This window comes from Acartia tonsa, chromosome 13, assembly GCF_053477335.1.
Source record: "Acartia tonsa isolate MP-2025a chromosome 13, ASM5347733v1, whole genome shotgun sequence".
NCBI classification, from domain to species: Eukaryota; Metazoa; Arthropoda; class Copepoda; order Calanoida; family Acartiidae; genus Acartia; species Acartia tonsa.
Window position 1 is genome coordinate 17,147,731 of NC_137272.1, and position 288,358 is coordinate 17,436,088.

Sequence of the window (288,358 nt, forward strand, 5' to 3'; positions counted from 1 at the left end):
TTGTTCTAGTTTTGTAGATGAATTTTGAAGTTGACAATTTAAACAAGATCTAGTGTAATTTCTAACATATTTCTTAAGGTTAGGGTGGAAGAAATTTTGCATATTCAAAAGCATTTTAATTTCTCCACTATGTACTAACAAAAGATGAGTATAGCATACTAATACTGGTAATAGTTTGGTTGGGAGATAAACCTTTAAATCTCCTTTTACTTTTGTGAACAAAATCGTGTCCTTAAGTTCGTAGTTCTGTCTTTTATAAGTGTAGGTATTTGATTTAGAGGTTAGACAACGTGTGTAAATATCAGAGTATTCCTCTTTTTGGTTTGCAATTATATTTTCTATACTAATCTTTTCTTTTAGGATTTCCAAAGGTCTTAGTACTTTGCCTATAACTCTATGTTCTGCGGCAAGTGAATTTATGGTGATTTTGGGTTTTTGTTGCTTTGGCTGTGGGGGTTGTTCATCATAACCCAAATAGTCGGGGTTATCCATAATGAACTGTGTCCATTCCTCAATAGTCCAAACTTTATATTGGGGTAAGTTATCTTCAAACCCAGATTTAACAAACTTAGGTAGGGCTACCTTTTTAATGCTTGGTAAAGTAGCCTTATATGCCCTTGTTAAGAAATCTGCCAAATTGTCTTCTCCTCTTAAGAAAGACATTGTTAGCTTCGGTATTAGAGTCAACAGAGTGGTATTCCATCTCTTCAATTTATTAACGGCTGTTAATGCTTTAGGATTAAAGAGATAATAAGCACACTTTGCGTCTGTTAACAAAGTACATTCACAGCTTGGGCCTATTAGAGTTCTAAACGAGTTTGCTGCATAAATAATTCCTAGGATTTCAATGTCTATGATATGTAATCTTGACTCAGCAACGGTAATTTTCTTTGAGGTGTATGCGATAATTTCAAACATAGACGCTAAAGATTTTAAATTAAAGCTATTGGTTGATGAAACCATTGCGGGTCTTACTATGTGTTGCTCTTTGTGTCCATATAGTAAAAATACAAAAGGGGGTTTTGTTTTGTCTGAACAGTGTTGAGTGACAGGTTTGACACCCTCTATATTTGTGATAACTATCACAGGACGGTACATAGCTACACTAAGAGCTTCAAATATGAGTTGTTGCGGATCTAGATATACATATCCATGCTCTAGTTTGCGAATAAATTCTAAGAATTTATCCCTATCATTATTAAATACAAATTGAATATACTTTTGTCTCAACATCGTAGAACGTATAATTTTTGATGCTCTTTGCAGGATAGTGGTCAAAGGTGTTTGAACTTTATTTAGTTCTAGAAGCAATTGTAAAGATATCCCGAGACTATTGTGTACAGTGTCTTCAGGATAGCCCAAAGTTTTACTAGCCAAATATTCAAACTCAGGTGGTCCATCTTCAGACATACGCTTCGCATAATCCTTAATGTTTTCACCTTCATTCTGCAAAGGTAGGGGTAAAATTGGTAACCTATTATCATAAATAACATGGTGTACAGGGTCATCGAAATTTAGCCCAGGGGGTAGGGTTTTAGCCTGTAATTCTGGTGTCACTATTTGCGCTAAGACTGCCGAATATGAGCCAGTTGAGGTGCCGGCTGCGTCTGATAAGATAATCTTAGGTGCAGATAAGTTAACTAATTTGCTAAAAATTGGTCCTGAAGCTAAAGCTTTCTTAATGTCTTCGAATGCTTGTCTTTGTTCTGGAGTTGGGACAAAAGTTTTACCTATTCTAGTAGAAGTAAGTGAAGTTAGAATATGTGTAGGAGCCATAATATCAAATCTTAAATGTTTATGCATACTTTGTAGTACTCCCATAAAAGATCTCATTATAGTAATATCAGTAGGCATGGGAATATTTAGGAGTTTTTGTACTCGCCTTTGATCTACACAGCAATAATTATGTGAAATGAAGAACCCAAAGAAATTTACCCTACTTTTAAAAAGTTGTGATTTCTTTAAACTAATCTTTCCTTTATGCGTGTGTATTCTCCCCATAACTTTCTTCAAAATCTTAAAATGTATATTCAATGATTCTGATCTAGTTTTAGCTAGTTCAGTTGAGACAATGAAATCATCGTAAATGTGTTGGACTTCTGGGATAGGTGAGTATACCATCTTGGCTAAATCACCTTCCATTACAACATTACCACTATCATCATAAACCAATTCCCAGTGTAATATCTTTTCCATAAAGCGTGATAGACTTTCAGGTGAAGTCTTAATGCCGGTTGGTAAGGATGCATGTCTAAAAGCTCCTAAGGGGGTTGCAAACAATGTTAGGTCTCTGCAAGAAGGTTCTAGCGTTATACTATGAAAGGCGTTAGCCATGTCACTACTACTGTGCACAAATTTGTCCCTTAGAGACTGAATCAAATTTTCTGCTGTGGGTAGCAGTGCAGGTTCAGATTGCAGACATGGATTCAATTGTTGAAAATTTACAATTAAACGAGGACAGCTCCCCTGATCCGACTTTGGAATCAGATATGCTGGGCTTGCATAGTTGTTATAGGAATCCCCATCCAAATTAGCTCTTTCAATGGTGCCGTTCTTTAACAAAAACTCTAAGATAGATTGCATTTGCATTTTTTCTACGGGTGATAAATAATATAATTTCTTATGCTGGGGTAAAGTTTGACCAGGTTTTAGTCTAATTGTATAATTGCCTAGATATTTACTCATGTTACCTCTGTCAGTAGAATGTGTAGATATGATATCAGGGTAAGATTTTAGGAATATGTCCTCTATATAATGTCTTACCTCTGGTGGATAGTCTGACAGCACCACAAGATCCTCTGGTTTAACAAACTGATCCTTAGGCACACTGTAGCCAGTAGGTTCTGTTACATAGTCCATGAGGTTATCAGATTCAGCTATATGTTTTAAGCCAAGTTCAATAACGTCATCACTATTCTCAAAGAGTTTATTCTTTTCAGGATCTGGTGTAGTTAGAATTTCATCAATATTAGAACGGTAGTCAGATAAGGCTACTCCTGGTACTGGAGTGTCATTGTTTATAGCTGTAGGATTCGGTATATATCCATCAGCTAAAGGAAAAGATCGTTCTACCAGATTGATGGCGCTGTATTTTGGTAGCTATAAGAGTTGAACTGGATGGTTTCTGGTGTCTAGTGAGATCTGATTGATGGCTGGAGCCGTATCTTTTTCTGCGTGTCGCTCCAGGGCTTGTACAATCTCATCTAGCTCAGTTGTCACAGATACATTGTGTAGGAATGATTGCGTAAAGTCAAAGTCTGTGGTGATCTCCTTGACTACAAATTGGTTGCTTGGTTCCAAGTATCCGGTGATAACAGTGTTAGTGATTGCATGTTCAGTGACATTTGTTATCATTGCTCTTCCACTAAGTTGTCCTCGGTTGTTGACAGTCAGTTGCGTTTGTCCAGGTTGAATTTTAATTCCTCCATTTCTATCATTTGCAATGTGGTCATCGCTGAGAATGACTTTTGTTCCGGGAGCTAAGTTGAAGAAATGGTTGATGTTCATTTCTATAGTCTGAGTTTCATTAGGGTCAATTTTGTCTATTGTCCCTGTGCAGAGTTGTAACTCATAATCAGAACAGAACAGGCTATCTAGTACTCTCCCAGGATGGAACATAGAGTATAGATATGGTGCCGGCGGGTGGTTATCCGCAACGAAAGTCAACCCTAATTGGAGATCCCTAATGCCGTTCATTCCAATGATCATAGGTGTGACATTCTTGTGTTCCTCAGGTACAATCATAAATGGTACTGGTCTATAGATGCCTGAGAATTGTGTGAGACGAATCATGAGAGTTATCTCTCCAGCTACTGGGATTTTGTGTCCAGAATAGCTGACAAGAACCATGTCACTCTTTTCCAGATGGTTCTTAACCTCATTTTGTTGTACTCCAAATAACATACCAAAATAGCTGGTTGACATGATATTTCTGTCTGCTGCTGAGTCAAACAAAGCTGTCATGTATACATCGTAGTTTCCATTTGACATACAGCCAGAACAGTTCAGGTACATTTTCCTATTTTCATCCATGATAGCTGCAGAACTATCGACCGCTAAAATCTTGGGGTCATTTGGATCCATTCGAACGGTGATAGCGTTAACTCTACCTGTTCTGCCACGCTCCTTGGATTGTCCATTGGCTTTGGCCTCAACCCATTCTTCATATGCCTGTCTAAACACACCACCAGGTCTTACTTTGCCACTATGGTACAGTTCCATCATTGCTGGTCGTCCAGGGCATAGGTGTTGCGCGTGGTATAGGTCTTTGCCATACTTCTTGTGACAGCTTGGGCAGTATCCGGATGTTAGTGCTGTTTGATATTGTCGTCCTTGGTCATCACACAGTAGTCTGCATCCATCGGATATTTTGTGGGAGTTTTGACCACATGCACCGCAGTAGCGCTTATTGGATGTACCATAGGAGATATGATAATCTTGTTTAGTGTTCTTTTGTGGTTGCCTATCTCTATTATCCCTGTTTTCTCTGTTGTAGGTTTTAGGATAAGCTGGTTTAGCAGTAACTTCTCTAACTGTTGGCCTTTTATAATAGCTTGACGTAGCGGCTACTTTAGCAGGTTGTTTGTCTCTGTTCATTCTTGTATCCCTGTCATGTGAGTAGTTGGTGTTGTTCGTCTTTTTATGAAGCGATAAATCTCCATTGTAACTGGCTGATACACCATTCTGCTGTAGGTCCAGATCTAGGTCTTCAGTTCTAGGATACATGGAAGCGGTCAACTCATGATATGTAGGGGATCTTCCAAGATCATGTGTGAGATTGTGATGGTTTTCAGATGCTATATTGCGGCTATTTGTTGGTAAGCTACGTTTAAGTGCCTCCACTGCAGTTATGTTGAATACATTCTGTCTTTCCTTCTTGTCTGTATAATGAACAGCGGCTCTGCTGGCAAGATTCTGAATTGTACTGACAAGCTTAGGGAATGACATGGCTTTTGTTCCCTTAAAGGCTATCAGCTTAGCTTGAGCTTCCTGTGGGCTGATGAGTATATCATACTGTAGCAGTAAGCTATTGTAGACACTTTCAATGGATAGTCCAAGATTGAAACTCTGCTGGATAGTAGTATATGCTTCGCCAGTTGTGGTTCTAAGCATAAAGGTTTCAAATTCTGATCTTGAGAGGTTACATAACTCCTGAGCAGTGTTCATCTCTGATAGGTAATCAGTAATGTAGGGTGGTTTACCATCTCCTTTGAAGCAATGCTTGAGAGGGAAGGTTCCATTGGCTAACTTAAGCTTTTGATCGTTGCTTAGGGTGCTCTTACTTGCATAGCTGCTTGGTGGTTTAATTCCAGTTTGGTTGGTGAAGTTACTGAAGTGTCGTTGAGTGCGTTTGTCATTCTCCACTTGTACAATACGCTGGGCTTCTAACTCAACTTCACGTCTTTGTTCCTCTTTGTATTCCCTCATACTCTGTGTGTAGTTGGTACAGAAGTTCCTCATCATTTCTGAGTCCACACGTAGGTTGGGGTTACAAAGTCTTATTGTATCCAGGAATTGTGGGAACAGGAAATTTCCCAGAGGATCTGCTAGTGTTGCTCTAACATATCGGTCTCTGATCAGTGCGTCTGGTGAGTCCTCTCGCATGGGTATGGATCTTACAGATTCCCTGTCTGGTTCTGGCGTCTGGGTTCTCTCACCATTCTGTTCTGGTTCCTCCTGGTTGGGCATTGGTTCCTCCCTTCGTGTATCATCTCCTGCAGAAGCTGCATCAGCTGACGGAGTTCTTCTTCCAGGCGTCGTCGAGCGTCCTCGACGTGGAGTGTTCGCCTTTTCAGCGTTGTCATCTTTCTTACTTTTATTAAATAATGGCATTACAGCTAGCTTAAAGCTTTTAAACTTTCTATGAGTTCTTTGAAGAAGCTTATGAGATGTTGTACTATTTTAGGATTTAAATAGCAGAGGTACAAGAAGAAACCGACTAATGCGCTTAACGTTAAAACAATCAGGAATTGTTTACAATAACAAATTTTTCTTTTAAAATTGTTAAATATAGATGAGTATGTATTGTCTACTTCACCTACAGTTGTTTCTACGTCGTGAATGCTTGCGTGTGAGCTTGGAATCTTATTCTGGAGTGTGCGCTAATGCACTCTTATCCTTAATTAAGCTCAACTGTAGAAACACTTTTACTCAGGTTTATTCTATATTTGCTTACAAAGCTAATGTGGGTTAGTTAGCTATACAAATTAGCTATAAGGTTAGATAGAATGTTAAAGTTTGCAGCGAAGTTAATTTGGGTATGCTAATATACTATCACAAATTAACTGTTATTTGCTTAGGCGTCGACTTTTCCTAGCAAATGTTATTGTTGAGAAAAACAGCAATTTATAATCCTTGTTGAATTCTTACTTCACTCTAAGGATATGTAGCTTACAATCTGCTTATTCCTGTAAGGCTTTATGAATATAACTTACTAAGGTTCACTCCCAAAGGATCGTCTATATTCTAATAGTATTGCAACTGTTTTGCCTGAATATCAAAGATCTCGCACCCAATACTTATAGTTGTATTAGGGTATGCCTACCAATCCTACTAAGTATTATTCGCGAATTATTACGGGGCTTCACTTGTGATTTCAATCCTTATAACTATATTATTGAGACTCAATTTAGATTATCCTATATATATGAATATAATCAGTCTGTTTTCAAGGTTATTATAGACCGGATGTGCTCTACTTAATTAGTGAGAACACAATATTCTATGTGTCTTACTGAAGTGTGATATCCTACGCAAGGTGATCAATCTATACGCTGGAAGTTGTCAATCAAACTCTTTAAAGTAGACTACAAGGTTGGTGTTATTGCTTGGTCAAATATTATTGAAAATCAAATTAGCTGAATTAGTGCACTTTTTTTTTCTAAAAAGGTAACAATTTTAGATTATAAAGACTATGAACTATATGTACACACTTTATTTTACTTGGTTATAGATTTTATACTAATAATCCTAAGTAAAATTAAATTTTCTCAATGGTATAAAAGAAAATATTCTTTCTTTGTTTTAATCCGGATGTTTTATAAAGACAGTAGAGTACTTCCAATATTACTTGCTACTTCTTTTAGAGACGTCCCAAGACTCCCAAGATAGGCTGCTGCAACCTTTTGCTGCGTTTGGTTACTAGAACTTTGTCTCTTATAAGTGTGCTTTTAAATTACATATAGGGCTTAGGTTGTTGACTATACTTTTAAATCACTAATATTCACTATCACTAATGATTGATGGTTTATAACTCTTCTCAAGTTGTCTGTTGAATTCTGGCGGCACATGAAATAGAAATTTTAGCATTAGCAAAGCAAGTAAAAATTTAGTTTTCATGTCCTACTTATTGTTGAGTGAACTGTTTATTGTATCTATGTATGTGTTTGTAAGGAACATACAAACAAAAGATTTTTCTAAGTTAAGATTGAATTAAAAACTTTCTAAGTCAAAATAAAATAGAATCACTCTAAGTCCAAAGTTGGAAAATTTTGACTAAGTCCAAAAAGTTTCTAATGAAAATATTCTAAGTACAAAATCAATAAATTTTGGCCCAGGAAAAAAAATCAAAAATTATCTTAAGTACAAAAAGTTAGCAAATTTTGACTAAGTCAAAAGATTTTTTTTTTGAAATTATACCAAGTACAAAATTAGTGAATTTTGACTAAGTCCAAAAATCTTTCAATGAAATTATGCTAAGTACAAAAATAGTGAAATTTTCTTGAGACAAAAGAAATAGAATTACTCTAAGTCCAGACGTGGAATATTTTGTCCGAGATGAAATTTCCTAACAGTTCATTCACAAATCTACTTTAGAGATTGCCTATAAGTCAAAAGAAATAGAATCACTCTAAGTCCACTATTGGAATATTTTGACTAAGACAAAAATACTCTAAGACAAAATTTTCTTTTAAGTGTGGAAAATGAAATTTGTTAATCTAGTTGGAAAAAATCGTAATTATTACAAGTCCGAATTTTGGTAAATTTCCAACCAAGTTCCCAATTTCATAAAAATTACTATAAGTCCAGAAATTCGAGATTCTCTCTGTAACAAAAGAAATAGAAACGGTGCTAAGTCCAAAAGTGGAATATTTTGCTCAGAGTCTCAGGAGGTCTCTGATTGCATACAGCAATTTGTCTACACTTATATCATTCCAACCGATCGATGTTGAGAATATCTTTGAGACTTTGAAATATTTTGTTTAACTCAAAATTTTAGAGGCAATAGTTTTATTTTGATACATCCGCGTATAAATCAGAATTGCATTAAGAATATAAGTCCTAGGCATGTATAAGTAAGTGCAAATCTCAGAAAATCGGTTCTAACGGCACCAAAGTATTAGTACAGTTTAACTTGTGTATAAATGCTACAAGTTTGTAATAATCTTTTGGCCCTTTACTACGACTCAAGAGTACTAACTGCTTTCGGCATATTGTTTCAGAAACATGGCTCCAAAGACAATATGTATCCCAACTAACAGCGTTTCCCGTGTTCTATAGGATTTGCTCCTAAGTTTTCATTTAATAAGGCAGTTCAAAATGGTCCTTTACAAATAGTATTTTGATAGCTTATAAATGAAAAGTTACTCCATGCTTGATTCTTAATAAGTTCTGGCTTAAGTATCAAAGATTCAAGTATTTCAACACTTAGAGAATTTTCGAATAAGTAAAAATCATACTAAGTCCGAAGATTTATATATATACTCCGCCACCCAGCACAACTCCTAAATTTCAAAATTCTGACTAAGTCCAGAAATCAAAATTTTGCACATAGCTCAATCATAGATTATTCCAACCCAAGTGTTTTACTAAAGAGAGGCGGACATGGAGGTGCCGGTGTGCTGGTATTCTCTAGGGCCTCTAGAGTGTCAACCAGTGCGAGTGTCCTTATAGGGCGGCGACCAATGGCCACAAATATGCTAGCATTCTCTAGGGCCTCTAGAGTGTCAGCTAGTGCAACTGCTCGTACACGAGGCTCTCAATTGCATTTGTGTCGTGCCTTTCAGTCCCTATCTCTTCAAACGCCTCATAGTCCTAACCTTGCTCTCAAATAGTATCACAGGTTTTGGTAAATCCGATTTTGCCATAGCTACAATTATTCGATTTTGGTAAAAATACCTGCCTTAGGCGGTTCGGGTACGGTAAGGAAAAAAAAAGAAAAAAATTTATGAAGTAAAATTTTTCCAAGATACAACCGGTAAGTTGCACCATTGTGTGTGCGAATGGGGCGTTTGTCCATATTTAGGTATGGAGACCGCTCTTCTATGAGTACTACTAAAACCTAATTTTAATGCAATACACATAGACATTCTCATCGTCGGTTCGCTTATTTAGAATGCTTAACCCTCTATTCCCACAAGTATAATACGAATTTGGTTGAGCTGGTGGAAGCTCAACAAAAGACCCACGCGAAGTATTATGTTGCTTTAACCTAAGAATAAATGGTTGGTTTTGATATTCGATTAGAATCATATAAGTATATTAAGTATTAAGGAAGGAAAATGTTTTTATAAAGTGTATTTATATCACAAGTGCATAAGTTAAGTATGGAAATATTTACAGGATAAGTGTTAAAATTATAAGTAGAGTAGGACAGAAATGTGCTCTAAGTCCCAAGCAGTGAATTGTGCTAAGTGTTAGAGTTCTAACATAAGGCCTGAGCTCAATTCATGCTAAGTACTAAGGGGCCTAAATTTAAACTACAATGCATGCCAAACAACTAAGTCATTACCTTTTTAAAGCCAGAAAGAGAAGTTGATGGTAGGAGAGTTAGTAAATAACTGAATAAATTCAAGAGGTACATGCTATAACATTAGCTCTGGACCAGGATTTTAGTGTTTGTCTGTGCAATTAAATATCTGTGTGTTAATATGTGACGTAAATCAGGCATAGTTGTAGGCATACATATATGTACTGGTTGTTTATATGATTACATTAACTATAAACATAATATCTTTAATAAACATATACTATTAGCAAATCACATATAGATTACCATGAATAGGCTTTCGTTACCCATATATGGTGTCATATAGGTAGAAACAGGCCTATGAATGCATAAATTGATACAAATAATGCCTTGGGCCTAGCTAAAGTAATTGTGTCTTGCCCCTGAGTGCTACTAGTTAATTGCAGGGCACGTGTCAATCAAAGGTTCATAATATGATCTATATAGTGTTGATTTTATATCAAGCATAGATAGATAGTTGTGGATGCGAAGCATTTCTGTAAAAGTCTCATATGTACGTTCAAAGAATTTGAAAATTGAGGATCGCATCTCCAAAGCTAGCTTAAACAGTTTTGCCATTAAAAAATAACCTTCTTTATGAATGGTACATTCTAACAAGGGTAATGATATCCAGTAGAGCAACATATTTAACAAATATGTCTTTAAATAATCAGTCTATTTAACAAATATCTTTTTAAAATGCATAAGTTATATTACCTCTCACAAGATTGTTTAGTCCTTTGACACTGTACATAATTATTATTTGATTGATCTATCCTTAATTTTTATTCATATTCAATTTTATTGTTTGTATATAAATATTTAATACCTGTATTATAATACGGTTATTATTTTTTTTGCTATGTTTTTATAAAATAAATATCTAAGCAAATGTTACCAATTCTTATAATTATCTGGAATTGAAAAGAATTACTTTCATTCGGTTGCTAAAAAGAGGAGAAAAAGAAATGTATTGAGTCAGATAGTAGCCTTAACCTGTACAGCTTTACATTTATTTCATAGATAAATTGAAATTGAAATTAGATAAAATTATTAATTGATTTTAGATTATTAAACAAGACATGTTAGAATTATCCTATCAATTTCAAACTCTTCATGATGATTCCTATGACAGTTAGGTATGATTTAGAAAGCAACTCTATCATTGTTAACAGAAAGTCAGTACGTCCATTTAAAACATGCTTTGTGTGTTTTTTGGCTGCTATTGAAGAAAGACAACTGAAATTTTAAGTGAAAAGGTCTTTTAAGAGGTGTTTTAATGTATTTTTTTTTACAGTAGCTTTTGATGGATATTTTAGGTTAGGTTAGGTGATTGCCCTGCAGGGTTAGGAAAATGGCCCCGCATGGATAGAGCCCCCCCCCCCCCCGCAGTGGCTAGAAATAGGATAAAATCTACTGTGAAAATACCAAGAAACGTCCCTTAAGAGGCATTGTCATGAAAGGGACTATACCCAAGATATATGTGCATCTACTTAACGACTTCCAAAATTTGAGGGTGCCCTCAAGTAATCACCCCTTCCCCCCCCCCCCCCTGCATCTACTCTATACATTATTTTGTCTGTCTGACTGTCGGTCATGCTTAAAAAACCTTATTGTTGGAGAAATGTTATTTTCACGACTGCTTTTTTAGATAGCCAGCTGTAAGTTTTAGTCAAGATACCTTGTATTTATACAGATCTGCTCCATATATTTATTGTCTGTCTGTCTGACAGATATACTTAAAAGGACAATTTAGTTTTAAAAGAAAAAAATTTAAAAAATGTTGGTGGTTTTTTTTTCTAAGCGCGTGAAGGTGCAGGTACCCTATCCTAAAATAGCTATAAACCTTCCCATGACCTATGACCTATGTCCCTGCAAAGGAGAAGCATATTAGTTAGGAAGATCCTTCCATATAAATAGACACACACACACAAACATTCTTTTACTTTGATATAAGGATTAGCATTTTGTTACTGTATCCTATTACTAGCGGCTACGCCTTAGAGGCCTCTTGGGGCACTTGAGGAGGAGAGAGTCCAATTTAATAAACCAATTAATTTTTCTAGATTTTAAAAGAAAAAGACAAACAAACAAACAAAGAGACAGACAAACAGACATCCTGTTACTTTATTATATCCTATTATATAAATTAGTAAGCTAAGCTTTTTTTGACTGTAGCAACGGATCTTGTTAACCGCTGAAAAGTTCTTCTTTACTGTGTCGGTATGTAATTCTTGTATTCCCCGGCAAGTTCGAACCCATTAATCCCTTTTTTCCTTACACCAGAATTCCCCAGAGAATGAGTGTGTTACGCGGCATTCCTAACTATCTCCGCGCGTGGCTTGTAAACAAACAAAAAAGACGCGCACTTTTCCTTTGATAAGTCCCACGTGAGGAGCTACGTGAATGAAAATAATGTATTGCTTGAATATACATGCGCTCTAATCCGTGGAAGATCTCAAATAAGCCTTCCTGCTTAGTTTGACATCATATGTGGTAAGAATTTATCTTTAATTCTTGAAAATAAGCGTAGAATGGTACAATTTTATGAAGAAATTTAAATCATTAATTTTTCAACAAATAGACCATTTAACTGCTAAGTTTTGATATACGAATATTTTCCTTTATATTATTGATTATTTTATTCTAAAATTATCAATTTCTGATGCGATTTAATATGTTTCGTGCCAATTTAAAGTTTTTTAGAAAATTCATATTTTTTATTAAATCGAAATCACGCAACCTCGATGTTACAAAAATAATAACCATTAATTTTATGTAATTAATTCTTATATTTTTGTTTTAGACTTACTGTTTTCATGGTAATAAATACACATTCGTAAACTTCACTATGTTGGTCATTCGGAGGGCTTCGAGATAAGATTTCGAGAACGGCTAGGCATTGCGTTCCGAAACAATGAAAACAAGACAGAACAGATGCAGCTAAGAAGAATCTGTGAAGTTTTGTGATTGTGTTGATTGTGATACCTTACCACACATTATTATAGTCATAATCAGTACAGTTAACTTTAGTGACAATCATGGGTCCTAAAAAGAATAAAGGTGAACAATTGGGAAAGCGGCTGCGCCCAGCCGTTGAGGCCCTAACCAGTGAACTAAGTAGAGTGATGAAGTTGGTCAGTGATTCTTCAGAACTTGATGTTAGACATTTCACTAAGGAGTCAATCCTTGTCCATGACAAGTTCAAGACATTCGATAGCATCATGGTCGGTTTTAGCAAGCTTGGTTTGAGAATCCAAGAGCTTGATGAGTTTAGTGACATTTATTCTGATATAGTTACTGTGCAAAAAGACTATAGTGCTTTGAAGGATGCTCTTGATGCTATAGAAGAGCTTAGTGACATTCAAAGTGTTGTTGATTTAGTTGGTGATAATTTGCCTGACCATAAGGCTGAACTATATGATCGATGCTTGAAGATTGTGAAAGTTATTAAAGGGTCATATTTTCCCTTACCCGAGCCAATTATAAACACTTTGTCTGCTTTGATGAAACGGCTGGCTGAGGTTAAGCTTGAACCTATGAAGCCACCTACAACGACGGCGGGTGCCTCGACAGCATCGCCATTTGTGTCACCGTTTGGCACACCACAGTTCGGCACCGGTTCTATGTTCACGCCAGGATATATGAATCGTGTCGACGAACGTCTTCTTCCATCCTTTGACGGCCAGGAAGCAGCTTACGTAAGTTTCAAAGACAATTTTAAAAAGCTTACTGTAGGACAGGACCCGTCATATTTACAGTTATTGTTGAGCAGTGAGAAGGTCTGTAAAAATAAAGAGCTGAGACTCCAGTTAATTCAGATTCAATCGCATGAATCTCAATGGGCTTACCTTGACGCGCGTTTCAAGTCTAAGACACGTCAAATGCTCTGCCTTTTCAACCAATGGGAGAAGAAGTCTAAACCGTCGGACTCCAACCAGATTGTGACTGTGTTAGCAGAGTTTGGTGGTGCAGTTAGCCAGCTCGAGCAGCTGACTAAAGATGATGAAGATGATGAGGTTACCACAAGCCAGTGGTTGACCGTGATACTTCTGGAGATGTTATCCAAGAAGTTGCCCCGAGATTTTCAAGACAAGCTCAATTTGGCATTGGGCTCAATGGATGTCCCGAACGTGCCAAAGTTGTTGCAGATTATTGAGGAACAGAGGGGCGCCATTTTAATGAGGTGCTCGACTGATTCGGACACCCCCTCTAAGAAGAAAGGTAATCCTGCGGCAGCTGCTACAGCCGTAGGTAAACCTGGGTCTCCAGCTAAGACCAAGAAGAAACAGCCTTGCCCGTCGGAAGGTTGCAGTTCTGAACACTTGTTGTTTAAGTGTTCCAAGTTTAGGGATTTGTCTGTTCCTGAACGTAAGAACTTTATCAAGAAGATTGGTGCCTGTTTGTTGTGCTTACAAAAAGGGCACAGGGTTGCTGATTGCCCTAAGGCCGATAGACTTGGCAGCTGTACCATAGACAGCTGCAACCAGCCTCATAATAGTTTAATTCATGAGTCTGTTGCTGGTGGACAAGTTGCGGCAGTTTATGAATCACAGTTGTTCAGCAAGAACAATTATATGCTGATGTTGCAGCAGCTCCCAGCAGTGGCGGCTGACAAACGTCAAGTCACCGTCAATGCTATGTGGGATTCTGGAGCAAATCTCACATTGATTTCTAGAAGTATCGCCAAGAAGTTAGAGTTGCCATCAACTGGTCGCACAGCTACTATTTCTTTGGCAGATGGAAAGAGCCAAGCATGTCCTACAGTTAAAATCTGCTTGGTTGACCGCAACTGGAATTGCCATATTCTGGAGGCGGCGGTAGTGCCCAGCATTGGTACCGAAGAAGGGTTACATTCTATTGATCCTGCAGCCGCCGCCGAAATTTTTGACATGAAGCCTGATAATTTTTCTATGGTTGATGGTAAGATAGACGTTCTTATCGGCCATCTAACACCAGCTATGTTCCCGTGTGCAGATAAAATGGTTGGTGATTCTAGACTGTACAGAAGCCTATTTGGTACAGGTTATTTAGTTGTGTCTGCGGACGGCAGGACTGTTACTAATCCTGTCGCTTGTAAAGCTACTAAGTTGGAGGTCAGCAAGATGGAGTTCCTGTCTACAGAAAGTTTGGGGATACAGCCGCCATCAATGTGCAGCGGTTGTAAGAACTGCCATCATTGCGCCGCCATTGCCGCCGGGCAGTCCGCCTTGGACGTGCGTAAGCGGCAGCTGATTGAAGAAGGTTTGACGTTGGATCTTGAGAGCCGTATCTGGACGGCTTCATATCCTTATAAGACGCCGCCAAGTGTGTTGTTTGATAACTCAGAGCAGGCGTACAAGATTTGCCTACGTGACCGGCAAAGGATGGTCAAAAAAGGTGAATACGACACTTTCTGCCAAGTGTTCCAAGAAGCTGTTTCTCGTGGCGTGTATACAAGAGCGTCGCCAGAAGATCTGTCTTATACTGGGCCTGTGTATTATTCGAGCCTAGTCTGCGCATATAAAGAAAGTATTTCCACGCCGTTGAGGATATGCGCCAATTCTAGCCTCTGCTGCAAGGGGCTAAGTCTCAATAGTATTATGATGGACGGGCCAGTTCCATTATATTCCCTGATGCACAATCTTATTCGGTTCAGAAGTTACAAGTGTGCATTCGTGGCTGACATTCAGAAGTTTTATAATAGTTTGTTAGCTACCTATGAAGATTCTCAGCTGAAACGTGTATTTTTTGCTGATACAGTTGATGGAGAGCCGGAGGTTTACCTCACCAGAACTGTCAATTTTGGTGAAGCCTTGGCCGGCGATATGGCCGTGACCGCCCTCAGACTCACTGGTCGTATTTTTGGTGGAAGATCCCTGCAGGATGTTCAAGATGTTTATAGATCTGAGAAGATTAGAGGTTCTGATGTTGTAGCCCAGCAAGATGTGTGGAGAGATGTTCAGCAACCACTCAGATCTGAATTTGTGTTGTATCAAGATCCTCCTTCGGTCAAATTGGAGACTTGTACTTACGTGGATGACTGTTTAAGCGGTCATAACAGTAAACCTGAAGCTGTCCAGCTGGTCCGAGAGCTGGAGCAGATGATTGAACCTGGAAATTTCAGATTTAAATCTGTTATTTATTCTGGAGATGATGTTGACAGTGTGAAAGTTTTGGGCATTGTTTGGGTCCCAAAACAGGATATATTGTTCTTACCTGTCAGAGCCAACCACGGCGCGAAGATAAAGGGTAGAAAGTTACTAGAAGACCTGGATTTGGAGGATCTCTGGAGAAGTCTACCTGAGACGGTAACTAAACGAGAAGTTTGGAGAATCGTGCAACAGTTATATGACCCAATGGGTCTTGCAGCACCATTGCTGCTTAAATCCAAGCTATGTCTGCGCTCAGTTTGCATACATGGCTGCGACTGGGATGATTCCATACCTGGAGAGTTGAGGTCAGAATTCGTGAGCAGCCTCCAGGACCGGGCGGCACTTGGAAATGTGTCGTTCAGACGTTCGATGGTTCCTGATAAGCCATTGGGGCTTCCAATGGTTGTTGGTTTCTGTGATGCATCAAGCTCAGCCTATGCAGCCATCACCTACTTGAGATGGCCAGTTTCTGGAGGATTTGATGTAGTTTTGTGTTGCGCCAAGTCACGTGTCGCACCAGTGAAGATAGAGTCTATACCAAGGTTAGAAATGCTTAGTTGTCTGATCTTGGCGAGGCTTGTGGATACAGTTGTCAGAGCTCTACCTTTCAGCATTTCTGGCAAAGTATTTTTTAGTGATAGCAGCTGTGCCCTGGCGCAGTTATCCAGTGACAGTGTTATGCTAAATGTTTTCAACAGTCATCGTGTTTCTGAGATACAACAGTTGACGAGCCCTGAAGATTGGAGATGGGTTCCAACCCAACACAATATCGCCGATTTAGCTACGCGAGGTTTGTGTACAATTGAGGATGTACAACCTGGATCTACATACCAGGAAGGTCCAAGCTGGTTGCGCCTGGAACAGGACCAGTGGCCCGTTAAAACGGCGGGTGAGGTTAATGCATCTATTCCTGAGAGTGAGCTAAATCCAAAGATGGCGAAGCTCAAGGTAATGTTCACACAAGCAGTGGACAATGATTTCTGGAGGTCGCTGGCAAGAAGAACCTACAGGCAGGCAAGAAGGACTGTAGCTGCAGTTCTTAAGGCTGCCAACTGTTTTAAATTGTTGCTTATCAAGAAACGTGGTGTTGCAACAAATGAGGATAGTGGTAGCAACAATGATAGTTCTAGGTATTATGAGAACTATACTTTCACAAACACTTACTTGGATTCTGTTTGTGACCTGTTTTTGACATCCTTCAACCAAGAGAAGGAGATGACCATGGACGCCGAGGGGAAATTCGATTCTCTTCAACCCTATCATCACAAAATCCAGGTTTGTTGGCCCATAGTGGGTCATGATGGATGTTTTCCTCTTCGGTCATTTACAATACTCAAAATGGCCGCCAGAGGTGATGAAGCTCTCAAGGCCGCAGCTGGAGGCCCAAGGAAAGTTATGAAGGACAGCCCAGGTGTTGTCTTGCTTAGCCGCCACAACAGGCTGGCAAAGCTCATCCTCCAACAGTCTCACGATGAGCTGGGACATGGAGGCCATCGTAAAACATTGGCGCAAAGCTGAAGGTATGCTTGGATCACACATGGCCGCATGGAGGCTATGAAGGTGGTTAAGAATTGTGCTGCATGTTCCATTGAATATGCCAAGCGTTCGAGTCCCGCAATGGCTAATATCCTGCCAGACCGTGTGGAGCCGTCAGTGCCCTTCCAAGAGGTGCACATGGACCTTGCGGGGCCCATAGAAGTTGTGAAACCTGGCGTTGGCACCAGGAATACCAAGACTAAGTACAAAGTCTGGTTGTTGATAGTAGCTTGTAGATTTACACAGGCTGTGTTTATTGATGTGTTGACCGATTATTCAACTGAAGCCGTGCTGGTCGGCTTGAGAAAACTTCAGGCGTTTTACAACATGCCTAGAAGAGTTACTACAGATCGTGGTACCAATATGGCTGGTACCAAACGCATTCTAGATGAACTTTTGAAGGATACCAGGATGCATTTTGAATGGCATCTTGTGCCCACCGCAGCACATTCGTTCGTTGGCACTGTGGAGAGGCAGGTTGGGCTGGTCAAGCGGGTGTTGAACAAGAAGTTGGCCGGTGCTACTGTAACCTTCAATGATTTACTGGTGTTGTGTGCTGAGACAGCCAGAGTGTTGAATTCAAAACCATTGACGTATGCCACTGCAGGAGAAGACGTCAATACCTGGAGGATAATTTCACCTGCTGATCTGTTAGGTGGCAGGACAAATGATGCAATCTGTACGTTTGAAACCGGTTGCAAAGAGCCCATAACCAGGAGGTTGGAGAACTTGGAGGAGTTGACCCGTCAGTTCCATCAGGTGTACAAGGAGCAGCTCATGCCCGAGCTGATGAGGTCCATCAAGTGGCGCCGCAACGAGGTGCTGCTCGAGCCAGGAGATGTGGTGCTTGTTGATGACAGCACTAGTTTGATGAAGAAGTTTAGACTGGGACGAGTTGAAGAAGTGCGCCCAGGTGGAAGGACCGTGGTTGCCAAATACAAATTATCAGATGACGCAGCTGCCACGAGAAACGAGACTTCCGCGAGACGACTGTTCAAGATCAATCTACCCAAAGTTTAGTATAAGTATCGTTCTTGTTTAACTTTGAATTTTATTTTTCGGTAGATTTATCAGATTTTTTTCGAAAGACAAAAAACGCAAATTTTGATACAAATTCGTTTAAACTTTCAAATCGATGCAAGATTTTTTTCATTTGAAATGCAAACTTAAGTTTTTTATACGTTTACGCAAGTTCTTTCAATGATTTAAGTCTTTCCGGGACCAGATATAAACATTTTTATCCTTGTTGGATTGAAATTTGATATGATAAGAAATTAACAAAATGAGATTTTTACATCATTTAAATATTTCTTTAAGATTTATTACAATCACATAAATAATTTAATATTACATGCATATTAAAATTATTACTATTTATCTTTGAACTGATGTACCTAAAGAAAAAATGCAGATTTTTTTCGCGTTGAATTAAGTAAATTCTTTGATTTTCGTAGAGTTAAGCTTAATAAGACCGCTTTACGCCGTACCTAAGCTCTGTTTCCTTGGCCAGGCATGACGCAAAACGGCAAAACTAAAGCATAAAATATTTTATTTGATTGCTTTGATTGATGATTTTAAAAGTTTCTTTGAATTATTTCATGATTCTTTTTATTTTTTGATTTGAATTAAACATCACTAATTATGTTTGTTTCAGTTGATGCAGCCCTGCGCCAGAAATCCTGTTAGAAATTATGCAGTATCAAAAGTTGTGATGGAAAGTCATAACGTCCAACAGGATAGCTGGAACATGGCAATTATTAATATTTGATGGATATTGTTAGTTTGTATCTTGAGGGATTCATTCTAACTGAGGCCCAAATTGCCTTTAATTATGACTGTATGAATATGTATATGTTGCTTTCTTCTTAAAACAGAGAGAAATTGCAGATTCAGCATTTAGAGAAGTTCTTTTCTTATATTGAGCTTTTGTTTTATTTTGGTAAATTTAATTTGCATATTTCAATTGCAATTTTAATTTTACGCGATTTTGATTCATGAAGATTTAAAATTATGAGATTTTAATTTTCCGAAGTTTGATGAATTTTTTTACAGTCATATTTTATTTAGATTTAAGTATCTATTTTATTAAAACATGTTTAGATTTAAGGATCTTACTTATCTTATCTGAAAAATGTTTAGATGTAAGCAAGTTATTTTTCTATCGGAGAAAAATTCTAATTATTGAGAAGTTTTTTATGCAATTTTACTTTTCTTTTCTAGCAAAAAGATTTAGTAGAAGAAATGTCATTATTTAATCTTTCTTTCTTTTGATGAAAAAGTTTGAGTTGATTATTTAATTATCGATGCGATTTTTAGTATAAAAATCATTTGCCTATTTTATTATGTAGGTACCTAATTAAAGTTTAGGTACTAATGATTATTAATTCATGTATTCGCAATTACATGGTCTGTAATTCTAATTTTATTTGAGATTATGAGGCCATGATATGATGAGATGTGTGAGTGGTAAATGTGCAATTCATGAATGTTGAATGCTTTTCCCATTCCTTATTCCTGTCCTTATGTGGTAGCTGAGGCGGTTTGAGTTATTGTGGTATTCGTAAGTTGCCATAATTAATTTTAGGCCTTATGGCCATGACATTTCAACTCTTGTAATTTATGCGTTATGAAATTGTGATTTCGTGGACACTGTCTGCACGCATGTTGCAAAGATGAGGTATTGTGTTCGATTCCCAGTGAATAGACGGGTGTGTGTCGGTATGTAATTCTTGTATTCCCCGGCAAGTTCGAACCCATTAATCCCTTTTTTCCTTACACCAGAATTCCCCAGAGAATGAGTGTGTTACGCGGCATTCCTAACTATCTCCGCGCGTGGCTTGTAAACAAACAAAAAAGACGCGCACTTTTCCTTTGATAAGTCCCACGTGAGGAGCTACGTGAATGAAAATAATGTATTGCTTGAATATACATGCGCTCTAATCCGTGGAAGATCTCAAATAAGCCTTCCTGCTTAGTTTGACATCATATGTGGTAAGAATTTATCTTTAATTCTTGAAAATAAGCGTAGAATGGTACAATTTTATGAAGAAATTTAAATCATTAATTTTTCAACAAATAGACCATTTAACTGCTAAGTTTTGATATACGAATATTTTCCTTTATATTATTGATTATTTTATTCTAAAATTATCAATTTCTGATGCGATTTAATATGTTTCGTGCCAATTTAAAGTTTTTTAGAAAATTCATATTTTTTATTAAATCGAAATCACGCAACCTCGATGTTACAAAAATAATAACCATTAATTTTATGTAATTAATTCTTATATTTTTGTTTTAGACTTACTGTTTTCATGGTAATAAATACACATTCGTAAACTTCACTATGTTGGTCATTCGGAGGGCTTCGAGATAAGATTTCGAGAACGGCTAGGCATTGCGTTCCGAAACATTTACAGTGAAGCTTATTATAGGTATAGAGAAGTTTATAACTATTTAGGAAGAGGGCTCTCCACTCTCCAAAAAAAATAACACCTAGAAAAAAAATACCATCTCCGCAATTTTACTTCTTTGTTTTAAAACTTAAATTGAAAATTGGAAGAATGAACTTTCCCCCTTATCACCCTAAAAGCTTCTAGTGATGTTACTGCTAGTGATAATATATTATAGTTTATATCAACATAATATGCGGATTTTAAGAAAAATTTAATCAAATATGCGGACTTTTTTCAACCTTTTTTTGACAACATTTATTAGACATATTAGAATTATACTATTGATTTCAAATTTTGCACGGACGTATGTCCTTTTACTGTATGCTATATTTACACAATTTTGCAAGAAATTTATGTGCAATTTCATTTAGACTTCAAAATTAATATTCTGCTTATTAAGTTCTGACACTCTAGCTATTGTGCGTTTGTTCTACCTTCTGATTTTTGTGCTTCGTTTTTATGGATGTTGTCATCCTTGTCTAGAAAATACAAATTAATTAATCTATGGTAGAAAGTACAGAGAGTATAAATTATTTCCTACATTTTCTTTATCAATTATCAATTATCAATCACCTCTATTATCCATCTCTTTTTTAGGGGTTACCTTTCCCACCTCCCCTCTAATCCCTCGTTTTTAGTTACGTCACTAAGATAATTTCTAAGACACTAATACCGGGTTCATTAGGACATAGTATTAGTAGAAACTCCAAAATAACACTATTTTTTTCCACAGTGAGGGATGATATTTGACATTGTATTGTAAATTAACCCCAGTATAAGTGAAAACTCCAATATACAAACTATATTTACAACAGTGGTGTTCGAATTGAGCTAAGGCATTATACATAATACTATTACGACATAGTATTAGTAGAAACTCCAAAATAGTACTATTTTTTACCACACTGAGGAAAGATATTTTATGTTGTGTTGTAAATTAACCCCAGTATAAGTGAAAACTCCAAACTAAATTTACCACTGTGGCTGTGCGAGGAGATCTCAGAGCATTATACATAATCCTATTCAGACTTATTAGAAGTAGAAACTCCAAAATAGCACTATTTTTACCACAGTAAGGGTGGTTATATGATAGCCAGGGAGGAAGGGGACATTTGTCTGTTAATTACACTAGTCCCCCTAGTTTTATAATAACAGTTTCTAATTCAATAGCTCAACAACCTAGGGGAACTTTTCTTGAATTTTGATGAGTTGGTTTATTCAGAGTCCAAACGTTTCATCCACTTACTTAACCCATTAGTGCCGAACTGGGTTTTAAAACCCGGTGCCAGAAAATGTAAAAAAACCGGTTTTCGGCTTCATAATTGCATCATTCTCAGTATGAATCCCCCCTCTACTACCCTGGCTTTCATTTCCCCCTGGAGCAGGTAGTTTTGCTTACTTCCGTTTGCCGGTATAGATCAACAAAGTTTGAAAATCATGAAAATTCAAAATACCCCATCTAACTTTTTTGTTTTTATAGTAAAGTCGCTGATTTTTTTCGTTAAATCTAAAGTTTATTGACAAGTACATCTATTTGTGAATTCGTTTTATTTAAATTATTATTTTTTATATGATTTTTTTATCGTTTTTTACGCCCTATATAGGCCCGGTTCGGCATTTCCATTTTGAGTCTGAAATTTTTATTACCCGGTTTCACTAATAGATTTTTTTTGACAACAACAACAAAACAGGGTTTTTTTACCCGAAATCGCCGGCTAAACACGAAATTTGAAATAAATCGCTTCGTATTATACTTGTAGCTCTTTAGATTACATGAGGTTGTGTAGTTCTCAATTAAGTTCTCAATTACGGATCGTATCAAAGTTCTAAAAAGTGTTCTTTTGGCGTTCAAAAATTACATTTTTCGATTTTTGGTCAAAATAACCGGGTTTATACAGGTCAACCGGGTTTTAAAACTGGGGGAAAGCACCAAAAACGGGTGTTAATGCCTGGTTGGTATTTATGGCCAAGCCGAACCGGGTTTTTTTGCAACTTTCCTGTGCACGCCACTAGAGCAAAACAAAAAAATACGAATTCCGTTTTGACCATTATAAAGCTTCCCTGAAACTTATAGCTCGATCGGCCCATAAAAGTGGCGCTCGGCACTAATGGGTTAAATAAGGGGCAATTTTTGTTCATTATCATTGGTGGTGTACATGAATTTCTCTGCCATTGTCATATTCCTGAATGAGCTTAGGTTATTGTAATGCTAATCATGCCTAGTATAAAGAAGAAGACCACTAGAATAAGATGTAAATACAAAACAACTAAATTTTGCCTCTACATGATAGCTAAAGTACTTTTTAGTACAGTGTTATATTATCCTTATATGTAGCTTCTCATAAGTCATGAGAACATTTAAGTATTTAAGTAAAAACTATTCTTTACATAGATTGAGACAATATTATTTTAAAGCTTTTATAGTAGTAAATCGGTAAAAAAGACTAGAATAGAGTAGGGAGAGAGTGGACATTGGGCTGTTTTTTACACTAGTCCCCAAAGTCTAATAGTAACGTATTCTTATTCGTTGGCCTTAAAACTTTGGGGACTTTTAATAAACTTTATTGGTTGGTTTTTTTAGTTGAGTGTCCAAACGTTTCAACACCTACTGCTTTTAATCTACAGAAGGAGTGATTTTGTGTATCATCATTGGGCATGTACATCAATCTATCGGCCATTGTTTTAGAAGCTACGCTATTTACCAAAAATGTTCAGAATGTAGCAACACCTCCCCTCTGCCAATATACACACACCATTTTATTATGATTAGATTACCATGGATTACCAGAAGATTTTTAGCATGGATAGAGAGTGAGAAAGAGAGAGAGAGAGAGAGAGAGAGAGAGAGAGAGAGAGAGAGAGAGAGAGAGAGAGAGAGAGAGAGAGAGAGAGAGAGAGAGAGAGAGAGAGAGAGAGAGAGAGAGAGAGAGAGAGAGAGAGAGAGAGAGAGAGAGAGAGAGAGAGAGAGAGAGAGAGAGAGAGAGAGAGAGAGAGAGAGAGAGAGAGAGAGAGAGAGAGAGAGAGAGAGAGAGAGAGAGAGAGAGAGAGAGAGAGAGAGAGAGAGAGAGAGAGAGAGAGAGAAAGACAGAGTGATAGATAGAGAGAAAGATAGATAAAGAGAGATGCGGAAGGCATGGCTAAAAAAACTAGTTTTACTCTTATGATTGTACATATTTGTTTTCGTAGAAAACTGGATATAATACAATGCTATAAATAATTTTTCAGTATTGTTGAGCACTGGTTCTAATCCACCGGATATAAATCGATTTCGAAGCGATTCTGAAAAACAAATATTTGACCTTGTTTACTGTTTAAGTCTAAGAGTTTTGTTTTATTTCAAGCAAATTACTTAATATTTTACTTCAAGTTTAATGTTTTTTTTCTCAGCAGAGTAGCAACTCTATAAAACAAAAGAAACAAGATGTCTGTATGTTTGTGAGTTTGTCTGTAGCATAAGATCTCACTAACCACTGGACTGATATGGTTCTTTTCTTTACAGGAAAGCTTTTTACAGGTCTATGGAATGGACAATAAGGGTATAATTAAATTATTTTCGGGGTTTGTCAACAAATCACAGAGCATGACATTTTTTGGTACCTTTTTAATTTCAAGCTATATACATATGTTTTAAAACAATATAAAAAAAACGGACGTTCCACCAAACAGATATAGAGTAGCTGCGCTACTAAGAATAACCTATATACATATTATTTGTGTAAATATTTAAGCAATTACCCAAATACCTTCATTTATGTGTCTATACACATTACACATGCCAGTGATAAGACAATGGACGATAGTTTTTAGTATATCTAAAAAATTACCCCTTTTGAAGATAAGGATAATTGGTTGAAAAGTTTGGATATTGCTAGTTTAAACCAATAAATCAATATATTTATAGGACAGCAGAAAGTATCATGTGTGACGTCAAAAAAATGCGTCTATTATCCATCTCTTTATAAGGGGTTTCCTTTCCCACTTCTCCTCTGATCCTTGTCTTTTAGATGTATTTCTATGATGTCACATATGACACTTTCCGATGTCCTAAATTTATCCTAGGCTAATTGAATTGCATTAGTGACCCTTTTATGAAATGAAGTAAGATTCTTTGTTTGTTTGTCCATTAAGATCTCGTTCACCACTGAACCGAAAAAGCCCTCATTTCACATAGCTCCCGTAATGGTTTTGGTCATTCTATCATCTAATTATGGTTTTATGCTATTTTGTTTTTAAATGATTACCTTCTAATGATTCAAATTGAATATTTTTGATTATTTTTTTTTACAATACATTATAATAAACTAGCGGCTACGACCCTATTTTCTAGGGGCTTTAGTGTTTACCGAAGAAATATAGCCTAAAACCATCCCAAGAATTAGAATTAGAATCTGGAAATAGAATAGCCCAAAACATACCTATGTGAAGCTTATTTAAAAATTCTAGGATCTTAAGCTTCAGACAAAAAAAACATTACTTTATATAATAGGGTATATCCCTTAATTTTGTATACTGTTTGCTTATATGGTAATCTTTTCATTAATATATGTAACATTATACCATATTCTCTTTTTAATATGTTATGTATGTATTTAATTATTATTAGTAGCGAAGCCACTCTTTACTTTACTTTATCTGTCAGTGAGTCCGTTAAATATGAAATGTTGTCTGTAAAAATAAAGGAAACAAAATTTTCTCTGTTATAATATCCACGTATTCTATATCCATTGTATAGGGTGATGGGTAAGAAAATGCCGTTTCTCAAAGTCGTACGCAATTTTGGAAGGTTGACGCAAATTTTCAATATAAGTTTTCATGGTTTGAGAAAAAATCATCTTCATATATACTAGTGAATTATAAAAATCTTGCATGCACTGTTTTTATTTTATAGATATAATATTAGTAAATAAATATTATTTTTCCGCGAAAATTGAGATATGAAATGTTCGTCATCAATTAAATATTGCGTATGAATTTTAGAAACGGCATTTTTAACCCGTCATCGTAAAAATGATGAGGTGCGAAAATAATGTCAATTATGGCAAAATTGATCAGTTTCCTTCATACTTAAAATTTTCCCTGTCATGATATCCACGTATTCTATATCCATTGTAAATAGACAAAATTGATCATTTTCTTTCATACTTAAAATGTACCGAAATACGACCCCACCCCTTTATTGAAAACAAGGATGACATCAGACAGCCTTCCTAAAAGTAAAGTAAAATAGACAAAATCCTTTCATTTCAGAGATTTTCTAGACGAAGCCCAATCTGTACCACTTTTGATTCATGTGACGTCATATAATGAGGGAGATGAGAGGAGAAGTGGGAAAGAAAACCCTTAAAAAAGAAATGGAGAATCCCTCATTTTTATTACGTCACAGGAATCAAAAGTGGTACAGATTGGGCTTCGTCGATTTTCCAAAATGTTTAGACTGAAAAATGAACATCCTGTTACTATTAAAAGATGGATTGTTACTCCTACTATGCATCTTATGGGTAATGTTCTTGTTCTTATCAGATGGATTGTTACACCTACTATGCATCTTATGGGCAATGTTCTTGTTCTTATCAGATGGATTGTTACACCTACTATGCATCTTATGGGTAATGTTCTTGTTCTTATCAGATGGATTGTTACACCTACTATGCATCTTATGGGCAATGTTCTTGTTCTTATCAGATGGATTGTTACACCTACTATGCATCTTATGGGCAATGTTCTTGTTCTTATCAGATGGATTGTTACACCTACTATGCATCTTATGGGCAATGTTCTTGTTCTTATCAGATGGATTGTTACACCTACTATGCATCTTATGGGCAATGTTCTTGTTCTTATCAGATGGATTGTTACTCCTACTATGCATCTTATGGGCAATGTTCTTGTTCTTATCAGATGGATTGTTACACCTACTATGCATCTTATGGGCAATGTTCTTGTTCTTATCAGATGGATTGTTACACCTACTATGCATCTTATGGGCAATGTTCTTGTTCTTATCAGATGGATTGTTACACCTACTATGCATCTTATGGGCAATGTTCTTGTTCTTATCAGATGGATTGTTACACCTACTATGCATCTTATGGGCAATGTTCTTGTTCTTATCAGATAGATTGTTACACCTACTATGCATCTTATGGGCAATGTTCTTGTTCTTATCCGCTATTCAGATACAAGGGAGAAACTGGCGAAAATTGTTTTTAAGAAAACTGTGACACTTATATATGATTGATTGCTTTTTTTGCTAGTGTTCCATCCCTTCCGCTAGATACACGAAAGTAATTGAGCAACTTTTGTCTGCTTTCTTTCTTATTAAGACATACAACTTGGATTATAAGGCGGTTTTTTAGAATTACTCACACTTTTAGTAGCGAAGCTACTTTATACTCCAAAATGTCCGTCTATATGTCAATGTGGAACGCTTTATAGGAACGATTTTTCAGGCTTGTATTTAAGATAGACACTATTTTGATTTTGGCATCTAATCTAAATTTTTAGTCTGTTGGTCTGACGGTAATGCAATAAAGGGTATTATATTTTTTTGTAGAGAAAAAAAGGATTAGTGTTTGTCTATCTGTACCGAAAGATCTCGCTACTGAACCGATATGGTTCTCCTTTACAATGTAGCTTCTCATAGGACCCAGGAAGGTTCATAGCTATTTAATGGGAGGTTACTACGACGATCAATCGCCAAAAATACCAAGGATAACATTTCCGCAGGGCGACATCAATGTCAAGATGAAAAAACATCTATCTTAACATGGAGAAATTATTTCTCAAATTAGATATTTTAAAAGAAAACATTTTAAGTGACACCAGAGGCCTTTGCCCTTTAGGGGCGTACCCGCCAGTATATTCTAAAAGACCAATTTTACAGATAGCACAATTCCTTTAAAAAAATCGTAATGTTAAATTTGATATTTCTTAAATAATTTGTCTATTAAGTGAGTCAAAGTTATATGAGTTATAAAAATATTTGTTTTCCCCGTCATAATTCTAGACAATGCTTTTTTTGTTAATCTGCTTAATTATCCCAGGAATTGTTATCTTAATGCGTATTATGCAGGGAGGGAGGGGACATTGGGCTGTCACCAAAGTTACATAATATTGATTTCTTATTTGTTGGCTTAAAAACTTTTGGGACTTTTATGGAATTTTGATTAGTTGCTTCATTACGTTAAATTTCCAAACGTGATAACCACTAACTTTAATCTACAGAAGGGGCAATTTTGTATATAATCATTTGGGATGTAAATTAATTTATCGGCCATTGTCTTATCCCTTTAGATTCCTGGGCATTATGACACAATCAATCATAAACAAGGATAATTTATCACAATGGAGCGCAGGAAGAGTAAACTGCAATAGAACAAGGATAACAACATCCATAAAGCAAAGCCCAATAAATCAGGCAGAAAAATATACTTTGACAAATATAAAGAAACAATACATATAATATATTACAACTTATCTTAAAGTCTTAACACAGATTCCAAGGAAATTTAATTTAGGGTACTAAATATGGACATACTTACATTTTAAGGTCTGATTATTGAGATGCTTTAATTATAATGTTTTGCTTAATCAAATCTATATTTCAAAAAATTCGATGAATAGAAATAGGATTATCATATCAATTATTTTTGTTGTTGTTGTAAAAATAGTAATAATCAAGATGTTTTAAATTGACCTACGGACTGTCTGGTAATTATAGAGTTGCTAAGCTTTCTTAATTATACCTACCCGTTTATTAATCACCACACAAAACTTAAAACCGAAAGGACAATTCTAACATGTATAGATTAACGATCTTATTGACATAAGGATTGACTCTAATGATAGAAAAGTTTTGCTTTTAATAAAAAAAAATATATGTCAATCGTGTCTTTTGACTTACAATTTATTAACCAAATTAAAAATTCTATTAACTTTGGAAAGGTTATTAATCGAATTTTGACCTACAGGAATTTTTTCTGAATTAATGGATATACACCGTCTAGATGCTCAATCGTTTAGTTAGACCAATAGTATCTCAAATTAGAAAGAATCTGTTCCCATTATAGGTTAGCAAGTGAACATATTTTTCTACTAAAGAACAAGTTTTTTTTTCTCATTTTATTCATATCATAAGTCATCAAGGAATGGGGTAAAACAATAAGAGGGTTAATTGGGGTATATTAGCCAGCTGGGAGAAACATTATATCAGTGTATGCGAGTAATCTCTCACAATATCGAAGTATTATATAACTATATATATATATACTAGCGGCTACGCCCTAGAGGCCTCTAGGGGCACTTGAGGAGGAGAGAGTCAAATTTAATAACCCGATTTTTTATTTTAACCCATTAGTGCCGAGCGCCACTTTTATGGACCGATCGAGCTGAAAATTTCAGAGAAGCTTTGTTATGGTAAAAACGGAATTCCAATTTTTTTGTTTTGCTCTAGTGGCGTGCACAGGAAAGTTGCAATAAAACCCGGTTCGGCGCGAGTAAAGAAACCGTTCGGCATAGGTAACCGCTTTTGGCGTTTTTTGGTGCTTTCCCCCGGCATTCAAGCCCGGTTTTGTCCTAAATACCCGGTTATTTGGCCCAAAAAATTAAAAATGTAATTTTTGAACGCCCAAAGTGAGATGAACACTTTTTAAAACTACGATACGATCCGTAATTGAAAACTACATAACCTCATGTAATTGATAGAGCTACAACTAACATACAAAACAATTTATATCACATTTAAGATTTTGGCTATAGGTACCGCCCTTTTCGGTTAAAAAAGCCCATTTCGAGGAATTTTTTTAACTTTTGATATTATATGTGGACGGGTATCTTTACTCGCGCCGAGCCGGGCAATAAAACTAGCGGGTATTTTTACTCACGCCGAGCCGGAGCTATATAGAACGTAAAAAAACGATAAAAAAATCATATAAAAAATGATAATTTGAATAAAACGAATTCACAAATGAATGTAGTTGCCAATAAACATTAAATTTCACGAAAAAAATCACTAACTTTACTTCATAAACAAAAAAGTTAGGAGGGGTATTTTAAAACCACCTCGTTTTTCTTGGTTTTCAAATTTTGTTAAGCTATACCGGCAAACGGAAGTAAGCAAAACTGCCTGCTCCAGAGGGAAATGAAAACCAGGGTAGTAGAGGGGGGATTCATACTGAGAATGATGCAATCCTAAAACTGAGAACCGGTTTTTTCGGCATTTTCTGGAACCGGGCGTTAAAAGCCGGTTCGTCACTAATGGGTTAAATTTTTAATTTTAGTTGAAAAAATTTTTAAAAAAAATTGGGGGGGGGGGGAATTTTTCATTTTTTCGTTTGCTTTTTTAAATTCGATGGATTATTATGTATGTTTGATTATCTAAGGTAATACATCTATTGTTGAGATCTAGAGTGTTTTTATTAATTTAAGCCTAGTCAGAGAAAAATTCCTTTCAATCATTTTAGATTAAATTGATGAATTTTTAACATGAATTAAAGGATAGGTCTATACGCATTTTTTCTTATAACCAATGTAATTTTGATGTAATATTCTTTAATATATGTGTACATAAATCTATACGCATATAAATGCGTCATAATATTATAGTTTTAATATAAAATTGCTTAAACTGCAGAATAAATTATAAAAAAAAACATAATAATTCATAGTCATTCTAAGATTAACATTTCAAAAGTAAGATCAAATATGTAATTTGATCTTTGAATAAAAAAATTGCTTAAAAACAGTGTTTTGTGTAAGAACATACTTATACTTTTTGGCTGATTTTTGAGATGCTTTGCTTATTAAATTGTACAGTGTTGTTCTAGGAATCATAATTCCAAATATCAGATGAATAGGAAAATTACATCATGTAAAAATTCTAACATGCCCAATTTAACGATAAGAGCTATCCATTACGACCATACGGACGTACGGATAGACTGATTAAAATTATGAAAAGATTCGCTTTACAAAATATTGATTACTTAAACAGCACATGTACATATGCTTTTATCTCTGTTTTTACACATAATTCAAATATTTAATGGAAGTAATATCTTAGGAGAAAAATTAAAGTTTTGAACATGGTAGCCAAGACATTTTTGTAGTAATACTTTTTTATATAAACGCGAGGCCTTTTTCATATTTATGATTTGTTCGGTTTTTACCACTAAAGTTGAATTGTACTTCGACTGAAAATAATGTCCTAGGACAAAAAGGCATATTGTTATAATCGATTAATATACACTAGCGGCTTCGCCCCTAGCCTCTAGGGGCTTTGCCCCAAGAGGTTTGATCGGTTCAGCGGTTAGAGAGATCCTTCGCTACATACAAACAGACAAATCGACAAACAGACAAACAGACAAACAGACAAACAGACAAACAGACAAACAGACAAACAGACAAACAGACAAACAGACAAACAGACAAACAGACAAACAGACAAACAGACAAACAGACAAACAGACAAACAGACAAACAGCCAAACAGTCAAACAGACAAACAGACAAACAGACAAACAGACAAACAGACAAACAGACAAACAGAAAAACAGACAAACAGACAAACAGACAAACAGACAAACAGACAAACAGACAAACAGACAAACAGACAAACAGACAAACAGTCAAACAGACAAACAGACAAACAGACAAACAGACAAACGGGCAAACAGACAAACAGGCAAACAGACAAACAGACAAACAAACAAACAGACAAACAGACAAACAGACAAACAGACAAACAGACAAACAGACTGACAGACTGACAGACTGACAGACAGACATCGTTCTACTTTGTATTATAGATATGTAGGTTATAGTGTTTTTAAATGTTGCTTTAATAACTTGCGGGAATGTCTCTATTTATTGTATAAATATAAAAGTCGATAAATAAATAAGAATCAATCATATTACATTAAAATATGCCGTTAAACTGCTGTAAGCGTTTTGACATAAAAAATTGATATTTTACGGCTGTTCAAACGTTTCAACCAATATTCCTAATCTTCAGAAGAAGTAATTTTGTAAGATCCCTGTGATATACCTAATATTCAGGGAGGGAGGGGACATTGCACTGTTAAGTACATTTGTATCCAAAGTCTTATGACCACGTTATCTTATTTGTTTGGGTCTTTTACTAAATTTTGATTGTTAAGTGTCCAAACTTTTCAACCAATATTTCAAATCTACAAAAGGGTAATCTTTGTTAATCCTCATTGGTAATATATATCAATTGTCTTATCCCTTAAGATCCCTGTGATGAAAGACCTAATTTTCCACATTTTATATCTAGTCCTATTCATGCAGCAAATTTTATGTCGCCAATATTTTCAGGAATATATAGACTTAGAATTTAAAAAAAAAATATTAGGTTCTGACATTTACTTGTCTAACCTATATGGTTCTCCTTTTCAATGCAGCTTCTTATCATTGAAAATCAAGCCCCTCTAATGTACAGCAGCAATTCGTTCAATTTCTAATTTTCTATTACACAGTACAAAATTATTCTTGTATTTAAAAGTTATAGGTCAAGAGAAATTTTATTACTATTTTTTTTTTGGGGGGGGGGAGGGGCGGAGGGTACCTACACCCTGTAAATTTAAAATCTTTTAATCGTTTATTCCTGAGTTTAATACTATGAGTCTTAGTTCAATGATAGGACCATAAATTTTGTCTTCTACCTACTATCCTATTATATAAATTTTGGATATAGTCATTTTTGTGGAAACGCCTCTTAAGTATGTTCTTATGCCTCTTATTTTGGATGTTCTTAGGCTTTCTTTAGATGCGCAGCTGCTATTATTCATACAGCACATTTAATTAAATAGCTCATATTCAATGCACACTTCTGTGTTTAATGTACTTTTTACAATTATGAATTTCTTTAAGTGACCACGTATGTATCTAACTAATAATGGTTTACTGTTCTTTTTTCATTTGAAACTTCTCTACTCATGGACAAAATTGTTCATGTTTTTATAGTATCCTTAATCAGAGAGGGAGGGGACATTAGGCTGTTTATTACACTAGTCCCCGAGGTTTTCAGATAACATTTTCTTATTTGTTAGCTCAACAACTTTCGGGACTTTTATTGAATTTTGATTGGTTGCTTTTTTAAGTTGAGTGTCCAAACGTTTTAATCACATATTGTAATCTACAGAAGGGGTAATTTTGTATATTATTATTGGAAATGTTGATCAATTTAGTAACAGTGGCTAAGTCCTGTGATTTTGAAATCACTCCACCACTGATTTAAAATAGATTGAAAAAGGGTACTTTTTTCCTTGTGATGCCTAATCACTGCAAGGACTAATTTAACCTTAGCTAACCTGACCTAAAGTAAAGAACAAACACAAGAAAAGTTCTTTGAGTCATAGATGGTTGTAGAATAGCTTTCCTCTTTGAATGCACCTCTTAATCTGCTAATGACTGTATAAAGTATTCTTTTTAAAAGGTCATGTTATGATCATAAAAGTTCACCTGGGCGAGTAAAATTTAGTATGTCCATTCACTTCCGCTAATCACTTATCACAGGTAGGGAACACTGGGCTGTTACCAGTAATCTAATGAATAAGACAATGGCCGATGAATTAATGTATATCCCCAATGATAATACACAAAATCACCTCTTCTCTAGATTGAAATTAGTGGTTGAAACGTTTGAACAATCAACTTAATACATTAGCCAATCAAAATTCATTGATGTCCCCAAAGTTGTTAAGCCAACAAATAAGAAAATGTTGTTATAAAACCTTTGGGACTAGTGTAATAAACAGCCCATTGTCTCCTCTCTCTCTGGTTTATTACCCTAGGGCCTAAAGTTGATTAATAAAATTTTTGTTATTTTTGGCTTAACATCTTTGGAGACTTTTATTGAATTTTGATTGATTGGCTCATTAAATAATGTGGTTAAGCGTTTCAATAGAATGGGTAGTTTTGTGAATCATCATTGGGGATGTACATACATTTTTCGGCCATTGCCTTATCCCTTTAGATCCCTGGCTTATTAACAGCCATGAAAATTTTAATAAGCAGGACACTTAAGGAATAAGACAACGGAGATAAATTAATATACATTTCCAAAGATAATAAAATTGGTTGAAAAATTGCATACTATCAGTTGAAACCAACCAACAAATATTTTTTTTGAACCACAAATAAGATTAAAAACTGTGGGTGTCCCCTTCCTCCCTGATTAATAAATGTTTAGACTATTTTACAATAAAATACATTATATGTGGAAGTTATTGCACACCTTAAATTCAATTTAAAACCCAGGGAGAAATGATAGTTCATTCATCAAAGAAAAAATAGTATTTTGCAATCTCTATGCTAGAATATAAAGTTATTTGTGGCTACACCCCCTTGAAGTCTCTAGAAGGAGGGGAAAAGTCGACCCCCCCCACACACTTTTTAAGTTGAGTTTTAAAAAGAAAAGTTAAAAAAGATTTTTTTTTTTGGGGGGGGGGCATTTTTATTGAGAGGGTGGATATACCTTTCCCTGAAATAGTTAAAAACATTTCCTGGACCTTTAAGAAGCTTCACTGTAAAAGAAAACCATATCGGTTCAGCAATTAGCGAGATCATTCGCTGCAAACAAAATAGCTTCTTTCTTTATATATTAGGGTTAGACAAATCAATTGAGTCGTGCATTTTAATATTACAATTATGTAAAGTTTAAAACGTTATAAATTATAACGCTTTTTGAGTCCAGATAGCTACAGTCGCAGGTTTTTATAATTTTCATTGTCCTATCCCTTCACAATTTTGCACATAAATTTTGCAGTATAAAAGTGCATTATAATATGATGACGTCTAGACACAATTAACCTTTTAATAATCAAAGCTCTAGGCAATTTCAGGAAGGGAGGGGACATTGGGCAGTTTATTACACTAGTCCAAAATGTTTTATGATAACGCTTTTTTATTTGTTGGCTTGACAACTTTGGGGGCTTTTATTGAATTTTTATTCCCTGGGCAATTTTTCGATGCTGTGAGTATTGGTGCAAAAAATGGGGACATGATTCCAGTGACGTCATATTTTTCTTTCCCGAAAAAGGGAAGGGGGAAGAAAATCTCTTCAAAAGAGATGGGGAAAACCCCCTTTTCTCCCATCTCTTTTATTCTTCCCCCCCTTCCCTTTTTCGGGAAAGAAAAATATGACGTCACTGGAATCATGTCCCCATTTTTTGCACCAATACTCACAGCATCCAATTTTTCGCAATATCTGTAAATTTTATTTACAATGATTAAAATTTAAAAACAAGAATGAATTTAAGTTAAATATTAATGATGTAATTTATGTATCGTAGTATAAAATAGTTTTTTTAAAACTATTTCATTTATAAGTTTAAATCTCAGTAGGTATTCAGGATATATTTTCCCTTTTGTATGCTATGCCCCTCAGGTAGCAAATGTTATTATCATATAAGTTACTAATTGTTTGGCCCCTAGCCTTTAGGGAAAGGCGGGGATGTCAGGAAAATAGCCTAAATCCATACCAAGACATTTAGAAAGCATCCTTGAAAAGTATAATCATTATTTGAACTTGCAATTCTTGAGATATTTAGCTTCAGACAAAATAAAGCCTTACTACTTTATATTATAGAATAAATAAAATTTGTAGAGGCTTTTTATAGTGCACATAAATACGTCATACAATACAAATGACCAATGATAGACCAGTACACAGACTAAATAATGGCATATTAATTGACTTTTAATTGACCAATATTAGACAATTATGACGTCATATTGATAGGCATTTTAAAATGCTTTAAATTTGTTACATGAGAAATGGAATTTGGGTGAGAAATATAGAGATGCTTCTTATTCAATCAATATGAAACAACAACAAAAAAAAATCTATGTGCACCTAAATATATAAAATAGAGAAAAGAATAAAGAAATACTGCAGACATTATTAAATCTCTTTATTTCAATTTATATTCTAACTTCAATATTTAACTTTTATTTCAGCTTTTTTTGGCACAAATTTTTTATTTTTAGTAGCGAAGCTATTCTATAATTTACTGCTTCCTAGGACAACAAAGTACAATGTTTTAAGCGAAGCGAAGTCCAAAAATGTCCTAAACATGATCCTGTATTCCAGCAGTTTTTTTTTTTTACAAATTTACTTACAATTTTGTTTTGATTTTTATACAATGTTCTGATAATTCAGTTCTGACACAAATTATACATATGATAATATTTGTTTGTCCTACCGTTTCAGAGCTTCGCTTTATGGATGTTGTCATCCTTGGTAAGTTGTATTTACCGATGAAAAGCATAAAAATAAAAGAACAACATACTTAACATAACTAACGCATAAAAAACCGCGAAAACAGATAACAATATATAAAAATGAGGGAACTGTAAAGTAATAACAAGCAAATTTGATTATAAATTTGGTATTGATAATATACAAAAGAAACAGAGAGTTATGGTTCTCCTTTACAATTAAGCTTCTTATAGTTCCAGGTATGGTTTATACCTATTTTTGGGGAGTGGACACCTCCTTGCCGATAGAAAATAACCCCTAGTAAAATTAAAGACCAAAATAATGTAAAAGGTAGCCAACAATGAGATATATATTTATTTAGCAATATAAGTGGTCGTACGGACTTACACTTCATTTTATTTAATAGTAAAACATTTACTCTACCTTAAACCCATTTAAAAAGTAAAAAAAATAATTTGAAAAATCTTTGGCTAATTTTAGCTTTTGAACAAAATATAAAAACATTTTTAGATAACGCCAAGAATAGAATAATAGGCGATACATTCATATACATACCCAATAATGGTAAACAAAATAAACCCTTGATTAGATGTAGAAATGTATTGGTTTAAAAGTGTGGACACATTAAAACATCAAACACGCAAATCGTTTTTAACTATTCATATTCATCGATATGATATTGTTAGCTTTTTGTTGTTGCGCTAACTATGAGAATAATTGTTCTCTTAAAAATAAATCTCCATGTCTGACGGAACAAGGATCTAAAGGTATAAGACAATGAACGATAAATTGATTTAATCTCCAATTACACCTTCTTTAACTGAATGAACTAACCAATCAAAGTTCAATAAAAGTCCGCTAAGTTATAAGCCAACAAATAAAAGAACATTATTATAAAACTTTATGGACTAGTGTAATAAACAGCCCAATGTCTCCTTCCTCCCTGAACGGAGTGACTTGTCTGTTATAATTTGTTTTTCCATTTAAATGTTCTCGGGTCAATGAAAACCACAAGCAGTAATACTTTGTCTTTTTTAACCTGTTTGTATAAAACAACTAATTATATAAATTATATAATTATATAAAAGTATCAGGATGTTTGTCTGTCATTCTGTGTGTGTGTTTGTTTCTCCTTTAAAGTGTAGCTTCGCATTTGCCATGGAGGGTTCAATTTTATGGGTTAGGGTCCAACCACCCTCCCATGATAAATCGCCCACATCCAAAAATGCGCTAAGTCCTAATTTTTTTACTTTTTTAAAAACTAAAATGAAAAGGGGGTGAGTTCTCTTCCTCTTACCTCAGGTGCCCGTAGATGCCTAAAGGACCCTTGACTGGAAATCCTAACTGTGCATTGTAATGAGTTGTGCCTGCTTTGGGCCAAGGCATTCCCCTTACTATAACCATTAACATCGCACACCTGACTTAGGAGCAGTAGGAACCATTTTTAACATCTTTGGTTATGACACAGTGTTAAGCAAAGATTCGAAGCTACCACTTCAACGAACAAGAGCGAGTGCGCTACTTTTAGACAAAATTATCCATGCATGCCAAAATATTAGTTGGTATGTATAAACAAATTCACATAGTTTTAAAATGAACACATTTCTAGGATCTACAATTTTTACACGTTTTTACACTTTAAAACATAACAATAACATACATTTTGTGTTTAAATGGCTTTGAAAATAATTATGGGGTAGCGGAGCTACTTTATAAATGACTAGCGGCTTCGCCCCTAGCCTCTATGGGCTTTGCCCCAAGAGGTGATTAAAAAATGTAAGTACCTCTGGTGCTGCGAACACAACGATTAAATTAAATTCCTAAAAAAAAGCCTAAAACAACCACAGGACCACTAGGTATATTCACTGAAGAGTAGAATCCAATCGGTTCAGTGGTTACCGAGATCTTAAGTGACAGTCGGATAGATGGATGGACAGACGGACGGAAAGACATCATGCTACTTTGCATTATAGATAGTCCGGTGCTTTTTCAAAGTGCCAATCAATCACTAAAACCCTCCTTTTTATAATTGAAAAAAAGAATAAGATAAAAGAATAGTTTTCCCCCTATGCCTAACCCCTTCAGGTGGATCTAAAGCTGTGGGGCTTTTACCAGTAGTGTCTTATCTCTGCGGAGCTACTGAGTACCAAATAAAACTCCTAACATAATTACTTAACAAAAAATTAAGGGGGTTCAGTTTGAGTAAAATTTTTGTCCATATTTGTGATAATTTTAATCTATTTTGCAAATTTACAGAGGTGCTAAATAGGCATTGACTTAGGTCATAAATAATATAACAAGGACAAGCATTACTTTTATTTCGCCGGTTCGAACCCACCCCTGGGGGGAAACTTTTGTAATTGTTGAAAATTGATAGTTTCTGTGTAATACAAGTTGTCACAAATAAAGACATCAAATGATAACAATCCTTTAATTTTGCGAAGCTACCCAGGTGCTAAATAGGCATTCACTTAGGTCATGAATCATACAACAAGTATGTTCATTGCCATATAGGAAGGATGTATAAAAAGTGATTGGGAGGGAAAAGTAGGGGAAAGATAATGGAAATGCGAAAGGAATGGAAAAATGTCTCTCTTAACATTACATAGGGACAGACAGACAAACATACATAATCACATATAGAGTAACATTGCTGCTAAAAATTGCAGAAAACCTTTACTAAAATGCAGATAGAGATAAATCAATTTTAAATGCTTTGCCAATTTTTTATATGCATAGCTACGTTTTAATATGGGTATGTCTGTCTGTAGGTCTTAATGCAAAAAAATTACCTTTGAAAATTTAAATAATGCAAAAACTATTACTGCTGTACGTACAAAAAAAAACATGAAATCCAATCTTTTGTAAACATATTTTTTTACAATTTGCCAAAAATATCCTTTGCATATTGCTTTTTTTATTAAAAAATGTTTTAAGCTTATTATTGCTTTGCTTTGCTTATGAATATAAATGATCTTGTTAATGCAAATTTTGTGATTTGTGATTTTAATATCTTTTACCTTGGAAATATTTTTTTTTATTCATGGACAAGTACTGTTGTAAATATATGTATGGTAGATCAGGGTTTCAAGTATACATTTTTGTTTCTTTTTACACCTTAATATTTACATCTTACTTGTAATAAACAGCTGTAGTCTTGCATACGCTAAAAGAGCAAAAATTAATAGAAGATTAAATAACATAACATAATTATGGAAATTAAGACCTTGATATGACAAATATATTAATAGCAATATGATAATAGATTGTATTAATCATAATCCTTATAATAAAGTAATAGGATCTTTTTCTGTGTGTATGTCTGTACCGAAGGATCTCGTTAACCGCTGATATGGTTCTCCTTTACAGGATAGCTTCTCATAGGTCCTGGGAAGGTTTACAGCTATTTTAGCGGATTATACTACCAACCTCCCAAAATAAATAGCCCCTAGAAAAGAAATACCAATGTCCATAGGGGTTGTGGGTCAACTTCCCTCTCCTTCCTCCCCCAGGCCCCTGATGCCTCTAAGGGTTTAGTTTACCCATAAAAAAGAGGACAATATGCCCATGATTAACGCAGCAAAAACAAGATTTTTGCCTTATAAGGAAGTACTAATATTTTCAATTAATCACTTATCATGACATTTTAGAAAGTTAAATATAATTTTTTTTCTGTAGCTACTTTATAACGCACTCTCTCTCTCTTTCTCTCTCTCTCTCTCTCTCTCTCTCTCTCTCTCTCTCTCTCTCTCTCTCTCTCTCTCTCTCTCTCTCTCTCTCTCTCTCTCTCTCTCTCTCTCTCTCTCTCTCTCTCTCTCTCTCTCTCTCTCTCTCTCTGTGTCTCTCTTTCTCTCTGTGTGTCTCTCTCTCTTATATAATCACTGAACATCTGCTTTATAACTTACTTTATAGCCGCTAATAATATTAAAAATGTAAAAAATAGCATCCAAATAACCAAATTATAGCGTATTAATTTCCTAATTATCATATCTATTTATTATCATATGTAAAAATAACTATTATGCTATCCTGACGCATGAAAGATGTATAAATTTGACGCAGCTTGATATTACCAAAGCATTTAATAAACTACTATTTGATCAATTAGTGAAAGACAGGGAAAACTTTGGGTACTTATCTATAATACAAAGTAGAATGATGTCTGTCCGTCCGTCCGTCCGTCCGTCTGTCCCTTAAGATCTTGGTAACCACTGAACCGATCGGATTCTACTCTTGGAATATACCTACTGGTCTTGTGGTGGTTTTTTTCTTGGGGGGGGGGGGGGGGGTGGGACACCCGCAACCCCCCAAAAAACAACTCCCCCCTGATTTTTTTTACGAATTTTTACGAATTTTGCGAATTCGTCATTTATTTGCGAAAATTTGCGACCCATTCACATTTTTTTTGGCTGGGTAGTTAATAGAAGATGTAATTATACTTCTTGAGGCAAATCCTCTAGAGGCTAGAGGCGAAGCCCCTAGTTTATATATATATATATATATGGAAGATTCATTTCTAAGTATAGAAAAAACATAGAACTTTTAGAAACAAGGATGACAACTGCCATAAAAGAAACGCCTTAGTAAAAGACACTAGTACAAACGAACATTTACACTTGTAGAGTGTCACAACTTAATAAGTTATTTTAATTTATAAGTCTAAACAAAATTGTTTATATTTTTCAAAACAAAATTGCGTAAATAATAATACTGTTTATAGATCTACTTAAAGACGGAGAGAACGACCCTAATTATAGAAAATATTTGCATTTTACAAATAGGAATTTGGAAATAATGTTTTATGCAGGTGGAAGGGGACTTTGGGCTGTTGATTGAACTAGTGACCAAAGTTTTATAATGAAGTCTTTTCATTTGTTGGCTAAACAACTTGAGGACTTATATAAATATTGATTGGTTGGTTCATTAAGTTGTAATTTAAAGAATGGGGCAATTTTGTGGTTTATAATTGGGGATGTCCATAAATTTTATTCGGCCATTGTCTTATCTCTTTAGATCCCTGGTTACATAACAAATAATGTAATCCCGGGGCAAAGTTTTTTGACAGGTTTAGTGTTCACATCAATTTATTATTTTTCAAGGTATAATAGCTCCCAGGGAGGGAGGGGACATTGGGCTGTATATTACACTAGTCATTAAGGTATTACAATAACGTTTTCTTATTTATTGGCTTAACAACATTAGGGCCTTTTCTAAAATTTAGATTTGTTATTTCATTAAGTTGAGTGTCAAAATGTTTCACATACTAATTATAATCTTTAAAAATAGTAATTTTTAGCATCATCATTGGGGATGTACATCAATCGGCCATTTTCTTATCCCTTTAGATCCCTGATTATTTTTAAGGTATAACAGCTCCAAATAAACATACAAACTAGAAATCAAGTCCATACTATGAGGGAAGGCCTTTTTTATTTTTAATATTTTTCAGCGGCCATCGGCCAAACGGCTGATCATGAGGTTACGCTAGTATATCTATATAAGCAGTATTTCAAGAAAGAATTGTCCTATCGGTTTAAAATTTGACATGGTGACTCCTGTAACAATTAGATAACAAATCTATAATCGTTACCAGAATGTCAATATGTCCATTATTTTTAAAATGATAATATAGCTTTAGTGATTAATTTCGATTATATGAAACTCCTGTTTACTTTTAGATGCCTAGGAGGATTAGGCATAAAGATTTATCACCTTAAAAGTAAAGCCTATAATTTTTGTTATACATTTGTTACATAGTTTGTCTTTACGTACATCTGTACATGTCAAGCTTCGCTTTTATGGATATCACATCCTTTTACTTTCACGTTAAAAGTTGTAAACTTTCAATGCTTTTCCACTTATATGGACATAATTGCCCTTGTTTGTTTGAGTATGCAATTGTAAAGTGTATAATATACACATGGAGGGAGGAGACATTGGGTGGTTTATGACACTAGTCCCCGAAGTTTTATAGTAAAATTTTTTTATTTGTTAGCTTAACATTTTTGGAACTTTTATAAAATTTTGGATTCGTCGGTTTATTAAGTTGAGTGTCCACATGTTTCAACCGCTTGTTGTAATCTAGAGAAGGGGTAATTTTGTGTACCCTAATTGGGAATATCATAAATTTATCGGCCCTTGTCTTATCCCTTTTATCCCTGGTATTTATAAAGTGTATAATACACATTAGATTCCTTTCTGTCCGAGTGATTAATTGAGCCTTTAGAATGGTTCTTGTGTCAGGGCTCGGCAGCTATGCAACTAAATATTGATAGAATGATTCTTGTCTAGGGCTTGGCAGCCGTGGAGCTAAATATTGATAGAATGATTCTTGTGTCAGGGCTCGGCAGTTAAGCAACTAAATATTGATTGAATGTTTCTTGTCCTGGGCTCGGCAGCCCTGCAACTGAATATTGATAGAATGATTCTTATGTCAGGTCTCAGCAGCCACGCAGATGAATATTGATAGAATGATTCTTGTGTCAGGGCTAGGCAGTTACGCAAATAAATGTTTGTCCTGGGCTCGGCAGCCGTGCAACTAAATATTGATAGAATGATTCTTATGTCAGGTCTCGGCAGCCACGCAGATAAATATTGATAGAATGATTCTTGTGTCAGGGCTAGGCTGTTACGCAAATAAATGTTGATAGAATGGTTCTTATGTCAGGGCTCGGCAGCCACGCAGATAAATATTAATTAAATGGTTCTTGTCCAGGGCTAAGCATCCACGCAGCGAAATATAGATATAATGGTTCTTGTCCAGGGCTCAGCAGCCACGCAGCTAAATATAGATATAATGGTTCTTGTCCAGGGCTCAGCAGCCACGCAGCTAAATGTAGATATAATGGTTCTTGTCAAGGGCTCAGCAGCCACGCAGCTAAATATAGATATAATGGTTCTTGTCCAGGGCTCAGCAGCCACGCAGCTAAATATAGATATAATGGTTCTTGTCAAGGGCTCAGCAGCCACGCAGCTAAATATAGATATAATGGTTCTTGTCCAAGGCTCAGCAGCCACGCAGCTAAATGTAGATATAATGGTTCTTGTCCTGGGCTCGGCGGCCATGCATCTAAATATTAATTGAATGGTTCTTGTCCTAGGCTCGACAACTGCTCAGATTTATTGAATATTTTAGAATGGTTCTTGTGTCAAGTCGTACAGTGAAATATTGACAGTGCATTTCCTTAAAGTAACTTGTCGAAAACTGAAAACCTATTCCCAATTTTGATTGATATCACGTGCCAGACATAGCAGCAAAAGGTACCATTTTTAACGTTTCTAGTATAGCGCTATGTCCAATTATCTCAAACAAAAAACTTGTGTAGAGAAGTTTTGCTTGTACAAAAATATAATTATTAAAAAACAGCTTGATTTCCCCCCCCTCCCCCTTCAATTATTACTGCAATGAAATGTTTACGTATACAATTACAGACATAATTATAATAATTATGATACATATTTCATAATTGTCACGGATATTTAGGGATAAGACAATGAATAAAAACTAAAATTACACTTTCTGTAGATTAAAAAAAATATTGGTCTTTATCAAACGATTAAAGATAATGACATCCATAAAAGCAATCCGTGAAACGGTAGAACAAACGCACATTTACTGTCTAAAGATCCATTCTGTAGTATAAAGAAGTAAATTTTATTTGCCTGAAGCTATTAACTCTGATAATGCTGGTCTAAATAAGAATTGTACTTTTCAGGGAAGTTTTACAAGTATCTTTTTAAGGTTTAAGACTTTTTTCTGACTTCTCTTAACCTGTCCTAGAGATTAGGGGCGAAGCAGTCAATTTTTAAGAATATAAGGTAAGTAGTAACTTTTTTTTGTCTGAAGCATAAAATCTCAATAACCAATAAACCGAATCTCTACTGTAAGTAAGCTTCATATAGGTCTTATGATGGTCTTTGGATGGTTATTAGCTATTTTCATACATCTTTCCTGTCCCTAGATGATAGAGGCGATGCAACTAGTTTATTTATAATCACAAAGTGCAATCATATGTTTGTAACTGATTTTTCATTTATACAAAATATGTTTATTTTCATGCAATAAAAGAGTAGTATCCTTTTTTTTCGATCAGGTGGCCAAAAAAAACCTCTTTTAACTGTTAAAAAGGACAAAAAACTGCAATTTACAAGGTTAAGTTACCATATCAGGCTACCCTGCATATAACGAAACCTAATCTAAAACAAAAAAGACATTCATTTTAAAAGCGATTTAGTAATAGGTTTGGCCACTGCTAGTTTTATCAATTTAATCAGAATTTTTAAAAGTACCCAAAATTGAAGATGATTATGAACACTCCACAGATTATGACATCATACGATGGAATAGCCAATGAGAGGCTAGTATACACTGTAATTGACTGATGGTAAAATTTATGCTGGCCTCTCATTGCATTGGTTATTTTTTTGTATGACGTCATAATCTGTGAAAGGACTTTAATTATCTTCCCCAAAATTTATTTACAGCTAGCAAATCAGTGATCATTAAAATAAAACTTTTGATACCATAATAATTCCCTTTTTTAGGGTCCCCTCCCTCCCTAATAAATCCTCCTAGAAAGGGGGGGAGGGAGTTCTTAGATGTTCCAATATGAATTCGAAGGGCAATTGCCAATAAAAGCTTTTCATTCCTCGGAGTTGTAAAAACAAATTTGCCAAAAATGAGACGAGATTTTTATTACGCACATAAAAAAAGGGAGGGAGGGGACATTGGACTGTAAAGTACACTGGTACCCAAAGTTTTGAAATAACGTTTTATTATTCGTTGGCCTAGAAACTTTGGGTACTTTTATTGAATTTTGATTTTCTGGTTCCAAACTAATGTACCTAAACTTTCAATCAATAAAATTGCTCTACTGAAAGGGTAATTTTGTAAATTATCATTAGGAATATACATCAATCCATCGCCAATCGTCTTATCCCTTAAGATCCATGCATGAGATCAAATGAAAGTTTACAAATATAAACATAAAGCTGTACAAAAGCGAATATGCTATGTGCGAGCTTAATTTAAAAGAAAATTTCTAGTTCTCTTTTAAGATAGTAAGTAACTTGATTTCAAAGGAAGAAACCAAACGTTAGATATATACATTTTCTATGAATCTATGAAAAATATTCAAATTTTTTACATCCTATTAAATATAGTAGTAAGATATTTGTCTAAAGCTGTCTTTTTCGATTAATAATAAACTGATAAATTTATCAATTTTAGGGAAGTTTAACATAGGTAAATGGATTAACAGATTTAAGACTTCAGATTGTTTAGGCTATTTTCTGTCCTTTCCTACTGTTTCCAATATAAAGCCTCTTTGCTGATACAAAATCAAAATTCTGAAGATTGTTAGCGGTCAAATTTTTGGCAGCAAAGCATAATTTTAACCAGGTATAAGGTATAACCAACAAGTAAAATAAATCTTAAATAATATTTGGGGGGCAAATGGAGAGGTCGTCAATTTTACGATGTATTGCCCCCCAACGACAGTTGATAACCATGTATAGGTTTCGTGATTTGTTTTCGAATTAATTTCGTTATTGGTATAAGCTGAATTTTAACCTTTATTATACCTTTTATAGGCTATTGTAACTCATAGATTGCGTGCCAATTGTAAACGCGCATATAATCTCTTGATGTGCGCTATTTTATTTATGAATAGCATCCAACTTCGATAAAGTCCAAAAATCAAAATAAAATGTAAAATGCAGAAGAAAGTAAAATATATTTGAAATAGGAAATATAAAAAACATGGTAAATTCCGTTTTATTTTTCTTCAGCATTATTACTTCAAATCTACAGCCAGTACCTTCAACGGTATGTCAAAAATAAGTTAAATAAAATATATAATACTTATTCATTGCATCATATTACAGAAAGTTTTACGCCGATATTATTTTTATAAGATTAATTACAGTTTAGTTGGCCCCAAGTGGCCAAAGAACCAGTTCCTAACCAGTAGTGTTCAAACTTTTCAACATAAAATTTTAATCTAAAGAAGTGGTGTTGTTGGGGATATACATAAATTTATTTTCATTGTCTGATCCCTTTGTATCCATTGTTTTTACCTATTTAAACAAATTGTAATTATCTATAATACAAAGTAGAATGATGTCTGTCCGTCTGTCCGTCTGTCCGTCCCTCAAGATCTCGGTAACCACCGAACCGATCGGATTCTACTCTTCAGGGAATATACCTACTGGTCCTGTGGTGGTTTTAGGCTATTTTCTTGGGGGGTGGGACACCCCCAACCCCCCAAAAATGAAAAAAATCCCCCCCTCAATTTTTTTTTTAAAATTATTTGTGGGGGCATCTCCAGAGGTAATTATTTTTTTTCTCTTTAATTACATCTTGGGGCAAAGCCCCTAGAGGCTAGGGGCGAAGCCGCTAGTTATATATATTCTATATTACCGTTTACTTATTTTTACAGTTTATAAATATATTGGAGGGGGGGGGGGGGGGTTAGTTAAGTCTAAATTTTTTTGTGATATTTTCCCATAAATGTAAATTTTCAGTGAATATAAGAAAACAAATGTCCAAAATGATTTGGTTGGTTTCATATCACCATTCACATATGATAGATAGATAGTTAGATAGATAAATACGTGGCTATATAGTTAGTTAGATGTATAGATTGATAGATAGATAGTCCAATTGTTAAATAGATAGATAGATAAATTGATAGATAGATAGATAGATAGATAAATAGATAGATAAATATACCTAGACAAAATTCTTTTCTAAATTTATTGTAAATTGAATTTTACTGTTGAGTTTAATTTTGTTTATTTTCAATTTAGTTTTTCCTTCCACACTTAAATCTATCAGACTTATTTGTAAGCTCAGGGATCTTAAGGGATAAGACAATTGCTGATAAATTGATGTACATCCCGATTAATGTTTCACACAATTACTGTTTCTGTAGATTACAGTTAGTGGTTGAAACATTCGGACACTCAACTTAATAAATAAACCAATTAAAAATCAATAAAAGTCCCCAAAGTTGTTAAGCCAACGAATAACAAAATGTTAATTTAAAACTTTGGGGACTGGTGTAATAAACAGATTAATGTTTCCTCCCTCCCAGAGCGAAGCTACTCTATAAATCCCTATTTCGGCAAAAGCTTAATTTTGAGCTTTTTATAGTGCCTATAAAAATGACGTTTACTGGCCTACTATTGGCCAAATAAAATATATACTGACCTGCCATTGGTAATTTAGTCTGTGTAATGGAAGGGATCTAAAGGGATAAGACAATGGCCGATATTTAATGTACATCCCCATTGATGATACACACAATATGACCACCTCTGTAGCGTAAAATTAGTGGTTTAAACGTTTGGACACTCAACTTAATAAACCAACCAATCAAATTCACTAAAGTCCCCAAAGTTGTTAAACAACGAATAATAAAATGTTATTTTAAACTTTGGGGATTAGTGTAAAAAACAGCCCATTGTCTTTTCTTTCTCATGGGTGATTTGTATTTTATGATGTCATTTTTTATATGCACGATAAAGGGCTTCCTTTGTTGTTCCCCTAATTGGCTACAACACTAAAACTCTTGATTTGAAACACACACACACACAAGAACTTTTCTATAAAAATCTTTATATTAAAAGAAGCTCTTATAGTGCCTTTAAAAAAATGACATTATACTGGCCAAATAAAATATATACTGACCTGCCATTGGTAATTTAGTCTTTGTATTGGCAGGTATCTAAAGGGATAAGACAATGGCCGATATTTAATGTACATCCCCATTGATGATACACACAATATGACCACCTCTGTAGCGTAAAATTAGTGGTTTAAACGTTTGGACACTCAACTTATTGAACCAACCAATCAATATTTAATAAAGTCCCCAAAGTTGTTAAGCCAACGAATAACAAAATGTTAATTTAAAACTTTGGTATACTGGTTCCTGGGACAACAAAGTACAACATCATAAGCGAAGCAACTCTATGATCAAGTCCTAAAAATGTAAGTATGTCCATAAACATTATTCTGTATCAAGCAGTTTTTCAACAATTTTACTTACAATTTTTATTTGACTCTTATACATTTATATTCTGATTATTCAGTTCTGACACCAGATAAGTGTTAATGTCCGTTTTTCCTACCGTTTCAGTGCTTCGCTTTTATGGATGTTGTCATCCTTGTTTTGTGTATGATTAGTGTTTTACAATGTATCATTCCAATAAAACGAAATTTTTGGATACTGATATTTTCCGAAAGCTATAGATTTATCCTAAAAAATTCGACATATTTGCAGTAGAAACCATTTTTAATGTCTTTAGTTATGATAATGTCGGGCTGATTTTTAAACCTATCACCTCGTTGACGACAATCGGATAAGCTACGTGTTGAGCCACGGTCGCTACTTTTTATTGCAACGCTACTGTCTGAACTAGGTTTTTCTTGCTTACAGTTTATCAACCTACCACCGCCATCAATTTTGCAACAATTTTAGTTAAGTGGCTGTGGCGATAAATTTATTTTTTCTTTCTCTAAAATTCAGGGATAAGACAACTGAAGACAATTTTTTTACAAGGAAGGGGAATGACAGACAAAAACCTAAAACCATTGCAAGACTTTTATAAAGATTCCCTGAAAAATCAGGCTCGTCTTTTTAGAGATCTTTAACTTCAGACAAATAGCCTTAACTTTATAAAAACCACGCCTCTAAAGGCCTCTAAGGGCACTTATGGATGGGGAGGGGGGGGGGGGGTGGAGTTAACCTCAATTCATCTCCGTTTTGTTTTAAAAAGAAGTTATAAACTTTTCCATTCTTTTTACTTTTATATAATCATATATATTCCCTCCCATCCGTGATTATTTGTATAAAAACATTTCTTTGTAAAAGTATTTGCTCCAATCTATTTTTACTTTCACATTTTATAAAAGTGAAACTTTTCTAGATTTATTGTCGGTCCGTCTTGTCGTATAGGGCTTTAAGGAGAGCTGCACTCTTATTTAACCCAAATAAACATCTTAAATAGAAAGGGGTGTTTTAAGGCTAGCTGAGATACCTAAAAAGCTGTTAGGTTAAAAGTGCTTACCTTTAATATTGGTAAATGCAAAGGCAGTTGGTATTTGGATCTTGCTTTACAGGGTTCTTATTATAACCGCAAATTGTCACCATTGCATTGGGGAAGTACATCATTTTATAGGTTATTGTCTTATCCCTTTAGACCCCTACCTTTTCTGGTATAACCATAGTTATATTGTAGCTTTGCTTATAAAAATAGTTAATATCAAATATAAACTAAATCCACTTTTTAAATATAACTAGGAATATTAATTCCATAATCAACGCAGAGATCTTTGTATAGTAAAAATAAAAAAAAACAAAAATGACAACATCTATAAATAGCAAAACACAAATTATCATGGATGGATAAACAAATAAAGTTAGTTATAGAGCTGATGTCGCGTTTTTACAAAACAGAAAAGACGGAAAACTTTAAAAATATGGGTTTTGAAGCTTTTCTGACTGACAGCCAAATTAAAATTATTTACCGAATGCTTATTGTTAAAGAGAATCATCATTAAAAATCTCAGTTTTCTATCTTTAAATAGCAGGCGATGAAACTACATTCCCACATACCGTTAAATACTGACTTACAGACTGACTGACGGACAGACATAGTGAGTTGTAAAATGAAAAATTAAATGTGTTACTGAAAGTTGAACGTACTAACATTCCCTACATATATATATCAGCGGCCTAAAATAAAATTGAAACTGCTTTATCTTTTATATCTCATAAAGAACTCACTACGATGTCATAAAATATTTTTTTTTATGTACAGACGAAAACTTTACTTTTATATACCCTATAAGTTTGTTTCTGTGTCTTTTAATATCTTGATAATGATACATATCGTTAAATAATAACTACTAAACCAATTGAGGTATCAATGTCACGAAAGCTTCACATATGTCCAAGGAGGGGTTTAGGTTTTATTTAGACTTTTAATTGTTAAGATTGTTTTATGCTATTTATCCCTTTCAACAAAGTACCCCTAGCGAAACCTCTAATTATAAAACATTTTACTTAATATCACGTAATATCTAAAAAAAAATTGTTTTTGGTAAAATCAGTGTGTAGCCTTTTTTTAAGTATTCATTTTTATCCTAGGACTTTATGCTCTATTATTTATATTCAAAATATGAATTAAATCCCCCTCAATTTAGATTCTACTAGGGAAGGAGGGAACATTGGACTGTAAATAACATTGGTACCCAAAGTTTTATAGATATGTTATCTCATTCGTTGGCTTCAAAACTTTGGGTACTTTTATTAAATCTTGGTTGGCTCAAAATGTTAACCAATAATTTCCATCTACAGAGAGGGTGACTTTGTTTATAATCATTGGGGATGTAAATCAATTTGATTTCAATTGTGTTATCCCTGTTAGATTGTTAGCTATGAAACTTTGTACTGTTTTAATTGCAGTTTTGTAGCTTATTCTCGTTGAAATACTTCCTAGCGGTTACGCCCCTAGAGGCACTTGAAGGAGGTGGGTGGAGTCGACCCTTTATTATCCATTTAAGTTTAAAAAAATGAAAAGTTATAGATAGAGGAGAGAACAAATTTATTTATAACATAAAAGCTTATTGTTGAAGGAATATCTTTTTAAAAATATAAATGATCTTTCTAAATTTATTAGCTGATATCCAATGTCCCCCAAATAAGTTGGCAAAAAAAGGACATTTAAAGCTTTTTAGTTTTTGAAATATATTACGGAAACTCGGACCCTTGTAAATTATTTGGTTATAATACAGAAACCTTACTATTTTAATACTTTTTGTGTGATTATAGAGTGATTGTAAAACCTGTAAGTTGTTCTTTTTACTTTTTACTTTTTGATATGAATTATATTTTGTTGGATAAAACAAATTTGCACTTACTCTAGAGTTATCTTACCAAAATTCCCACATGAAAGAACTCCACACCCTCCTTGAATATTAAAAAGATAATATAATAAATGTGTTTTAAAAACTTTTTTTATCATCCTTTTATATAAAGTAGTAAGTTTTTTTTGTCTGTAGCTTAAGATTTTGATAACTAATGAACTGATTAGGTTCTCTATTTTAGGGAGCTTCACATAGGCCTTGGGATGGTTTTAAGCTGTTTTATTAATTAGGTTTAAGTCGTAAGATTGTTTTATGCTATTTTCACACCACTTTCCCTACCCCTACTAATACAAGGCCCCTAGATGCTGGATTTACTTATATATAAGGTTATTTATCTCATCTACATGAAGAAACAACGTCACCTTGAATGCATTGCATATGTGGTTGCTTTACATTGCAAAAATATGCATTCAACTATTACAAGAGTACAGGGAAAGGATTTAGACGATAAATTAATTCCTGCCCCCCCCCCCCCTAAATTAGAATGCATGTCTTTTTAACTTTATTCGCTTGAAAACTTTGTGTTAAAAATATTTATGCTATTTTATAACCCTCCGTGAGGAATTTCATATTAAGCAAGCCCAAGTATTTTAGTTATAAAGCTTATTATTATTATCTTTTATGATAAGTTTTTGTAAGTTCATTTTAAAAGATACTAAACTTTTAATTAATTGATTGATTTTAAAATTTATCTTTTCTGTAAATTATGATATTTCGATTAAATATTTTTTATCTCAATAATGTAAAACTGAAGCAGTGCCTAATAAAATGACGTCATACAATACAAATGATTAATGATAAGCAGTATACATTAAATTGACCAAAAATAGGCCAGTATGTCGTCATTTTATAGACAGTTTCAATAATGTTTTGTTTACTACAGCTGATCTTCCCTGTTTTATCTCAATTAATGTATTTCATGAAGAAAAAAATAATAAACTGTTAAATGTTTTTCAGTATGGCTTTGAATCTATTTATTATGCGTTAGATTAAAGTGGTTTAGGGCTGTACTAAAAAAATCATTTATCGTATTATGGGCAACTTTCCACGATTGATAAAATAAAAATCATAAAATACAAATCTTTTGGCCTGGACCTTCAGAATTAATCTTACATTTTTTTGTTTTACTATATGTGGAATACGTTGAAAATACGAAGCGAAATATAACTATTTGTTTAAGTGTAATAATTGTAAGTCAATTTAAATACAGATTGACTTAAGAACAGTGTTTGACATTTAAATTGCAACATTAAAGCCTAATCATTTTTTATATGTTTATAATACAAAGTTGAACAATGTCTGTCCGTCCGTATAATGATTTAGATATGGTAACCGCTGACCCGATTGGGAATATAGACACTGGTTTTGCGGTGGTTTTTAGCAATTTTGTAAATTATGTCATATCATATGATTTAACTGTCCTTGATTTCTTCTCTCATTTGTCGAAGCCCCTAGAGGCTTGGGGTTAGTCACTATTCATATAAATGTTATCAAAATCATTAATTTCTATACTTTTCAGATAACTAATAATGCCAGAGTAAACTGTGCCTGTGTAAGTCTTGTCAGGGAGGAAGAAGACATTCGGCTGTTTATGCACTAGTACCCAAAGTTTTATAATAACGTTATCTTATTCGTTGCCTTAACAACTTTGGGGACTTTTATTGAATTTTGATTGGTTGGTTAAGTAAGTTAAGTGTCAAAAAGTTTCAACCACTTATTGTAATACTACAGAATGTATGATTTTGTGTACCATCATTGGGAATGTACTTAAATTTACCGGCCATTGTCTTATCCCTTTAGATCCGTGAAGCCTATGATGCCAAGAATGAAACTATGTAACCTCTAGACTGAAGCAACTTAATATACAAATACTTCTTTTCTGCTACAACCGAGAGTCGGCTTACAGCGATTATTCGAAGGTGAGGTCATATTTATGTAAACAAGGATGACAACTTCCATTAAAGCAAAGCTTTAAACAAATATTAACACTTGAAGAGTGTCAGAACTGAAAATTCAGAATAATAAATGTAATGTAATAATACAAAGTAGAACGATGTCTGTCTGTCTGTCTGTCCGTCTGTCCGTCTGTCTGTCCGTCTGAAGCTTAAGATCTCAGTAACCACTGAACCGATTGGGCTCTACTCTTCAGGGAATATACCTACTGGTCCTGTGATGGTTTTAAGCTATTTTCTTGGGGGGTGGGACACCCCCAACCCACCAAAAAAATGAAAAATACCCCCCCCCAAAAAAAAAAAAATTTTTACTTTTTCTTTTTAAATCTAAAATACAAAAAATTAGGTTGATCAAACCTCTTGGGGCAAAGCCCCTAGAGGCTAGGGGCGAAGCCGCTAGTGTAATATAAAGTGTAAGTTAGTTTTGTTACAAGACTGCTTAAATACAGGCTAATGTTTAAGGACATCACGCTTGGTTTTTTATTAAATGAATAAGTTAGGGTACAATGTTTGGCACTTTCGATATAAGTAAATGATAATAAAAAATCCATAGAATGCGATAATAACTTCAGAAAAATCGAAGAAAATAGTTTTAATACTTAATTAACGTTTTTAAGTTTTTCTTCAAAAAGTTTAGATAAGATGCCTTTAAAAGTCGTCTATGATTTTGTCAGGGATAAAAATGTAACTTTAAAATAAGAATTACAACATATTTTTTCAATTAGTACAAAGTAAAATTTTGAACATTTTATTGATCAGTATATTTTTTAAAATGTGAAGTAGAAACCTGAATATTTTATCATGAAAATTGTGTTATGATTTGATTGTCTGCTAGATTACAAGAAAAAAGATACTGACAGTACTTGTTGGTTCTTTAAAAATAATTAGGTAGATTACTTTCAGAACCCCTCTTTTTGCAACGTTATTTCAATAGAACAGAGCCGTAGTCTTAGTGTACTCAATATCTAGACAGCCAACCATTGTTTTAGAATTGTTCAATTTTTTTAACTTCTGATAAAAACAGAATTAATGGTATTTTTGTAAATATTATACCTCCAAGAAATGGCTATACTTCCCAATCATATGTTGTGTGATATTTAAGAGGAATTATTTTGATATAATGTCATTAAAATATTCGTTAAAAAAAGTGCTATTCTAGCTTATACTTTACATTTTAATGTGTATGATAATTCAAATAAAAGATAATGAAGATTTATATTATATTTAATTGTTATAATTATAAAGAAAAACCTGGAAACAGTAAAAAACTGACTTTATTTTATTGACGTAGGGAAAATTTTGTCAAATATTTGAATAAAAAAACACTATAAAACAAAATAAATTATTTTTAATATAGTCACAAAAAGGCTTAATGAGTTTAGGAAATATTTCATTCACTAATCATGTCATTTAAACTCTATTACACAGAATACATTGTAAAAAGTTGTTCTCGTTTTAATTTTAAGTAATTTGAAATGCATTTTAATACCTTTTAAGGATTTATTTTTTGAAACATCTTTTTATAAAATGTTATTGATTTTTGAAGTTATATGTTAAAATGTTTTTAAATTTTGTTAACATTTTGTTTTAAATGTAGAAAATTGGTAATTCTAAACATTCAAAAAATGATTTTATTAAATTTTCATCACTTAAATTGCATGTTTGATGAAATTTTCAACTGATAATTCAAGAAAAATCGTTTAAGTTTTATTATATTTTACTTTGAAATGTTAAAAAAATATAATTATTGTCAAAAATGTGGAAGTTATACTTTCCTCAAAAAAAGACCTAAAACATGCAAATTAACACGTGTAATGAGATTTTTTTTCTTTCAGGTTTAATTTTAAGTAATTATTGATATTTTTTGTAAAAAGGATTTTATATAAAAAGTTTTAAAACTCAAGTTATGTAGTGGTTCTAAAAAAGGTTGCGAATTTATGCAATTTTCTTGCAAAAAAAATTTTCTAGGATTTTAAAAATAGCAAAGGGTGTTATTAGACGTACTTACAGATACAATTGCAAAGTCATTTTGGCCAAACACTAAAATAAAGTTTTGACATCTGAGGGTCCAACCGTGACATACTTACATTTTTAGGACTTGATAATAATGATTCTTCGCTTATACCTTGTTGTAATAAGAATCAGTATTTCACAAATCAGATAAATAGGATGATTATATCACATAAAAATTGTTGTCGAAAAGGTTAGAATGGACATACGGATTCTGATGAAGAATATACAGAAGACAGACAAACTCTGTCCTAGGAATCTTCACTGAAAATTTCAGTTTTAGTAAAAAACTACCCCTTCCCCCATATTTTTATTATATTGTTAAAATAAGGGGGCGGGGGAGGGTTTGCATGAAAGCCCCGAATTTTCGTGACAATCCTAGTTGAGACGTATTTTTAAAGACAGCTAATTAACATTTTCATATGTTCAACATTCCGCATTTTTTCAAAGTATTTTGAGTGAAGCTTATTCAAATGAGAAGCTAGCGCATCTACCTTACAATATGATGACAACATTAATACGTAGCGAAACATAAAGAAATCATGGATTGACAAACGAACAATGTTACTTAAAGAGCAAGTCATCCTCAATAATACAAAGTAGTACGATGTCTGTCTGTCTGTCCGTCTGTCCGTCCGGCTGAAGCTTAAGATCTCCGTAACCACTGAACCGATTGGATTCTACTCTTTAGGGTATATACCTATCGGTCATGTGGTGGTTTTAAGCTATTTTCTTGAAGGGTGGGATTTCCTTGGTTCTTTATTTTTTTTGTAGAAGATTTCCTTGGTCCTGTTTTTTGAAGGAGATTTCCTTGGTCCTTTACGATTTATACCTTAATTTTTTTTATCACCTCTTGGGGCAAAGCCCATAGAGGCTAGGGGCGAAGCCGCTAGTATTATGTAAAGTAGCAAACTTTTTATTGTCTGTTGCAAAGTATCTCGCTAACCGTTAACTCGATACGGTTCTCCTTTACAATGTAGCTTACCATAGGTCCTAAGAAGGTTTATAGCTATTTTGGAGTAGATAACCACCACTACTTTTTAAAAATCCCTTTTCGAAACTAGAATAAAAAATAGTAAAAAGTAAATTTTTTACTGTGTGTTCTTTGGTATCTTAATCAAAATAAATAACGGACATACAAAGAAAATTATAAAAGAGCTTTTCTCCTTAAAAAGACGCTAATAAGGAAGAACTCAAAGGTCAAAGTGATAAGCAAACAAAGTTTTTAAAGAAAACAAAGATGACAACATCTGTAAAAGCGTAACAAATCAAAAAAGTGTAAAAAAATTTGCTATAAGTATTAATTCAGGCAAGTGATCGAATAGGACAGACGAACAGACAGACAACCAGACAGAAAAAACGACAAACCGACATACAAATAGACAAACAAACAGACAGATAAATAGACAGATAAGCAAACAGCTGACAAACTGACAGACAAAGAGATAGACAAACATACAGACAAGCAGACAAAAAGACAAAAAGAAAAACATTTCATTAGATTCACAAACATACAGATAAAGAGTTAGACAAACTTCAGGCTATAACAACAATCATATAAACAGACAGACAAACAGACAGACAAACAGACAAACAGACAGAAAAACAGACAGACAAACAGACAGACAAACAGACAGACAAACAGATAGACAAACAGACAGACAAACAGACAGACAAACAGACAGACAAACAGACAGACAAACAGACAGACAAACAGACAGACAAACAGACAGACAAACAGACAGACAAACAGACAGACAAACAGACAGACAAACAGACAGACAAACAGACAGACAAACAGACAGACAAACAGACAAACAGACAGACAAACAGACAGACAAACAGACAGACAAACAGACAGACAAACAGACAGACAAACAGACAGACAAACAGACAGACAAACAGACAGACATACAGACAGACAAACAGACAGACAAACAGACAGATAGACAGACAGACAAACAGACAAACAGACAGACAAACAGACAGAAAAACAGACATACAAACAGAACGACAAACAGACAGACAAAAAGAAAGACATACAAATAGCTAGACAAACATACATACAAATAGACTTACAAACAGGCAGACAAAAATAAAAACTTACAAACAGTCACTGTCATACAAAGAGAAAGACAAACAAATAAACATACACCTTACCTCTTTTATACGAGAATAGAGAATAATAGACAATTAGAAGGATGAGTACTTTAGCTGTCACCCGACTGATTGATACCCACTCATTTAACATTTAGTGGATTTATTTTGGGTTAGATAAATAAAAGGTTGCGTGATTTTTTTTATATTTATCTATAATACTAAGTAAAACGATGTCTGTTTGTAGCGAAGGATCTCGCTAACCGCTGAAACGATTGGGTTCTCCTTTACAGGGTAGCTTATCATAGGTCCCGGGAAGATTTATAACTATTTTCTTGGGGGGTGGGACATATATTTTTCCATTAGCTTTCAATTGACCTTGAGGTATTTACATGTTTCTCTCAGCTGGCTAACATGACCCCCCATTCCTTCCACATTATGACTTTACCCTATCCCCTCCTCTTACTATTGAGGAACGTATTGACCAATATCTGAGGACTATATTAGCAACCTGAATATCATATTCTATATCCATTTATAAGATATTCATATCTTGTTTAATTTTTACTTTCTAGGTGTCGCTCTAGTGCAGCAAAATGAATATCCAATGTCCTAAGGTGGATATATACTCCAGATTAGAAAGATACATTGGAGCTAAAAACGTCAACAAACTACGAACGGTATGTGATAAAATTTCAGTATGGCTTCGAAACCGATTAATTTCCGCTGGATTAGAACCGATTCTAAGCCATACTGAAAAAAGCATGTATACTTATAGCATCGTATTACAGACTATATTCTACGAATAATAAAATAAAAATCATAAAATTACTATCAGTTTTGTTAGTCCGGGCCTTCAGTCCCCTTTGAACTAACAGAACTGGTTATAATCATATTTTATTTTAATATCGGCGGAAAGCTAACTATAATACGGTGTGATAAATAACTACTCTAAAATTTTAAAATCCAACCCTATAAAAAAACATTTTTATTTTATATAAATCGCATGTCTCTAATTGCACTTTCAGTTAAATTTATTATTATTCTAAAAATCAATTTAAGTAAGTTTTTATCCAAAAGCATGAATAATTAAATTCTGATTGCTATCCCTATTTTACATTTAATTTATACCTTTTTTTGCTGCACTTTTTTTTGCAGTATATCTTTTTGCGTTTGCGTCAGGCATAACGAATTACCTCATTTACAATGCAATGCAAGCTTTTTATTTTTTGGGAGGATAAAATCTATGAAGAGAGATAGGGGGGGGGGGGAAGGATTCACGTTGGTAAAATCTATTTAATTTTCAAAGAAGGTGTATCAACTTTTTTTTTATAGCTAGCCGGTTCTTTTAGTAAGTAGTAGATGTAAAATTTTTCATAGAATTCAGATATGCAATCGTTTTTTTTTGTAGACCTCTTATTTTTTAAGTAATTTAAGTTTTAAAAAAAAAATTAAGTCGATTTTAAGGTACTAAAATGCAACAAAAAAAAGAAAGAAAATGGCCATTATGAACAAAAATAGTAAGATCTTTAATTTGACACCTTACTTTTTCAATTCTGTCAGGTAATTATTGAAAAAATCGATTTTTTTAAACCCACGAGAATAAAAACTTTAAACTTAATTTTATCATTTCACAGGTAAAAAAATATGGGTTCATATATACCTTTAGAATCAGAAAAATATAGAATCCATTGTAAGCAAAATTGAAAAAAAAGTTTACAATATAGTATATAAACTACAATAAAAGGAATTATATGAAAATATCATATTATATTATACAGGCAACGTCTTAATTCTTGAATTGAGTATAAAAATGGGAAGGGGGTAAAGAGGGGGTAAAAAAGGGAAGACGAAAGTGTTGCCTGAACAAAAAATATAATTGGCCATTTGTTTATTTTTTATTTTTTTACTTTTTTTCAATTTTGCTTACAATGGATTCTTAATATTTTTCTGATTCTAAAGGTATATATGAACCCATATTTTTTTACCTGTGAAATGATAAAATTAGGTTCAAAGTTTTTATTCTTGTGGGTTTAAAAAAATCAATTTTTTCAATAATTACCTGACAAAATTCAAAAAGTAAGGTGTCAAATTAAAGATCTTACTATTTTTGTACATAATGGACATTTTCTTCCTTTTTTTTGTTGCGTTTTAGTACCTTAAAATCGACTTAATCTTTTTTTAAAAAACTTAAATTACTTAAAAGATAAGAGGTCTACAAAAAAACCGATTGCATATCTGAATTCTATGAAAAATTTTACATCTACTACTTACTAAAAGAACCGGCTAGCTATAAAAAAAAAAGTTGATACACCTTCTTTTATAGATCTATCAGAAACTTATATAAGGAAAACCTCTTTATTTCACGTCAGATAAAGGTCATGAAGAGGTGGTTTTCTTTAGACCCCATAAAATTTATTTGGGGAGGTCTGCCCTCTACTATTTTTTATACAGAGTGTTTACATCCTCTTGGCAAAACTCTGTGCACGCCACGTATGAAATAGAATGTTTCCTACAGCATGTTATGCATTTATTAATATTACTTTTTTTATTTAGCATGAACCTAAAAAATAATGGATATAGAATAATGGATATTGTTATAAATTCTTCAAATCCTAATAAAATGTTTTACCAGCTGGCTAATATAATGTTACCCTCATCCCCTCTTAATGACTTTACCCAAACCCCTCCATGATCATGGAGGAACGTACTTACCAATATCAGAGGGCTACGACCATATCCACGTATTTTATATTCATTGTAACCTGCAACCTTTTTCATTTAGATTTGCTCTGGCGCTAATTATTTTTCCTGGGGCGTTGTTAAACGGGTAAATGTAATTCTGAAAAAAAATTAACAAAACTTTATAAGTGTGTTTTTTTTTTGTTTGTTTTACTAACTTTTATATACATATATGTTTTGACTATAAAAAGAGACTTTCACATTAAGTACTTTGATGAGCAATGGTAACTCCTTTTTAAAATGAATGAAAAATAAGGATAGAAGATTTTTGTTTGTTTATTAGGATAAGGGTTCACCGCATGGGATAAGAAAACTAATAAATCGCTTATTTTAAAATTTTCAATTTAAGGAGGGTACCAAAGCACCAACAAAAAAATGCCTTAGTTATTGTGACTAGGTATGACTAGGTATAAGATATAATAATATATATTTTATCTTAATATACAAAGTAGTGAGGGTGTATTGTCTGAAGCTTAAGACCTCAATAACTACTGAACTGAGTAGGTTATCATTTTTAGATAAACTTCACAGTGGTCCTATGATGGTTTTACGCCACTTCATTTTCATATTTAAGTTTTGGGATGGTTTTCAGCTATTTTTCTAGTCCATGTGATTAAGGAGCTTAAAGACTAGAGGCGCATCCACTAGTTTAATATATAGAAATATAATTGAGTTTGAGTAAATTTTGGTTGTCGTCTTCGAGAGTTTTATTTTGTGAAATTTTTGATAAATATTGTAGAATTTGTATATTTCTATAATAGCTTTTAGCCAATATGAAATTTTATCCTATTATATAAAGTAGTAGAGGGTTTTATAAGGGCTTAAGATCTCAATAACTACTAAACTGAATTAGTTCTTTTTTAGCTAAACTTCACAGAGGTCCCATGATGTTTTTAGGCTATTTAATTTTCAGATTTAAGTCTTGGGATGGTTTTAAGCTATTTTTCTAGTCCCTTTGAATAGGGAGCTATAGATGCTAGAGGCTTAGTGTAATAAATAGAAATAGAATTAAGTTTGACAAAATTTGGAATGTCGTCTTAAAGAGTTTTATTTTGAAAAATGTTTGATAAATATTACTTACTGTTTAAATTACTAGAATAGCTTTGGACCTTTGAGAAAAGTTCTAGATACATATTGCGTGTATATAAGGAGCATTCATAGCAGGGGGGGGGGGGGGAATTTTAGCCTCCCTTCCTAAAAAAATATTGCAACACCCCATAAAAAGTTTCTTAAATTCTTTTAGTCCCCAACAGATTCGATTCAACAATAAAAATTAGATTTTAATTAGATAATAAAAATTTTAAATAACTATCAAAGCTTTAGCATCATTGATTTATTTTTGTTGATGTTTTTTTAGTTTAATAAAATGGTTAGTTTACTTTTTTAGTTTCAGTTTTACTATAGATTGAAATCTACATGATGATATAAGATGATATTTGTTGTATTGTTAGGTAACAAGCCACGTGTCTCTGTATGTGGGTCTCATCATCTATACAGCTATTGGAGCTTGGGTGAGTTTATATTTATTTGTTTACACTGGTACCCAAAGTTTTATAACAGGTTCTCAAAGTATTATAACAAGCCACGTGTCTCTGTATGTGGGTCTTATCATCTATACAGGTATTGGAGCTTGGGTGAGTTTATATTTATTTGTTTTCACTGGTACCCAAAGTTTTATAACCACGGTATGTTATTCGTTAGCTAAAAAAATTGGGTGGGTACTTTTATTGAATTTTGATTGGTTTGTTTCAATCTTGTAGTGTCCAAAGTTTTCAACCAATATTAAATCTACAAAATAGGTTTTTTTGTTTATCATCTTTACGGATGAAGATTATTATAATCTATAATACAAAGTAGAACGATGTCTGTCTGTTCGTCTGTTCGTCTGTCCGTCTGTCTGTCTGTCCCTTAAGATCTCGGTAACCACTGAACCGATTGGATTCTACTCTTCAGGGTATATACCTATTGGTCCTGCGGTGGTTTTAAGCTATTTTCTTGGGGGGTGGGACACCCCTAACCCCCCCAAAAACAAAAAAATCCCCCCCCATTTTTTTTTTTTTTTTTTTTTTTTAATTTTACGAATTTTATGAATTTTACGAATTTTACGAATTTTACGAAATTTACGAATTTTACGAATTTTGCGAATTTAATCTATATCTATTTTTTCCATTATGGCTTTGAGACTAATATCCGCTGGATTAGAACCGATTTTAAGCCATAATAAAAATCATGCTATTCGCGGAAAGCTGTTATAGTAGGATGCTATAAATAACTATTTTCGCCCTGTTTTCTTATTCTACAATATACATTTTTTCATTCATAAAATTATAAAACAAATTTCACTTAAAATATTACTACAAGACACGTACAAATGCAATTTTAAAGATTTATGTAATTCTGATTTTTTGTGTATCAGGTTTGGGGAAGGAGGGGGGGGGGGGAGTAAAATTACACCCCCCCCCCCCCACCTCCCACCACAAAAAATATACAGCCTTTCTGAACCAATGTAAAGCCAACATATACTTAAAGACATATTATAAATGGAATGATAAAAAAATGAAACTTATGTAAATAATCACGAAACCTTTTGAATAAAAGAAACAAGATTACTTTCAATACAAAATATTTAGTTCATTTACAAACATTGAAGATAAATATATACCCTTCTAAAGTTCTGTACCTACAAACATGTAGTGTAAAAAATTGATTAGAAATTCAAAATACTATTTTATTTATTTAATAGAATAATAAATAATGATGCAGATGCATTGCATATTAGAGTAAATAACTGTATCTGAACATTGCATCGTAGTGTCCTTGTGCCGACTCTCAATTGGGTGATTGAAAATCAGACAATTGTGTCGGTTATATTAACACAGCCAAGTGGCAGAAAACATTTTGGTAGCAGACGAAAACGGTTATTGAAAAAGGAAGGAAGGTAGTTCTTTATATAGTACATATATACTATTGATCTGTTCATTACATGTCCTTTAATGCAAAGACTGATGCTCATCATAAACTAGCCTCTAGGTAAAAATTATTTGAATCAGTATTCTTTGAGATCCTTACTACTTTATATTATAGATATTGTCAGTTTTATGCAGCTCTAAATATGGACAAAATTTTCCTTGTTAAAAATTCCTAGTTGCAAGGCGCATTTTAATTTGTTATTCTACTCAAGTTTGTCGTATGACAACTTTATATAAACACATCACTACGGAATAAACCATTTTTTTCTACCGATTGACCTACCTCTTACCCCCTAAAAGAAAAGAAAATTATCCCCAGGTTATAATTTTTTGATTATGTTTTAAGCTGAACGGTTTCTTTATTAGACCCTTACCCCCTCCAATTGAAATTTTTATTGCATACGAAAAATATTACAAAAAATAAAAAAAAAGATATTGGCGGAGAGGGTATTTGGATGGTCCATGCTTCTGAACATAGGAAAACTGTATATGAGCATATCTCTTGCATTTTTACATTTGAGTGATTATAGAGTAGTTGTATTTATCTTTAATCCATTTAAAACCTATTTTTTTTAAATATGTTTTTTATGCAGTTACTTTCAAAAAGGTATGAACAATGTTTTTATACAAAGACGTTGAAGGGTAGGCTGTTCAACCTCCTAAAACTTGAAACTCCTTATTCTACCCTTCCTCACTCAAAATTTTGAAAAATACATTTAATTACCCCCTTCAAACTTTTAAATTTTGACACAGCTAATTTCACCCCATCAAAAAAAGAGCTTGGACGTCTCTGTTTGAATATAAATCATCTATTGGTAGCATTTTGACAAATTAGAGGCCTCTATGGGCACTTGAGGTGGGGGTCGCCCCCATCCCTTTCAATTTAAGTTTTTGAAAGTAAAAAAAATGGAGGATGGTAACATTCTTTAGGGATTATTTTAAAATAGAACCATTACGGTTCAGTAGTTAGGGAGATCCTTCAAAACACACAGACAGACTGATACACAAAGACATATTGGTCCATTATTATAAGAATGATATATCTAAAAGTAATAACTCTATTACATAGACTTGAGTCTTTAGTATGGATAAAAGGATTTTATTTTTGGTTTTCCTTTTTTTATACAAGCAACTAGAAACAATCAGGAATATAAAGGGATAAGACAATGGCCGATAAATTGATGTACCAATGATGATTCATAAAATTACCCTTTGTGAAGATTGTAATCAGAAACGTTTAGACACTCAACTTAAGAACCACCAAATCAAAATTCAAAAATCCAAGCCACAAATAAGAAAATATTATTTTAAACTTTGAGGACTTGTATAATAAAGAGTTCATTGTACTCTCCCTCCCTATTTTTTTTATACGAGCAAATAGAAAACATTACAAAAAGGCAAATATCTTTGATTTAAAACCAATAAACTGTGTGTCCGTTAAAATGTAATTAATCGTAGGTTTTATTTTATTATTTTCGTTATCTCAAAACTTTTATAAAATTATGTCAAATGCGCTGCTAAGTTCAAACTAGCATAAATTATTATTAGTAATCTTATATACGCAAGGGGACTCTCGACTAAAGTTTTATTACAAAATTATCCAATGTAAAGCCTCAACAACTTTGGGTACTTTTATTGAGCTTGATTGTTTCTTTTTTAAAAAGAAGTGTACAAACTTTTTGATCTACAGAAGGGGTAATTTTGTTTAACAACATTGCCGGTGAATATCAAACTATCGTCTATTGCTTTAACCCTTTTTGATTACAATTTTTTTTTACTTAACAACTTATTTTTGGAATAATAATTCCTAGGACATCTAGGTACCAAATAACAGTCAAAGCAACTCTTTAATCAAGTTCTAAAAATGTTACTGACATTTATGTTCTGCATATTAAGTTAAAACACTCTACACGTGTTAATGCTCGTTTGTCCTACCCTCTGATTTTAAAGCTTTTATGGATGTTGTCCTCATTGTTTTTTTTCCAAATAACTTAGAACAAAGTTTCTCAATTGTTTCTTTAAATCTTTGTCTGCACTGCTTAAAATTTATTTGTACGGCCTCAAAATTTACATTAAAAGAATTTTTTGATAGCTATGTAATGTAATATTTCTCGCTTTGTCCCATCAATTCGGGCTTAACTGCACAAAATTAAAGATACAAATTTTTCATGGTGGCAAGGGACATTGGACTGTAAATTTCACTGTTACCCAAAGTTTTATAACCACACTACTAGTGTCCAAACGTTTCAACCAATAATATAAATTTACACAATGGGTAATTTTGTTTATCCTTATTTGGAATATATTTAATTTTTAGTCCATTGTCTTATATTTTAAGGTTCCTGAAATTTTCAAACAATATTCATGAAAATATACAAAAAGCATTTTCAATTTGTTGTCAAAACAAGGATGATAACATCCATAAAAGCGAAGCCCTGAAACGGTATGACAGACAAACTCTAACTTTTGTTGAGTATCAGAACTGAATATACAAAATATAAATATATATGTTTTGACAAAAATATACTTAAATTCGTTGTAAAACTTTTTAAATCCAGAGCACTGTTTAAGGACATACTGACATTTTTAGGACTTGATTATAGAGTTGCTTCGCTTTTGATATTGTATTTTTTTTGATATATAAATCAGTACTTAGTACGGACATTCTGGTAACGATTATAGAGTTGCTACGCTTTCCAAATCGTACCTAACTACTAAAGGATTCACCATACAAAGTTTGAAATCGATAAGACAATTCTAACATGAATAAGTTAACTAAAAAGCTATCCGTTACGGATGTACGGACGAACAAACCTACCCTAATTATAGAAAAGCTTCGCTTTCAAAAACAAGGACAGTTATGTTAATAAGTAACGTAACTTATTTCATTCCCATCAATTCCAACTTTAATGTTGTATGAAATAGGGAGTTACGTAAGTAACAAAGTGTTTTATGAAAGAGGGGATACATATTTTATTTTACAATATTCAACTTATTTACAAAATAAGCAGCTTACTAGTGCAACTGATAGTAACATATTATAAGAGGATATAAGCAGTAAAAAACCCCGCAGGGGGTATAATTTTCTAACACTTCTTTCTTATTTAGTCTTTTAAAAGGATTCAAAATGCAAGGACATATATTTTTTTAACTCTTACTTTTTACATCTTAATTGGAACTGATGATCTATTTTTATAGATAAACATATGTATTCCATCAATAAAGAAAGTTAAAAAATTAAACTGTGTTTATACATATAACAATAAAATATTTTAAGAGTTGTACAATGTACAAATATTTTTGGAAGGATTTATTACATTAAAATCAAAATAAACTTTTAAAAGCATCATTTAATAACCTGTGTACATTATAGGTGTACTAGGTCACTGTAATCAAATATACTTTATTTAAGAATCTTTGCTTAATGAATCGATATATTATCCTTTGGATGTTGCACCAAATTTTCATGTACTCTAATAAAGTGATACTAGCAACAGACTAAAATAACGATACCCACTATCCGCCCTCTTAATCCTTTCTCCTCTACTCCTACTTGATGAACTAGCTGACCAATAGATAAGGTCCATATTAGCAACCTAAATTAACGAAAAATATATCCATATATACTATATACATATATCCATTATTTGAATGCTACTATGCCTACAATTAGGATTATTTACAAAATATTCTAAATAGCTCTAAATTTTACATATTGTATTTTCTTTTGCTAAATTATATCACAATTAACAATATCAATTACTTCCATAAGTAGCACAGCAGTAAGAAACTATCAAATTTATAAATGTTACAAAGTAGAACAATATCTGTACGTCCATCCGTCTGTCTGCCTAAAGCTGAAATTTTAGTATCCGCTGAAACAATTGGGCTCTACTCTTATATTATAAATGGGCTACTAATAAACATAATTGTTCTTGTTAAAAACAAAGCTTTTCTATAATTATGTCGGTTCGTCCGTAACTGATAGCTCTTTTGTTAAATAGACATGTTAGAATTGTTAGAATTTCAGACTTTGCATGATGATTTCTATAACAGTTAGGTACGATTTAGAAAGCGTAGTACCTCTATTAGCATTATCAGAAAGTCCTACGTCATACTGCTTTTTGGAATAATGATTCCTATGCCAATAGGCTACACTATTATAACCATAGCATCTCTATAATCAATTCCTAAAATTGAAATTTAGTCCCTTTACAGTATTTCGTGTTTACGCAATTTTACAAAAAAAGATCAGGCACAGTTCAAAGTTCTATGTATATTCGTTTGACCTAACTTCTAACTTTAGATGAGAGTTTTCATTTTTGTTGCGTTTTAATTCTCATTTTCGAAACATGAGCAGTTTTTTGGATTTACAATTTAAATTTTTACACAAAAATGTATCAAATTTTGTGAATGCTATTCTTGTCTCCTAGGATTACGTAACATTCTCAATAAGAGGGGGGTAAGTTTCTGGTAGAATCCGTAAAGGTTATGTGTTATTAGTTAAAAACAGAAGTAGAACGATAAAAATTTATGTTAACTTTTTTTAAAAAAAATTTGTCTCTAGTTCTTTTCAATAAGAATTACACATATTTAGTGAATATTATCGTCCTACTACTATTTTTAAGCCTTAAAACACACACCTCTACGGATTCTACCAGAAACCTACCCCTCTCTTTGTAAAATAATTTTTATACAAAAAGAACCACGAAGGAAAATGTAAAAAAAATAGCAGTTATTGTCTATAAATCCATGAAATTGACATTTTGATGAAAATTACGGGGCAGTAAATTTAACCTGTTTATCTACAAGCGGTGACGCCCCTAGAGACCTTGAGGTTTGAAGAAGGGGGGGGGGGGGAATTGAGCACATAATTTTCTGCATTTAAAAAGTAAAATATATTTGGTGAGAAAGGTTTTTCCCATGCTAGTTTTCTCTTGGCAGGGTAGCGGTAGACCTTTCCAAAACCTATGAGAAGCTACATTGTGAAGAAGAACCATATCGGTTCAGCGGTTAGCAAGATCATTTGGCAAGTACAAACAGAAAGAATTAAAGACATCTTTTATATATAGATTGTTAGTATGCTAGAGTTTAAAAATCAAAATATTGTTGCTGCACTAGGGTAAGGGGGGGCTATTTTCAGTAAGGGGCTATTCTCAGTAATTTCGACCCAACTTCGGGAAGTGTCACTTTCGACCATGATCCCGTCGAATGGCAAAAAAAAACAAAAAAATTAAGTTATTGCATTGGCTACAAAAAAAGTAAAATGAAAATTTTGTGAGATGAATTTTAAGGGTACTTTTTGGGTTTCAAAGTCGGACAACAAATTTTTTTTTTTAATTTTTTTTTATTAGGTGTGTAAAGAAAAACACAAAAATTGGTACAACCTAAAACTTTCTTGTCAAAATATAATTAACTAAGCATTTCCCGCTCTATCCAAATCCATTGGAAGCTTTAAACTAAAATTAATATTTTTTTCAAAAATGACAAAAGTTGGAGCCAGGGAAATTTTGGTAATTTCCAAAAAATAATTTAAATTCGATTTTTGATATGATACTTTGGCCAAATCCATTGTTCATCGTAGGCTTTTTAAGAATTAGGCCTTAAAATTGAAAAAAAAACAGGTTTTTATTTTTAAAATTTTTGTTTTTTTGAGAGAAATATTTTGAGGAAAAAAATCGAAATTTCTCGTCTTTTGGAAAATTTTTTTTGACATAAAAGGAATAGTCCGACCCTTATGAAAATTTTTGTGAATAATCCCTATAACCTTCACTAATTATGACTTATTATGCTTGTTTGGCCGTTTTTCATTGATTTTATTTAGATTGAAAAAAATTACCGGAAATTGGCCCCCTACTGGGTAATTTTCGGTAACTGCTTTTAATCCAATTTTCACCAACTTCTAAAATTCCTAGGAAAACGTCCTATAAGGACCTGATAGATATTTCTGTAAGCATGCTAATGGCTAAATATCCGAAAATTAACCCCCCCCCCTACTTATGGATATACCTGTAATAATTAAACTGCTTAACTTTTGAAGTTTGCCATTCAAATTTCAAATTTGTTTCATAAGAAACACTTTTGATTTTTTTTGCAAAATATTGTAATTTTTATGTATTTTTGGGGTTTTCTGGGTAAAGGTATGGGTAAATATACTAATAAATGTATACGTTGACAGGGATCTTAAGGGATAAGACAATAAATAAAACAAAATGACAATTTCTGTAGATTAAATTATTGGTTAATAAGTTGGAAACAAAAAAGTTTTAAAGTGTTTATTGCCAGCTGGCCATAAAGCTATGGAGAAATTAAAGACATATTAACATATCTCCACATTCCTGATATTTTTTTGCTTTGCGATGTTTATAGTTTTTTTCCACGGACGATTTACTAGTGACGCTTCTACATGAAATATAGTTACTTTAAATCAGGGAGGGAGGAGACTATAAGTTATATTGGTACCCAAAGTTTTATGGCAGTATAATCTTATTCGTTAGCTCAAAAAGTTCTTACTTTTATTGAATTTTAATTGGTTGAGTCCAAAATATTGGTGTCCAAACTTTTAAACCATAAATTTTAATGTCTACCAAGGTTAATTTTGTTTATCATCTTTGGGGGTGTATATCATTTATCATCTATTGTCCTTTCCTTTATATCCCTGCTTTAAATCGTTTTCTTATAGAGTATTTATATCCAAGCTTGATTCTCATAGGCGAATTTATGTATCATAATTATGGAAAAATATAATTATTGAATGTTGTTAGTAGCAAAGCTACTCTATACTTTGAAATGTCGGTATGTCCGTCCGCTTGGAACGTTTTGGGGGAAACGTGATTTTCTCGGCTCCTATTCGAGAAGGCTGAAACTTTTTGTCAACATTCCCATCATTAAGAAGTTAATTGACTATAAAACATCCATGGCGGTCGGACTAATTTTGGTAGGTTTTTGGTACTGTTTTAAATTTTTTTAGATAAGATTATCAAAAATAAATGTTCGCGAACAATTCATTCACCAAAAAATCTTTTCAAGAATATTCCTTATTGTTATAAGATTAATCATGCAAAATATTCAGTTCATTTGGCTATGCAATCATGTTTACCTGTAAACAGGAGTACAGCAAACGGAGCGACCTTAATTATAGAAAGTTCTTGCAACTAAAATATACAGTAATGTGATATAGACAAACAGCATAAGCTAATGATAGAGTAGACTTAATGTTCAATTCAAAATGCAATCAGATTTTTAAGTATTTATTATATTGGATTAAATGCAGTTTTTGAGTAAATAAGATTATATATTGATACTATATTTAGAAATGATTAAATATGTTAATAAGTCAAAACTACTGATTATTCAAAGCTGGATAGTTCTGAAGTAGCAGGATGTCTGTCTGTATATCAGGACACCAAACAACAGGATGACTGTCTGTTTAATTAATACAATGTATTAATTAACTATGCACTTTGAAGGGGTAGAATATCTGCCTATGCAAACTATCTAAAGTAGTAGGATGTCTGTAAATAGCTGTATTGGTCTTAATAAAGACTCGAACCCAAACCAGATAATGTTCTGTGTTAGGACTCTCAATATCAACTGACTTAAATATATTTTCTCTTTATTCTTTCTGAGAGCAATTAAAGAGCAATTAAGAGTAACAATTAACATATGGTCTGCAAACTTAAATATATGACATCACAACATAAATATATGACATTTACCCCCTTCTGAAACCATCCAGCTAAGCATGGTTTCACCATCCATCAGGTTGATCCAATAAACTAGGATCAATGTCTTCACTGGGTGAACCTACATCGAAATTAACCCCGGCCTCCAGTCCTTCCTCTCCTTCACCCACTGGAGGAGGAGTGTTCAGCGCCCCTCCACCAACATCAGCCGAAACGCCCACTGTTGCCGCTATGACAGCATTACTCGCTGCAGCAGTTACAGGCCCTCCTACAGCCACCATCACAGCATCATTTACCGCTGAGGCGGTATCATTCGCAACAGCCACCTCTGCAGCAACCGCTGGCCCATCTGCCGACATTGCCACTTCCATCTCAACGCCACCAGTGACCTGAACACCTCCCGAGACCATCATCACTCCGTTGCCAGCCCCAGCACCGTCAGAAGTTCCAGCCTGCTGCAACTGCCAATATGACGCCGCCGGTAAGTCATTGTTTATTCTGCGCCGGATCTCGCTAAGCTCACTAAAAATATTGGACAGGTGCCTTTGCACTTCAGCCTCTTTTTTCGCCATCTCAGTAATAGCCTCCTGAACCTTAGTTCCCTGTCCTGCCAAAACACTTTCCACTTGTTGGCTCACCTGCTGTCCCAACTTGGCTGAACTACTTTCCCAATTATCAGTCATTGCTGTCTGTACACTTTGTACCATATAAGAAGTCTTTTGCTGTGCAGTAGTAGCCACCATTTGCTGCATCTCTGTATCTACCTTCCTTATACAGTCCATTAGATCCCTCTTATGCGAGGCCAACATATCTTTAATCCGATTATGACTGTCCGTCTGCCAAAGTTTCTGTGCAGTGTTCAAACTTTTGACTGATTCTCTTACAGCTTCACGAATTTTTTCCTCAATCATAGGCTTTAGAGTCACAGCAACAGAATTACTGATTTTACCTATATCTTCATCACTGAGCGGCGCCAAGCCACGTTTGTCATTCTTGCGCTCAGCCTTATTTCTCTCAACCTCAGCACGTAAATCTGGTAACTCCCTCTTTTGTTTAGGCCCAAGAGAATCTGCCCCAGCAGGCCGCTTGACCACGCCCCTTCTGGAAGTACCTTCCCCAGCATCATTATAAGCATTGCTGGCTCCCCTTCTGGAAGTACCTTCCCCAGCATCATCATAAGCCTTGCTGGCTCCCTTAGACCTGACCGACCCAGCAGCCTGATTTGGCACAAACTTACCAAATCTGCGCCGTCCATCACCAGAACCAGTATCTGCCACCTTTTCAGGCTTGTCCGTAGTAGGCTCAGTCCAACTGTCTATCTCCGAACCACTCTGATCACTGGGCAGACGATCCCTGGAATCAAGCTCAACTTCAAGACTCACGTTGCCAACATCGTCCTCATCATCATATCCAGGCTCATACCTGGGGGATTCTACATCATACTGCCTCCTGTCATCTCTTCTATACACAACATGCCGCCGATTAGATCTGCCAGCTTCCAACATCTCAACAGACGGTTCACGCTCCTCCCGCCGAGGTGGGGCAGACGGCCGCTGATACCGCCTTTCGTTTCCATCTCCATTTCCTGATAATAATCAATAATTAAATATTAACATTTTAATATTTTAATATTTTAACATTTTTCATATATAAGACGACATTCAAAACGAAATACTTTACATAAATTATATTTATCAGGGATGCCAAATTTTAATTACTGTTTTCCCGATAACGCGAAAATTTGACGCAATTACACAGTCTGCCTAGACAACCAACACACAGCAATCCAATAACCACCCCAGCAGCACCCGTCACCGCCATAACAAAATGCTGCCAACTATTAGTCAACCAATCAATTGAGGAATTATACAAATGTACAAACCAATCTTCTGTCACCTCTACAACAAACGCATTTGAATTAGCAGCCAATTCCGAAAGTTTAGCCTCTTCCACAGACTCCAACACCTGTCCTTTCTCTCCCTTATCCAGCAGATGCTCAAAATTCAATGGTACCTTCAACCAACTATCCTCCAGCCGTTTAGTCTGAACCAGCTGCATTCCTGCCCCCTTATTGCCTAGATATAATCCAGGTTTAACTCTCACGAATACTGGATTTTTCCTACACTCGACAACCATTAACAAGGAAACATTTTTAACTAATCTTGTGAATGGTTCTACAGCAACAATTCTATCATCCATAAACAGAGAAAAATGACCAAGATAACACGGCAAATCTGCTCCTATAGTCACATTCAACCATCTTTTTTTACATACAGACACAAGCTCCATCTCCCCCAGATGTTGTACCAACAAATTTCCGACTTGCTTGATGTTGGAATGAAACAAATTATTCTCCCAACACCCCTGTTCTGCCTGTAAAATCCTTTCCACTTGATGATAGGAAGAAGTTAACTGTAATAATAAAGCACCATCCTCCTCTTTTTTTCGCATCCAAGGAAAGAAATTCTTTTTAGCAGTTGTAATCCACAAAACTACATCAGGAACGTTGGTATGAAAATAATGCAAATCAGTCAGAAAGTCAGAAAACTCCACTTTTTTCCCCAGTTTTAATCCCAACGAAAACTGTGGAGAAATTGCCAACCAACTTTGGCCACCCTGATTATTAGCATCATCCGCCATATTAGAAAATGTAAACAAAGTTAAATTTACAATTTCAACAGTCCGAAAATAACTAAAATAACGTCTATCTTCCTGTGATCTATTGTGAACTATCACTCGATCAAGCCCAAGCCGCAGATCAGACTCCAGACAGTGTGCCCCAATGAACTGGTCCTCAAGAAAACAACTGTTATCAGGTAACATTGAAATTTGTATATTTTTCAAATAACTTGTAATCTGAACTTCTTGAAAAGTATTAGGCACAAAGGTATTATTTAAATAAATACCATCTCCTCTGCACTGAGGGTCAATCCCATACGTCATCATATCATCATACAGGATGCTACCATTTATGAAATAAGTCAGTGACCGGTCATAAAACGCTACAGGCAACCGTCGTCCATCTATGTCTAACACCCTCTGTTCCTCCATCCTTTTACAATCTTCACTAGAAATTAACTCATCACTACTAACAACAGCTGGTGCCCCTAAATGTAGATGGCTATATTTGCCGCAATACCAGGTGTGAACCGTTCTGTCGACGTGACATTGTACCGCGGGCAAAAATCTCACTCCAACTTTTTTTAACAGATGACCGCTGACTGTTCCATTAAACTCATGCTGACCAAATACTGTACATTCTGAAGCCCTCAACTCAGGACCGTCGCCAACACACTCCTTTACTTGCACAGATATCACATCAGCACCACAAGGTAACAAACACAATCCCCAAATTAAAAAATATTTACCTGATTTAAATTTATTATTATGACCAGACATTATTAGCTGATAACTGTTCACCAATTCACCCGCAAATATCAACTGATTTAGCCTTTCATTGCAGGACAACTTTCTACCTACTAGCTTTGTCAGCACATATTTGTTATTAAAATAATCAAATAACAATTCATGAACTCTTATTATAATATATTTTTTAAAATATTTATATGTATTTTAATAGTATTTTTGTTTTTCTCAAAAATAATTATTATCAGCTCTCCTTTCCCTACTTTCTCCGTCCTCGAGTTCCTATCTGAACATGTACCACAGGACCCCCTACCTGAGATCTTAACCTCCTCCCAGTGTCCCATAAATATTTCGCCACCCGTGATCCACTTTTCTTAATTGTAACTAATTTTTCAGGTGAAGATTGTGGCGGCGCCGTAGTCAAAAACGATTGTTCCGATGGAAGCTCAACCTCGTCAAAATTACCCTCAGCTACAGGAGCAGGCACCACAGATTCATCTGTCACTCCCACCTCTACTCCTTCACCTACAGGTATAATTTCTCTATTCTCATTCTCTGAAACTCTGTCATTATCAACCTCAACCTCACTCTCCTTCTCCTGAATCTCGTCACTCTGTCTTTCCTCTGCCAACTCAAAACCATCATTTTCAGATGACAAATACACAACATCTTCACTCTCTCTCTCCTCTACAGTTTCTTTCTCTACAGGCATATTGTCAACCTCCAAAAATATCTCATCGGACGGACAAATTTCAGGTAAAGGAAAAACGTTAAAATTAACCTCCTCCCCTAGAACTTCCGTTCGAGCATGAATTTTTCGAATTTTATCCCTAGCTACAACCTGATTTTTCTTGATGGGATTATTCCCAAAAGGTGCCAACTCATACAATGCATCCGAAAATTTCTTAACCACAATAAAAGGCCCTCCATAGAAAGACTGTAATTTCTTGGACACGTCAGTTTTTACAATATTAAAGAAAGCATAACAAACATCTGTAACTCTTAATGCTTCCCTCTGTACTCTGTGTTTATTTTGAACCTCTAAATATAACTTGGATTTTGTAGAAATTCTCTTAATTACATCCTCCATATTTTTCAGAAATTCCAAATACGACCGCGAGGATGAAGATTCAGCAGACGGAACTGGTGATAGGAAATCGAGAGGAATACGTGGCTGCCGACCAAAAACCAGAAAAAATGGAGAATATCCAGTTCTAGTACTCTTGGAACAGTTAATCACTAACGTAGCCAAAGGTAATTTTTTAGCCCAGTCCTTTGTTCCATGATTTTCATCTACTTTCAAAGCAGCATACAAACTTTGATTTTGCCTCTCTACAGGATTCGAATTTGGATTCCTGGGGGGAATTAGGACAGTATCCACCCCCAATCCTTTCATCACGCCTTTAAACACATTGCTTGTAAAATTTGTACCTCTATCCGATCTCAAAGCTCTAAATAAACCATAGGTAGGTACAAAATTTTCCAATATAGCCTTTACAGTTGTTTCAGTTTTAGCATCAACCAACGGACATGTAAAAACATATCTAGAAAATAGACAAACCATGATTAGGACAAATTTAACCGTCTGTCCCTGATGATAACATGGAGTCCAAGGTCCAACCAGATCTACGGACATATTAGCAAAAACTTCACTACTTTGAACAGAATGAGTTATAGGTGAAACATGTTTAGGATTACTTCCAGCCTTTTTCAAACATGTAATACAACTTCGTATTCTCGATTCCACAAACTTGTTCACGCCAGGCATAAAAAATCTCTCATTTATTTTACGTATTGTCTCCTGCACACCTCTATGTCCAGAACCATATCCACCATGAGCTGAATCAAATATATCATTGTATAAAGAAAGAGGCACTACAGGCCTCTCGACGAAACCCCCTTCGGCCAAAGGCTGTCTGAAAATTACAACCCCCTCTAGCACATACATGTGGCCAATAAGATTGTACAATAGTTCTTTTCTGCCCGATAACTCCGCCCTCTCATAAGACGACAACTGTCTCCTTTCCAATATCCATAATCTTATTTCATTTAGGATCTCGTCCTGCTGAAGACTACTTTGCCAGACAAACTCAACATCCGCCTCATCCTCTGCAGAATGTACCTGCATAATAGAGTAGATTTGATCCAGAAATGGTGAATCATCCAGGTAAGGATCCAAAATTTTATTATCTGTCTCTCTACACTCCTGACAATCCTTCAGTCGATGATTCTTACAATCTAACTCAGTTCTCGACAAATAATCTACGTTCACATGCTTAGTCCCCTGTCGATGGATAACTGTAAAGTCAAAACTTTGCAAGAAAGTTATCCATCGATAGGTGACACCGTTTATTGATCCTTTAGCCCAACGTTTATAATGCACTAGTGAAATACTGTCTGTCCGAACCAAAAACTCCCGAAACCTACAAAAGTGTAAAAAATTCTTTAATGCATATACTAATGCACCTAATTCTCCTTTATAGGAAGGATAATTTTGTTCTGCAGCATTACACTTCTTACTACAGACACCAAACACTCTCTCCACACCATCCTGTTCTTGCGAAATAATCCCTGCAAAATACTGAGAACTATAATCTACATCCACAATAAAAAGATTAGGATTATCCCATTGAGGATAGCCTTTACACATTTCAGTCTTGAACATTTCCATAAATTCAGTCCATACTCTGTTCAACTCTTCTGTCCACTTTATTATAGTGTCATTCCTGTGACTATCCAACATGCACGACCTCTTGGCATAATCAGCAAAATATCCTCTGTAATAATTAGTAAATCCCAAAAATTTCTGCAACTCCTTCCCTGTTCTAGGCTTGCCCCAATCCTTAATCCGTTCCAGATATGCAGGATTCATTTTCAATCCATCGGCACTAATAATATGTCCCAAATAATGGCATTCTCTAGTCAATAAATCACACTTATCTAAATTTAATTTCAGGTTGACCTGCCGAAGAACTTGAAACAGTGCCTGCAGATGCTCTACATGTTCCTCTGGACTTGATGAAAACACGATCAGATCGTCCAAGTAGCTGATACAGAATCCATACATACCTGGCAAGATAGACAGCACCTTATCCATCAGAGCACAGAACAGGCTGGGTGCATTACACAACCCAAATGGCAACCTGTTAAACAAATACATCCTGTTTGCTGCACTAAAAGCTGTTAACGGTTTAGAGTCTTCATCCATAGTCATCGAATGGTAGGCAGCTGTCAAATCAAGAGTACTGAACACCTTGCCAGAACCCAGCTTCGTCAAATTATCCGAGATCAGTGGCAGCGGCCACGCCACCCGCTTAGTCACGTTGTTGAGGTTGCGGAAATCGATGACAAACCTCAACTTAGCCTCTGCTCCAGGTGCAGCCTTCTTTTTCACAGCAAAGATAGGACTGGACCAATCCGAGAAACCCTCCTCAATAATGCCAGCATCCAGCCATTTGGTCAACTGTTCCTTCAATTTAGCATCGTACTCTGGATTCAAAGGAATATTTCTGGCCTTCACAGGTTTAGCTCCAGGTAACAATTCTATATTATATGTCATTAATCTACAATCACCAATATCTGAATCATTCATTGAAAAGATATCAAAATTTTCCAAACAAATTTTAATAATCCTGGGTTTCAATTCTGGATTTTCCTTAATCATCTGGTTTTCATCTAACTTCAATTTTTGAATAATAAACTGTACCCGTTCATGCATTTTTTGCCCCGACAACTTTTCTGGCTTATCCAATTCATTAATTGTTTTATTACAGGTAACATCTTGATTATCCATGATGAAACAATGCCCCATCTTCACATTTCTCAGCAAGGTAATAGGTTTTATTGACGCATTAACCACATTAACCACACAAGACCCATCTTTCCGTGGCTGATACACCCCCTCAATAATCATAATCCCATTGCCACTTGTCATCTTAGAAGAATTAGGGGACACGTACCAAAGCCCATCATTCTTTAATCCAGTCACATGCACCACAGCGGTAGATCCTCCAGGATAAAAAATAGTTTTATCCAGCAACTTCACATTATACTTCGTTGAATATAACTCTCCAAACCCACCCCCCTCCTTTATCCCTGGCAAGGTAGGTTTAGATGGAATTTCAGAATTTATTCGTCCGGACAAAATAGGAATTTTCTGTATCTCTGCCACCACCTGTTTCTGTAAACAGGAATTAATAGGAACAGATTCCCCACAAAATTCAAACTTATCTTCATCCAAACAAATATTAATTTTATTCTTTTTCAGGAAATCAGATCCAAGATTTACCAACCTACTCGTCACCTCAGGTACATAAAATATCTCCGTAAACACAGCTTGAGTTCCAGCAAATCTAAATTTCAACTCAACATATCCAATAATATTAACTTTCTTTAAATCTACTGAATATGCTGATAATTTAGCAGGACAAAACTCAACTCCATGTTTATCAAGAATTTCTCTAGATATCAAAGAATTAAAATTATTTCCTGTATCAATAATTCCTAACTCCTTCACCGGAATATCAGCCCCAGGCACAAGAAATTCTAAATCCGCACAAATAGGCATTTTCGTTATCTTCAAAAACTTCACAATCTCTTGAAAACACTAGTCATTATAATTAATATATCCATATATTTTAGATATACATCATTCCACTACACAGCAGTCAGCCCCTCATCTGTCACCAGCCGCCAACATACTGTTCAATTTATGAAATCCTGTACATCTCCCAAACTACCAGCATCACACAGCTACACTCCAAGTTTTTTTTTTATACAGGTAAGTACCTCTCGAAGTATTCAACCTTGCATAGGTACTTATCAAAAAATAATATATAGTAGATATATATATATATATAAATATATATATATAATGTTTTCATTAACACGATCACACCTTGACTGACGAATAAACAAGACAGTAATGCTTTATAAAGTTGAAAGCAATAATGTAAATACAAGACAGCAAAATTAACTATTTACAGTACTATAGCCTATATAATGAATATGAATAAAAGAACGATCTATAAATTTCATCCTAGAATGAGATTTATACATCAAATCAATCATATCCATTACATAGGATATTGCTGGAAATTGTTTCTGGCTATGTCAGCAATCATAGCCCCATACTGTTTCTCATCTCTGCTCTTTTCAGAATCCACAACAGGCCCCACCTGATTGCCCCACCTATCCACAACAGGCCCCACCTGATTGACTGTCTTCTTCAGAAACTGCTCAGGTATTACCCTATTATTAGGCACTCCAGGACCCTCTTTCTTTTCGCTACCGGCTGAGAAAAACTTAGCTTTGGTCTTTCCTATGCGAGAATCAGGAGCTGGCGGCTTGCCATCTCTCTTCTGCCAGCAACTAGCCACTACATGACCTTTTTTTCCCACAATACCAACAAATCATAGTTTTAGCCTTCGAATTCAGAGCCCCAATCACGTTCTCAACCTGATCCCAAGGAATATCATCATCCCCTTCAATCCACGCATTATTATCGCCAATCTCAGTCCTGCCCTCCATATCAGATACATGCACTTCACTGATTACAGGCCTAGCTTTCACCTCCCTAGAATCCTCTAGCCTCAACCCTTCCATAGCCTGAGAATAACAGGACGTTACATTTTCAGGTGATACGTGTCCAGAACGAGCCCAGCTTACATAATGCTGACCTCTGCGAATCAAATAAGTCAAGAAAGCACTGTAATCTTCCAGGTAATGCATAGATTCAATGAAATTAGCCATATCTCTAGCTAAATCAGAAAACAGCAAATTCTTAGCCACATTATTATAGAAATCACGCCAAGATTGTCTAGAAATTTGACCAGGATGCATAAGCCTAAACAGACGCAATTTAGCATTGAAAAACACATCCACATTCTGACCACTCTTTTGTTTCAGGGCGTAAAAGAATTCGGTAGCCGACTCTGTATCAGCAAAGGGTATCACCAACCTTCTTATCAACAGGTAATAACCTAAAGCACTTAAGGAAGCATTAGCCTCCGGCGTAATCAACCTCCCCATCTTCTTCCCTTTGCACTCAAAAATCCTATTGTACAGGATGTCCTTGAAAAGCATAGGATCCTCCAACTTTGCGAACCTAGCAACCCTCCATAAGGATAAGAAATAATCCTCAAAATCAATGTTTCCATCCCAAAATGGAGCATCCCGCACAAAATCACTATCCCACTTGACTCCTCTTACAAGACAAAACTCCTTAAACTGCTCCTCTACAGTCTGTTGGCTTACACTACCGCCGGCCACCTTTTTATAGGCCTTAAGCACGTCAGCCCTTTCCTCAATTAAAGGAAATATATCCAACAATTGATTTTCATATTCGGTCAGACAACTCTCACGAACATTCATCCAATTTCCATTCCCAACAGGACCTAAAAACTCAATCTGCGAAAACTTCAAATGTCCAGGAGCACTTTTCCCTCTTTTAGCCTCAAAATTTGTAGAATCCAATTTAGCCTCCACACTCAAACGATTAATGAAAGATGTATTAAACGAATCATCCCCCGTCGCCTTGACTGCAGATACACTAGCCCCCATACTTGTTTCATACAAAAAACCGCTAATATCCCCATCCACTGGCAATTGCGCCACCTTTTTCTTAATAGTAGCCAAATCAACATCATAACCTAACTTCTTATGCTCATCAGAGTTCTTAAACTCTTTCACCTTATTCTCCAGCCGTTTATTCGCCGCCGTTAACTTATCCACCTGATCTTTGACAGTCGTATGCTCCTGCAACATTGCCCTAACATATTTTTTTATGCTTTCAGGCACAACGTCATTCTCCACCTCGCCCAACGCCAACTCCACATTCGCATTGGCACCTGCACCAGCATCCTCAGCCGCAGCATCCTCCTCCTCCCAATGTTCGGGAGTTCCATCATCATCCTGACTGTCATTCTCCCGAGGACGTTTAGGCGGCCGTCCACGCTTGCCTTCAGTTTTACCCCGCTCTCCTTTTTCTCCATCAGCCATATCCGAGCACTGGAACTAGATCCGCCGTGAAATTTAGATCAAAAGAGTTAAAGAATGAAATTCCACAGAAACCTGAAATATAAATCAAGTTAGAAATATAAAAACTAAAACAAAACTGTGAAAAATCCGAGATAAAAAAATATCTCAAAAAGTGAGTGACTTCAAATTAAACACCACTTCCCCCACCCTTAACTCAGCAGCAGGTCTAAATAACACGTAGCACAATAAGACTGCGCCAAATGTGATATAGACAAACAGCATAAGCTAATGATAGAGTAGACTTAATGTTCAATTCAAAATGCAATCAGATTTTTAAGTATTTATTATATTGGATTAAATGCAGTTTTTGAGTAAATAAGATTATATATTGATACTATATTTAGAAATGATTAAATATGTTAATAAGTCAAAACTACTGATTATTCAAAGCTGGATAGTTCTGAAGTAGCAGGATGTCTGTCTGTATATCAGGACACCAAACAACAGGATGACTGTCTGTTTAATTAATACAATGTATTAATTAACTATGCACTTTGAAGGGGTAGAATATCTGCCTATGCAAACTATCTAAAGTAGTAGGATGTCTGTAAATAGCTGTATTGGTCTTAATAAAGACTCGAACCCAAACCAGATAATGTTCTGTGTTAGGACTCTCAATATCAACTGACTTAAATATATTTTCTCTTTATTCTTTCTGAGAGCAATTAAAGAGCAATTAAGAGTAACAATTAACATATGGTCTGCAAACTTAAATATATGACATCACAACATAAATATATGACAGTAACAAATATATGTATTAGACCCCGAAATAAGTGAATCTTATGAGAAGTTTGCATGTGTGTCTGTGTGTGTGGGTGTGTATGTAAGTGGGTATGTGAGCGAAAAACTCAAAAAAAAACCTCGGTGTATCAAGATTCTGTCCTTCGACGTTTAGTTAGTTCTCAACGGTTGGTTACTATATGCCACATTCGAATTTATTATATTTAATATATTTAGTTTTATGATAAAACATTGTTTATCGTTTAATTATAGCAGTCAGTTTTGTTTGTTTAAAGCTAAAAATCTCGGATATTGATGTTCTGAATGGGTTATACTTTTTAGGAAAGCTTTATATTATGCCAATGTGTGGTTTTAAGTTTTTTTCCTGAACTACTGCCCTCTATGGGTATAGAAACTAGTACAACATATAGATGGTTATAAAGTTTTTTAATGGCATATTATTCTATAATACACTTTGTCTGTCCGTCAGTCCGTCCTTACTGTAATTTTCTCAGCTGATATTTAAGATATACATCTGAAATTTTTGGTTATGATTCCCTGTACAAATAAGCATCATGTATATAATGGAAATCTTAAAGCAAGGTATAAAATCCATAGAACGGTTTTAACAAATCAAAAATATCAATTAAAGAAACGCATAAACAACATAATAATAGAAAAAACTTTGCCATGTAAAAGAAATTATAATTAATGTGAACAAAATATCATAAATTAAATAATACAAAACAAGGAAACTGGCACCCTTCGGCTTTTTTTCAATGAAATTATATAACAACTACCCCGTCCTGTTTTAGAAAAATTTTGTTAAAATTTTGGACCCAAGCCAAAATATGGTTGATTTATACAAAAAAATGACCCATGCAAAATATTTTTTCTGTAATGCAAAAACTGCGATGGTACAAGCACTGCAAAGTTTTTAAAATTACTTTTCAGTTTTAATTGCTACACCTTCGTTCTTCATATGTTATAATTTAGATAATTTTTTTGGGTAAATTCCAGGTTTATATCGACACACTAGAATTAAAATTATGTAAAAATCTTTTTAAATTGAGATGGTACAAGAGCTTTATAAACAGGTCTTTTTGCAGATTTTAAAAATTTTGCAGTGCTTGTACCATTACAATTTTTGCATTACAGAAAAAATATTTTGCATGGGTATTTTTTTTTGCTTAAATCAACCATATTTTGGCTGGGTGCCAACATTTTAACAAATATTTTCTAAAACGGGACGGGGTATTGACAACGTTAAACAACTTTGTTATATTCTGAGCTGGATCTTTAAATCATTTCAATGGTTTGCTGAATCGGGGTGCGTAAAATGCACCATTGAAATAAATGCGCCGCTGTGATTGGCTGAAATTCTGCGCACCCCGATTTAGCACACCATTGAAATGATTTAAAGATCCAGCTCTGTTAAAACTATATACAAAAACATAAAATGTATTACAAACTTGGGGAACGAAAGTTAAATCGAAATTTTTATCATTACCTTTTGATTTTTATTGGTTGGTTCATTAAGTTGAGTGTCCTAACGTTTAAACCACTAATTGTGATCTCAAGAAGGATTTACTTTTGTACCAAGTTATCGGCCATTGTCTTATCCCTTTATATCCTTGCCTATTATTATGAAACAATACCTGGATGTAAGTAGCCTACTTCTGCAGTGTGTATTCACTTCCGCATATAATCCAAAATATGACAAACGAACTTTATCACTTGTAGAGGGTTAGAACATTAATTTTTAAGTAGAAACAAACTTTTTAATTTTTATACATGTATGGGTTACAAAAATGCATATAAGATGATTCAATTAGAATATTGTACTTTGTTGTCCTAGAAATCATAATCCCAAATAAATCAGATGAATAGAATAATTATACCATACCAAAACAGTTTAGCCAAAAAGTTAAAAATCATCTTGTTTTTCCTTTGCTATGTCGCTTACTTAAGTCCTGGAAAGGTTTGTAACTATTTTTGGGGAGGGTAACATAACCATCCCAGCAGAAATTACCAATTGAAAAAAAATGGTCCTATTTTCTTCTTCTTTTTCATTTTAAAATTAAAATTTAAATTAGGCAAAGGGGTCGACTCCTCTGCACTATCCAGCTGAAGTGCCCCTAGAGGCCTAGTAATTTATTAATTTGTAGCATATGCGGAAGTGACATAACACTTGAATATACTTTTGCAACAATTGTTTTTACCCTCAATACATTTATGTGTAAATAATCAAGGTGATTAATTAAAAAACATTAATTAGTAAGTAGGACAATTAAGCAGAGATCTAAAGGGATAAGACAATGGCCGATAAGTTGATGTTCATCAACAATGATGATACACAAAATTACCCATTCTGTAGATTAAAATTAGTGGTAGCAACGTTTAAACACTCAACATAATGAATCAACCAATCAAAATTCACTAAAGTCCCCAAAGTTGTCTAGCCAACGAATAAGAAAACGTTACTTTAAATCTTTGGGGATTAGTCTAGAAAACAGCCCATCGTCTCCTCTCTTTCTGGAAATAAGTCCATTTGTAGGCAGCAAGGGGTTAGGAGAAATTGTGCTTTAAATTGCACTAGTACCTTGCGTTTTATAAACACATTCTCTCATAGGTTGGCTTAAACTTTTGGGTACTTTTTAGTCAATTTTGATTGGTTAATACAAAATTTTATTGGCGTCCTTCCGTTTATGAGAAAGCATTTTTCTTATACCCTTTTTATATACAATATATGTTAAAGTCGATATTGCTGCGATACATATGAACTTAATTGTCCTTAGCTGAATCTTTAAATAGTTTAGTGGTGCGCTGAATCAGGGCAATCCAGTTCGGCGCACCTAGATATTATTAGATTTCAATCTTTAAATCAAAATGGAATGGGCGAATCAGCGCGCCCAGTGGCGCGGCAATGGCACTCAACGAGTGACATTGCCGCGCCAAACCAGGGTGAACTGGATCGCCCCGATTCAGCGCAGCACTAAACGATTTAAAGATCCAGCTCTTGTTTCAGGGATCTAAAGTGGATCGATAAATTGATGTTCATCCCCTCTCATAATACTCAAACTTAACCCTTCTGTAGATTAAAATTAGTGGTTGAAATGTTTGGACACTTAACTTAATGAGCCAATTAATCAAAATTGAAGAAAATTACCCAAAGATGATAAGTCAACGAATAAGGAAACGTTATTATAAAATTTTGAGGACTAGAGTAATAAAGCTAGAGTACAATGTCCCCTCCCTCCCTGAATTTAATTAGTAAAACCAATCTTTAATTTGAGATTACTCAAGGCAAATTTAATCTCAGTCAGGGAGGGAGGGGAAATTGTACAATGAAAATTATACTAGTCCCAAAGCTTTTAACAAGGATGCTATCCTTATACTAAAGTAACAGGATGTTTGTCTGTCTGTTTGTGTGTACCGAAGGATCTCACTAACCGCTGAACCGATCGGGCTCTCCTTTACAGAGTAGCTTCTCATAGGTCCCGGGAAGGTTTATAACTATTTTCTTGGGGGGTGGGACACCCCCAATCTCCCCAAAAATGAAAATACCACCCCCCTAATGAAATTTTTTTTACTTTGTCAAAAAAAAATCGAAAATAAGAAATTGGGTTATCAAATTAGACTCCCCCCTCCTCAGGTGCCCCTAGAGGCCTCTAGGGGATGTAGCCGCTAGTTAAAAATAATACATCATTGAAATATACCAAATTATCAGTGTTCAAACTTTTCCATCAATAATTTTAATCCACAGAAAGGTTTGTATTATCATAATTTATGGGGGTTTAAATCAATGCCTCAGCCCTCATTCGCCCTGATCTTAGTTAGATTATAACTTTAACTTTGTTCAACACTTCTTCGCTTGGGTTCAATTTGGGCTCCACTTGAAAGACATTTAATTGAAGAAAATTGGTTAAAATTTCTAAATTTAGATGCCATCCTTATTAAAATAGAATTTATTTTTTTTATTTAAGAACTCGTAAAAGTTATTACATTGACACCCAAACCTCTAATCTTTATGATTAAGATCAAAGTTTATCTACAAAGATATTGAAATACTTTTTACGCATTCTAATTTTGGATTGTTTGCAATGTAACCTTACCTTATTATCGTCCTATCAACCGATTATATAAAGTAGTAAGCTTATTTTGAAAGGATATCGCTAACCACTGAACCATGATGGAAAACATTATGCACTGCTGGTTTGTACAACCCAATTAAGATTTGATTAAAAATCCCAAAAGTTTTCTGGCTAATGAATGTGTATAAAATTTTAGGGACCAGTATCCTTTACAGTCCTTTGTCCCCATTTGTTTTTTTAAACTTTTATTCCTCCCTCCTCCTTAACCTTAAGTGCCCATAGAGGCCGCTAGTATTAAAAAGAGTAGTTGTTGTTTGTTTGAGCTCAAAGAAGTCTTGAGATGGTTTTAGAATATTGTACACTATAATTGTCAGTTACATTCCATGGATGATAGATAATGACGTGCAAAATTTTGATATCTCCCTGTAAATCCTTATCAAAGGAGGTGAACGGGGGAGTGAGCCTAAGGGTTTTGTAATACTGACAATAAGAGGTGCTATTTTATTTCAGAGGGTAGATACAACCCTTTTCATAAGCAACTTACTACCCTCTTAAAATTTAGGGTGTGTTAATTAACCTCTCTTTACTGCTTTCGAAATGCATATTAAAGGCGTAGAACCTTGTCAAGGGGTGTGTATCCACCCCTCTTTCTTCTGTAAGCTTCTTGATATAATAAAGTTTGTTTTTTGCGCCCTAGTATCTTTACTACTCGAACCCAAAAACTTTGAAATGTGTTATTTGCATGCCTAATATGATTATTCCATGCAATCTAATTATTATTATATACATTATTACCTTAGTTATCATAAAGGATATAGTTTACGTGGATATATGGATATATTGACAGGAGTAAATTTAGGTTGCTAATATGGACCTCATTTATAGATCAGTCCGTTCATCCATTAGGAAGGGTTGGGATAGTTTTAAAATTGGTTGCATCGTTATTTTATCCAACTGCGAACATCACTTTACTAAAGTACATGAAAATCTGATGCCGCATCCAAGTAATTATATATCGATTGTTTTGATAAACCTTAATCATTATAATTATAACACAAATAAGCGAGGAAAGGGGTAATATAAAAAAAGTATATTTTCAAAAATTTAACAGACTATGAATATATAAATAGCCTAAAACCAGTGGTAATATTTTCCTTAAAAAGATAAACATACACTAGGAGCTACGCCCCTAGAGTGAAGGTGGAAGAGTCGACCTTCTACTTTGAATTTTCATTTTTTCTCTAGGGGTGGTTTCTTTTAGTTCCCTCCCCCAAAATAGGTTTAAAATCTTCTCTGGGCCCATTAGAAGCTTTGCTATAATGAAGAATCATATTGATATTTTTAAATCAGTAGATTGTACTATCAATTGTACTATTTGATATTTATTCTAAAGTTTTTAAAATGGATTGTTAGTTTCTTTTTTAGATCACCCCCCCCCCCCCCCACCCCACAGGGAGGTAGGAACATTGGACTGTTAAAATCACTAGTACCCAAAGTTTTTTTTTACTAAAATTTTTTTTACTAAAAATTTTGATTGGTTGGTTCATTAAATTGAATGACAAAACTTTTCATTCAATAATTTTAATCTACTTAGGGTTGATTTAGTCACCATTGGGTTTTACATCAATTAATCTTCAATTGTCTTATCCATTAAGATCCCTGTGAAGAACAATTATAATAGATAACAAATGACAAGTGGGGGGGGGGGCGGAGGGATTTTATGGTCCAAAATAGATTTAAGTGAAAGCACAAACTATATTTTATCTTTCTTTCTTATTCTCCATGTCTAATTATGCTCAATGTTTTAATTAGTTAATGCATAATTTTACAATAAGTTAAATTATCTGAAACATTAATTTATCTCCAGGGCTCGGCAGCTGCGGCTGAGCATTGAATAAGCTGCGTGTTTGTAAGTAGTAAAGGATCTCCTTAACCCCCGAACCGAAACAGTTTAAATTTGGTTTGATGCTTGATACATATTTAGTAAAGGTTTTAACTATTTAGGTGGAGGGGACAATCACCGTTCTAAGAGAAATCTAGCTTAGTAAAAAATTAACTACCCCCTACCTTTTTATAAATATAAAAAATAAATTGATAAAAAAGGGTCGACTCCCCCCCCTTCCTTAAATCATTAAACTTATTTTAGAATAATAGGATAAACTTTTAGTTTTAATACTAAAAATATTAATTTATCGTATATTTCCTTATCCCAATATCTCTAGTCGAAAAAATGTATAAAATTAATTTCATTAAATAGTGGATGCTAATTCTAAAATAGAAGCTGCAATTCTAACACATTCAGTGGATATTAAACCAGGGAAGGAGGGAACATTGGGTTGTTTATCACACTAGTCTCCAAAGTTTTATAATAACGTTGTCTTATTCGTTGGCCCAACTTTGGAGACTTTTATTGAATTTTGATTTGTTGGTTCAAGTTAAATGTCAAATCTTTTCAATCACTATTTTTAATCAACAGATCCCTTTAGATTCCTGGTATTAAACAAGAATAATTTTTTTTTATAAGTAGCGCATCAATAACTTTATTGTGTTGTATATATTATCCTTATATAAGAGTAACATGATGTCTGTTTATACCTATGTTGTTCTCCTTTACGTACATTGGAGCTTCCAGTAGTTTTAAACTATTCTGGAGAAAGGTACCACCACCCCCCCCCCCCCCCCAAAGAAAACTACCCACCTCAAAACATCTTTTACTTATATTAAAATTAAATTTGAAAGTGGGAGGGTAGATACAACACCTTAAGAGTCCTCCAGCGACGTACCCGCTAGTCTATAATACAAAGTAGAACGATGTCTGTCCGTCTGTCTTTCTGTCTGTCCATCCGTCTGTCTGTCTGTCCGTCCGTCCGTCCCTTAAGATCTCGGTAACCACTGAACCGATCGGCTTATACTCTTTAGGGAATATACCTACTGGTCCTGTGGTGGTTTTAGGCTATTTTCTTGAGGGGTGGGACACCCCCAACCCCCCAAAAAACAACCCCCCCCTCATTTTTTTATATTTTTTTTTAGAAGATTTCCTTGGTCCTTTTACTTATTTCGCCAAAAAAAAAAATTTATCACCTCTTGGGACAAAGCCCATAGAGGCTAGGGACGAAGCCGCTAGTAGATTATAAAGTAGCTGTGCTTAACTAAATAGTCTTAAATTGGTAAGAAATACAATTTAGGGAATTGAAATTAAGTCTGCCAAATGCTATTTTTATGAGGAGCAAAGCAACTCTGTAAATGTATGTTTGTTTGTAAGCTAGAATTTTAAAGTACCATAGCATTTATGAACTCAAAACGGAACATTCAACAGCACCTTTCACAAACAAACACACACACACACACACAAAGTACAATCATAAATATAAAAAAAAATTTTATTAAAAGTTGCATAATAAATCCTATAATAATTAGGTATGATTTATTAAAAGTATGTGCTTTTGTGGTATCCTATATTTATGCAATTTTGCAACAAATGTACAATTTTATTTAACTTACAAATTAATGTCTTGCTTATTAAGTTCTGACACTCTTCCAGTTTTACCTTCCGTCTAATTTTTTGAGCTTCGCTTTTATTCATGTTGTCATCCTTGTTTATTGTCAGATGTACAGGCTCTTTTATTGCTGGTTGTTTAGATATTACAAAATTGGACTATTAATACCATACATTTTCTTTAAATAAATTGGCCTTTACTACAAATATTGCTTAAAAATATGTGCATTTCTAAAAGCAAAGTCGACTGTTACGGATAGCTCTTTAAGTACAATTCAGAAATTAACAGCCACTATATAATTATGATTATTGACAGATTTAGCTTCTATAGGAAGATTCCATAAAAAAAAAATGGAAAATTTCGCGTCAAAATTTCATAAATATGATGCTGCTGCTAAAGTATCAGTTTCATTAATTTCTTACTGAAAAGATTCTTTGGCATTGCAGTTTTTATCATTCGCATTTTCCTCGAGGCATTTACTTCATTTTTTCAGGGAGGGAGGGTACATTGGACTGTAAATTACTCTGGTAACCAAAATTTTATAACCACGTTAAGTTTTTATTTTTATAAAAAAAAATGTTACCGTTTTTATATTAGAATTTTAATTTAATTTTGATTGCTTGGTTTAAGTTCCAAAGTTTAATCTAAGGCCAACAGGGAGGGGTGGAATATTGAACTGTAAATTACACTGGTTTCCATAGTTTTATCACCATTATATCTTATTAGTTGGCTTAAAATATTTGGATTTTTTCTTTGAGTTTGGTTGGGTTGTTTTCAAATAGTAGTGTCAAAACGTTAATCTACAGTAGGGGGCACTTTTATTAAACTCATTGGTGATGTAAAGCAAATATCTTCCATTGTCTTATCCCTTAAGATCCCTGATTTTCCAAATATTAAAGCAAGTTATTTCTGGTACCTTTAGTGGCATAGATACTCAATAAACAAAGTAGGCTTGGACGTTTGACTTTTTAATATATCAAATCAATTTTGACATTATTTCTAACATGATCGTATTTGTAAGGATGTATTTGTGCTGAAACAATGTAGTTCTCCTTTACAGAAAAGTTTCTCATAGGTCCTGGGAAGGTTTATAACTGGATTTTGGGAGGGCACCACCACCCTCCTAGATAAATCGTTCCTAGAAATTTTCCCCCAATTTTTATTTTATGAAACTGAAATTAAAAGGGTAGGGTTTACGGTTTTTTATTGTTAATTGCAGTTTACTGAACATGCAATAATATTAGCTTGTTATTGCCGCCCTTATTATGAATATTAGTGTACTTATTCTCGGGGAGAGAGGGGATATAGACTGTCTATTGAACAACATTCAGGACAATTATTGAATTTTGGTTTCTTTGTTCATTGAGTTCAATTTCAAAACGTTACAACCACTAATTGGAATCAGCAGAAGGGGTAGTTTTGTGTATCATCATTTACATCAATTTCCTTGGCCATTGTCTTATCCGGCATATTATTTACGAAAAAAACATTTTTCTGCATGAGGTCTCAGATTTTGATAAAAACTTCCAGTCCCCTTCATTTGGTCATAAAACTAAGGACTGGGTGATTTTTAACCTTTTTAATCCATTTAAAGTCCGATTTTTCGCGCATTTTCTCACTGTGGTGTTTTCACAATGAAAAAAAGGCATTTTTTCATGATTTTCAAGTTTAAAATTTTTACATTAATTTTCAACTTACAGACATGTTTTATATATCAAATTAATCCCCCAGATGGGTACAATAAAAAATTTGTCTTTAAAATCACAAACATCATGAATTACAGGGTGTCCCAAGAAAAATGTCAAAACAGGTTTTTTAAACTTTTGACACTGTCAGGAAACGAAGTTTGCCCATTTCTTGCCTTGAGAGTGAATATCATCCATTTTACAACACATATGAAGTAAATTTGGCGTGGTAACTTCAAATTTGGACACCTGAGAAATTTTTGAAACACCCTGTAAAAGTGATTTTTGCGTCTGTAGAGCTAAAAATTGGTCCAAATTGATTATTTTTTTCAAATTAGCATACAAAGTATCTAAGTATGTTAGGCCATAGTGTTTTCTGACCAGATTACAATTTTTATATTTTTTGGACACCCTGTATTTTCAAAAAAATGAGAAATTTTTTTTTGTTTTTTAAAATCTTTTTTTGTTTTTTTAAGTTACCTAAAACTGTCATATAGATACAGATTTTGACTAATAACAACAAAATTTGCCTATTTTACAAATTTACACACTTTTGGGACACCCTGTGCATGTTTTTTAAAAATAGTTGTTTTTGCCCTTTTTGGGGGGGAAGGAGTCGTTTTAGGACCAGAGACTATTTCTTCATTTTTGTATAACTTTTCAAGGCACATAATTTGTTAATTATACATCAACCGCCTCCGGCGAACCATTTTGCCGTTATTCACCGCCAAAGGCGGAATTTTGACCTTTTATACCGTTCTGGAGGTTTTAACGGGCATTTTTGGTAAGAAGGCGTTGATTTATCAAGATCACTCTGAAATACTTTTATTTAGGCTATTTTATTTACTTAATTTCATGTGAAGTATTCTTTTTGTGCATCTAACCGTCTTTCGTCAAGATGGATTTCAATTGTTAAAACAAGTGAATGAAGTGAATATAATATTAATAATTGATATAACATTAGTAATAAAAGAAACATAAATCACGTCCATTTAAAATTCCTTTTGACAAAAATGGGTTGGATATACAAAAATTTTACTTCACATTAAATTTAGTAAATAAAATAGCCTAAATAAAAGTATTTCAGAGTGATTTTGATAAATCAACGCCTTCTTACCAAAAATGCCCGTTAAAACCTCCAGAACGGTAAAAAAGGTCAAAATTCCGCCTTTGGTGGTGAATAACGGCAAAACGGTTCGCCGGAGGCGGTTGATGTATAATTATCAAATTATGTGCCTTGAAAAGTTGTACAAAAATGAAGAAATAGTCTCTGGCCCTAAAACGACTCCTTCCCCCCAAAAAGGGGCAAAAACCACCATTTTTTAAAACATGCACAGGGTGTCCCAAAAGTGTGTAAATTTGTAAAATAGGCAAATATTATTGTTATTAGTCAAAATCTGTATCTATATGACAGTTTTAGGTAACTTAAAAAAACAAAAAAAAATTTAAAAAAACAAAAAAAAATTTTCTCATTTTTTTGAAAATACAGGGTGTCCAAAGAATATAAAAATTGTAATCTGGTCAGAAAACACTATGGCCTAACACACTTAGATACTTTGTATGCTAATTTGAAAAAAATAATCAATTTGGACCAATTTTTAGCTCTACAGACGCAAAAATCACTTTTACAGGGTGTTTCAAAAATTTCTCAGGTGTACAAATTTGGAGTTACCACGCCAAATTTACTTCATATGTATTTTAAAATGGATGATATTCACTCTCAAGGCAAGAAATGGACAAACTTCGTTTCCTGACAGTGTCAAAAGTTTAAAAAACCTGTTTTGACATTTTTCTTGGGACACCCTGTAATTCTTGATTTTTGTGATTTTAGAGACAAATTCTATATTGTACCCATCTGGGGGATTAATTTGATATATAAAACATGTATGTAAGTTGAAAATTAATGTAAAAATTTTAAACTTGAAAATCATGAAAAAATGCCTTTTTTTCATTGTGAAAACACTTCAGTGGGAAAATGCGCGAAAAATCGGACTTTAAATGGATTAAAAAGGTTAAAAATCACCCAGCCCTTAGTTTTATGACCAAATGAAGGGGACTGGAAGTTTTTATCAAAATCTGAGACCTCATGCAGAAAAATGTTTTTTTCGTAAATAATGTGCCATTGATCCCCTAAGATCCCTGGCTTATTCTTGTGACGCAAGGTGTCTTAATTGTCTGCGGGTTTTTTTTCTTCAAAGTTTTTATATTAGGTTTAGAAGATAATTAAAGTCCCTCCACATATTATGACGTCATACGAAAGAATAGCCAATGAGAGGTCAGCATAAATTTTACCATTGGTCAATTACAGTGTATACTGGCCTCTCATTGGTTATTATATCTTATTATTTTTTGTGTCTGTCCTTTCTAAATTTTATCTTTATTTCTTACCCTTCCTTTTTATCACATTTTTTCTCTCTCTTTGACAATGTTTATCTTGTCTAAAAGGTTCTATTAGATATATACGTTCCTTTTGAGTTTTGCTTTGTGATATACTTTGACAAATCATGTAGAATATGTACATGCATATACTATGTAATAATCAGGGAAATAAAGGGATAAGACAATTGCCTATAAATTTATTTACATCTCTAATGATTATACACAAAATTACCCATACTTTAGATTACAATTAGTGGTTGAAACGTTTGAATACTCAACTAAATGACCCCTTCAATAAAAAATTAATAAAAGGCTAATGAATAAGAAAACGTTATTATAAAACTTTGGGGACAAGTGTAATAAACAGCAAAATTTCCCTTTTTCCTCCCTGGTGATAATAAAAGAAAATGAATTATAAATTTGAAGTCAGTGAGAACAGACACCTGCATTGAGTCACTTCAGGGATCTTAAGGGAAAGACTATGAACGATAAATTGATGTGGAACCTGCTAGTTTTTGCCATCCAATCAATTTATATTAAAAGTGCGATTTTACTGTTCTTTGTAAATTTATTTTTACTGCTATTTGATTTTGGGTAAATATTTGATCTTAAACTAGTAGATTAGTCTTAAGATTATATTTCATAATTAAACTCAATTATTTGAGAGATATTTTAGAGCAATTTGTGTTAGTTTGACATTAGCAAAGCATTTGAGAAACATTTCATGACAATTATTGAAAAATCTGTAACGAGAGCGAATAAACAAAGATGACAGCATACAACATTAGCAAAGCATAAAATATAAGTAAAAAAATATCATCCATCAAATAAATTTCCATGATACAATTCAGTTGTATTTCTTTTATCAGCTCACAAAAATTATGGGTTTACTTTCAACTTTTAAGAATTACAGAGAGATAAGATCATCAAGCCATTTATCAAATCACAATCAGAATACAAAGTAAAATGGTTTCTTTCTGTCCTAGGATAAAATTAAGATAAGGGGTGGTAGAATAACAAAAGAAATTCCCCCCCCCCCCCCCAATTCTTTTTTAAAAGTCTTAAATACAAAAAACTGGTTTGTGTAAATCAACACCAGCCCTCAAGTGCCCCAAGAGGCTTCTAGTTGAATAAATAAATTTCAAAAAATTACCGTTATTTCATACACAATTTTAAGTTCTTTGTTTTCAGATAAAAAATATAAAATATTTAAATGTTGTAAAAAATGTCTCTATTCGCTTCCGCAGGAGGTAAAAAAGTGATAAAACATTATGATTAAATATTAAGTTTTATTTGCCTTTAAGAACGACCAAGTTTTTTTTCTAGAAAGGGGGGGGGGGAGGTTAAAATGAAAGAATCTAAAGGATTGTTGGAGGGTAATATAATGTATTTCCAAATATTTGTGGGATTTTACTCCCCTTTGGTTACCTTAAACGATGATTTACTAATATTTTGATTTTTACGATGATATTTTTGGCGAGGGTACCTAATCGACCCCCCACCCCCAACGAAAAAGATTTTTAAAATTGAAAATGATGTTGGACTTTGACCCCCTACCCCACTCCTTCTATTTCCCGTACATAGCAGCTCGCTATAAAAAATTCACAAAACACAAATAAAAGTTAGTTTTGCTACCATTGAGAAACAAATAATAGATTTACATTCGTTGTAAATGCATAATCTAACATGTACAAATATTCAGAAAAACAAATAAAAAAAAGTAGAGAACCTAGGGGAAGAAATAAAAGTGATAAAAAAGAATGTGCATTCTCAAAGTGTCTGTCGAACAATCCCCCTTATATTGGATGAACAATTTTTAAAAGGGGTTGTTTTTACCCTAATGCCCTGATGTCTACTCCCTGCTGAGCTATCCGGTGCAATGAATAACCTGACTAAAACCCACCCCTGTCATATATTCAATCATTTTTAAATATAAAAAGGGGGGTGTTTATGTGTTCAACAGGACAATTTGAGGGAAAATACCAATGATAAATTTCTTTGTTATCTAGATTAGTTCACTCTTAAAATAAGCAGTTGTATATTATACTACTCAAATTTTCACTCTATAATTTTCATTTTCCCATATAAGACGTTTCTTATCCCCATTTTCCTAAACAAATCTAAACATCTCTCTTTTAATATAAAATTTGCTGTTTCTTTTTTGAACTTAATTGGCCATGATTGTCTTTTTTTTTTATAAAGTTTACTCCTTTCCATTTGCATAACCTGAGCTGTTATACTATTCACAATAAAAACAATGTGTATGGAATAAATTAGATTTAGGAATAGTTAAAACAAATATTTTATGCCTTTTTTTCAAAAAGACCTACAGTTTTTACTTCTTCCACTAATCTGTAGTTTTTTGTCCTGTGTATGGCCTTAGAGATCCCCAAACAGTTGCCTCCATAATGTTTTAATGAGGCTCTAGTTGTGTAACACTTAAACCAGGCTACCATTTGAGTCACACTATTTAAATTTTTGCATATCATAGCCATCATATTTTATTTATTTTTCAAACAAAAGCTAATTTGATGTCTATATGTCAAAGTAGTAGCGGTCCAAATGAAATTTTGAAGATATTAATTTTTTTACATTCTAAGGTTAAGAAGAAAATTTCTAGACGTCCTAGGGTTTTTATGTCTGTACACGAAAGGACATTAATATTTTACTCATTACAAAAAAGCAGCAGTTTTCATGAAAACTAATCTTGTCCTTTCTATTACCTTACCAGAGACCTTGTGTTTTCTTACATATTTCCTCTAGTTTAACAATATACTGTTCTTTTTTATATAAATATTTATACCTCTGATTAAACTTGTCTTTTTACTCATTTTAACTATTCCTCCATCTAATATAGGAATATATTTCATAAGGATTTCATTTGAGATTTAAATTTACTTTGTTTTTATTCAAACTGTGCATAACTGCTTTTATTTAACATATTCTGCACAAAATTTATGCAACTTTTAGTAAAAGAGTGAGCGAAACCTGGTAACTACGAAAAACCTTCTATACCATTATTGGATAGGGATATAACAATTGAAGAAAAAACTTTGTTTACAAAAACTGGAGCACTTTTTTTTTATCAACAATTAATATCAAAATGAATCTTCAACCAAAACCTTTCATTTAGAAGCTATCATTGCTAGGCAAAAATAATGAAATTCTTACAACTTTTACAATATTTTAATTTAGCAAAGGGGTAATTTTGATAATCATCATTGGATTTCAAATTAATATAATTCTTAGTCATACAATTTGTTTGGTTCAACAAGTCAATACAATTTATATAAGCAGAAAAGTTAGAGACAAAATATTTTTTTAACACATAAAAAAACTCTTTTACTTGGGTGCAGGTCAGCGAATAAAACAGGTTCGGAGTGTTCTGGAACATATTGGTCTGTATGTTGGTCTGGCTGTATACACTGCTGCTGGAGCAAAAGTAAGTATTGATCCTAGTTTTGATCCTTGTGGTACTCCATACCAGACCAATGTGTTTTGGAACATATTGGTCTGTATGTTGGTCTGGCTGTATACACTGCTGCAGGAGCTAAAGTAAGTATTGATCCTAGTTTTGATCCTTGTGGTACTCCCTACATACAGACCAATGTGTTCTGAAACATATTGGTCTGTATGTTGGTCTGGCTGTATACACTGCTGTAGGGGCTAAAGTAAGTAAATATCAAGTTGTAACGTTTATCATGAATTCTAGCTTTAATTTTTAGTTTAGTACAAGTTAGCCAATAAAACAGAGGTGAGTTCTCAAAAAAAAAAAAATACGCTTTTGATATTTGCTAAACAATTCACAAGTTAACTAATCATAAATGATCAAATATTTTTATCATTTTGATGGAAATCATTTGTTATTTATTAATTGGTGTTATGTTTTGTATTGATAGAACAACCAACATTTTATCAAAGGACAGCTGGGAGGTAGGGGAGATTGGACTGTAAATTACAGTGGTACCCAAAGCTTTATAACCACAGAATCTTTTTTGTTTTATTAAAAACTTTGGATTATCTTATTTTATTTTGTTCGGTTGGTACCAAACTAACAGTGCACAAAATATGCAACCAATAATTTTAACCGACCGTGGGTTAATCTATCATCATTGATTTGGGATGTATATAAATTTATCGCCCATTGTTCTATCTCTTAAGATCCCTATGCTTAATGACCTTTGCTTAATTATTAATGTTTGTTACATGTTTATAGGCTAAGGCTACTCTCAATAGTAACACAAATTTGAACTTCCAAAAGTTTATATTTTTCACACCGATGAAAGACAGTATGTCGTATGCAAAAATTGGAAAAACGATGAAAAGATTAAATTCTAAATGTTCCTGGGATAAGGAAATAAGAAAATTGTCAAATTTTAAGAATTTGAGTAGAAGTTTTATGTTGTTAATATATCAACACATAACTGTAGTGATACTACAATATTGAATTATAAGCAACTACGCCCCCAGTGGCCTCTAGAAGCACTTGGGGGAATGGGTAAAGTAATACCCCACGGACAATAAACCCTTAGACATGGTAGTTAGCTGGAAGTCCTAACTGTGCATAGTAATGAGTTGCACATTTGTATTTATAGGCAAAACAATTCCTCCCTACTCAAACTACTATTGACATGTGCAGCAGTAGGTAATATTTCAAACGTCTCTTTAAATATGGCTTTCTAAAAGGCTTAACAGTATGGACCTAAAGGGATAAGACAATGGCCAATAAAATGATGTTCATCCCCAGTATTAATACACAATATTACCCTTTCTATAGATTAAAGTTAGTGGTTGAAACGTTTGAACACTCAACTTAATGAAACAACCAGTCAAAATTAACTTTGGTAACCAAATTTGTTAAACCAACGAATAAGAAAATGTTATTAGTGTAATAAACATCCCATTGTCCCCTCTCTCAGGATAAAAAGTTTTGGTTTGCCTATCCTTAAATTCTTAAAATTTGCTGAGCCCCGACTATATTTCATTTTTGATAGAATTTCCAATAGTATTGGAGAAAAATCATTCAACAACGTTTTACAAAATTAAATCCACGGACAGTTTAAACCGTGTTAAATGTATTAAAGTGCCTTTCTTGTATTCATTCAAATCCGGTGGTCAGGAACCGGTTCTCATCAATACGAAAAAACTATGTCTAGCATCGTATTATAAACCAATTTCTACGAATATAGAAATGATTGTACATTCTATATCCGCTGAAAGCGGTTTATAATACGATGAAAGAAATAACTATTCCTATCTAGTCAGGGAGAACGGGGACATTGGACTGTAAATTGCACTGGTACCCAAAGTTTTATAAGCACAAAATCTTATTCGTTGTCTCCAAAACTTTGGGTACTATTACTAAATTTTTTTTAACAATAATTTTAATCTTAAGTAAGGGTAATTTTATATATTATTATTGGGAATCTAAATCAATTTATTATGCATTGTCCTATCCCTTAAGATCCTTGTATTCAGTTGATTAAATAAGTTTTAGTTGCGAAGCTCATTAATAGTTTATATTTTTCCGTACGTCTGTCAATCAATTCAATCAACGAATGTTTATCAGTTTATGTTAAAGGATCTTACAGAGATAAGACAATGTACTATAAATTGACGTACAGCCATAAACATGATTAAAAAGCAGAATTTCTTTAGAGTAAAGTCATTGGTATAAAACTTTGGACACCACTATTTTGAACCAACCAATCAATAGTAATTAGATTTTTAAAGTCTGAAAAAATCAGCCATGTGACGCCTTAAAAATGAGGGAGATGAGAGGAGAAGTTGGAAATAAAATCCATAAAAAGGAGATGGATATTCCTTCATTTTTATGACGTCACATGGCTGAATTTAAAAGACTTTTTGTCCCCCTACTTTTTGAGCAAAAAAATGGGAATTTTTTTTCGCTTAATATGGTTAGGCCTCCTTAGGTTTAGGTATTTTTTTCTAAATATTATTTTCGGTTTAATTAAAATTTGAAAAGATTTTATGTAAACAGATGCATTATATTTGTTTAATTTTTTCCCCTTAAAATCGAAATAACTTTGTAATAGCTTTTATATAACTAGCGACTTCGCCTCTAGCCTTTAGAGGTTTTGCCCCAAGAGGTTTGATCAACGTAATTTTTCGTAGTTTAGATTTAAAAAAAGATTAATTTTTTTTTGGGGGGGGATAATTTTCATTTTTTTGTGAGGTTGTGGGTTTCCCATCCCCCAAGAAAATATCTTAAAATCATTACAGGACCAGTATGTGTATTCCCTAAAGAGTAGAGCCCAATCGGTTCAGTGGTTATTGAGATCTTAAGCTTCAGACAGTCAGCCATCGTTCTACTTTGTTTTATAGATAAACAAGGCCGGTTTATAGCATGCCATGAAATTAAAATTCATATTAATTTTTAGAAAACTAAAATTAAACACAGGTGGCGTGCGAGGGTTTAGCCAGGAGATATATGCTTTAGGGTGTAAACGCAGAGAGATAGGGGACAATTGGCTGTTTATCACACTAGTCCCAAAAGTTTTATAAAAACGTTTTCTTATTTATTTACTTAACAACTTTTTGGACTATTGATTGTTTTTATTTTATTTTGTTGAGTTATCAAACGTTCTACAGAAGGGGTAAATTTGCATATCGTTAGTATGGATGTAAATCAATTTATCGGCCATTGTCTTATCCCTTTAGATACCTGGTGTAGATATGTGGTATAAAAAAAGAATGCATAAAAGGCTAATGAATTAAACTTTTTTCAGAAAAGCTTGGTTTAAGAAAATTGGTTAGGTGTACTCAAAAGTCATTGGGTTGAGATACACCCCCTTCTGCAAGTTTCTGCATAAAAATTATACATGGTATGGGGAACCGAGCTTAATTTACTGTGCTTAAATTAGTTAGAGAAATAAATTAATTAAAAAAACTTGAGAACAACCTTTGAATAATAGATATAGAATATTTCAATATTATCGCCAAACTAGGTTGCTAGTATAGTCTCATATATTGGTCAATACGTTACTCAATGGTGAGATGAGGGGTAAAAGTTAATAATGGGGTAAAGTCATATCGTTATTTTAGCCAGCTGGGAGACTATTTTATCAGGGTATGCGAAAATCTCTCACAATATTCACATATCATATATCCGTTGGTGTAACAAACTTAAAGTTTTTTGATGAACGAACAATATAAGTTTTTGAAAAGTACTATTATTCCCAAACTTTGTACTCTTTTGATTGATTTTAATTTTAGACAGATATTGGTATTCTAAAAAATCCTCCAGTATTTTTGTAAAAAATGTTCTAATTTGTTAATTTTAATTTTGATTTTGCTAGATAATAAACCAATTAACAATATGTAATACGTATGGACATAATCCTTTTATATAAAGTGGTAACAATACTAAATTACTTAACCGAAAAATTTCTCTATTTGAAGCAGAAGAAAGTTGCTCAAAAAAAATTCTGACATCATAAAAATGAGGGATGAGGAGAGGAGGAGTGAGAAAGAAAACCCCCAAAAAAGAGATGGATATTCCCTCATTTTTATGGCGTCACATTGAGCGACTTTTACAATGGTTTCAGGCTATTTTAATCTTATTTATAAGTCTTGGGACTGTAGTTCTGAACCCTCCGAATACAGAGACACTTGATGATAGGGGCGCAGCTACTGGTTAATCAAAAACTACTATTGCTATTTTTGATATCTTAAGTAACAGACAGACTAATCAAATTTTTAGTTTTGTTATCTGGAATCAGTGTACCTAATCTTTACAGGCTTTATAAATTTTTCTAGAAATAGGTTTTTCTCTTTCTGTATATTTTACTTAACAAGGAAAATTGCGCAGCTAACATCAATTTCAGGCATATTTTATAAAAAATTTATGTAAAATAAATTTTTTCTCCATGGTTTAGCAGTTAGCGAGATCCTTCGGTAAAAACATATAAACAAACACACAGTCGTTCTGTTACTTTTATATAAGGTTGTATTTTTGTTGTATTGCTATTTATGATGAAGAATAATATTAAGCTTATTGTATATATCTTTCTTCAGACATGAAAGGTATACTGTAATTTTCAACACGCGACCGTGGCTCAACACGTAGCGACATAAATATGTTGATAGGTTAAGGAGAATTCCTTGGTTCATAAACATGTGCAACTCATTACCATGCACAGTTAAGATTTCTTAAGTTTCAACCACTATTTACAGTCTACAGCAAGGGTAATTTTGTGGATCATCATTGGGGATGTACATCAATTTATCGGCCATTGTCTTATCCCTTTACGTCCCTGGGTAAAAATGAAGTAATATACTCATAGATTATTTATTCTGTTGGCATATCTATTTTATTTCTGATACATAATGCCTAAATATGGAATATTACTTTTTTATTATGAAAAGATAATATTAATATCAAAGGAAAAGAGTTTTCAAGATGTTTTTCTTAAATACTAATGAAAGCATGGACGTCCAAGCTTGTTTTATTGATGGTGGTAAAATAAAGGTTTGAAAGGATTGAGTGGTATGGGTGCAGTGATCTAAAGGGATAAGACAATAGCAAATACGTTGATGTACAATGTACATCCCTAATGATGATAACCAAAATTATGCCTTTTGTACATTTCAATTCAGGTTAAAACATTTGGATACTCATCACACTAAACCAAACAATTAAAATACAAAAATGTCCCCAAAGTTTTGGGCCAACGAATAAGAAAACGTTATTATAAAACTTTGGGGACTAGTGTAATAAACAGCCCAATGTCTCCTCCCTCCCTGGGTTGGAAGTCTATTATGTATGAAAGGTGTATGTGAATACTCAGTACTTATGTATTTCTATATGCCCATTAAGATCCCCCAAACCGCAGCCAGAGTTTTTTGGTAAAATATCCATATTTTTTTTTAAATAAAAAAATACACTAGAATTTTTCAAAACAAATAAAAAGTTGAATTTAATAAGATTAAATAATATTTAAAAAACAAATGATTTTCCTTCCCAACAGTTAGTTTTATCTTTACAACATTGTTTGGACCACAAACAGTTTTTTTTTATGATTGAATTTTGTTTCAAATACCAAAAAAATGTTTTAAGACTAAGAGTATCAACTTTTCGTTAGTGAACTTTTGAACTCATACATGGTTTTAAGTTGATATGACGATTCTAACATAATCAGAATTATGAATCATTGATGGACAGATGGACACACAATGAATAAATAAAAAAAATATTGCTTAAAAAAAGTATGTGGGTGGAAGGGTCTTTTTTGCACCCTTTTAAGAAAAAATGGGATTTCTTTTAGAGAAAGTATTTATCTCAAACCACCATATGAAACAAAGATAATATCAGATAGTTAGGTACATGAATGAATTACTGTGATTTAGGATAATTGTTGAGAATAATTGATTTTTATAGAGGCGATATAGAGGCGAGGGAGAAGGGTGATACCCTCCCCCAGTATAGTTATTAACCTTTCCGGGACCTTAGAAAAGCTTCATTGTAAAGGTTCAGTGGTTAGCAAGATATACCTATGTACATACATAGATCCTATTACTTTCATATGATGATACAGGTATACAAATGCTATATCTATCTGTTTTTAACATAAATTTTTAAATTTGGGAAAGTATAGTTATTTTTTTCAAATTTTTTCTTCCCTAGCTCACAAAAATCCACTAAAGTAACTAACCATGAAGAACGGAAATTACATGGTTCTCTTTATGGAGCTTAGCCCTCTTCATCTAATAATATTAGTCTATCAGCCTCTTTTATTATATATTTTCTCTATCTATCATTTTTATAGTTTTATCAGAGCTAGATCTTTGAATCATTTTAGTGGTGAGCCAGATCGGGGTGAGCCAACTTTCCACCAATGAGAGCACAGCATTTTATGAAATGCCGCGCTGTGATTGGCTGATTTCGGCTCACCCCGATCTGGCTCACCACTAAAATGATTTAAAGACCCAGCTCAGGAAAACACAGATGAATTAAAACATGATAAAATAAAATGGGTGGACAAACGGATATATTAGGTTTGATTGGAGCATATAGGAGAGAGAGGAAATTACATAAAATAAAAGATCATTAAAACTATAAACAAAAACTATAAATCTATAAATATAGATGTATAACCCGACAACTCCCTGTTGGGGATCTTTTTCGTCTGCTAGCAAATTGCTTTCTGCTCTTTTTTAGCGGTTTGGCTGTGTTATTATTCCCGACGCTATTGGTTGATTGATTGACGTCACGTGTCTGATTTTTGAGTGACTTTCTCCTCGTACGGCTTTGAGGGGCGTGCTTGCAAGTAACTAAAAATAGTATTAAGATTGTTAAGGACCAATACAAAGGTTTCCTAAAATAAGAAAATCTATTAATATAGAAATATAAATAAAAACATAAATTTAGATCCATTCTTTTTTTTATGTTTTTGTCTCATTTTTTATTGTATTATGTATATAAGTATGTTATATATCCTTAATATAAACAAATATCCATTTATCATATGGATAATAGTAGATTTTTGTATGGATTATAGTGTTTTGGAAGGGCTAATTTTCTGCAGAATGAAACTAATTACATTGTAACAATTACTTTTGGAATTATTGGAAATAAAGTTAAAGTATTTTCATTCCGGCATGGATTTCAGTCCAATTATTATCCTATGATATAAAACCTTCTCTGATCCATACTGAAACATCATGTATCGCATTGTAATATAGACAATTTTCACCAAATAATGAAATAAAAATCATAATATTGATATCAGTTTTGTTTGCCCTGGCTATCGGACCATCAGGGCAAACAAAACTGGAATTATTTCATAAATTTTTAATTTTAATGTCTACAATACGATATCTAAATTTTATTAGTATATTAGCCCCCCAATACACAAAAATCCATTTTTGTGTATAACTGGATAATAATTAGATATACATTCAACTTAAGATCTTGAGACAAACAGAAAAATAAACATAAACAACGACAAGCAGGGAACGAGGAGACATTGGACATTAAATTTCACCGGTACCCAAAGTTTCATTATCAAGTTCTTCTATTCGTTGTTATTGAACTGTTTCCTATAAACCTCTATGGGCGTAGACGCTAGTATGATTATAAAGTATTAATTAAAGATTTTTTTTTGTCTGATTGAACTGATGTAGTTCTTCTTTTTGGGAAGTATCACATAGATCCAACGATGGTTTTAGCCATTTTTTTATTTTAAGATTTAGACCTTTTTGTATGGTTTATGGCTATTTTTTGCCTCTCTACATTTTGAATGGAGGTACTAGGAGCGCAGCCACTAATTGTAATCTAAAGTGATAGACAGATACAAGATACATAAAATCAAATAAAATACGGAGAAAAAAACTGAAAAAACTTCTATTAAAGATATTAAAAGAAATTGATGTTAAATAAATAAATATACATTAGGTAGTAGGTATGTACATTAAAAGGATATAGAATAGAAGTAATCTAGAGATACATTCTCTATATCAATCAATAGGAAAAAGTGGAGGAAAGTTTTAAAACCCCGTTGATTAGTTTCAAACCAGTAGTGTCCAAATTTTTCAACCAATTGTTTAATGTTTATATCTACAGAAGTGGTTTGAGGCTGAACACCAATTTATCGACCATTGTCCTAACCCTTAAGGATATGAATTTTAAGTAATATAATTCTTCATAAACAAACTACGTATAGAATTATAAAAAACATAACATAGAATTAATTTACAAAAAAAATCTTCCAAAATATTTTTAAAAATCTTGTATAACTTTTTCTATTTAGATATTTCAATCGATTGAGCATCCGAACGAATTAGATGTACTAAATACATATCAGGTAAGTTTTCTATGAAACATTAGATATTTTTTTTAATCTGTAATTACAAGGGGTTATGCCCCTAGAGACCTGTGTATAGGTAGCGGGACACAGTTTTTCAAAAATTAGGTATTTGACGTCATAAAAAGGAGCGATTATCCATCTCTTTTTTAGTTATTTTCTTTACCTCTTCTCCTCTTATCTCCCTCATTTTGTGACGTCACATGGCTGATGTTTGAGACACTTTGTCTCCCTTCTATGAAACATTAAATAAATTCCTTTTACAAATTCCTGATATATACTCGTGGTTACGCCCCTAGAGGCCTCTTTCTAGGGCCATTTGTGGTGGTGGGGAGATTGGAGTCGACCACCCCCACATTTTTAACTTTAGATTTAAGAAGAAAAATTGTGGGAGGGGTTAATGTTTTTCTATTGGCGATTTCTTTTCGAAGGGTGGTGGTTCCCACTCCCATAATAATAGTAAACCTTCCCAGGACCTCTGAGAGGTTACATTGTTAGGTGATCTAAATCGGTTCAGCGGTTAGTAAGATCCTTCGGTACAGAAATTATTTAGGTTACTTTTATTGAGAGTTTATTATTTTAGGCCCTATTGATCTCAAAGCGACAAGTATTTCTGAGGGCAGTTTGGAACACTAGTCAAAATCTGGTAAATTATCATGAGGTGAGTATATTATCACTATCATGACCCCTCGGGGCTAAAAAAACTGGTATAAATCACAAGTTTTTGTTAGTCATAGAAAATTGTTATAATGCAAAACATAATTTTTCAGTAGGCCTCAGAGAAGCAGCTTAAATTGCCTAATTAAAAAATAACGTCGTATAATGCAAATTACCAATGATAGACCAGTAAACATTGTACCATTTGTCAATATAAATGTATAACGGCATATCATTGGTCGTTTGTATTGTAAGTCGTCATTTTTATTAGACACTCTGAGCTGCTTCTGGCTTAGAACAGGTTCTAATCCAGCGGATATTAAACGGTTTCAAAGTGTTGCTGGAAAAGTAACTGCTCTAAGAATGATTTATTATTCTTATTTACGTACATGATTGCTTCTACAGTAAACATATTTTTATAATTTCCACTTAAATTAAAGTGGGCCATTCGCCGAAAGCAAATATTTTTGAAGTCGGCGACGTCCCGAGGGAAAGTCGATCCTCTAGTTTAAATTTTAGTTTTAATGGGGAGTGGGTATTTTTTTATCTGGGGGTGATTTATCTTGGGGGGTTGGTGGTACTAACCCCTAAAATATCTATGAACCTTCCCAGGACATATGAGAAGCTACCCTGTAAAGGAGAATCGTGTAGGTTGAGTGGTTAGAGAGATACTTTGACAGACAGACATACATCCTATTACTTTTATATCGAAAATAAGAGAAGAAGGAGAATTTTTTAGGCAAATAATTAATTCAATGGATTATACATATATTTTAGATCATGTTTTAAAAAGGTAAACATTTTAGCGCAAATAAAAAGCATTGAATTTGAATTTTGAAGAATATTAAATCCATGAATAGCGCAGCTAGAAAATTTTACATGAAATTCAGAGTTAATTTGTTAAGCAGTTATAATATCAAATCTTTGTAGAGTTTTAGAAAATCATGTAAGCGTTTTTATGTATTTTCTGTACGAGAATTATTTTTATGTAATAAGCAAAATAAACCTATGTGTCCCGAACAATCTTGGATACCTTTATAGGTTAACTTCATTTATAATACAAGTAGAATAATGTCCGTCTGTCTATCTCTCTGCCCGTCGTCGGTCTGACTTTCGGTATGAAGCTTATATCTCGATAATCGCTGCACTGGTTCAATTAGGTTTTTCTTTTAAATAAATAATTTCTAATCGTATTACGGACATTTTGGTAATGATTATAGAGTTGCTACGCTTTCTAAATCGTACCTGACTACTAAAGGAATCACCATGCAAAGTTTGATATCTATAGGACAATTCTAAAATGCTTAAATTAACGAAAAAGCTATCCGTTACGGACAGACGGACGTACGGACGGACCGACCCTAATTACAGAAAAGCTTCGCTTTTAAAAATAAAAAAATATCCCTGTTCGGGAGAATATGCCAGAGACTATGGGCGCTGTTCTAATTATAACATCCCCCAATGTATAGCGTTTTAACTTTTCATGGACATTTGTTTATCAATTAAAGTGAACTATTTTATTAGAGGACAATTTGATATGAGTATATTCTATTTTATGGCTTTTTGTGCAATTTCATACATTACAGGGTGTTCAAGCGGAGAGGTCAATTTTATTAGAATCGCTCTGAAATTTGAACTACTGCACCCCTTTCATCTAGAGGATCTGTATTGCAATGTGCAGTGAGGCACTAAAAAATAGCTTAAAACCATCCAAAGACTTAATTCTGTTAATGTTATAAGCCTAAAACCTCACAAGACCCATGTGAAGCTTATTTGAAATAAAGAAACAAATCAGTTCAGTAGTTATTAAGATCTTAAGCTTCACACAAAGAACCTTACTACTTTCTATAATAGGATGGTCGATTAGGTGATTCCTTATTTATCATTATTAATCTTGGGTGTGGAGCATAACACCAATAAGTTCTATCTTGAAGACCAAAGCTTGCGTTAGCTACTCCTAATTTTTCAATTAAAATCCTTCTGTATGCTAAAGGGAAAAAAGTAAAGTTAAAATACATTTATAAGATTGGTGCTAGCTAGCTTAAAATAAATTGCAAATAATGTAGATAATAATTTTTCTTGTATTCATTCGAATCCGGTGGATAGGAACCGGTTCTCATCCATATGAAAAAACTATGTCTAGCATTGTATTATAACCAGTTTTCTACGAATATAAAAATGTACAATCATAAGATTGAAACAAGTTTTTTTAGCCCGTGCCTTCGGCATCTCGGGGCTAAAAAAAATGGTTTTAATCTTATAATTGTACATTTTATATCCGCGGAAAGCCGTTTATAATACGATGCGAGAAATAACTATTATCGTATTCATTCAAATCCGGTGGATAGGAACTGGTTCTCATCCATATGAAAAAACTATGTCTAGCATCGTATTATATCCAGCTTTCTATGAATATAAAAATGTACAATCATAAGATAAAAACCAGTTTTTTAGCCCAAGCCTTCAGCATCTCTTAGAAAGCTGTTTATAATACGATGCAAGAAATAACTATTAAAGATTTTAAAAATAATATAGAATAATATTTTTAGTAATTTAAAATTTATATTTATAATTGCCTTCAAAACAAATTGTTGGCTATTTTTTGGTTAAATTTTCTATGGACGATGGAAACTTTTTACTTAGGTTTAATTGTTTAATTTTAAAGGTTTTACCAAGTCTTACTGGAGGCTATTGCTAAAATGTTTGCAAAGAAAATATGAAATAAAAATCTAAGCTGCTTAGAATTTAATTGTTGAAATATTAATATAAATAACACAAAGACAACATGAATTTGAGAGAAAGAATTAAATTATGAACAAATTGTTTCTCTTTATCTGTATTGTTTTGACATAAAGTCAAGTTGCAGCAAAGCTCATTGATTCATGGATAAATAAATGGAAATTAAACAAACTTTCCTCCGATTTAAGACTACTGTTTTTAAAAGGCAGTCATTTTGGACCTTTCCATTTTTTTTTCTCTATATACCCCTGTATCTATGAACCAAACCAAAGGACAATAAATGCTGAAATTACAGATACAAATGTCACACAAAAACACACACACAAATAAATATAAAAACAATGATAAAAGTACATTATTAGATAAAGAGAAAATAAAGATAGGCAAAGTACATAATATTGAGTAGCATAAAGTTTAAGGGTACCTAACAACTAAGATAGTTAAACCTATTATGTGCCAGTTTAACCTATCCACCATAATAGTTTCATCTATCCACTTTGGTGTTTTAACCTAATCTCTATAATAGATTATCATATCCATAGGTTAACCTATTTCCTAAGATAGCTCCACTATGATATGTAACCTAATGCTTATGATAAATCAACCTATTCATTAGTTTCTCTTTAAATGCTACTCCTCAAGTAAAATGTTTAATACGGTTGTCCATATGTTAGTATAGTTAATGGTATTAGAGATTGATTTGTGAACCTCATTTATTGAAAAATGTTAGAATATTCTCAAATAGGAAACTAAAAGACAGACTAACATAAGAAGAAAATGTTAAAATGTCAAGAATGTAAAAATATTTTGGTTGGAAATAGAAGATTTGTTTTGATAGATGAATTTCAGAGATAGAAGAAAGAGTCTTTCTACAAATTATGTAAAGTATGAAGATATAAAACCTATTTTTTTGACAAAACTGATTGGTAGATTGCTTAAATTAAGAAATAGAAAATAATGGCTATATTGAATAATATTTTTAAAAAAATTAGCCTTAAAAATACAAAGGTGTGTTTTTACAACTACTGGCTATGCCTATATTTTCTAGTGGATCTGTATTTAAAGTGGCAATATAAATAGCTTAAAACCATTATGTGCCCTATTATAGCCTATCATATGTAGGGAACTTAGGCGGTTAAGTTGTAATTAAGATCTTAAGCTTTATACGAAAAAATTTACTGCTTTAAAATGAACTCCATTAGGCATTACTAAAATTGTTGGAAAAAGGTTGAATAACTAAAATCACATTACTGCTTAAATACTTAAGTTGATATAAAAACTATGTAATTTTATGGTACAGCCATCCCTATATGTTGGACTCATATCTCTATATCCAATAAACATTGTCCATAATTTTATTTCACTTTATATCCCATTCTGGTCAGTTGAATTTGAATTGCCTAATGTGTACACAGTTTCCTCGGTGCTTTCTGATCCTTTCTCAATATTTACTACTAGCTAAGAAACTTCAAACCTCCAAAAAAATCTAAATTTAAATGTATAATAGATTTATACAATATACATTCAAAATTTTAAGTTTTTAAAATTTTGATTTTTTTTGGAAGTTTGAAGCTTTTTTAGCTAGTAGTAAATATTGAGATAAGATGAGGAAACAAAGAGGAAACTGTGTACACATTCAGCAATTCAAATTCAACTGACCCCCATTCTACATACAATATCAAGCGCATAGCATGTAAATCAATACAATGGAATGTATCATTCTTACCAGAGCACTAGTTAGTGTATCATCAAATGTATTATATTTTTTTTGGTTTTGTATGAACTTTGTGTCAAAAAAAAACTCTTAAAAAAGAAATAAAACTGAAACAAATATATCTTCAATAGAATTATAAATTTTCTAAGCAGTATAATTTGTAAAACCTAAAAAATACTAATATTTCCACTCTTAAACAATAGAGGGGAAAGAAGGTTAAATAACTGTATGTTCGCTTCCAAAGGACCCTGTGTTAACTTTGAATTGAGTCAACCAGTAGCTTCAAGAATATTAACACAGCCAAGTTGCTAAAAAAGAGCAGACAAAAAAGGTCCCCAAAAGGGTAGTTGTCTGGTTATAAATCTATACTATAGATTTATTGGCTGAACAAAATCGAAGCCATGTGCAATTCTTATTAACAATACCAGTCAACACCATTTATAGTCCATGGTCAGAATGGTTTGGTCCTGGACAAACTTTAGTTTAATGCGCCCAACTTTAGTTTTTTTTGTGACCCAAAAATAAAATTTCTTTTTTTGTCTATTGTTAAGTATCATTTGATTTAATAAAAACCAAAAGAAAAACACTCTTTTCCCTCAATTAAAAAATTTCATTGTTTTAGAAAATCGACGAATATTTGACGGAGTATGAGTCAATTGTAGAGGAGGCTGTGCAGCATGGAATTAACGTTGTTTCACAGGTATTATCAATAAATCTCTTTATTTTTTAAGTATATGTCTTTATCCAAGCCAATTTATCTGTCTGTATATTTGTTAGTCTGTCCTTTTGTTTTAAAAAGAAAATGCATAAAATGGGTGGGATTTTCTTTTTAAGGGCGACTACTCTTGAGAGGGTTGGTGTACCCTCCCCTAAAGTAATTACAAACCTTTACAAAACCTTTAAGAATCTACATGGTAGAGGGAAACCATATCGGTTCAGCGGTTAACAAGATTCTTTGGTACATTAAGAATGACGCACCTGTTATTTTCATCTAAATATTTATGTATCTATCTATCTAGGACTACCATGTTAGTTGGAACTATATACAATCAGTTTTCTTCTCCACCACTATATTAACTACCATAGGTAAATATCAACATTTAGCATCAAATTATTATACTTTTTCATCGTAATCGCCGCTTGTATTGGTAATTTGGTGCCACGACAGTAAAATTAATTTCAATCTTCTTTAATTTTAAATATTAACTACTTTGATTTTGAGTGGGTCTCAATATTTTTTTACAGTTTCCGAGTTATGAGGGGGATATGATTATTCTCCTTTAGAAATATTTTTTTCCGAAAAATAAGTGCGCTTTTGTTTATTTCTATCAATGTTTCACAAGGATATTAAGAAAATAAATTTAAACAAAATTACTTCTGTGGATTAAAACTTTGAGTGGATTTGTTTGCACACTATTATAAAGATTTAATAAAGTACCCAAAGACATGGCCAACGAATGAGGAATTGGGATTTTAAATCTTTGGGTAACATAATGATAAGCATTTCCCCGTTTTATATCTTGTTTAAGAGTAGCTGTGACACTAAAAATCCATAAAATGCAAGAAAAGCTTTATAAATCATATTTATACTAGTAGATAAAAGTTATTTTATATATATTAAGTTTGCACATTGCAAAAGTAAGTGATCGGGCAATGAAAATTAAATTGACACATATGATAATATATAATAGATTTTTTGTAAGGGGGTGCAGGTTAATTTATCCTCTATTGTCCTTTTGACAGGCAGAAAGACGGACATACGTTTCGGATCATAGAGAAACTTCACTTATTAAAAGAGCCAAATAAATAGACCCAGTAGTTTTAAGAGATTTAATGAATTGATATACATAATCTAATTCAATGATAACCAAAATTACTTCTAATGAAGGTTAAGATTATTGGTTAAAAAGTTTAGACACCGACAGGGAATTGAAATACAGAAGCACTTGTCAGTTTTATAGAATAGCTTCGCTGATAAGAGTCTAAATTACAATCATTGTGTTAAGATAGTTTAATGTATTTTAAAAAAAACGAGCAATGATATATTCATTATACAAACAAATTCAATTTATGTTTTGGTCGAGTTAATACGTAGTGATCTCGTTCTAGTACCCCGTGTAATTTAGAACCCAAATTTTGGTTAGATTAAGATTAGAGAAAAACAATAGAGGAGGAAGAGGTTAAATAACTGTATGTCCCGACTCTCAATTGTGTCTTTTAATATTAACAAAGCCAAGACGCTACTAAGCAGAAAGCAATAAGCTAGCAGACGAAAAAGGTCGTCAACAAGGGGGTTTAGGTAGTTGTCTGGTTATACATCTATACTATAAATTTATTGAAGTAAAGTAGTGATCTCATTCCAATTGCCTGTGTCTATTTTTAGAACTCAAAGTAATACAAACGGATAAACTACATTACAGAAAATCCTTAAGAATACACACACACACATACACACACACACACTCAGACACACACATACACATTCACACACACACACTGATACAAAACTACATCCCACATATTAACACTGCACTACTTCAATTTTCTAGATTGCAACCAGGGATATCAAGGGATAAGACAATGGGCAATAATTAATGTACAGCCCCAATGGTGATAAACAAAACCAGGGATAATTATGGATAAGACAATGGACAATACATTAATGTACAGCCCCAATCATGATAAACAAAACCAGGGGTATTAAGGGATAGGACACTGGACAATAAATTAATATGCAGTCCCAATGATGATAAACAAAACCAGGGATATCAAGGGATAAGACAATGGACAATAATTAATGTACAGCCCCAATCATGATAAACAAAACCAGGGAGGGATATTAATGGATAAGACAATGGACAATACATTAATGTACAGCCCCAATGATGATAAACAAAACCAGGGATATTAATGGATAAGACAATGGACAATACATTAATATACAGGTCCAATTATGATAAACAAAACTACGCCTTTGTAGAATAGAATTGTTGATTAAAATATTAGGACTTCTAGTTAGATTCATCAAATCAAGATTTGATAGAAGTTCCCAAAGTTTTAAAGCCATCACATAAGAGCACGTGTTTACAGTCCAATTTCACCTCCCTCCCTGATTACAATAGAAAAAAGGAGAAAAAAGCTTGAAGAGGTATTATTATTATAAAAAAAAACAATAAGAAATGCCCCTTAATTGTCGCTGTCACGCTGTTTTTCTATGTTAACACCCATTACAACTTATTTAGGTTATTTTAGGTTAGGTTAGATGATTGCCCCGCAAGGTTAGAGCTCCCCGCAGCGGCTAGAAATAGGGGATAAGCTACTGTGAAAATACAACGAAACGCCCCTTAAGAGGCTGTACACAAAAGGGACTACACCCAATCTTTCTCTTGTCCCTTTGGGAACGTCGACAGTAGAAGTTTCTATGCCAACAAATGAGAAAACATGTTTATGAAACTTTTAGCAAATAAATGTTGTATTATTGAATGGCGAAATTAAAGAGCAAAATCTGTTTTACTTAAACTTCTTTTTATAAATCTTTATCCGTATTCTCTGTATATGACAAGAGTGTTCGTACAATACGACACACAAGTGGATGAAAGATTCTGCCGAAATCAAATTTCCATTGTGTTACATTTTGTTATTGGCTGCTATATTAAAAAAGTAGCATGGTAGCTTCAAACCTAAATTTCTGTGTATATCGAGCGAACTTGCTAACCGCTGGACTGATTAAATCTTTTATTTTGGACTAGCTATTTTTGGGGAGGATATCACAACCCTCTCAAAAAGAATTCCCTCTATAAAAAAAATAAACATTCCTCCCCCCAACTTTTTTTCAACTTTTTTTTTAAAACTAAAATTTAAAGTGGGGGAGAGTCGACTTCTCCCTTCTTCCAAGAGGCCTCTAGGGGCGTAGCCGCTAGTATAACAAATATAGAATATGATTTTTTTATAGCCCACGTTTGCAAAATTTTGCGTCAGTCATTGCAAGCCTTTGGGTGACATCCTATCATGATGAATTAACTCAACACCTTTCTCAGAGTTCAATACATAAAAATGTTAACCTGTCTTATAGCCCAATACTTAAAATTATACACCTATGTGTAACATCCTATCGTTATGAATTAACTCAACACATTCTTAGAGTTCGGTACATAAAAAATGTTAACCTTTTTTTAGCCCAATACTTAAGATTGTACACCTGTGTGTGATGTTTCTGAAATGCTTTATCCTTATATTTTTATATCATTGAATTTTTATTGTTTTAGGTTATGGAAATATAGCACCAGTGACGTTTTTTGGCCGATTATTCTGTATGCTTTTTGCTATAAGTAAGTGATCTAACTTTTTAGTGGTGAAGTTGCTCTAAAATTCACTTTGTTTATTCGTTGGTCAATCTGTCAATCCATTACGCTGATTTATTTTCTCTGCAGCTATTGAAGATTGACAGTTGAAATTTCTAAAGAAGATTCCTATGACATATGCGCATCTATTCGATACATTGCTTTGTCCGTCCGTTTGTCGGCCATGCTTAAAAAGACTTATTTTTTAAAATTGTGATCTTTTGAGTGTTTAACTTTTCCTCCTCTTTCTTTTTTTGTTATTTCGACTGAACATCTGCTTTATAAATCACTTTGTCCGTTTGTCAATTCAATGATTTTTAGTGTTTAGCTACTGGATGTTGTCATCCTTGGGCGTTGCTACAAAAGACCTACTCTACAAAAGACCTACCCCTACAAAAGGTCTACTCTACAAAAGACCTACCCCTACATAAGACCTACTCTACAAAATACCTACCCCTACATAAGACCTACTCTAGAAAAGACCTACGAATATAAATATATTGTTATATAAACATCAAATTCATTAATAAAGGAATACATAATCAATACATGGCCGCAGCGCTCGGCCCCCTGGCCTGCCTAGCCGCGGGCGCTCGGCCCCCTTGCCTATAACCTAACCTGACCTTACCTAAATATTGTAAAAAAAATATTAAAATTTGAAAAAAAATCTACCAACCACTTTTGGTAAATCAACGAAATTCTAAAATATAATTAAGTTAATGTACGATAAACATTCATACATTATTACATATAAGTTAGGTTAGGTTAGGTTATAGGCAAGGGAGCCGAGCGCCCGCAGCTAGGCAGGCCAGGGGGCCGATCTCTGCGGCCATGACCTTCTAGCATTACGATTTTTTGTAGATTAGGTCTTTTGTAGGCGTTGGTCTTTTGTAGAGTAGGTCTTTTGTAGGCGTTGGTCTTTTGTTGAACCGACGAGTAGGTCTTTTGTAGGCGTTAGTCTTTTGTAGAGTAGGTCTTTTGTAGCAACGCCTCCTTGTTTCCTGTATAATTGCTCACTAGCATAAGAGAGGGGTAGGTTTTTGGTAGAATCCGTAAAAGTGTGTGTATTTCTTATTGAAAAGAACTATAGACAAATTTTTTTATCGTTCTACTACTGTTTTTTTTACTTTTAACACATAACCTTTACGGATTTTACCAGAAACCTACGTTCACAAGTAGCGCAGCAATTTAAAGCTAATTCCTTCATAAAAGTAACTGGATCTGTGTGCGTCTGTCTATCTGTACCAAAGGTTCTCGCTAACCGCTGAACCTATTTAGCTCTCCTTTACAGATTAGCGTCACATATATCTTAGGAAAGTTTATAACTGAAGGAAAATAGGATAAATATTTTTTCACTTTTATTTAAAACAAAAATCTGTGTAAATATTTGAAAGAATCCATCTTATTTTATCATTTTGCAGTAAATGTAAATGTTTTTAAAGTCAGGAATATAAAGGCTTTTTAGAAAAATTATTTATTTTATCGTATTATAGAAATCTTCCGAAGATATTAAAAATAAAGATATAAGATTAAAACCTGTTTGGTTAGCCCCGAGGGCTGAAGGCATGGGTTAACAAAACTAGTATTAATTTAATGAATTTTATTTTATTATTCGTTGAAAATTATCTAATACGTGATTTTCCAGAGAACCGGTTCTTATCCACCAGAAATCAATCGGTTTCGAAGCCGTATTGGAATTAAGTTATATGCCTTCTTATGAGAGAGATTGTGAATGTCGAAATAATTTTAATTAGAGATAGATAATGCTTCAATATTAATGGGACTAAGAGGCATATATTCATTTTATATTCAAATTTATGTACATCCCCTATGTAATACACAAAATTACCCATTCTGTAGATTACAATTAGTGGTTTAAACGTATGGACACTCAATTTAATAAAACCAACCAATCAAAATTCATGAACAGTCCCTAAAGTTGATAAGCCAAAGAATATAAATACGTTATTATAAAACTTTGGTGACTTTTATCTCTGATATATTAAATAAAAATAAATAAAATATATTCCTCGATATTCTTGTGCAAAAATGATCAAACCGAAGCAGAAATGATAATATCATGCGAAACCTTCTTGGCCTATAAAAATCCCTCCTTTGTGTTATATCAAACATCTACAACAATAAGACATAAGGATAGAAAAAGAGAGAGAGAGAAAGAGAGGTAGAGAGCCGCTACTAAGCATCAAATTTAAATCCGTTTGGATGCTTTGAAATTATTTCAAAAGTAGGATTGCCATAGTTTGGTCATGTTTAGACTTTTTTTTTAAGATTGTAAAAGGTTCATTTACCTGAGACTGCCGAGCCCTGAAAAAAAGATAGAGAAGATTACTTAAATAGTTGCTTAGTAACTAAAATACAGAAGAAAAAGAGTTTCATATGGTTCCATACAGAGAGGGAGGGGACATTGGGCTGTTTATTACACTGGTCCCCAAGGTTTTATAATAATAATTATAATAATTGACTCAACAACTTTGGGGAATATATTGAATTTGGATTAGTCGGTTCATAAAGTTAGGTGCATAAACGTTTTAATCACTAATCCTAATCTACAGAAGGGGTAATTTTCTGCATTATAATGGGGATGTGCATAAATTTTTCGGCTATTGTCTTTTCCCATAAAGTCACTGTTTTCGTATGGTTCCATATTTCTGTGTGTGTTAAGGGGATATATTTTGGGTTCCTTTAACATGTAAAGATATTGGTCAGAAATAATATACAATATATGATAATATACCATAATAGATTTATATAAAAAGGACACATTATATTTAATTTATATTTAATTCTTCGCCTTAGAAGGGGGGATAAATAGCATAAAACTTGTTTAAAGTGTCTTTAATCATTTTCAATAAATTTAAGATAAGTTGAGGAAATAATGTTTTGTATGAAATACATTGCTCTAACCTTGTAAGGATACCCATTACCCAATATAACCTAACCTAACATGCCCTAAAGTAATAAACAAACAAACGAAAAACTAATATATTTTTAAAATACATTAATTTATGGAAGCTGATCAGTGCTCAATTGGACAATTATTTGTTTGTAACTATGACTAATGGGAATTAAAATTATGCCAATGGTACCTTGTTGTATGTGTATCCACTAGATCATTAAATCCAATGATAAGAAAGTTTTTTTTCTATCCACGACAAATTCATTCAAATAAGTACTTTCTTTTCCCACCACGGAGCAACTAAATCTAGGCGTAATAAAACTTTTGTCTTTTGTTTAGATTTTGCTACTATAAAGTTTTAAAGATAAGTTGTCTATTATTCAAAATGCATTCGCTGGCCTCATATTATAATTTATTGGCAGTCTTATTTTGGCGCGGATTAAACTGCTAGATTAATCGCAGCCGAATTTATTTTTTAAAATCATTGAAAGATAGCTTATTTAATTTTCAATTTTAAAAATACAGTCACTGAGGTAAACTGTTTTATCGTCGTAGTGATAGACAGACCAACGGACATTTTCTCAATTTAGGTAACTGGACAAAGTGTCTAAAAAAATAGCCATGTGACGTCATAAAAATGATTTATAATCCATCTCTTTTGTAGGGGTTTTCTTTCCCACTTCTCCTCATTTTTATGACGTCGCATGGCTGGTTTTTCAGCACTGATTTAGAGTATTTGAAATGTTCAAAATGAATTGGTCTATTCCTGACACCTCTATTGCTATCAGGTTTTGTCCACAGAAACTTTTTCAAAGATTTTATCCAGAAAGCTTTTCAAAAGTAATGCTTCTTCCCTTACAGATAAGAAAGAGATAGAATATGAGGGACAGGGAATCCTTATATGGCATTAATAGGATGACTAACTGCCTGTGTGTCTGTGTGAGTACAAAGATATAATGCTGGACCGATATGGTTCTCCTTTACAGTGAATTTTCTTAGAGCTTTTTATAGGTTAACTATATTTGGGGAAGGTACCTCAACACACCCAAGAGAAATGTTCCAGAAAAAAAATTATTTTTAAAACATTAATGTGAAGGGGAGCTGAATTAATTTTTTTTTGTTTTTTTGACCAATAAGATTTTAAGATCGCAGAAACGATAGTTGCAATTTTCAAAAGTTCTTTATATTGGTCCTGTTCAGGTTTTAGCATGGATCTTAATGGATAGGACAATGGGCGTTAAATTGAAATATATCCCAAATAAAATAATCCCCGTAATATGAAATTATTAGTTAAAAAGTTTGTACATTTCCAGTTTGGAACCAATCAATTAGAATTCAATAAAGTACCCAAAGCTTTTAAGCCAACGAATTTTATGATAATTGTTATATTAAACTTAGATTTATTTATCATTTTTTATATTCAGCAGAATAGATTCATATAAAATTATATTTACTATAATTTATCTTATTTTTGTATGTATGTTAACAAATATAATAATACACAAATTTATTTTTAACCTTGCTTGTTACAAAATAATTTTAAAAAGATAGTATAATAATTCAAGATCTTGTGGATAAGACAATGGACGATAAATTATGAAAGTCCCCGATGATTATAAAACTACACCTTCTCTAAATTACAATTATTTGTTAAAAAGTTACTATAAACCAACTAGGCATAATTCTATAAAGTACCCAAAGTTTTGAGCTAATAATCAAGAAAACGGGGTCATGAAACGTTAGGTACCAGTGTTTTGTACTGTCCAATTTCCCATCCTTTCCTATTAATAATTTGTAAAAAAAATCATAATATGATGTTTTTCAAAGAAAATATGACTTGTAATTTTTTTTGTAATTAATAATTTGAAAAAGTATAGCAAGGATGAAAATATCCATAATTAGCGAACACAGAGAAATAATGGATGGACAAACGGACAGAGTGATTCATAGAGCAGATGTCCAGTGGTCATATTTAAAGAAAAAAAGTGAGAATATGTTACTATTAACTTGTATACAATACGAAACATTTCCAACAAAAATTTTATGTTTGTCTTTTTTATCATAATCGATAAACTGACGGACCAACTAAATTGCTCTTTGGTAAGAGGTTCACCAGAAAATATGATTTCCCTCACAGCGTAACGGACGGACGGACAAACCGAAAGACAAAATTAATTACAGAGTAGCTTCGCCAGTACGTAAAAAGCTATAAATATTTAGTAGGGTAGTTAAGGGAGAAAAGAAAAAGACACATTTTAAAACTTTTGAATGCAATCTTAGAGCTTTAACCCATTAATGACAATAGGGTCTTAAACGACGCACAAATTCAAACCTATACTATCACTCTATTTTTTTTATGCTGTTCTTTTTAAATGTTTGTAAATAACTGAATAGAGCTTCAAGTTTTGTCCTCTACTTTGCTTGGCCTCTCACTTCATTCGATGACCAGATGAAATCATATTTTCATGGCAGAAGTGGAAAAAATAGGAAAAAATTTCCACACCAGGCCTAACTTTTTTCTTTTAAAGAATTAAAACATACTTATTTATAATTAATTATAGCATTTGTTATATATTTTTAGTTTCTGCTAAGTTTTCTTTAATTTTAGTTAGTTTACATATTTTTTTTTGATAAATTGTTGTGCGTCGTAATCGACGCATTCGGACTAATCATTTTAGACATTGCGTCCTTTTTGACCTTATAGGACTAATCATTTTAGGATTTTACTGTATAATCTCCTATAATCTACTAGTTGCTACGCCCTTAACCTCTAGGACGTGTGGGGGATGTCAGGAAAATAGCTTAAAACCATCCCAAGGTATTTATAAAGCTTCCCTGATAAGTAAAACCAATTCAGATCTTCAATTTCTGTAATCTTTGGCTTGAGCCAAAAAACCTTACTACTTTATAGTATGGAATACAATACAAGCAGCGGCTACGCCCCTAGAGGCATCTAGGGCCCCTTAGATTGCAGGGGGAGTCAAATCCCCTCTTTCAATTACAATTTTTTAAAGAAAAAGTTTTTTTTTTAATTTTTATTTTTTTTTATTTTCTAAGGATGATTTCTCTTAAGGGATGGTGGTGGTACCCTCCTTCAAAATAGTTATAAACCTTACCAGGACCTAGTAGAAGCTACCATGTAACGGAGCACCATATAGGTTCAGTGGTTAGCAAGGTCCTTTGGTACACACACAAAGACATACAATAACATGTTACTTTATTTTAAGGAAATAAAAGTAGTAGCGCAGATAATCTACAACTAGGGTCTGTCTGTACGTCCACCTGTCTGTATTTCCATAATTGCATCCAAATAAATAATAGCTACCTTACAACTAGGGAATATATGTATGTCTGTCTATATATCCAAAATTACAGCCAATTAAAGACTGTAAATATGTTTATACTTCCATAATTTTTATTGCAGCCTAGCTGTTAATATATTCATAAAAATAGCGCAAATACTCTACAATTATGGTCTGTCTGTACATCCGTCCGTCTGTATATATATAATTGCATCCAAATAATTAACAACTACGCTACAACTAAGAAATGTATTGGTTAGGGATCTAAAATAGTAAGTCAATGGCCGATAAATTGATGTACTTACTCAGGGATATTATACCATAAAATCTTTCTGTAGATTACATTTAGTGGTTCAAACATTTGGACACTTAATAAACCAACCAATCAAAATACAAATACAATTCCCCACAGTTGGTAAGACAACAAATAAGAAAAAGTTATTATAAAACTTTAAGGATTAACAGGGGCTGGGGGGGGGGGGGGGTTGAGGGGTTGTCATGTATTGGGTTGTTCAATATAATTGTCGACAAAATCATATTTCTTTGCTAAACATTGTAATAAAGTGAAAGGGTATCTATCTGTGTATCTGCTTAACTGATATGCTTCTTTTTTTACTTTGTAGCTTCTCATAGGTCCTAGGAATGTTTAACTATTTTTGGTGAGGTTACCTCAACCCTCCAAAGAGAAATCGCCCCTTGAAAAAGACCTCCCAACACAAGAAAAAATAGAATTAACTTAATGAAATTAATTCTTTTTAAATAAAAAATATTGTTGTTGAATTCAATGACCTCTCCCCATCTCAAGTGCTCCTAAAGGCCTCTAGGGGCGTAGCCACTAGTACTAAATAATTATATTCTGAATTGTTTCATACAGACGAATGGACGTACAGACCGACACTGATTGTAGAGTATCTTATGTATCCTTTTAATAAAGTAACAGGATATACTTTCTACATGTGTCTGTGTGTTGTGTACCAAGGGATCTCACTAACCACTGAACCGATATGGTTCTCCTTTACATGGTAGCTTCTCATAGAACCTGGTAAGGTTTATAAATATTTTGGGGGAGAGTACCACCACCCTCCAAAGAGAAATCGCCACTTAAAAAAGACCCCCAACACAAGAAAAAATAGAATGAACTTAATGAAATTAATTCTTTTTAAATCTAAAATAAAAAATATTGTTGTAGAATTCAATGACCTCTCCCCATCCCAAGTGCCCCTAAAGGCCTCTAGGGGCGTAGCCACTAGTACCAAATAATTATATTCTGAATTGTTTTATACAGACGAATGGACGTACAGACAAACACTGATTGTAGAGTATCTGTGTTATGTATCCTTCTAATAAAGTAACAGAATATACTTTCTACATACATGTGTCTGTGTGTACTAAGGTATCTCAATAACCACTGAACCGATATGGTTCTCCTTTACATTTTAGCTTCTCATAGGACCTGGTAAGGTTTATAACTATTTTGGGGAGAGTACCACAACCGCTCTAGGAGAAATCACCCCTAGAAAATAATAAACTCCTCTCATTATTTTTTAAAAAATTTTCTTTAAAAACTGTAATTGAAAGAGGGGGTTTGACTCCCCCCAAACCCAAGGGTCCCTGGATGCCTCTAGGGGCAAAGCCGCTGCTAGTATAGTGTTCCATACTATAAAGTAGTAAGGTTTTTGTCTGAAGCTAAAGATTATAGAAATTTCGGGTCTGAATTGGTTTTACTTATCTGGAAAGCTTTATGAATATCTTGGGATGGTTTTATGCTATTTTTCTGCCATTCCCCACCCACCCTAGAGGTTAGGGGCGAAGCAACTAATAGATTATACAGTAAAAGCCTAAGATGATTAGTCCGATATGGTACATAATAGACGCATGGGAAAAATGATTAGTCCGAATGCGTCGGAAACGACGCAAAAAAAAACTTCTTTGGTATGCCACAAATCAAAAAATCTAAAAATACAAATGTCTTACAATCCCTTAAGGAAGCTGTGTTTAAAATTTCAAGTGATTCTGACGACAGGGGGGAAGTTCGGCACTAATGGGTTAAAATCAAGTTCAATAAATACAATATTTTTTTATTTGAGGAGCAAAGCTACTCTATACTCTACTTTATTTTCCCGTCAGTCAGTCAAGCATGCTTCTGAGGAAATATTATTTTCTCGGCTACTATTGAGGCAGTTGAAATTTTCAGTGAAGGTTTCTATGACATAGCATATTTATATATTTTTTATCTGCTGTCTGTTTCTCATTCTTTAAAAGACATGAACCATATTTTTCATAGGTTTTAAAACACAAGTGAAGTTCTGCTTTATAATTAACTTTGGCCGTTTGTCAATTCCGAAATATCTTTGTGCTTCGCTACTTATGGATGTTGTCATCCTTATTTGAAATATAAATCCTTGAAATCAATTTCTCAATTGCATATATGTACTAGAATAAAAGTTGTTCCTATGTTCCAATTTTTTTTATCTCATTCTCTTTCGTAATTAGGTCTTTTGTAGCATTAGGTCTTATGTAAGACTATGTCTTTTGTAATTTAAGTCTTATGTGAGATCAGGTCTTTTGTAATCTAGATCTTTTGTAATACTAGGTCTTTTGCAATCTAGGTCTCATGCGGGATAAGGTCTTATGTAGCAACGCCATTTTCTAAATCTAAAAAAATCTGTAATAACAAGATCCATTAAAGCCAAGCTTTAAAATCAGAGGCTAAGACTTCGACATATATTTTACATGGTCCTATTCCTCTCCTGGCAATAAGAAAACATTACAATTGACATATTAAAAGCAGAAACAAAGCTTTTTTTATTTTCTGATGGTATGAACACTCGTATAAAAAGATTTCAAATTGAATACATTTCTAAAATTTGAAAAGCCACAAATGGGAGAATATCAAGGAGGGAGGGGACAATAATTGATAAAATTAATTTTAGAGAGGGATTGGACTGTGAATTATACTAGTTCCCAAAGATTTACAGTTGCCTTTAAACCTTACAGTTGATTAATATTAATTGGTGGATACAAACTAGCAGTGTTCCAACTTTTCCACCAATAAATTTAATGTAAATAAAGGGCCACTTTATTACTATACTAGCGGCTTTCCCCCTAGCCTCTAGGTTTTTTTGCCCCTAGAGGTTTGGTATTTTAGATTTAAAAATAGAAAAAGAAAAAATATTTAATTTTTTTTTTTGGGGGGGGGGTTGGGGATGTTCCACTCCCCAAAAAATAGCTTGAAACCGTCACAGAGTAAAGCAAAATCGGTTCAGTGGTTACTGAGATCTTAAGCTTCAGACAGACGGACAGACATATATCGTTCTACTTTGTATTATAGATTGTAGGGTATGCATCTATTTATCCTTTATTGACTTATCCCTTCAGATCCCTGCTATAGTTTTCCAATCTATTAAAAGATGGACATTTTAACATTGTTCTATCCCTCGCTATCCATGGATAAATTGATATCCCAATAGATATTAGCCCAGTACACAGATTGATTGCTTTAAAATCATAGAAAAATAGAGAATCATTTTGACGTACTTAAAAAAAATGAAATTGAATTTTTGTAAACTCTTAAAATTCTTGCATGGGCAATTTAACCTTTAAACGCATTTTAAAAGCAAAGTTTTTCTAAAATTAATTATTGTCGCTCCGAACGTTCGTGCGTAACGTATAGCTCTTAACGTTAATTTGGGCATGTTAGAATTGTCCGTACTTCTATTCAAATTGATTATTTTAAAAAAAAATTTTTAGCAATCATTCCTTCGACAACAGGCTACAAAAAAATGCAAGTGATTCATCTTAAAAATCAAGACCTAAAAATGTAATTTTGTCTTAAATAAATGCAATTTTAAAACAAAATGTATAAATATTCGTTTGTCCTACCGTCTAATTATATGGATGTTTTTATCCTTGTTTTTATTTCAGTTGGCATCCCGTTCACATTGAGTGTGGTCGCAGATGTTGGTCAATTATTTGCTACGCTTCTCAGGTACAAACATGCTACCGGGGAATTAAAGGGATGAGACAATGGCCGATAAATTGATGTACATCCCCAATGATTATACACAAAACAAACAACCCCACTGTAGATTACAATTAGTCTTTGAAACGATTGGACACTCAATTTAATTAACTAACCAATCAAATTCAGTAAAGTCTCCAAAGAAGTTAAACCATCAAATAAGAAAAGTTATCATAAAACTTTGGGGACTAGTGTAATAAACAGCCAATTATTTCTTCTCTCTTTGAGCTGTTACTCTTCTAGTATCTTAAGTTTTATTTCTTGAATAGGACGCTCAAAAGCAAAATAAAGGTTTTTTCATAAGTAGATTATCAACAACTAAAAAGGGAGACAAACAGATAAATAGACAGAAAGATAGACAGAAAAACAGATAAATAGACAGACAGACAAACAGATAGATAGACAGAAAGACAGACAGACATACAGATAGATAGACAGAAAGACAAACAGATAGATAGACAGAAAGACAGACAGACATACAGATAGATAGACAGAAAGATAAACAGATAGAAAGACAGAAAGACAGACAGACATACAGATAGATAGACAGAAAGACAGACAAACATACAGATAGATAGACAGAAAGACAAATAGACAATATATATATAGTTTTTTTTTAAATTTTCTTTGGTGGGGGTTCATTTTTCAGCAGCGATTTCTCATAGGAGGGTGGAGGTACTCTCCCACTAAATAGATATATACCTTCCCAGGACGTTAGAGAAGCTTCACTTAACAAAGAAGATCCACATCGGTGCATCGATTACAGAGATTCTTTGGTACAGACAGACAGATAGACATTATGGTACTTTTATATAATGATTATTTATGTATATTTTTAGTACAATCTGGGATAAATATAAAGACAAAATCCAACCAATCATAGATAAGTTCAAGAAAGAGAAAGGAGAGTAAGTACATTTTTTTGGATGCATAGCTGCTCTTTAACTTAGGTATATACGTACTTCTGTCCGTATTAGTAATCAACTGAAATTTTTCTTATATTAATTAATATAACTTAACCCACAACCGTGCTCGTCGTTTTTGATGGTGATAGGTGATGGCTGGACACCGCAACACTAAAGACGTTTAAAATGGTTCCTACTACTACTATCAAGTGCGCGACATAAATAGTTAGAGTAGAATGAATTCCTTGGCTCTTAAACAGGCGCAACTCATTGCCATGCACAGTTAGGACTTCTCAACACAGGGGGGAGTTGATATCCTTCCTCACGCTTATGATTGGTATGTTACTTATTTCTAGACTACATATATAATAGTATATTGTTCTTTCTTCATCTAAAATCTTTTACTATTCAACTTATGGAACTAGTAGGCATTGTACATATTTTACAATGTGTTTTCAATATCGAGAAAGTGTAAAAATATCTAGGAAGCCCATTAAACAAATATTTAGTGAGAGGTTGAATTTTGCTAAAAGCGTAAAAATGTTGTAAATATTTTGTTAAATTGTCCTCTCACTCCCCATTTCAACAGATGGTAATTTATGTTAGTTTGACTTAACGATAGCATTTGATACATTAAAAATTGAAATTAAAAAGCCACAGATTGACATTACCAAGCAGAATCAGGACAGTAAAGTTATGTTTAGACAAGAACGACGTTATTTTCAAAACGCGAAGCTTTACATATAACTTGTATCCCGAACTTATAACAAAAATACCATCTGTAATACAAAGTAGCTTGATGTCCGTCCGTCCCTTAAGATCTCGGTAACCACTGAACCGATCGGATTCTACTCATCAGGGTATATACCTTTTAATCCTGTGATACTTTTTGGCTATTTTCTTGGGGGGTGGGACACCCCAAAACCCCCCAAAAAAATCAAAAAAATCCCCATAATTTTTTTTGATGATGCAGATGATAATATCTATTTGGTGCTGCACCACATGTACTACATTTTTTGGACTGTTACAGATGTCATCTTTATACAGTTTTAAAAGGTTTAAAAGTTTACAGCATGCCTAAAGAAAATTAAAGAGCTATCCATTACAGACGTACAAACCAAAAAAATAAAAAAAAGCTCCGCTTAAAAAAAAACACTTAACCTAAGAAAAAGTTTCATTAATTTGTAGAGAAACAAACACTAAAATAATGGATATAAAAACGTGGATAGCGTGACAAGGGAATTTTTTAAAGCCAATTTAGGTTGCTAATATTGTCCTCAGATATTAGTCAATACGTTCCTCCATGGTAACCGATGTGGATGAAGTAAAGTTATGAGGGGGGGATTAGCCAGCTCAGAGAAACATTTTGTTAGGGTATGCGAGAATCTCTCACAATATCCACATATTCTATATCCATTAATAAAAGAAATACAGACTTTTCAATGAATGGTATGAAGCAGGGTTGCCAATTATTAAAAGCTTTCTATTATTTATAATTTAGGCTTGTTATGATTGTCCTATCGATTTCAAACACCTTAATCGAGTTAATTTTTTAACAAGATGAATAAACAATCCAACTTTTTTAAAAAGTTGACTACGATTTGTTTTGGCAACTTTGCTTAATAGAAAAGAACAAAAAACACTTATTTCGGTTCTTTTGAATTAGTAGAGTTTTAAGATTTCTTTTAATTTCAGGGATTTTAAGAGGAAATAGGAGTAAAACGAAACTTAAACTAGATCATTAAAGTTTTGAACTATCAAATATTTTATCTAAAGAACTCGAATAGATTAGTCGTTTTAGAGATCTTTAGCGTAAATTATTTTATGACTGTATAATACTTTACTTTAATTTTATCTTGTAATATTTTTATGTAAAGATGTGCAGTTTCTTATTCTTGAAGATAAATAAGTTCTTATATTTTTTGGGATTAATGGGAGAAAGAGAGTAGTTTTTGTTTCACCTTTTAGTTCATGTATTTATAAAACTCAAGGACCTAAAAGGATAAGACAATGACTGATAAATTGATGTACAATGGACATTCCAAATGATGATGCACAAAATTCTCCCTTCTGTAGATTACAATTAGTGTTTGAAACTTAAGGAACCATTAAAAATTTAATAAAAGTGCTCAAAGTTGTTGAGCTAACGAATAAGGAAACGTTATAATACAACTTTTGGGACTAGTGTAATAAATAGCCCAATGTCCCCTTCCCTTCCTGATAAACCTAGAGTGTATTTATCGATTACAGCGGATAATTTTTTCTTTAATAGCAAATTTTCATTCCTTATAAGCAAATACAAAAATAATTTATTTTCTGCTTATTGAGCTCTGAAAATTTACAAGTGTTAATGTTTATTTGTCATAACTTCTGACTTTATTTCTACGCTTTTATGGATGTTGTCATCCTTGTTGGTCTGGAGCTACATCATTAAATATTAGCCGGCAATTGCCCTTGAACCGAAAGTGGATGTTTTTATGTTTTTCAGTTAGATTGGGTTAGGTCAGGTTAGTATTGCCCGCATAAAATAGATAAAAGTTACGTCTTCTTTTTATCCGCTTTATAACTGAAAGATATCTAGTATGGCAATAATTAAATTTCTTGAAAACCTACATGTTTTATTGAATTTATATATTTTAGAGATTCAGAATTTGGAAGTAAAGACGAAAAGTATGTATCAATGTATTAAATAATGATATATAAAAAATGACCATTTACTGCTTTTACATAAAGATGGAATCTAAATAATAATAACTTAAAATAGACAATTGCATAGATAGAATAACATAGATTTAAAAAAACACTTTCCTTTCTTAGGTAAAATTAATCTTACAAAGCGTCACATAGAGTGAGGGACACTAAGCTTTAAAAAGCACGCGGTGCGTGTTCATAATAATAGTGTGTGCTTTATATAATATTCAAATCTCCAATAATAGACAAAATGAGACAAAAAATTTATGCTTATGTATCAAATTACTAAGTTAAATTTCAACGATTAGGATTTAATTATCATTAAAAGTATAATAATTTGATTAAAAAAAGAACAATTAAAACAATTCATAGCGTAGCAATAGCAAGTTTATTCCATTTGAACATCATTAAAGTCTTCTCTATACAGTGAGTATAATTATCTTTGGGGAAAATGTTCTACATAGAGAAAAAGAGAGCAATGCTATTCGCTTTTATTTATATGCTAATAGTGACGGTCAGTTTAACTAAGTTGACTAGGTCTGTGGGACGAACCCCTCTGTTTTATAGATTAGCTGCTTTACAAAAAAAAATCTTAAAGATTGATTAACTTTGCTAATAAAAGTAATAACTAGTAAAAGAGGGGGCAATTTAATATAGATATCTTGTATAATAGATCTTTTCATGAAAATACTCTCTTTCGAATTTTAGTCTTCTGCTAACCTAAAAAGTTACTTTAGGAGCCTAGAAATACATGTACAAAATTTCAGCTCTGTATCTCTACTGGCGACCTAGCGCCAGGCATGTAAAATATCAACAGATAACGGTAGCACGGCGGTTTTAACAATATCACAGCAATGTGCAGGTTTTAAGCTCTTCTGCATATTTCAATTTAAACACATAAGGGCAAAGATATATTATCCCAAAAATCTTTTGTCAAAGTCTACTCTACACCTAGCGCCAGTCAGTTTTCTAAAATCATGCCTTTTATACCTGTGAAAATAGAAATCGCCAGCGCTAGGTGTGGAGTAGACTTTGACAAAAGATTTTTGGGATATTATATCTTAAGCCTTATGTGTTTAAATTGAAATATGCAGAACACTTAAATTCATCTTCCAAGCCATTCTCTAGGCATTTTAATTTTTTTTTATGAAATAACGGTATTTCAAAACTGCCCTTTGAAAAGGCCTAGAAAATATCTTTTTTTTTCACTTTTTTCATTGCTTATAGTTACAACTTATTAAGATATTATGCTCAGTTAAAAAAAATCGGCGCCTCCAGCACCAAAACCGGCAAAAACTGGCAGTTAAATTTTTGTGCCACTACTTGCCCCCCTCTTCGGTAAACAGTAGTTATCTCAAGAAGTAAAAGAGATATCAACACACAGAAAGAAAACTTTTTAAATAAAACTGAACTAAGTAACTATGACATATTTAATTTTGGGACTTTCCTTCTAGGGGCTTGTGGAGCAAAAGACCCACCAAAACACTAATAATATGAGTTCTGAGCTTATTTTTAAAGATATCAACCTGATTTTTTTTTAAATCTTTTGTTACCATAATTGAACTCAGTAACATTTACAGATTTAATTTTTGGACTTTCCTTCTAGGGGCTTGTTTGGCAAAAGACCCCTAAAACTAAAAATGTGAGTTCTGGTCATATTTTTAACAATATTAACCTAATTTTTTTTGAGAAAACTTTTTTTCACATAACCAAACTCAGCAACCTATACATATTTCATTTTGGGACTTTCCTTCCAGTTGCTAGTGGAGCAAAAGACCCCCCAAAACACAAAAAATATGAGTTCTGAGCTTATTTTTAAAGATATCAACCTGATTTTTTTAAAGAAAATTTTTTTTAAATAAAACAGAACTCAGTATTGATTACACATTTCATTTTGGGACTTTCCTTTGAGGGGCTTGTGGAGCAAAAGACCCCCCAAAACACCAAAAATATGAGTTCTGAGCTGATATTTGAAGATATCAACCTGATTTTTTTAAAGAAAATTTTTTAAATAAAACTCAACTCAGTAATGATTACACATTTCATTTTGGGACTTTCCTTTGAGGGGCTTGTGGAGCAAAAGACCCCCCAAAACACAAAAATATGAGTTCTGAGCTGATATTTGAAGATATCAACCTGATTTTTTAAAGGAAACTTTTTTAACATAACCAAACTCAGCAGGGGCGTCCAAGCATATTTTGAGGGTGGGGGCACCCCCAAATTCGTTTGGGGGGGGGGGTAATCCCCACTTTACCCCCCTCTTGGACATCTATGAAACTCAGTAATGTTTACAAATTTCATTTTAGGACTTTCCTTCTAGGGGCTAGTTGGGCAAAAGACCCCAAAAACTAAAAATATGAGTTCTGAGCTTATTTTTAAAGATATCAACCTGATTTTTTTTGGAAAACTTTGTTAACATAACCAAACTCAGTAACATTTACAGATTTCATTTTGGGACTTTCCTTCTAGAGGCTTGTTTGGCAAAAGACCCCCAAAAACTAAAAATATGAGTTCTGGACTTATTTTTAAAGATATCAACCATTTCGGAGGGGGTATTTTAGGAGAGGTAAACAATTTTGAATACCCCTCAAAATAAAAAATCTCTAACAAAAAAAATACCAAATATTTAATAAAATTTAAATAACCCCCTCCAAAAAAAATTTTTTACCCTGGGGGCAAATTTTGTTTACCAACAGATTTCAGGGAGGGTAATTACCCCCCCCCCCCCTCCCTCCAAGCAAATTTTACCCCCCCCCCCCAAAAAAAAAAAGCTTGTACACCCCTGCTGAGTTTGGTTATGTTAAAAAAGTTTCCTTTAAAAAAATCAGTTTGATATCTTTAAATATCAGCTCAGAACTCATATTTTTTTGTGTTTTGGGGGGTCTTTTGCTCCACAAGGCCCTCAAAGGAAAGTCCCAAAATGAAATGTGTTATCATTACTGAGTTCTGTTTTATTTAAAAAATTTTCTTTAAAAAAATCAGGTTGATATCTTCAAATATTAGCTCAGAACTCATATTTTTTGTGTTTTGGGTGGTCTTTTGCTCCACAAGCCCCTCAAAGGAAAGTCCCAAAATGAAATGTGTAATCATTACTGAGTTCTGTTTTATTTTAAAAATTTTCTTTAAAAAAATCAGGTTGATATCTTTAAAAATAAGCTCAGAACTCATATTTTTTTGTGTTTTGGGGGGTCTTTTGCTCCACTACCACCTGGAAGGAAAGTCCCAAAATGAAATATGTATAGGTTGCTGAGTTTGGTTAAGTGAAAAAAGTTTTCTCAAAAAAAATTAGGTTGATATCTTTAAAAATAAGAAGACCAGAACTCACATTTTTAGTTTTTGGGGGTCTTTTGCCAAACAAGCCCCTAGAAGGAAAGTCCCAAAATGAAATCTGTAAATGTTACTGAGTTCAATTATGGTAACAAAAGATTTTTAAAAAATCAGGTTGATATCTTTAAAAATAAGCTCAGAACTCATATTTTTAGTGTTTTGGTGGGTCTTTTGCTCCACAAGCCCCTAGAAGGAAAGTCCCAAAATTGAATGTGTAATGGTTACTTAGTTCAGTTTTATTTAAAAAGTTTTCTTTCTGTGTGTTGATATCTCTTTTACTTCTTGAGATAACTACTGTTTACCGAAGAGGGGGGCAAGTAGTGGCACAAAAATTTAACTGCCAGTTTTTGCCGGTTTTGGTGCTGGAGGCGCCGATTTTTTTTAACTGAGCATAATATCTTAATAAGTTGTAACTATAAGCAATGAAAAAAGTGAAAAAAAAAGATATTTTCTAGGCCTTTTCAAAGGGCAGTTTTGAAATACCGTTATTTCATAAAAAAAAATTAAAATGCCTAGAGAATGGCTTGGAAGATGAATTTAAGTGTTCTGCATATTTCAATTTAAACACATAAGGCTTAAGATATAATATCCCAAAAATCTTTTGTCAAAGTCTACTCCACACCTAGCGCTGGCGATTTCTATTTTCACAGGTATAAAAGGCATGATTTTAGAAAACTGACTGGCGCTAGGTGTAGAGTAGACTTTGACAAAAGATTTTTGGGATAATATATCTTTGCCCTTATGTGTTTAAATTGAAATATGCAGAAGAGCTTAAAACCTGCACATTGCTGTGATATTGTTAAAACCGCCGTGCTACCGTTATCTGTTGATATTTTACATGCCTGGCGCTAGGTCGCCAGTAGAGATACAGAGCTGAAATTTTGTACATGTATTTCTAGGCTCCTAAAGTAACTTTTTAGGTTAGCAGAAGACTAAAATTCGAAAGAGAGTATTTTAATGAAAAGATCTAATTGTATAACATGATATGAAAGATTCAGATAAGTAAAAAAAAACATTGAACGTTTAAAATAATTCAAAAGAGGTTTGGACATAAAGATAAAACTTTTTGCCGAAGTGTTTTTCATGCTTTGTTTACAAGATATCTACAAAACTTCATCCGCTTTTTATATTATGACAATTAACTTATTTAATGGAAATAGATTGGTGTAAATTTAAAACAAAGGTTTAACAAACTATAATACTAAGAATGTGGTAACAAAGGGTTTTAATAACTAGTAAGTTTACTTATATAGTCAGTAGATCATCACCCCCTTACAAATTTCTTTATTACCCCTGCGGGAAACTCAAACCCTGTTTGACTTTCCTTCAACTGACCTAACTGATAATAACATGAACTTCCGAATATATATCACACAAAAGTAAAAAATAAAGCATGCCAGGTACATAAATCAGATTTTCTGAATTTGATGTTAGTTTTAAGACTTTTTGAAAAAAGGGCATATGGCTTTTTCTTCTTCCATTGATTCCAAAATTTTCCAGTTCTTCCAGTTAGTCAGGGACAGTTACCAATTTTTTTGGTTAGTTTTTTTTTATTAATTTTGAGGTCATTTTAGAAGGCAAGTTTTAGAATATATTTTTTTATGTGTAAGGTTTGTATGTCTTTAAATGAAGGGACAGTAATCTTTTTATGGACACAGAGGGGTTGTTGGGGAGGATAAGGATGGTCTACTATACAACTATACAAGGAATCTGGCCAAATAACCATAAATATATTTATTTACTGTAGCAAATTCTTGTAAAATCTTTAACAAAATAATATTGCAACAAATAGTAAAATAATCTTTTTCTAACATAACAGTTCAAGATATGTAAAACTTAAAAACTAAAATTTTTAAAGCTTGACTATAAAGACATTAAGATTCTAAAAATGCTTCTTAAAATATTATAAAGTATAATCAGTTCACTGCATTTTAAGGAGTGTCATAAAGAAAACAAAAATTAGCTTTTTTAAACGCTCCATAAAAAGTAAAAAAGATGTAATGCCTAAAAGCTTGTAATTTGTTTGATATTTCTGAATAAGTCGGTCTGTTGGTAAGGAACTTAAACCACCAAAATGAGGTAAAAAGTATATGAGGTTATGACAAAAAACAAAACTAAATGAAAAATATCTAAATATGTTTTGAAACATATTAATGTAATACCTTTCTAAAAACTACTAAGGCATCAATGTTTTTCTCAGGATTGTTGTAACAATTATTTTTTTTCTCTCAGGGATGAGGATATGGGTATTGGAAATGGAATGTACACAGCGATAATAGTTTTTATATTTCTTATTGTCTTCCTGTCATGTGGCGCTTTTCTATTCACCCTGTGGGAGGTAAACATTTTTATTAGTAGAACAGCTCCTCTATAACTGGAATATTTCTGTATGTCCATCCATCAATTAATCTGTCCATCCACATGCCACAATCACAATCATTCAACCCCTTAACTTTAGTCTTTTAAATTTTTTTATTAGTTAAATCTATTCAACTTAAAACTAAATTGATTCTTAATGCTATTTCCGCTTTTTTGAATATCAGTAGAAAGTCGTTTTATTCAAAAATTTTATAGGCCATATGTGGGGGATGAAGTGGTGTTGACCCCTCACAAACTTTGGATTCACTCATTTTACCACCCAAAATTGTAGAAAATACATTAGAAACCCCCCATTTTAGTTCCCTCAAAGTAAAAAGCTTTGACATCCCTCTTATAGACCAATGTTCTTTTGCAAATATGTTAAAATTAATTTTTTTTTTTATAAATTTTGGCTGTTTTTAATTTAAGGACTGGACCTTCTTTGAGGCATTTTATTTTTGCTTCATAACAATGACAACCATTGGGTTTGGTGATATTGTCCCAGGTAATAATAATATTTTAATAAATTTGGAAGATTTTTTTTAGGAATTGCTGGAAAATGAAATATCTTGGAGCAATAAGGCGGTTGTTATTTTTCGTGTATTTTAGGTAAAGTTGTGTGTGGCCATTTAGTCAAATGCGCGTATTAGGTTAAACTGTTCTTAATTATGAAATTTCATATATGTATTTTTGGTCATAAATAAAAACAATTCAACTTAAGCGCATTCAGCTAACGGTAACACACAGATTTACGGAAAATACGCGAAAAAATTACCCCCTTTCTTATCTTTGAAATCAGACAACAATAAATTTCCCCCTACCCTTTCTCATGAAATACAAATTGTTACCATTTATTATGTTAACTTTTTAGAGCCATCAAATGTTTAAAAACTTCCTCATTATTTAATGAGATAAATTTTTTTAAAATTAAAACCAAGTTCTGTATATGTACTGGATTGAAATTTTAACATTTTTTTCAGTTAAATGGTAAATATAATGTTTATGTTTAAAGGCTCTAAAAAAGAAACATACCAGATAAATGTTGACCTTAAAAAAAACACAGAGTGCATTTTAGCTTAACAAGTTTAATTAGCAACAAAAACGGTTATCAACTAATTTACTACTTTCCCTCCAGCAACAATGTCAGCCATAGAAAGGAATAGGAATCTAAGTTGAAATCTAATTAAAAAAATTTTAACTGTTATCTATCATAGACAGCTTTCTGCGATTAGTAAATTGAAGTTAATCCTAATATTGTAAGCCTTGGATAATATCATTATTTTTTATTTTATTATTCATAGACAGCTGTCTGTAATACGAAACAATGGGTGTTTTTTCAATAAAACTCAGATCCGGTTAAAGTTCTTGGGATATTAATCGGTTTCGAAGCTATACTGGAAACTAACATAAGAGTCTTCAGAACATCTATACATAATATGTCAGTGAGAGATAATTAAGAATTTGATTGAGAATTTAAGGATTTTTATATCTCTTACCCTGACAAAATTTTAATCAAATTTGTAAAACTCCAAAAACAAATTGTTAGTCCTTTTAATTGTCTATTATGAATATGCAACAAAAATTTTTGGTTCTTAGAACATTTTAATATACGGATACCTATTCCTTTCTATTCCTGGCCACCAGCTATAATTTCAAAGTACAAAACCTTGACTAACATTTTGAACATGTGTGTTAGTGTGTGCGTGTGTGTGTTTTAATCCAATAAAAAAGTAGAGTGTTATTTTTTATAAATCATATGATACTTGGGATTTTGCCCATATGATACTGTTCTGACTGATATTAGGACTCAAATAATGGATATAGAATACATGACAGGGGAAATTTTTTTGTCAATCTATGTTGCTACCCTCAATTATGGGCGGTTTATTCCTCCAGTAGTAGTAGAGTGGATTGGGTATTATTATATTATCCAGCTAGATATATCATATTATCAGTGTATACAAGATCTCTCACACTATCCATATATTTCACATCCATTACTCCAATAAAAAAGAACCCTTTGCATAAAGAGTATTACACATCTTGAAAAAACCTCAAAAATAAAAATAAAATCTTATATAAAAGCATGTATCATACAAAACTGTTTCATCCTAGATGTTGCAAACTTGCTATTACAATATATAAAGTGATATTTGGACTTTTTTATGTTTTTAAAAACTGATACATATTACAAACACATGCATTAAAAGGCATTTGGTGATGTGTTCATTTTTTTAACAAAAAGATGGTTTAAAGAATTAGTAAAGAGATTTGTCAATTTACAAATATTTTTTTCAAAGAAGTTCATTTGATTGCGTTTAGTCAAATGCGGTTATTAGGTCAAACTTTTCTTAATTATGGCCATTTCACAAATATATGTACATTTGGTCAAAATTAACAACAGTTTGACTAAATAGGCACATTTGACAAAAAAAGGTTTCACAAAACTTTACTGAAAAAAAGCGAGAAAAATAACCCGCTTTAAGTGAAAAAAATATGAATGAAAATAAGTCTTATTCTTTAACTATCTTTAAAAAAATGTATGTTGCTGTATTATTGATTACTTTTTTTAATTTTTGGTTCCCCAAATTGGTGTTAAAATTGTGTGTATCTAAATATTTTTATTTTTATTATAAGAAAAGAACAATTTATTGATCTAATAACTATTACATTTATTTTATTTGATATGAATTAATTTATTTCTATCAGACATAAAGATTGGTGGTAAGAATTTCGTAGAGAACATATTTGTTTTGAGCACTACTGCAGCAATTACCTGGTTTTTTTACGAGTACGCCTTATTTCCAAAAGATTTTGATAGTAATTTATTGCATCGTAATATAGACAGCTTCCCGATGATATTAAAATCAAAAGATTAAAACCAGTTTTGTTATCCACGATAGTTTCGGATAACAAAAACTAGCATAATTATATGATTTTTATTTTCATATTTGTGAAAATTGTCTGTAATATGATGCTATACATGATATCTCAGTATGGCTGAACACCGATTTTATAAAGCGGATATGAATCGTTTTTAAAGCCAAACTGGAAAAATCTTTCAATTCTCTTTTGGGCAATTTATAAATTTTAAACTTCCCAATTTTAATAGAAAAAAAACTGGTATTTGGTGCAGGCTTGCTTTAAGTAGCATTATTAGCAATTTGAAATTTTTATTCGTATCTAGCTTATATAATTTTGCAGTATTACAATTGTAGTTTAGAATTTTATTTTTAACTAAGATTTAAATTTAAGTAGTTAATACTGAAGATGATTTAGTAAATAGTTCATTTTTAGTAATCTTTATAGTTAGTAATTTTAGAAATACAATTTTATTTATAAAATTTTTTAGTTAAACGACTTTTTTATTCAATTTTTACAGTCATGACACGTGAAGATGAAATGTAAAGCATTACTTTTCAATTTGATCAAATCAAATTCTAATATAATAGTTTACTAGCTAAACAAATGAATGGGTAGAGTCTCTTTCGTGACAACGCCTCTTAAGTGGAGTTTTGTCGTATTTTCATAGATTATTTTAGGTTAGGTGATTGCCCCTTAGGGTTAGAGCCCCCACAGGGGCTAGAAATAGGAGAAAATCTACTGTTTAAATACGACAAAACGCCCCTAAAGAATCGTTGTCACGAAAGGAACTATAACCAACCCAATTAATGGGTTTTAGAGAAGCATTATTCTAAACGCTCAAAAAGGTGTATTAAGGGATACTTTTAGTATAAATTTTGATCATGAAATGGTATCAGAAAAAAGATTCGCTTTTCAAAAAAGGAGAGAAAAGATAAATATGAAAGGGGTAAGTGTAAAAGAGCCCTTTTAGAGATATTATCATTACAACAACATCATACATCACTTTTACATAAATACTCAGAGTGATGGAAGCTAGGCTTTATTGAACCAATTAAGAATGGTCGTATTATAAACAGCTTTCCACGGATACTAAAATGCAAATCATAAGATTAATTACAGTTTTGTTTTCCCCGAGGGTCCGAAGTCCTGGGATAACAAAAAATGTTATGAATCTTCTGATTTTTATTTTATGATTCGTTGAAAATTGTCTATAAAACGAAACATGAGTTTTCAGTATGGCTATTAACCGGTTCTAACGAAGCGGATATTAATCGGTTTCTAAGCCATACTGGAAAAAGAAACATAAATACCTTGGAATATTTTTAGCATTCCCAGGTAACAAAACAGGGGGCGGAGACAGGACAATGAGCGTTAAATTAAACTTCCCAAATATTATACAAATTCTTCTTTGTTCAGGGGGAAAGCCAGGGGGAAGAATCATTTATAGTCCATAACCTTTATTTCTCTTTTGAAAAATGGGGTCAAAAGTTTTTTTTTTTATAACAGGCCGAACTATTAAATTTTCTAAAAAATAAACTAGAAATATTGGATATTTTGTAATATTATTTTAGACTTTTAGATCACATTGTACATATAAGCACAATATTCTCTATTACCTTTTTTGTTAAGGTTTTACTAAATATATTTTGCAATAAAGGTACATTATTTTATATTTCTATGTTTGTTACCCAAATATTTTTAATTGTATTTTGTAGAATGTAAAAGCTTTATCCAATCAAAAAAAAATTCTAATATGAAAATTTTCTGTATTTTGTATATAATTATCATTGTACTTAGAATTAATTCCAATTTTATGCTTTTGCAGTCAGATTTGAAAGAGGTTGAACATATTTTTGCATGATTGCTTTTATCATTTTTAAGATTTATTTTAGGTACTAATAAGGACAGTACTGATTAATTTTAGGTACTTAAAAGGACAGTACTGATTATTTTTTATACTGTATATTAAAATTAATGTCACTTTAACTTTTATAAATTCTCATAGAAAATAACAATCATAAAGATTTTCAAGTTAATATACACATCTAATGCAGCGAAGGAGAGGGCATTGGACCATAAATTACTCTGGTAATGGTACCCAAAGTTTTCAGACAACGTTTACATGTTGGCTCAAAAACTTTGGGTACTTTTTATAAATTGTGATTGGTGGGTTCAAAAGTCCACTTATAATTTTTAACTATTTTTATCCACAGAAGGAGTAATTTTGTTTTTCATCATCGGATGCTGCAGGCGTCCACATTTCAAAACAAATTTCTTTATGCCATCTAAGTTACGGACGGACGTACAGACATAGTAGATTTTAAGAGTTGTTTTTATTAAATACCATATTAAAGTTTCTATTTGTATATTGTGTATACACATTTATAGCTTGTAGAACAGAATAAGAAATTATTTACCATAAAAAATCCATTTTAACAAACTTTTTTCTTAGCTCTTGCACGGCATGACTTTTAAAATAATATACTTTTCATTGAATACTAATAGTTTTTGGTACCAGTCTAAACCTAAATTATTTTTAATTGTTCTCATTTTTTTTTAAAAATAGACAATAAATGTATCCATTAGGAGCAAATCTCTTATCAAAACTATATCAAAATATATAGACAAGACAAACATACATTTATATTTATTGAGTAGCTTCAAAAAGGATTTAAAATGAATATAAGGCAAAGAAGATTAAAACCAAAAATTTTATTTAAGAATTAACAACAATTAAAAAATTTAACCTAACAAAATGTAAAAACAAGAAAATAATGACTTGTAGGTTGCTTTCCTTACCTGATTGAATAAAATCTATTCTCGTATTCATTCGAATCCGGTGGATAGGAACCGGTTCTCATCCATACGAAAAAACTATGTCTAGCATCGTATTATATTCAGCTTTCTACGAATATAAAAATGTGCCATCATAAGATTAAAACCAGTTTTTTTAGCCTGTGCCTTTGGCACCTCGGGGCTAAAAAATCTGGTTTTAATTTTATAATTGTACATTCTATAACCGCGGAAAGCTGTTTATAATACGATACGGGAAATAACTATTATCCAATTATTATACCAATTTTTCGTAACATGAAAAAGTAGAGTTCCTGTTCTGATCTAGGCTAAAAATAATACAGCAAACTTTTCAGAGATTATACTTTAGCTTTTAATCAAACCAATTGACAAATTTTGGTACCAATTTTTTGCAACATGAAAAAAAGTAGAGTTCATGTTTTGGTCGATGACAAATTAATGCCACGCTGTATCACGGGATGGGGGCGTGATTGAAATGTGTAGTATACTCCTTTGATTAAACTCAATTTACGGGTTTTTATATAATTGCAACGTAGTTATAAGACTTTTGGTAGCAATGAATTGAGACGTTGGGTATCCCTCTAACTGAACCGATTTTTGATTAGTCAACGGTCTAAATTTGTCTCGGCCAGGATAAGATTAAAAGCCTAAATCGGCCAAGGAATAGCCGAGTACAATATTTTTAAACTTAAAAAATTAAAAATAAAGAGCTAAATGATTTATTGCGTCTTTCTCTTTTTATCGACAGACGCACTTGGATATATTATTTTCATAATTAATTATATGTATTTCCCATGTTAACGTCACCTTATGTGTAAATTTGGTGAGCTAAATTATTGAGTAGCGTTGTTAAGTTAGGATGGAAGAATTTTGTAATGAAAGCAAAAGTGGGGTAGAGGATAAGGGATGGGGTAAAACGGGTTATCATAATGTTTTATTTTCTTGACTTTAAGTTAAACTCTATCCATGTTTTAATCTAGCCTTAATGTCAGCATAAATGGGAGGGGTCGGTCATTTACATACACAATTATCAGGGAGGAAAGGGACATTGAGCTGTTTATTAAATTAGTCCCCAAAGTTTTTAATAACGTTTTCTTATTCGTTGGATTAACAACTTTGGGAACTTTTATTAAACTTTGGTTGGTTGGTTGGTTCATTGGATTTTGTGTCAAAAGTTTCAACCAAAAATTGTAATCTACAGAAGGGTTAATTTTGTGTATTGACATTGGTGATGTACTTTAATTTATTGTCCATTGTCTTATCCCTAGAAATCCCTGACAATTATTTTCATTTAGCAAAATATCCACGGGGACATTCCCCACACAATTTCCATTCAGGGAACTTGAGGGATAAGTTTTTCTTTGTTTGTTTATTACTGTAGGTCAGCTTGGGTTAGGTTATGTTGGAAACATAATAGCCCCGCAGGGTTAGTGCCCTCAATAAGGAAAATACTTTTTTTAAATTTATTGTAAAAAAAGAAGGGGGTGGGTTTATCAGTGCTCATCAACAGGCAATTTATGTTAAATGACTGAAAATTGACTTAATGTACATTATGTACGCTTATAATAGCCTTTATTATAAAAAGGTATTATTATAACAAAAGGAGAGAACAGCAGGGAATTAAAGGGATAGGACAAGTTGTTAAACGTTTTGACACTCATCTTAATCAACCAGCCAGTCAAATTCAATAAAAGTCTACTAATAATGTTGAGCTCACTAATAAGAAAACGTTATCATAAAACTTTGGGGACTAGTGTAATAAACAGTCCATAGTCCCCTCGATCCCTGGAAAAAAATGCTAAATTGTTTGTGTATGAGCATTATCATTCAATATAATACCATGAATATACCATATAAGAATGCCTTTTGTTAGATAACTTCCTATTTAGAACATTATTATTCTTTTGCAAAAAATATACATTTTTTTTTTTTTTTTTTTTACAAATTTATGAATTAAAGTGTTTTTTTTTAATTGTAAATTTTTTAATTTGCATGGAATGATGCATGAGTATTTAGTAAAATTAATAATTGTTTCATAACTTTTAATTTTATGATACTTTGATCAGTAGTATTTATTTCATAAGGCAATAAAAAAGGCAATAATTAAAATTTCCTTTGATTTTCTGATTACACTCTATTCTATAATATTGTCATATTTTACTTATTTTGAAAGGTAAGAATAAATGTTTGATTCTGATATCTTCCTGATTCAAATGCCATTTTATTTTGGTTTATAGACTGCATTTATGAAATGCCAGCATTTTGATCAGGAGAAGCAGCTTATAGTGCATAATAAAAACTACTTTATACAATACAAATGACCAATGATAGGCCAATATACATTGTAATTGACCAATGGTAAAATTATATTAATATTATTAATTTGTATTGCATGACGTCATTTTGCTCCTAATCAGGAATATTTCAGAATCTCTCTTTAACATACAGGGTGAGTAAAAGTATTGAGTTTTCTGGACACAATGCCAAAATATCAACATTAGTATCTATTAGAGATGCAAGGGGGGGGGGGGAGGGAGTCAACCCTACATTTTCAATTTTAACTTCATAAAATTTGTTTTTTTTTTCCTGATGCTATTTGGAAAATGAAGAAGAAGTACCGAAATAGTTATAGAACTTACATGGGTCTAATTCTATACAAAGCTTTTAAAAGCAAAACTAGAAAAGTATTTCGTGCCAGAAAGCTGTAAAACGAAGTATTTTTACTCACTGTGTAAGGTTTTGGAAATATATTTGACAATTGTTATTATTTAGAGAAGACAGCGTATATGTTAGTGTGTACCATCTATATTCTGGTGGGTATGGCCTTTACCACCACAGCTATTGAGCTCTTCAGGTATATGTTAGTGTGTATCATCTATGTTTAGGTATTATGTTGCTAGGTTGCCACGTGCAATGATAATCAGCTTGGCAATATTTTATGGCGACTAAAGCCTTTTCTTTTGAAAACCCAATTGACTGAAATTTTGGCCATCATCACCAGCTATGGTCGCCAGGGTGTCAACAAAGTTTTCAAAGAATCCACCTCAGGTAAATGTTAGTGTGCACCATCTATATTCTGGTGGGTATGGCCTTTATACGTCTGTTCATATTTAATATTTCATGGCGTTTAAACTTGAACTCTTAATTTGAATGAATTCCTTTGTCCCATCTCTCTATCCCTTTTTTTGTAGATATATTTTACGATTATTTGACATAATAATTTAAATTTAGACGTCAATATGCTGAGAGTTGGAAGAAGATGCAGGAGCTGCGAGCACAGATACAGGCTCAGCTCAAGCTGGCTGACACCCTGAGAAAACTTGGAGAGCATGCAGGTAATCATATAGGGCTGCTAGCAGCATAGCTACAGGCTTAGTTCAAGCTGGCTTACACCCTGAGAAAACTTGGCGAGCATACAGGTAATCATATAGAGCTGCGAGCAGTTAATAGCTTATTAGAATATAAAAGCTACACCCCTTTGGGCATCTAGGAACAATTGATGAACAGGGAGTAGGAGACAATAATCCACTTTGCTTTTGCTTTGCAGTAAATGGAAATAATTTCGTTTCAGGGGTTATTGAGAGCTTTGCTGCACATACATATACATCCTGTTACTTTTGTATAAATCATTTGTGTTAATTCGATGCAAATGTAATTTGTACGTTTATTTACACAAAACAAATAATTAACTTTTTAAATTCAAAAGGCATAAGTTTTTAAGATTCCTAATCTTATTGTAGATAAAAACAACCTGGAATTGGACGTTGACATTGCTGGCGACCTGGCAGAACTAAAGAAGAACCTGGCCAAAATGAAGAAGGGAAAGATGAAGGGTCTGGAGGATATAGATATTAATGAGTTGGATTGGGTAATTAGTTTTAATAATGAAGCTACTCTATAATTTGTCTGTCCATCAGTCAGTCCGTGGTGATATTGGGGAAATGGGATTTTCTCAGCTGTTATTGAAGATAGACTGGTGAAATTTTTAGGCAATGTTTCTATAACATATGATCTAGTACATAAATATGAATGTTGTTATTTATATACAAAAAAGATTGTCCTATTAAGATTAGCATTCCCCTTTGTCTGTCTGTCCATCTCTTTTTATCTGGAGCTTAATATTTCACAAAATACTGAACCGATTGAGTTTTCCAATTTAGTTAAGATTTACATTGGTCCTTCTCTAAAACATAGCCCCTAAATAATTGGGAGCAGTCTCTACTTTCTATGAATTTATTTTGTCAATTTTGAATTTAGACCAAAGTTTTTGTTTAACCCTGAATAGATTTATTTCAAAGAATAACAAACTTTTATTATCAAGGTTAAAAGGGCCAACTTTTTTTCATAGAGAATATTTTCTTTAATTGGCCGTGTGTGTTTGTCATTTAAGTTGTTTTAATCTTTCGTGTGTTTGTTTGTCTCTTTATGTGTGTTTCTCATCTAAACTTAAACTCAAAATAACCCTTCTTTCTATTTAAAAAATAAAATAAATTGACATTTGAAATATCAGCTTAAGAATAAATCTGTAGTATAGATGTATAACCAGACAACTACCTGGATCCGCTTGTTAGGAACCTTTTGAGTTTTCTAGCAAAATGCTGCTCTTTTGTAGGGACTTGTCTGTGTTAATATTCCCGACGCTATTGGTTGATTTAAAATACCCAATTGGAGGTCTGCACAGGGTCCTCAGGAATGGGACATACAGCTATTTAACCCATTCACCCCATTATTGTTTTTCTTTAATATCCTAAGTATTGATAACAACTCCAACCTTACACCCCTTATTTTGAAACAAATTGAAATAAGAGGGGGGTTGTTATTATTTTTTGTAGATCAAGTTAGGTTAGGTTATATTGAGTAATGGGTAGCCCATCAGGGTTAGGGCCCTGCAGTTATAGGAATGAGGGGGGGGGGGGGGAGGGTCAGTACTCCACCAGTCTATTGTGGGAAAGCAATAAGATTTTTTTTATTACAAAAAACTAAACTAAACTTGTGTTTTTTTAGGTGGAAAAGAACAGAAAAGTGCGAGCAGTTACCATCTTTATCTACGAAACTTCGCTATAAACAGTTATTAAATTTTAGTTTAATTACAGAACACTAAGATGCCAACTTTTATGAATTTAAAATTTTAACCATAAAACGATGTGTCTAACTGTTCTTAAAGTTATTTAAAATCTTTAAATGGTTGTATAGTTATTTATGGCATCGCATTATAGACATCTTTCCCCGGATAGTAAAATAATTTTATTTAAAAAAGATTAATTCCAGTTTTGTCACTCCTTAAGTGGCATAAGGCCCTGGCTTACAAAACTGGTATTAATTTCATTTTATTATTTATAGAAAATTGTCTAAAATACGATACGGTACATGATTTTCAGTATGGATGAGAACCTGTTCTAATCCAGTGGATATTAATTGGATTCGAAGCCATACTGGAAAAGTAATTATATGTTGTTATGTGTTTTCTTCATGACATTATTGCCTTATCTTTATATAAAAGTAAAAGGATGTTTGTCTGTCCCAATAGGTCCTTGGATGGTTTCACCACCATCCCAAGAGAAATCACCCGCAGAAAAAAATTTATCTCATCCCCCATCTTAAGTGCCCCTAAAGACCACTAATACTAATTAAAGGGTGGGTTATTTTCTCCCTCAAAAAAAAGATTGTCTTATTTTTTTTAGTCTTAAGCATAAAATATCCCTTTAAGTTAATGCCGTAGCCACTAGTAAATGTTAAAATGCTATTGAATTTAACTCTTTTAGATCATGCAAAATTTTTAATTAGTTACTAAGAAATTAATTCTAGAAAGATACTTAATAAAAGCTTAAAAGACAAAATTTAAACCCAAAGATGTATTTAACTTTAAAAAAGACAAATAAACTATACCTAGTTATTGTTAACTAAATAGCTAATTGAAATGTAAATTTCTGATCATTTTATTTAATTGTTTTACATCAAAGTATAATTTCTAATTATAGATGTTAATTAATTTTACTTATTAAATGGCTGTAATAAAGTTTATCGACATGCTTAGTTCATTTCGTTGTTGATTCTTAAGTAGCAAAGATACTAAACAATTTATTTTGTCCGTTCGTTAGTCAGTACGTTAATCCGTAACGCTATGAGAAAATTGATTTTTTCTTCAATAAATCTATTCTTGATTTTAACAAATTCTTTTACATCTTTTTTTTTCCGTATTATCATCATCTATTTTTTGTAAATCGCTAATTTTGGATGGTGTCATCCTTGTTATTAGTCAATGGAATGCTAAAAAATCATAGAGCATCAATCTTTTTTATTTACAATGTCTCCTTCAAAATAGGCAATTTGTGTTTTATTAAAATCCACTTAGAAACAAGGATGTACTTTTACAAGTGTATTCGTTTGGAAAAGGTAAGTAGTTATCCTACTATGCAAAAAATTACCATATAATCAAATTTGATTTTCTTCTGAATTATATCAATCAAGTATCAAGGAAGTTAAGGAATAAGGTAATGTATGATAAATCTATATACGTCCCCAATTTTGATGAACAATTTTACCTCTATAGTATTTTAAAATTTCTGGCTAACACTGCTAGTTTGTAAAAATAAATAACAAACTTTGGGTACCAGTATAATTTACCATCCAATAATCCCTTCCTCCCTTCTTGTACCATAAACCAATCTTATATCTTGTAATAGCCCATTTTGGTCTATAAACCCTCTGATAAAAAATAGATAAAATTGGTTAACAATACATTTAATAGTTGAGGAGTTGATAGATATATGATATATAGACTCACGTCTGTGCCCTTAGCCTAATTAAAACTATTCTGCGACCTAGGTGAAAGTTTTTTACAATAGAGAACGCAATCGGTTTAATAGCCATTAACGTTTTAGGACAAAAAACTTACTTTTTATATTAAAGGATAGTATAGTATAATCTATAAACAAAATAATTTATAACCATTAGATTTTATAAAACATTGATTAAAAAAACATTTACCACTTGCATGTAGCAAATAAAAACTTTAGGTAAGGTTCGTCTGTCCGTTCGTAGCGCAATTAAATAAATATGATTTGCTCAGTTTCTATACAAGTTGAATGATTGTTTTTTTTGTGTGTCGATTCTCTTTACTTACTATAAAGCTATGATGATAAACGTGGTTTATTCTATGTTATTCTAATAAACACAAATTTGATTACAATTTGGTATAGAAAAATTGTATTACATAATTCGCAATATCAGTTCGATTCTTATTAGAATATCTGCCCTACTTCCAAGTAAAAGGAAAAGAAACTGAACTTTAATTAAATTGTATTTTCTTAACTTAGTAACTCCCTTCTACTTACTATGATTACTAAATTCAAAGACTGAGAAAATTATTTGGAAGAAAATTTATGCATACTTGAAGAACACAGTAATAGTGTCTGACTGATTATGACGTAACAAAAAAAAATAGCCAATGAGAGGCCGTTATTGACCAATGGTAAAATTTATAATGGCCTCTCATTGGCTAATTTTTTTTGTTACGTCATAATCAGTCAGACACTATAACTGTGTTCATACTTGAATTGTAGCGAAAACAAGTGCTACTAAGGAAAAATTAGGTGGGTTCTTAAGAAATCAACCATCCCTGAATCAGCTATGGTAGGCAGATCACAATTTGTACAAATCTATCTATAAATTTCAAGAAAAGTGTTCTAAAATCATAGAAGGGTTATTGACATAGCAAGCACAGTACCCTAATCTCCCCCTTCTAATATTTTGAAATATTTCAAAAAAAATAAAGGGGAAGGGGATAGTTTTTTTATGTTAAATTTCTGTTGGAAGTCCTAACCCTGCGGAGCCTTTAGCTGTAGTACCATCAATAAGCTAACCTAACTTAAAGTTTTGTAAAACACTAACAAATGAAAAACTACCCCACCCTTATTTTCTATTTACTTTCCAAATTAGTTAGGGTGGGTGGGAAAAACAACAAATGTGTCTTTATTCAAAGCAAAATTTTATCATTTTATTATGCTTTTTATTTCAGGCAGGATTCTCTTTTCAAAATTGCCAGCTTATTCTTGTGCCGATAAGGCATTATATTAAGACTAAGTAACTATGTAATCATGACAAGAAAGTTCAAAGTTAATGTAACATTTTAAGACATAAAAATATTTTTTTTGGAAGCATTTTTATTTATTAGGATTTAGGAAATAATTTTTATTATAGAAATTTTGAATCCAAGCAAAAGTAAGACGACTTTTAAAAGGTAGAATGTATGTTTAATATAAGAAAGAGAAACAGAATGCTTAAGACTATGAATTTATAGTATAGATGTATATACAGATAACTACTTGCCCCGCTTATTCAAGGACCTTTTTAGTCTGCTAGCAAATTATTTTCTGCTTCTTGGTTGTGTTAATATTATCGACACTATTAGATGATTTTCAAAGACCCAATTGAGAGTCGGCGCAAGGTCCTTGGGATGAGGACCTACAGTTATTTCACCCCTCTAGTGTTTTACTCTAATCATAGGACTTTAAATAAATCTTCCACACAAAATTGAAAGACTAATTTCTACTTTAGGAAGGTTATTTTTGCAACTTTTAACCCAACAAACAAATCTTCCCAAATAAAAGAAAATAAGTTATTAACAACAAATGCTTTACTGAAGTCAAATTCACATAAATTCTTCGAAACAAATCTCCTTTCCTACTAAAATTAATGACTTTCTTGTTGACCTGTAATAAAGTTTCAAATTAACAGAACGATTTAAAATTTGAATAAGGGTCTTTGTTGAGTTTTACAGATAAACTATGAATACAGCAAAGTTACAAAGAAAATAAGGAGGGCATCATCCATAAAAGCGAAGCTCTATAGTTAGATATAAGGACAAACGAACAAAATCCCTTGTAGAGTGTCATAACTTAATAAGCAGAATATTGATTTTTAAGTCCAAAGAAAATTCACTATATACAGTTTTAAATCGATAGGACAATTCTAAAATCCCTAATTTAATGAATTCGAACTCATATAATGATACCCTAATTATAGAAATGCTACGCATATAAATATATATCTTCAAACATCATATAATATATATACAAGTAATGGTTGTTATACTACTCTAAGAGACCATATAGGTAATTCTCTGAGAGTTGATATATTATTACTTGGATGTTGCACCAGACTTTCATGGACTCTAATAATGTGATTCTCACACCAGGCTAAAATAACGATATCCCCCATAAACCCCTTTATCCCATCGCCTTCCCTCCTACTGGATGAACGAACTGATCAATAAATGAGGATTATTGTGGCAATCTAAACGACAAATTTTTCCCTGTCAATATATCCACATATTCTATATCCATTACTCTGAGAGACCAAATAGAGGGCCTCGGAGATGATATAAACAGAGAGGACGTACATACAAATTAGCTTAAATTATAAAGTAGCAAATATATTTGTTTCACATAATGTTTCGATGGTCCTACCCCAAACGTAAGAGTCCCAAACGTCAGAGTGGACAAACGCAAGAGTCCCAAACGCAAGAGTCCCAAACGCAAGAGTCCCAAACGTCAGAGTGGGACAAACGTCAGAGTGGGACAAACGTCAGAGTGGACATTGCTTAAGTAAAACATCAGAGTCTATGCTATTTTAATTATATGACAAAAAATAGACAGTTAGGCCCCCTAGCCTGCCTAGCCGCGGGCGCTCGGCCCCCTAGCCTATAACCTAACCTAACCTAATCATAAAGAAAATGACTCTGGCTGCAGCACTCAGCACCCTGGCCTACCTAGCCGCAGCGCTCGGCCCCCTAGCCTGCCTAGCCGCGGGCGCTCGGCCCCCTAGCCTATAACCTAACCTAACCTAATCATAAAGAAAATGACTCTGGCTGCAGCACTCAGCACCCTGGCCTACCTAGCCGCAGCGCTTTAATGATTATAAAATCGAGACTCATACGTTTTACTTATAAAATGTCCACTCTGACGTTTGTCCCAAAAATCCTGCGTTTGTCCACTCTGACGTTTGTCCCACTCTGACGTTTGTCCCACTCTGACGTTTGGGACTCTTGCGTTTGTCCACTCTGATGTTTGGGACTCTTACGTTTGTCGTGGAACCGTTTCGATTATATTTTTTTCATTTCTGAAATTATAATTAGAGGTTTTAAAATCAATCTTTTTATAGAATGCCTCCATAACCAGAGTAAAAATGTATTTATAATCTTAAAATCGGAAGAAAAGGCCTCATGAAAACCTTAAAATAAGTTATTAGGAATCTTCTAAATTTTTTCAGCTGAAACCATTTCTCCTGCTGATTTATATGATAACTTTAAATTGAGATGAGGCCCAAAGTGAGTCTTCCCTTTTTACATGTTTCCCCTCTCATATATGTTTATATAGAAACCAATCTTCTTTTAATATAAATTTAGAATTAATATACAGTAACTTTGTAGAATCTAGATGTATTAGTGACTTTGAAATTAGTTTAATAACAAAAAGTGAAGTATACCTATTTAGTAAGATAGGTCTACCCTTTTTACATGTTTCCCCTCTCATATATGTTCATATAAGAACCAATCTTCTTTTAATATAGAGTCAGAATTAATACACAGTAACTTTGTAGAATCTAGATGTATTAGTGGCTTTGAAATTAGTTTAATAACATAAAGTGAGGTTTACCTATTCATTAAGATAGGTCTACCCTTTTTACATGTTCCAATCTTAAATGTTCATATAGAAATTAATCTCATTTTAATATAGAGAGTCAGAATTAATATACAGTAGCTCTGTATATCTAGATCTATATTTAGTGACTTTGAAATTTGAAATTTAAATGATATTTTCAATGAAAAAAACGCTGTTTTGCTATAAAATAGAATATAACCAATAATTTAGTATGGCTTCTAAACCGATTAATATCCTGTTGATTAGAACTGGTTCTCAGCCATACTAAAAAAATATGTATACAAACAATTTTCCACAAATATTAAAATAAAAAATAAAATTAATACCAGTTTTTAACAGGGTTAACAAATCTGGAATTATTCTTGTAATTTTTACTTTTACCGCTGAAAGCTGTCTATGAAACGATGTGATAAATGAATATTATTGTTTTATAATTTAGGTGAAAAAATGACAATGTCGGTTCAGTGGAAAATATCGTTTCCACTTTTTCTCTTGTTTATACATGCTCATCTAGGGTAATTTTTAAATTTTTTTTTAATAATTTTCCAAAAATATATGAAAAAAACTATAAAAAGTAGTAGAAAACTTTTGAAGTGTTTAATGGCTTTTAATCTTGAACTAGTTTGCTATTGCAGCAATTATAAGCTAAAGAAAACTTATAACAGAACTCTTTTTATACAATAGGTTAATCTCATAGAGTATTTAAGACAATATAAGCAAAAAATCAATGTTTTCACTTAAACTTATTTTTTGACCACCGATACAACCCCCCCCCCCCCCCCTTACCTGATAGATATTAAAGAAAGGGGGGTGTTTACCGCTTAAACTTTGAAACCCCTCAATTTAAAAATGAAAGCAAAGTAAAGTTGGACGCAATTATCCTATCCCCCGTCTTTTTCAAAACTTTTCTTTACCCTGTATGAGGCTCTAACCCCACAATCCCTTATCCTTACTGAGTACTATCCCAGCTGGGCTAAACGAACTTCTACCTAACGTAACCTAACCCTCCATAGGCACCAAAGATATGTTTTAAAAACAAAGGGAAACGACCATGTACGTAGGGTGTAGCAATGTTTGAACTCAATTAGACTATTCTATCAAACACAAAATTACAAAATAAAAGATTTAACATTATACACATATTTTCCTTAAAAGTTTTATCTAATATAACGAATAAATTGTGTGTAATATTCCTTTCAATTTTAAATTCAATTATGTTTAAAATACATTCTTCAGGAAAAAAATAAATGCAATGATCTTCTGAAATAAACTTCTAAAATAACACATTAAATTTAAAATCTTTCAGACATAACCTTTAAGGAGGGTGACGAAACACCCATCAAATAGCCTAAAAATTGCTCAGGACTAGTACTAAGTTTTCCTGATTTATCTACCAAAAACATATTTTAAATAATAAAATCAATACAATATTAAATCAATACCAGCGTATTTGAGTTGGGCCTTCAATTAATGGGGGCTCACAAAACCGGAATTAATCTTATACATTTTCATATTAATATCCGTGGAAAGCCGACTAAAACAAAATAATTTAAATAACCATTCCTTGTTTTTTAGTTCTGCAGAAATTGGATCCTGTTTCTTCTCCTACACATACAATCAAACTATTGAATCACAGGTGAATTTAGAATAGCTACTTAGTAGCTGAATTACGTGCCAATCATAGCAGCAGTAGGTATCAGGTTTCTTCTCCTACACATACAACCAAACTATTAAATCACAGGTGAATTTTAGAATAGCTACTTAGTAGCTAAATTACGCACCAGACATAGCAGCAGTAGGTATTATATTTCTTATCCTACACGTACAAACAAACTATTGAATCACAGGTGAATTTTAGAACAGCTACTTAGTAGCTAAATTACAAGTCATACATAGCAGCAGTAGGTATCAGGTTTCTTCTCCTACACATACAACCAAACTATTAAATCTCAGGTGAATTTTAGAACAGCTACTTAGTAGCTGAATTACGTGCCAATCATAGCAGCAGTAGGTATCAGGTTTCTTCTCCTACACGTACAACCAAACTATAGAATCACAGGTGAATTTTAGAACAGCTACTCAGTAGCCAAATTACGTGCCAGACATAGCAGCAGTAGGTATCAGGTTTCTTCTCCTACACGTACAACCAAACTATAGAATCACAGGTGAATTTTAGAACAGCTACTCAGTAGCCAAATTACGTGCCAATCATAGCAGCAGTAGGTATCAGGTTTCTTCTCCTACACGTACAACCAAACTATAGAATCTCAGGTGAATTTTAGAACAGCTACTCAGTAGCCAAATTACGTGCCAGACATAGCAGCAGTAGGTATCAGGTTTCTTTTGCCAAAAATACAATCAAACTATAGATTCTCAGGTGAATTTTAGGTCAGCTTCTCAGTAGATAAAATTAACTGTCATACACAGAAGCGTAGCGGGAGAAAGTCAACTAAAAATCAGACATGGGGCGTCATAAAAATGAGGGAGATGAGAGGAAAAGTGTAAAAGGAAACCCTTAAAAAGATATGGATAATCCTTCATTTTATGACATCGGGTGGCTGATTTTTGGGTGACTTTATCCCCAGGCCTACTTGGTTAGTTTCAATTTAATCTACAGAAGGATTGATTTTGTTTATCATCATTTGGAATGTATATTAATTTAGCGTCCTTTGTCTTATCCCTTACGTTCCCTGGATAATGTCCAAATTTCTTTTAATGTTTTATTATTTTTTTCTATTAAGGTTTTCGGAGATAATATTGTGGATGTTGAAACGCCCTGCCTTGTTTGGTAAACCATTCTGTTTATTCAATTTTTAGAGTAAAGTTACTCAACAACTTACTTTGTCTGTCCGTCAGTCCGTAACGCTATGGGGAAAAGGTGTTGTTTCTAATTACTACCATGGCATAATAGGTATTTTGCCCAAGGGAATAAATAATGGCACGAAAAAGACGTTTAAAAGCATTGCTATTTTGTCAAAAGGAATTTCTGTCAAGACCATTTACTGAATTTGAAATATTAAAAGCTTGATTGTAATTCGAAAACAGACCCTATTTGTGGATTAAAATTATATTTTTTGTTCAGGTTTAAAGTAGAGAAGCCAGGATACTTTAGAATTGATATCAACAACAAGATATTTGCTTCTAAACGAGACAAGAAAAGGTAATTTTTCATTTAAGAAAATAATTAACAACTGTTTCCTTTTGATTTGATTTTTAAACGAGGATGAAAACATCCATAAGTATCGAATAGTATGGAAATGTAGATGAAATACGGCAAAGTGTTTTTAAGAGTTTTTGTAAGGGCCTAAATATGATAATTTGAACTATTTTTAAAAGCGAAGCTTTTCTATAATCAGGGTCTGTCCCTTCGTCCATACGTCCGTCCGTCCGAGACAATTAGCTTTTTTCATTAATTTAGGCATTGTCCTATCGATTTCAAAATTTGCATGGTGATTCCTGTAGTTGTTAGGTACGATTTAGAAAGCGTAGAAACTCTATAATCATTACCAGAATGTCCGTACGTCTATTTTAAACATGTTGATTTTTCTAATTTTTTAGTAACCAATTTTTATGTGATCCAATTATCCGATTAATCTTATTTTTGGTATTTTGATTCCTGGGACAACAAAGTACAATATTAAAAGCGATACATTTCTACAATCAAGTCCTAAACATGTAAGTATGTCCATAAACATTATCCTGTATCAAGCCGTTTTTTTTCAACAAATTTACTTACAATTTTGCTTCGACTCTTATTCATTTATATTCTGATTATTGAGTTCTGGATGTTATCATTTTGTTTTTAAATTTTAGTTGTTTGAGTGAGTATGTTATAATCAAAACAGAGGATTCCTACACCAAGCTTTGCCATAGCAATGTAACAGTTCCCATCAAGAGGAAATATTTTCAAGGTAAATATAATTATTGATTAAAAAATTTGGATACCAAAAGGTTCTACAACAAGCCATGACACAGCAATGTTACAGTTCCCATCAAGAGGAAATATTTTCAAGGTAAATATAATTATTGGTTTAAAATATTGGATACTAAAAGGTTCAGCACCAAGTTATGCCACAGCAATGTTACAGTTCCCATCAAGAGGAAATATTTTCAAGGTAAATATAATTATTGATTCAAAATATTGGATATTAAAAGGTTCCTATACCAAGCTATGCCACAGCAATGTTACAGTTCCCATCAATAGGAAATAAATTTTAAGGTAAATATAATTATTGGTTTAAAATATTGGATACTAAAAGTTCTTATACCAAGCTATGCCACAGAAATGTATCAGTTCCCATCAAGAGGAAATACTTTCAAGGTGAACACAATTAGATTTAAAATTATTGGTTCAAAAGTTTGGATACTAAAAGTTCCAACACCAAGCTATGCCACAGCAATGTAACAGCTCCCATCAAGAGAAAACTAAACAGATTGATAATTATTTTCTTATGGTGCTTAAAAAATTATTTTTAAATCTTTAGTTCTGACATATGAATAACTAGAGGTTACGTCCCTAGAAGCCTCTAGGAGCACTGGTAGGAGAGGGAAAAGTCGACCTCATCCCATTTCAAATTTGAGTTTCAAAAGAGTTAAAAAAAATATTTTCTTAAGGGGGAAGGGGTTAAGACACCCTCTCCAAAAATAGTTGAAAACCTTCCCAGGATCTTTAAGAAGCTTCACTATAAAGGAGAACTATATCGGTTCAGCGGTTAGCGAGTTTCTTTGGGACAGACAAAAACGCTAACTACTTTATATAATACTAGCAGCTTCGCCCCTAGCCTCTAGGGGCTTTGCCCCAAGAGATGGTAAAAAAAGTGTAAGGTGAAATTTGTAAAAAAAAAAATAATAAGAAGGACCAAGGAAATCTCCCACAAAGGAAATACTCCACATAGGAATCTTCTACAAAGGACCAAGGATATTTCTTACAAAAAAAAAAATAAAAAAAAAGAATAAAATGGGGGGGATTTTTTTTTGTTTTTGGGGGGGTTGGGGGTGTCCCACCCCCCAAGAAAATAGCTTAAAACCACCACAGGACCAATAGGTAGATACCCTGAAGAGTAGAATCCGATCGGTTCAGTGGTTACCGAGATCTTAAGGGACGGACGGACAGACAACGTTCAACTTTGTATTATAGATAATTATGATATAATTTAGATTTGTTTGTTTTATAAAATACTAAATTTAAGGTTTTACTCTGATAGGTAACCATTTTTAAATTTTTTAAAACTAAAATTTAGTTTTCTTTATACCTGGATTTATTTACAAACCAAAAAAGAAAAAAAACCAGTTTTAATTGCATTGTGTTCAATAATTAAAAAAAGCTTATTAATGTTATATAATAATATTTAAATGTTATAATACTCTTAGTCCAAATTGGCTCTATTGAAAGTGTAAATTAAATTACATTATTTAAAAACCCTTTTTATGAATAGCCTTTATTAGTATAAAGCTCTAGAAGATCCAGGAATAAGGTATAACCAACAAGGAAATTAATTTGAAAATTGATTTGGGGGGCAAAATAACGCAACCTTTATTAAATTGCCTTTTTCAGCTGTTGTTGGGGGGCAAAATTTGAATTTCACCATACAGAAATCGAGGTATATCGCGGCATTTTCTAAATCTTGTGCATTCTTTGTAAACAAAAAAAAATCAATAATAGCAGACAAAAGAATAAAAAAGGACTGTCCACTACCAGAAAAAAATATAAAGAAGATTTTATTTTGACGGCAACATGATCAAAATTCTGACCTCCTACTAATAAGTTATCCCTACTCTTTTTTGTGCTCCTTTAGTGGTAACCTATGTAGTTCTCTCTTGCATTTTTGCCTCTCACATCTCTATATTCACCCTGTAAGAAAACCTAATAGTTAGAGGTTACATTTTTCAAAGGGTTTTGTATGCCATTCTGTCATATAAAAATTCGCTTAAAATAAAACAGAAATAGTTGAAGGAATAAAGTTAAAAGTTTCCATAATTAAATTTTTTTCTTAAGGACAGTCCTTTAAAAATAAAGATTCTGGTTTTAACTATAATTTGAATAGACGTAGTATATTTAGATGGTCAATCTGTACTTAATATAGAATTTGTTCTATTAATAAGAATGGCAAATATGTAATGTCATATGCTGCAGCTTCACATTATATGTGGGAAGAAATTTTTACACAATATATATACCGAAGGAAAGCTTTATCCTGATATATTTATATTATATTATATATTTATATAATCCTTATACTAAAGTAACAGGATGTTTGTTTGTCTGTGTGTGTATCTGTATATCTGTGTGTCTGTACCGAAGGATCTCGCTAACCGCTGAACAGATCGGGTTCACCTTAACAGGGTAGATTGTCATATGTCCCGGGAAGGTTTATAACTATTTTGGGGGAGGGTACCACCACCCTCCCAAGAGAAATCACAATAAAATCAAAAATATTAATTATTTCCGCCGCATAGTGTCGCTAGCATAGTCGCGCTACGTAGTTGCGCTGCGTAGACGCATGAATTTAACAATTGATAACATAGACAAGTTATTTCTCAAATTAGATATTTAAAATAAAAAAAAACATTTAAAGGCCACTAGAGGCCTCTAGGGGCGTAGCCGCTAGTATATTATATACCATTTATAGCAAACGAAATAACAAAATTACTTCCCTTTTGTAGCAAAATGTGAACTTTTTATAACCATTTATATGGCCAAATTGTTCCTATTGTCTGATTTAGTGAGTAAGTTTCTAGATCATCCTTATAATAAAGTAACAGAACGTCTTTCTGTATAACTGTCCGTTTGTCTGTACCGAAGGATCTCGCTAACTGCTGAACCGATCGGGTTCTCCTTTACAGGGTAGCTTCTCATAGGTCCTAGGAAGGTTTATAAATATTTTTGGGGAGGGTACCACCACCCTCCCAAGAGAAATCGCCCCTAGAAAAAAATAACCCCCCTCAAAAAACAAAAATTTAAATTTTATTTCTTAACTAAAAATAAAAAAGAAGGGGCATCAGCTCCCCCCCCCCCCCCCTAAAAAAAAATAAATTTCCCCCTCCAAATTTTTTTTTCCATTTAATCAAAAAAAATAGTTATCAAATTTAACTCCCCCCGCCTCAAGTGCCCCTAGAGGCCTCTAGTCCTTATACTAAAGTAACAGGATGTCTGTTTGTCTGTGTGTTTGTGAGTTTGTATGTCTGTGTGTCTGTACCGAAGGATCTCACTAACCGCAGAACTGATCGGGTTCTCCTTAACAGGGTAGCTTCTCATAGGTCCCGTGAAGGTTTATAACTATTTTCTTGGGGGGTGGGACACACCCAACCCCCCCAAAAATGAAAAATCCCCGCCCAAAAAAAATTTTTTTAATTTTTTTTACTAAAATTAAAAATGACTATTTTGTCTGTGTGTTTGTGTGTCTGTACCAAAGGATCTCGCTAACCGCTGAACCGATCGGGTTCTCCTTAACAGGGTAGCTTCTCATAGGTCCCGTGAAGGTTTATAACTATTTTCTTGGGGGGTGGGACACACCCAACCCCCCCAAAAATGAAAAATCCCCCCCAAAAAAAAATTAAAAAAATTTCGCCCTCCCCCCAAAAAAAAAATTTTTTTTTTAAATTTTTCTTTTAAAATCTTAAATAAGAAATTGGGTTATTAAATTCGACTCTCTCCTCCTCAAGTGCCCCCTAGAGGCCTCTAGGGGCGTAGCCGCTAGTATCATATATAGAACAGATTCGCTTTCATTAACCAATGACAACTTGACACATTATAATTTGGTCAACTGAATTTGAGTTGCTGATTGTGTACATAGTTTCCTCATGCTATCTCCATATTTACTACTAGCTAAAAAAGCTCTAAACTTCCTAAAAAAATTGAAATTTTTATTTATCAAATTTTGACTTTTTTTTTTGGAAGTTTGAAGCTTTTTTATTGAGATAGCATGAGGAAACTATGTAAACAATCGGCAACTCAAATTCAGTCGACCTATAATTCATCATAATCCACTGTAATAATGGATATAGTATATGTGGATAAATTGACAGGAGAATATTTTTGCCAATTTAGGTTGCTTTTATGCAGGGATCTTAATGGATAAGATAATGGCCTATAAATTTACTAGCGGCTTCGCCCCTAGCCTCTAGGGGCTTTGCCCCAAGAGGTTTTTTCAAACCAATTTTTCGTAATTTAGACTTTAAAAAAATAAATCTAAAAAAAAATTTTCTTTTAGGGGGGGGGGGGGAATTTTTTTGTCATGGGGGGGGGGGGTAGTCGACCCCACTATTTTAATTTTAGTTTTAAAAAGAATTTTTTTTTTTTTTTTGGGAGGGGGTATTTTTTTTCGGGGGGGGGGGGTTCGGGGTGTCTTACCCCCCAAGAAGATAGTTATAAACCTTCCGAGACCTATGAGAAGCTACCCTGTAAAGGAGAACCCGATCGGTTCAGCGGTTAGCGAGATCCTTCGCTACAAACAAACAGACACACAGACAAACAGATAGATTATTATAGATTAACATCCCCAATAATGATACATAAATTACACGTTCTGTAAATTAAAATTAGTGGTTGAAACGTGTTAACAATCCACTTAATGAAACAACCAATCAAAATTCACTTATGTTTCCACAGTGATAATAATCCAACAAATAAGAAAGCATTAATATAAAATTTTGGGGACTAACAGCCCATTGTCTATTCTCTCTCTGATTATATGGTACTCATTTATTAGCCAGTTCATTTATCCAGTAGGAGGGGAGGGGATGGGGTAAAGGATAAGGATAGGGTATCGTTATTTTAGCCAGCTGAAAGTATAATTTTATTAGAGTACATGAAAATTTTGTGCAATATCCATGTAATGAATATATCGTTAACCATAGTATGACAGTTTTGATGCTAACAATTGAACCATCCAAAAAACAGGTTTTAAACAACTATGGTGAAATAGGCATAAATAATTAATTCGCTTGTTGGTTATACCTTATTCCTGTAGAAGACCCCATATCTTGGTTAGATATTCGCTTCTTAAATTATACGTTTGAATTTTTTTATATTAAGAGCTATTTGTAACTTTACCAACGGATTGGAAACCCTGTGACGACTTTAAATTGGGCCTTTGTATAGCAGCCAATAATAGTTATTTATTTCATCGTATTATAAACGGATTTCCGCGGATATAGAATGTATAATAATAAGATTAAAACAAGTTTTTTTTTAGCCCCGAGGTGCCAAAGGCACGGGCAAAAAAAACCTGTTTTTAATCTTATGATTATACATTTTTTATTCGTAGAAAGCTGGATATAATACGATGCTAGACATAGTTTTTTCGTATGGATGAGTACCGGTTCCTTTCCACCGGATTCGAATAAATACGAGAAAAAGTATTACCAGTATTAACAACCAAATGGCAACAAAAGTTCAGAAAGCAATTTGCTGTCAGACGAAAAAGGTCCCTACGACTTGGGCCGATTAATTGTTTGGTTTATACATGTAGACTTATACATTTATTATTGTAATGATGTTTTAATAGTTTGATACTCTAGGTGAGATGACTGTTCTAATCAAATGGGTTGGAAAACTGGTCAGCTCTACATCATATCTTGGAAGGTAATCCCAGAAGATTTTCAAAGTAAAAAAAAATTCTAAGAAGATAATACCCTAATTTCAATCATTTTCGAAGCCATACTGATATACTTTCAAAAGAACACTTTGTTTTTCTTAGATTTAATATTTCAAGCGAAGCCGCTCTATAAATGTATTTTTTCCATTAAGGGTAAACTATGAAGAAGCAGCTGAACGTCCGCAAGACACCAAGGACGATATATCCGCAAAACTGCACAAATCCATCTCCGATAAATTGAAAATATTTTTGAAACAGAAGAACCAGGAACACAGGATTCCGGACATTGAACATTTTACATATAAAACTGCAGGTACTTTTAAATAATACTAGTGGCTTCGCCCCTAGCCTCTAGGGACTTTGCCAAAAGAGGTATAACTACATCTTTTATTACCTGGAGTTGCCCCCACTCCACCACTATTTTAATTAATTTTAAAAAAATGGTGGGGGGATTTTTTTTTTTTTTTTTGGGGGGGGGTTAGGGGTGTCCATCTCCTAAAGAAAAGAGCCTAAAACCACTACAGGATCAGTAGTTATATTCCCTGAAGAGTAGAATCCGATCAGTTCAGTGGTTACCGAGATCTTAAGGGACAGACGGACAGACAGACAGACGGACAGACATCATTCTACTTTGTATTATAGATGGATTAAGAAATAGGCTTGTAGGATTAATCAAAAACGATTCATTACAAGTTTTATAACCATTTAAGACCTCTAGGTTATTTTTTCCCAGGGGCGATTTCTCTTAGATGAGTAGTTGTACCTTCTCCCCATAATACTTAGAAATCTTTCCAGGACCTATGGAAAGGTGTATTGCAAAGAAGAACCATATCGGTTCAGCGGTTAGCGAGGCCCTAAGGTATAGTCCTGATAATTTTATATAAGGATTAATGAAAGCCTTTTTTTTAGAGGATTGCAATTCCGAGCAAGGAGTCATCTGTAAACACTCCAGGTAAAAACTAGGCCAGACAGACAGACGGACAGACGAAGATAATTTTAGAATATATATAGGGGACTAACATGAAATTTTAGACCCCTAAAGTCTGTTAACTTATTATGTGTTTCATCATTATTTGGCCATAACTTGATCGAAAATGCTTCCAAATTAGATCTTTTTCGACCTAAGATACATTTAGTTTTAATATATCTTTATATTTTAAGGAAAATTTATGAAAATACTTTTAAAAAGCAATTTTATATATGCACAGATACCATAAAATCAACCAAAAAACTTCTTTATACTTTTCTCTTGATTTGGTTGGGCTTGTGAAAGAGACTATTTGATTATCTTTGGTTTATTTAATACTAGCGGTTATGCCCCTAGAGGCCTCTAGGAAGAATGCATTTTTTAGCGAGTTTTATTTATTGTTGCTGCGCTATTTATGGACAATAAATTTCTTGTTATTTTTAGATTTTGTGCTGATGAAATGCCTACAACTACATGCAACTCTTCTCTATACCTCTGTCTACCTTACAGGTTTATTTAATACTAGCGGATATGCCCCAAGAGGCCTCTAGGAAGGAATGCTGGAGGGGTGGAGAGGGTCCTCCCTCCATGAAATTCCTACCACTTCATGACACTCTTCTCTATACCTTTGTCTATCCTAGAGGTAGATTTAATACTAGCGGTTATGCCCCTAGAGGCCTCTAGAACGAAAGGATAGGGGGGGGGGGAACTCTTCATGAAATATACTACATGGAATATCTCTTGCAGGGTTGTAGGGGGGGGGGGGGGGCAAACCTCAACTTTAATTCTAGTTTTTATTAATTATCAAAAAAAACTTTCCATGGAAGGAGCTTTTTCCATGAGCGATATCTCTTTGGCTCTTTTGATTGTCTTATATTGCAATTGACATAAGAACGTTCATTCAAGTTTTTGGACGCATGGGTTACAATAATAATATTTTAAATATCTTAAGTTCCGCCTGCAATGGATATAATGACTGCCTTGATGGAGACATGTCTGATGAATCGGGATGTAAGTACCTTAACCATGATATTACGACTTACTGACAAACGGACAGACTTGTAAACATGATCCATAAATAGGTGAATACACAATCACAAAATCAGTCCTCTAACTGCAATAGCAGTTGAGAAGATTATATTTTTCTACCGAAACAATGGATAGATATAAAAAACGTGGATTATGAAAGAGAAATTTGTATTCAATCTAGGTTGCTACTATATTCTTCATTGATTGGTCCTCTAGTAGGAGGTTAAGGGATTTGATATAGGAATGGATTTGTTTTATCGTTATTTTAGCCAGCTGGGAGCATCACTTTATCAGAGTACAGGAGAATCTGGTGCAACAACCAAGTAATCATATATCAAATTTTTTAGGTTACCTGCCATACGTCCTGCTATCCACCGGAGGCGTGGTCCTTTCTCTAACATTATTGGGCAGCATCGCTTGTTTTATACAACATCATAAAGCTATGATAGGGTAAGTACGTCCTGCTATCCACCGGAGGCGTAGTCCTTTCTCTAACAATATTGGATAGCATCGCTTGTTTTATACAGCATCATAAAGCTATGATAGGGTAAGTACGTCCTGCTAGCCACCGGAGGCGTAGTCCTTTCTCTAACACTATTGGGCAGCATCGCTTGTTTTAAACAACATCAAAAAACTTTTTTTTTATCCAATGCTAAAATAAAAGACTAGCCCCTATGGTTCAACTTTTGGTCAAGATAATAGTCTAAAACAATACTACAGACTTTCCTAAATGTATAACACATTAGGTCCAGTATTTTGCTTCAACCTGAAACTCCCTCCCCCTTTATTTTTTTACTTTAATACATATATAAATAAAACATTTCTGACAGTATTTCGGATAATATATCTGACAAAGAAAAATTTGTTTTATCAATTGTCTGATAATATAAAGTTTGAAATCAAAAGGAACATTCTTTTAGGACGAATATAGTCCGAATTAACAAGGATTAAACAATATCAAGTTTTGAATTATTAGGATCATTCTTCCAAGAAAGAAAACCTAATAATCTTAAGTTTGAAATTGAAATTAATAGAACAATTGTTTCAGTAATGATATGGTTCGGTTCAACAATGATTTAGTGAGACGGAAGGACAAAGTGAAAGCTAGAAAAGCTGATATGAACTCTATTAACTCTAATAGGTAAGACACAGTTATTTATCGCATCGTTAATAGACAGCTTTTTGCGGATATTGAAATGAAAAGATTTAAACCAGTTTTAATAGCACATAGAACCGACGACTAGTATTGGTTTTATATTTTATTTTATTTTATTATTTGTAAAAAATTGTCTGTAATACAGTAATATACGTAATGACAAACATTATTTTTATAGCTTAAACTTTAATTTTTATCAAAACAAATGTTTAATTTGTAGGTGCTTTCCCTCAAGTTCCTCGCGATCACTGACCCCTTAATCCTCCATTCTTTTTAAAGAAAATTTAAAATAAAGTGGGAGAGGGCTGGGAGTATTTTTTTCCTAAGCCAAACCCCTGTTTGAGCTATACTAATTAAAAATAAGGGGTTACAATCTTTAATACAAAGTAGAACGATGTCTGTCCGTCTGTCCGTCCGTCCCTTAAGATCTCGGTAACCACTGAACCGATCGGATTCTACTCTTCAGGGTATCTACCTATAGGTCCTGTGGTGGTTTTAAGCTATTTTCTTGGGGGGTGGGACACCCCCAACCCCCCAAAAAAACAAAAAAAATCCCCCCCATTTTTTTTTTTTTTTTTTTTGTAAGAAATATCCTTGGTCCTTTGTAGAAGATTCCTTTGTGGAATATTTCCTTTGTGGAATATTTCCTTGGTTCCTCTTATTATTTTTTTTTTTTACAAATTTCACCTTACACTTTTTTTACCATCTCTTGGGGCAAAGCCCCTAGATGCTAGGGGCACAGCCGCTAGTCTATAATAAAGTAGAACGATGTCTATCTGTCCGTCCGAATGTCCATTAAGATCTCGGTAACCACTGAACCTATTGGATTCTACTCTTTAGGGAATATATCTACTGGTCCTGTGGTGGTTTTGAGTTATTTTCTTAAGAACATATATAGGACTATTTAAGAAATTTCGTGCAATCAAAGTATCAGTTACAAAAGATGAATATTACTATCTTTATATCAACTTTTTAAAAATCCTAATTATTTTATTCTCTATTTCAGTAAGGTAGATTGTAAGAACCGAAAAGTGTCTATCAACAGCAGACCAGATATCAATGGCAAGAAGTCGGTAAGTTTTACTAGTGGCGAAGCTACCTTATAATTCACCTTGTCTGGTCGTCATTTTGTAACACTATGGGAAAATGTCGTCCCTCAATCTAAATTTTGTTTTTAAAAAAAAAGTTCAAAAATAGAGGGGAATATCCTTTTTAATCTCCCAAAAAATTTAGAAACCTTTCTTGGACCTATAAGAAGCCTCAATATGAAGGAGATACATATTGGACCAGCGGTTAGCGAGATAATAAGCTACAAAAGAACATCCTATTACTTTTTAAATGATTATCGGCTACGCCTCTAGAGGCTTTTAGGGGCAGTTGAGGAGGGGGTAGTTAATTCGATAACCAAATTTATTTTATATTAGATTTAAAAGAATTTTTTTTAAAAAAGATCCTTCGAGACAAATTAACAAACAGACAGACAAACTACCTGTTACTATTATAAGGATTGGAATGATTGTATAAATGAATGATTTTTCTTATTTCTGCTTGTTTGTCTCTTCAAAATTCAAATTTCCAACAAATTCAAAGAAGTTAGATTAATATTTATGTCCTTTTTGGTTGAATTCTTTGAAAACAATTCTATTGGGTGTATCTCAACTTAAGTACTTTATAATAATTTTGCTACTTGGCATGTAAAATTATTGAAAATAACAAAACCTACAGAAATTTCAAATAACAAATTTAAAAGTTATTAAACTTTGTATTTCTCTTACATTCATTCCGTTGCTAGAAGAGTATGTGTTAAATTTTACTAAAAATAAAAAGTTATGTTTTTTTGTTGGCATAGTCAATCGGCCCCTAAGAAACTGAAATTAAGTTTTTATTTAAAAATTTTACTTTCCCTACAGTAAGTTGTATATTATACAATGCGATACATAACTATCATATGTTAGTACTGTATTACAGTTTGTTGCTTGTTTTATTTATGAAATAATTGAAATTTCAGATAGAGAAAAATCCCTCAAAAGATTCTCTGCTAAGCAGAGACGATACAGCTAACAGTAAGAAAGGTAAACCAATTTTTTTATGTACATCAATTTATCGGCCATTGTCTTATCCCCTTAAACCACTGGCATTTTATGTACATTGCCTACAAAAATTGGCACATATATCAAATACCTTGATAAAGTCAAATTTACATTTTATATCAAAACAAAGATTGAATATGAACCTAACCCACCTTACGCTATTGTACTCTGAAAAAAAGCATAGTCTGATAAAAATCTATTTCATTACTGTTTTAGAATCAATTCCTATGACAAAAACTGAGGAAAGCATTTTAAAAGAGGTAATATCTTTCTATACAAGTAACAGGATGTTTGGTTGTCTAGCCTGTAGTTTATCACTAAAAGCTGAACCATTGAACCGGTTTGGTTCTTTTTATAGTTCCAGCGAAGTTCATAACTTATTTGGGGGCGAAAACATTCACCGTCCTATGAATAGTCGCCATAAAAAGATGACCCCCACAAAATTTGTTTCAATTAGCTTTACTGAAAAAATATCTATGGTTTTACAAACTATCTGTTTTTGAAGTACAATTAAATAAATAGTAATTAATTTGTATGTGAACAAGGATGACCCAGTTGCAGAGCTAAATTCCTTGGAGCTAAAACCAACAAATCATGGTGGTACAAACTATAGTAACTCAGGTAAAAATATGTAGCGAACCTTCCCTACTACAAACGAGGTCTGTCCAGTGTCCACTGAACAGGAAACTAAACTTTCTAATACAATTTTTTTGCAGTCAGCTCGGGCTATAGAAGCGCTGAGCGTGTCTTGCGTGACGTCATAAAAATACGTGACGTCATAAAATACGTCTAAAAAGGAGGGTTAAGAGAAGAAGCCCCTAAAAAAGAGATGGATTTTGACATATTTTTATGACCCCAAACATGAAACTTTCCAGCGCTTCGGCCTATTTTCTTGTAGCTGAGGTTATGTAACTAATTGTAACTTAAACATTACATTTACTGAATGTTTTTAAAAATTTCAACCCTTTACAGAGAAAATTTTATGCAAAAAACGGTTTAATTATTATGATATTTTGATGTTTAGATTCTGGAATAGGGGTAACAAGCAGCCCACCGCCACCCAACACAGACCCCATACTACCCCCCTGCCCCATAATGCCAACAGAAACGGCCAAGCTCATCACCACCCCGAACAGCAGCCTAAAACTAAACAAAGAAGATGCCAAACCAAACCCTGAAAATCTCGCCAATTCTCCAGCGAAGACGACTTTTACTGATGACAACAGGAAATGGCCAGTTGAAAAGTAAAATAAACCACATAAAAAAAATACAAATACTAAAACATCCCAAATAAATCCGTCACAATGTTAATATTCTAATTTTAACCCCCCCCCCCCCCCTTCCCCATCTCACATTATCAATCAGTTTAATTTTGCTTATCAACTACGATAATTAAGGTTATGTTGGTTTCTTCTGCAATATAAGAATACAAAAATTGAATAACTTTTTCCCAGTATTGCTTACTTTATAATTATAGATCATAGCTTATTATAGACAATTTTCTACATCTACACTCTATAACTGGCCAATTATTTAGGAAAATGATTCAAAATGAAAACCGGGTTAAGTCTCTCTCCAGAAAGGATAAGAAAATATTAGCGGACGAAAAAGAAATCTACAGGGAGCAAAGGTAATTATCCTTTAATAAAAGTAGCAGGATGTTTGTCTGTGTGGTATGTGTCTGTATGTCCAGGAAATGATAAGAAAATATTAGCTTCTTAAGGGCAATGGGAAAGTTTCTAAATATTGTGGAGGAGAGTACTATCAACTTCTTAAGAGAAATTGGCCCAAGAATAAAAGCCAATTTTTTCACTTTCTTCTAAAAACTTAAATTGAAAGTGGGTGCTCGACTTTTCCCCCCTTTGATTGCCAGAGACAATATGTTTAGGAAAGAAAGTATGACCTCAAAGGGCTCTCAGGATAATCTCACTCAAACAGGCAAGACATTTATAATTATAGATTATTAAAATTTTCATTAGATTTTAATTTACGATAACACATTGCAGTAGCTTAATCAACACTGATGACTTTAATAAAAAAAGAGAGAAGGCTATAAACATTAAACACCCTATATTTTGAAGAAAAAAAAGTTTTTAAGAATGGGTCCATAATACATACCAGAAATATCACCTTACCCAGCCAAATAGCCATGGACCAATTATATATCTTTCTAAAACAATTTATTTCAGATATGTTTGAAAACCCAATAACTCAATTGCAGGTAAACCCTAAATAAAGTTAACAGGCTCTGTCTGCTAAACTAATATGGTTTCTTTTAAAGTATATCTTCTCATATATCCAGGGAAGGTTTAGAATATTTTGGGGAGGTTACCACCACAATACATAGAGAAATTAACTCTAGAAAAATAAAAAATAATAAAATAATAAAAAGATATATATATTTAAATAAGTTTGCATAACTCCCATCAGAAGACAGACAAACATATAGACATCCTGTTACTTTACTATACATAAATATTATAGTTGATGAGAATTGAGAAAGTTGGTATTACTCCCAGCAAAAGACAGACAGACAGACATACAAGCGGACACATAGACATCCTGTTACTATAGTGTATACCAGCGGCTTTGCACCTAGCCTCTAGGGGCTCTGCCCCAAGAGGTGATAAAAAAAAATAAGGTGAAATTCTTAAAAGGACCAAGGAAATCTCCTCTGTTTTTTGGGGGGGGTTGGGGGTGTCCCACCCCCCAAGAAAATAGCTTAAAACCATCACAGGACCAGTAGGTATAATCCCTGAAATCGGTTCAGCGGTTACTGAGATCTTAAGCTTCAGACGGACAGACGGACAGACAGACATCGTTCTACTTTGTATTATAGATAAATTTTATAGTTGATAAGACTTGAGGAAGTTGGTATTACTCCCATCAGAAGACAGACAGACAAGCATACAGACAGACAAACAGACATATACACAGACAGACAGACACACAGACACATAGACAACTTGTTACTTTACTATATAAAAATATTATAGTTGATGAGACTTGAGGAAGTTGGGATAACTCCCATCAGAAGACCCATTTGTAGGTAATTATTAACCTTTATTTTTTTACAACTTTTCATTCAGTTTGTAGTTCTACTTTAAATTAAAGCTTTATATAGGTCAAAGGAAAATTTTTCAATGCACTATTCTCTTCCCCCCCCCCCCTCACTTAAATCATATTTTTCAAAACTTGAGTCTGCTAGGGGGCACAATCGCTAGTTGTTTAAAACTTCAATAGTAGTTTCTCCCTTTTGTAGCTAATATTGATTAATAAGAGTAACAATTTACTTTTATTTTATCCTAAAATTTGTGATTTGATAATAAATTTGATTTTTTCATTGAAATTTATCTTCCGTTGCTTTAAAAATTAAAATCTATAAAGTTAATACTTTACCTTAAGTAATAAAATTTTTTAAAAAGTTTTTCGATTCAGCACAAATTTAATTTTGTTGATTTCTATTGAAGTTCTTGCGTTGAATTTCTAGCAAACGTAATTAATTAAAAAAATTTCTCTATAAAATATTTCAGAAAATATACATTTTTTTATTTACCAGGGATAGTAGCAGCGGATCTCTCTTGACAAAACCAGAGGTAACAGTTTGTTTCTATTTGCATAACACAGTTTATTTTTAAAATCTTGAACTATAATGAGCTAAAATTTCCAAACTTTGAAACAAAAATCACAAAAAGAAGAGAAGCACAAAAAGATCATCGAATAGACAAACACACAAATGGTGTTAAATAATAGACTGACAAAACAATATCATAGTAATCTTCACTGATAATTCTGCCTGTCTATCTTCAATATCAGTCGAGAAAATCACAAACTAGAACTGTCCCTTGTTTGTGTATGTGTGCATTTTAACCCTTACAGATCGGGCCCCAATTCCCACCTTAATAGATCGGGGGGGGGGGGGGGGGGGGCTCAAAGAGCCCCCCCCTCTATCTCGGCTCCTGGTACAGATAAAGACGTAAAATTTTTTTCTGGTGGTTCATGTGTATTTTTAGAGAAAATTACTTTTTCTAGTCATAGCAGTCAGACCGCTCTTTAGCCGCCAGCCGCTAAATTTTAAAACAGCTGTAGAGCGGCCAATTTTGCAGCTAGGATGACCAAATTTTAGGACGAACTTTTATTTTTCATAACAAAAAAATGACTTTTTCTGATCATCGCCGAAAAACGGCAAAATAACGGAAACCGCCATTTTCGGCGGTTACGGCGGTAAAACGGCGGTTGGCGGCGCAAATTAATGTTTTTATCTGTTTATTGTTGCTCAAGGATTTACCAAAAAAAGTTATAGGACTCTAGCTGTAATAGAAGCCACGATATTCATGATATATGTCTGTAGTAAAAGCCAGACAAAAATCGGTCATAAAGTCGGTCAGGGAGCGGTCAAACGGTCATAACACCACTTTTCTCAGAAGGTCATTGATATCTAAGTATTCACCAAAAAAATTTTAGGTTTCTACCTTATACACAAAAGTCATAATGTAGAAATTAAGATTTATTTAGAATTTTTTCTAATTTTTTTTCCTACCCAACCGACTTTGACCGGACACCACGACCGACACAGACCAGGTATCCTAATAAAATCAACTCTTGCCGACGTATAATTACTAAACTTAAAAAGTCATGAAGTTACAGCTCTCCATCTTACCTACAAAAAAAATGAGATTGAAAAAACTAGAGGGGGGGGGGCTCTTTGAGCCCCCCCCCCCCCGATCTGTAAGGGTTAAAACAAAAATTCTCAAATAACTTTTATTCTTTTATTTAGAATAATTGTGAAGTTGAAACACTTGAAAAATCAGGATATGGGTACAGGTTCGATTAGTTTTTCAAACTGTTTTCATTAGTGCCAAAATTATTCTAAAATTCTTGTTGGTCTTGTTGTGTTTTTCCTTTTATTCAAGGAAGGAGGGGGCATTGGACTGTTTTTACACTAGTCCCTAACGCTTTATATTAATGTTATCTTCTTCGTTACCTTAAAAAAAAAATAAAAATGCAAGTTTGATTTAAACAAAGTGTTTGATAGATTACTTTAAACAAAACTGCAGAGGGGAAAAGTACATTGGACTGTAAATTACACTGGTATTAAATTTTATAGACCCGCTTTCTTATTGGTTGGCACACTTTTCTTGAATTTTGATTGGTTGACTTCATGATAATAGTGTTCAAACATTTGAACCAACAAGTTTTACCTTTAGATTGGGGTAATTTGTTTTCACAATTGGAAACGTTTATCAATCTATCGTTCTTTGTCCTATCTCTTAAGATCCCTGCAAAAATATTTCAGATTTCCAGCTGTTTTGGAGTTCTTAATGGACAAAAAACAAAAGACCATTCGATTACTTTTATACTTTTAATAACTTCACGTCATCATTCATGTTTGTTTTTTTATTTTTAGATTTGATTTCAGAGGCAGCTCAGAGTTTCAACTCACCGAGGATGCTTACATTTAAATCATCATACGTCTTAGATGATATTATCCATATGTAGCGCAGCAACAAGAATATATCATCTGCGCTTTCTATTATAAAGAACCGAAAACACTCCCCTTGTTTTGAAGTAAAATTTAAATAAGGAAGTGGGTATTTTTTTTCTTTGATGCGGGGGGCAATAACCCTGCGGGTACTAACCCTGTACCCAATACAACCTAACCTAAAGTAAAACAAAAACACACTAATAACTACCCCACTGAATTTTAATTTATTTCAAAATAAGGTGAGGGCTTTTTTGGTGCTCGAAAGGGCTCTTTGATGGAACAATAAAGTCATAAAGATATATCATTATCAAGTAAATGTAAATTCTAAATTTTTATTTTTATCTTATGTTTATTTTATGCTCTATAAGTAACTGTTGGCCATTCGAATGTACACTATCTATAGAGTACCAATGCTAGTAAAACAGTAACAAAAAAAGTATTCTTAATACCTATACTATTTAAAAATAACAAATTCTACAATTATAAATACACAAACAACATGCTAGCAAAATTGTTGATTAAAATCTCTAAAAAATCTATACTACCTAATTTTTAATATTTGTTGTTTTAGTTAATAGCTCCGAAAATAAAATAAAATTGAATCTTTATAATGTTATACAAATCAGTTGGGTACATTGTTGGATTATTGTAGATTAGGATAAATATATTATAGTACTTTTTAGGAACTTGATAGATAATAAACTGCTTTTGATTCTCATTTTATATGAACATTCTAATTATTATCGAAAAAAAAGTTTTGTTTTTAAAAGTAACTCAATAAAAGATAATATAATTATCTATCTTAATTGTCAGCAATCCAAGCATGTATCTAACTATAAATGTTATCCTAAGAAAATACATAATCTCTAAATGTTAAATATATATCATGAATAGAAATATAGTTTGATGTGATTATGAGTTCTTCTTTTTTAGCAGAGCTACATTATAACTTCCTTAGTGTGTCCTAAATTTTATAATAATAGTTCAACCTACCTCCTATGTTGGTTTTCGTAATCTTAATTTGTGTCATTAAGGTTTTAAGCTATTTAGCTTTGATAGATATTAGTTGCTTCACTCAAGGAGGCATTGAGAATGAATAACCTATTACTGTTTTTTTTATACTTGGGAATATTTTTTTCTTTTTTGGAGGTTGGGGGGTACCACTCCTTTTAAAAATAGCTTAAAACCACCGCTGAACCAGTAACTATATTCCCTGAGAAGCATATCCCTGTCAGTTTAGCGGCTACTGAGATCTTAAGCTTCAGACAGACATGTTACAACTTTATATTATAGATTTATTTTTAAAGTCAAGTATTCTGCAGAAAGATACTTCTATTTTTGTATTTAGGATAAATTTTAAATCATCCAATAGCGTACAAGGATGACAACAGCCATAAGTAGCAAAGAACATAAAAATCATAGACGGGAATACTGAAAGGAGGTTATAAAGGCATTTGTTAATTTAAAGAATTGATTAGAAAAATCACGAAACCTTTAATCACAAACCGTTCTTATGTATTTTTATTCTCCTTAATTCTTATATTTTTTAGACCCATGGACAAAGTAAATTATTTCTGGCTGTTAATTGATCAATTCTTCACAGAAAATTGGCCGTCTACATTGAATTGCAGCTGAGAAATTTCTAATAAGATCCAATAATATTTTTCCGGTTATTTAGGGATACAGAATAAATCATTTAAACAACAACAACAACAGTTACTTTTAAAAACATTTTATAATATGAATATTTAGACTATATAGTATATACTATCCCTTAAAATGCAAATTTAAAATGTTTTAATTTAAAACAATTAGAATTATTTATGCACAAGTGTATGTCAGTCAAAGTGGTGTACAATTACGTCCACATAAAATACAATTTACATTTTCATTTAAAAAAGAAAAAGAAAACAGGTGTTATCTTTTCCAGGGCAACACACAGTCTCATACACATCCTGTTACAACCAGGGCATGTTTTATGCTATTTATAATTTTTGAAATATTAATACACAACTCCCCTAAGAGAAGATATGTAAAGGCAATATTTTCAACAATTAGATTTTTTTACAATGTTGAAAGTTGTACGCGGAAGTGATTGACCACTGCTAGTCTATAAAGCGAGATAAATGTATCCTTGAAAGGACACTCAACACGTTTCTCCATATCACCAAAATAACTTTGAATACTTCGCTATTAGGCGTCGGCAAGTCTCAGAACCGGGTTTTTGAAGAGGAAAGGCACTTGATTCGAAGCCATTCTGAAAATTACTATCTTATTTGTCGCTATTTGTCGATTGGTTATGTTAGTTGAGCTTATGGATGTTGTCATCCGTAAAGAAAAGTACAACGATGTATTTATGTCTGTCTGTGTATACCGAAGGATCTCGCTAACTGCTGAACCGATAGGGTTCTTCTTTACAGCAATTCTTTTTAGGGGTCCACCACTCTCCCAAGTTAAATCGCCTATAGAAAAAACGTCCCTCCTCCCCTCCAAATTATTTTTTACAAAAATTTTATAAATAAAATACAAATATTTTCAGAGAGTTAGGGGTGATCGAATGATAAATGGATTGCACTTATTAGTATTTGCAGTTATTTTGTGACAAGCTACTCTATAGTGACAATTTCTGTCCGTCTATTTTATATTTCAGAGAAGGAGGGGACATTATAGTGTAAATTATACTGGTATGTTTTATAACAATAGAATTTTCTTCGTTAGCTCGATCTTACGGTACTTTTATTAGTTAAGCCAAATAGAACTAGAAGAGTTTAAACACTGGGAACAGTGGGTGGTTGGGGGCATCAAAAATTAGTAGCAATTGTTACAAATTAACCATCTTTCAACCAACCCATGATTGCAAGACAATGATTTAAAATTCCTCTGTACAGCCATGGAGGGAATAGTCCTTGTCTTGAATGCATAATAATTAAGGAACAGACTAACAGTCATTGGCATCGAGATGGGATAGGCGAGGAAAAAATCTTAAAAATACGGCGGTCTATAGCTAGACAATATATATTTCGCTCATTTCAAGTCTCATTTCCAATTGTTTGAGAGTTTCTGTACAAATGAAGGAAAAATATAATTTTTTGACAGCCAAAATATATACATTTAAAATTATTTAAGACGCAAAGCTACTTTAAGATAGACTTTGTCTGTCCGACTATCAGTCAGCCCATAATGCTACGGGGAAACGTGATTTTTTCGGCTATTATTTATTTTTGTTTTTTCGTGATTCGCTACTTATGGATGTTGTAATCCTTGTTCTATGTAAAATATATTTTCTCCCTCCCTCCCTGACAGAGCATTGCAATATTTGTTTCAATTATATTGAAATTGGATCCAGTTAAACTTTATGTGACAATATAACCTAAATGTTAACAAGGACAAGGATTTGCCATCAGGAAAAATCTTAATAGCTCACTTATTTTTTCTAGTTAACCCTTAACGGTCGGGGGAGGGGGGGCGTTGAACGCCCCCCCATCCGGTTTTTTATATCTCATTTTCTGTGTGTGAAATATAAAGAGCCCAAACTGCTTGACTTTTAAGGGTGGGTATGAGACATAACTGAGAGTTGAAATTTTTTGAATATCTCCATTCTGGCGGGCACAGGATGCCAGCAAACCTGGCAGGGTCATCCAGGTAAAGAGCAAAAATATTTTTTTGACTTAAACAAAGCATTTTATCTTACCAAAATACTAAAATATCCTCTAGTAGTACATCCTTATATTAAATACAGGTGTTCAAGTCAATTTCAGGTTCCATGTATGATCTTGCAGGTCCTGATCCTCCAGGTCTCCAGAAATCTTTAAATGGCTCCTGTGGCCGCAATTTTTTACTTAGAGACTTCAAATTTTAAACTTAAGCTTTTCTTACATGTCAACATAACGTATTAAGATTTCATAAAGATCCGCTGTCGTTTTCCCGCCAACCGCAGACTGCGGCGGCTGGCAGCTGCCAAGTACAGCTGCGGCCGCTGAAATTTACATTTTGATATTTCAAATATAAAATTTACATAAAAATAAACATTTTCTGCAAAAGAAATTTTATTCTAGCTTCAAAAATAAAAAAAATTACAGCCGTTTGAAATTTTTAAGTAAAAAAGGACCTGAAAACAAAGGTTGTTAAATAAAAGGGTAAAGGAAGCGAAAATTGACCTTGACTTACTTAAGGTCGGAAATTCATCATAACACAGGGGACTTACACAAAAAAATTTAGCCCTCTAGCTCTAATAGGAAGCGAGATAATAAGGGGGGGCGTTGAACGCCCCCCCCCCCCCCCCCCCCGACTGATTAAAGTGCGGCAAGGGGCCCGACTGTAAGGGGTTAAAAAAATCAGTCAATACCCAGGGTTGTTGTTAAAAACTTATGAAATAAGAATTGCTTTCAATCATATACCTAGAATAACAATCTAAAAAATCAAGTTGGAGTGGAGTGGCCACCAAGAGGCGTATATCCACCAACCCCATTAATTTTGCCAGGGGGTGAATTACCCCCCCCCCCCCCTCCTACATCCCACTCCTGCACGCCTCTCGTTAAGAGGGAGTGTGAGGACAATGCCAATTAAACAAATCTATAGCCCTTACTACAATTATGAACCAACTATTGACAGAATTTTACACATTAGAAGAAATATTGATTTCTCATCCCATGTTCTATCCCCGAATACAATACAATAAAATTGCGGACGGCATCAAAGTTTATTACTAAAACGCTGGAAAATTACCAAATTTTTTTATCAAAACAGCCTGAGGGGGGATTTTGTTGGGTATTGGGTAGCAATTAAAAACAAGGATGACAACATCCATAAAAGCAATCCATTGCTTTACCACAAGCGGTTGGTTGTGCACTAAAATTCCTCTAACTTATTTTTGAGATAATTTAAAAATAAGATGATGTGACAAGACAATAGCCAATAAATTGTTGTACATCCCCAATGTTAATACACAAAATTACCCCTTCTGTGGATTATAATTTGTGGTTATAACATGTAAACACCCAACATAATAAACCAACCAATCAAAATTCATTAAAAGATTCCAAAGTTGTTAAACCAACGAATAAGAAAACGTCACAATAAAACTTACGGGGCTATTTTTATAAAAAAAAAACAGCTCAGTGACCCCTTCTCAGTTTTTCCTAACCATACAAAGCCACCCTGTATTCATTATGACCTAACCTAACCTGACCTAGGTAATACACAAACTTCTTTCATAGAAACAGTAGGTATATTTTGTATCATCTTTAGTTACAATATGGTTTGAACCAACATTCGAACCTGAGACTAAACGTAGAATGTTATTGAGAGAAAGAGGGGAAAATGAGCTGTTTTTTACACTTGTCCTCAAAGTGTCAAATAACGACTTCTTATTCGTTGGCTTAACAACTATTGAGCTTTTGGTGAATTTTGATTGGTTGAATTATAAAGTTTAATCAGAAGGGGTAATTTTGTGTATTAACATTGGGGATTTACATTAGTTTATCGGCCATTGTCTTATCCCTTTAGATCCCTGAATATTATTATAAGTTGAAACCTTAATGTAAAAAGGCCGCAAACCCTAATCCAATATTTTCATAAACCAGGATCTAGAAAAATAACTTTTAGAATATAACTAACAGCGATAGTTTAACCCCCCCCCCCCCCCTCAACTTTATCCATATTTTTTTTCGGGCATTTTAAGAGGCGTTTTGTCGTATTTTCTCAGCAGCTTTTCTCCTATCTATATCCCTCTAACCATGCGGTGCTAATTGCCTAACCCTGCGATGCAATAACCTAAATTAACTTAAAGGGAGTGTGAACGTAAAAATTTATCTTCTGATTATCAAATCTTAACATTTACTAAGCACATTTCACTACACTGATCAACCAAAAATGTCCTATTCACAAAAATATCCAGAAATAATGCCTTGCTTTTATGGTATTTTGAGAGGGAAAAAGGAGAAAACAGGGAAAATCTGAACGTCTTTGTTTCTTATAATGTTTGTAGGGATATTTAACTTGTCAAATATAGTTGAAACAATTTACTTACTGTTAAGGATTTATTTTATGCTATAAAATTGCCAATTCGTTTTTTTATAACGTAGTAATTAAATAATAAAGACATATTTTAAATTCGTATTATTGACAAAAAAAATACCTCACTGTCTACAAAGGGTTGAATCTCATAGGTTATATAAAATAATAATATCCTTTTTTATTGTGTTGAACAATAAATAACCCACTTTGGAGAATTAGTTTACACTTTTATCAGACTGTTTATAAAGAAATATTGCGTCTTTATTATTTACAAATTTGTAATTAAAGGTGGGCGAGAGATGGGCCATTTAAAGTTAATTGGATACTAATAAAAAACCTGTTTCTGGCTTTGTTATTGTATTTGGTTTTCAATAAAAAAATATTGCTTATTTTATCAATTTCTAAGTAACTATACAATGGATTAAAGCAAGGATTATGTTAAAAGTCAGCTTAACTGTTAGGAAAAATCTAGAACTATGTGAAAAAGTTTAATTTTAGCTATAATGGGAGAAAAAAGCAATTTAATGCACATTTTATATAATACGGAAAATTTCTTCCTTTCCCCGTACCTTATAAAAATCGTCGGAAAAAGCCGTTTTTTAAGCAAACAAAAGCGCGTTTTGCTCTATCTGTGAGATATTATGAATGAGATAATGTTAAGATTTGATATTAAGATGAGAAAAATTTACGTTCACAGTCCCTTTAACCTATCAAAAACTACTGTGAAAATAAGACGAAACGCCCCTTAAGAGGCGTTGCCACGATTATACCCTTTTTTTCTTCAAAAACTTTTTGGGATGATAACAACCAGGTGGGGAGGGAGGGACAAAGGATTGTAAAATATATTGGGCCCCAAAGTTTAATAAACTTATTTTCTCATTCGTTAGATCACAAACTCTAGAGTATCTTACTAAATGTGATTGGGTGGTACAAACTAGCTTTTAAATTAATTTAATGAGTAGTTTTTGTTGTACAATTAGGCGTGTATATCATCTTTTAATATCTTATCCCCTAAGATCCCTGAAAACAACAAGGATCCGGTCAATCTACAATTTCACAACCTTTGTCTTAAAGTTTTTTTTGGGGGGTGGGGAGGAATTGATTTACATTCTATTTATCCTGAATTCTATTAATAAGCATTTTACAAATAAAAATACAAATACTAATACCTAGTTAAATGTTAGTGGGTAGGGGTATATCATTGGTCCACTTTAGATCGGAGTAAATATTCTAAAATAACATTTAGAATTGTCTGTCCTCTGAATTTACCCTTCCACAAATATCCTCATTTTATCCTTATATTAAAATGTAACCCCCTTCTATTGTACTCTAACAATGGATGTAGAATATACGTGGATATTATGACAGGGGTAAAATTTTCGTGAATCTAGCTTACTAACATGGAACTCATTTATTGGTCAGAGTCTTTAACCAGCAGGAATGGAGGGAATGTTGTAATGGAGTTGGATGGGTGAATTCATATTTTAGCCCGATGCGTGTTTTACGTTATTAGAGTAGATGAAAATATGGTGTAAAATCCAAGAAATAATGTATCCATTGTTCTAACACCCCCACTCCCCCACGCTTTATTTCTCCTTTTAAGGTTTTATCATTAAAGCCTTAACTGCTTGTCTGATTTGATAGAGTCAGAGGAAAATTATATAAAAGTAACTGGATCTGTGGTTGTCTATACCGAAGGATCTCGCTAACCGCTGAACCGATTTGTTTATCTTTTACAGTGTAGCTTTTTCTAGGTTTAGAGATGGTACCACCACCTTCCCAAGTTTTTATACTTTTTCTTTTTAAAACTAAAATTTAAATTTAAATCTTCCCTAAAATTATAATTTTGACTGGACGAAATTTTCGAGAAAAGCTTATTATTTATCCAATATTGAAGAGACATATTTGACAGGTAATGCATCACAGACGGTTCGGAAAGCATGACATGATATATATAGTAGATACCATATTAAAATTTATTCATTGTGTATTATTAAAATTCGTCAATAAACAAGAATTTTCAAAAATAATTTTGCCCATCTTGGGGACATGTGTGACGTCATAAAAATACGTCTAAAAGGAGGGAAGAAAAGAGAAGTGGGAAAGGAAACCTCTAAAAGAGAGATGGATAATAGACGTATTTTTATGACGTCACACATGACACTTTATGCTGTCCCTCATCTTGACCTAATCAAAACATTTGAAATGTAAGATGATATTTTAGTGCTTTTCTTATACTTATCTTGTTGCTGATGGCTATACCCCTAGAGGCCTTTAGAGGTACTTATAGTAAGGGGGGGGAGTTAAGCCTCCACATTCCAATTTAGGATAAAAAAAATGTGGTGAAACGTATTCATTTCTTTTATCTTTTAAGGGTTGCTGAAAAATTCCCAAAATAGTTGTAAACCTTACCTGAACCTATAAGAAGCTTTACTTTAAAGGAAGACCATATCGGTTAAGAAGTTAGCTAAAGACACAGTTAAAGAGATAACCGGTATTGCATATTTTAATTTTCTTTGCATTAAAAGCAATAATATCTCGACAAAATAAAATACTGGAGATTTATTATCTTTTTTAATCATTAAAATAATATATATTTACTATCTCAATACAAGTACAATTATTATTGAACATTAGTGTACATGTAATATTAAAGCTACAATACTTAGGTATTCATCAAACATGTCTTTTATAAAATAATTTTTTGTCTAGAATAATATTTTTTTGTGGCAAATTTATATTTTTCCGACAAGTACCACTTCTAAATTATTTAGTACTTATCCTTTTATCAACTTACTCCCTTCTTTTGCATTTTACTCTTTCCAGTTTGATTTTTAAAATCTGCAGTCTAACTTAACTTACCCCCCCCCCCCCGTCCCTTCCTCATTTATTAGTGTTCGATTATATCCACAAAAAGAACTTTGCAGTCTGCATCAACTTTTGCATATTATCATATTCACATAATTATTCACATTCTTAAAACATTAGTGAACGGTTAGTTTGTGCTGTTTAAATGTGAGGAGAGAAAATCGCTTAAAAAATCAGCATTTGACGTCATAAAATTGAGGGATTATCTATCTCCTTTTAGTGGTGTTCTTTCCCACTTCTTCTATCCTTATTCCTTATTTTTATGACGTCATAATTCTTTTAAGCGACTTTCTCCCGTCAAGTTTAAATACTATGTGATTCTGATAATCTGATAATTTTATTGAAATATAGATTAGAAGAAAAATTAAATCACCTAGGCTATCAATATTGCCACATTTATAACTTACGCAAGAAAACTCTCCTTCCATTATTTTTTACTATTACTATTTAGAAATATTCGCGGTTACGCCCCTAGAGGCCTCAAAGAGTGTTTGTTGCAAGGCAGATGGGGGCCATTCAGTTTTAACCAAAATTTTAAAAACAAAAAGGCCAAAAAATAAGTTTGGAGTATCGTTTTTTTAGGGGCGATTTTTCCCCCAAAATAGGTATAAACCATCCCAGAACCTATAAGAAGCTTCATTGTATAGAAGTACCATGTTAGTTCAGTGGTTAGCAAGATCCTTCAGTACCTACTGACAGACAGACAGATAAATATTATGTTTATTTTATGTAAATATTACTAGTGAAATATTTGTAAAAAAATAATTCAATTAAAATTTGTTGAAGTGATCAAACACAACGGCCCCCCCCCCACCCCTCTCAACTGACAAACTACGCCAATCTGTGTATGACATAGCCCTGCCCTTGCATGTACCCCTCTGCTGCTGCAAGCGTTCTCTCAAATATATGATCCAACTCTCCTTATTTCTGATATCGCTGTGGTGTGTATATATTTTGTTCTGCCACGATTTGTACCGCACCATTTCATATTACAATGAAACCTCCAAAGCCATATATATACGTTCCACCCCCCTACAAGCTACATTAATTTTTCCTGCCCTAACCCTTTTTTTCTCCATGAAAACGGGAAGCTCCCCCCTCCACCCCCCTTTTGCCTTTTCACCACTCATGCCTAATTCTAAATCGGATAAATAGTTTTTAGCACTACTCATCTATATACTAAAGTATCTCCTTTTTTATACCATCTTACTCCCTTTTTTCCTACTTAAAACGGTCTCTCTTTCTCTCTATCGTATCTCACTCTTTTCCACTCCATTGCCAAGCCTTTAAAACTTTATTTGTCTCTCTTATATTCTCCATTCCATCTCTCTCTCTCTCCCTCCGTAGCGTCTCCGACGTCTCTCTCTCTCTCTCTTTCTTTCTATATCGTATCCTCAACAGTTAACAGTAACCTCCGACATTTGAGGGGAGATCCATGCACTATTAGTGTTATCAAATTTTATACATAAACCATTTTGGCTCAAATACCTAAACTTGAACCTTTTAGTAAAGGTTTGAAAAAGTAATTGTTCCATATAAAAGTGATTTAATTAGTTTAATTTTTAAAGCATTTTATATTACAAGAATTGCGTTAAAAGACATTTTTGTGTCAATTATAGTTTGGAATTGTTTTTATTATGTGGTTGATGTTTGCTAAGCCAGTGCCCATATTTTGTAGATTATCTTGATATACTTTACATACTATACCTACTATGTTACCGGATTATATCAGGGAGGAAACGGTACCCAAACTCCACTGGTACCCAATGTTTTAAGACAAAGGTATCGTATTCGTAGGCTCAGAAATATCAGGTTCTATTTTGTAGATTATCTTGATATACTTCAAAACTTTACGTACAATTGTTACCGGATTATATCAGGGAATGAAAGGGTACCCAATTATACCGGTACCCAATGTTTTAGGACAACGTTATCTTATTCCTTGAGTACTATTATGTAGATTATCTTGATTTACTTTATAAAACTTTACCAACATTTTTGCTGAACTATCAGGGATCTTAAGGGATAAGACAATGGGCTATAGATTGATATTAATCCCCAATGATGTTGGTTAACAGTGTAATTTATAGTCCATTGTCTATAAACTGATAAAAATTTAACTTTTCTATTAAATGCAAACTTTTGTCTGTGTTTTATTTTGCATAAAATTTGTCATTCAGCTTATATCAACAACGAAATTAATTCGGAAAAAAATCATGAAACCCATACGTATGTTCAGCTGTTGTAGATTAAAGTTAAAAGTTGAAAAGTTTGTACATTTATAGTTTGGAACCAGCCAATATTTTTTTTTTTTTATTTAGATAACACATTAAAATGTTTAGGATTTTTTACTATGGATGGTTTATTTCTATAATGGGGTTCCATTTTGGTTTTAATCTATTTTCTATGTGAAGGGTTTATTCTTCTCAAAAGTCTCTAAATTATTTTTACGGTAATCTTTTATGTATTTGATTGTAAATTTTAACTTTTTATTTTACTAAAATAGAAGGTTTGAGGGGGATGTGTTAACTTTCCCAAAGTGCCACTAGCCTAAATGTCTCTAGGGGCGTAGCTTCTTGTATTAAATATCCAACGAATCCTTTGATGTGTTGGCTAATTATGTTTATGACTTCAAAGATGAAGAAATGAGAAAGCTTGGACATTGGGATGTTTATTACACTTGTCCCTAAAGTTTTATAAAAGCGTTTACTTATTCGTTGGCTTAACAACTTTGGGAACTTAAAAGAATTTTGATTGGTTGGTTTACTAAGTAGAATGTTCAAACGTTTCAACAACTAATTTCAATCTACAAAAGGGATAATTTTGTGTATCATAATAAGGGTGTCCATTAATTTAAAGTCCATTGTCTTATCCCTTTAGATCACTGGGTTTTGCTGTTTTGTAAATATTTACCTTTGAAGTAATTAAATAGCCATGATATTAAAGATTCTAATGAATTTTTAAAAAAGCTCTTTTGATTACTCGTTTAAAAGAAAAAGAAAAAAATCAGGGATCTAAAAAAACAATTGCCATTAAATTGATATACATCACCATCATGATGCTACACAAAATTACCCTTTCTGTATACTTAATTTAGTGATCAAAACGTTTGGACACTGAACTTAATTAAACAACAAATTAAAAAAAACAACTTTTTACTACTACTACTTTTTTTTATGTTTGTAGGGGGGGAGGGGGGGGTTTAGGAGAGGTACCACCTAGTATTATTATTATTGATATAATATAAACTAAATATATAGACAGACAGACCTCCTGGTACTTTTATATAAAGATATCTTATCCCTCTTGTATTTGAGCCCTTGTATTATTATTGATATAATGTAAACCAAATGTCTGGCACAAAAAAAACATATCAAGCATAATCACAAGATTAAGATAGTCATACCAGGGGTTTTAAGGGATAAGACAATAGATGTGTTTTCTCAATGGTGATAGACAAAAGTATCCAATCTGTAGATTAAAATTATTGATTGAAAAGTTTGACAACAACTAGGTCTTAGTCAACTAATCAGGGTTCAATAAAAGTAACCAAAGTTTTGAAGACATCTTATGATAGGGCATGGTTATTTAACTTTGGGCACCTTTATAATTTACGGTCTAAAATCCCCTCCCTCCCTGTGACTTAGATAGTCAAGGGGAAATATTAAGGGATAATACAATGGACGATAAATTGATATACACCCTAAAGATTATAAACAAAATTCTTTTTTTTTGGTTGAAAAGTTTAAACACTAATAGTTCTAGTCAATCAATTAGGATTCAAAAGTACCCAAAGATTTTATGCCAACAATTAAAGAAATCGTGTTTATGAAAGTTCTAAGTACCAGTTTAATTTGCATTCCAATGTACCCTCCCTTCCTGCAGTCATTTACACTTTTCATCTTTTTATAACATTTTTATTGTAGCATTAACATTTATTTTCATAGGCCTATAACAATCTCAGGACAGTCTTCAGCTTCAAAAACTTTATATAATAGGACTAACGGACGGCTGTACCTTTAGCATTCGAAAAATATCCTAAAACCATCCCAAAAATTTTTTGTTTCTTTTCTTGAATTTTTATAAATTTGTTCAGAACTACTAGTGTTCGTTCTTTACCAAATATTTTAATTTTCATGTCAGACATTTTGTGTATCATCATTGGGTATGTATATGCATAAATATACCGTCAATTATCTTATCCCTTAATATCCATGAGATTGAAAACTAAATGTTGATCAATCAGTGAATCAAGCACAGCGTGGCCGGAAATATCAATGAATATCTCATTTCTATTTCAGTTATATACATGAATGGATAGTTGTGTTTTGATAGGGTCATTGTAGTTTTACTTTTTACTAGCGGCCACGCCACTAGCGTCCTCTTGGGGCACTTTAGGAAAGATGGGGAAGGGGTTTAGCTAACTCTCTACTTTAAACTTTATTTTAAAAATTAAATTAACCATTTTTTTTGGTGGGGTGAGTTATTTTTTTCCAGGGGGGTTCCTCTTGGAAGGTTTTAGGTAACCTCCTAAAAAATGTTACTTTAAAAATTTCCGGGTATTGTCAGTTTCATTGCCTCTTAACCCTTAACGGTCGTCATCATAACAAAGGGGACTTGTACAAATTTGTTCAGCCTTCTAGCTCTAATAGGAACTGAGATAATAGGGAGGGGGGGCGTTGAACGCCCCCCCCCCCCCCGACTGATTAAGGTGCGGCAAGAAGCCCGACTGTAAGGGGTTAAGGGGGGTTTCTTCGTATTTTCACAGTAACTTTCCACCCCTTTCTAGCTCTAATTCTTCGGGACAATCATTAACATTTACCTAACCTAAAATAAACAATCAAAAGCTACTGTGAAAATACGAGGAAATGCCCCTGAAGAGGCTATGTCACGAAACTGAAACTATAAGAATCTTCACAATTAAGGAGAAGCATATCAGTCTAATGGTTAACAAGATTATAAGCTAGTCCAAACATGTATCTAACTGTATATTATATTATACTATTAGTTGTACAATACAATCTTTTACATAATAGTTTAGGATTCCTTAGAAAAAGATATTTATAGATTATCATTTTTAATAGCGATGTTACTACTCTTTGGCGTTCCATCCCTTTGTGATTTTAGGGATTCTAAGAGATAAGACAAGGGGGATAAATTGATGTACATCCCAAATGATGATACACAAAATTACCCTTTCTCTATATCAAATGGTTAAAAATTTTGGGCACCAATAGTGGGAAACCAACCGATCACAGTTCAATTAAAGTTTTTACCTCAACAAATATGATAATGGATGTTTAATATATATGTACTACCGTTTTTTTAATTTAATAAAATGTAAGGCCTCAAGGGCTTGAGGGAATAAGGGAGAGGGGGGTGACCCTTTAAAAGCTTTACTGCAAAGGAGAACCATAAATTCAGCTGTTCTATATATCTTTTGCTACACATATACAGACAGACACATAGACATCCTGTTACTGTTATTTAAAGATTATATATTAAATATTTTTTTTTATCGTGATGTTCTAACGTATTTAGATTATTTTAATGCTATTGTACTTCCCCTAACTATATGTTTAAAGTATGTTTTAGTCATACATTAAAGCAAATATTTGATAAGAAATTTTCATACATTTCCGCACATATTTCAAATTATAAAAAACACACTAGCAACTAAGTTTAAAACTTTTAAGTAGCGAAGCTACTCTATAATTCGAAATGTCCGTCCGTCTGTCAGAGAAAGAGAGAGGGAAACGTGATTTTTTTCGACTTCTATAATAGATAACAGGATGTAATTTTCAGGAATTCAATATGTTAACATTCTTCATATTTTCACCAAGTTTCATTAAGGTTCGTCAATTAATTGAGTTGCTAGATAGATTCATACATTTTAAGGTTTTCATGATTTTCTCAATTCCTATTCAATATAGACGGCTGATTAAATAAAGGTTCACAATTTACATATCCCCACAAAGTTTCATTAAGATTTGCTCATTTGTTGAGGTGCTATATCTATTTCTTGATTTTAACGTGATTTTTTAGTTTAATATGTTTGATGAAACTGCTCAATAGTTAATTTTCGAGCTTCGCTACTTATGGATGTTGTCATATTTGTTTTCTATAAAATAATTCTTTAGTATTTATATTTTAAGATATTAATTTAAAAAATAAGATGATTGAAATTACAGACAATATGTTACCTTTTATATTTACATTGAATTTACAAATCTTTTCTTTTAGCTACAAATTTCCAGATATATAAGTTTAGGTGATTTGATTTTTTTATGAATTTATTATGCTTGGTTTAGGTTAACCCCACGCAGTTGTTTGGCTACTGCCAGGTTTATGCCCCCTGCAGGGTAGGCATGCTTGCGAGGGAGCAGTTTCTCGAATATAACATTTAAAAAAGTACAAGCAGTTTCTGAGATCTTAAGCTACAGTAAAGAAAACCCTTACTATATATAGTATTTTAGGATAACCACCTGACAAACCATCTTTCGGATCATGGAAAGAAAACGAAGTAGCGAGTTTCGTGGTATTTTCACAGTAGGTTAGGTAAATGTTAATGATTGCCCCGCAGGGTTAGAGCCCCAACAGGAGCTAGAAATAAGAGAAAATCTAATGTGAAATACGACAAAATCCGCTACTTCGTTTTCTTTCCATGATCCCATCTTTCTATATATGCAGTAGTTATTTATGATAGGCTTACATATGTATCATGCATAATATATAAATACTAAGCTCATATATTTGTACATCTTATTTCAGTTCATTACTCCTAGAGATTTGGGAATAGGAAAATATAACATAATATATAAAAAACAAGGATGACAACATCCATAAAAGCGAATTTGAAAAGTTGGGACTAACGAACATTAACTATTGTAGAGTGTCAGAATATATATGTATAAAAGTCGATATAAAATTTGAGTAAATTTGTTGAATTACTGCTAAAATACATTTTTAAGAATTTATTGTAGAGATGCTTCGCTTAATACTTTGTACTTTGTTGTCCTAGGAATCAGTATTGAAAATTTTGGATAAATTGGATAATTATATCATGTATTTTTTTTTGTAAAAAATCAACTTGTTTAAAAAGGACGTACGGATATACTGGTAACGATTATATATTTGCTACGCTTTCTAAATCGTGCCTAATTACTACAGGAATTACCACGCAAAGTTTGATTTCGCTGGGTTAATTCTAACATGCCTAAATTAACGAAAATAACGACCCTAATTACAGAAAAGCTTCGAAAAACGTTTTATGAAGCAATGATTAATCTAGCTCTCATAATAAGAATATATACTAATTTGCCTGCCAAAACACGTATTATCAATTTATTTGTTAGTATCTTTTTTTGGCAAAATATTGTAAATTGACGATACGATATATGATTTTTCAGTATTGCTCAGAACCGGTTCTAATCCAGCGGACATTGATCGGTTACATTTATGTATCCCCGTGTTCCTGATTACTGCATTGCTCTGAGGAATATACAATACCAGGGATCTAAAGGGATAAGACAATGGCTGATAAATTTATGTACATCTAAATAATGATACACAAAACTTCCCTTCTTTAGATTACAATTAGTGATTAAAACGCTTGGACAGTGGACACTCAATTCAATGAACCAACCAATCAAATCAACATATAAAAAATATTGGGGACTAGTGTAATAAAAAGCCCAATGCCCTTTCCCTCCCTGAAAGAAGCATAATTTCTTCTTGTTGTATATTTGTCATAACCCCCTTGTGGTTATTTAGTTAATATAAGGATAATTATGTTCATAAGACTTGGGCCTCTAGGGGCACACATAGGAGTTGACCCTTGCCCTTTTAGAATTTTAGATTTATAAAGAAAAAGTTGATAAATTTTAGGTTCAGGTCATTTTTGTAGAGGCTAAAAGTTATAAACCTTCCATGGACATGTGGGAATCTACATTGTAAAAGAAAACCATATCGATTCAGCGATTATAAAGATCCTTAAGTACAGACACACAGACACAGATTCTGATACTTTTTATATAAGGATTAGTAAATATAGAATATAACAATATAGCTACATATGAGTTGATACAGACAGACAGACAGACACACAGATCCTGTTACTTTTTATATAAGGATTATTAAATATAGAATATAACAATATAGCTACATATTAGTTGATGCAGACATACGGACAGACACACAGACACAGATCCTGTTACTTTTTATATAAGGATTAGTAAATATAGAATATGACAATCTAGCTACATATTAGTTGATACAGACAGACAGACAGACACAGATCCTGTTACTTTTTATATTAGGATTAGTAAATATAGAATATGACAATCTAGCTACATATTAGTTGATGCGGACAGACAGACGGACACACACAGATCCTGTTACTTTTTATATTAGGATTAGTAAATATAGAATATGACAATCTAGCTACATATTAGTTGATGCGGACAGACAGACGGACACACACAGATCCTGTTACTTTTTATATTAGGATTAGTAAATATAGAATATGACAATCTAGCTACATATTAGTTGATGCAGACATACGGACAGACACACAGAGATCCTGTTACTTTTTATATTAGGATTAGTAAATATAGAATATGACAATCTAGCTACATATTAGTTGATGCAGACATGCAGACAGACAGACACAGATCCTGTTACTTTTTATATAAGGATTAGTAAATATGGAATATGACAAAGTCGCTACATATTAGTTGATGCAGTAATTTACTTACAGCACATAAAATAATACAATATACAAGAACTGTGGGTGTCTTTTTACTTCCGTACAATGCCATTGCAGCCAGGGAGAGGGCTAATGGGCTGTTAATTACACTAGTTCCCAACGTTTTATAATTTATAACGTTTCCTATTTGTTTTGGGATTATTGATTGGTTTATTAAGTAGATTGCCCCAATGTTTCAATTACTAATTGTCATATAAGGAAGGGGTTATATTGTGTATCATCATTAGGGATGTAAATCAGTTATTGTCTTTTTCCTTTAGATCCCTTCATAACCTCACAGTATCATAACTGCAGCTACCGACCCTTAAAAATTTATTCCTAGTACTAAAAAAAGTTTTTTGTAGGTTTTTATCTTACCCCCCTCCCCCCTTTGAAAACTTTAAATTTTAGATCAATTTAAAGGGCTTTTTACTTTAAAAAAGAGCTGCTACAAGGTAAAGGGACATTTATGTTTAAGTAATTATTTGCAGTTTTAAGGATTTGAGAATATTACAGATTATGCGGAAGTAAGTGCACACCAAAGCTACATACTTACTTAGCTAGCCTTATTATTCTAGTAAAAACAAGGATAAGGGATATTTAAGAAGAAAAAAACACTTTGAATAAAAATAAAAAAGAGTATAGATTTTTGACTTTTTAGAAAAAAAACCTAAAATGTTGGTATATTAATTTGAAAAACAAGTAAATTTATGCTATTTTGACTCAACAGAAAGTTAGTTTTTTGTTAATACAATTAGTTGGAGTTGCTCTATAATTGATTCATCTATTCTCAAGTTTATTCATATTTAAATATGTATATCCTTATTCGTGATTAACTGATATGTTATAGTCTTACTAAATGTTTATGTTTACAGTAAGAAAAAATATATTAATGCTATGGAGGGATAGGACAATGAGAAATAAATTACTCTACACACAATACTATTATTTTTTATACAATGGGCTCTGCATTCAAAGGTTTAGAATCGAAGAGCAGAAAATAGCCCAAAATAATCTCCTAAAAATCCATCGAAAAAAGGATATAGTTAAAGCTTCCCTAAAATGGAGAACTCAATTGGTTCAGTAGTTATAGAAATCTTAATCTACAGCCATAAAAAAACCTTACTACTTTATATAATAGGATATACTACAAACAAAAATTCATACAAGATCATTTGGAGAAAAGAAAATTATCGTACATAAGTATGACCCTAAATCCTTGATAAATGCATACTTTTTTTTACATTTGTTTCATTAGATTTTCTTTTTGTAGAGAATTAGCTCTTTGTCAGTAGTAAGGCTACTCTAAAATAAATGAGTAATGAGTTTGTCTGTATGTCTGTAAAAGTTAAAGATAAAAATTAATCTTACGCTTTCTTAATTCTGAATATCAAAATTAAATTTGTCTACAAAATAAAAGGTTCTTTTACTCAAAGTTCCTATTGAGTTTTAACCCCCCCACCCCCCCCCCCCCCAACATTTATTTTTAAATAGATTGAAAATTAGGAGAAGGGGGGGGGGGTGTAGTTGCATAACTATATTCATAACTCCCTTAATGGGTGCTGATCCTGTGGGGTTTATATACATGTTGTGCCCTTACTCTGCGGTTCTCCTTTTTTTTTCAAAATCTGGGGGGGTGGGGCGGATTCACCAATATACTTTTACACCTATAGTTGAAGGGACAGTTAGATAAATCCAATTATTACGAAAAGAGTAAATTTTTTTAAAAAATTATATTGCAAATTTAGTGTACTGTTGTTCATCATATTTTATGGGCGTTTCATATTAATTACGCATGAATTGAATTTTTAACAATATTTAACCATAAAGATATTGTATAAAGAATGGGCTTTACACATTTATTTTTATGGTATAAACTATAACTAAAACAAGGATGACAACATTCATAAAATCGAAGCTCTGAAACGGTGGAACAAACAAACATTAACACTTGTTGACTGTCAAAACTGAATAATAAGGTTTTTTATTCGTTGATTTTGGAAACTTAAATTTTGATTGGTTAGTTCTCTAAGCTGAGTGTTCAAACGTTTCAACCACTAATTGTTATTTAAAGAAAAGATAATTTTGTGTGCTACATTTGATATGTACATCAATTTATCGGCCATGGTCTTATCCCTTAGATACCTGAGTGGCAATATTCTTTAAAATGGCAGTATTTTTAAATAGGGCATGGGAAAGTTATTTTTTTCCACCAGAAAAATAATTCAAAACCATGTTGAGAGCAGAAGAAAATTCCCTGAATTAAAACTTAATTAGTTTCTGACATATTTTGCTTTCACCAGGGATTTTAAGAGATAAGACAATCAAGATTAAATGATTGATTTACACCTCCAATTTCCGCAATACTTTTAACATAATTCCTCTTTTTATAGACATGTCTGATTAAACCCAATTTTACCAATAAACACATACTAAAAATATGCGAAAGAAAAATTTATTGAATAATGATAGGGGGCAGGGGGGTGTATATAAAGTAACTGTAAAGGGAAGTTGATATATTGACCCAATGACCACTCTAAAGTTTTCAATATAATTTCTATCTATTTGAAGTAACTCTTTGTAAACAATCAGGGAAAGGGGGGATATTGGATTATTTATTATTTTTGTCCCCAAAGTTTCATAATACGGTTTTTTTATTCGTTGGCATAACAACTTTGGGGACTTTATTGAATTTTGATTACTTTGTTCATTAAGTTGAGTGTCTAAACTTTTTAACCACTAATTGTAACCTACAAAAAGTAGTAATTTTGTGTATTATCATTTGGTCGTTGTCTTATCCCTCTAAATCCCTGGTAAACATTAAACACTCTTGTGGGTATGCATTCACTTTCGCATATTTTCAGATTCGTAATATTTGAAAAAGACAATATTTAGAGACAATCCTTATATTAAAGTAACAGGATTCCTGTTTTATTTGGGTGTGTCTGTCTGTACCAAAGGATCTTGCAAACTACTGAACCGATATATTTTTTCTTAAAAAAAGTAGCTTAGCATAGGTCCTGTGAAGGCTTCTAACTATTTTAAGGGGAGAGTACCACCCTCCTCTAAAGATAAATTACCCCTAGAACAATGCCCTCCCACCCCCCCTGATTTTTATCCCACCTTTTTTAAGTCCCAAAACTAACAATAAACACATTTTAAAAACGTTGGTAACCAGTGTAAAAACATCCTATTGTCCCCTCTCTCTCTCTCTCTGCCAATTTGTGTCTGTATTTTTAATATGCGATTTTGATGCTTTGCTTATTTGATCCATGTTCGGAGTTGCATGTACACCCATTATTGCGATTTGGGGCAGAATAGCGATATTAGATTCTGCAAATTATGTTTTTAGATACCTGCAAATTAGATTTCTACTATTGACGGATTTATGGGTAATACTAGAGCTTTTATACTTTTATGTAATATTTGGAATTATAAATCTAATTAAAAGAGTGTTACTATCAGGTAGGGAGGGGACATTAGGCTGTTTATTACACTAGAACCCAAAGTTTCATAATAACATTTTTATAATCGTTGACTTCGTATCATCGTATCATCATTGGGGATGTACTATAACTTATCAGCAATTGTCTTAACCCTTTAGATCCCTGGTTACTATGAAGTACCGTATAAAATATTCATTACCTTTAAATTGTACTTTCAAACGAAGTGCCTGTTAAACACTTTTAACCCTACGATTCCAAAACCCTGAAGTGCTACCCAATGCCCATTACAAACTAACCTTACCTAAAGTAATTAACAAACAAACGAAAAACTTCAGCTACCCCCCCCCCCTTATTTTATTTTATTTTAAAAATAAGAGTGTAGGGGTTGTTATTATTCCTCGACAGGGTACTTTGTGGGAAAGCGACCTTTAAATTACACTGGTCTGATATAATATGTATTATTTTTGAATAAATGAAGTACGACTTTTAAAGTTAATGGAAGAGTTTTAATTTATATATCTGATAGAAAAATATGATTTTTCTAATAGATATATAGTCTTAATTTTTATATTATTGTTGTTACAAAACTTTCCATACAAAAAAAAATAAAAATAACCTAGAACCATCTCGGAACCTATGAAAAGCTTTCTTAAAAAGGAGAACGCAATCAGTTTAGTAGTTAATAGTTATCAATGTAGTATACAAAAGGATAATTGTTGCTGTGCTTGTCTAGACAAAAATGTTCTTATTTTATTGTATTTTATAGAAAAATAAATTGAATAAATATTTTTTCCTAAACCGCGTGGGATTTAAATATGAAACAACGAGAAATTATCTAAATATTTTATATTTATATCTCAATTTATAATAAGAAGTCAATATTTTTTTTAATATTCGAAGAAGGTTTTCTGTAGAGTTTGATAGCGGCTGGACGTACCGACAAACAAACAAAACACATTCCTCAAAGAATCTGTATAAGTCAAGAAGAAGTTATTCAGAGGGTGCGCGTGGCTAGAGAAAACTCGCTTTAAAGCGAATTTTTTTTTACAATTTTGATTCTTTGTTATTTAGGGAGCTTAAGAAACCGGACAATAGGTGATTTATTTACCTCCCAAATGATGATAAATAAAAATATCCCTTATGTTGATTAAAACTATTGGGCGAAATGTTTTGACACTTCTAAATGAGACTGATAAATTAAATTCATTAAAAGTACTCAAAGTTTTTAAGCCATTGAAAAAGATTAAGCAGTTGTAAAACTTTTGGTACTAGTGTAGTTTACAGTCCAATATCCTCTTCCCTTCCATACTACTGTATTACAAATTATTGTTCTTAATCTATCTAATAGTTTGTAATCTTGCTTCGCTACCTAATGAAAAAAGTTGCTCTTGTTAAGAAAATGAAATATCCAATTGTAATTAAACATTAAATTGACTATTATCTGTTGTTTGAAACTTGATACTTTACGATAGTTGAACAAAATATATGGCATCAAAAAATAATAGAAAATACTAGAGTCTTAGCCCCTAGAGGTCTCTAAAAGCACTTGAGTAAAAGAGGGAGTAAGTTTGGTGTTATCAATTATTTTCAAACTTTTCCTGGACCTATAAGAAGCTTCAATGTAAAGGAGAACCATATCAATTGGGCTCTTAGCAAGATTCTTCGCTACACACATACAGACATTCTGTTACTTTTATATGAGGATTTTGAGGACTGTGTGCTTTTACTTCCTCAAATCATCACATCAGTATAGTGCTGACACAATAAATTTGTGCTGTTATAATAAAATGCATTCTAATGATTTGATAATGCGCTACAATGAATGCACATCGATGTAAGGGTACCCTCATATTTCAACAGTATTTTATAAATATTCTCAATTATTGAATAAATGTTAGATAGCTATATACATGATAAATAGATCACTGTGTATCAGGAGAGCTAATTATGTCTGAAAATACCCAGGGAGGGATGGGACATTAGACTGTGATTTAAACTAGAACCCAAAGTTTCATAACCACGGTAACGTTTTCCTTGGCTCAATAAATTTGGGTATTTTTATTAAATTTTCAATAGTTGGTTCCGACGTAGTAGTTTCAAAACTATTCAACCAATGATTTTGATGTAATTAACTAATAGTACATTAATTAACCAACCCAAAACACCATGTACCACTTATGTATATAACTTTTTAAAAAATAACTAAAAACTAAATATTAAATTCATACAATATCTATTTTTGTTATTAAGTGGAACAAATATTTTTAAAAGAAGCTTTCCTATGATTATAGATCGATAATATAGAACGCCACAAATGCCTTATGTAATTTAGTGTTATCTATAATACAAAGTAGTAGAATTTCTGTCAGTAAGGTTTTTTGGTTGAAGTATAAGATCTCGGTTATTGTAGACCCGATTTTCAGGGAAATGCCCTTGAAAAAAATATACAGGGGGGGGGGGGGGCGGGCAAAGTCACAAGTTATTTATAAATAATTTAATTTGCTTAGTCTACTCACTCGTCACACCAAAAGGAGCCATACGTCCAGAAACATATAAAGCCTTTAAAGAAAAGTTAATTGAAAATTTAATTATTTTAATTTTATTTAATGAATTGCGATATAATGGACATAGTCATTCTTGTTTTAGTAGAATTTCACAAATAAAAATAAACAGGGAGGGAGAGGACAGGGGGGCTGTTAATTTCACTAGTCCCCAAAGTTTTATAATATAGTTTTTTTAATCGTTGGCTTAACAACCATGGGGACTTAAATTGAATTTTGATTAATTCGTTTATTTAGTTGAGTATCCAGACGTTTTAATCAATAATTGTAATCTAGAGAAGGAGTAATTTTATGAATCATCATTTGGGATGTGCATCAATTTATCAGTTATTGTCTTATCCCTTTAGATCATTGAAAAATAAAAATCATTGCAATGAAAGTGAATTTATTTATCAAAATACATTTATATTTTTTTGTAATAAAATATAGTTTTATAATAGTTATTGAAATATTGAAAATATATTTTTGTTTAAAATAAGTTAAATAACTAGTAAATTCCTACTTTTTGACATAAAATTTGACATTTTTAATTCTAATATTAAAGTTGTTACCATTATACAATATACACAGATTATTAATAATAGATTATCTATAATAATACATTTTTGTGAAGCCTTATAATAAAGTAACAGGATTTCTGTCTGTCTGTACCGAAGGATTTCACTAAATCTTTTAAAACAATTTGAAAAAATCATCAAATCATTTTGTAAAAATCCTAAAGATTGCAAAAGTTAGATAAAAAAATAATTTAAAATGTGTTATACTGTAAAAAATATATAAAAAATATGTTTATCACATTGTATTGGAAAAGTTGTCTACGGATAGGAAAATGAAAAAAAAGGAAAATATTAAAATTACAATTTTTTTACTTTCTACAGAAAACTGTCTAAAATGCAATCTAATAAACATATAATATCCCTTTGATTATTGAAATGGATTATTATTATTTATAATTATTTTCAGATTATAATGGTAGAGGAAGTGACCATTGATAGAGATCCAGTTCTCATCATTATAACATGATTAGGTAAGCTTTATTATTATACTAGAGACATTAAAATGATACGCACTAATAGTAAGAGTATGGGGTATGCCTTGGCCCATAAACATGCACAATGAGAACTTCCAGATAAATGATGTGCAATTAAATGAAGACGAAGAAAGTTCCTTAAAAAATTGGAATATTACGTCATGCAAACGAGAGAATATCCATCTTTTTTTTAGGGGTTTGTTTTCCAACTCCTCCTCTCCTCATCTCTCATTTTTATGACGACATTGAGGGATTTTCTACGTCTTCAATTAAATGGTTGGTTGTTTGTTAGGTAATTCAATACCTTGAGATCCACTGCTTTTAGTGTAGATAGAGGGCTAGAACCCTAAGCAACACTCAGCCCCTGAGAGGTAATCTCCCATCCATTGAGATTAAGGAAGATTTTTATATAAATTCTTTCTTGAGAGTTTATGGCTATTTCTTTAAATGAATTAAGGTGTTTAGGGGAGAACCAATAGTATTAACAAATACAAAAGAATTTCCAGCTGTTAAACATAATGTAAAATAGTTTTAAAACAAAAAAAACATTTTCAACAATTAAGCAGCTGTTATTAGAATTTAAAAGAAATTTGTACTGCAAATATTGTTTAACCCTTTACAGTCGGGCCCCTTGCCGCACCTTAATCAGTCGGGGGGGGGGGGGGGCGTTCAACGCCCCCCTTTATTATCTCAGTTCCTATTAGAGCTAGAGGGCTAAATTTTTTTGTGCAAGTCCCCTGTTTGATAATGAATTTCCGACCTTTTATAAGTCTAAGTCAATTTTCGCTTCCTTCACCCTTTTATTTAACAACCTTTGTTTTTAGGTCCTTTTTTACTTAAAAATTTCAAACGGCTGTAATTTTCTTATTTTTGAAGCTAGAAGAACAATTTTTTTCCAGAAAATGTTTATCTTTATGTAAATTTTACATTAGAAATATCAAAATATAAATTTCAGCGGCCGCAGCTGTACTTGGCAGCTGTTAGCCGCCGCAGTCGGCGGTCGGCGGGAAAACGGCGGCGGATCTTCATGAAATTTTAATACGTTATGTAGACATGTAAGAAAAGCTTAAGTTTAAAATTTGAATTCTCTAAGTCAAAAATTGCGGCCACAGGAGCCTTTTAAAGATTTCTGGAGACCTGGAGGATCAGGACCTGCAGGATCATACCTGGAACCTGAAAGTGACTTGAACACCTGTATTTCATATAAGGATGTACTACTAGAGGATTTTTTAGTATTTTGGTATGATAAAATGCTTTGTTTTAGTCAAAAAAATATTTTTGCTCTTTACCTGGATGACCCTGCCAGGTTTGCTGGCATCCTATGCCCGCCAGGATGGAGATATTCAAAAAATTCCAACTCTCAGTTATGTGTCATACCCATATTAAAAAAGTCAAGCAGTTTGGGCTCTTCATCTTTCACACACAGAAAATGAGATAGAAAAAACCGGATGGGGGGGCGTTCAACGCCCCCCCCCCGACCGTTAAGGGTTAAATTACTTACAAGTCAGAGAGAATGGGGACAATGGGCTGTTCATTACTCTAGTCCCCAAAGTTTTATAACGTTTTCTTATTCGTTGGCTTAACTACTTTGGGGATTTGTGTGAATTTTGATTGGTTGGTTCAGTAATTTGATTGTTTAAACGATTTAAGCAATAATTTTTTATCTACAGAAGGGATAATTTTGTGTATCATCAAAGGGAATGTACATCAATTTCTCAGCCATTGTCTTATCCCTTTAGATCCCTGCAATAACAAGTACAAAAATGTCCAATAGAAACGTTGCATATTGCTTGAAATAATTCCTTACATCCCAATTGTAATGAAAGACAGATAAATAAATTACATTTATAGAGTAACTTTGCTCCAAATAAGTTGGAAAATATTTCTTTTAACAAAAGTTTTTTGAACCAAAGTTTAATGTTTTTTTTGCTTTTGTAAAAAGTACAAAGAAATATATGCCTTTTCATTATTATTAATATGTTAATTTAAATATCTATTATAATACACATTTTTAAAATTTTTTTATTGCATTTTTAAATACTAGCGGCTTTGCCCCTAGCCTCTAGGGGCTTTGTCCCCAGAGATGATAAAAAAAAGTTAAGGTAAAATTCGAGAAGAAAAATAAGAAGGACCAAGGAAATCATAAAAAAAAATGGGGTGGGGGATTTTTATGTTTTTTGGGGGGTTGGGGGTGTCAAAATAGCCTACAACCACCACAGGACCAGTAGGTATATTCTCTGAAGAATTACCGAGATCTCAAGCTTCAGACGGACATACGATATTCTACTTTGTATTATTTTGTATATATGGCCTAATTAAGAGGAATAACAAAAGTCGAAGCAACAAATAAATATTACATATCTCATTTTTATATGTAGAAACTTTGTTTGCCATCGACAAATCGATTATAAAATGCCAAAATCAGAACTACTTTGTACACAAAGTAGAACGGACAAACCTGAAAACATAAAAGCAACTAACAATGACCGAGATTATATGCATATTGAAAAGTGCAAATGTTTTTGTATTTCCAAAAAAATAAAACTTTGTAAAACTCGAGAAACCTTACTTTTACATAATATGAACTGTACAATATCAGACCCTAATGTCTCCTTTCACCCAGAAAAACAGTAATCCTCTAATTCAACATTTAATAATATTTGAAATATTAGTATATCAATGGAATAAAAATTTATATCAACACAAAAAATTTTGTCAATCAAAATAAATTTGATAATTAACAAAGATGGTAAAATGCATAAAAGCGAAAGGGAATAACTAAATCAAACATATATGTAATTAAATGGTGTGCAAAAAAGATTTTAAATATTCAAATGGCGCGGCTTGTTTTAATAGTAGAAAAAATTATGCATACCGTTAGTATGGCTATAAGCTCTAGTTTTTGGAGAACTATTCATGTATACACATAAAAATCTACATATTTTTGCACGTCATTTGTATATATAAAAAAGATAATATTTTATTTTTAAACGGGGAAAAAATATTTTTTTTTTTTTTTTTCGGGGGGGGGGCTAATCTAACCTGATAACCTAAAACAAACACACTAAAAATATCTTCCTTTTTTCATGTATTGAGTAATAGTAGTTGGGAGGGGGGGGGGGGGGTATTCTTTGCTCAACTATGAAAACAGTCAAGCGAACATTAACCTAAAATATATAATTAACACCTAGAAAATGTTATCATGAATTTAATGCAATGGTCAACAAAAATTCTAATTGTTTTTTTAGCTATTTAAACAATGACAAATCATTGCAAAATTGTATAGTTTTATACTTTATAAGTATACTAGCGGCTACGCCCCTAGAGCGGACATTTGAATTTGATAACCCAACTTCTTATTTTTTTGATGGGGGGGGTGCTGAACCCCCCCCCTCTAACTTTTAATTTTAGTTAAAAAATAAATTTTTTTTTTGGAGGGGGGGATTTAATTTTTTTGGGGGGGTTGGGGGTGTCCCACCCCCCAAGAAAATAGTTATAAACCTTTCCGGGACCTACCCTGTTAAGGAGAACCCGATCGGTTCAGCGGTTAGCGAGATCCTTCGGTACAAACACACAAACACACAGACTAGGGTTGGGCTGGATATCCGGTGTGGCCGGATATCAGGCCGGATACCGGATATTGAAACTATCCGGCCGGATATCCGGCTCTATAATTTTTTATACTTTACACCAAAAATCTCTGCTTTTTAAAATCTTAAATGGCTATAATTTTCTTATTATTGAAGCTAGAAGAACATTTTTTCTGAATAAGTTTAACTTTATGTAAATTTTTATAAGATTTCTGAAGAATTTTTTTTTTACTACTTTAATATCTGGTAATTTGGCCGGATAACCGGATATTTGCCGGATATCCGGCGTTGACCGGATATCCGGCCGGTTACCGGATATCCGGCATTTGAGATCAGCCGGATATCCGGTATCCGGTATCCGGCCAAAAAAGTATCCGGCCCAACCCTAACACAGACACACATCCTGTTACTTTAGTATAAGGATAAGTAAAATAAGATATCAAGTATGTAATTGTAGACCTAATTTTTTGAAGCTAGGATTTTTTTTCAGCAGTGACTAACTTATTATGCCTTTAAAAAGATGTTTTTCTTTTTTACTTTTTTCTCTCTATTAAATACAAAATACGCTGGGAAAATGTTCTTAATACCATACTGCGCTAATATCCTTATATAAAAGTAACAAGATCAGTGTCTGTCTGTACTGAAGGATCTCGCTAATTGTTGTACAAATAATGCTCTTTTTACATTGTAGATTTTCCTTGGTCTTTACATTGTAGATTTTCCATGGTCCATGGAAGATTTATATCTATCTAAGGGAAATTACAACCCTCTCAAAAGAAATTGCCACTAAAAAAATTACCCTTCCTCCAATTATTTAGTGTTCGACTTTAACCCCCCCCCCCTCTCCCCCTCCAACACCTCACTTTAAGTGCTACTTGTAGAGTATCTGCGATACTGTATAAAGTGCCAATAGGAATTAGGAACTTTTTAGTTGAACATATTACTATTAGCAGATTTGCAAGTTTTTTTTTTTAATGGAATGCAAAGATTATCAGAAAAATCCTCTTTTCTGTCAATTATAACTATTTACCTCCCAACACTATCCCTCAAGGTGTCTGTTGAGTACTGAAACTTATGAGGTCGTGGGCAGTTTTTTATTCATTACTTTAGGGCAGGTTAAGTTAGGTTTCATTGTTTACTAGGTAGCCCCGCAGGGGTTAGGACAATGTTTGTTTATTTCCTCAGGGTAGGTTAGGTTAAGTTTTATTGGAAAATGGGTAGCCCCGCACGGTTTAAGGCTCCGCAGGTACAGACCCCATAGAGTTAGGCCCCCACATCCATTATTTTTTTTTATTTATTTCCATAAATAGTGCTACAACATCAAACTAGCAATATTTTTTTATGAAAGAAGGACAGTACACTATAGTACATGGGGGGGGGGGGGGGTTGGATTATGGTGTTCTATAAAGATATTCCCCCCCTCCCTTTATCTTTTATATTTATTTCTATAAGTAGCGCAACAACATCAAACTAGTAATATATTGTATGAAAAAAGGACAGTACACTGTAGTACAGGGGGGGGAGGTTGGATTATGGTGTTCTAAAAGACGGAAATAAGAACTTAACATGATTATAATCTCCTAGTTTAGTTTCCTCACCGTCCCATGGGCTAGGAGAGATTAGAGTTTTGAGTCATAACAATCCATAGTTTTTTTCTATTTTGAGGCATAAATGTTGTTACTTGTAACTTTTTACCAATTATAAAGATTATTTTTATAACTTCCAAGCACTAACGTCTAAGCTTTTAAATTTTTGGGTGGTCAATTCCTATTTTTTTGCGGGTGGGGGAATCGCCCCTTTACCCTCCCCCCTTGGACGTCCCTGCTAACTTCAACCTTAAAACTTATATTATATAAAATCTACCACACGAGCTACACACTTAAGATCTGGGAAATCCTGATGAATCATCCATTGCCTTATCCCTGTTTTCCTAAAAAAAAAAACATAGCATATTCTAGTGCTCCAACTTACTTTTTAATTAAAAGGGCTAAAAAATCTTTTTCCTTTTAGATTTATTTCCTTAAGGTGCTTATAAATAGAGCGATATACCTCTAATTTTTAATTGTCTATTAGTGTGCATCAGGAGAAAGAAAGTGCATTTCACAAATAACATTTTTATCTAATATTTTACATTTTTTAGCACAGATTTTATACAGTAAGGCGTCTGTTTTTAACCGGGTATAGGATAGTCTTATCAGGAAAGAATAGGAAGTAACTTGATTGATAACAATATTTCCAGAATCGCTTCGAAACCGATAAATATCCGGTGGATAAGAACCTGTTCTCAGCCATACTAAACAATTATATCCAGTTTTCTATGAATATATATACTGGTTTAAATCTTATAATTGTACATTTTTCCGCGAAAAGCTGTTTATAATACGATGTGATTAAAAACTATTATTACTAGTATCAATTCTAGCCTTTTTTTGCTAAAAGTAATATAGTAAAAATTCAAGTTGGGTTAATTTTCATTATTTATCTGGTTAAACCCATTAAAATTCTTTCAAATTGAGGCACACAAAAATAAGTAAAGTGTAAAAACAGCCTCCCACCACCTAAATCCTAAAAAAATTATATGGGATTTGTTAAAAGTTTTTTAATTCCCAGAGAGAGAGTGGAATATAGGCTATTTTTACCATAGTCCCCAAGGTTTTATGATAACGTTTTCTTATTCGTTGGCATGACAACTTTGGAGACTTCGGTGAATTTTAATTGATAATTTCATTAAGTTGAGTGTTCTCATGTTTCAACTACAAATTTTAATTTACAGAAGGAGTAATTTTGTGTGTCATCATCAACTTGAAAAAAAATGTATCAAAATGGTCGGATGGGAGGTATCGTTATTTTAGCCAGCTGCGAGTATAACTTCAATAGAGTACATGAAAATCTTGTGCAACATCCAAGAATAATATACTCATTATTTTAGAAAACGTGCTAGATGGGTCAAGTTCATTCTCATTCCATTTGCTCTCTTCTCTTTCTGGTACTTTCAGGTAATATTGATTGATAGAGTTGTCCTATTCACTCAAAACCATTTAGAGAGTAGTTATTTATCGTATTATAGAAAGCTTTCCGCGGATATTAAAATTAAAAATTACTAGAATAGTTCCAGTTTTCATAGTTCCGAGGAGCCGAAAGCCCGGAGTAACAAACATTTATTAATGTTATAATGTGTATTTTAATATTTGTGGAAAATTGTTGTAAATACAATTCTATACATGATTTTTCAGTATGGCTGAGAACCTGTTCTAATGCACCAAATATAAATCTGTCAAAGCCATACTGAAAACTTTTTATGCATAATATTAAGCACAAAATCAAAACGGTGTTTAGCGTGTTAAAATTAAGGATAAAAGCTAACCATTACGTACGGATTGACGGACAGCCCGTTTCTAATCATAGAAAAGCTTCGCTTTCAAGATGGGACTTCCTTTGCATGTTAAACTTTGGATCATGGAAAGAAAACGAAGTAGGATTCATCGTATTTTCACAGTAGCTTTTCTCTTATTTCTGCGGGATGCTCTAACACTGCGGGGCCAATTTTTTTACCATTCATGGTAATCATACACATTTATCTAACCTAACAAAAGCTACTGTGAAAATACAACGAAACCCACTACTTCGTTTTCTTTCGATGGTCCTAATCTTATTTTTAGATTGATCCCGTAGTGTTCCAAGAGGAAAAAGATGAAAAGGCGACGGATGATAAATTTGACGGTTTCTCCAAGATAGAGACAAACCTCGAGGCTTTGAAAGGTTATATTGTATTGTTTATTCATATTTTTTTTTTTTGGGGGGGGATTAGGAGACTTTATTCGAGGGTAATTCAACGGAAGGACATAAATATAGCATAAAACCATCCCAAGACCTATGCAACGATTCCCTAAAGGGGAAAACTCAACTGGTTCAGTTGTTTTCGAAATCTTAAGCTACTGACCAAAAAACTTGCTACTTATGAAAATCTACATCATATTGGTTCAGTGGTTAGCAAGATATTTCGCTACAGACAGACACAGTCCCTATTACTTTTATATAAAGATTAAATTGATTTACAGGCCTGAACGATGTTACCAAGATCAAAGGAGAAATTGTTCGGAGACTTCAAGAAACTCAAGGAATCACCAACAAAAACTTTTACAGACTAAGGCTCGGCAGCCGCTACTAATCCTCAACTTTAAACCCGTTTTGGTGCTTTAAAAAAATTGCATAAGAAGGATTGACTTATTTGGGTCAGGTTTAAACATCTAAATGATTTTAAAATTTTAAAGGTTAATTTTCCTGAGGCTTACAGTTGACGTACGCGCGGCTGCCGAGCCGTGTGACAAACTAAGGATTTTTGTATCAGCCAAAATTGATTTTCCCTTTCCTACAAATTCCAAACGAAAAGGGCTCCACCTAATGTTTGTAAGACTAAAGACCTCTAAACCATTCTGTTACTTTCAAATAAGGATATTTGATGTTCAATTATATCTTCTACAAAATATAAAAGTTAATAAACTACTACAGTACTTTAATTTTTTAAAGAGTTTTTTTTTGTAATGAATCTTTTTCACATGTTTCACAAGAGTATGGTGTTATTGTTTGATATCCTCAGAAAGATACTTATAACAAAAGACAATATAACAATTTATTATTTGTTTTAAATTATGCATAATTAAAACATTCCAACTCTAATTTTTAATGTTGGACTGAAATTTTGCTGAAAACCAAAATTGAGTAAACATTTTTTATCCGCCTTTTCGTTCTTGTTATAGTACAAAGTGTATAAAAACTTTAGGGATAATGTTGGTCATCAATTACCAAGGTGATACCGGGAGGCACAAGGATGGAGGGAAAGGTCGACTGAGGACAATTATGAAGAATGCTGATGCCAGAGGTGATTTTTAAACTAAATTTACTTACCATGACGCGGTTCACGTTGGACGGACGGACTCGTTGGCTAATTTGTAGAAAAGCTTCACTGATAAACGGTGGGATAAAATACAGGGATCTAAAGGGATAAGACAATGGGCGATAAATTGATCCCAAATGATGGTAAACAAAGTTATCCCTTCTGTAAAATACAATTACTGGTTGAAACATTTAGACCCTGAACTAATTAAGAAAACCAACCAAAATTCAAGTCCCCAAGGTTGTAAAGCCAAAGAATAAGAAAATATTATCATTATATTTAGGAACTAATGCAATAAACAGCCCTTTGTCTCCTCCTTAGGACAATAGTAGAAATCTAGCAAATTTACAATATTCTCAAAATAAAATTAAAATCTTGAAATAACATTTACATCTTTTGAAGCATGACCGACAGACAGACGGACAAAACATTGTATAAATTAGAATCGCATATGTCATAGGAATCTTCACTAAAACACATAAACATTTCTTCCATAGCGTTACCGACTGACTGATGGATAGATAAAGTGAATTAAGGAGTATCTGTGCTCTTAATAAAAACTTGAATAATTCCAACTTATTCCTATAAATCTTTGATATAAAATCTATAGAGTAGGCGATAATAAAATTAATGTTTTAGTAGCGAAGCTGCTCTATAATTCCCTTTGCCTATCCATCCGTCAGTCAGTCCGTAACTTTTATTGAAATTTGCTTATTGGTTGGGGTGCTAGATTGATTCCTAAATTTTCACGTTACTATATTTTTTAAAAAGTTTTCATGATTTATTTTTTAAAAGTTTAATGCTTATTTTTTATGAAACTCCTTTATAGTTAATTTTTTTTCTATATGTCCATCTATATTTTGATTTTCGCTACTTATGGGCGTTGTCATCCTTGTTTTTTTTTATATATATAAAGCATATCATGCTAACAGTGCGGTATCAAGTTTATATATATCTATTAAATGGCGTGCCATCACTTTCGCACATTTTCAAATCATCAGAACCGTGTAAAATTACAATAGTAGAAACTGGTTGAGGTGACATTAGGCTTTTTATTACACTGGTCCCAAAAGTTGTATAATAACGTTTTCTTATAAACAACGCTGGGTGTTTTTAATAAATTTTAATTGGTTAGTTCATTAAGTTGAGTGTCCAAACGTTTCAACAAATAATTGTAATCTACATAAGGGGTTATAATAAATTCGGAGAAAGCGAGGCTGATCGATAAATGCGCACAATTGCCCTTTCCCTCATGTACATAAATGTTTAGTTATTTTAATGAATGTTTATAAAAAAAGCATTATAAAAAAATGAAACTCCATATTAATTAAATCATTTTTCTACTGAAACTAATTTAGTACAGCCACTCTATAGATGAAGTATATACATATGTCTATATGCAGTAGAGACACTTCAGAATATTATATTACATTTATTTAATTCTATAATATAAAGTAGTATATATATATAGTATATATATAAATATTAGAGTTGATGTTCCAAGCCAATCTGAGGTAAGAAAAGCTATCGAAACCATGAAACCTAACAAGGCACCTGGTATTAATCAAATACAAGCAGAGATCCTCAAAGCTGACCTTGAAACCTCAACCAAGTATCTCACAGAAATGTTTGTAGCTATATGGGATAAAGAAGTGATCCCAGATGATTGGTGCAAGGGTGTAATCACTAAGTTGCCCAAAAAAGGAGACCTTAGCATCTGTGATAATTGGAGAGGGATAACTTTGCTACCACAGCCAAGCAAGGTCTTTTGTAAAGTTCTGCTTTCCAGAATAGATGAAGAAATTGACGAGATATTGAGAGAAGAACAGGCCGGTTTCAGAAAATTTAGGGGCTGTGCAGACCAAATTTTTGCATTAAAAAAATATAATAGAACAAGCTACTGAATACCAGAAACCACTTTTCATAAATTTTGTGGACTTTAAGAAAGCATTTGACTCTATTTGTCGAGATGCCATCTGGAACATACTAAGAAGCTATGGAATCCCTGAGAAAATAGTTAGATTAATCAAACTATTTTACACAAAATTTGAATGCTGTATAGATTTAAATACTGAACTTTCTGACTGGTTTGAAGTTAACACTGGTGTTAGACAAGGTTGTATAATTTCATCTATTTTATTCCTTATAACAATAGATTGGATGATGAGACAAGCAAACAGAAATACTCAAGGATTAAAATGGATTGGAAACGATGACCTCCATGATCTTGACTTTGCTGACGACCTTGCCCTACTTGCTGAAAGTATTTTACAACTACAAGTAAAAACTGACAATCTTGCCTTGTTTGCAGAGAAAACTGGACTTCAAATTAACGTTGATAAGACAAAAACAATGTATACAGCTTCAGACAACATTGACCAAATTACCATTGACGACACTCCTGTGGAAAAAGTACAAAAATTTACATACTTAGGAAGTCTTATTCAACAAACAGAAGGAGCAAGTGCAGATATCAAAACGAGAATTGACAAGGCAAATGCGTCCTTTGCTATGCTAAAAACAATTTGGAAATCCAACAAATATAGTGAAAGAACAAAGTTAAGGATATATAATAGTAATATCAAATCTGTCCTTTTATATGGTGCTGAATGCTGGAAGAACAACGTTGCTGATATGAAAAAGTTAGATGTTTTTCATAATAAGAGTCTTAGAAGAATATGCAAAATTTACTGGCCAGAGGTTATATCTAACAAAAAATCTTTATAAAAGAACAAACAGTCAACCAGTTTCCACAGATATTAAACATAAGCGTTTGAGCTGGCTGGGACATGTGCTCAGAATGAATGGTAGTAGGATCCCAAAACAAACCCTTAGCTGGATGCCTGGAGGCAGCAGGAGGCGGGGAAGACCCAAGGGAACCTGGAAAAGGACCATGGAGAAGGAGCTGGAGGACGCCAACCTAGCCTGGGAGGATGTGGAGGAGACAGCCCAGTATCGGAGAGAATGGAAAAATCTTGTCAAAGCCTTATGTTCCCCAGAGGAATGAAGAGATGGTACAGGTACAGGTACATATAAAGTAGTAAGGTTTTTTCAGGGAAGCTTTATAAATGTCTTATGGATGGTCTTGATTTATTTGCCTTCCCAACCACATTCTTCCCTAGAGTCTAGGGGAGAAATATGAAAATTAGATAAATATTACAGTTCTGTTTTATATAAATATTTTGCTGCTTGTTATTGCTGTAAAATTTATCGCCATTATTGTTTTTTAGGCGGATTAAAAGAGGGTAGCGGCGATACTCTCAATACTACGAACGGCGGCGGTAGCGTAGTCGAGGATGACAGCCTCCAGGGGAAAAGACAAAACGGACTTCCAAGTAACGTACCCAAGTAAGTAGCTTTCCAGTATGGCTTCGAAACCGCTGGATGAGAACCGGTTCTAAGCAATAGTAAAAATCATGTATTGCATCGTATTACAGACAATTTTTCCCGAAAATAAAAAAAAAAACGTTTAATCAATTCCAGTTTTGTTAGTCAGGGAACTTGGCCCTCGGGGCTAACAAAACTGGTTTATTTTTTCATTTTAATATCCATGGGAAGCTGTCTATAAAACGATACGATAAATAACTAATCAACTAATCTATAACTATAATATGTTCATGCGTTTGTCCGTCCGACTCACTGTCTGCCCATCAATAAATGATGTATAATGTACGAAGCTTTACTGTAACCGAATCCTTTTAGGTACAGTGGTTAGTTATTTGTTATTAAACAAACAAACATACATACATACTATTAATTTTACATAAGAATAAATGTCTAGTACTTACACCTTTCCAAGTTTTTAATTTGCTAAGCATACTAGAAAGTATAAAAGCACGAAAGTTTTAATGCCGAAAATTAAGTGCTATGTCTGGAACTTATAGTTATAGTAAATATTTTTAAAGGCTTCACCCCTAGCAAATAAAAAAATATTGTTAGAGGGGGTATTTTTTTCTAGGGGCGATTTTGCTTTGGAGGGTGTCAGTACCCTCCCCAAATAGTTATAAACCTTCCCAGAACCTATGCGAAGCTACATTGTAAAGGAGATATCTATATCGGCATTTAGCAAGATCCTTATATAATGAAAATACGTGATACAATATTATGATACGCATTAAGCCTTTATTCGCATTAATTATGAAAGGTTATTTGAAAATTCCAGACATGTACAAAGTTGTACAATATTTATTAGTTTTTAGAGATAGAGGAATAAGTATATTGACTAATATTTTACTTTACTAAAACCTATACTATCGGCTACGCCTCTAGAGACACGTAGGGGCACTTGAGGCGATTTGCAGAGAGGTTATTTTTTTCTTTTGGTGATTTCTCTTTAGATGATGGTTATATACCCCCCCCCCCCAAAAAAAAAAAAAAGTTATAAACCTTCCCTTGACCGCTAGAAGCTTCACTGTAAATTAGAACTATATCGATTAAGAGGTTAGTGAGATCCTTCGGTACACACTGACAGACGGACAGACAATTTTGACGTATACATTGAATAGCCGCTGAGTTAATCAAATTTTCCATAAAGCATTACTGATAGACTAAACGAACGCACAGTCAAAGTTAATTGTGTGTTATAGAGTAGATTTGCTTTCAATAAGTGCATAAAGTTAAACAATATCAAACAATATATTTTAACACTTTCAGTTATTAATTAAAAGAAAATATTCTACGTACATTATACTTTATTGTTCAGTGACATGCACAGGGTTTTGCCAGTGGATGTTTTAAAAATAAAAAAAATAGAAGGGTTTAAGGATAGGATAATGGCTATACATTTAATGATAGTATTACTTTAAACAGCGAAGCTTTTCTACATATAGGTTTAGTCCATACGTATGTTCATCCATATTGGATGCTAGGCATGTTAGAACTGTCCTAAAAGTATCAAACTTTAAGGTTTGATTCTGAAAAGGTAGACTCAATCTATAAGGCGTATCAACTCTATGGTTATTATTATAAAGTCCGTAGATTTTTTCGCTTTTAAATAATTTTATGATACAAAAAATTGCATGTTTTAAATGCGTGTACAGACTTTCTAACAACGATTATAGAGTAGCTACGCTTTCTATATTGTACCTAACGGTTATAGGAATTATCATGCAAAGTATGAAATCAATTAAACAATTATAACCTGCAAAAATAAATATTAGAGCTATCCTTTACGTACTTACATACAGACGGAGGTATGTCATTACAGACAATAATTATAGAAAAGCTTCGATGATGAAAATGCTTATATTCATTTCTCTAAAGTAGCAGAAACTTACAAACAAATATAATACAAAGTAGAATGATGTCTGTCTGTCTCTCCGTTCGTCTGTCTGTCCCTTATGATCTCGGTAACCACTGAACCGATTAGATTTTACTCTTCAGGGAATATACCTACTGGTCCTGTGGTGGTTTTAGGCTATTTTCTTGGGGGGTGAGACACCCACAACCCCCCAAAAAAACAAAAAATACCCCCCTCCATTTTTTTCCTGAAAATTTCGAAATCGAAGTGAGGGCATCTCCAATTTCTTATTTTTTTAGTTACCTCTTGGGGCAAAGCACCTAGAGGCTAGGGGCGCAGCCCCTAGTAACATATGATATAGATAAGTGTATAATAACCACAAATATTCAGGGATAAGACAATGGACCTAAATTGTTGTTCTTTCCCAATGTTGATAAACAAGTTATTGGTTTGAAAGTTTGGACTCTACAAGTTTGGAAACAACCAATCAAACAGCAATAAAAGTGCACAAAGTTTTGAAGTTTGCAAATAAAATAACGTGGTTATAAAACTTTGGGTACCACTGTAATCTACAGTTAAATATCCTCTCCCTCCCTGACAATGTTAAAGAATACCAACATATATTAGCAAATTATTAATAAGAATTAAGAATTCTATGCACATTATACTTTAGTGTAGAATTAGTAATAGGTTATAAAACAAAAATATATGAAAAACTAGTCCTCAAAGTTTTACAATAACGTTTACTTACTCGTTGACTTAACAACTTTGGAGACTTAAATTGATTTTGGTTGGTTGGATTGTTGAGTTGAGTGTCCAAACGTTTCAACCACTAATTGTAATCTACAGAATAGGTGATTTTGTGTATCACCATTGGGAATGTACATAAATTTACCGACCATTGTCTTATCCCTTTGATAAACTGAAATGGAGAAATCTATGAATAAAAATCATACAGTCCCTATAAAGCATTATTAGCTGATTAACGTACATACTAAGAGAATTATAGAGTAGCTTCGTTACTAAAACAAGGATGACAACATTCATAAGTAGCGAAGCACAAAAAATATGTATAAGAATTTAAAGATTAGTTGTCAAAAAAATTACGAAACCTTTTCAACAATTGTTTTTTTGATTTCTGAATATTTGCATTTCAGTACTATGACTAACAGACTGACTGTCAAAGTAAATTACATACTGGATACTCAAAACAACGGGAAATTTAATTTTGATATATATAACTGAAAAAATTTTAGAAAAATTATAGAGTAGCTTCCTTCCTAAAAAAAATATATTAATTTTAGTGAATCAACGGAGCCAGCCAAAGAACTAAGCTCAGAGATACCTGAAATTAATAGAAAAATAAACAAAATTAACTCAGAACAGGTAATTTTAAGCAGCGAGCTTTTACAAAACTAGTTTGGACCAACCAATAAACCAAAAATAAAAAAAATATTCAATAATATAAAATAATATTTGTTTGTGTCTTAATATGTAATTACTAGCGGCTAAGCCTCATATGGCCTCTTGGGGCACTTGAGGGAAGTGGGAGGGGGGGGGGGTGGGAGTCCACACTAAACTTACAAAAAAGGGCCCATCAGGGAGGATATTTTTTCACCCAAAATAGTTATAAACCTTCCTTGGACTTACTGTAAAGAAGAACCATATCGGTTCAGCAGTTTGCGAGAACCTTCGCTACACATAAACACAGACGTTCCGTTACTTTTATAAAAAGAAATGATAAAAAAAAACAATATTTTTATATTTTAGGAAATTTTGAATTCTGACAAGTTTAGTGCAGAATTTAAATACGTGATAGCTGTTCAAGTTCATAATAGAATCGAATATTTAAGGTTAGCAATAGTTATTTATCGCATCGTATTATAGACAGCTTCCCACAGATATTTGTTGTATTAAAACCATTTTGTTATCCCCGAGGGACTGCAGGCCCGATCTATCCAAACTGGTATTAATATTATGATTTTATTCTAAAATTCGTAGAAAACTGGCAATAGTAAGATATGATACATGATTTTTATGCATTAGAACTGTTTCTAATCCAGCGGATATTAATCGGTTTTAAGCAATTTTCAAGTATGACTTCGAAAGCGATTAATATCCGCTGGATTATAGCCGGTTCTGAGACAAACATAAATATTAATGTATCGCATCGTCTTATATTTTATTAGATATTTTTTAAAAAAATATAAGATAAAATATTAAAATTAATAGCAGTTTTAATAGTTAACAAAACAATGGACTAAAAAACAGCATTGCTACTGTTCAAAGTCCCGAAATATCCACACTTGTGTCATTTAAAATCATAAAGAATACTTTTAATCGTAAATTTCTATTTTAAACACAATTTTTTTTTTCTCAATAAAACAAATTAATCAATTTCAATTTATTTACTGGTATTCATTCGAAATAGATCACTATCCGATGGTTAAAAACCGATTCTCATCCATACGAAAAAAATATGTCTAAAATCATAATCCAGTTTGTTTTACGAATATAAAAATGTACAATAATAAGATTAAAACCAGTTTTTTAGCCCGTGCCTTCGGCATTTTATATCCGCAGAAAGCTGTTTATAATACGATGCAGAATATAACTATTAAAGTATAGGTAATCCATGATTATATAAAGTTGTCACTTTATAAAAAGTTTGTATGAATGTTGTTATAATAGATTTATAACCATATATAGGTTTTCAGACACAAATAACCTTCTAACTTAAAAAGTAATGTCTAGCCATTGATCTAAAGGGATAAGACAATAACTGATAAATTGATGTACATCACCAAATAAGACACACAAAAATCAAAATTACCTTTTCTGGTGATAAAAATCAGTGATTGGAACGTTTGAACACACATCTTAATAGAACAACTAAACAAAAATTCAGTAAAAAAAAACCTAGAGTTGTTAAGACAAAGAATAAAAAACGTTATTGTAAAACTTTGGGAACTATTTTAATGAACAGCACATTGTAGGCCTCTAGGCTCTCTCCCTGATGTTTAAGTTAAGCCACATATGATTAATTCAAATAATACGAGCGACAATAGTTTTGGAGAATATAATTTCCAGAAAACTTGTTTTATCTTAAGAAATTTAACCTATGTATTGTATATATACTTATCCTTATAATAAAGTAACAGGATCTCTGTTTGTCTGTCTGTTTGTCTGTCCGCTGACCGCTAATCGCTGAACCGTAAAGAGACTTGAACGCAACATAGATAGGTAACGTATTATTTAAAAAAAAAACATTTAAAGTGCCTTAGATGCCTCTAGGGGCGTAACCGCTATATATTTATATTATATGACTGGGTTATTCCTTCATTGTGTTGTTATTGGTCCAATTTTCTGATCAGTGATCTATATGTATTATGTTGATTGTATAATTATTTAGGCACTTGGTTGATAGCCTGAGAGAGGCCAGAGGTATTGATCAAACTCTTATCATATTCAGGAATATAACAATATTCATTATTAATATACATACACCATGAACTTGGCACATTAGAAAAATCGGATTATGGAAAGAAAACGAAATAGCGAGTTTCCTCGTATTTTCACAGTAGCTTTTAATAGGTTATTTTAAGTTAAATGTTAAAAGCTTAGGTAAATGTTAATGATTGCCCCGTAAGGTTAGAGCCCCTTGCATTGGCTAGAAATAGGAGAAAATCTTTTGTGGAAATACGACAAAACCCCCTACTTTTCTTCCCATGCATGGCCATTATCAGAAAAATATTTGAAATCAAAGACGTAGTGGGATGATAAATTTCTGCGAATTTATATGTCCTTTAAAAACTTCTTTAACTAAATTTTTAGCGACTATAGTACACTATTAATTCTATGATGTTTTAGAGCTTCGCTATTTATGGATGTTGTCATCCTACTTAAAGACCAGCTACTCTATCATGTATTTTGTCTGTATGACCAAAGGTTTTTTTGTGTGTCCCAACCTATTTAAAAATAAAGGAACTGAATAATCAAAATATATAAAAGTCGAAACAAAATTGTAATTAAATAATTATGTCACATAAATTTTGTTTGTTAAAGAGTTAAAAAAATCAATATGCTTATAATGGACTTACTGACATTCTTGTAATGATTATAGAGTTGCTACGCTTTCTAAATCGTAGTACAGGAATCATAATACAAAGTCAAAAGGACAACCCTAACGTACCTATATTAACGAAAAAAGCTATCCGTTCCGGACTTACGTACGGACGGACCGATCCTAATTATAGAAAGTTTCGCTCTTAAAAATGATTTTATATAGAATTGCAAATTGTACTGTACAACCTTTTAATCAACCAATAACAACTTGCAATTTATAAACTCTTACATTTTTTTATTGAGAAGAAATCTTATAAAACTTATTGTTTTTCTTTATTGTTTTTTCTTTGAGACTTATATAACTATATTTATTTTTAAATAGCGGTTCCATTCCTAGCATCTAGGAGCTATGTATTCTATAGGGAGTAAGGATAATAGCTTTAAACCAAAGATTAAGTTTTAAATGACCTATAAGAAGCTTCCATAAAATGAAGTATCTGTTCAGTATTTATCGAAATATTAATCTACTGACAAAAAACCTACTGCTTTATATTATACTAGCGGCTGCGCCCCTAGCATCTAGGGGCTCTATATTCGAAGGAATATCAAAGACCAGAAAAATAGCCTAAAACCATACCTACTCAGACTTTTTAGAAAAATAAAATAGCCTAAAACCATCCCGAGACCTATCAGTAGCTTGACTGTAAAGGATGACCATATTGGTTCAGCGGTTAGCGAGGTCCTTCGCTACAGACAAAAAATGCTTACTACTTTATATATTAGGATAGAGAATTAACATTGAGAAAAATAGGAATCTTCTAAACCACTGGACCATTTGGATTTTTGAAATAATATATATGTTTGTACAGTAGAGTAGGTGGTACTCGAATTATTTATATTTTGTCCTTGTTTAGAAAGTTAAAGTTTAAGAAAATGGACTGGGTGACTATTGATAATAAATCTAGTAGATCTAGATGGTCAACCTGACATCATAAACCATCAACTTAAAAAGAGAGCAGACTAGCCCTTTTGTTAATTTATAGTTATTATATCTACTTTGTATTATAGATATACAATTCATTCGATTTTATTTTTCGATTATGTAGATTCCCGAAAGCTAATTTTATCCTAAGAAATTCAGCTATTCATAGCTGAATTTTACACCATATTAGGACCCAAGCATGCATAAGATATGTGACTATTTATAGCTGACTCATAAATGGGAATGAATTGAAGAATTAATGATCTTTTTGTGCTAAGTCAGTACACTTCATGACCAACTAGCGGCTTCGGCTCTAGCCTCTAGGGGCTTTGCCCCAAGAGGTATAATCAACCTATTTTTATGTTATTTAGATTTTTAAAAAAAGCAAATAGAAAAAGTAAAAAAAAATTGGGTGGAGGGTGATTTTTCATTTTTTGGGGGGGTTGGGGGTGTCCCTCCCCCCAAGAAAATAGCTTAAAACCATCCTAGGACCAGTAGGTATATTCCCTGAAGAGTAGAGCCCAATCGGTTCAGTGGTTACTGAGATCTTAAGCTTCAGACAGATAGACAGACAGACATCGTACTACATTGTTATAAAGATAATATGGCCGGATTTTTCCCTTATTATTTTCTCTATTGGCTGATATTAGAGAGTATGGATCTAGTATATTTCTATTTTATTGATAGAATAATTTATTGACAAGTAGTTGTATAACAAGGGATTCTTATGGGATATTACAATAGACGAGGAATTTATGTTTAATCCACCATAATGATGATAAACATAATTATACCAACTATATAAATGAAAGTTATTATTGGTAAAAAGTTTGGACACTACTAGTTTGAACTCAACTATCAAAATTTTATAAAGTTACAAAGAGAAAACTGTTATTAAAACTGTGGGTATCAATGTAATTTGTTGTCCAATATCCCTACCCTAACTTTTTACTTAATACTCTGCTAGTTTGAACCTCCAAACTACGATTGAGGTAAAGTATCTGAGAAATTTAAACACAAATATCCTCTCCCTCCCTACAAAAATCGATTTTGAATACTGTACTAACGTATATAGATTATTATAGAAATGCTTTGTTTTTAAAGAATATAAGAATTGTAGAAAACCCACGAAGCCAAAAAATGTGTATTCCCTCTGGTGTAGAAAAAAATTTCTTGTATGATAATGCCTCGTTAGTCAAAATTAGCCAACTTTTCCTACATATTTTGTTACCTTTTCTAATTTGGATCTATGTTGTTTTAAGAAAGTTATCTTAAAGTTAAAATAGTCAAAAACCAAGCTAAGTAAAAAGAAAAAACGGGACTTTTGATTCTAAAAAATGTACCTTTTTAACTTTTTAAAAAATATTTTATTATTTAATTCAATACAATGATAAAAAAATTATATTTCAACACATTTCAATACCCCATAACTACTTCAGATTGAAGGAAACAATCAAAACAAAAATGTTTTTGGTAGCGAAGCTACTCTATAATTTCAAATGTCCGTCTGTCCGTAATTAAAGAATTGGAGATAACGAGATTTTCTCAGCTCCTATTCAAGATAGACAGCTGAAATTTTTAGTGAAGATTTCCATTATATATACCCATCTAATTTATACATTGTCTTGTTCATCTGTCTGTTATTTGGGATGCTAGATCGATTCCTAGATTTTAACTTTTTTGTGATTTCCTAAACTCTTGTTAAGATAGAGAGCTCAAATTTTTAGGGATTAATCAATTTTACATTCTACATATTTTCAACAAGTTTCATTTTCAATTTCATTGTGCTAGATCGATTCCTAGATTTTTAGGTTTTCGGGATTTTCTCTATTTCTTTTAAAAGTTGAGAGCCGAATCTTTCAGGGATTGAATATTCTCATATTCTACATTTTCAATGAAGTTTCATAAAGATTTGTCTATAATTGCGGTGCTAGATCGATTCCTAGATTATAAAGTTTTCATGATTGTAAAGGTTTCGTTATTTCCATATTTTAAAATTAATATGTTTTTCAACCTATTTAAAAAAAAATACACTATTCTAAGACATGAAGATATATTTCGATTTTAGCAATCATGTCTAAAAAAATATAGGTATGAGACATTAGATAACAGCAAAGATGATCAGAGATATAAAACATAAATTTATATTAAACAATGTCACAAACTATTTTAAAACTTATCACTAGAAAATCCAAATGACAACTGGAGAAGTTTGAAAAAAAAGATTAAAACATCACTTTTTATGAGAAGGAGTAGGGAATAATTTTTGGCCTTGTTATTTCCTTATTTTATCAAGTTTATGTTTATTTATGACACTGTTCTATATTAAATTTTTTCCCGATATCCCTTCAAAAATTTTGAGGGTAGTAGGCAATGTAACATCCAACAAACAACCCGCCCTTTTATTGAAAGACCTTTGATTTGAACTTTAAATGCTTCTGTTTTACTGTCAAAGCATTCCCCTTTTTTACTAATCTATCACACATCTGATATAGTAGCATTGAGTACAATTTTTAATACCTCTAGTATGATGATATGTGGTTCAGTCTCGAACCCACCACCTTCAAGAGAGCATCTATTATTGCGCTAATGCCGCAGAAAAATGGGGATAGAAATGGTCCAAACAATTTTAATAAGACACTACCAGATCGTGTAGATCAGGGAGGGAGGGGACATTGGACTGATAATTACACTGGTGCCTAAAGTATTGTAATAATATAATTTTTTTTATTTCATTTGTTCAGCAACTTTGGATACTTTTATTAAATTTTGATTGGTTGGTTCATTAAGTTAAGTGTTAAGATGTTTCAACCACTAATTTTAATCTATAGAATTGCAGGGGAAATTTGTATATCATTATTGTGAATGTTCATCAATTTATCGGCCATTGTCTTATCCCTGTAGACCCCTGGTGTAGATTGAACCTTGCTCACTCTTCTTACTTTTCTCATTCAAACTTTTTTCATAAGTTTAAGGTTGACTGACGTAGGTTCAGGACAAACAATAGACATACTATAGTTAGATACACAATTATAGATATACTATTACAGATACACAATTGCAATACTTACCTACATCATTTTTACAAAAAAAACCTTTACATTAGGAAGCATCCCATAGTGCCTAATGAAAAATGACACCATACAATACAAATTACCAATGATAGGCCAGTATACATAGTAATTGATCGATGGTAAAATGTACACTGGACTGGACAACATTGGTGATTTGTATTGTATGACGTATTATAAGCTGCTTCTTACCTAAGAGATAGAACTAAATGGGGGGCGGGGAATTACCCCTTCCTTTTTTTAAGGGGGAAGAGGTTAGGAGAAAGCTCAATCTGTCCCGATTTTGTATCACTTTTGAAAAGTGCGATTCCTGTGACGTCATATAAAAAGGGAAGGGGGAAGAAAATCTCTTCCCTTTTCTCCCATCTCTTTTGAAGAGATTTTCTTCCCCCCTTCCCTTTTTCTTTCCCGAAACGTATATAACGTAACTGGAATCGCACTTTTAAAAGTGATACAAAATCGGGACAGATTGGGCTTTCTCAGGGGTTAGTATTGATTACAAAACAATTTCTAGAGGACCTTGCTAATGTTATTTTCACCTTTTTATAATCCTTATTTCTGTCAATATTTTTTTAATATGGTAAAGCCCCTGCCTAGAGGCCTCTATAGATTATAATCTGAGAATCTACCATATTGTGGTACAGAAAGAGAGACACAAAGACAGACAGACATCCTGTTACTTTTAAATAAACATTTTTTAGGGGGGAGGGAACACATTTTGCTCTGCATCTTTATATAATAATAAGTTTATTGTTTGACACGCATAGAATAATTATTATAATGTTCATGTTTTACCATAAAAATTATCATCAAAAACTTTTGGGATTTGAACAAATATTCTAATAACAAAGAAAGGGCAGAATAAGTTTGAATTTTGGCAGATTAGAGTATAACACAATAGAGGGGGTGTTATAAACTGTATGTACCCACCTAAGAACATTAAGCTGACTCTCAAGTGAGTCATTGAAAATCAACCAATAGTGTCGGGAATATTAACACAGCCAAGGAGCAGAAAACAATTTGCTAGCAGAAGAAAAAGGTCCTTGGAAAAAGGGGGCAGATAGTTATCTGTATATACATCTATACTGTAGATCTGTTGATGGAAGAGCAACTTCTATAAAAATAGAAACTCTGGTACAATACTTTATGGTATACTAGTTGCTTTGTCACTAGCCTTTAGGAGATGGCAGGAGAGGCCAAGAAAACAGCTCAAAACCACTTCAGTACTTTTACAAAATCTCCCTTAAAATATCTGAAAAAGCCAATTCTCAAAAGTGCTTAGTTATCTTGCAGCAAATGTAAATGTGTAAAAAAAATTTACACACATTTTATTTAGTTAGGTGCTCCATATGAATTTCTGATTAGCTGTAGGCCTATTTATGCTGCTTGTAAAAATTGCGGGTATAACATGTAAGTTTTGCAGTTAGGAAACTTAAAGGTTTCTAGGAATTATCAGGCCCAAAAACATTTTACTGAAAATTGTGCTTCCAGAGAGACTAACGGATGAACAAATGCACCCTTCTTATAGAGTAGCTGTGATGTTGAAAAATTTTATAAATCCTGCTATTAGCAAATGGTTTTCATTAATTTGGAGGACGAAGCAAATATATCCACTTCAAATACGGTTTTGGAATTAAGTAATCATAAAAGAGGTTGAATAAATGGTAATAATCATCCTTATATTAAAGTAACAAGATGTCTGTGTTTAGGCATGTTTGTCTGTACTGAAGAATCTCTATAACCACTGAACCGTTATGGTACTCATAGGTCCTGGAAAGGTATATAACTCAATAAGGCTTTACATAAGTCCCTGTATTTTTTTTAAAATACAGAGCCTCTAGATACTATGAAATAAAGAAACAATTGAGCGAAAACATTGATTTTCAGTATTACTTGGATGTTGCACCAGATTTTAGATTTTAAGTGATGCTTGGAGGTGGCAAAATAACACATCCCTTCCCCTTTTACTGGATGAACGAACAGACCAATACATGGTGTCTATATTTAACAAACTAAATTGATGAAATTTTTCCGCTGTCAATATATCCACATATATCCTATATCCTTTAAGGACGTAATATTATTTTTTTGTGATGATTTACTTGTCCCTACATCTTGAAACTTGAGGTAATGCAAATAATTGCAATACTTTCATGAAATATATTTCAAATATGTTTCTTTAAAACTACTCAGAATTTAAATGATCATTTTACCATATTGCTTTTATTAATATGCTTAATACAGCAAATAATGTCTTTTAGTGCACAGAAATTTAGCTATTAATATTCAAAAGATATGAAAAAAGAACAATAAAGTATTATACATAAATTTGTTTAGAATATATGATAGGTATGAAAAAATATATTTTAACTTAAAAATAAACAGCATAAAACCACCCTCAAAACTGTAACTTTACAAAATGTCTTAAAAACTAAGCCATGTGACGTCATGAGGGAGATGAGAAGAGAAAGGAAAAGAAAACTCCTAAAAAAAAATGATAATCCCTCATTTTTTGAGACACTTTGTAAAATTTCAGTTTTGAGGATGCTTTCATGCTTTCCCAATTCTCCTCTTATCTCCCTCATTTTTATGACGTCACATGGCTGATTTTTGAGACACTTTGTAAAGCTTTATGAAGCTTTACAAAACATATAAAACTGAATAATTGGTTCAGTAGTTAGTGATATTTATTGGACACACATTAAAACCTTACTTTTTAAACTTAAAAATAGTATTTGCATAATTATAGGAAATTAAAAATGAAATGCCTGCACGATATTTGAAAGTAATAAATTTATATATTATAAAGGATAGGAATAAGTATTATCCTATCATATTTTATAAAGCGGTAAGCTTTTTTTGTTGTCTGTAGCGAAGGAACTTGCTATCTGCTGAACTGATATAATTCTCCTTTACAGGGTAGCTTCTCATTGGTCTCGAGATAGATTTTGATAAATAACAAAATTTTAACATAGATTAAAAAGAATAGTTATTTCTCGCATCGTATTATAAACAGGTTTCCGCGGTTATAGAATGTAGAATTATAAGATTAAAACCAGTTTTTTTAGCCCAAGGTGCCGAAGGCACGGGCTAAAAAAACTGGTTTTTATCTTATGATTGTACATTTTTATATTCGTAGAAAGCTGGATATAATACGATGCTAGACATAGTTTTTCGTATGGATGAGAACCGGTTCCTATCCACCGGATTCGAATGAATACGAGAAACATTTTTACATGTCCCTAGAGGTCTCTAGGGGCGTAGCGGCTAGTAAAAATATAAAGCAGAATAATGTTTTTTTTTAAATTTTTCTTTAAAATCATCAGTTGGGAATCCAGTCTTCCATTAATATGAAATTAATTCAGAATAATGAGGGTTGGGAGGTTGATTAGTTTTTCGTGCTTGTTTTACTTTAGTTTAGAATAATCTTGGAGAATTAAGGCATCAAAGGTAAAGGTCCCGCTGGGTAAAGGACCCTTCAATTTTATTGAACAAAAAAGGAAGGGGAATTCGGTGCTCACTAGGACTTTTGAGGGAAAGGACATGCTCTTGTTCAGCCATGAAAAAAAACTATAAAATTGAAATAATTATCATTTTTCCAATAAAGTTGAAGAAAGTATGAAATAAATCATCTTTTGATTTATATATCTGATCCAATAAAGCAATAAAAGCAGGAATGGATGGATGTATAGACAAGTAGAAAAAAAGAAAAAGTAAAGTTATTGATAGAAGTCAGCCATAGTTCCTTAAAAATGAATCACATAGATGTACCTAATTTTTACAGAGCTACTCTACAATTTTTTTCATTAGTCAGTCCTTAATGCTATGGAGAATATATGATTTTCTCGGCTTTTAATAAAGATATACAGCTAAAATTTCAGTTAATATTCCTTTGACATATGTGCATCTAGTCTATACATTGTTTTATCTGTTTTTCTGTCGGTCATGATTGTAATCTTTTTAGAGTTACTAGGCTACTATGCTTTTCGAATTATACCTAATTGCTACTCGAATCCGTGTTTAAGATTTGAAAACATGACATGCTCAAAATTATCCATTACGTAATGGATGATGGACCAACACAACATACACCCTCATATATGTAAATTAAATACATACACAAAACATACAAAAATTTACAAAATGAAAATTTGTACTTTTATATTAAAAGTAGCCATATCCATATGATGAGTATTTTACAAGTATACTACTGATAACCTGGGTGATTATTCTTCTCACAATTTATCTATAGTATAGACGTATATAGTACTCTCTTTTTCATATGACCTTTTTCGTCTGCTATTAAATTGTTTTCTGCTACTTGACTGTGTTAATATTCGCAACACCATTTTTCGCAATGACCCAATTGAGAATGGCACAAGTACACTGTCCCTTCATCCTTCTAGTTGAATAATATGCATAATTGAATATTGTTAATGTGTGCAGTCATGACGTATGGCAGGATGACATCAACAGTTTAGTCAGGTAAATTTTGTAGCAGCTACGCTTATCTACAATTAAATTGATCTGTTCGTCGGTGTGTTGGTTAATTATAAAGGGTTTTTAGGGCTTCTGGGATGCCATTTTTTATGGTGGAATATAAACAAATTTTAAAAGTTTGGGGTTATGGAGGGTAATATAATCTGAAACCACCGACCCACCCCTCCTTGGACGTCCGTGATTTCATAAACACCATTTCTGAGGTACTTATTGAAAGCGAAGCTTTTCTATAATTAGGGTCGGTCCGTCCGTCAGTCTGTACGTCCGTCCGTCCGTACGTCTGAGATAGATAGCTTTTTCATTAATTAAGGCATGTTATAATTTGTCTCATCGATTTCAAATTTTGCATGGTGATTCCTGTAGTAGTTAGGTACGATTTAGATAACGTAGCAACTCTATAATTATTACCAATATGTCCGTACGTCCATTTTAAACATGTTGATTTTTTACATTTTTAACAACTAATTTTTATGTGATCTAATTATCCAATTGTTCTGATTTTTGGTATACTGATTCCTAGGACAACAAAGTACAATATTATAAGCAAAGCATTTCTAAAATCAAGTCCTATAAATGTAAGTATGGCCATAAACATTATCCTGTATCAAGAAGTTTTTCAACAAATTTACTCACAATTTTGCTTTGACTCTTATTCATTTATATTCTGATTTTTAAGTTTTGACACTATACAAGTGTTAATGTCCGTTTGTCCTACCATTTCAGGCATTCGCTTTTATGGATGTTGTCATCCTTGTTGAATAATAAATAAGAATGAGAAAAGGGCAATTGCAAAAAGAGAGAAAATTTATTGCTTTAATTAATCAATTAATAGTAATTAAAGAAATCTATATTTTAATGCGTCTTATGCGGGATAAACTTTTAATATCAATATTTTACACAATGTTGACATTAGATAAAGGCGAAGCTTAAAATACTAAGGAAAACAATCTACTATACTAACAATAATAAACTTATTAAGAAAAAAAGGTTTGATTCTTACCTCTAGGTGTACACTTCAAGAGCTTAGACCTTTTTTATGAGGGTATCAAACCAACTAAAAATTGTAAACTTTTTCCCTGGGTAATTAGTAAACTTTCTTTAAAATTGTGAAATAATTGGCCCTCCCATTTGCAAGATCTTTTATATTATTTTTTTTTACTTTTATTAGCTTTTAGCTATGTTATTTTGCTTCTAACGTACATTTTTGCTATATACAGTGTGTTTTTTTTATGAGAACTTTTTTGAAAGCAATTTTACCCCACTTACAGTAATCAGAATTTAATGATTAATGGCTTATTTTCTTTGTTTTTTATAACCATTTAAAAAACATAAAAAAAATATTTCAGTTTTTATTAAAAAAGTAGAGTAAAATCAAAAATTCAAAACCTAGGTGTCAACATCTAAAAATGGTTTTAGCGCATTTTTTTCATGCTCAAATCTTCTACCCTTTGCAAGAATGGCTGCAAAACTGAATATTTTTTTGATGTTCTATAAATGGTTATAAAAAACGAAGAAAATAAGCCGTTAATCATTAAATTCTGATAACTATAAGTGGGGTAAAATTGCTTTCAAAAAAGTTCTCATAAAAAAACACACTGTATTTACTTTTATATTTTGTGAATAGTCAAATATATAATTTCAAATTATACTCTGCTTGGAATTATTTAATGTATTTAACTTGTTAATTAAAGCACAAGGAGGCAGGGAACATTGAGCTGTTTATTACACTAGTCACCGTAGTTTTTTTATTCCATGACTTAGCCACTTTGAGGACTTCATTGCATTTTGATAATTGGTTCATTAAGTTGAAAGTCTAAAAGTTTTAACCTCTTTTTGTAATATACAAAAGGGATAAATTTGCGTATCTTCATTAGCGATGTATATTTGTTAATGGGCCATTATATTATCCCTTTAGTTTCTAAAGTACCTAATATTTCTGAGAAAAAATAAAAAAATAAAAAAAAATTTCCATTAGTAACGAATTACTATAAAAAATGGATTTAAATTATTTTAGGGTTTCACACAAAGTGCCTGTTCAGCATTGATGCAACGCCCCCCCCCCCCCTTATCTTTAGAATTATTGAAAAGAAAGGGAGGTTGGTCTATCTATTTAAAATGCCTGCGGAGGACTACCAATACCCAATGTAACCTAACTTAAAGGATCAAACAAACGATAACCTCCCCCGGCCCCCCTTTAATTATAATTTAGGTTAACATGGGGAGGTCTTTTGTGCTTTTTATGCACTTTGTGTGAAAGCACGCTTTTATATAGTAAATTGGATGCAAAATAGTTTTTTCTATGGTTACCTAATCCCTTCAACAAGTACCCTGTTCTCAATTGCTTGGAAATAATACATTTAATTACAGTTTGACTTTGACAAAGCTTTTAACGCATCAATTTCTGTTAACGTCATCAGAAATCTTAAGGAATCCTACAATGGACGTTAAATTGATGTACATTCTCAATGATGATTTCAAAAAATACCCCTTTCGTTGATCAAAATAATTAGTTGAAAAGTTTGGACACGATAGAGAAAGCTCAAAGTGTCATGTGTGACGTCATAAAAATACGTCTATAAACGAGGGATGAGAAAAGAAGTGGGAAAGGACAACCCTAAAAAAGAGATGGATTTTTATGACGTCACACATGACATTTTGAGCTTTCTCGACACGATAATCAAACCAATAAAAATTAAGAAAGTCCCCAAAGTCTTTGAGCCAACTATTTAAGTCTTTGGGTTCAAGTGTAATTAACAGTCCAATGTCCCTTCCCTCCCTGCTCTGTCAATGTAGATAAAAAGAATTCTCCGAATGTTTGCAAAAGCGAAGCTAATCTATAAGTTTGGATTTTTGTGCATATTTCAGACACTTGTTGCGTGATTTACAAGACTTTAAGACACACATATTGCAAGAAAATATAAAATTATGAAGGGAGGGAGGTGACATTGGACTGTAAATTATGATGGTACTTAAAGTATTATGAACATACTTTCTCAGGCAATAGCTTAAAATCTTTGGGTACTTTGATCAAATGTTTATTGGTAGGTCTTAACTGCTCAACCAATATTTGTAATCTACAGATAGGGGGTGATTTTGTTTGTCATAATTGTTGATGCTTTGGAAATTAATTTGAATTGTTATCTTAAGAAACAAAATTCAAGAAACTAATTACCTTTATTTAATCTGTCTTAACCAATGCGAGACATGGGTTTTCTTTGCTATATGTGGATTTTATTTGCTATTTATCTGCATAAGATTTGCTTTAAAACATGAAAAAAATATAAGACGCGCTAGTTTTGAATATATTTTTTTCCTTCTTCCATTATCAGTTTTTATTGGATTAATTAGTGAGAGTGCTTTTGATCTGGATGTTTCAACCTTTATAGGATCAATAAAATCCTATTGTTTTAAGGGGGAAGGTATTTTATGGTCTTGTGATGGTTTTAGACTATTTATTGACATTCCCTTTACTAGATGCCAGAGGCGAAACCGTTGTTATATATTATAAAAAAGTGTAAAAAAAAACATATTTTTTTATAACCATATCACAATATCGAGAAAATTAGTTATTTGATTGCACACCCTTTGCCTGCTAGTACAAACTGAACATGATATTAAATTGTACCTGATTTTGGCCAAGATATTCTCCACATTTTAACTATTGATGGCATAGAAACAGCAGGAACTATTTTCAACGTCTTTTGTCATACCGCAGTGTTTGGCCGATATTTGAACCTATAACTTTCCCAACAACAAGCAGGTTTGCTACGTGTTACACTACAGTACAAATTTATTGACAGCACAAAAATAAAGCATAGAAGTACAGATATAAAAATCTATCATTTTAACCCATCAAAGTATAATCTTATAAGAAAATTGAATTATTGGTAAAGTCCCTTATAGTGATAGTTGACCACTCAAACACCCCATTCTAGTAAAGTGCATCTACTTTATAATTAGAGTAAGTTCTTATGTTACTGAAGGCGACAGAGAAAAATAGTGGTGTGCACAGTCTTTGCCAGTAACGTGCGCGAGGCGCACCTTAAACTTCAGACATATTCTGAAATCAAAATACAGTGGGCTGTATTATAGACCACATGGGGGGGGGGGTGGGCTTTTTTAGTGTCAGAGGTTGTATCCATTCCCCTAAACTTTCTTTAAACAGGGTAGGAAAAAGATATGGGGTGTTACCAACAAGCAAAATTAATCTAAAAAAATAATTGGGGGGGCAGATAAAAGGTCGTCAATTTTAATAAGTGTTGGTCCCCAGCTGAAATTACGTATAGGTTTCGTGATTTTTCTTTCAAATTAATTCTATTATTGGTATAAGCTAGGGTGTTACACTAAAAATTTATTGAAATATTTTTCTTATTTTTAGATCAATCAATTTTACACGAGTGATGCAAATTTTTTACCCGTTCTCTCTACAAACACATCCATATACCTTCCCAGGTTATATAATTATTCCATAAATAAAAGTAACATGATGTCTTTTTGTCTGTAATTATGAAAGGATACTGCTTATCGGTGAATAGGTATAGTTATCCAATGCAATGTTCGCATGGGTCCTGGGAAATACTATAACTTTTTTGGAGGAGGGTAACACCGCCCTCTCAATTGATATCGTTCCTAGAAAAAAATTAAGTCCTCAAGGGGCGAGTATAATTATATAGTAGTACAGCAACTCTATAGTTATTGTATGTCTGTATATTCATCAGTTTTATGAACTCAGAAAAAAACAAACTTACAATATTAAAAAAGTAATCCTTTTGTAATTAGAAATTCTTCTTAAAAATAAATTTGGCGTTCTTCTCGGCACCCTTGCGCTGCGGCTAGGCAGGCAAGGGTGCCAAGCGCCGCGGCCAGAGTTCATAGTTATAAAATATATTAAAATATTTCTAAGAGGATTATACCCATCTAAATTTATTTAAAAGTGATTACCGTTAAAAAAACGGACAATTCCCAACTTTAAAGAAGCTGCCCTTTTAAGAAAATTAACAAATTCAATTTTTGTAGGTCAATCCTCAAATGACTGTCCAAGAAATGGAAATTCTGCAGAGTAAGTATTATTTAAATTTGACAGACTGGCGGACAATCAGGGGCGTCCAAGCTTTTTTTTTGGGGGGGGTAAAAAATTTTTAGGGGGGGGGGTAATTCGTGTTTGGGGGGGGTAAAATGGCGCGCGAAGCGCGCCGAAATTTTTTTTTACCCCCCCCAAAATTTTTACCCCGGGGGTAAAATTTGATTGGGGGGAGTAATTACCCCCCCTAAAGTCTGTTGGGGGGGGTAAATACTCCCCCCAAATCTGTTGGGGGGGGTAATTACCCCCCCCAAACTAATTTACCCCGGGGGTAAAATTTTTGGGGGGGTAATTTAATTATGTAAAAAAAGCACCTACCTAATCTATTAAGTTAATAAGTACTATCCTATAACATAAAGTAGTAAGTAAGGTTTATTTGACTATAGCTTCAGATTTCATTACTTTTAATACTGAGTTCTCCTTTTTAGGAAAGCTTCACATAGATCCCATGATGGTTCCACACTTTTATAGGTCAATCCTTTGAGTGGTTTTAGGCTATTTTTCTTCTCCCTTTTTACCCTTTAGAAAACACGAGTTCTTAGATGCTAAGGGCGCCACTACTATTCAAATATATAGTAGTATCTCATTCTTTAGAACATAAAAATACAATAATTAACTCACTAACCAATGAACCAATATGATTATACTTTAAAGTGAAGCGTCTTATAGGTCCTGGTAAGTTTTATAACTAGTTTTGAGACACCCTGACATCCTCCCAAAAGAAATCGCCAAAAGAAATTCTTTTTCATTATTTAATGAAATATTTAATTTAGTTAGGTATCTATTTTATGGAATCTTCAGTGCTTTACAATTACATCATAGATCCCCGGGATGGTTTTAGCCCTTATAAAGGCCCAAGCAAATAAAACATGATCAAACTATTAAATTTTTTGTTATCATGGTTAAGAACTGTTTTAACTGGTTGGACTATATTGGGGTATAGTCCCTTTTGTGGCAACGCTCTTTAAGGGGCGTTTCTTCGTTTTTTTCACACAAGCTTCTCTCCTATTTCTAGCCCCTGCGGGGGGCCAATTGCTTAACCATGTGGGGCAATCACCTAAACCAATATAACCTATCCTAAAATAAACTATCAAAAGCCATTTTAAAATTACGACGAATTGCCCCTTAAGGGGCGTTGCCACGATGCAAATTATTTAAAAGACAATAAAAAGAGAGAGAGACAATTTAACAACAAACAACTTATGTTTCATGTAATTTTCTGTCAATCGATTAGAACATGGAGATAAATGTCATTTAATGAAGATTTGTCAAAATAATAACGATTTCGCCTAGCAACTGACTTGGCCCTGCCCTACCCTAAAGATTTTATGACTGACTGACAGTTTGCAATGATATAAAGCTTGATATTTCAACGACTAATGTACTACTTATTTTATTTTTGGTAACACAGTTCACCAAAATACTTTAAATCTTTTTTTCAATTAAAATATAACTTCACTTTTTTATTCTCGTTTAGCGTGTATGATGAAATTTGTAAACAATAACAATCTGTCTGCTATGAACGTATTCATAAGAAACCTGTTTTTTGGAAGCCGGTTTAAATGTCGTCTTCAAGATCTGATTTAATTGAAACATTAGGATATACTTTTCATTAACTATTAGGAGACCAAACGAGGAACATAAAATATATTACACCTCAAGGCTCGAGTCACACTATGACTTTTTTTAGGGGGGGGGGTCGGGGATTACTCCCTCCCCCTCCAAAAAAAAATTTTCAGTAAAATTTTTTTTTTAAGAACATTCAAGTTGGGGGGGGTAAATACCCCCCCCAAAAATTTTTTTTTAAAGAACATTTATTTTGGGGGGGGTATTTACCCCCCCCAAAATGGTTCGGGGGGGGTAAATACCCCCCCCCAAATCGTTGGGGGTGCCTACGGCACCCCCAAGGTAGGGGTAATTTTTTTTTGGGGGGGGGTATTGTTCAAAAAATTTTGGGGGTGCCTACGGCACCCCCAAAATTGTTAGGGGGTGCCAAATGGCCCATTACCCCCCCCCTTGGACGCCTATGCGGACAATGGAAATTATAGAGTAACTCCACATTTAAGGTGATCAGAAATATTAACCTAACCTCTATACAAAGCTTTTCTAAGCCTGTAAGTCCAGCTTTTTGAGATCTTACTATACAAATGTGAATTCCAAAACACAGTAATGGATTTATCATTACATACACCAGCTTATCATGTACTCTAATAATTGAAACTTGAAGCTGGTTAAAATAACGATCCTCCCTAATCACCCTCTGTACCAATCCCCTCCACAATAAGTGATGTCCTAAATGAACGACAATTTTCCCCTGTCATAATATCCACGTGTATTCTATATCCATTAACACAGCATACTTCTAATTTAAACTGTCTTAAAAAGTTTTGAAATAATCAATATTTTTAAAGTATATTATCGCTTCAAGTTTCATCACATTATACGATGATGATAGACAATTCAGGGTACTTTGTTTTTCTTTTTATGTTTCTTGTAAAACTATTGGGAATATCTTATTGGATAATAAGATTAGTTTAGCTGTTATGTTTATTGTTTATGCATTTTAAAACATGAACGATAGACAGACGGGCAAAACAATGTATAGGCTAGATATGTGATAGGAATTTTCACCAAAATTTCATCTATCTATCTTTAAAAGGACTCTCCACAGAAAAATCAACTTTGGATTTTTGAAAATCTAACCTGAAACTATTATTCTCTGTTCAATTTTAGGCATTTTTTGTTTTTGTGGCATCGCGATCGAAGCCCTTTGAAAATTTTGTCCGCCGCCTATTTGTACTGCCGCTATAACAATATATACTTCACTTTCCTCCACTCAATATATGTTCGCCGCTAAAGAACATTTGCTCCATTGCAACCGGCCGCTCTACGATTTATCCTCTTCCTTGACTGGACAATCCTGCCGCCTCCATTTTGTGTTCGCCTCCGCCAAATATAACCATCTTTTGCCGCAGTTGCCGCATTCATCGCCCTTCTCCGCCGCTACTCCGCTATACATTGCGTACGTAGCTATACACAACACCCCCAGCCTCCATTTAATTTCTGAACAAGGGAGAGGGGAGCATGTATTAAAAAGCGACGTACAGCGGAGTAGCGGCGGAGAAGGGCGATGAATGCGGCAACGGCGGCAAAAATAGAAGCTAAAAATCACTAAAGCAGCACAAATTAAATGGCGGGAGGATTCACTTAAAGGAGGGCTTCGATCGCGATGCCACAAAAACAAAAAATGCCTAAAATTGAACAGAGAATAATAATTTCAGGTTAGATTTTCAAAAATCCAAAGTTGATTTTTCTGTGGAGAGTCCTTTTAATAACAGCCAAGAAAATCGCATTTCCTCATAATACGGACTGACTGGTCGACAGACAAAGTACATTATAATGTAATTTTGCTCATAAAAATCTATTACTTAAATTTGCCGCCAAACTGTAAACTGCGCGGAATTGGTTGTGTACTGCTTTTTTGTTATAAAATTTTCCATTCATTTGCCATTCCCTTTGAAAACTTAGTTTCAAACTTTTACCCTCAAACTTGCCTTAGCTTCAGGGAGGGACGGGACATTGGACTGTAAATTACATTGGTACACAAAGTTTTCTAACCACTCTATCATTTTTGTTGAATCAAAAACTTTGGGAACTTTAACTGAATTTTGATTGGTTAGTCAAAATTACAAATTCTCAACTTTCCAACCAATGATTTTGATGTAACAAATGGGCAATTTTGTTTATCGTAATTTGGGATGGATATATCTATTTATCTCTATTGTCTAATACCTTAAGATCCCTGATATGAATGAAATTATAACCAACGTAGCGTGTTTAACGATTCCTAAATTGTGATACTCTGTCTGTACTCTTGTTTAAATACCTTTGTTATCCTATAATATAAAGTAATAAGGTATTTTTTGTCTGTCGCGAAGGATCTAGATAACCACTGAACCAATAAGGTTCTTCTTTTACAGTGTAGTTTCTTATAGGGCCAGAGATGGTTTTAGACAATTTTATTTCATAAATAAGTCTGGGTTTGGTTTTGGGCTTTTTTTCTGCCCTTCCATATCTCTACGAATATAGAGCCCCTAAATGCTATGGCTCAGCTGCTAGTGCTATAATTTAGAGTAGTTTTTTTTTGTTTGATTGAATCTTAAGATTTCAATAACTACTAATTTAGTTTTGTTTTTAAAGAAGATACGCATAGGTCTTTGGATGGTTTAGGGCTATTTAAAAATTAGATTAAAGCATTGATATGGTTTTAGCTATTTTCTGCCCCCTGGCTTACCCCTTTGAATTCAAACCTTTTAAATGCTAGGGGCTTTAATATTGAGAAGAAATTTTTTGGTCTAAAGCTAAATATCTTTATAAATGTCGTATGGGGGTTTTAGGCCATTTACCTGACCTACCCCTCTCTCTCCTAGTTGCTTGGTGCGCAGCTTTTAGTTTTGATAAAATTAAGAAAAAATTAAAATTTAAAGTAAAAGATTATAAACCTATTGAACCACGAAGAGGCGATGTCATGAAAGGGACTTTACCCAAATTTTCGTTATTCTATTACTAATTGTTTTAGAGTGCAGAAAATGAATTGTATTAACAAAGACTGGCCCGATCTCTATGGACACTATAGAGAAGCTAAATTTACACAGGTACGGTGCATTGCATACAAACAGATAATACTTCAATTGTACAGTATGTTCGCTCCTTTAAAAAACTCATTCTGTTAAGCATGTAATAATTGTACTATCCCTCAAAAACTGGGCATGGTGATTCATGTAACAATTATTTACATTTTATTAAGCATAGCAACCTTATAGTTTTATACTAGAAAGTTCGTATGTTCATTTTTAAATATGAAGATTTTTTACTTTAAAAAAGATATTTTGAGATTTAATCATCCAATTCAGTTTTTTAGGTATTCCAAACATTTTGTTTTTATATAGTTTAAAGATGAAATATGAGACGATTTTATTAAATTAATTGGCAAGATTGTAGTTGAATCTTCAATTAAAATTAAACAATAGCTATTCAGTGCAATTTAAATTGCTTCAAACATAATTGAATTAATTTCATATTGTTTACATTTTGCTTACATCTATCCCTTTATGAAGTCTTGGGAAGGTTTTTAACTATTTTGGGGGTACCTTCACACTCAGTTGAAATAATCCCAAAGCATTTATTTCTTACCTTGTTAGAAATAAAATTAGATATGGTGAATAACAACACCTTACTTATAAAGTTGCTTCGCTTCTAAAAGATATTTTTGTAGTGCTATCTACAATCTACTTGATATATGATTGATTTTTCTTAAAATCATCAATTGCAAAAAGAGGATAAGAGATTAAAAAATCTTTTAGTTTGATCTTTAAGCGTTTTTAATTCGAGATTTTCTTTTGAATTGCCAAAAACAAGGAAGCTATGGTTTTTTTTACACTGATACTCATTGTTTTAAAACCACTTTGTCTTATTTGTTGGCTTAAAAACTTTTAGTGAAAATTTTAATCGTCGTAATTGAGGATGAATTCTAATTTGGAATCTATCCTTTTAATATCTTTTGATTTTTTAATGTGATGTTAAAAAATTAAGAACATTGTAAAACATTTTTAAGTAAAGAACTGTAGTTGCATTTCTGAAAAATGCTTCAGTGGTTATTTTATCTAAGATACGGCTTCAACATTTATTTTTGCTTCCGATATATTTAGGGGGAGTGACGTCGTATTTTTTCAAACACATATTCAAACAACTTATTATATTTTAAAAATGGAAATAAAAAATTATTTGAAACCTATAATAGTTATAGATAATTTTTTGATAGCTATGCTTCTCGTCGACAAACTCAGTCGTCTTTTTCTGTGAGTTTTAAAGATTTATTTACATTAGCACCCAAAATTTTATTATTATTATTATTGTTATTTATTTAGACAAAACATCATTGGTGGTGGAAAGCAAATAGAATTTTCAATCATCTTAATGCAACTTTGAGCTTTAAAGGTAATATATTTTTTTCTTATGCATCTAAAAATAGTGGCTAGAGGCATTTGAGGAAAGGAGGGGGGTTGGAAGTCAACCCAGTACTTTAAAGTTCCGTGATAAAAGAAAAAGATAAAAAGAAAGGGATTTATTTTATATGGGCGATTTTTTTGTGAGGCTGGAGGTACCCTCAAAAAAAAAGTTCCCTGGACCTATAAAAACTTCAATGTAAAAGAAAACCTGTGCAGATCATCATTTATCTAGATCCTTCGCTACACACAGAAACATAAAGACATCCTGTTGCTTTTACTTACAGATACAAATTCGAACCATGCTTCAAAAAATTCAATTTCATAAGAAATTAATTTTATATATGTAATTGTACAATAAGTACATATTACTTAAAATTTTTTAATTAAAGAAAAGAACAATAATAAAGAAAAAACTTTTATTAATTAGAACTTCTTATTTAAATCCACTGACGTAATTTTTAGAGTAATCCATTTGCCAACGAATTACATTATATTAGTTGGAATAAAGAAAAATATAAATGAGGAAATATAAGTAAATGAAAACTTACAGAGAACTTCCATTTTTAAATTTGGCAATTCTTAATTAATTAACCACCCCCTTTGAAATAAATGAAAAAACTATCTTCCATGCCATATTTCTTCGGGGGGCACTAATCATGCACGACCTTAACTCTAGAGTCCTCTATGGGCGTATAATGAGGGGGGGGGGGGTAAGTAGATCCACCAATCTTCTATTCAGTTTTAAAAGGAAAAGGAAAACATTAGAGAGGTTTTTTTTCCATTTTTGCCAGGGGATATTTATCTTAGGTAGGTGATGGAACCCTCCAATTGGATGAGTATAAACTTTTCAAGGACCTATGAGAAGCTACATTGTAAAGGAGAATCATATCGGTCTACCGGTTAGCAGAATCCTTTTATATTAGTATGAACATATATGTTCTTGTTTCTAATTAAATATAAAAGTTTCAAAGAATAAGATTCTAATTAAAACTAAAATACGTTTCAAGGTCAAATTAAAGGTATACTAATCATCTATATATATATAACTTACAGCATGTCTTTGTGCTTGTATGTAAGTGTCTGTTTGTCTGTTTGTACCGAAGGATCTCGCTATCGTTAAAAATATATGTTTATCCTTTTTAATGTAGCTTCAGTTTGGTCCTCATCAGGTTTATGACTATCCTTGGTATTAAATTTGTGTTTCGTTTTGTTTTTGTGACTTCTTCTAAAGTTCCCCTAGAGGCCTCTAGGGGTGTAGTCTTATATAGTATTATTTTTTTACAGACTGTCTGACAAAGCATTTGGACTGGATGCTTAATTGCTTAACTATAATACAAAGTAGAATTATGTCCTGTGGTGGTTTTAAGTTTTTTTCATGAGGGGTGGAACACCCCCAACCCCACAGTAAATGAATTTTTTTAAAAAAATTTAAAAACTACCTCATGGGACAAAGCCCCTAGAAGCTATGGGCGAAGCCGCTAGTATTATATAAAGTAGTAAGCTTTTTGTCTGTACCGAAGGATCTCTCTAACCGCTTAACCGATATGCTTCTCCTTCACAACGTAGCTTCTCATAGGTCCTGGGAAGGTTTATTCTTATTCTTGGGAAGGGTACCTTGCCCGCCCCCCCCACCAAAAAAAAAGAAATCACCCCAGTATAAATAACCCACCAACTTCTTTTTCCTTTTTGTGACCCTCCCCCCCTATAATTTATAATGATTCCTATAATGATTTCAGGCTTAGTGATATTTATGGAGGAAGATCATTATGTGACTGTGGATTTTCTTCATGTTCTAAATCTGATGCAGAAACAAAACAACAAACAGACTTCTAAGGTTAGTAAATATAGAGAAGTTGCGCTAGTTGTAAATTATAAATTTACTGCTATTTGAAACTTATCTAGAAATTTATAAATGGAAAAGACCTTTTTTTCGAAATTGTCTTTGGTTTCCAAAACTGAACATTGAATATTTAATACAGATGTGATGTATAGTCCCTTTCTTCCTGATTTGAGAGCAATGTATGTATTTTGTAAATTAGCTTTTAGTTCTTGTGTCAACCGTTTCGGAGCAAGTCATTGCTCTGCAACTCGGCATGAACATAAAAGTGAATACTTGCTATTATAATTAATATTATTATTGTATGTTTAACTTGTCTTGAATTAATACACTTTATTAGAATATTTAGCTGTTTATTCTTACTATGGCTACACGTCATTTTGGCGCAGTAGTGTAGTACGAACCTACGGCTCAGATTTTCTTTTAATTGTATTATTTCTTTGCTTTAGTTTTGTTCAGGAATTTTTTGGTGGAATGCAAGATCATGAAGATAAGATCATAAAACTTTGGGAGTTGTCTAGGGTTGATGCTGTGGATAATATCTACAATGGAGTTCTCATGTGGTGGCCAGCCCTTTCTGAGGTTAAGGCGGAGGATTTTAATACGCTCAATTTCTTTGAGGCTGGACTGAGTGAATCGCAGGTTAGTTGGTGTAAATCTCTTGTTTATGTACCAGATAGATCTTTGTATGTTTCGCAGGGGGAGGAGAATGTTCATAGGTACAATGAAACGTGTGCTAAGCTTGATGATCAGTTCAGAAAAAATGCGCCTGAATTTTTGGTAGACGATGATGTGATTTTCTTTGATGATTATTTGGAGAGGTTTTGGATGACTACTAGACGCTATCATATGACTAATCATCAAGTGTGTAAGGAAATTTTGTTTGATAAGTGTGTGGGTGTAAGAACCGCTTGTGGTTATACACTAAAACCTGCTGATATGGAGAATAGACGATTAACATTAAAGGGGTACTTGTGTAAGATGCGAGAGACATTTTTACCACCCGACATGAAAAACGTGTGTAAAGATGCGTATTTGTGTGTTAAGCAACATGAGAATGATAAGATTGATGCATTTTTTGATAAGATATTATCATTCTGGAAACGTGCGTATCCGAAACCAACTGATGATATGTTTATGGATTTCTATTCTCAAGTGTGTAATGTGATTTTATCTCCACTTTTGGCTAATCAGATGCGTCAATTTTCGTTGGATTTGGAGCGTGACGGACAAGTGCGAATGATAACGAAGTTTCAGACAGAGTTAATAGTTAAAGCACAACTGATTGTTAAAGGGCTACAATTTAACCAAATTTCAGGGTCAATGGCTAGAGGATGTACAACAAACCAGATGGCTTTGGCTAAAACGATGGTTGGTGGCGTTGGTTCCAAGTCAAATCCTGTAACTATTGATCAGGTTAGTGATGAAGATAATTTGTCATACGAAATAAATCAATGTGAAATTGATTTAGCTGATGAATTTGGCGGACCAGCTGAACTTATTCCTTTAATTGGCGCAATTCAAGGTGGTTTTATTTGTTATTATTGCAACAAAAAAGGTCACATGATGAGGGATTGCTTTGATATTAGAGATAAAAAGTTGCCTAATCCTAAAGGAAAATACTTTTTGCGGTGGGGAAACAAGCCTTTTGTTCCTTATAAGACGGGGCAAAAGAGTTTTAAAAAGAATGAAAATAGTATTGACAAAAAGAAATTGGTTGGTGAAATTGATGGAGAGGTGAAAGAAGGGGAAGATACGAAGGAAGTGGCGTATGTCGATGGTTTAGGGGCACGCGATTATGAAGATGATCTTGTAGCGGAAGTCGAGGCATGGAATAATGCTATAATAGATGACATTTTATGGTATTAATGCTTTGTATGTATTATGATCATTAAAACCTTATTCCATTTTCTATTTGTTACGCGGCATTGTTTTGATTTATGCGCATTGTAAATAAACAACAACAAAACAAAATTAATGATAGAGAGTAAACGAAGCAACTCTAATATTGTGACAATTTATTTTGATGGTTTAATTGAATTATGAAAATATAACATATTGTTTATAACCGTATATGAAATTATGAGATTATGTTATAATAAGAAATCAAAATAATTAATTTAGTTTTTGATTATGTTTTGTTGAAATTAGAAAAATTCATTTTTGTTTCAGACTGTTGTGGAGTCTAACAGAGATAAGAATAATAAAAAAGTGAAAATGGAAAAAACAAATTAGGAATACAATTTTGTAAAATTGCTATTGAAAGAATATTAATTTGAATTTAAAATTGAATTAAATTTGATAAAAATGTGAAATTAGATATTTGAAAAGTATTAAATTTTGATGAAATGTGGAAAATTGTTTTAAAAGTTGAGTCAGTTATTGTGGTTTTAAGTATTTAATTTTAAAACAATTATATTGCGATTTAGTAATGTTGATTCAGCAAAATTTTTTATGAAGCTTAGAATTTCATGAAGCAAAATTGTTAAAATGCAGTAGATAAAATCGTGGAGTAGTCTCTCTCTTTATGAAGGAAGGGAGGGGGCGTCTCTCGGAGTTGGTATGCGCAAATATGGTGGAGCTGTCTCTCTTGTTTGAGGAGAAAGGGGGAGTGAACATATTTGCAAAGAAGTTTGCACTATCTCTCAGAGCTGGTATGCGCAAAATGGGGTGGTGTAGAGAGGTAGCTGCAAGGCGTGGGGCGTTCCATGCGCAGAAAGTTGAGCTGCGCACAGAAGCAGAGCTGCGCAAGAAGGTGCTCTCAGGTATGGAGATATATAGTTAGTTGGATTTCAACTTTCAAAACTTTCATACATCAAAGTAGTGTGCAGGAGATCAGTTATTAACCTGATAATAATAGTTTTATTAGGTAATATTTTATTGAATTACAAAAAAAATTGAATTTATGGTATTTAGAAAGATTAATTTAGTTGCTTGGTGATTGATAATATTTGATTCATGTTATATTTCTTAATACAATTTCTTTTATTGAATGTGTTGCAAGTTTATTTGTTCAGTGAAAACATTTAAATATGGCATCTAAAATAATTGTATTTTATTTTAGATTGGCCGAGAAGAGTATTTGTGGTGGTTGAGAGATACTGTTATCATTATTTATTTGATGGTGAGTTGTTAAAATTTTGTTTTATGCTGTTAATATTTGATTACTATTATATATATTGCTGCTCGAAAGTTGGTCTTGTAAGTATTTATACATATATTAATACCGATATTAATTCTTATTTAAAGTGATTTATCTATTAATTGGCATCTAAAATTGTTTGTAATATTTTAGATTGGCCGGAGAGAAGTTTGTTGATTGTGGATTAAGATATATTTTGGACGTTTCTGTTGGTGGAGGAAATTTTGTCGGTGAGTGATTTGTTTTATTCCGTTATTCTGTTATTTGTTGTAAACAGATAGATAGTTATTTGATAGAAAATTGGATAGTTACAACCTCATAACTGCTGGTGTTGGTTAGATAGCTGTTTTATAAGTTTCATGAAGATTCTGAGATGGCGGCTGGAGCGGCTGAAGTCTACGTTCCAACGAAGATTGGTGGCATGGAAATCCTGACCTTAATTGACAGCGGAAATGCAAGAGGCTGCCTGATATCTCAAGTGTTGGCTAGAAAGCTTGATTGTATAATTGAAGAGACGGATTCGAAAGAAACAGGCGTGCAGGGTTCCAGCATCAAGATTGATGGTGTTGTTCGGAATGTTGAATTTCAGATTGGAGGCCACAGTTTTCAAGAAGATTGCTTTGTGATTTCTGGCATGACTGTACCTATGAATCTAGGCAGTCATTGGCTGAACAAAAATCACGTGAAGACGATATTTGCCAAAGATGGTAACAGAATTGAGATGCATGGAATCAGTGTGAATTTGGTAGCTAAACGAAAGATTGTAGTGAAGAATTTGGTTCATACGGTTCTGGAGAAACTAGAGAAGGCAAGAACTAAGAAACCTGAGATTAATGTAGCTGAGTTACAAGACCAAAAATGGATATGTTCATTGAAAAATCGAATAGATATTCCAGCCTTAAGTACAGTGGTGGTAGAAGTTTCAACTAAGGGAAATATGTCTGAAGGACAGTTGTGTTATATAGCTCCTAGACAAGGTTACTGTAGCCGGAATAACTTGTTGATAAATGAAGGAATTACGGAGGTGGGAAAAAACGGTAAAATTATGACTAAAATTACGAATTTCGAAACTGTTAAGAAATCTGTTCCTGCTGGTACTTTGGTTGGAAATTTGTTTTTAGCAGAGAAGATAGCGATGTTGCAAGAGAATAGAGTTAAAGAAGATGTGTCAACAACATTAAAGAAGATTCGTTTTATTAAAGATAAATTGAAGTTGGATAAAGTTCCGTTTTTAAAAGATAATGTCTCTTTGAAAGGTAGAATAGTTGGTTTGTTTTTAAAGAATTTTAAGGCATTATCGATTGACCCTACGGATATTGGATCTTGTACTTTGGAGGAGTATGACATTCAGTTAGTTCCTGGAGCTCAACCTTTCAAAAATAGAATGATTAGACTTAATCCTCATCATGCAGAGAAACTAAAAGAACAGATTGATTTATGGTTGGAAACAGATGTGATAGAAGAATGTAATTCACCGTTTAATTCTGGAATCTTTGCTGTTAAGAAGAAAGTGGGAAACACTAACGAGGTGAAAGTCAGGTTTGTGCTGGACTACCGCTCGTTAAATGAGATAACTGAGAAGATATGTTACCCTTTGCCTAACATTGGTGAGCTATTTGACAAACTTGGAGGAAAGAAGATTTTTACGTCTATTGACCTTACTTCGGCGTATAATTCAATGCACTTGAAGGAATCTGTCAGGAAATATACAGCATTTTGTTCTAATGGACGGCAGTATTGCTTCAAGAGGCTACCGTTCGGATTAACCAATGCTCCAAGTGCGTTTGTAAAATTGATGGATAGAGTAATGGATTTGAGTCCTGAACTAAGAGCATTTTGTCTAGTTTATTTGGACGATGTTCTGGTGTATAGTATGAATGTGGAGGAACATCTGGAGCATCTGAATACACTACTACGAACATTCTGTGAAGCAGGCCTCAAGATTAATCTTGGAAAATGTACATTGTTTGCAGAGGAAGTGAAATTTCTGGGCCATATTATAAATGCAGAAGGCATATTCATGGACAAAGCATATATTGAAAAAATTAAGAATTGGCCAGTACCTGAACAGGTAAAGATATTCAAAGATTTACTGGTTTCATAAATTATTATGGTTCATATTTCAAGACTTTTTCTGATATTACGGCACCATTGAACAAATTCAGAAACAGTAGTAAAATAGAGTGGGATGAAAAAAGTATGGAAGCTTTTACAAAGACTAGAGATTTGTTCTGTGAAGAGATAAGTAAATCATTTCCAGATTGGAGGATGGAGGCTGAACCATTTGTGTTGGATACAGATTGGTCATCTACAGCTATGTCTGCAGTGTTAAGTCAAAAACAAAATGGTCAAGAGAAAATGATATCGTGTTGGTCACGTGTTTGTTCAACTCATGAAGCCAATTATGCAGCGCATAAAGGAGAATTATGTGCATTAGTAAATGCTGTTGAAAGATTTGAATGTTATTTGAGACACAAGAAATTTATAGTGAGGACTGATTCAGCTGCACTGAAACATTTATCTACTTGGAGACAGAACGGATATTTTGTTGGCCTCACCATAAGGTGGATAAATTTTTTATCCACCTTCAGTTATGAGGTTGTACATAGGCAGGGCAAGATGCATACTAATGTTGATATATTGTCACGTACTGCATTAGAGGATAGTAAAGATAGGATATCTAGATTATCGACGGACGAACAAGGAGAGTTAATATTGGATACTGTATATCAATTAGAAGATCCTAAATTATGTCTTATTGCAGGAATTGGAGCAGAGACGGCCAATCAAATAGCGTCCAGATTGAAGGCGAGAGAATTCAGTCGCAGTCTGGAGAAGGATCCTGTTCTAGTTGAGGTGAGGAAATTTATTGTAAATAATGTCAAACCCACGTCCAGAGAATTGTCTCAAATGCCTTATCGTGGTAAACAAATATTAAGGTTTTTCGAACATTTGAGTTTTAAAGATGGTTTAATTATTTTGACTTCACCTATGCGGCTCCAGAAGGAATTTCAATTTATAGAACAGGTAGTGGTACCTATTGGAATGTACAATAAAGTTTTTTTGTTAGCTCATGCAGATGTTACAGCGGGACATAGGGGTTATTTGGAGACTTTGAGCAGGATTAACCGTCACTTCATTTTTCCCTATGTGTCTAAATATGTAGCGGCGGCAGTTGCAAATTGTGTTATTTGTTTGAATAGACGTAAAAAACCAAAACATAATCATAATATAGAGTTTTCTCCTTTGGCTGGGGAGGCTATGGCAGAGTTGGCCATAGATGCTATAGGTCCTTTAAATGAGTGTGAATATAATGGAGTCATTTGTAAGCATATTTTAATAGTAGTTGACAGTTGTACTAGATATGTGTGGTTGTTTGCTATTGAAGATGTTAAAGCTGAAACAATTATTGAATGTTTGAAGTTTAATTTATTTTCTGTTTGGGGATTGTGCGAGAGAATCAGGACTGACAATGCACAAAGTTTCAAATCGAAAGTTTTTAGGGAAGTTTGTTTCAGGTTGGGAATTGAACAAATTTTTATCCCTCCCAGATCAGCTAATTCGAATTTTAGTGAAAGATACAACCAATCGGTGTATTCGTTTCTTAAGACTGATTTACGTTTTCAAGATGGAGATTGGGCTCATAAACTTAAAGCTACACAATTTTGTATGAACACTTCTTTTAATCGGAGGTTAGGATGTTCCCCGTTTTTCAAGATGTTCCTAAGAAACCCTAAACTTCCGCTTGACGCATTTGATCCTTTAACACGCACGAAAATTAAACATATGAATTTTTCAGAGTTATTGTAGTGTCTTGATAGAAATTGGAGAACTGGACAAGAGAGGACTGAGAAGTATTTACAGGTAGAAAATACCGAAAGGATAGGTAGGCCGATAGCTATAAATTCCTATTGTTATATTTATTATGACGTCACAACGATTGGTGTAGCTCGTAAACTTTGTTCGTTATGGGTGGGTCCGTGTCTAGTGACAAAAGTAATTTCTGACAGTTTGTTTGAGGTTCAACCCCTAGAAAAGTGTAGATTGAAAGACAAAGGGGTAAGAATTGTGCCAAGGGATAAAATATATGTTATTGAGAGTACTCTAGACTTGACTCCAGATGAAAAGATTGACTTAGTGATTACAGATGAGTTTTTCTCTGTGGACAATACCTTGAAAATAAACTATGACTTTCCCAATACTTTAAGAAATTTATCTTGTTCAGGCGTTTCTGAAGAGGAGAATAGTTGTGGCGCTAGTCCAGAGGTGGTTGGAAGGCGGAAGGATGGACAGGTAACACCAGATTTTTTGGAGAAATCTTTTTTGGGTGTTGGGTTGTCACAGCAAAGGTCAACTGTATCTCAGGATAATGAAAATTTAGATGATTTAGTTGAGGATCTTAGTGATACTTTGGAGAGTACTCATATTTCTGACAGTGTAGATACGAATGATACAACTGACAAAACTAAGTTAGACTCTACTTATTCTACTATTAGTAAAGATAGTGTTTTTCATGGAGATTATGCGTCTGATAATAGTTTAATTGACAACAGTTTGGGTGTAGAGGATATTAACATGGAATCTGCTAGAGAATTAGAGTCTCGAATGAGTATTTTAGAGGACACTTTTCCAAAACTTCAGAGTAAAATTGTAAACTTGGAGCAGAGAAGGGGAAGTGTTAAACGAGGTAGGGATGTTGAGGAGGATGAATTAGATAGATCATTAGATAATGCAAAATCGCAAAAAATGTCTGAAACTATTCCTGTGAAAGGTCGTCCTAAAGGTTCTACAAATGAAGTACAATTACAAAAATTGGATGAAGATAGACAGAATAGAGATAAAGATAGATTAGAACGTTATTCTGTAGCAGATGTAGTAACTCGGAACCTCGCAAAATTGATTAAAAAATAATATTTGTAATAATTTGTATAATATTTGCAGGAGAAGAGATTACCATGATAGCCGTCGGGAGCGTGATGACAAGCGAGGAGGCGGCGGTGGTGACAAACATGACCGGAATAGACGAGATGGAGATCGTGGTATGCGAAAGAGGTCACCTGACGCCTGTAGTTCAAAAAGTTCTGGACGTTCTGGACCAATACCTGTGAAGAAATCCAAGGATGATAGAGGAGTCAGGTATTTGGATATTTTGTTATTTGTTGTTGTGATGCAAACCTATTGTTGTATTATTGTTGGTGGTATGTATACGTCACAGGATCCACGGTTAGCGGCTTATGATTGTTCTCAAATAAGTGATGTTGAACTTAGATCAGCTGCCTGTTTGCATGATAGGATGGAACCGGTCAGATCTGTGGAATTACTGGGGTTAGCAGAAACCGATTTTATACTGTCGGAGGCTATTAGTTGTGAGGTTAGGCTAAAATTGGAGCGCTGGTTTTGCGGCACTGCGAGTCATGTGCACGTATTAGACGTGCCACATGAAAAACAGGTAGAGTTGAGTATGGATGAATGTAGAAGGGTTTTCCATTCTGGCAAGTATCAGCATGATGGTATTAGTTTCAAAGTGAACATAGATTTGCCAACTGTTCACAGCTTTACGGTTAATGGAACATTGTCACCTTTCTGGGATGTTGGTGGTGAAAATATCCAATGCAAGACACTGGGAGTATACGCGCATAACATGTGGTTCAACTTAGGTTTTGCTATTGGGACTTTGCATATATTAGTAAAAAATACTCCAGTTTTGATCAAGGGAAATGTTGTTATGGATTATGATAAAAAGACGATTGTGGCGAACTTTGAAGAAAATCATTTGTGGGCAACATCAACTTCACCTTATTTTCCGTATGTAGTACGAAAACCGGCCAGTAATTTTAAGGTAGTTTTTCAAGATACATTCAATTTAACTACGTGGAATGATCAACTTTTTGTTTCTAACTCGGAAAGGAATATTTTAGTTAAAGTTATGGGAACAGAGAAACTTACTTTGCAACATCTGGATTTTAATATTTTTGTAACAGAATTGGAGGGTATCAAGTTTTTGGAGGAACCGAAGGCAGCTGTTAGAAGTTATTTTGGGGATTTGTTAAAACAGGAGGCCAGGTTTGATTTGAATGCTATGTTTTTAGCTAGTAGAGAAAGGAATGAGAGAATGATGGAATTTTTTAGTATTTCTAGATGTGCTCAAACAGAAGTTAGATCAAATGTACAGTTGTATCATGGGTTCAGAATTATATACCTAGGAGAGATTGCTAAGTATGAGAAATGTACAGCGGTTGAAATTCCAGTAAAGTTAGGTGTGGATTATGGATGTGCAGTAGGACATTTGTTGGTGGAATATAAAGGTGAGACAGTTGGGATACAAGAATATAGTAGAATGATTGTTACAGAAGAGGACATAAAATTGTTGAATTGTTCGCAAAGTCCGGTATTTTTGAAGTTGACAGCTAATTTGTTCATTGGGAATCAGGGGCAGGGACTCGAAATTCTTCACATTGCCAATGAGAAATCTGAACATGTGGGACAAAAGATTTTTCTGAGTGATGAAAAGGTGTTTATTGCTGATTTTAATAAGACTATTAGATATCAGGGCTTAGAGGATTTTGAGGATTTTAATGGACAAGCTTCTAATTTGGATTTTGTTGATCATAAGTTGTCATTTTTCGAACAGGTTACAGGTTCTTGGTTTGGTTTAGAACATTTGTTTACAGATATACTACCATTGTTTGCTAAGTTTGTATTGATTGTTTTAATGTTGTTGTTGGGTATAATTCCCATGTTGGTAGTTTTGTATTGTTGTTGCTCATGGTGTTATAAAAAAAGATTTACTGAGGAAGAATTTAATGCTAGATTTTAAATTCTTATGCTGAAATTTAATTATATTGTATTTTTGCAGGTTGGTTACGGCGGCAACAATGAATCAAAAGTTATTAAGCAACGAAGAAAATGGTCGCCACAAACAATCTGCGAATGAAGGAAATCAAGTCAAACCTGGTCTACCGGTATCTGCGTTGGTCAGCAACTCTGCATCCCGGCTGGTGTTGGTAATGTCGCGCGTCGAGCTGCCGACGTTGAGTGTGGGCAGATCGACGAGGAATGTGTTTTTGAGCAGTGAGGACATGCCACTTGCAGATTTAGCTCGTCTCATTGATAATGAACCAAGGTTTAAATTGAAAGTCTGAACAGGATTTGAGTTCTAAAGTGTTTATTGACTCTATTCAGGTGAATGAATACATGAACTTATCGGTTTTCATTCCCCGCATCCTTAACGTGAATTCGGTGAGTTTAATCACCAGTGGAGAGATGCCAGCTGAGATACGTTATGTTAGATTGGATGGACAAAGAGACATAATTGAAAATCTTGTGAGTGCTACATATACAGGTAGTTTGGTGAACGATAAAGTAGACGCCAGAGTTTTGACCTGGGAAATGCAGATGCGCTGCAAACGTCTCCGTCCGACTCTAGCCAAGCAGATATTGTTATGTGATCCAGATACTACTTTAGAGAATGTAGTAAAGGAACTTAGATTGGAGTTGGATGGAAAAGTTCATACAAGTTTGTTGACAACCAATCTTGAGTGGAAGTTTAATCCTGAACACAAAGTAAATGAGTGGTTTGAGGGTGATTTCAAGTTGGTTACTCGGTTTGGGGGTCCTGTTTGTGTTCAGCAGGATCAGCCTTTGGATCCGAACATTCCTGTTTGTCTGGACCCTGAATTGTCAGGTCAGCAATGGCGTGTTGATGAACAAGCGATGGAGGAAATGAGGATGGAGCACACGCCTGGAATATTGATGATGCTTGATAAATTTGGGGAGGAGGTTAGTCGTAAGCATCAAAAGATTTTGGATAATCAGGAGGAGGCTGATAACGTTGCAACCTCGATTTCAGTTGCGGTTAATAGCGGATTTGCAAGATGTTTACATATGCTTGGTGATACTGAGGCAAGGATGCCTCAAGACGGCTTGTGTGATGAGACCGCAAAACTTGGAGTGAATGATGATGAAGCTACCATGCCTATGGACATTGAAGAATCTGGCAAGAAAAGCAGAGCGTCTGGAAAAAGAAAGTAATAATTATAGTTTACTGTGTATTAATTCATATTTATTTTATTTTATGTATTAAATATTTGTTGAGGCAGTAGTAGTCTCGAAAAGGTTTAAAATTAATGCTTTATAATGCCATGTTTTAAATCTGATGGTTATATGTTAATCAGTGTTTTTTATATCATGCATTTATAATATATGTTAATCAATGCATTCCAATGTTTGTATGTTAATCAATGCATTATATGTTAATCAATGCATTTTTAATGATTATATGTTAATCAATGTTTTTTTTATAAAAAATATTAAAAAGAAAAAAAAAACACATAAAGAAAAAAGGAATATAAAAAAAAAACACAAAAGAGTTCTAAGGAACCAAAATAATAAAAGAAAAATGATTATGAAGTGCTTAAAGATCTGGAAATAAAATAAAAAAAATAAAAAAAAATATATGGCAGGTGTCATACCAGATCAATTATTATCTATTTTAATAAGCATTCAATGCTACTTATAATATATATATGATAATTAACATGTAACAAACATATTGTTATATTCAATCTGAAATATTACAGTTTCGAAATCCATGTGCATGTTAAAGCCAGGGAGAAATGTGATGTATAGTCCCTTTCTTCCTGATTTGAGAGCAATGTATGTATTTTGTAAATTAGCTTTTAGTTCTTGTGTCAACCGTTTCGGAGCAAGTCATTGCTCTGCAACTCGGCACGAACATAAAAGTGAATACTTGCTATTATAATTAATATTATTATTGTATGTTTAACTTGTCTTGAATTAATACACTTTATTAGAATATTTAGCTGTTTATTCTTACTATGGCTACACGTCACAGATATAACTCAATTTGGATGTTTGTCCATCAATGATTTTTTGTGCTTCGTTACTTATGTATGTCGTTCTTGTTCAATGAATAATTAGCCTATAAATTATGATTATTTGCATTATTAATAAAGGAATATTAACTTTTGCTCATTAATTCTTTGTCTAAGACATATCATTTGTATTAACAAGAATAACTTTTATTATATACTAACGGCTACGCACCTAGAGTCATCTAGGGGTGCTTTAGTAAAGAGGGGGAGTCGATCCTCCACATTTAGTTTTATAAAGAAATAGTGGTGGTGGGGGGGGGGGGGGGGGGATTAATTTCAGAGACAATTTCGCTTGGGAGGGTGAAGGCAACATTCCCCAAAATAGGTAAAAAAAAATTTCCCAGGGCCTATCAGAAGGTATACAGATAGAAAAAAGATTTATTAGCGCTGCTACTGTGGAACTAAATTATGGCTGACCGTCCAGCCATGCACTGTCAACTGAAATAGCTAAATAATCTTGTTTTATGATCGAGTTCAAAATTACGAAACATGATTTGCCAAGAATTTTGTGAAATAAGTTTGTATACTGTTAGTATTTACAACCCAACCAAGTCACCAAAGTTTTAAAGTTAAGCTAACAAATAAGAGAACGTGTTTAAAAGATTTATGGCAATTTAAATTATCTAAATCACACCTTACTAACGATTCATTATAATAAAACTAGCTGCTGTGCCCTTTGCACCTAGGGACTCTTCTTAGGGGCTAAAATTTACCTAAAACCATATCTCAAGGTATAATTATATAAATATAGATTAAAACTATCCTGAGACCTATATGAAATTTTCCAAACTTAATAATTTCTGTAGTTATTGAAATCTTAAGTGTCAGACAAAAACCTTACTACTTTATATCATAGGATAAGAAGGATAGGATAAGGGAAATGCTAAACTCTCCTAAAATAACATTGAAAGCTAGGGACAAAGTCTCTAATGGCGAAAACGCATATAGTGTCCAATTAAAAATGACGGCATACAATTTAAATGACCAATGCTAGACCAGCATACATTTATATTGACGAATACTAAATTGTATACTGGCCTATCATTGGTCATTTATATTTTATGACGTTACTTTTTCTTTGACACTATACTCTGTTTCTCCAGTAGTGAATAATTTACTATTCCATTTCCTCGCATCAATAATGTAGAAGTGTATTAAATATTTAAATTCTCAGCTGTACTGCAATGTAAACTGGCATCCAAGTTTTTATACCAGAAACAAAGGCGTGCATAAGGGGGGTTGGATACTTCCCCTAGGTGTCCAACTCCCCTTTATAAGGTCTACATCTTCCTGACCCCCCCCCCCCCCTTCCCCCCCCCTTTAGAAAATGTAACACTTTACTATTTTATGGACGCTTTTTTTGAATATGAAGTAAGAGAGTGTAAACAAAAAATACATCCATCTCTTTGTCTTAAATAAACCCCCTCAATTTAGGTTTAATGGGGATCTAAAACCCAATGAAATGACTCCTGGGCGCACCCTCCTGGCAAAAGCCTGTGTACGCCATTGACCAGAAATATTCTTTTTATCCGCACAGATACTTTTTAATAAGTGAATGTTCACATGTCTGTAAAAAACCTTTATAAGAAACATGAATTTCTTGGATGCTATTCTAAATAGAATGCTGTAAAGTTTTCCTATAACTATGAGTATCCAGTATATAATTTACTTGGACCGTAAGTTTGTCGGTCAAACTACAAAAGACTAATACTTATATTTTTGCTAAAACTCACTTTTTCCATTTGTTTATCCACTTTTTGTGCTTCACTACTTATGGATGTTGTCATCCTTTTTTAGATATTAATATTTATTAATGTTTAAGCTTGTTGTTGCTGCCCTACTTCGTATGGATATTAAAGACCTTGTTACTTTAAAACTTTTCTAGAAAACTTCAACATTAGTTCTCTCAAAATTACACATGAAATACATTTAACACAGGGATCTAAAGGGATAAGACAATGGCCGATAAATTTAGTGGGACGAACCACAATCTGTCCTACTTTGAGAAAGACGATTCCAGTGACGTCATATACGTTTAGAGAACGGGGGAAGAAAATCTCTTCCCTTTTCTCCCATCTATTTTGAAGAGATTTTCATCCCCCCTTCCCTTTTTCTTTCCCGAAACGTATATGACGTCACTGGAATCATCTATCTCAAAGTAGGACAGATTGGGGTTCGTCATTTAAGACGTGGTTGAAAAGTTTGTGAATCAACTCATCAAAATTCACTAAAGTCCCCAAAGTTGTTCGGCCAAATTTTTATGCCAACTGAATATAATTAACTGAATATCATTAATGGTTCAAAGTTTTTAGGAGAAAAACGAATTGACATACATCATTTTACTTTGTATTATAGAAAGGAGGAAACGGGACATGGGTCTGTTTATTACACTAGTTTCAGAAGTATTAAAATAGTGTTTTCTTATTCGTTGGCTCAACAACTTTAGAGACTATTTATTGATTGGTTGGTTCATTAAGATAAGAATCCAGATGTTTCAATCACCAATTTGAATCTACAAAAGGATAATTTTGATTATCATCATTTGGGATGTACATCAATTTATCGGCCACTATCTTATCCCTTTTGGTCCCTGAATTTAAATGTCTTATTTAATTTTTCAGGCAAACATATTAAGTCTGGGGACCTACCTTAAGAAGTTCAACTATAAAGAAAATTCAAAACAGGTAGACAATTAATTTCCATGTCTTTTTGGGATCAAAGCTACGCTATAATTCACATTGTCTGCTCGTTAGTCAGTTCGTAACACTATGGAAAAATCTAAGTTTCTCGGCTGCTGTTAAAGATAGAAAGCAGAAAGTTTCAGTAAAGATATCAATGGCATATGCGCATCTATTATATACATTGTTTTTACTGTCAGTCATTCATACTTCAAGAGAAATTAAACTTATTTTTAAAGGTTTCATGATTTTCTTCAGGGACACTTCAGGTAGAGGAAGGGGGGGAGGGAGGAGGAGTCACCCCCCCTCCCTATTTTCATTTATAGTGTTACAATAAAAAGTAATTAAAAAATTTTGGGGGGTTGGGTGAGTAATTTTTTCTAGGGAAGATTTCTCTTGTGTGGTGCTATCCTCCATCAATTTTTTTAAAAACCAACTAAGGACCTATGAGAAGCTACAATGTTAAGGAGAACCATACAGGTTCAGTGGTAAGAGAGATTCTTTGATATATACAGACAGACATACATTCATAAAACTTGGTCATATCGATAAAATGACTTACTTATGTTTATATAAAAGTAATCGCAAATATAGGTATTAAATAATATCTAAATTAGACAGGGAAGTTTCACTTACTATAAATTCCTTTTAAAGAATGAAAATTGAATACACAAATATTATCTCAATTCCATTAGCAAAATTAGTTCGTCATTCATTGCATAATATTTTCATTCATTCAAAATATTTGTTCAAAATTGAAAGCGAGGCTAGAATTCCATTAAATTAAGTAGTAAGCTTTTTTTGTCTGTAGCGAAGGATCTCGCTAACCACTGAACCAATATGGTTTCATTTTACAGTAAAGCTTCTTACATGTCTAGGGATGGTTTTAAACTACTTTAGAAGACGTTGTCTACCAACCTTTTTAATAAAAATGCTACCCCCCTTCCATTTTTTGGAACTTTTTTTTAAAAACTTAAATTGAAAAATAGATGGGTAACTCCCCCCATTTTAAAGGCCCCTAAAGGCTCCTAAGGGCGTATCCGCTAGTAATTAATAATCAATACCTCATGTTCGACTAATTGGACATGATTGTCTTTATCGTCCTTTAGGGGGAGGGTACCACCAACCCCATCTCAAGATAAATCTCTCCTAAATAACATGACCTTCCCCCTCAATTTTTTTTAAAAACAAAGTTTTCTAACATTAAGAGTGGAAGGTTGCCCTCTTATCCCTCCCCAAGTGATCCGAGCGTGATGCATACAAACAGAAAGGAGAAAGAGAGAGAGAGAGAGAGAGAGAGAGAGAGAGAGAGAGAGAGAGAGAGAGAGAGAGAGAGAGAGAGAAACTAGCGTTACAGATAGACAAACACAATCATTTATAGAGCTAAATGTAACTTGTAAATCAAAATTATAAAAGGTATACAAATTCTATTTTATAAACTGAATTTTTTATTAAAACCAACACAAAGATCGAATTCTACATTTTTTAGTGATATTCTTTAACACATACTGCCAAGTTTAATTTTACACAAATATCACAGGAGAATATATTAATGGATATAGAAAGTGTGGATAAAACATTTCTTCCAGTTGCTAATATGACGATACTCCCCCCCACTCATCTACCCTCGTGACTATACCTCATTCCCATTCCTAACCATGGAAGAATGTAATGACCAATATCTAAGGACTATATTAGCAACCTAAATTGATGATAATATTTCCCTGTGATATCCACGTATTTTTATATCCGTTAATATTTGTCTCTTTATTCTCACTGGATCCTTTGATATTTGATATTAGAATCTCAAGCAAATTGTATAATGTTATTTGTTTTCATTTTTAGACAGTACATTTAGCTCAAGAATGTTTAAGTTCATGATTATAAACAGCCAGTATACAACTTATACTTGATCATTTGTATTTTATGACGTCATTTTTCGATGGACACTGTACGCTGTTTTTTTTTATAATTCTACTAGCATACAATCATATTGATAGGGATATTTATATGAAGACAGTTTTTTGCCCAGTAAAGGAACAATTGTCTTTAATAACCATTGGAAAGAATATAATGAAAATCATCCCTTTTTTCAACTACAAAAGTAATTACTATTTTGGAATGGATTATCCAGCTTTTTGTATTGTTATCTGTTACAAATAAAGAAAAAACAAGAATGACCGAACCTTAGTTGGCAAGGATCATAATTATTAATAACAGACGTACAGACGGAAAAAATGAGTTAGATTTTTTATGGTTATATTTACCCATGGAGGAAGGGGACATTAAGCTAATTACACTAGTCCACAAAGTTTTAAGATAACGTTTTCCTCTTCGTTGCTTTAAGAACTTTGTGGACTTTAAAATAAATTTTGTTTAATTTGTTCAAGAAGTTGAGTGTTGTCCCCTCCCTTACTCCCTGGATTTAATTCGAGACATACTTCTTTAAAAGCAATCACACAGGGAGACGAGGAGGGGGGGGGGGGGAGTCATTCGACCCTAAACTACACTAGTAACCAAAGTGTTATAGCCACGTTATTTATTCGTTGACTCAAAAACTTTACACATTTTTATTTGTTAGTTCAATTCATGTATTATCCAAACGTTTTAGCCAATAATTTTAATTGACAGACGGGGTAATCTTGTTTTTCATCATCGGGGATTTATATCAAATTTGTAGTCTATTGTCTTATACCTTAAATTCCCTAAATCTTTTTAGCAATATAATTTCTTCTAAAACAAACATTTTTATCAAAACCGCTCACAATATCCATGTATTTTGTATCCATTATTAGAATAGCTTCGCTCCTCTACAATGACGTAGATTATTTATCCTGTGGAAAAACAAGAATTTCAAAAGAAGACGACCAGGGAGGTAGGGGACATTGGGCTATAATGTGTATCTAAGCCCTAATTGTAATCTACAGAAGGGGTATTTTTGTGTATAATCATTGGGGATGTACATCAATTTATCGGACATAATCTTATCCCTTTAGATTCCTGAAAACTTCCAAGTGAAGAAAAATATTTTTCTTCTCGTGAGAGTCATGAGTACAGGGATAGGACAATTGAGATAATTTTAACCCTGGACTGGTATGTTTTAAATGTCTGCATCTAATAAACAAATAAGAATTCTAGATTTTCACCCATTGTCCTCTCCCTCCCTGTGTGAGAGTGAATTTCCTTCGTATTTAATCATATCTACAGAAAATAATTTTGTAAAGCGAAGCTTTTCTATAATTAGGGTCGGTCCGTCCGTCCGTAACGGATAGCTTTTTTCATTGATTTAGGCATGTTAGAATTGTCCTATCGATTTCAAATTTTTATGTGAACTAATTATCTGATTGGTCTGATTTTTGGTATATTGATTCCTGGGACAACAAAGTATAATGTAATAAGCAAAGCAACTCTATAGTCAAGTCCTAAAAATGTAAGTATGTCCATAAACATTATCATGAATCAAGCAGTTTTTTAAAACAAATTTACTTAAAATTTTGCTTTGACCCTTATACATTTATATTATGATTATTCAGTTCTGACACTATACATGTTTATGTTCGTTTGTCCTACCGTTTCAGTGCTTCGCTTTTATGGATGTTGTCATCCTTGTTTTTTATATTTTAACAATATATTAGCGGGTAACCTACAAAGATATATAGAGGTGAATATTACAAAAATCTCGTAGTTTATATATGAAGGAAACTTAGACACAGAAACAGAAACAAGTTTTACAAGGTACATATATAATAATTTTATATAAATATAGTCAAAGAGCTGCTATGCATTATATAGTTAGATTAATCGTTTCAGAGATGCTTTAATTCAAAGTGCTTGTTGAGCACAGAACCCCTCCCTCAAGTTTTTTTTTACTATGCCAACTCCCGCTTGGCTACCCAGTACACATTATAACCTAAATGGTGAGTTTGTGCTTAAAAAAGTTTTTTTTTAAACAAAGGAGTTCAAAGAAAATATGCCAAAAATCGTGAAAAATAAATGAAATATTTGGTTTAGATCCAGTATCATACGAAGCAGCTAGTTAAAGAGTTCACCAACCGTCCCATAACGGTAATTTCGGCATGTCAACTAACACGTATTTTATGCAAGATTTGTTCAATATTTTTATGCCCCTTTTCAAATTAATAATGTTATTTCCAGTATGGCTTCCAAACCGATTAATATCCGCTGGATTAGAACTGATTCTAAGCTATACTGAATAGTCAATTATTGCATCGTATTGCAGACATTTTCTACGAATACTAAAAAGAAATAATAGTAATAAAAACGGTTTTGATAACCCGGGCCCCTCGGAGCTAACAAAACTTAAATTAGTCAACTGATTTTTCATTGTCCATCCGCGGAATTCTGTCTGTAATACAATGCGATAAATAACTATTACCATTTTTTAAAACAGTTTTCTTTATTCTGAGATGGTACATTTAACTATCTTAATAATTCTTTAACTTGACTATATGTCTGTTTTGTTTTACTGCATGTACCATCTTAGCAAGGACGTCCAAGCTTTTTGGGTTAGAGGGGGAGGGGGTACTTGGAGTGGGATTACTAACCCAAATTTCGGGTGTAAAATCATAGATGTCCAAGGGGGGGTAAAGGGGTGATTATCCCCCAAAGTGAATTTTACCCCCCTCCCCAAATAAAAAAAAGCTTCCCTCTATGATATAAAGATTAACCCCCCCCCCCCAAATGAAAAATTATTTTTGAGGGGGTTCACTTTCAACTTCGGAGTACCCTAAAATTGTATGAATGGACGTCCATGCATGTTATTGTTAACATCAAAACAAACCTCCCTATACAACACAAACAACAAAAATGTTAACCATAACTTAATCCCTTTTAGATATTATTTCCTACAAAAAAACTACTTTGAATTATTATTTTTATTCTCTCACCTTTTTTTTCGTTAAAATTAATACAATACATATAAACCAAATTCTAGAATAGATGCACTATTTTAAGACAGAGAGGGAGAGGACTTTGGTTTGTTTGTTACACCAGTCCACATTTTTTGTTATAAAAACGTTTTCTCATTCGTTTGCTGACCAACTATGGGGACTGTTGTATTTTGATTGGTTGATTCATTAAGTTAAGTGTCCAAACTTTTCAATCACTAATCTACAGAAGGAATAGTTTTGTGGTTCATCAATTTATCTGCCATTGTCTTATCCCTGCATATTTCTGAATATAAGATATTCCACAGAGCATGCTTCTCAAATAAAACTTGAATGTAACAAAGAAAAAACTTTGCATGGAAAAGTTTTTTTCTATTTCAAATAGAACAATTGCATCCAACTTTTTAAAACATATTTTTAACTCGCATGGACATTTGTAGGGTCAAGTGGAAAATACAATGGAAGGTTTTTTAGTAATCAAAAAGGCTGTTACGGCCAAATGGTTGGGATTTCCACAATTCTATGAGCGCCTATTAAAAATTGACGTCATACAATACAAATGACCAAAGATAGGTTAGTATGCATTGTATTAGACTATTGGTAAAATATATACTAGCCTATCATTGGTCATTTGTATAGTATGACGTCCTTTTTATTAGGCACTTTAAGCTGCTTCCAATTCTAGGACTTTATTTTGTTTTTGTGAGCTTTTTTGCATGTCTAGGCTACTTTAGATTATTTAGAACCAAACTGTGCGGATTTTTATTATAAGCTGTTTAATTGCTTACTTCAGAATTTAATTAAGGCCTTTTTTGTATTTTGGACGTGTTCCCTTTTATGTGTGTGTATTTAAAGTTTGTAGTTTAGTGTAATTTTCATTTTTCATTGTTTTTTTTTAACTTTTTAGAAAATCCCTTTTTGTATTTTTTATCTTAATTATTTTTTAGTTTAAGTATTAATTTATAAGAAGTCTAGGCTCACTAATAATGATTTTAGAGTTACTATTTGAAATTTGATGCAAAGTTTGATCTCAAAAGGACAATTATAATATGGAAAAGGAATCGATCAGCGGTATCTGTTAGTTAAATAGACAAGCATAAAACTGTTATTGAGAATAATCGATACTTTATACAGTTACCAAGCAGGGAGGGAGAAGGTCATTAGATTGTTTATTACACTAGTCCCCTAAGTTTTATAATAAAATTTTTTTATTTGTTGACTTTGGGGACTTTTATTGAATTTTGATTGGTTGGTTCAATAACCCTTATTTCACAGACAAGATATCCTTATAAAATCAACTAAACGTAAAAATTCATGAAGTCAAAGCTCTCTATCTTACAAAAAAGTGTCCAATCGTTTTAACCACTTATTCTAATCAACAGAAATTTTGTGAAACATCGTTAGGGATGTACATAGATTTAACGGCCATTGTTTTACCCCTTAGATTTCTGGCCTGTAACATCAATAGTACATAAATCATGATAAACTTTTCATTAAATTCCAATTGTCCAGCCACAAATTATAGACTGCTAATCAAATATTCTTAATTGCGACCAAATTGTTTGGGTAGCGCAAATATTTTACAATTTGTTTCAAATCAATTTTAAAAGCAAAGCTTTTCTATAACCAGGGTCTATACGTCCGTACCCACGTAACGATAAGATCTTTTCGTTACTTTAGGCATGTTGAAATTGATTTCAAACTTTGGATGATGATTTCTGTAACAGTTAAGCACGATTTAGAAAGCGTAGTAACTCTATATTCGTTACCAAAAAGTCCCAATTTCCATTTAAATAATTCTGATTTTTTAATTTTAGTAAAAAAACATTTTTGTACATATGTTATAATTATCTTAATTGTTCATCTAATTTTTTAGAACAATGTTTTCTAGGACAATAAGATACACTATTTTATGACATACATCTAAATGATCAAGAACCAAAAATGTAAGAATGTCGTCCTCACACAGAATTTTTCAACACGTTTTAATACAATTTTTTACTTTATATATACCTTAAAATTAAATTAAATTAATATAAAGTTCTGACACTCTTCAAGCAATAATGTGTATTGGTCCTACTGTCTCATTTTAGAGCTTTGATTTTTATTCTTGTTTTTTACTAAACTTTAAATTTGATTTATGATAATATAAATGAACGCAAAATACAAATTATGGTTTGTTCATATTAACCATTAGTAGAACTCATGAATTTTTTTTTTGAGGGGATGGATTCGAATCTCAACCCATATCGCGTGGTTGCTAAATAATTTATTACTACTGCTGATATTACAGTGTTTGACATTGAAAGGATACCCTTGAAGAATAGAGGGTAATGGCCTAGCCCAAAGAAGGTGCAAATAGTAACCTAAACCTAGAGAGAGAAAGAACAATGAACTGTTTATTACACTAATCCCAAAAGTTTTAAAATAACGTTTTCTTATTCGTTGGTTAACAACTTTGGGGACTTTCGTGAATTATGATTAGTTGATGTATTAAGTTGAGTGTTTAAATGTTTCAACCAATCCCTTAAATCTACAGAAGGGTTATTTTTTTGTATCATCATGGGGGATGTACATCAATTTGTTGGTCATTGTCTTATCCCTTTAGATCATTGCATAAACCTATAACTTCAATGGATGGTATCAAATATCCTTGTATTCATTAAATTTTAGTTTAATTTGTGTTGTTTTGACTTCAAAAAGTCGTTTGTTATATTTGTAATTCATTAATAAATAATTTGGTATTTATAAGTTCAAGGTAAATATGTTATACATTATATGTTTACAATAAGATTTTTATGTTATATATGTATTTTCAAAATGACTTTATTAAGTTAAACACTTTACTTGCGTAATTCGTAAATGAAGGACGGGCGGACGGACAAACTTTACAATCGCACAGTAACTGATGTTCTACCAACTGTTAACAATTTTCCGATGTTATATTTTTTATTCTAAAGTAGTACGTGTCATTTATTAAAGGATAAGAAAAATAAATTTCAGGGTTTAACAAACGTCAATTTAAAAAAAAAACTTTAGCTCTGTTGCAATTGTGACTTAGACAAAAATTGCGAATGTGCAAAAAAACCTGCTTGTAAGCTGCGTATAGTTCACTACGATATTAATATTCGAAGGGTCTAAGAAATAGCTAAAAACAATCCAAAGACTTGAATATAAAAAATAAATAGCCTAAAACCATCACTGGTTATATGTGAAGAAGAATAGAGAGCCCAGTTGGTTTAATGATTATTGAGATCTTAAGCTTCACACAAAAAACCTTACTACTTTATATAATAGGATATTAATTTGTCTTGCAGCTGCGGATGACAGGCCCTAAGTAAATTTATGGGTAGAACTCAACATAGTTATAAATTGGTATCTTTTTCTTTTTACAATATTTCAGTTTTTAGACACCATGGAAACTGTCCCAATTTTGTATAACTTTTGCGGAACATGTTCCAGTTACGTCATATTTTTCTTTCCCGAAAAAGGGAAGAGGGAAAGAAAAAAAGGGAAGGGGGGAAGAAAAAAGATATGGGAGAAAAGGGGGTTTTCCCCATCTCTTTTGAAGAGATTTTCTTCCCCCCTTTTCTTTTTCGGGGAAGAAAAATATGACGTAACTGGAACATGTTCCGCAAAAGTTATACAAAATTGGGACAGTTTCCATGGTGTCGTACAACAGTTTTTGTACAGGGGAAGAATCATAGCAACAATTTTGGTTCTAGTAAAATTCACGACAAAAATGTTATCCTAAAAATATATGAACTGTAAAGGATATGCTAGGGGCCAAACGGCTGAACAATCTGTAATGACCAAAACTCAAGTATACAGAACTATCTTGCAGCGCATATAAATATGCGAAAAGACTTTTTTACGCTCGTTTCCTTCAAATAGGCTTCTTCTGTTCAGTATTGATGTTTATTTTGAGATGATCGGTACCAGGAATATTTTACCGTAAACTGCACTAGATTCAAACTTTATTTAAACTCTGTTGATAAAAATAAACTATAATTATATATAATTTTTTATATGATACGCAATTACCACAAAAAACTTTTGCGTCGTTCTACTCAATCAAACAATTTTAATCTATCATACTTTTAGACGTTCAGGAACATAGACAAAAGTAAACGCGCTAGTTGCTTTTTATTTGGGTTTTGAAATACTTTTAGATGAAGCAGCTTGTAGTGCCTAATAAAAAATGATGTCATACATACAAGTAACCAATGATAGCCAGTATAGATTGTAATTGAGCTATGGTCAAATATATGCTGGCCTTTCATTGGTCATTTGTATTGTATGACGTCATTTAGCTGATTCCTTCAAGACAATTCTAATATCAAAGACTTGATGACGGTTACCATTCAAGTGTCTAGTTGAGCAAAATCACCAACCCTCCTTCACCTATTTTGATATTAAGAATAGGGGGGGGGGGGTGGCCGGGGGGGGGCAGGGAATCGTTTTTTCACGTTTTGTTTTAAAGTTTAGATGATTTAATCATTTCCTATATATGTTTCCTATATTGCACAGCTTTCTTGTTCATCAATATTTAAATTTTCAAATCGGTCATTATAAACCGTACAAACATGATAATTGAATCAGTAAAAAATTTCTGGGATTTAAAGGGATAAGACAATGGCCGATAAATTGATGTACATCACCAATGATGATACACAAAATTACCCATTCTGTAAATTACAGTATGTATTTGAAACGTTTGGACCCTCAACTTGATGAATCAACCAATCAAAATTTTAAAAAAAGTCCCCAAAGTTGTTAAGCCAACAAATAAGAAAACGTTAATATAAAACTTTGGAGACTAGTGAATAAACAGCCTATTGTCCACTCCATCAATGCCAAAATTTGCACAGTAATGACAATTTTATTTGAAAGAATAGTTTACTTAACTAATCTTACATTTATTGTCAATAAATCTCTAAATGTGACTATTCATTGAAAAGATTAAATTCTTGTAAAAAATTGAAGATCTGCCAATGAACAAATTTTGAATTATGACTGAAGTTAATAGTCGGAAATACAGGCAAACTTTATGTATAGAGTGGCTACTCTGTGATAATATATACATGATTTAAGCAGTCAAATCGGTCATGATAAATTGTACAGCAATTGTAATTAGTCTACAAGTCATGAAGCAATAATTAGCTCAGGGCATTTTGTTTTATGTAAGTTAAAATGTTGACAATGAACGGTATGTATTGGAGACCAGCATAAAATCTTGCTTTTTATTTTACGCTCCTAGTATATCTCTGTAAATTTTAGACGTACAGTTCGGATATACACTGACAGACATACCCAAGTTAGTTGAGTAGCTTCGCTACTAAAAATATATACATCAATTAAGCAGTCAAATCGGTCTTTATAAATGGTATGCTAATGTCGTATGGGTGAGTTGCACCTGGACTGAACAGTCAACTTGTCAACTCAAGGCCAGACTCTTGGTCCTTCACCTCATACCCGTGGTACAGTACATTACAGACAACCAATTCTCTGTGATGCACGACCTTTGTCTGAGAAGTCCTAACTGTGCATGGTAACGAGTTGCGCCTGTTTTGGGCCAAGGCATTCCCCCCACTCTAACTATTTACGTCGCGCATCTGACATAGTAGCAGTGGGAACCATTTATTATAAATGGTAGAACAAATGTTAATTAGACTTAGAGTTTAAATTATTTAAGCTTAGTGATTGATATATATTGAGGAAGCTATATGTCAGTGACAAGGTCTGCTATTTTCATGAGCATAGCAATAAATAAATGCGTATACTAAAGTAACAGGATGTCTGTTTGTCTGTGTGTTTGTACCGAATGATCTCGCTAACCGCTGAACCGATCGAGTTCTCCTTAACAGGGTAGGTTCTTATAGGTCCCTGGAAGGTTTATAACTATTTTTAGGGAGGGTACCACCACCCTCCCAAGAGAAATCACAATAAATCGAAATTTTTTTTCCTCGAATAGAGACTCCTACGTATCATTGCAAAGTATTGTAGCAATTTGATAGAGACTCCTTCGCAACATTGCAAGGTATCGTATTATTTTTTAAAACACCAAACATTTAAAGTGCCACTAGAGGCCTCTAGGGGCGTAGCCGCTAGTTGTAAATAAGGAACAGCAAACTGTAGAAAATACTATGTACTAAAGAAAAATGATATTTTTCAATATTAATTCAAACAACACTATTTCCATAATACAAAGTAGAACACTGTCTGACCGTCCATCAGTCTATCTGTCTAAATATCAAGATCTCGCTGAGCCTATTGGTTTCTACTCTTCAGGGAATACCGAACTCTTTCTTTCCTTCGATTGTTTTAAGTTATTTTCTTGGGGGTGAGCAACCCTACTCGCCCTTAAAAAGTACCCTTATAATTCTTTCCCTTACAAGTTTTTTAATACTTAGATAAACTTTTTAGATCAGCTAAAAAACAGACAAATAAGTCGACATTCATAGAAGTTTGGATACTAAATCATTGTGTTATTAATAATTAAAATATACACTGTTTTGTACTCAGTGCCTTTCAAGGACAATGTCAAGTTTTTCATACTGTAAAAATGCTTAATTTGTTTCTCTATAGAGTTAAGACTTTTAGACAAGGGTTGGACACATTTAGGAGGTTGACTGATGGATGATATCCCTTTATAATTGGGCCTTACTCAAGATTACGCTCCCACTACCCAACAATTTTCCTACAATCTTGCCTTGTTTGAAAACTAAAGATCTAAATATTTTTTTACTTCTTTGTTTTACAAAAAAGAGATATGCTAAAGTTTAAAGCCTCAGTCAGACATTGCAGCCACAGGAACTGTTCAAAGTTTCCTGGAAACCTGAAGGGTCAGTACCTGCTTTATCATACCTGGGTCCTAAAGATAGTTTTACTTTTTACCTGGATGACCCAGCAAGGTTTGTTGGTGTAAAGAGACTGGTGGTATTAAAAAAAATGTATTTCCTACTTACTATAATAGTCTTTAAACTATAGCCCTCTACCAATTTTTAAAGTTAATGCATTTTCTAATCAAGTTCAGATTACTGTAATTAACTTGAAGCTCTAATTTGAATTTAAATTACTAATATATATTAATTATTTCAAAGTCTGGCTTTTGTTATCATTATTTTAGATATTTGTATTCACATTTAATTAATTATTAAAGTGCATGTTTGCTAGACATTTTTATTTTATTTTAGTTCTTAAATTAAATGTTTTTGTGTTGTACATAAATTATTTCTTGGTTTATTAAATCAACACGTTTGATTAACAAATAGAAAAGATTATCCACTTAGTAATGCTCAATTAGAAAAGAGAAAAACATGTTTACCCAAAAGACTCTATTACACTTACACTTACCTCTTATTTTGTATAAAATCTTAGACAGGAGCAAATATTTGTAAAACACACATTGTTTGCACAATACCAACAAAGTTTAGAAGCTTGATTAATAGTTCATGCTAAGTTTGGGAGATTTTCAACAAAGCACAGATACTCCCTCTTTGTAAATAATAGAGAATAGGGGATAAGGGTTTGTTTACTGCGCATTTTTTAAAATTTCAGGTCAGGTTAGGTTAGGTTTTATTGGATACATAGGTACAAAGTTAGGCTTAGGAAGAGAAGAAACAATCCGTACAAAGTTGCAATTCAGCTTTTTATTTTACTTGTAGTTTTATTGATATATGTTTTTTACCAGGTTGAGATGACACAATGGGTGTCTTCACTGCATAATATGGGGATGGCACTCACCAGGAAAACCTTTGAAAAAATACTTCAGTGCCAGAATCATTTTTGCCAGGTAAATGTTAATTGATTGAGGGAGGGAGAAGGGCATGCATCTCCAAATTACACTGGTACCAAACGTTTTAGAAAAATATTACATTATTGGTTGGCTTAAAAAAACTTTTGGTTCTTCAAACTAATAGTGTCCAAACTCTAGATTCCATCTTTGTTTCGAAAATAAAAAGCTAAGAATATAATTTTCTAAGGGAATTTTTTTTGGGAGAATACTAAAAGCTTTCCCTGTATGTATAAGAAGTTACATCAAGAAAAGATCCTTTGCTAAAAATAAGTAGTCATTTTTTTATTTATGGATTATTTAACCTAAATTTACTGTTTTACCAAAATCATAGATAGTTGGCATTTGCTAAAATTACTCTTGTTAGAAATGTATCTCCTAACTATTATTAAATATATGTTCAGTGAATCAGTATGATGATTATAATTGGAACTTTCTACTCTATGTATCTCTTAATTATTATTAAATATATGTTCAGTATGATGATTATAATTAGGACTTGTCTCTGCTCTATGTATCTCTTAATTATTATTAAATATATGTTCAGTATGATGATTATAATTGGGACTGGTCTCTACTCTATGTATCTCTTAACTGCCTTAAAGAAAAACTACAGGTAAAAACAAGTGACTAGCATGATTACTTAAATCAAGTTGGTCCAAGTGAGGGGGGGGGGGGCATAAAGACGTGTTTACCCCCCATCAACAAAAAGCTTGGATATATTTGCTTAATTGTATTATCATTGGGATATCAAACAAAAGACACAACCCCCCACCCCCACAGCAATAAAATGTACCATGTTATAAGGAAATTTTTACATTTGAAGAGAATAATAAATGATAAAAAATATCTAATTGTTGAAGAGGTTGAGCCGGGTATCTTTACTCTTGCCGAGCCGGGCGATAAAACTGAGCCGGAGCTATATAGAACGTAAAAAACGATAAAAAAAATCATGTAAAAAATAATAATTTGAATAAAAACAATTCACAAATGGATGTAGTTGCCAATAAACTTTAAATTTCTCGCAAAAATCAGCAACTTTACTACATAAACAAAAAAGTTAGAAGAGGTATTTTGAAATCACCTAGTTTTTCTTGGTTTTCAAATTTTGTTGAGCTATACCGGCAAACGGAAGTAAGCAAAACTGCCTGCTCCAGGGGAAATGAAAACCAGGGTAGTAATGGGGGGATTCATACTGAGAATGATGCAATTAAGAAACTGGGAACCGTTTTTTGGGGGATTTTTTGTAACCGGGCGATAAAAGCCGGTTCTTCACTAATGGATTAATATATTTTATTTTCAAGTTTTTTTACTTTGAAATTACTAATTACTATGAATGTTATGCAGCATAAGTAGCAATAAAGTTAAAAAAAGAATGCTATAAAAAAACACCTTTTTTACAAGTATTGAAAGATTTAACCTATGACTTTTTAAATTTTTATATTTGTTGATTTTCATGTTTTTTAATAATACTTGTTTATTAAAGTATTTAAGTATTTGCTTATTTTAGAAAATATTCAAGGTAGGTTCCTGTTATACCTAGTAATTCGTACAAACTTTTAATATTTCAATAATTATTCTTAATATTTTAAGGTGATGATTGTAAAGGGGCCAAGAATATTTCACATAGGAGAATGGTAAGATTTAAAAAAATACATTTAAAAAAAAATAACCCTATTAGGACATCTCAAAAGTATATGGGAGAAAACTTAGGTTTAACTATAATAGTGACTGCGCACTTAGCAACCAGGGGCTTTGCATTTGAAGAAAAATAGAATATTCAAAACCAAGACTTGCATCTAAAAATATAATAGCCTAAAACTAGACCTAGACCTAGACTAGACCCATATGAAGATTTACTAAAACAGAGAACTAAATCGGTTCAAAAATTATCTTAATCTATAGGCAAAAAAACCCATACATCTTTATATAAGGGGAAGAAAAGTTTTGTGGATGAAACCTTAGGATTGGCTTTCTGTTGCCCCAGAAACAATATACAAAAATATGACTAAATTGGACAAGCAGTTAGCAAGATATTATGGAACAGAAACAGATAGAAAGGCATAATTTTACTTTTTTAGTGGAGTGCATCATAAAAAGAAAGATTGTTCCTCGAGTGCTGCAATCAATAAGGAATTCAACAAATAATAATATTTTTTTTTTTTTGGGGGGGGGGGCATATTGTAGCTTATAAATAAATTGAAACTAGTGTGTAGATGCACATCCAATTGTTAAGCAGAATATCTCTAGTAATATATATTTTTTGTATTCATGGACTTCCAACCTTTTTTCTTCTGGGAGGTGGGGGGTACCAAAAATCTCAAAGTGGGGGGGGGGGGGGGGAGATTCAAGTTTAGGGGGGAAAGTAATCACAAATTACTATTTTTTTCTCTTCTCATTTTTCCAACAAAGATTTACTTAATTTGTTTAAATAAAAGGCTTTTACTTATTTGTTGAAATTATCAGGTTAAGTTCATCATAGATTCAGTCAAGAAGTATTTCTTTCCAGATAGGTAAGTTATATATTTTAACTTTGGGGACTTTTAATGAATTTTAATTGTTTGATTCATTAAGTTGAGTGTCTAATATCTCAACCAATGATTGTAATTTACAGGAGAGTGAATTTTGTAGGTCATCATTCTGATTTACATCAATTTATCGGCTATTGTCTTATCCCTTTAGATCCCGGCTCTGTTATGCTTGTTTTCTTTTAATACGCCATTTGATTCTACTAGAAATTCTTAATCAAATCACGTAGTCACCTAAAAATTAGCAAAACTTTCTAACGTTGAAATCGGTTATAATCCAGCGGTGGTTAGTCAGACATAATATTAGAGGCAGTTTTCCGCAGATATTCAAATGAAAATTATAAGATCAGGACTAACAAAATTGATATTAATGTTATGCCTTCTCATTTTCATATTTGTAGAATAATAAATTGTAATACATGCTGAGTATGGCTGAGAACCGGTTCTAATTATGCAGATATAAATCGATTTCCAAGACATGCTAAAATATGAAGAAAAAAATACCTTTTCTAGTCTTAAATCATTTATTGTTTTCAATAATGTTTTAGTGTTCTAGTAGAAAATGAATTACAATGTTTAAAAATTGATATTTTTTTAGTTTACGAGTGGCAGTCCGGATGCCCCGCCGCAAGATCAAGCTAAAAAAGAGCAACGGGGGGTGGGGAGATCTTAGAGACCACCAACTTTGCCTTAATTTCAGCAGCCTACCCATACACAACGAAGATAATAAAAGATAGTAACACAATTTTTTTATTGTTTCAATTGGAAATTCGAGAAAAATTGTCTGTAATACAATGCTATATATAATTTTTAGCATACCTGAGAACCGGTTCTAATCCAGTGGACATTAATCGGTTTAGAGGCAATACTGGAAAAGATGTTAGTAAAGCAAAAAATGTGATAATAATAAAATAGTGAAGAAATAAAAACAGTTTAGAAAAAAATAGTTACGAAAAGTATTTTATATATCGATATAAAACTAAATAAAACTTAATAAATCTGCATTTTATTACAAAATATTTGTCAACTAAAAAAGCTATTTACCAAGAGAAATTTGCCATTAATTTGTACATAAATATGTTATTTTTGGCCCTAAGGCAGCTTTATATATTTTTCCTATGCTTTTAGATTTAATAAAAAAAGCTTTGAAATTTAACATATCTTAATCTGAGTGTTTTAAAAAATAAATATTAGCTATAATCATATGTAAGTATTTAATTTTGTTAAATTCAACCTTTAATTTATCTATTTAGTTATATAAAATGTTGACTTTATAGTTATATAATATATTTATGTAAAAGTTATTTTAAAAACATCTTTTTTTTTCACTATTTATAATCAAAAATAAGTTTGAATCTTGAAAGAAAACAAAGTAGCGGGTTGCGTTGTATTTTTACAGTATTTTCACTGTTGTGTCTATTCTCTAACCCTGCGGGGCAATCATTAATATTTACCAAACCTAACCTAAAATAACATATCAAAAGCTACTGTGAAATTACGACGAAACCTGCTACTTATTATTCTTTCCATGATCCATTATTTTTGACATGATCTTTTTATGCTGAATTGAATTAAAAAGCTTTCCCAAAACTGTTAAAGCTTTCCCACTCTAAGATTTATTTGTTCTTGTTTTAAATTAAATTGTTGCACTTGTTTTTTATTAGTTAGTTTGATGCACCACAAAGGGTGATCTCCCTCAAAGTATCTAGCGAGCACACAACCACCACTCCTATTTTTAAGATAAATTGAAAATAAGCGCAGGAGCAGCCTTCTTCTAATGCCTAACCCATTTGGTGTTTACTTACCCTGCGGGGCTACCCTCTACTCAGTATAGCCTAACCTAATATAAAGTAACACTAACACATGAAAAGCCCTCAATTTCTATTTATTTAAAGATAAGCGGGATTTTGGCTCTATGTTCGATCAGGCACTTTGAGTGAAACCCCCTAAAAAAAATAACAATAACTTGCCTGTATAATGTAATTTCATAATAAGGAGGATGTTATCTAAATATTTTTGCTGTACAATACTTTATTTTCTCAAGTCTCTTTACATTAGCTACTCTATAATTGAGGTATGTTCGTCCATCAATACATTACATTTGTCGTGTATGTTGATTAAAACAGAATTAATCATAACTTCTTCATATATTTACGAATCTGAACCATGCTTATAAATAATTAAACTTTTAAAAATATATTTTTTATTGATACAAAGAGAGGGGTAGGTAGAATCCGTAAAGGTGTGTGCTTTAAGGCTTGAAAATAGTAGTAGAACGATAATAATCACTAAATATGTATATTTCTTATTGAAAAGAACTATAGACAAAATTTTTAAAAATAAGTTAACATAAATTTTCATCGTTCTACTACTGGTTTTTACTTATAACACATAACCTTTACGGATTCTACCAAAAACCTACTCCTCTCTTTCGACTCATGAAAGCCCAGTAATATTATTTTTTTTATAATTATTGCTGCGCCAATTATGAACATAATTGGTTTGATATTTTAAAAAACATTCCATCTTCCTTATCTATTAAAATGATAATATTTCTATTATGCATTTCATATTAATAATAGTTATTGATCGCATCGTGTTATAGACAACTATCTGCGGATAGTGAAATGAAAGATTATTAGTTAAATTTCAGTTTTGTTAGCCGCTTAAGGCCGAATCAAACAAAACTGGTGTTGATTTAATTCAGTCGTAAAAAATGTCTATAGTACAATACGATACATAATTTCTCAGTATGCCTCAAAACCGTTTCTAATCCAGTGGATATTAATTGGGTTTGTAGTCATGCTGGAAACATGCTTGCTATTTGAGTGATAAAATAAGCAATGGACACAATGAAAAAAAGTAAAACAAACTAATTTTGTGAAAACAAATTTTATCAGAATTTTTAAGGAATTTGTATTTGAAAATGTATTGCTTGGAAAAGTGGGAGGGGGGGGGGGTAGGGTGAAATACAATTACATTGGACAATGGAAAATGAATTAATCTTTCTCCCAATGTTTTAATAACTTTTTCTACACCCCTATGATTGTAAATATATCCGTAGGTGAAGAAGTTCGCTCAAAAAATCAGAATATGACGTCATAAAAATGAGGGATTAATCATCTCTTTTTAGGGGTTTTCTTTCTCCTTTCCTCATCTCTCATTTTTATGACGTCAGAAAATTTTTTTGAGCAACTTTCTTCACTCACATATAATATCCAATAATTCATGGCTCCTAATTAAAAAATAATGTTAATTAATGCATTCTTGACATAAGGAAAGCATTTGATTGTTGAACATTAATGATATATTTTTAAAAAATTAACAATGGATTAAGAAAATGTGGATTTTGTTACAGAGGATTTTTTGGCGTCATTTTAGGTTGCTAATTTAGTCCTCAGATATTGTCAGTACATTCCTCTATGGTCAGGGTATGGGATGGAGATCAGTCATAAGAAAAGAGGGGCAATATCGTTATATCAGCCTGATTGGAGATATAGTTTATTAAAGTATGCGAAAATCTCTCACAATAACCAAGTATTGTATATCCATTCCCATATAAACGACCCCTTAAATAGTGGATGTAAATATTCATTTATTTCCCCGGTATGATCATTTTTATCCCTGGTATCATTTTTAGAAGATTTTAAATTTTTTTTGGAACATTTTAGAATTTTTATTAATTACTAAAAGAAAGAAAAATGATACCAGAGTAATAAATGATGACCTATCGGTCCATCATTTATTCCCTTGGGTAAAAAATATTTATTCCTAAACAAAAAACTGGATAGAAATACCCCATTCATTTAACACATCCATTTGCAGTAAACAAACACCTCAAAAGTAAAAAAAAGTAAAAGTTTAATTTTTTTGTTATATTGGCTGTCTTATAATCTGATTGCGAGATATCTACAATTCCAGTTCTCCCTCCATTGAAAAAAAAAATTAATACAGATTCCTTTATACAGTAATGAGGTAGAGAACAATGGAAGCTAAAATAATCAATATACAAGCAAAATTGGGAGGAAGATTAAATTATCGTCCATTGTATAATCCCAGATTTGAAAGTGGCATTAAAATGAAACTGTGATAAAATTAAACAACAATGTTTTGGAATATGTCAAATATATATTCATATTCTTTAATAGTTTTCATATATATATTTTTTTGTCTAACCTATTTTGTTTAGTAGTAAGATTTTTTTGTGTGTAGCCTAAGATATTGATAACTACTAGATAAAAGCTGAGATAGTTTTAGGCTATTTTCTGCCCAACTTATACCTTTTGAATACGGAGCCCAAAAATACTAGTTGCGTAGTCACTAGTTTTATATAAAAAAAAATTGTCATGTTTTTTTGTCTGATGCTTAAGATTTCAATAACTACAGAACCGATTAAGATTTTCAATTTTTTTAGAAGTTTTAGTTTATTTTTGGACAAGTGTGTTTAATAAGATCTTGTAAACTGCTGGACTTCAGAGTTCAGAAAGCTAAGAATTGTTCCTGTGTATGTTATAGGTTACCAATACCTAATTCAAAAATTCCTTCTCCCCATTTTTTACTAATTTATTAAAAGTTTACACAACAAATTTGATTTCTCTAAAATGACGCGGTGGATATTATACGCTAAAAAAAGATAATTTTAATAATAAATAATCACGAAACCTCAATTTGAAAAATCACGAAACTTTAGGATACAAAATATATATATAAATAAATTTCGGCGAGCTTCGCGCGACATTTTACCCCCCCCCCCCAAAGTACGAATTAACCCCCCCCCCAAAAAAAAAAAGCTTGGACGTCTATGCATCATATGGTTGTATTACAGATAGAATATCTTATAGATTATATCGGATCATTGAAAGAAAACTATTTTCGCAGTAGCTTTTTATATGTTATTTTAGGTTAGGTAAATGTTAATGATTGCCCCGCAGGGTTAGAGACCCCCACAGGGGGCTAGGAATAGAGGAAGAGCTACTATGAAAATAACGACGAAACACGATACTTTGTTTTCTTTCCATAATCCCAGAAATCTATTTCTTATTAACAGAGAAAAATAAGTTTGTAAATGGACAGACAGACAAACGGACGATTTGTATTAATAAGAATCTTAAACGATTACTAAACAATTCCAACCTTTCTGAGTTTTAACGATTAAGATAAGAATTTGTGATATTGCAAAATTAAAATATTAAATTGCTTAAGGATTATATACATACAGGATAAAAAGCTTCAAACCACGTACTTGAATTTTCCAGTATCGCTTCGAAACCGATTAATATCTGTTGGATTAGAACCGGATATCATGCCATACTGAAAAATTATGTATAGCATGGTATTATATCCAGTTTTGTACGAATATAATAATGTACAAAGATAAGATTTTTTCCCTAGAACCTAATACAAACAACACTCAATTTTATTTTAAGGTACCCCAACCCCTCACCAGAATGCAGTTTCTGCATATTTTCTAACTTTTAAAAACTATACACCTTGATACAGAGCTGGATCTTTAAATCATTTCAATGGTGATCTAAACCACCCCGCGCGAAATTTCAGCCAATCACAGCGGCGCATTTTTAAAATGCTCCGCTGTGATTGGCTGAAATTTCGCGCGGGGTGGTTTAGATCACCATTGAAATGATTTAAAGATCAAGCTCAGGTAAACTCTGCAGGCTGTCAATGAACGCCCAAGGACTGAACTATCCTTCGTTTAGCCTAATTCTTAAAAGTTTTAGATAAATAAGTAGTATGTATATTAACTTCTGAAGGAATAAGACAAAGGGCGCTGATTTGATATACTACCCCAATGATGATACAAAACTTACTCATATTTAGATTAAAATTATTAGTTAAAAATTTTTAAGAATACTAGTTTCCAATTCATTAGTATTTAATGAAAATTCCCAAAATTTTTAGCCAACGAATAAGATTACGTGGATATACAAATTTTGTTACCAGTGTAATTTACAGTCCTATGACCATTTCCTACCTTATATTATATGACTTTGTTAATTATATATACTTGTTTTAATTAGTAGGATGTCATTTTGTTTCTAGTCTGGGGAATAAATAGCTTAAAACCTGGATATAAATATCATGGCATCTTTCTAAAAAAATCAAGACTTATTAAAGATTTGCTTTGGGTTCAAACAGCCGTAACAGAGTTATCAAACGACAAAGAAAAATCCGCTAACTATATTTTTTTAAGGAATGAACTCGAACGTTTCAGGTGAAAATTAACCTTTGCGGCTTCTTAGTTACCTCTCTCTCTCTCTCTCCCTCTTTTCTCTCTCTCTCTCTCTCTCTCTCTCTCTCTCTCTCTCTCTCTCTCTCTCTCTCTCTCTCTCTCTTTCTTTCTCTCTCTCCCTTTTTTCTCTTTCTCTCTCTCTCTCTCTCTCTCTCTCTCTCTCTCTCTCTCTCTCTCTCTCTCTCTCTCTCTCTCTTTTTCTCTCTCCCTCCCTCCCCAAAAATGGCATTCCTTGGACCTAAGAAGCTTCACTGTAAAGCAGACCCATATTAATTCAGCTGTTATTGAGATCCTTTGTTACAGATAAAAAAAAATCTAACTACTTATATAAAAAAAATTCTTCCAATGATTTACCTATTCCCCTCTCTTGCTCACATCCTCGCGTTCTTTTTGTATCTTTTTCTGTATGCTGAAAAGCACTCAAAACAAATACTTCCTTTATCTTTTTTTTCTTTCATTCTCCTTTCCCTTTTTTTTATACCTTATATATCCTTACCCTTTTAAAGATAAAAAAATCCTTTTTCAATGTCGCTTTTGCTTTCTCTTTCTCTCCCTCCCCCTCCTCCCCATCTCGCTCTCCCTTTCTTCCCCTACCTGTTTATTTCCCTAATATAAGTTGACCGAGAAAGCTAAGTCACACATTGCAGCTCATTTTAAATATACAAAATAAAATTATAAATCAGAGGAGTTTCTTTTTTATTACTTCAAGAAAGGAGGCGACATTAAACTGTAAATTTTGCTGGTTTATACACATTCTCTTGAGTATTGTCTTAAAAACCTTGAGATCTTGGGAAACAAACTTTTTCCCCAATTATTTTGATCTCCAGAAGGGGTGATCTTGTATACTAATGTAAATGAGAGTTGTACTGTACATTATTTTATGTCCATTGTCTTATCCCTTAGAATCCCTTGATACTTTTAGAGCATGTTAACGTTCAAGCAGAACATGCTTTTTAACTATCAATCTATGAATAAATTTAAATACAAATGTTGACCAATTTAAATTTACAGGTAGCCTAGCGAAGTGTGGAAAAACAGCAGTGAATAACATCAGTTCCTGAAGTCTTTTTATACTATTATATAACATCATAATTTTAGACTTAAATATTTGTAAGTAAGCTGTGACTACGACTATTTGACGTCTTTAGACATTCTGTCAGGTGTGAGTAGCTGTGCTGACCTCAGAGTCCAGTTTTCACTGTCAACACACACACATAGACATACACACCTACACACACTCACACACATTCTTGAAATGAAAGTGATAGTGAATATTCTTAGTTTTAACTAGTTATAAAATTCAATTATGATAATTAAAGTGATTATAAACAAGGGTGACAAACTCTAATAGTAGCGCAGTGCACAGAAAAATATCTAAAGTTATTAACAAACGGACGGACAAAGTATGTTAAAGAAAAGGTAATTATCAATCATATAATTTATATAGCATCCTTAAAAATTGCACAAAAATTTAATTTTCTTCATAGCTTTTTGGACTGGCATTATGACATGGATATTTTAACCTTTTGAGAAATTTTAAGAATTATATAATCCTTCTTAAAATAAACAAAACTTCATTGCAACATATATGTGTGAATTTTATCTCCTAGAAGGGACAAATTATGTAAAAATATAAATAAACTTTATAACTAAATCTAATTGATGATCCGATAATTTTAATAAACAAAACAATGTTTTATGCGTTAGTTTTTACGCTCAACTGTCTTTGCAGTTGAGTTAAAAACCTGCGGCTGCTGAATTGAATTTAGATGCTGTAAGTATTGGTGCAAAAAATGGGGACGAATTTCAAATTGATTTGACGGGGCTGATTTTTTTACGTCACAAGTGAAGGGAAACAAAGGGAAGGGGGAAAGAAACCCCCTAGAAAAGAGATGGGGTTTTCCCTTCACTTGTGACGTAAAAAACCAGCCCCGTCAAATCAATTTAAAATTCGTCCCCATTTTTTGCGATAATACTTACAGCATCTTGAATTTATCAAGCCTTACCGGTTAAATAGAGGCTTTTAACAGCTTTTAAGCCTAACGGACAGACCGACGTACATTATAATAGTAGCCGAAAAAAAACAATATGGCGTTGATGACGGTATGGCGGACGAACATGCAAAGTGAATTATAGAGTAGCTTCGCTACTATTATCTTATAAGGAGGTTTTACTACACACCCTGGAAGTAAGAGTTTACAATACCCATCCTTGATTGAATTTTTTTCTTCAAAATATCATTCAATGTCTTAGACTATTCTTGCCTGCATAGGAGAAAGCTATAAAAAGTTCATTGAAATAAATAGTCAGAGTTATACAACCTTAAGATTGTGATATTAAGCTTTAAATTCTTTTTTAATTTGGTTTACAGCTAATAATATTAATAAAATTTTTAAATGTTTAATGAATGTAAATTTGGGATGTTACGTCGAACGCTTCTTTAAAGTCAAAACTACACAAATAACGCAATTTTTGCACAGTTTTTCCCACCAAAATATTAACAAATTTTTAGGATTTTTTTCAATTTCAAAAATTTTGGTCGACCCCCCTCCCTCAAAAAAAATTACTTTAAAAAATCTAAATAAAAAATATAGGTTTTGGGATTTAACTCCTCCCTCCTCAAATACCCCTAGAGGCCTCTACGGGCGTAGCTGCTAGTTTATACATAAAGTAGCAATGATTTTCTTTGTCTGAACCGTAAGATTAGATAACTAAAGAACTGATTTTATCCCTTTAAAGATAGTTACCCTAGATGCTACTTTTGAATTTTTTAGTTTTACGTTTTATTTAAAATTTGGATAGTCTAAACATTTGTAAACTATGTAAATAATTTACCTTTCAATATAGCAAGGTATACAAAGATAGGGCAATGGACATTAAATTGGGCAGATTATTCTTTAATATAAATTGGTAAGGTTATTTGTCTGAATCTAAAGATATTAGAATATGCTGGTCCAAATTAGTTGAAGTTTTCAGGGAAGCTGTATAAACGCCTTAGGATGGTTGAAGCTATTTTCAATCATCGTTTTGGGGTCCCAAAAGGAGGATCTGCATATTGATATCTTTTACAAAGAGAAAAATTTAAAGGAAGTTTTAGATATTTTTACAAAGTTTCACTTAGTTTTTTTTTGTTTTCATTGGTTTTGAAAATGAAAAAAATCTTCTAAATATAAAAACAAAATCTTCTAATCATCCCCCCCCCACCTCCTATTTTTCTGAAAGATGCAATGTATCTCTACAAATAATGTGATCAGATATTGTGATTAATTAAATATCAAAATGTAGCTTTTAAAATAGACTTTTTATACATTATTTACTGATTTGTTTTTTTTTTCCTATACAGGAAGATTGCGAATAAAAACCTTAGTTTTGGAAATATATGTTGGCCTGTACAAAGATGTAAGTTTGATAAAGTAGCATTTGGTTGAAACCGATCAATAGCTTTTAAAATTTTTCCCCTAGAGGTTTTTGTCGCACTTGTACGTTTGTCATTGTACCCCAATGAACAAATTTTATTTTATAAAATCTGTGAATATCATTCTTCTTTCATTGTTAGAAGTAAAATGTTTAGATGGCGGGGTCAGCAGCTTTTATGGCTGCTAATTCTAGCAGCTCAACATGTAGCGGTAAGCATAATAGCTATTTATTGCATCATATTATGGACAGTTTTCCGCGGTTATAAAAATGTACAATTATAAGATAAAATTTAACACTTGGATACCGGACACGGGTTTTCATCTAATAATTTCATATTCTTAGAAACTGAATATAATAAGATGCTATACATGATTTTTCAGTATGGCCGAGAACCGGTTCTAATCTACCGGATATTAATTGGTTTCCAGCGACACTGGAAAAACATTTACTTTCAGAACATAAGCAATAAGCATGCGGATACAGGGGGGGGGTGACAATACCCACCTCTAAATTGAATGCTTAACTTCTCCATTCTTCGCCGCCAAAAGAAACATAGATTACTAGCGGCTACGCCTCTAGAGGCCTCTAGGGGAACTTGAGGAGGGGGGAGTCGAATTTGATAACCCAATGTCTTATTTTAGATCTTTAAAGAAAAAGTAAAAAAATATTTTGGGGGTGGAAATTTTTTTGGGGGGGAGAGGTGCCCCCCCCCCCCATAATATGGATACAATGGCAAATGCATGCTATGTTTAATATTGTTATCTTATTTTATTTTTTCTTATTACAAACGGCCGGCTGCATGCATCAACAAGCAGCTTTTCTTAAATTCCTAGAGCTATTTGTCCAGCCATCAAAGAGACTTTACTGATTTTACTAGACCCATTTTATTTAGAGTGTAGATATAACTATACTTTCCCTGAAATAGCTTAAAACCATCCTACGGGATATTAAAGGCTTAGACAAAAATTTGCCCAGTGGCTAGGGAGTTTGTTGAAACACTGACAAACATCCTACTTCTATAAAAGAAAATAAATAGGCTCATCAGCGCTTTCACACAATGTGCCTAAAACATTAGTTTTTACCAATTCCTAACCTTGCGAACCTATGCTGGCGGTGTCTAACAATTTCAATAGTAAAGGGGAAGAATGGGTTATTAGGGCTCAACAAAGTACTTTGTGTGAAATAGCGGGATAATGTGATTTGATAATTTATTTTAGGGAAAGTTTGATTCAATCAGCAATGCTAAAGTGGATGTATTAATTCAAGAAGAACAGGACTTTTTTGTCATCTCATGTAAGTTTTTATTTTGATAAGTATTTTTGTCTTGTGGCTTCATCTTAAATCATAGCGCAAATAAAACAGAAGAACTATTAGATAAAGGTTCTATCAATTAGTACCGGTTTTACCAATATTTACTTGAGGTCATAAAATAAACTTTTGAAATAAATAATTTTTAAAGCTTATTGTATAGGTCATGTTGAGTAAAGGTTAGAAGAGCCTTGTTGTGGTAGTAGTCCGTAAGGATGGGGCTTTAAGGCTTTTAGAAACATGTAAATAATGGTGTGTGGGGGGGGGGGGGGGGCAGGTTCGGTAGTTAAGAAATAGGTTAACCATATTGGGAAAGTTTATAACTATTTGGACTTGGGTAATCTTAATCGTCTTAAGAAAAAATTATCCTTCACAAATTACAAAAAAAAATCATTTTTACACATCGAACACAGTAACAGTGTCTGACTAATTATGACGTAACAAAAAAAATAGCCAATGAGAGGCCACTATAAATTTTACCATTGGTCAATAACGGCCTCTCATTGGCTAATTTTTTTTGTTACGTCATAATCAGTCAGACACTATTACTGTGTTCTTACACATCCAGAATTTGAAGTTTTGTGGTGAGGGGTATTTACCCCTCATTTCAAATGCACCTAGAGGCCTCAAGGGGGAGTAACTGATAGTATAATAAAAACTATCTGCTTCAAATATTAATCAAAATATTGTTTTGTAGACACGCAGAACTGCAAAACCTGTGACAGGTTTATGGAACTTGTACAGGAAAATCTACAACTTCTGGATCCAGGTAAACAAAATTCTTATAGAGCCTGTGTGTATATTTGTCTGTCTGTCCGTCCTTCTGTCCGTCCGTCTGTCTGGTTGTCTGATTGTAGACACTTAAATTGCAAAACCCGTGGCAGGTTTGTATCCTAAGGATAAGGTTTCATAAACAAGGTTGACGACATCCATAACGAAGCGCTAAAATCATATTTAAGTTGGCCCTATAACATTGTTACTTTGTTATCATAGGAATATTTATTCCAAAAATCTGATGGATGGGATAATTTTACCATATGAAAAGTTGTTGACAAAGAGCTTTTTTATAACAAAAGTCGGTCGTCCGTACGTCTGTCCGCCGTACTTAAAGAATAGCTCTTATTGTTAATTTTAGTCACGTAATAATAGTCAGATGAATTGCAAACTTGGCATGGTGATTTAGAAATGGATATTCTTCTTATTCTACAAGTGTTAATGTTTTTTTTTCTTTTACCGTATGATTTTAAAACTTAGCTTTTATGAATGTTGTCATCCTTGTTATTATAACATTTTAACATTTAAGGCTACAAGATCTACAAGACAAATGACAAGAAGTTGCAAAAATCTTTGAACATTAGAAATTTTCCTGCTCTGACTAAATTTCAGTAAGTTATAATTATTTTATCATATGATAGCAGCTTAAAGGCCTCTACTCTCCCCTTCCCCCCCCTCCCTTTAACTTTTAGTTAAGGAATTACTTAAAATACGATTTCTATTGTGTGACACCCTCCCCAAAAATAGTTATAAAAATTCTCAGGTATATACTAGTTGTGTCCAAACTTTTCAATCAATAATTTTAATGTACAGCAGGGGTAATTTTGTTTATCATTATAGGGGCTGTATTGCAAGTTGTCATTCATTTTCCCTTGAAATGCTTACAATTTTAGGCAAGGTAAGCCAGTGAACTATGCCGACAGTCTTGAAGATGCTATTGCTATTGTTGACTTTATCCAAGAAGATACTGCTGTAGGAGATTCAGAGAATAAGGTTAGTGTATATAATTATATAAAAACAAAGCTGCTCTAAAGCTTGGATAGTCTAGGATAGTCTTGAGGATGCTATTGCCATTGTTGACTTTTTCCAAGAAGATACTGCAGTAGGAGATTCTGAGGATAAGGTGAGTGTTTATAATTACATAGAAACAAAGCTACTCTATAGCTAGGATGGTCTAAGATAGTCTTGAGGATGCTATTGATATTGATGACTTTATCCAAGATGATACTGCTGTAGGAGATTCTGAGGATAAGGTTAGTGTATATGGTTGCATAGAAACAAGACTGCTCTAAAGCTAGGATGGTCTAGGATAGCCTTGAGGATGCTATTGCCATTGTTGACTTTATCCAAGAAGATACTGCTGTAGGAGATTCAGAGGATAAGGTTAGTTTATATAATTATATAAAAACAAAGCTACTCTAAAGCTAGGATGGTCTAGGATAGTCTTGAGGATGCTATTGCTTTTGTTGACTTTATCCAGGAAGATACTGCTGTAGGAGATTCTGAGGATAAGGTTAGTGTATATGATTACATAAGAATAAAGATGATCTATAGTTAGGATGGTCTAGGATAGTCTTGAGAATGTTATTGCTATTGTTGACTTTATCCAAGAAGATACTTCTGTAGGAGATTCAGAGGGTAAGGTGAGTGTATATAATTACATAGAAACAAAGCTGCTCTAAAGCTAGGATGGTCTAGGATAGTCTTAAAGATACTATTACCATTGTTGACTTTATCCAAGAAGATACTGCTGTAGGAGATTCTGAGGATAAGGTTAGTGCATCCTTATATAAAGTAATAAGATGTCTGCCTGTCTGATTGTCAGTCTGGACCGATAGTCTTGAGGATGCTATTGCTAGCTATTGTTGACTTTATCCAAGAAGATACTGCAGTAGGAGATTCAGAGGATAAGGTGAGTGTTTATAATTACATAGGAACAAAGCTGCTCTAAAGCTAGAATGGTCTAGTATAGTCTCGAGGATGCTATTGCTATTGTTGACTTTAATCAAGAAGATACTGCTGTAAGAGATTCCGAGGGGAAGGTTAGTTTTTATTATTGCTTTAAAAACGTCTAAAAACATATTTAAACTTTTTAACCAATAATTCAATTTATAATAAGGTTTAATTTGCTCCTCACAGGAATAAGGTATAGCCAACAAGCGAAATGAATTTTAAATAATTTTCGGGGAGCACATAAAAAGGTTGTCAATTCTACTATGTGTTGTCCCTCAACGACAGCTGATATCACATATAGGTTTCGTGATTTGTTTTTTGTATAAGCTGTGCTCTTAATCTTTCGGGATTTAAATAAATTTAAAGATCAATGTCTTATTCTTCAAGATCCTTTAAAATTCTTTAGATTGAGTTGGTTGATGCCGAGGAGTTGGAAGAAATCATTGCCTGCGAAAGTTTGGTGGCTGTCATTTTTGGTAAGCATAGGCTTAGCAGTTTGTTTTGTCCATTTTTAGCTTTTGTTTAAAATATTCCTAGTAAGTTCTAATATTTTTCTTGATCCTATTACTAAAGAGTAGCTGCGCTACTAAATAAAATTTGGTGCTTGTGCTTCCTTGCGGCAAAATAATGATGGCTTTTAATATTTGTTTAAATTTTGAGCCAAGAGGTTATATAAATTGTAAAATGGAAAAAAAATTTAACTACATCTGCAATCATTTAAAGTTAGAAATATCAATTTAATAATTAGATATGCCATTGCCTAAATCAAAATATTACAAATTACACAATATTATCTATTAGAAGAAAATATTATCTAAAAACATTCAATTGAAACATTGTTACTAACAAAATTTACTAACAATAAACTAACACTTACAGTTTAAATAAGAATTATTATGCGTCTTTCTAAAAATAAATAAAAGCAGACCTTGCTATACCTTACATTATTGTTTTATAACTAAATGGTCGACAATATAACAAAGCAAAAAGTGGTCAAAGCTGACGTCTTATTTTGTCTACAATAAAGCATAATTACAGGGCAATCGTTACCATTAACGCTATTCTGATCATGACCTAATGACCTTAATTTTATGTCGTGGTAGCAAGATCACTTTCGATGTCGATTTTCTGGCATTGAAACTAAACTTAAAGTGGTTGAGATTATTTTTAGACACGAAGGACAATAACAAAAATGAGGTTGAGACAATCCACCGCCTGATTCAAGAATTTCAAGTCAGGTAAGTTTATTTTTCTTGCGATTTCCCTTAAAGTGCCTTGTTGAGCACAAAAACCCTCTTTCCTATATGTTAATAAATTTTAAATAAGCCGGAGTTAGACAGTTTTTCTTTTGAAAAATTATTTTAGGACAGGTTAGTTTAGGTTCTATTGGGAAGGCTTCACAAAGGTCTTGGAATAGTTTTAGGCTATTTTATAGGTTTAAACCGTGGGATAGTTTAGGCTATTTTCACCTCTTTCTCTATCACTACGAATACAAAGCCCTTAGATGCTAGGGGCGCAGCTTTCAGTTAATCAAAAAGAACTAACGTTTATGTTTTTAGGGTGGTGTTGACCAAAGAGTTTCGCCTGCTGGCAAGATATAAGATCACAAGCCTACCTGGATTGGTACTGTTCAGAAATAAGAAAAAGGTTCAATATACAGGTACAATTACTTACAGAATAGCTGCGCTTAGAATTTCATATTTTACTCTAGCAGCTAAGGCCTAAGGGGAAAGCGAGCAATGGCATAATACAGATACACAAATTCAAGAAAATGAAGAACAGATGCTCAGTGGTGATATGAAATTTGACACAAATTTCAGCAACATTTATTTACGATAGACCGACTGAAAACTTGTTTTATGAAGCAGTTATGCATTTTAAGTGAGCGAATTATTTTATTTCGTATTTTATTTTCAACTTTACATTTTTTATTATTTGAAGGAAACAGATCTAAGGAAGATATTATCAAATGGCTGGTGGCAAATAAGTGAGTCATTTTAATTTTGATAGACTGCGGTTATGTACATCGAAAGGTAATAGTTTCATGAAATGACAATAACAAAAGGCTAATTAGCCAAAAATTATCTATAATATGATTCGATATATTTGTTTCATTATGGCTAAGAACCAGATATAATCTAGCGGATTAGTACCCATAGTAATATTTTACTCGGAACTTGCCCTCAAAGTGCCTATGGGGCACCTTAAGGCACCTACCTCACCCCACAAATAAAACTTAACCTGACTTTAAGTAAAACACAAAAAAAAACAATTTACTACCGCTGCCCCTTATTGCAATTTATAAAAACTAGCAGCTACGCCTCTAGCAGCTAGGGCTCTATAAAAGTGATATGGTAGGGCAGATAATAGCCTAAAACCATACTCAGATTTATCTATTAAAATATAATAGCCTAAAACCATCTCAGGACCTACAAGAAGCTTTTCTGTAAAGAAGAACCATATCGGTTCAGCGGTTAGCGAGATACTACGCTACAGACAAAAAAATGTGGCTACGTTATATAATAGGATTATAGGGGGTTCTGTGCTCGGCTATTCACTTTCAGGGAAAGCACCTTTTTCTCCGAATAATTTGAACACATGAAAAGCTTTTGAATTAATCTGTGATTTTAATGGATATAGAAAACGTGGATATTGTTAGAGATTCTGGCATAGCGTGAAATGTTTCTCCCAGCTGACTAATATAACGATAACCCACCCCCATCCCTCACCTTTTGACTTGACCACATCCCATTACCTGACCATGTAGGAACGTATTGACCAATATATAATGACTAAATTAGCAACCTAATAGACATAAAAAATTTCCCTATCAATATATCCACATATTCTATATCCATTGTAATTTTAGAAAAATTCCCGAGGAAGTAAAAGAGACAGTTGAGAATATTCAAGACACAGTTGAAACTGAAACATTGTCATCAATTCTCAAGACTTTGGATGACGTCTTTGTGTATTTCTGTAAGTTTTTAAAAGCGAATCCTTTCTATTATTGAGGTCTGTACGTCCGTCCGTGAGTAACGGGTAGCTCTTATCGTTAATTTTGGCATGCTAGAATTGTGCTATCGATTTTAAACAGTTGAAACTGACTCAAAACCTTGGAAGACGTCTTTGTCTAATTCTATCGAATTCAAACTTTGTTTGATGACTCCTAAAGCAGTTAAAACTAAAATGTTATCATCAATTCTTAAGACTTTGGATGACGTCTTTGTGTATTTCTGTAAGTTTTTTTTAAGCGAAGCTTTTCTATTATTATGGTCTGTACGCCCATCCGTACGTGACTCAAAGCTCGTTTGATTGAATTAATCATGTTCGAATTCAAACTTTGCATGGTGATTCCTATGACAGTTAAAATAGAAACATAATCAATTCTTAAGACATTGATAACATATTTTGCGGAATTTATTGCTTGATAGGCATTTTTAGGGAAATCACCGACACACTGCCAGACAAAGATACATCCTGTGACTTTAGAATATAGAATATATTGTCTAAATTCTATATTCTAATGACGTCTTTTGTTTAATTCTGTAAGGTTTTAAATTCAGTTTCAATCAACTTATCCATCAATCTAGTAATCTTTCATTCATTGAAACTTTCAAGTAAGCATTCAAAATTTTATATAGGACACTCTTTAAGTTTAACATTTTAAGATTTAGTCTTAGTTTTCATTTTAAATATTGAATAAAAGAGCTACATATGAATAACAATTTTTTGAAGTAATTTAGTTTTTTTTTAAATAATGATATAACAAGTAAACTAAAAATTATTAAATGTGGTCATAACAAAGTAAAGAAAGAGAGAGAATATACAAAAACTCAAAGAAAATCACAAAATATTAAGTATAAAAGGTTAATGTCTTTTGTAGAAGGACCGACAGTCTCACAGACAAAACAATAGACTAGTATAGACTAGATGCGCATATTTTATGTCACTAAAGATTTCAGGAGTCTATCTTCAAAAGTAGCTGAGAAAATCATATTTTACCCATAGCATTACTGTATTACTGAGAGACTTACGGGCATTAAAAGTAAATTATAGAGTAGCTACGCTTGTAAAAATTGATCTTATCATATGGATATTAATTACATTTCTTAAATGTCAAACATTTTTCTATGCTTCACTTCATTTCAAAATTTGTAATATGAAATTATATCATTTGCTTTTAAATTCAGATTTAATGAAGTGTTGCGTTAATTTTGTTAGGTAAGGGGTGGGTTTTTGATCGATTAGGTAGAAACGCCATTGTGTATTTAAAGCCTTTTGAAAATAGGCATTTAGACTTTACCTATTTCATCATATTTATTATGCTTTGTCGTCATTGTTATATTCCTAAGAACCTCTAAAACAGTGGTCTTTATATAATCTTTTTTTTTATAAAATTTAGCTTATCTTTTTAATTTGTGTAAAAATAAATAAGGTAAAAGGTAAATGGATGTGTATTTTTGATACTTTCCAGGGATCTTAGGGATAATACAACGGAAGATTGGACAAATCTAGATCTGAGTCAACCAATGAAAATTTAATTGGGTACCAGTGTAGTCACAATCCATTATCCCATCGTCCCTGGGTAGTTTCTAATTATAAGAGTCTCTAATTGACTATTTGAATTTTGCGTATCTCGCCTGTTTTTTAAGCAGCCTTTCAAAATTCGTTTGGATAAATGAAAGTAATTTCGAGTCATCCATTATGTCTCAGTGTTGAAGTAGTATGGTGTCTTTTAGTGTATTGCTGTTTTACTTTAGGCAGTAACTTTTTTCATTTTTTCAAACTTTGGTACTCATTTGTACCGTAAAGATACATTTTTTCATTTCAAAAGGCGGATATTGTGAGATATCCACTAATTTTATATCCATTATAAAGGCATAAGCTATAATGCAATCTGAGCTTGTTTGTTATTTAGATGACCAGGACACTGCTCCTCTAGATGATCAGATTATGGAATACATTCATAGAAGGTAAACCATTAAAACTTAAAAGCATAAATCTTATGGAATAAGATAACTGAAGATAAACTAATTTCAAAATTATACTAAACAAAACCAACTAATTGAAATTAAATAAAAGTTTTTAGACAACGATTAAGATATCGTGGTTATATAACTTTTTGTATCAGTGTAGTTTTCAGTCCAATGTCCCCTTCTTCCCTGCTTAAAAGCTTTTCCAGAGAGGGAGGGGATTTTGGACTGTAAATTACACTGAATACACTCTTCAATCAATAAATATAATCTACAGATGACTTAGGATAACTGTGAATTTGGATTCTTTAACGTAGAAGTACACAATATTACCTTTGAACAAACGGTAAACTCTCCTCCCCCTTTTATATTTCAATTTATTTTTAAAGGGGAGGGATTGGTATCAGTGCTCAAAAATTTAACAAGGTACTTTTTGTGAAACTAACCAATTATTCTTTTTTGTTAGAAAAGCCAATTTTTACCGCGCAGAGGTTGATGAATGTGAGCCAGAAATAGCTTCCTACGCTCCGGGAGCCTTGGTTTTCTTCTCACAACATCAAGCTTATATTTATGAAGGTAAGGGGTGAATAGCTCTGGGATGTAGTGTGAATAGCTCCAGGAGGTAGTGTGAATAGTTCTAGGGGGTAGGGTGAATAGCTATGGGAGGTAGAGTAAAAAGTTCTGGAAGCTAGGGTAAAAATCTCCGGGCGGTAGGGTGAATAACTCCAGGAGATATGGTGAATAGCAATGGGAGGTCGGGTGACTAGCAACGGGAAATAGAGTGAAAGCTCCGGGACATATGGTCAATGGCTCCGGAAGGTAGGGTGAAAAGCTCTTTTAGGTAGGATTCTGAAGTAAGTAGGGTAATTAGCTCTTGGAGGTAGAGCGAAAAGCTCCAGGAGGGAGGTTAAAAAACTTCAGAAGAAAGACTGAATAGCTCCAGATGGTAGTTTGAATTATGTACTCCAGGAGGTAGGGTAAACAGCTTCGGGGGTAGGGTTAATAACTCAGAGAGGTAAGGTGAATAGCTCCAGGAGCCTTGGTATACTTCTCACAACATGAAGCTTATATTTATTAAGGGATGGGGGGTATGTAGTTTTCGGTTATTTTAATTTTGATTCTGGCTAAGCAAGGTGGGTACTGATTGTTCATATTATAGGTGAGCTTACAGAACAAGAACTAAGGTTATGGATATCAAAGATGCTCAACAAAAATCCCCAGAATAGATGGATTGTCCAGGTATTAGCAGGGAGGGAGGGGACATTGAGCTAATAATTACAATAGCTCCTAAAGTTTTATTATAACTTTTTCTTATTTGCTCAAAGTTATTCGCTTATTGGCTCAATTTTGATTTGTTGGTTTATTCAGCTGATTGTCTAAACATTTCAACCAATATTTCTAATCTGAACAATTTATGTATCATCATTGGGGACCGGATGTACATCAATTTATCGGCCATATGATTGTCTTATCCCTTTAAATCCTTGCTTATCTATGGGATGGGGTATGAATCTTTAAAAACTCACAATAACAAATAAAAGGGGAAAAGGACAGTTTTTGCTGTTGTAACAATGTATGTACCTTAATCCTTATTTAAAAGTAACAGGATGACTATCTATTTGTAACGAAGAATCTTGCTAACCGCTTATGATTCTCAATCCTATACAATATATATTGTCATCCTAAGCTTTTCATTTTAAAACTAAAACTTGAAAGTGTGAGGGTGGTGGGATTCTTACCCCTTCCCCTGCAAGTGCCTCTAGAGGGCTTCCGGGGCGAAGTTGCTAATGATTTAATGATATAATACAATATATTTATTTTGTTTAGGTTGTGAATGAATACAAGGCCTTCATGATCAACTTCTGCAAGTATACTGCATACAGCGCAATAGCTCTCATTCATACTTGTTTTCTGCTCAAAAATATTTACAATAACAAGGCAGGAGTTTATACAATTAAGAGAAATTCTGCAGCAATTTTTGATAGCCAACGAAAAATATGTTCATAAACAGGTTATTTTCAGGGGGATCGCAAAAGTTAATTTAACACCTCTCTAAGTTGTTTTAGCAGTGTATATGAGGAAGGTGTAGATGGGCGTTAGGGGTGAAGCAACCTTCATTATTTTTGTCGGTGTGTGTGGTAGTTACTTATTTTTTTGTTATAGATTTTTAATTGTATGAAAAACTGTAGGCCGCCTTTTCTCTGTTTAACAGTCCAAGATCATCTGAGGAGAATGTAGCGGCTACAGCTGCTAGCCCTGATCAAATGTAGCCGCTACAATAATCAAAATCAACAATAATAATAAAGGGTTAAATTTCCTGCATCATGCAAAATTTAATTATGAAATAGTTATGATAAGTTAATCAATTTGAGGACCTCGGGATTTGGTCATGTAAGGGTACATATAATGACCGTTTTAAAATTATATTTGAAAAAAAACTTTATGGTCTTAGGGTGATTTTTTTGCTTAGAGGTAAAAGAAACACTTAACCCATTATTTTTTAAACAAATGGAAAATATGTGAAACCGAAATTGGGATTATTATTTCGGCACATATATTTTGATTTTTTTAGAGGTCAGGTTTCTAGATTGTAGCGTGAACCAATCTTGAGGTCCTTTCCTTTTCTTTCGCTAAAAAAATTTGACTTTTTATGGAAACTATAGGTTTGTTTTTTTGTTACCCTTTACCTTCAGATTTATATTTATATTCATTAATAGACTTAGTTTTAAATATACTCTTAATTAAATTTAAATACATATTGTACTCAAATTCGAGACTTTTTTTGTAAAAAAAATATTTTTGATTTTTATTTATAAAATCTTTATGAGATTTATATTGTATATTGAAATGAAATATAATCTAGCTTTGCTTATGTTTTTTCTCCTCTAAAAATCTATACCATTTTTTGTTGTTTACTTTTGGTAACTATAGGTTTCACGAAAGAAAAAAAAACATCTATTCAGGTAAATAAATTTTTTTAAATAATTATTCTAACACGACTAATTTTATCGTACTAACATCATGTCTTAAAAATGTTTCAAAATACAAATTTTCTACAAATTCTAAAATTTGCCCTTGCTAATAACTCTTAGCTTTTAGCTTCTTATAGAATAATAAATTCATCCATAAGTAGCATAATTATAACAAAACAAAAATTAATAAAAATAAAACAGTAGTTAACATAGGATGGGAGGGGACTTGGGCTGTTTATTACACTAGTCTCCAAATTTATATAATAATTTCCTTATTTTGGGACTTATATTGAATTATGATTGATTGGTTCATTAAGTTAACTATCAAAACGTTTCAATAGCTAGATATAAGGTAGCTGCATTACTGGAAGCATTTTTTAAAAAAATGTAATGATTCCTGTTTTAGATGACCAATCAGATATCTGGAATCACAATGCTCTGAAGAAAGTGACAGATTTCTTTCGAGTCAACCAGACAGACGTTCCAGTTTACTTAACCTATGAGGAGAGACCAGTCGGGTAAGTTAAAGTACGTCCAAAGGGGAGGGGGGGGGGGGGAGGGAATATAACCCACCCAAAGGATATCTCAAAAATATAAGCAGAGGGTGTCATAGGCACTAAGAGATATAAGTTTTCCGGAATTTTAATGTAGGGAGTAGATTTGAAATCTGCATCAAATTTTAAGGATTTTTTATAAAATTCGTTTTTTGTAAAATTCTTTATCTAAAAGCGGAAATACATTTTAAGTTAATTAATTTTGACCAATAGGATAGGTGGATTTTAAACTACCTGCGCTCTAATTGGTTGAATGATGTACGACATCCAATCAGAGCGCAGATTTTTTAAATCCACCAATCACGGATGCCAAAATTAATTAACTTAATTTGTATTTCCGCTTTTAGATAAAGAATTATACAAAAAACGAATTTTATAAAAAATCCTTAAAATTTGATGCAGATTACAAATCTACTCCCTACATTACAATTCCGGAAAACTTATATCTCTTAATAGGCACCCCTAAAAAACTTTTGGGGGAATATTATTCACTCCTTCAATTGATATTGCAATTTTGGATTTAGTCCTTTTCGTGGCAACGCCTCTCAATAGGCGATTCGTCGTGTTTTCGCAGTTGCTTTTGAGAGGTTATTTTAGTTTAGGTTAGGTTAAGTTAGATTAGGTGATTGCCCCGCAGGGTTAGGCAATTAGCCTCGGAGGGTTAGAGCCCCCGCAGAAACTAAAAATATAAGAAAATCTAAAGTTAAAATACGACGAAACGCCCCTTAAGAGGCGTCGCCACGAAAGGGATTATACCCGTAATTTAGTACTAGCATTTTATTAATTTAGTATTTATGAAATTTCGTCAGCAGGGGGTTAATACTACAATAATTAAATTTTATCTAATTACTTCTAAATTATTTCACTAGAGGTTTATAAAATAAAATCATACTCATTTAACATTTTGTTTTTAAATACTTTTTCTTTTTGAAAAGACAAATCATATAAATTCCAAAATTAAAAAAAACAAATATGATATGTTAAAGTTGTAGAAAACGAAATATGTCTTAAAAATATTAATGATTAAAATTACACATTTTACAAATATGGTTTAAAACTTATCCTTAATATCATCATTAAAATCGAGGATACAGTACCACGACATTCTTTTGAGGCTTTTAAGTCTATATTCCTTTAAAATAATTACATGCTTTATTCAGTATTCTTATACTAACCCTTAACATATATTTGCTCTTTACCTAGATGACCCTGCCAGGTTTGCTGGCATCCTGTGCCCGCCAGAGGATAGAGATATTCAAAAATTTAAACTCTTAGTTATTTAAAAAGTCACTCAGTTATAGCCCTCTATCTTTCACAAACAGAAAATGAGATAGAAAAAAAACGGAGTGGGGGACGTTGAACGCAAACCCCCTCCCCATTGTTAGGGATATATGTGGTTCTGTCTGTACCAAAGGATCTCTTTAGCCGCTGAACCATTAGTATTCTATTTAACATTGTAGCTTCTAATGAAAAGGCTTGTAAGGGAGGGTATTAACACCCTCCAAAGATGTTTTTCTTTTTCAAATTTAAATTTAATATAGGGGACTCCCCTCCCCCC

General features: G+C 32.9%; 7 protein-coding genes and 2 long non-coding RNA genes across 19 annotated transcripts in view; all 9 read left to right on the plus strand.

Moving 5' to 3' along the window:
- LOC145335116 (uncharacterized) overlaps positions 1-2,508 on the plus strand; it is a 7,651-nt gene extending 5,143 nt beyond the window's left edge. For both annotated transcript variants that reach the window (XM_080180843.1, XM_080180844.1), the window contains one exon: positions 1-2,508. This exon is cut by the window's left edge and continues 4,204 nt beyond it. The gene's annotated coding sequence lies outside the window, so the exon portion shown is untranslated.
- Positions 2,509-52,825: 50,317 nt separating this feature from the next.
- On the plus strand, positions 52,826-145,772 carry LOC145335095 (TWiK family of potassium channels protein 7-like). 7 transcript variants are annotated; one of them, XM_080180803.1, is made up of 19 exons: positions 52,826-52,946; positions 57,662-57,766; positions 59,872-59,916; positions 61,280-61,339; positions 105,036-105,089; positions 105,673-105,750; positions 110,822-110,899; positions 111,219-111,285; positions 114,465-114,527; positions 124,683-124,746; positions 125,619-125,687; positions 128,325-128,354; positions 133,935-134,040; positions 134,490-134,565; positions 136,770-136,784; positions 142,512-142,593; positions 142,971-143,074; positions 143,480-143,607; positions 144,744-145,772. In XM_080180803.1, the coding sequence occupies exons 2-19, from the start codon at positions 57,683-57,685 to the stop codon at positions 144,801-144,803; spliced, it is 1,263 nt and encodes a 420-aa protein (XP_080036929.1). In that variant the 5' UTR covers positions 52,826-52,946; positions 57,662-57,682; the 3' UTR covers positions 144,804-145,772. The 7 variants fall into 7 exon arrangements, with proteins under 7 accessions (XP_080036929.1, XP_080036930.1, XP_080036931.1 ...); XM_080180804.1 differs by lacking the exon at positions 136,770-136,784; XM_080180805.1 differs by lacking the exon at positions 128,325-128,354.
- LOC145335096 (uncharacterized) lies at positions 74,963-79,591 on the plus strand. Of its 2 annotated transcripts, XM_080180810.1 has the most exons (7): positions 74,963-75,102; positions 75,902-76,015; positions 76,805-77,382; positions 77,622-77,678; positions 78,116-78,156; positions 78,490-78,628; positions 79,007-79,288. In XM_080180810.1, exons 3-7 carry the CDS (start codon positions 77,193-77,195, stop codon positions 79,027-79,029), a joined length of 450 nt encoding a protein of 149 aa, XP_080036936.1. In that variant the 5' UTR covers positions 74,963-75,102; positions 75,902-76,015; positions 76,805-77,192; the 3' UTR covers positions 79,030-79,288. The 2 variants fall into 2 exon arrangements, 1 of the variants encoding a protein (XP_080036936.1); XR_013885153.1 differs by lacking the exons at positions 74,963-75,102; positions 75,902-76,015 and adding an exon at positions 79,485-79,591 and having other exon boundaries at positions 77,010-77,382; positions 79,007-79,090.
- A 5,062-nt stretch (positions 145,773-150,834) lies between the features above and the next one.
- Positions 150,835-167,230, plus strand: LOC145303798 (uncharacterized). The gene is made up of 19 exons (XM_080145418.1): positions 150,835-150,915; positions 151,976-152,036; positions 153,142-153,188; positions 153,483-153,560; positions 154,214-154,311; positions 159,920-159,983; positions 160,149-160,309; positions 160,906-160,948; positions 161,408-161,473; positions 161,916-161,974; positions 162,340-162,442; positions 163,041-163,133; positions 164,155-164,221; positions 165,157-165,220; positions 165,455-165,498; positions 165,784-165,859; positions 166,263-166,462; positions 166,774-166,868; positions 167,127-167,230. The coding sequence occupies exons 1-19, from the start codon at positions 150,848-150,850 to the stop codon at positions 167,203-167,205; spliced, it is 1,566 nt and encodes a 521-aa protein (XP_080001544.1). The 5' UTR covers positions 150,835-150,847; the 3' UTR covers positions 167,206-167,230.
- Positions 167,231-167,390: 160 nt separating this feature from the next.
- On the plus strand, positions 167,391-171,636 carry LOC145303799 (uncharacterized). 2 transcript variants are annotated; one of them, XR_013873827.1, is made up of 5 exons: positions 167,391-167,459; positions 168,235-168,287; positions 168,798-168,834; positions 170,016-170,056; positions 170,646-171,636. It is a non-coding gene; the product is annotated as an uncharacterized LOC145303799 (long non-coding RNA). The 2 variants fall into 2 exon arrangements; XR_013873826.1 differs by having other exon boundaries at positions 167,405-167,459; positions 170,016-170,062.
- Positions 171,637-195,320: 23,684 nt separating this feature from the next.
- Positions 195,321-264,219, plus strand: Mgat2 (alpha-1,6-mannosyl-glycoprotein 2-beta-N-acetylglucosaminyltransferase). Its single transcript, XM_080180912.1, has 21 exons — positions 195,321-195,386; positions 201,909-201,975; positions 202,639-202,738; positions 203,038-203,093; positions 203,783-203,858; positions 207,104-207,221; positions 210,417-210,498; positions 210,883-210,965; positions 212,525-212,581; positions 221,674-221,715; positions 226,109-226,182; positions 226,747-226,789; positions 231,390-231,465; positions 232,738-232,807; positions 234,555-234,652; positions 249,313-249,375; positions 253,381-253,434; positions 261,970-262,071; positions 262,619-262,687; positions 263,665-263,708; positions 264,153-264,219. Exons 1-21 carry the CDS (start codon positions 195,379-195,381, stop codon positions 264,217-264,219), a joined length of 1,449 nt encoding a protein of 482 aa, XP_080037038.1. The 5' UTR covers positions 195,321-195,378.
- Positions 264,220-264,454: 235 nt separating this feature from the next.
- On the plus strand, positions 264,455-268,744 carry LOC145303903 (uncharacterized). The gene is made up of 2 exons (XR_013873859.1): positions 264,455-264,584; positions 265,198-268,744. It is a non-coding gene; the product is annotated as an uncharacterized LOC145303903 (long non-coding RNA).
- Positions 268,745-274,379: 5,635 nt separating this feature from the next.
- LOC145334858 (uncharacterized) overlaps positions 274,380-288,358 on the plus strand; it is a 42,294-nt gene continuing 28,315 nt past the window's right edge. For both annotated transcript variants that reach the window (XM_080180466.1, XM_080180465.1), the window contains exons 1-7: positions 274,380-274,472; positions 275,481-275,556; positions 276,269-276,340; positions 276,875-276,956; positions 277,239-277,338; positions 278,705-278,774; positions 286,653-286,764. In XM_080180466.1, the coding sequence (XP_080036592.1) occupies positions 274,410-274,472; positions 275,481-275,556; positions 276,269-276,340; positions 276,875-276,956; positions 277,239-277,338; positions 278,705-278,774; positions 286,653-286,764 (575 nt within the window). In that variant the 5' untranslated portion in view covers positions 274,380-274,409. The remainder of the gene's footprint in view (positions 274,473-275,480; positions 275,557-276,268; positions 276,341-276,874; positions 276,957-277,238; positions 277,339-278,704; positions 278,775-286,652; positions 286,765-288,358) is intronic.
- Positions 281,488-286,141, plus strand: LOC145304345 (uncharacterized). The gene is made up of 6 exons (XM_080146214.1): positions 281,488-281,536; positions 283,220-283,274; positions 283,741-283,850; positions 284,434-284,513; positions 285,102-285,212; positions 285,464-286,141. The coding sequence occupies exons 1-6, from the start codon at positions 281,488-281,490 to the stop codon at positions 285,542-285,544; spliced, it is 486 nt and encodes a 161-aa protein (XP_080002340.1). The 3' UTR covers positions 285,545-286,141.

Coding starts and splice junctions, on each gene's coding strand:
- LOC145335095 (XM_080180803.1), top strand. CDS start 57,683: ATGAATATCCAATGTCCTAAGGTGGATATATACTCCAGATTAGAAAGA. Junction 111,286..114,464: donor CACTATATTAACTACCATAG/GTAAATATCAAC, acceptor TTATTGTTTTAG/GTTATGGAAATATAGCACCA. Junction 128,355..133,934: donor TTTGGAAGTAAAGACGAAAA/GTATGTATCAAT, acceptor TTTTTCTCTCAG/GGATGAGGATATGGGTATTG.
- LOC145335096 (XM_080180810.1), top strand. CDS start 77,193: ATGACAAACCTCAACTTAGCCTCTGCTCCAGGTGCAGCCTTCTTTTTC. Junction 77,679..78,115: donor TCTTCACATTTCTCAGCAAG/GTAATAGGTTTT, acceptor ATTCTTTTTCAG/GAAATCAGATCCAAGATTTA. Junction 78,629..79,006: donor CAAGTTTTTTTTTTATACAG/GTAAGTACCTCT, acceptor TGCTCTTTTCAG/AATCCACAACAGGCCCCACC.
- LOC145303798 (XM_080145418.1), top strand. CDS start 150,848: ATGACAATGTCGGTTCAGTGGAAAATATCGTTTCCACTTTTTCTCTTG. Junction 152,037..153,141: donor ATCAAACTATTGAATCACAG/GTGAATTTAGAA, acceptor TTTTCTATTAAG/GTTTTCGGAGATAATATTGT. Junction 161,975..162,339: donor CATGTCTGATGAATCGGGAT/GTAAGTACCTTA, acceptor CAAATTTTTTAG/GTTACCTGCCATACGTCCTG.
- Mgat2 (XM_080180912.1), top strand. Junction 231,466..232,737: donor GAGAAGCTAAATTTACACAG/GTACGGTGCATT, acceptor TTATTTATTTAG/ACAAAACATCATTGGTGGTG. Junction 262,688..263,664: donor GCCTTAAAGAAAAACTACAG/GTAAAAACAAGT, acceptor TAATATTTTAAG/GTGATGATTGTAAAGGGGCC.
- LOC145304345 (XM_080146214.1), top strand. CDS start 281,488: ATGTTATCATCAATTCTTAAGACTTTGGATGACGTCTTTGTGTATTTC. Junction 283,275..283,740: donor ATGGAATACATTCATAGAAG/GTAAACCATTAA, acceptor CTTTTTTGTTAG/AAAAGCCAATTTTTACCGCG. Junction 283,851..284,433: donor TCAAGCTTATATTTATGAAG/GTAAGGGGTGAA, acceptor TTCATATTATAG/GTGAGCTTACAGAACAAGAA.